This window comes from Schistocerca nitens, chromosome 5, assembly GCF_023898315.1.
Source record: "Schistocerca nitens isolate TAMUIC-IGC-003100 chromosome 5, iqSchNite1.1, whole genome shotgun sequence".
Lineage (NCBI taxonomy): Eukaryota > Metazoa > Arthropoda > Insecta > Orthoptera > Acrididae > Schistocerca > Schistocerca nitens.
The window spans coordinates 766,228,564-766,516,921 of record NC_064618.1 but is presented as its reverse complement, the minus strand read 5'-3'; the positions used below and the strand labels follow the sequence as shown (position 1 = coordinate 766,516,921).

At 41.5% G+C, this 288,358-nt stretch overlaps 2 protein-coding genes across 2 annotated transcripts in view; one reads left to right on the top strand and one right to left on the bottom strand.

Annotated features, from left to right (window-relative positions):
* LOC126260940 (serine palmitoyltransferase 1) overlaps positions 1-112,666 on the top strand; it is a 122,536-nt gene extending 9,870 nt beyond the window's left edge. The window contains exons 2-10 of the mRNA XM_049958446.1: positions 17,261-17,368; positions 17,466-17,564; positions 47,063-47,225; positions 57,794-57,926; positions 64,628-64,757; positions 75,430-75,627; positions 85,923-86,034; positions 104,756-105,009; positions 112,251-112,666. Coding sequence (XP_049814403.1) covers positions 17,261-17,368; positions 17,466-17,564; positions 47,063-47,225; positions 57,794-57,926; positions 64,628-64,757; positions 75,430-75,627; positions 85,923-86,034; positions 104,756-105,009; positions 112,251-112,511 — 1,458 coding nt within the window. The 3' untranslated portion in view covers positions 112,512-112,666. The remainder of the gene's footprint in view (positions 1-17,260; positions 17,369-17,465; positions 17,565-47,062; positions 47,226-57,793; positions 57,927-64,627; positions 64,758-75,429; positions 75,628-85,922; positions 86,035-104,755; positions 105,010-112,250) is intronic.
* Positions 112,667-135,632: 22,966 nt separating this feature from the next.
* LOC126260937 (PMS1 protein homolog 1-like) lies at positions 135,633-273,351 on the bottom strand. Its single transcript, XM_049958444.1, has 13 exons — positions 273,336-273,351; positions 241,645-241,803; positions 241,432-241,552; positions 240,709-240,873; positions 240,314-240,594; positions 224,667-224,792; positions 173,884-174,849; positions 169,547-169,685; positions 169,155-169,464; positions 162,766-162,960; positions 146,500-146,627; positions 146,256-146,413; positions 135,633-136,511 (listed from the first exon to the last, which is right to left on the bottom strand). The coding sequence occupies exons 2-13, from the start codon at positions 241,780-241,782 to the stop codon at positions 136,353-136,355; spliced, it is 2,886 nt and encodes a 961-aa protein (XP_049814401.1). The 5' UTR covers positions 241,783-241,803; positions 273,336-273,351; the 3' UTR covers positions 135,633-136,352.
* Positions 273,352-288,358: the final 15,007 nt, after the last annotated feature.

Sequence of the window (288,358 nt, the reverse complement as noted above, 5' to 3'; positions counted from 1 at the left end):
TTATTCATTGTGGGTGTTTAAAGTTCGTGGAAAAAGGGACCAATGGCCCTTGTAGTCTGGTCCCTCCAATCCCACAAACCAACCAGCCAAGTTGATGCAGGTGCCCATCTCTGTATTTGTATTTCATGCATTTAATTCAGTTCATATATATACTCGATTGTTACATATTCAGATGAGGAACTGAATGAAAAACAAACAATGTACTTAAGTAAATCAGGTACTGGGTTCCCAGTTTCGGAGCTAATTCTCAGTTACAATAAAACATAGTACTATCAACTCCTTACGTATTCTGTTGATGTCACATTGTGGTTTCAATAGTAACATAAGATAAGGGATCACACTTACGACTGCGTGAAGAAATTGAATACACTTATGTCACAGGTTGGGTGCAGTGACCATTGTAGAGGGGTGGAAGACCTGTTCTCATTGTTTGTAAGGATGGCAATGTCTTTTCTACCAGGGCATTGTGGGTTTATTGGGTTGACAAGGGCTACGGAAATCTGTTAAAGATGAAGGTGGCTGCAGCAAGACAGATGGTGGGCATGTAAACTGTTTATCATTTCAAAAAGTTACAGTAGTTTGAAATGAATGTCCTTGTTTCGCAGACATGTTCAGATGTTGGTCTTGTGCCACACACTAGTGAGAAGAGGCTAATAGCTACTGCCCCAGTAGCGCCAAAGCCTTGCATGGTTGGCATACTAGCCTGTGCTGCATCAGATGTAGCAGCTTTATGTTGTTATACTGCTGGTGTGGTGGCTGAGTCCTGCCCAGCTGAGGCGATTGATGGGAAATGCAAGATGTCCACAGCTCAGTGACTAGGAGGGCGTTGGTTCGACTGTCAGTTGTAGCAGCAGCCTGCAGTGAAATGGGTGGCAGCCTCACCAGCCTTACGGCACTGGCCAATGCACAGCATACACCATTTCAAAGCCCAGCTGTGTCAGCATCCCAGCCTGGCTGCATGAACAGCTTTTATTCACATTCAGGCAGGTCTTGTTGCAGTTGAAGTCACATACATGGCCTGACAAGTGTCTTGCTGCCCCAGCGATGGGCGGAGCTGTTAGTGTGGCGTTAAGTGCTGAGGTCATGAATGGTAGCGGGTGCCTAGATTTTGACAACAGACCCTGGGTCAGACCCTTGTCACTACATTTACCTCTACAATCAGTTTGTTGTCCACCATCAGCAACTGCTATATACTGGATTGCTTTGTATGATTTTATTCTTTGCTGTCATATAGTATAACATTGCAGGTCAACAGTTAAATAACGGGGCACTTTTTACCCAATAGCATAGCATTCTTGTGACCTGTGGTATGACAGTGTGAACCATTATTTAATACACTCAGAATTCTTATATTATCATTACACTAAATTGACTCTTATCATGTTTGCTGTTGACCGCATGTACTTGTTTCAAAGGAACAGTTACATCAGTTTCGCAAACACATAGCAGAGAAATAACCAGTGTGTTGACCTCACATTCTTATATATCATTCTAAAAAGTGTGCAGTACTCTTCTGTATATACAACAAATGCAATAGATGTAGTTTTATAACCACATTGTTCCGATGGAAGAAACTGTACTGAAGTAAGTTAGCTTCACGTTCCAGGGTTCATTTGCACAATAAATCATGATGATGTGGAACAAGTCATTTTTCATTCCCTTCAGATATTATTTTGTAAATATGGCTACATGCTTGTCATTTAAGATTTTTTAAGGAAAAAAGCGACATACAGATGTGAGTTATTAATTCCTACTCACTACCTTCTACACATTACATTAATAGAAATTCTTCTATGGAATAGAAGGAGTTGTCAAGGAGAAACTGTTTCAGTTTGTTTTCGAAATTTATGTTGATTTCTGTCAGACATTTTATATCACAGGGTAAGTGATCAAAATTTTGGTTGCAGCATTATGCACCCCTTTTTGTACTAAAGACAACCTCAATGTGACATAAAGAATGACATTTTTTCTTCTGGTGTAGTAATTGTTGTGTACAGCATTGTTCGTTTTGAAATGCAGTGGACTATTTACAACTAACTTCATGATGAAATAAATATACTGTGAATCAGTAGCCAAAGTGCCCATCTCCTTGAACAGAAGTCTACAAGATGATCATGGTCAAGCGCCACATATTGTTCTTACAGTATTCTGAGAAGGAAAATTGCTGCTCACCATATAGTGGAGATGCTGAGTCGCAGATAGGCACAAGAAAAAGCTTCTCACACTTAAAGCTTTCGGCCAATGGCCTTTGTCAGCAATAGACACACACACACACACACACACACACACACACACACACACACACACACACAAACGCTACTCACACACGCGACTGCAGTGTCAGTAAACTGAAACCACAGTTGCCTGAGACTGTAGTCGTGTGTGTGAGTTGCATTTGCATGAGTGTATGTTTTTACGTATGTGTGTCTATTGTTGACAAAGGCCATTGGCCGAAAGCTTTAAGCGTAATTTTTTTTGTGACCCAGCATCTCCACTATATGGTGAATGGCAACTTTCCTTCTCAGAATATTGTTACATTCCATCCTTGATTTTCCATTGTTTGATATTGTTCTTACAGCACATTTTTGAGCAATGAAGACTTTCTTTCTTAATGAGTAGTTACCCCAGAACATTATTGAGTGAAAATATGCAAAATATGTCAGCTTACTGACTTGTCTCTTCCCAAGATTTGCAGTGATTTGAAGTACAAATGTGGCTGAACTAAGTTGTTTTAAGAGTTCTAAAATGTGCTTTTTCCTATTTAAAAACTCATCAATATGGACAACTAAGAATTTGAAGTTTCCACCATATTTGTTATTCCCTCACCAAGTGTTACACTTATAATTGGTGTTATACCTCTATATGTGCAGAACTGAACATGTTGTGCATTGTTTTACCATTTCTTCAGTTGCTGTATGTGTGCTTGGATTGATTACAGTACTAGTTTCAGCCGCAAAAAGAACTTATTCTGCTTGTACGGGGTGGTTAAAATTAAACTTTCGCTACTTGTGCCTGTGCAGACAGAAAACTATTTACCATATGGGTACCCAACCTTATAGGAATGATGCTCAGATTGTACGTTGCAGGAATGTGTTTGTAGTAGTACTATTGTCATCATTTGCCATTAGGCAGTGGTACTGGAATGACAATGTAGTAGGGTAGAAGCACAAAAAGTCAGTGCATATTACGGCTACTGACAATCGACATGGATCTGGGCAAAGTGAGCAGGGCTTTACTTGTAAAGCTGTTTTATGAGAACAACAGCAATAGTGCTGCTGCTCTTCATGAATATTGACTCATTAAAGGAATACAGAGAAGTCCTCCTCCTTCACTCTGTTTGAAGAACATTATTCGGAAGTTCGAATTAACTGGCGATTTGGGAAGTGCTCATGGGAGAAGCTGATGGACAGTTGCACCGCAAATTGTTTAAGAAGTTACTATTGTCATGGCTGAGAGTGCTGAGAATGTGCAATCTTCAAGAAGAGCAGGAGCTGTTACCATAGCTGAACATTCCATGGGCCATCATTTGAAAAGTGCTGCGAACGGTTTTGACATGTATCCATGCAAACTTCATTATTCACCAACTTTTAGCGTGTGATGCAGACATTCAACTAAATGTTGCTCTTACATTTCTTTCAAGGGCCAAAGTTGACAATATGTGACCTTGGAAAATTTTGTGTAGTGATGAAACATACTTTACGCTCATTGGGGCAGTGAACACTTACAGTTGTTGCATTTTGGGATTTTCAGCACCAACGAATATTCGTGAAATTCCCCTGCATAGTGAATGCATCACTGTTGTATTGTGGCTTCACAGCAAAGTTCATGATTGGTCCGTTTTTCTTTGAGGATTTCAGATTCCAAGGACCAAGAAAATGCAGTGTGAATGGCACACATTACTCTGATTTCCTTCACCACATAATCCATGCTCTGTGAAAAAGAGGTGCTGTGGATGCAGCTGTTTTGATGCATGTGGAGCTCCACTTCACATTGCTTATGAGGTCACTTGGTTACTCTGTAACACATTTGGAGAAAACTGAATAATTGGCCAATTGTTCCGTGGCTACTAAGATCACCAAATTTGAACCCTCTCATGTGGAAATTAAAATGTGTTTGTTTCATTGGTTTATTTGTCATTTCTCTTCCGCATATCCTTACAAATGTTTTCACAAAGTTCCATTGTTCTATGATCACTCATTTTTCATACGGACTCTCTCTCAAGTAGCGAAAGTTTAATATATAATGAGGAACAAAAGCAGACCTAAAATTGAATCTTGGGGGAATCCCATATGTGATTTCTCCCCAGTCAGAATAATATACAACTTTCTGCATTCTTTTAATAAGGTGAGACATTATCCATTGGTTGGCTGTACCATCAGTCCCACGAAATCTCAATGATCTAGGAGAATATTGTGTGTCATAGAAAATACCAATAGGCACTGTTTTGTTATTTAATGCTTGTAAAATTTTGTGGATGAACGTGTCAATGGCATACTCGGTAGAGCAACTCTTCTGAAATCCGAACTTTGGTTTTTGATGTTATTGTTCCTCAGGTGAGATACTCTTCTAGAATACATCACCTTCTCAGAAATTTGGGAAAATGATGTCAGCAGTAAAATAGGTCAGTAGTTATTGATATCTCTGTTGGGAACACCATCAAATTCATATGGGCTTTTATTTTTGAAAGAACATATAATTTTCTTAATTTCAGAAGGAGAAGTAGGTGATACACTCTATGATTGAATTTTATGAGAATGCATTTTCAATATACTGCTGTGATTTTTCTCTTGAACTGTTTGTCTCTATATTGTCTACTATAATTAGAAAATGGTTACCTATTTGACATATCTCATACATGTGATCGTGATCATTTAAAGCCCTTCCATTTGAGGCAATAGAGATGTTATCCTATTCTGTGGCTGCTTGTCTTGTGTCTCATTTCACTACAGTCCATCTAGCCCTTAAGTCTGTCCTCGAAATTACTGATTTCTGACACAGTGTACCTGTTTCTTGAGTTTATAATGACTTTTCGTAGTAATTTTGAGTAGTTCTTGTAGTGTACATGTACTGCACAATCTCCGCTTGTTCTTGCCATCAGACACATTTTTTTATGGCTTGGTCTTTATGAGGGGGGGGCGAAGACAACACACAGATGAACAGTTCATGGTCCTGCAGCAGAATAAAAAATAAGAGCCACTTTCGGTAGAATGACCTAGTTCTCACTAGTCACAATCAGTGTCTGGTCAATTTCTGGTTGATGTCCTAGATGATTATCCGGTTGATGTCTGGGTTGGTGTCTGGTTCAGTCAGTAAAGGCAGGTTGTTTCGTTGGTTGGAGTCTGGGGCAGCACTGGGTCACATCCAGTCAGAGATAAAGATGGCACTGAAGACTGCTGCTGAGAATCGCTACCAATGGATGAGCCGCAAAGAGCAGTTGGTGTTGAAGCTGGCGTGGGAGCGAATGCTGCTGGTTGGTAGTCGTGGAGCATCTTAAATAGTCCAGCCGAAAGATGTCTGTGAGGATCATGTGGATGCACTTCACGTGGTGTGTGGACAGATTATAGTGCCGAGGTCATGGTGCATGGTACGGGCAGCCAATGCTGGTACCACTTGTGTAGCCCACTGGAGTCTGGCGTGTTCACAGAGGGATGCGCATGTTGCTGTTACCCTCTGACTTGTACACAGTGGTATGTGTTGCTGTTTTCATCTGGTGCATACACAGAGTGGCTTGTCTGGTCAGAGTTGGGATTGCTACAGAGGATGCCGAGGGTATGGAAGCTGGCCAGCCACATGTGTGTTCTGTTGTGGTATGTTGCCAGGCAAGTGGCCAGATACTTCAGCCCCTACCCCTTAAAAAGAGATGGTGAAGCCATCGGATGTCGATGGGTGGAGGGAAGGAGGAAATGAACAGGAGGTGGAGAGGTGGCTGTGGGTGTAACAGAGGCACCAAAAAGTGGAGTACGGTTATGAGCAAGCAAGGATGCTGGAGGACAGGGAAGAGGCCCATGGAGAGGGCACATCAGATAGAAGAAGCTGTTGTAGGCTGTGACTTCAGTGATGCACAAGGAAGAAATGGACCAAAACATTTGAAAAAAAGTCACTGAAGGAAGAGGAAAACCTGAGCATGAAGAATGTGTGGTGATGGTACTCATGACTCCAGTGAGTATCTCACAGTGGTCGATAAACCGCACTCGTAACAGTTGTAGCACAGCAGCTGTTTGGGTTGGCGGTACAAACTAAACTATATCGAGGTCCGCAAGGGGCCGCAGGTGCCATCCCATGGGCATCATGTGTGTGGATAGCGATTGGTCAATGTGACCTTAAATACTGGAGCACTGAGATACAGTGGACAGTTCTCTTCAGAGAGCCAAGTCATGTTCAGTTTCCGCTTACTGCCGAGTCTACAACCTGCAGTGTTCGTCCATTGTCTCCAAGACTTAGGCTCCATAGACATTGTAGGCCATCTCTGGACTCTACGTAGGAATAGTGACAGGACTTTAATATTTTGGAGGACTTTCAATAATTTCAGACGTCTAATTGTGCTGTACATTTCACAAGAAGAAACACCATTTAAGTTGAGTATTTCCTCATATATAATAAATAACATTTTGTTGCTAATTGTTGGGAATCTTTCTGATTGAAGGTCATCTACGCTATCCTCCTGCATTCCCAACAGAATGCACTGATGAATACATTTGCATTGAAGAAGCACAAAAGGAAAATGGAAGACCTATCCATAAAAGTTGGCATCAGACAGTGCAGGAACACCTTGCAGACATGTGGGCCCAGATCCAGTTACGGAGGCAGCCACAGGTGCGGAAGGCTGAAGGACATGTGTGGACACCCGCAGTAGTGCACATTGGAGCATGGCAGTGCATATAGGAGCATGGTGATGCATGTAGGAGCACAGGAGGGAACATAGGTGGGGACCTCAGTGCCAGTAGACAAGGTACGCTACCCTCGAAGGGCAGGCTGTTCATGGCTGGCTACATCGTCGCTACAAAGGGACAGGAGGACGGAAGTAGTGTCGGGCTCATGGCTAGAGGGAGCAGCAAGTGAGGTCAGGTGCAGTGATGAGTGCTGTAGGAAGATTGGTGGACACCCTGTCGCCAGCACGTGCACAGAGGCACCCTCGAGAGAAGAGACGACCATAACACAAGTTTCAGTCATCAGTCAAGATGCTCAGTAAAACTGTGAAGCTTTTGTTGACTGCAAAAAACTTCTTAGACACACAAAAGAAATCTGCATACCAGTGATGGTGGTTGAAAAGAACTTCGGATATTTAAGTGTCACGAGCAGCCCCAACTCACCCCTAAATACGAATGCACGGAGGCATCTGAATCAGTCCAGGAAGGACAGCTTAGTGTCATTGGTGAAGAATCATGCTCCACTATCACCGCAGACAGTGCATGGAGGAAGCTACTACCAAATTGGCAATAGGCTGTGGTCTAACCGAGGAACAATGTTAGCGATTGACAGTCATTCTACTTACAATTTTCATATTCTTTGAAATCTAGAGTGGAGAAAAGACAGACCAAGTGGCCCATGGTAAAACACTGTATCAACTCTGGGGATCAACCACCAATTATCTGTGTGAGCCACTGTAACAAATGCTAATAATGGAAGCAGGTGACAAACTACCTCTGGGGCATCTAGTACAAATCCCGGCTGCAGCAGTGGCATTCCACCAAATTGGAATTGACCTCTTGGGTATGTTCCTGAACTCAACAAATGGGAATCAATGGATCTCTGGATCTGATGTGACCCTCAGGGAAATACTGAAGACACTGCATGATCACTAGTCAGCAGTATTTGCTCTTGCTCCGGTATCAATGCCAGCTGCTTCTTGCAGCTAATCCATCAGTAGCATTCATCAGCAGCCGCCTCCAGCACCGCCCTGATCTCCAACTGAATGTCAATACAGCGAGGTCCAGGACTCCACTCAGCACCTACACTGGCTGGATCACAGTCTAGGACATCAACCAGACAATGATTGTACACCGATTTGGACTATAGTGAGAACTCTTATCATTCAGTCAGAATGGCTCTTATTTTCTGTTCCACATCAGAACATGAACTGTTTATGTGTGTGTTTTTTCATTGGAAACTGTGGAACAACTTTATTATGTACTGTCCTTGCCATCTTGTAAAGACCAAGACATAAAAGTGGTGGTGAGGAATGATCTTACATGTGCTACTTTTGTTTTATGGACATGTCTCTAAAGCATCATTGTGATCCGCATGGCTCCTTCCATACTAGATTTCACTACTGTAATTTTCCCAGCTACTGGGTCTGCAATTGCAAGTGTCAGCCAGGGCATTGCTTGCTTGACTCAGCACTAATTGGTGATAATGCCCCCATGTGCCACAGACAGGACAGCACAGCTTCTCCATTTCACACACCACCACCTGTGCACCACTGAACTTCTTCGATGGCACCTCACCTGTGCCGATGCACAAACTCTAACCCCTGGTCAGAACTCAGCACAGTTGCCACCATTTCCTCTAGAGCTCGAAAATGTTCAGATTTGTGACCCATCTTCATTGCAGGAGTGAACCATCTTCTCCACATCTCTGCACTTCCCAGTGCTTCTCTCCTGGCTGCCTCTGGCTCCTCTGCCTCCAGCTGCTCCACCTCTGGCACTACCATCTCCAGTGCCTTTTCCTCAGACTTCAGTGCTACCCCTTGCTCTCACTCACCTTTGGACTCCGATACCCTCTCCTGCTCTAATGATTCCTCGGCCTCCACTGCCTTCTCTGGTTCTGACACATTCTTTGGTTCAACTGTCCTCTCTGACCTTGCTGTCTCTTTAGGCTCTGCCACTTCTCCTTAGCCTGGAAGCCTCCTCTGAACTAGCTCCTATGCCATCAAACCCACTGGCTTCACTGCCTAGGGCCCCATCAGTTTCACCCCCACAACTCCAATGCCTCCACCTGCAACAACACTGACTCCTATGCTGCCTGCTCCAGTGCCACTGCCGCCCTCACCACTGGTCAACACCCATCCCAGCTCCAGAAAGGCCAGCTCTAGCACCACTGCCGTGTCTACCACTGGCCCACACACCTCATGCCTTCGGCTCGCACGCCACCAGCCTGCCCGACCTCCACCCTCCTTCAGACCTCCATCGCTTTCTGTGCCCTTGGTTCCCACCCACTCCTTGGACCCCCTTTCTTTGTCCGATGGTGACGTCGTCACTCTTTTCTTTTCTGACTCTGTGAGCCCAAGTGTGTCACCTCCTGACATGTTGCCCTTTGTTCTGCCTTCCTTTCTGCTTGCTGCAGATGATTCCCCCTTGTCCCTGGTCCCCTGGTACCCTCCTGGGCCTCTTTCTTCTGCATGTGGGTCATGCCCATCTCGTTGCACTTTCCTGACGATGACTTTGCCTGTCTCGTGTTTTCTAGGTCTACTTTGTGCCTTGACTGCCCCTCCGTTCTGCTGCCCTTCAGCAGCCATGTCCATTGCTACCATGCTGCTTCTCCTGAATGATGCAAGCAACCACACATAGCAATCTTTGTTCTGCGTATGTGTTGGAATAGCTTTGTCAGTCTGGAGCTCTGATCTATCACAGTCTTTGACTACTTGTGATCCCTGGAAGAAGTCCCATCTGAGAATATCATTATGATGACTACATTTTGTTAAAATGACAAATTCAAAGGCTAAGTTCTGTTATTGATGGTTATTCTTGGCAGTACTTGTTCCATCGTCTAGATGTACTTTCCATTTGTGACATTCTGCACAATCACTTTTGTATCACAAAACATAGTTTCCTTTAGCTTACGAATACAAGCAATTAATGTTACTGAAAAAGGAAGTCTTACTCAACTAGTGTCCGCACAAGTAGCCCATGTCCTGGCATCTTGTGACTGCTGTCCATGGAGTATTTTCATCTGTGGTGGCCTCACCACCATAGGTTGTCACCTCACTTAGTTTTCATGACTTTGGTAGCCAGGTAAGTGCCTGGTACATCTGTGCAGCAACAGGGAATGGCTACGGTGTGTTGGTGTACGACTACGTCCAAATACAGTGATTAGCTTCACCCACATGTCGACTATAATTGACTGCAGTCAACTGGTGCTATTTGGACTGTTGTGATGGTTTATGTCTTGCAGCATAGTAGTCAGACATGCATTTTCTCTCTCTGCAGTAGTGCACAACTTGTCCAGGACACTTACAACAAAAAAATACCTGCATTTTGTTCTCTATCCTCCAAATGTCTGTCTGTCTGCTGGTTGTTGTATTTGTCAGAGGAGTTGATTACCCCAGGGGGGATCACAACTCTTTTGTGAGTATGTGCTTGCTACAATGGGGCACCATCCTTTGCAGCACTACTGTGCTGCAAGTGTACACTTCCACCATCCCTGTCCTCCTCTCCCTTTCCATCAGATGGTGTTTCTAGTGCAGACACAGCTGGACCTGGTATGTGATTTAGGACCTTGGTTCTCCTTTACACTCCCACTGCTGTCTACATCTTGTCATTAATCAATACATGGTCCCCATTGTGGGCTTGACCTGCCATCACTTTTCCAAATTTTTCAGAAGTGTAGATCAAGCAGGGAAGGTCGCCCAGTGTGGTGTATGTTACTCCTTTGTGCCTTCCCATCTTAGCACCCTTTCTTTCTAATAAGATAGTACACAATACGCCCAGAACCAACACAGTAGCCATCCCTTTGTATGTGTGTGTGTGTGTGTGGGGGGGGGGGGGGGGGGAATCGTCTCACTTACTTGCCTGGAAGTAGCTCAGTAGCTCCCTGACCATTCAGGGATCACAGTGTTGGTGCCTGAGCTGGAAACTTCCTACGTATGCCAAGGAGTACCTGCCCATCATGACAGGTACCAGGACTCCAAGCAATGGATTACTCACCAGAGACTGGGTGGTGCCCATGTGGAGAGCCCCCGTTCAGAGTGGGTGGCATCATGGCAGATGCCTTACAGATGAAACTTTATCAGGCTGGTGATAATATGGTCCCGTCTGTCTCTTCAGATGCAACCCCAAACTATTTCCTTCTCTGGTTATGTCATGGGAGGAATGTAGGATTAAGCAACAAGCAGAGAAATACTCCCCCCAATACCTGGTTTGTACAAGGACAGATGAGGATTCTTGTTTGGCCAAAGAGCCTTAATTTATTCTTTGTAGAGAAAAAAGAGCACATGTCTGGAGAATTTGCACCCATCTCTAAGACATAGAGTGGATTAGATTACTTCTGATTGAAACAGCATCCTGTGCCCAGTCACAGGTGTTGGTCACTTGCAACAAGTCGGATGACATTCCGGTGAGTATTACTCACCATAATAGTCTAAATCTGTTTCAGGGCATCATTTTCGGTCATGAGCTGCTCTTACAGTCTGATGATGAGCTGCATGCCAACTTGGAGCGATATGGTGTACACTTTGTCCATCATATCAATAGGGGGCAAAGGACAGTAAGCTTGCTACTAATAAGATAGTACACAATACGCCCAGAACCAACACAGTAGCCATCCCTTTGTATGGGGGGGCTTAATCCTACATTCCTCCCATGACATAACCAGAGAAGGAAATAGTTTGGGGTTGCATCTGAAGAGACAAACGGGGCCATATTATCACCAGCCTGAGAAAGTTTCATCTGTAAGGCATCTGCCATGATGCCACCCACTCTGAACGGGGGCTCTCCACATGGGCACCACCCAGTCTCTGGTGAGTAATCCATTGATTGGAGTCCTGGTACCTGTCATGATGGGCAGGTACTCCTTGGCACTAGAGTGTCCACGATGACCTGTGTCGTAGTGACCACTTCCCTATCTCCCTCTCCTCCCTCAGCATCACCCCCCTTGGCACCTACTCAGAATGGCTCTCAGCAATGCCACCTGTGATGATGTCACCTCCAGTGTAGTCCTTAGCTCCCTGCTACATGGAGGTATTGATGTGGCTGTCCAGAGTACAACAGCAGCCATCCTATCAGCAGCCAACTTAACAATCATTTATTCTTCGGGATCATCCCATCAGAAAACAGTACCTTGATGAACCTCAGAAATCACCAAGGCTATTAGAGATAACAGGTGTGCTCGGCAATGCCATAAGCAGCTTGATTGGTGGAGCAACTCATTGCCTTTAAATAGCTCCAAGCCTGGGTATGCCACCTAATAAAATGACAGAACCAAGACTGCAGGGAACGGCATGTTTCAACCATTGGACCACAGATCCTTCCTCCACAGGATTGGTTGATGATCAGATGCCTCTACGGATACCAGTCCTCTACAGGTGCATGTGGTATTTCCTTGAACAGTGCTGTCTTCACAGACCTACATGCTGTCACTGAACAGTTTGCTCTGCACTGTGCTCCAGCCTCTGTGTTTGAGAACTGTCAACCTTCCTTTCATGACCTCAAACAGCAGTTGGAGCGAATGCACTTATCCTTCACTACATACCAACTGGAGCCATATAATGCTCTATTCAGTGAGTGAGAATTCTTCAGTTCCCTAGTCATTTGCCCTGATACAACCCCAGGGCTAGACTGTAGCCAAAACCAAATGCTAAAACACCTATCGCTGGATTGTGAATGTCATCTCCTTACTATCTTCAACCATATATGAAGTGAGAGTGAGTTCCTATCTCAGTGGCATGAAAGTGTCATCATCCCAGTGCTGAAACGATGTAAGCACCACCTAGAGCTGGACAGGCATCACCCAATTTGCCTCACCAATGTTCTTTACACTCGAACACATGGTGGTTGTGCAGGCTGCTTGAGTCTCGGGACCTTGTGGCACCAGTCCAGGATGGTTTTCGCTAAAGCCGTTCTAGTGCTGATAACTTTGTTTGCCATGAGTTTGACCAAATGTCAACACATTATTGTTGTCTTCTTCGACCTGCAAATGCACGTGATACCACATCCTTGATACCTTACATGAGTGGGGTCTGCAGGGTGTGCTTTCAATTCTTGTCCAGAACTTCTTGTCTCACTGTAGTTTCTAGATATAAGTTGGTGCTTACCACAGTACCCACCGTATCCCATATATAAGAAAACAGTGTCCCGCAGGGCTCTGTGTTGAGTACAACCCCCCCCCCCCCCCCTCTCTCTCTCTCTCTCTCTCTCTCTCTCTCTCTCTCTCTCCCTGTACTAGCAGCAGCTGTGGAGTCTTCAGTGTAACCCTCTTTGTATCCCGATTATTTTTGCTTTTACTGTTGCTCCTTTAGTGTGGTTGTTGATTGAACGCTGACTGCAGGGCACCATTCAAAAGGCAGTCATGGGGCCTCACCCACTGCTTTCAGTTTTCAGCTGCCAAGACTTGGGTTATGCACTTCTGTAGATGTTGTACTGTTCGTCCACAACCAGAACTTTACCTCAACCACAAATTACTCGATATGGGGGAGCCTTACCACTTTTTGGGACTGGTCTTCAATGCCCAGTTGATGTGTCTTTCCCATCTTAAGCAAAAGTGCTGGCTACCCCTTAATACACTTCACTGCCTCAGTAACACCAGCTGGGGTGCAGACCACTTTACCCTTCTGTGGCTTTACAAAACCCTGATACTGTCCCATCTCGATTATGGGAGTCTGGCATAAGATTCGGCATTGACCTCAGCATCATGGCCACTGGACCCAGTACACCACTGTGGGGTCCAACTTGCAACAGGAGCTTTTAGAAATAGCCCTGTGAACAGCCTATTTGAGGAGGCTGGGGTCACTCCATTACAGATCAGATGGCAACTAGAGCTACTTAGTTATGCTATGCACCTTCGCAGCTTCCCTGAGCATCTGAACTACCATGTCCTTTTTCCTAGTAGGGAGATTCACCTCCCACCATGGGGACCCAGAATTGGGGGTCACAATTGCAGTTCGAATATAGCGCCTATGCTCTGAACTCCAACTTCTTCAGTGCCAGGTACATCCCCATGATGTGTACCCTGACCTCGGATTTGTCTTGATTTATCCTTTGGATGGAAAAATTCAGTTGATCCCATGGTTTTTTGCCGCCTGTTGGTCGCTGTTCTCAGTGCGTTTCCAGGTTCAGAAGCAATGTACACTGACAGCTCAACAGTCGATGAATGAACCGGCTTTACATATGTACATGCAAGGTGGAGTGAACTATGCTCCCTGCTGAGTGGATGCAGTGTCTTCGCTGCAGAATTGGTGGCCATCAAACAGGCCCTTAGCCATGCTCGTTCTTACAGATGGAAGATGTTTCTGATCTGCTGGGATTCCCTGAGCAGCCTTCAGCCTATAGATGAGTGCTACCATCATCACCCATTAGTCACAAACATCCAGAATCTTCTTTCTGATTGTCTGGATGGCCAGTCATCTTTGTTTGGACCCCTGATTGTATTTGGATCTCAGGGAATGAACATGCCATAGCCCAGGGTCCTCCAACAGCATTCTGGGCAGAGACTCGCTCATCTTACTCCCTCTCACTCCTCTCCTGCTTCTCCCTTTTTTTTATCTCTGTCTTATTGTATCTTTGTTGCCGTCAGGTTTCCCAGGATTTGTGTTTTGTATCCTTCCTTTGAGGATTATTCCTGGTTCGATAGATACAGGATGATAGGACTACTGACATCGCAGTTTGTTCCCTTTAACTTCAAAAAACCAACCAACCAGAGGAATTGGTTGTACCTGTTTTGGTTGGATGCTATTGGCAGTGGTGGTGTATGTCAGAGATGGCCAAGTTAAAGCTTCAAGGTACATTGCCTGGTAGTGAGGATTGGTACCAAAGACTGGGTTAATGTTCATGGGTGCTACCTCTTATGTACTCGGTTAGACAGTTCTGGCTCCCATAAAATGCCATGTGTCTTCTCTTAGAAGCTGGTATGTGACAGAAGTGAGGTATTGGTGAGGTGCCGTGCCACAATTGCCAGAGGGACTACACTTGGGAGTCAAACATAGCTCTTTCATCTGACTCTTTTTTTGTTGCATTTCCTTGATGCATTGTCACTACTTGATGAATTCTTCTGTTGTGATGTCCTTTCCAGAAGGACTTCATACATGTCTCCTGTGACTCCCTTCACAAAGTGTGAGGTTTCGTTGGCTTCTGTCATATTTAGATTTACAATGGTCCAAAGGGCCACACTACTCTGTCTGTATGACTGTGTTGGTTCACCATGTTATTGGGCTCTGTTTTTCAATTGTTCATCTACTAAGAGGATTTGCTGGTGACTGTCACCAGAGGTTTTCTTCAGTTCGGCCTGGAATTTTTTTATGTTTATTTTTCACATCTGGTTCTATAGGACCAAATTGAGGAGCAAATCTCCTAGGTCATGGAACATGTCAGTACATGAAATTACAACTTAAAAGTAATAACAGATAAAATAAAATATTTATGAATCCAAAAAAAGACACGCCATAAGTTTATGTAAACGTAATCAACAATATAACACAGAAATCAGCTTAATTTTTCAGGGAACTCCTTGACAGTATAGAAGGAGTGACCCATGGGGCCGGCCGAAGTGGCCGAGCGGTTCTAGGCGCTTCAGTCTGGAACCGCGCGACGGCTACGGTCGCAGGTTCGAATCCTGCCTCGGGCATGGATGTGTGTGATGCCCTTAGGTTAGTTAGGTTTAATTAGTTCTAAGTTCTAGGGGACTGATGACCTCAGCTGTTAAGTCCCATAGTGCTCAGAGCCATTTTTTTGACCCATGGGGAAACACTTCAGCATGAATTGCTGCTAAGATCTTTGAATTATTGTGGTAGCTTATTCAAAATGGATGCAGCAGTATACTGCACACCTTTTCTGCACAAGAATCAAGGAAGTGTGATCCAAATGCAGATTAAATTTCTGCCTAGTATTAATTGCCTGAAATTTGCTAATTCTTGGGAATAAGCTGATATTGTTAACAAGAAACGACAGTAAATAATATATATAGTGAGAGACCAAAGCTAAAATATCCAGACTTACGAACAGGGGTAAACAAGAGGTTCGCAAATTTACACCACTTATTGCCCAAACTGCCCATTTCTGAGCCAAAAATATCATTTGAGACTGGGAAGACTTACCCCCAAAATATAATACCATATGTCATAAACAAATGAAAATAAGCAAAGTAGGCTACTTTTCATGTCGAACTATCACTTACTTCAGATACCATTCGAATAGTAAAAATGGCAGCATTAAGTCTTTCAACGAAATCCTGAATGTGGGCTTTCCACAACAGTTTACTATCTATCTGAACACCTAGAAATTTGAACTGTTCAGTTTCACTAATCATATGCCCATTCTGTGAAATTAAAATGTCAGGTTTTGTTGAATTGCATGTTAGAAACTGCAAAAACTACACCTAGATATTAAGCTTCTCCTCATTTTTCTCAAACCACTGTTGAACTGAGCTTCCCAAGTAAAAGTACACATTTACAAAGCACAACATTTCATCCCACCTGTTGTATATGGTGACTCAGCTGAATCTTTTCATCAATTTTGCTGTCTTGAACAGCATTTCTGCCTATTTGAAGCGACAGTGATGTAGATGGTTTGATGTAGTGGTACCCAGTGCCCCCACCTAATGATGTCATGTTGAAACCACTATACCAATATTAAGTCCAAAGCTGAAGGCAAGGTCGTCAGTGAAGTAAGACACTTAGCACTGACAGCACATTTATTACTGACACCAACGTACAGCCAAAAGAGAACTGATCTCATGTGCAGAGCTTATAGCTATTTATACAAGTATTGAATATTCCATAATGCTGGTATTTATACAAACCTCAAATACTCCTGATCATACAAATATCATAAACATAAGATATTTCAAGAACCTCCCAGAAATGATGAATACTAAATAACAAATAATTGCTGATGGTTGGATTTGAACTGGTGACCTGCAGCACACCAGCCAGCATGGCTAACTACTATGGTACACTGCACACACTAGAGCTCACGGCAGTATATCTGATTATAAAGGAGAACCTTTAGGAACATACAACTGGTCAGGATATGCGTCGGCTGAAAGAGAAACTTGCCAAAAATAAATATGTGAGGCTGTTTTAGTAACTATTATTGAATTGTTGTACTCTGTTGGTGCTTATGCAGGCTCCAAATAATAAAGTAATAAACTTCGAAATATTCTCAAGTCATTTCTGTCTCCATGAATTGAGGGATTGATCACAAGAAATATTTTAGTTTAATGGTATTATTCATTTAGCCTATTTAATTATAGCTTTTAATAATAGTTCTGTCTGTCTTTTGGCATAATATGTTTTCTTATTATGCCATTTATTTCTGTTTTTAGACTCTCAAATTATGCGGACAAATAGTTGGATGATATCAGTGGAAGTAACGTTATTTCCTTGCATTCACAGGTACCAGCATATCATCTTATTCTGGAAATATTCTTGGGATTATGGGTCCTATGGCTTATATTCCATAAAAGCTACAATCCTAATGACTTGGTGAAGTTGTCCAAAAAGGTATAGTATGTCTTTGCTATTGATTTTACTGAATGCTTTTGCTGGAGAAAGATGGAAAATTTTAAAATTTTTATGTCTAATATATATATATATACAGGAGAAAGAACAACTTATAAAAGAATGGCAACCAGAAGAACTTGTTTCGGATGTACCAGAAAATCACAGAGCATTGAATCCATACATTCTGAGTGGGAAGGTAATTTCTTTCTAATAATATCAGTTATTGAAACTATTTACATATGTCTTTAACTTACACCATATTTACTTAATTAAGAACTATATGTCTTTAGGATATTTCTTCAATACACATGCCACTATGACCTTCAGTTTGGAAGGTTGGCACATTACTTTACCATGGCATTTCTATCACTGAATATACTCAGACGTTATTTTTTTTTAAAAAAAAGAAGGCATTCTTGTTAATCTGAGAGCATATTTTTCCTTCATTAGAACTTCACATGCGTGTTTCCTGTTTTCATTGTACTTGGGTCGCACAGTGGGAGAGGAGATAAATAGCAATAGCAATAATAGTAATAGTAGTAGTAGTAACATCAGCAGATTATTCAACTGAAGATCACTGTTAGAGTGATGTTGGACTTTTGTGGTATTACAATTTAATAAGAACAAGAAAAAGACATAAATCATATATACAGGTGTTTACATACAGGTCTAGTTTGGCAAGGATGGGACAGCTGGTTAGCTATGACCTACCAGTGGGAACCATCCCGGCACATATGTCTCAGTTTTGTAAAATTGTGTTGTTAAAATTTTAAGAATAATTACTTACATTAAGGCTGAGATTTGTCTTGTACTGTCTGCTGTTGGACCCCTTTTTACATACATGTCATGCTCTAGTGTTACCTAAACTGTGAACCCATTCTATAAGTTTTCTTTGCACATCCTGCTTTTGTTGAGGTATTCCAGGACTTCTGTAAATAACAAGAAATCTGGGTGAACAAGTGTCTTTTAAGTACTTTGTGAAGCACCCTCAGCTAAGTTACTGGGCCTGTATTAAAGCTTAAAATTTTTACTACCCTTAAATGGCACAACATGCATATATTATACCTATAGATTTATTTAGTCCTGTTCAAGAATTCATGTACAGTATAGATAGATTGCCAAGGAGACATGATTTCAATTTATTTTTAAAACTTACTGCTGACTGTCAGACATTTTAGTTCATGTGGTAATTTATTGAAAAACTTTACAGCAGCATATCTTACCCCTTTCTGTGCCAAAGATAGGTTAAGTAGAGGATAGTGTAAGTCTTTCTTTCGTCTGGTGTTATAATCATGAGTGTCACTGTTGTTTTTAAAGTGGTCCACATTATTGAGACCAAGCGAGGTGGCGCTGTGGTTAACATACTGGTCTAGTATTCGGGAGGATGACGGTTCAAATCCGTCTCTGGCCATCCTGATTTAGGCTTTCTGTGCATAAGGCAGATGCCGGGATGGTTCCTCTGAAAGGGCACGGCCGATTTCCTTCCCATCCTTCCCTAATCCGAGCTTGTGCTCCATCTCTAATGACCTCGTTGTCGATGGGACATTAAACACCAGTCTCCTCCATGTTGTTAAGAACAAATTTCGTTACTGAGTAAATGTACTGTGTGGCTGTTGTAAGAATTCCTGACCTTTTAAACAGATGCCTTCAAGATGTGTGACTATTATTCTAACCACTTTCTTTTGGGCCGTGGATACTTTTTGCCTAAGTGTTGAGTTACCCCAAAATATTATTCCGTATGACATCAGAGAGTGAAAGTATGCAAAGTATGTTAGCTTGCTAATTTCTATATCATCAAAATTAGCAATTTTTCCGATTGCAAAAGTTGCTGAACCAAGTCCCTTTAGGAGACCCAAAATATGAATTTTCCAATTAAGATTATCACTTATAATTTTCTGTTGGAGTTTCTTTTATTGGATTAATAATGATGCTCGTATCACCAGCAAACAGTGTCAGTTTAGCTTCTTATTTCAGATAAGAAGGGGGTCATTCACATACATCAAGAACAGAAGGGGGCCCATAATCGAACCCTATGTAACACCTAATGTAATTTCACCCTAGTTGGATGAGGTGGGAAATTTCCTTAAATCACTTAAACCATATAAAGAAACTTTTTGCTTCCTGTTCTATAGGCATGACTTACATCACTTATATGCTGTTCCATTTATACCATAGAATTGTAATTTCTGTAACATAATGCCATGGTTCACACAATCAAATGCTCTGGATAAGTCACAGAAAATTCCTATTGGTGACATTTTAGTATTTAAAGAATCTATTAAGTGGGCAGTGAAATTGTATATTGCTGTCTCAGTATAACAGCATTTTTAAAATCCCAACTGTGATTTACTAAGTATCCCATTACTGCTGAGGCAGCTAACCACTCTTGAGTACAATACTTTCTCAACAACATTTGAAAATGCTGTGAGCAATGCTACTGGCTGGTAATTGTTGACATCTGTGGTGTCCCCTTTTTTATGGAGAGGCTTGACAATGACATATTTTAACCTGTCTGGGAAAATACCTTTAAGTTATTGATGCATTACAGATGTGACTCAGAACATCAGCTGTAACTGCTCCACATTGTGTTAATATCTTGTTAGAGATGTCACCTATTCCAACAGAACATTTAGTTTGCAAAGATTTAATGGTTTTCTTTATTTCACAAGATGTTATTGGATGAAAACTAATCTGACTAGGATTTCTCAAAACTGATTCTTCCTTCTACTGACTGCTTGGCTTTTTCTTTTGAACTATTCTCACCAATTGTTTCACCTACATGTAAGAAATTGTTGTTAAATACATTAGCTACTTGTGTACTGTTGGTCCAAATGGTCTCATTCTCTTTAATAGTAATACTACCTACTCCAGTGGTTACTTTTCCTGTCTGTCACTAACAACATTCCATACTGATTTGATTTTATTGCCCAAGTTGTTAATTTCATTTCTAATATGCATATTCTTTGATTTTCTGACAACTTTCCTCACTCAGTATGTTACAATAATTTTTATAGTATGAAATTACTTTTGGATCTTTACTAATTCTTGCTGCCTCATACAATTTTCTTTTCATTTCTGAAGACAGTTTAATACCTGTAGTGATCCAAGGTTTTGTGTTACATATAGTAATTTTTTTGGGGCAACATTGTTCTAAAAGGGATATAAATTTATCAAGAAATATGATGCATTAATCATTGGCATTTGGCTCGTTATATACATCTTCCCAATTAACGTGCTAATAGAGAAGCTAACTTATCTTTCTCCCTCCTATTTAGCTGCAGGCCATGTGTAGTGTATCCCCACCTACCAATAGCATCAGCTGGAACAAGCCTTACACTTTTACTTAATGGTTTCTGAACAGCACACCCTGCATTTTGTAAGTTAATTAGTTGCCCATCATGGACTGATAATCCATTTATCACGGGGAAAGCATGTGTTAGTTTTACATCCTCGTGCTGCACAAATACATTATCTATGAGAGTACTACTGCCTTGAGCTATACATACAGGGAAATTGATCACTGATTGTATGTTACATGTCATTAATAACACTTCTAGTTCACTTTTCGTATCAGAACTGCATAGAAAGTTTACATTAAAATCACCACAGATTAATAACTTCTTCTTTTGGTCTGACAAGACAGCATAATAGGGAGTCAAATGTTTTGATGAGTACCTCCAAGTCTCCTAATGGGGATCGGTACATTGTTGCTAATATCAACACTACATTATCTAGCTGTAGTTCACATGCACAAACTTCAAAGTGTTGATCGACACAAAATTTGCTTCCTTCTACAGTTTTGTACTTATACCTGACACTTTCCATCCCCACAATTATATGATGTTCAGAGAGACAAAATATATTAATCTCATTCTTATTGTTGAGATCATCTAAACACACTAACAGCCTATCTACACTCCTGGAAATTGAAATAAGAACACCGTGAATTCATTCTCCCAGGAAGGGGAAACTTTATTGACACATTCCTGGGGTCAGATACATCACATGATCACACTGACAGAACCACAGGCACATAGACACAGGCAACAGAGCATGCACAATGTCGGCACTAGTACAGTGTATATCCACCTTTCGCAGCAATGCACGCTGCTATTCTCCCATGGAGACGATCGTAGAGATGCTGGATGTAGTCCTGTGGAACGGCTTGCCATGCTATTTCCACCTGGCGCCTCAGTTGGACCAGCGTTCGTGCTGGACGTGCAGACTGCGTGAGACGACGCTTCATCCAGTCCCAAACATGCTCAATGGGGAACAGATCCGGAGATCTTGCTGGCCAGGGTAGTTGACTTACACCTTCTAGAGCACGTTGGGTGGCACGGGATACATGCGGACGTGCATTGTCCTGTTGGAACAGCAAGTTCCCTTGCCGGTCTAGGAATGGTAGAACGATGGGTTCGATGACGGTTTGGATGTACCGTGCACTATTCAGTGTCCCCTCGACGATCACCAGTGGTGTACGGCCAGTGTAGGAGATCGCTCCCCACACCATGATGCCGGGTGTTGGCCCTGTGTGCCTCGGTCATATGCAGTCCTGATTGTGGCGCTCACCTGCATGGCGCCAAACACGCATACGACCATCATTGGCACCAAGGCAGAAGCGACTCTCATCGCTGAAGACGACACGTCTCCATTCGTCCCTCCATTCACGCCTGTCGCGACACCACTGGAGGCGGGCTGCACGATGTTGGGGCGTGAGCGGAAGACGGCCTAACGGTGTGCGAGACCGTAGCCCAGCTTTATGGAGACGGTTGCGAATGGTCCTCGCCGATACCCCAGGAGCAACAGTGTCCCTAATTTGCTGGGAAGTGGCAGTGCGGTCCCCTACGGCACTGCGTAGGATCCTACGGTCTTGGCATGCATCCGTGCGTCGCTGCGGTCCGGTCCCAGGTCGACGGGCACGTGCACCTTCCGCCGACCACTGGCGACAACATCGATGTACTGTGGAGACCTCACGCCCCACGTGTTGAGCAATTCGGCGGTACGTCCACCCGGCCTCCCACATGCCCACTATACGCCCTCGCTCAAATTCCGTCAACTGCACATACGGTTCACGTCCACGCTGTCGCGGCATGCTACCAGTGTTAAAGACTGCGATGGAGCTCCATATGCCACGGCAAACTGGCTGACACTGACGGCGGGGGTGCACAATTGCTGCGCAGCTAGCGCCATTCGACGGCCAACACCGCGGTTCCTGGTGTGTCCGCTGTGCCGTGCTTGTGATCATTGCTTGTACAGCCCTCTCGCAGTGTCCGGAGCAAGTATGGTGGGTCTGACACACTGGTGTCAATGTGTTCTTTTTTCCATTTCCAGGAGTGTACTTTATTTTGTATTCCCCTGATATTTTTATGAAGTAAATTGATACTACCCTTAACCTTATTCCTATTTACGGTACATGAAGCTTCTTTTATTTTATTTTTCTTGATTATTGTCTGTCTGGACTTTGGCTTTAACCTAAAAAAAAACCATCTGCCTGGTCCCGTTAACCACAGGTATCATCCCTTGTGTGACTGTGCCCCCGCCCCCTTTACAATACGTGCTAATAGAGAAACTAACTTATCTTTCTCCCTCCTATTTAGCTGCAAGGCCATGTGTAGTGCATCCCCACCTACCAATAGCATCAGCTGGAACAACATTCATGAGATTTCGACGGTGTCTGGAGCATCCTGTTCAGTTCAGTGTTAACATGCCTTACAGCAGTGTTTACCCAGAGCCAATTGTTGTTGTTGTTGTTGTGGTCTTCAGTCCTGAGACTGGTTTGATGCAGCTCTCCATGCTACTCTATCCTGTGCAAGCTTCTTCATCTCCCAGTACCTACTGCAACCTACATCCTTCTGAATCTGCTTAGTTTATTCATCTCTTGGTCTCCCCCTACGATTTTTACCCTCCACGCTGCCCTCCAATACTAAATTGGTGATCCCTTGATGCCTCAGAACATGTCCTACCAACCGATCCCTTCTTCTGGTCAAGTTGTGCCACAAACTCCTCTTCTCCCCAATCCTATTCAACACCTCCTCATTAGTTATGTGATCTACCCATCTAATCTTCAGCATTCTTCTGTAGCACCACATGTCGAAAGCTTCCATTCTCTTCTTGTCTAAACTATTTATCGTCCATGTTTCACTTCCATACATGGCTACACTCCATACAAATACTTTCAGAAATGACTTCCTAACACTTAAATCTATACTCGATGTTAACAAATTTCTCTTCTTCAGAAACGCTTTCCTTGCCATTGCCAGTCTACATTTTATATCCTCTCTACTGCGACCATCATCAGTTATTTTGCTCCCCAAATAGCAAAACTCCTTTACTACTTTAAGTGTCTCATTTCCTAATCTAATACCCTCAACATCGCCCGACTTAATTCGACTACATTCCATTATCCTCGTTTTGCTTTTGTTGATGTTCATCATATATGCTCCTTTCAAGACACTGTCAATTCCGTTCAACTGCTCTTCCAAGTCCTTTGCTGTCTCTGACAGAATTACAATGTCATCGGCGAACCTCAAAGTTTTTATTTCTTCTCCGTGGATTTTAATACCTACTCCGAATTTTTCTTTTGTTTCCTTCACTGCTTGCTCAATATACAGATTGAATAACATCGGGGAGAGGCTACAACCCTGTCTCACTCCCTTCTCAACCACTGCTTCTCTTTCATGCCCCTCAACTCTTATAACTGCCATTTGGTTTCTATACAAATTGTAAATAGCCTTTCTCTCCCTGTATTTTACCCCTGCCACCTTCAGAATTTGAAAGAGAGTATTCCAGTCAACATTGTCAAAAGCTTTCTCTAAGTCTACAAATGCTAGAAACGTAGGTTTGTCTTTCCTTAATCTAGCTTCTAAGATAAGTCGTAGGGTCAGTATTGCCTCACGTGTTCCAATATTTCTACGGAATCCAAACTGATCTTCCCCTAGGTCGGCTTCTACTAGTTTTTCCATTCGTCTGTAAAGAATTCGCGTTAGTATTTTGCAGCCGTGACTTATTAAACTGATAGTTTGGTAATTTTCACACCTGTCAACGCCTGCTTTCTTTGGGATTGGAATTATTATATTCTTCTTGAAGTCTGATGGTATTTCGTCTGTCTCATACATCTTGCTCACCAGATGGTAGAGTTTTGTCAGGACTGGCTCTCCCAAGGCCGTCAGTAGTTCTAATGGAATGTTGTCTACTCCCAGGGCCTTGTTTCGACTCAGGTCTCTCAGTGCTCTGTCAAACTCTTCACGCAGTATCATATCTCCCATTTCATCTTCATCTACATCCTCTTCCATTTCCATAATATTGTCCTCAAGTACATCGCCCTTGTATAGACCCTCTATATACTCTTTCCACCTTTCTGCTTTCCCTTCTTTGCTTAGAACTGGGTTTCCATCTGAGCTCTTAATATTCATACAAGTGGTTCTCTTTTCTCCAAAGGTCTCTTTAATTTTCCTGTAGGCAGTATCTATCTTACCCCTAGTGAGATAAGCCTCTACATCTTTACATTTATCCTCTAGCCATCCCTGCTTAGCCATTTTGCACTTCCTGTCGATCTCATTTTTGAGACGTTTGTATTCCTTTTTGCCTGCTTCATTTATTGCATTTTTATATTTTCTCCTTTCATCAATTAAATTCAATATTTCTTCTGTTACCCAAGGATTTCTACTAGCCCTCGTCTTTTTATCTACTTGATCCTCTGCTGCCTTCACTACTTCATCCCTCAAAGCTACCCATTCTTCTTCTACTGTATTTCTTTCCCCCATTCCTGCCATTTGTTCCCTTACGCTCTCCCTGAAAGTCTGTACAACCTTTGGTTTAGTCATTTTATCCAGGTCCCATCTCCTTAAATTCCCACCTTTTTGCAGTTTCTTCAGTTTTAATCTACAGTTCATAACCAATAGATTGTGGTCAGAGTCCACATCTGCCCCTGGAAATGTCTTACAATTTAAAACATGGTTCCTAAATCTCTGTCTTACCATTATATAATCTATCTTAAATCTGTCAGTATCTCCAGGCTTCTTCCATGTATACAACCTTCTTTTATGATTCTTGAACCAAGTGTTAGCTATGATTAAGTTGTGCTCTGTGCAAAATTCTACCAGGCAGCTTCCTCTTTCATTTCTTAGCCCCAATCCATATTCACCTACTACGTTTCCTTCTCTCCCTTTTCCTACTACCGAATTCCAGTCACCCATGACTATTAAATTTTTGTCTCCCTTCACTATCTTAATAATTTCTTTTATTTCGTCATACATTTCTTCAATTTCTTCGTCTTCTGCAGAGCTAGTTGGCATATAAACTTGTACTACTGTAGTAGGCGTGGGCTTCGTGTCTATCTTGGCCACAATAATGCGTTCACTGTGCTGTTTGTAGTACCTCCTGCCACCGAACTTCACTAATTCCCACTGTATCTAACTTTAACCTATCCATTTCCCTTTTTAAATTTTCTAACCTTCCTGCCCGGTTCTCCCCCTGCGGGTTCGGGGGTTAGAATAGGCCCGCGGTATTCCTGCCTGTCGTAAGAGGCGACTAAAAGGAGTCTCAAACGTTTCGGCCTTAATGTGATGGTCCCCATTAGGGTTTGACCTCCATTTTTCCAAATTCCACAGAAGTACGAGCCTTTTGGGGAAGGACACCTTACGTGGTGCCCATGAGTCCTCTGTGCCCTAAGAGCTTTGCACTCTTGATCGCCTTGGCGTCGTCCCTGCACCCTCCATCCCTCATTTTGGGCTTACGCAGCTGATGGATTGTGCAAGTTACGCCCTTAGTGTGCCACCATCTGCACCCACGGTCACTATGGACTACCCATGGCACCCAAAATCCAGCACGGTAGCCAGCCCGTTGTGGTGGGGTCGTCATGTACCCTCTAGGTTGTAGCCCCCTGACAACACAGGGATCGTACTGCCGATGCCTGAGCTGACACCTCCCCACGTAAGCCAAGGAGTAGATGCCCGTCTCTCTGGGGCATCAGGACTCCCGGCAACGGCCATCCTGCCAGGTGGCCTTTGCTGTGGCTGGGTGGCGCCCGTGGGGAGAGCCCCTGGTCGGAGTGGGTGGCATCGGGGCGGATGCCCCGCAATGAAGCGGGTGAAGTCTCAATCCGGTGGTCGCACGACCGCCAACGTCTCTAAGCGCGGTAAGACAGAATTTAATGCTGTGACATATAACCCCAAATCGTTCCCTTCCCTAGCCACGCCATGGGAGGAACGTAGGGCTGCGGACAGACAGGAGCCGTATTCACCGCGATACCTAGTGTGCAGCAGAACCGATGGGGATTCGTTTTTGGGGACTAAGCCTCTCTTCTTTGTTCACCATCTTGAAGATAAGTTTGGGGAAGTGGCATCTGTTTCCAAAATGAGGAGCGGGGCTATTTTGATACAAGCAGTTTCATCTGCACAGTCACGGGCGTTACTCGCCTGTGAGAAGCTCGGTGACATCCCCGTTCATGTCACTCCCCATAAGTCCTTAAATTTGGTCCAGGGGATTATCTTTCATAAAGATCTTCTGCTACAGTCTGATGACGAGCTACGGGAGAACCTGGCACGACGAGGTGTGCACTTTGTCCGTCGTGTCTTTAAGGGGCCCAAGGATAATAGGGTCGCTACCGGTGCCTTCATCCTGGCCTTTGAGGGTGACTGCTTGCCTGAGAAGGTCAAGGTCATGATCTACCGGTGCGATGTCAAGCCCTATGTCCCACCCCCTATGCGATGCTTCCAGTGCTGGAAGTTCGGACATATGTCCTCCAGATGCACTGCCAGCCCCACGTGTCGTGATTGTGGACGACCTTCCCATCCTAATGCTCCATGTGCTCCGCCTCCCACCTGCGTTAACTGTGGGGCGCATCATTCTCCCTGCTCGCCAGACTGTGCAGTCTACCAACGAGAGCGGAAGATACAAGAAATTAAGACCCTGGACCGTTTAACTTACCAAGAGGCAAGGAAGAAGCTCGAACGGCTCAACCCCACATCTATGTTGAGAAGTTATGCTGCTGCAACTCTGCCGCCACCAGTTCCTGCAACGACTCCCTTTTCAGTTGGCCCACAGAACGGTAAAGTTACGCCTGCCCCACCACTAGTAGGGTCCGCACTCTCTTCCACTGCTCCCAAAACACCCGGTTTGGGAGCAGTGGACCCCAAACAACTGGGGACATCCATCCCCACCTCTCAGCCGGAGAGGCGCCAGCCTCCTCTGACTGCTCAGCCGGAGAGGCAAGCGTCTCTTCCGGCTCCTCAGCTGGAGAAGCAACAGCCTTCTCCGGCTGCTCAGCCGGAGAGGCAACAGCCTCCTCAGGCCTCACTCGTTCGGAAGGGATCCCTTGAGGGAGTCCCTTCCAAGGATTTTACCAGTGTCTCGCAAGACGCTAGCCAGTGGCTGAGGAAGCCACCAGCTGCTGGTCGAAGGGCTTCACGCTCTTCCTCTGTTCCTGACAGTGCATCAGGAAAGCCCTCCCAGCATGCGAACCCTCCTCCCAAAGACAAGAGAGAGAAGAGGAAGCTCTCTAAGAAGCCTAAAGACCCGGTGGTTCCCGCGCCAACGCTTCCTGTCAGCTCAGCCTCTGAGGATGAGGTCGAGCTCTTTGCGTCCCCTGATGACCTCGATCTCGCCGTCTCAGATACGATGGCAGCTGCGACGTCAGTGACTCAGTCGGTGGCAGCATGTGACCCTGCGACGTAATTCGCTTTTTCAGTTCCTTAATGCCCCTACAGGACACACTTTGTACAATCCTCCAGTGGAATTGTGGCGGTTATTTTAGCCATCTCCCTGAGCTACGACAGCTTCTCAGCATGACACCTGCATTCTGCATTGCCCTCCAGGAAACCTGGTTCCCGGCAATGCGGACCCCTGTCCTTCGTGGATACAGGGGTTATTACTGCAACCGTAGCACTTACAATTGTGTGTCAGGTGGAGCCTGCGTGTATGTCCTTACCTCTGTATATAGTGCTCCTGTGCCCCTTCAAACATCATTGGAAGCTGTGGCTGTACGTGTAAGGACTACCCAGGACATAACCGTCTGCAGTGTCTATCTCCCTCCAGGCGGTACAGTCTCCCTGACCGACTTGGCTGCACTTGTCGCCCAACTCCCCACGCCTTTTCTTCTCCTGGGGGATTTTAACGCCCACAATCCCCTGTGGGGTGGAACGAAGGTTACTGGCCGAGGCAGAGAGGTCGAGAATCTCATCTCCCAACTCGACCTCTGCCTCTTAAACACTGGCGCTGCCACACATTTCAGTGTGGCGCATGGCACGTTCTCGGCCATCGATCTGTCGTTGTGCAGCCCAGGGCTTGTACCATCGGTCCACTGGAGAGTCCATGACGACTTGTGTGGTAGTGACCATTTTCCGATCTTCCTTTCACTACCACAGTGTCGCTCCCTTGCACGCTCGCCTAGATGGGCATTTAGCAAGGCAAACTGGGACACGTTCTCCTCTGCTGCCACTGTTGAATCTCTCCCCCATGGTACCATCGATGTGGCGGTTGAGACACTGACTGCAGCGGTTGTTTCCGCTGCGGAACGTACCATTCCTCGTTCGTTAGGGTGCCCCCGGCGAAAGTCAGTGCCTTGGTGGTCTCCAGAGGTCGCTGACGCCATTAAAGAACGTCGACGGGCTCTTCAGCAACATAAGCGGCACCCGTCTTTGGAGAACCTCATTTTATTCAAACGTCTCCGTGCTCGGGTACGGAGGCTTATCAAACGGCGGAAACAGGAGTGCTGGGAGAGGTACGTTTCCAACATTGGTTCCCGTACTTCACCCTCCCAGGTGTGGATGAAGATCCGGCGCATCTTTGGATTGCAGCACTCTACAGGTGTCGCAGGGCTTACAATCAACGGGGCGGTATCCACCGATGCCGATGCAATCGCCGAGCATTTCGCTCAGCACTATGTTCGGGCCTCTGCGTCGGGGAATTACCCGCCCGCGTTTCGCGCGCTCAAACGCCGGGAGGAAGGCAAACGGCTTTCTTTCGCTTCTCGCCACCCTGAGACGTATAACGCCCCATTTAGTTTGTGGGAACTCCAGAGCGCCCTGGCACAGTGCCCCGATACAGCCTCTGGGCCAGATGGCGTCCACAATCAGATGCTCAAACACCTGTCCCCGGACTGTCAGCGATGTGTTCTTGCCATCTTCAACCGCATATGGGGTGATGGTGTCTTTCCGTCGCAGTGGCGAGAAAGTACCATCATTCCGGTGCTGAAGCCTGGTAAGGACCCGCTTACTGTGGATAGCTATCGGCCCATCAGCTTGACAAATACTCTGTGCAAGCTACTGGAACGCATGGTGAGTCGACGGCTGTGTTGGCTGCTCGAGTCTCGGGGTCTTCTGGCTCAGTGCCAGAGCGGCTTCCGTCAGGGCCGTTCCACCGCCGATACTTTGGTCTTCCTTGAGTCTGCAATCCGCACTGCTTTTTCCAGGCGCCAACACCTCGTCTCCGTCTTTTTCGACCTCTCCAGAGCATATGACACAACGTGGCGGCGCCATATTCTCGCCACGTTGCACGGGTGGGGTCTCCGGGGCTCTCTCCCCATTTTTATTCAGAATTTTTTATCTGTTCGGACATTCCGCGTTTTAATTGGCACATCCCATAGTTCACTTCATATCCAGGAGAACGGCGTTCCACAGGGCTCTGTATTGAGCGTGCCCCTTTTCCTTGTGGCCATTAATGGCCTTGCAGCAGCAGTAGGGTCGTCTGTCTCACCCACGTTATATGCTGACGATTTCTGCATCTTTTTCAGCTCCTCCACCATTGGTGTTGCAGAACGTCGGTTGCAGGGAGCCATTCGCAAGGCGCAGGCGTGGGCTTTAGCCCATGGGTTTCAGTTTTCTCCTGCGAAGACTTGTGTTATGCACTTTTGTCGGCGTCGAACTGTCCATCCCCACCCTGAGCTCTATCTCCAGGATGCTATGCTCAGGGTCGTTGACACCTACCGTTTTTTGGGATTGCTGTTCGACACCCGGCTTACTTGGCTTCCTCATATTCGTGAGCTCAAGCGTCAGTGCTGGCAGCATCTGAATGCCCTCCGCTGCCTCAGCAACACAACTTGGGGTGCAGACCGTACCACGCTGCTGCAGCTCTACAAAGCCCTTGTGCTGTCCCGACTGGATTATGGGAGTGTGGCGTATGGGTCAGCGTCGCCCTCAGCGTTGCAACTGCTGGACCCCGTTCACCACTGTGGGGTTCGACAGGCGACAGGAGCATTCCGCACCAGTCCTGTTAATAGCCTACTTGCTGAGGCGGGGATTCCTCCGCTCCACATTCGGCGTCAACAACTCTTAGCCAACTATGCTGCCCACGTCCGTTGTTCTCCCCGTCACCCTAACTACCGTCTCCTTTTCGCCGATGCGGCAGTCCATATCCCACGTCGGCGGCCGCGATCAGGCCTCGCAATTGGGATCCGTGTTCGGTCACTCCTTCGTGAACTCGAGTCTTTGCCCCTTCCGTCTGCTTTTCAGGTCCACCCACATACACCACCTTGGTGTATTCATCGGCCGCAGCTTCGGCTGGAGCTCTCACAATGGCAAAAGGATTCAGTTCCTCCTGCAGTCTTGCGCCGCCAATTTCTTGCTCTCCTCGACGCATCCCGTGACTCTGAGATAATCTATACAGATGGCTCGATGGTTGATGGCCGTGTGGGGTACGCTTACGCTCATGCGGACTATGTAGACCAGCGCTCCTTGCCGGACGGCTGCAGTGTTTACACCGCAGAGCTAACAGCCATTTTTCGTGCCCTTGAGCGTATTCGTACCAGCACTAGTGAGTCTTTTGTCATTTGCAGTGACTCGCTCAGTAGTCTGCAGGCTCTTGACCAGTGCTACCCACGCCATCCCATTGTTGTTGCCATCCAGGAGTCCGTTCATGCTCTTGGACAGCGTGGACGTTCAGTGGTGTTCATATGGACCCCGGGACACGTTGGGATAGCGGGCAACGAACACGCCGACACGTTAGCTAAAGAAGCCACCCGCAAACTGCCGTTGGCGATCGGCCTCCCGGTAACTGATCTCCGATCGGTGTTACGCCGTCGGGTCCTTCGGATGTGGGCAGACGAATGGCGCACTCTGTCTGCCCCCAACAAGCTGCGGCAGGTAAAGGGGACAACGACTGTGTGGGGTTCCTCCATGCGGGCCTCTCGCAGGGATTCTGTTATTCTGTGTAGGCTCCGCATTGGCCACTCTTGGCTGACGCATGGTCATCTGTTGCGTCGAGAGGACCCCCCTCATTGTCGCTGTGGTGCGAATATGACGGTGGCCCATATATTATTGGACTGTCCTCTTTTAACCGCCCTCAGGCGAACTTTTAACCTCTTGGGTGATTTATCGTGTCTTTTAGCTGACGATGTCTCTATGGCAGATCGTGTTTTAGGTTTTCTTCGAGCAAGTGGGTTTTATCGGTCCCTCTAATTTTATTGCATCACCCTCTTTTGTGCTGTATCTTTTACTTTGTTGTGTGTTGTAATTCGACTCCACCCTAATCTTTTAGGCTGGAGGTTTTAACGTGTTGCAGAGTGGCTGGCTCATCCTATTATTTTCGTGATCAGTCAGCAACAGTCCTCTGCTGTGCAGTTTTAATCCCTTCTGCCTTTCTTCTCTGTGTTGTTTTTGTTGCTGTGCTCCGTTTTCCATGTTTCTTTAATCTTGACCTTGGCGATTTTCTTCCCCTGGCATTTTTATCTTGTTTCGAATGACTAATGGATGGTTTCCCTGTGCTCTGTGTGTTTATGAAACAAGGGACCGATGACCTCTGCAGTTTGGTCCCTTTAATCCTCAAACCAACCAACCAACCTGCCCGATTAAGGGATCTGACATTCCACACTCCGATCCGTAGAACGCCACTTTTCTTTCTCCTGATAACGACGTCCTCCTGAGTAGTCCCCGCCCAGAGATCCGAATGGAGGACTATTCTACCTCCGGAATATTTTACCCAAGAGGACGCCATCATCATTAACCATACAGTAGAGTTGCATGCCCTCGGGAAAAATTATGGCTGTAGTTTCCCCTTGCTTTCAACCGTTCGCAGTACCAGCACAGCGAGGCTGTTTTGGTTAGTGTTACAAGGCCAGATCAGTCAATCATCCAGACTGTTGCCCCTGCAACTACTGAAAAGGCTGCTGCCCCTCTTCAGGAACCAAGCGTTTGTCTGGCCTCTCAACAGATAACCCTCCGTTGTGGTTGCACCTACGGTACGGCTATCTGTATCGCTGAGGCACGCAAGCCTCCCCACCAACAGCAAGGTCCATGGTTCATGGGGGGCTGAGCCAATTATGGCGCTGAAAGACCTCCACAAGTTCCACATTTGTGTGCCCAGTCTCTGCTCCTATTTTGTCCACGCCACTCCTAATACTATATATTTGGATTCATAGACAGGCTGTTTCCTGCTCCCCCACTATAATTACCTGATCTTCCTTCCCAAAGTCCCTGCATAGCTGACCTATGTTTTCTGTCATCAGGCTAAGGCTAGCACTTGGTTTCACAAAACTTGTGACCTGGTATCCTTCACCTAATTTCTCCTGAAGCTACTGGCCTACAGCACTCCCAAGACTGCTATCTAGAAGCAGAATTCTTCTTTTCCTATTCTGATTTGATCCTGACCTGTCTTTGTTTTCTTTAAGCTAATATTCTGCTTCAACCTACATTGAGCCACAACTGGGTGTGGTTTTCATAAGTCACTGCAGGCAAATGACCAGATGCTCCTTTAAGTGGGCCGCATTCTAAAGCTCTCCATATGAGCCTCTTCTCTGATGGTCTTAGCATCAAAAGACATTAACTTTAACTCTTTTTTTCTTATTAGGAGACTTGTAATTATCTTGTATTTGACAGTTTAGTATGTAGATGTAGAGTCATATGCAGTCCAGAAGGTGCAGCATCACTCACGTCGGTTTTTAATTGTCCTGAAACCAAAATGCGCATAAAAAGCATCAATCACTTCAGTTTTTAGTTGTCCTGAGGCCAAAAACCGCATAAAAAGCATCAATCAAAATCAAATCGGATTATTAATTTCCTTGTGACTGGCACAAAACATGTTCCGTATGCTGCCCACCATTTTCTGCAACAAGTTGAAATCGAGAAATAGCAAGTCCCACAACTGATCGAAGTGTTTCTGGGGTCATGTTCAGAATGGGTTGTGCAATGTGTGCCTTCAGTGCAGCTAAGTTTACAGTCGGAACACTGAACACAACATCTTTCAGATAGCCCCACAGCAAGAAGTCATACGGCTTGAGATCAGGTGATCAGGACGGCCAGTTGTAGGGAAATGGTGGCTGATATTCTAGCATTTCCGAAATGGCACTTCAACAGCTGCTTGACTGGATTTACAATGTGCGGAGGCGTGCCATCTTGCATAAAAATGATCCCATCCATACTGTTGGAGAGATGGAATGACGTGGTTGTGCAAAAGACACTCATTGCACTTACCAGTGACAGTACAGGTAACAGGACCAGAAGCACTTGTCCCTGGAAGCACCTGTCTCTTCAAAAAAATATGACCCTATGATAAATGATGCCGTAAACCCGCACCACACAGTGACCTTTACAGGATGAAGTGGTGCTGGTTGATTTGCGTGTGGATTTTCCGTTGCCCATATTCGACAATTCTGTGTATTGACATATCATGTCAGATGGAAGTTGGCTTCGTATGTCCACAAAATCTTCCACAGCCAATCATTGTCCACTTCCATGTGAGCAAGAAATTCTAAAGCAAAGGTCTCTCTTGCTGGCAGGTCAACAGGAAGCAACTCGAGCACATGAATAATTTTGAATGGATAACAAAGAAGGACGTTTTGTAGGATTTTATGCACCATGCTCACAGGTATGTCCAGTGTTCGGGCAATTCTCCATGCACTACACATTTGCACACCACCACTCATCTCCTCCTGCATTGCTGTGGCCACTGCTTCCACTGACATTGAATCAGTTCGTTTCCTCTCTCCCCCTGGTTGCACACCAAAGAACCCATTTTCATTTTCTCCAGATTCATGGCAGTCATTGGACCAATGCCTTTTTTCAAACCCTTCAGTGTCTGGAACTTCTGCAGAGCGATGTATGTGCAGTAATCATTCTTGTAATACAGCTTTTCAAGCAGAGTGCGATTCTACATTGAGACAGTCACGGCAAACGTTACAGACATGAAAGGAGGAAAAGCCGTGTGTCTAGAGTGTTTATACCAACTTCAATAGGTTGTGCACATGACAGATGTTTTCATTTCTGTATTCTGACACATATCTATTGATCAATTTTCACACTATTTTTTTTCTTTTGCCGACATCATTCTTACCAGTGGTATTATTTCTACAGCGTTTTCGAAGTTTAACTTTAATTATAAAAAAGTGTATTTGAAAAAAAAAAGTTATATTGTTGATTATTTTTCGACATAATTGCCATATCTTTCAAAGCATGTGTTGAGCCGTGGCACAAGTTTCTTTATTCCCTTCTCAAAGAACTCTCCTGCCACCTACTTCCCCACATCAGAACCTCTTTCTGCGCATGCTCATTGGTTGAAAAGTTAATTCCACTTGTGTGTGCCATCTGGGAAGAGAGTGGATGACAGTCTGCTGGCGCCAAGTCAGGGCATTGTTGGAAGGGCGTGGGGGGGATTCAAAACATTCCAACCAAATGAGTCCAAGTTCACCTTGGTGATTAAGGCTGTGTGAAGATGGGCATTGTTGGGCAACAAGCACACTTCTCTCATCAGCATCCCCCTCATTTTGTTTTGAATGCTCCATTTGATTTTTTTTAGGGTCTCGCAATATTGCTGTGAATTGGTGGTCATCTCTTCCCCAACGAGAACAATGCCTCTTCAGTCCCAGAACAACGAGACCATGATTTTTTACCCAACATTGTGATTTTGAATTTTCTGGCAGATGGGAAATTAGTGTGAGCCACTGTGGTGATTGTCTTTCTGCCTCAGGTGTGTAGTGGGCCACCCATGTTTCATCTCCTGTCACAATAAAGTTCAGAAAATCCTCATCATCCAATTCAAGTCACTTAAGAAACTCATGGGCGCTATTAACACAATTTTTCTTGTGCTGCTCTGTCATCTGTTTTGGAAACCATCTTGCATACAGTTCCTGGTATCCCAGTGTTTCTGTGAGTGTCTCGTAAAAGAGAGTTAATGAACAGTTCCCTCGTGTTTTTTTGCACCAACTCATCAGTCAGAATAGAAGATCTTCCACTCCTCTGTTCATCATGAACATTTGTTTTGCCTCCACTAAACTTCATACACCAGTTAAAATGGCTGTTTTGTTCATAATGTCTTTGCCATAAACCATTTTGATTCGCGAAGAAATTTTGGTAGGTGTTATTTCTTCTGCAAGTAGGAAGCGGATCACAGAACATGGCTTGCACTTGGCGGTACTTCTTACCGACATATTTCGTGCAGCTGGACACAACAACATGAGTTTATATGCTATTGTATGCCAGAAATGCTTGCTGTGGTCAGGGGATCTCTCTCCTCTCTCTACCACTCATTGTTGGGATAAGGGGGGGAAAAGAAATCCTCTTTTGGTCACATCACACTACTTTCTGAATATGCCTCATAGATTGCATGTTTGATTGAGTGAAGAACTCTGATTTCCATACTTACCACCAAGTGAGTCAGTTTACAACAGTGAATATTGTCCAAACGATTCAACATGTTCATTATTTATTAAAACAATAATGAGAGTTTCAGAGCACACACATATTCATGTAAATGAGTAAGCATAGATTACCACTTATGTGGTATTGAAGGTAACATTGCCATGCAAGCTGTCATTTCATTGCTCTGTGGAAGTACCAGGATAACAAGTAGGTAGATTGCTATCAGTTAAAATCTTCTTGTTCCATGAAGATTGGGCAAACTGCCAGATGTCTGCAACTCACTGCCGAAGTATTTCAGCACAGTCTTCTGGTAATCTTTAGGTGAATACCGGCAAAAATACACTGAGCTCCCATATTTAAGACCATGCTGGCACATGCTTGGTGTACCCAGTTGGTGCAGCACATATGCTGCTTGAGCACTTTAGTTTCTGCTGCAACTCTGTATGCTGCTTCACATAGTGTATGGTGAAAGCTCGGCTCATCAGTATCAAATTGGCTATCTTCACATGGTAAAATCACAGAACAACATTAGCTGCATCATGCATAATATTTTCTCCATGACTGGATTCCATCCTGATTGAATTCCACTGTTTCATTGATGAGGGAACTCCGAAAGTTTGACATTTGAGCCACAATTTTTGTTTCATTATATTTCATCAGATGACCTGTAGAAATACTCTGTTCTAAGACTTATTGACTTGGAGGAGGTGAGTACGCCACTGATATTCCATGATACAGTCTTGAACGGGTGCATCTTTTGCTCTATATGGGATTTGTCACATTTGTATGGAATCCTTTAAACACCTGCTTTGCTTAACTCTAAGTCAACTTTGATAGATGTCAGTAGTGCCGAGATTTTGGAAGGGTGAGTAAAGTTCACTTTAACCTTAGGTCGTCTTAACCTCCTAATGTACCTACTCCTGCCTCAAAACTTTCAAAATCTTACTTATTTTGTCCTACTTAATTTTACACTTTTTTTGAAAATATATTGCTTTGGCAATTCATTCCTGTGTTTATCTTGAAAATATTAGTCAATATTGTGGGTGGAAGTGGATAAAAAGTATTACCTCGTGATAACTCAGTTCATAAAATCTCCGCAAATAGTCATTATAACACAGTATTTCTTACAAAGATGAAAATTTTTGATTTGAATATACAAGTAAGATGTTAGATAAGTTGTGCATATGAGAATCACACATTAAAATGGTATTAGAAACCCATTAGTGTGATAGATTCTGAAACACAGTATGACGCACAGGGGGACCTGGCACTGGGGGACAATAGTATCAGGACGTGGTTTCCACATGCATCCTGCTTCTTGGAGCAAACAATACACACTTTTTTTAGATTGCTCTTTGTCTCCTCTGTTGGCTCGATTTCTTCTGTGAAATGTCTTTCTATCAATCAAAGAGGGTGGGACCTTCATCCTTGTATCCTGGCTTAGGAGAAATTACACTCCCTTTATACTTCGTAACTATTTTTTCTGAGAGTTTCACGATAAATTCCAGTGAGTCCTTTTTCCCTCCAGATATGCCATGCAAAATAAGTGAATTCCACACAGAAATTTCCAGCAAACAGTCAAAGGTTTTCTTATAATACTTCTTGCCTTGCTTTCTGGGTATTATATACAATGCCATTCTCTGATTGGCTCTATCCACTCCTCACAATTTCATTGTAGTGAAGTACAAGCTTTGGCTTCATTATTTTCTTTGATCTTTTCTCAGTCTCCATCATTCTATAGTGTGGATAATTGAAACAACTTGTACTTTCATTGCAGTGCTAGAACTTTTCCTTGTCTTTCAGGTGCAATTTCCTTGTTTCACATTTTTTTTTTTTTTATTTTGGAGAGATTTTGGCACCTCTTTCCAAGTTATTTTTGTTGTTCTATAACTACCAGTGGACTTCAAAATTAGCAAACCTGCTAACTGTGGGGATGTGTAAAAGTTGTGTGTCATTAGACAGTAATCTTGCTTCAGGAGTGGTTTTGCAAGTGTTAAAACAACTTGTGATGACATTGGAAAATCCATAAATTCTGAATTCAGCTTTGTCCCTTTCCCTGTGTAAATAATTAGGTGTCACTCATATCCACTAGGCAATTCACAAAGCATGTAGAATTTTATTCCAAATCTTGCTCTTTTCATCAGCATATATTGTACCCAACCCAGTTCACCCTTGTACAAAAGTAGACTTTCATCCATCGTAATGTCCCATTCAGGAACATAAGAAGTTTTGAATTTGTTTTCAGGGTGTTAGTAAACTGGCCAAATTTTGTTCAGCTCTCACCACAACCAGTACATTTGGAAAAACCTGTTTAAAGACATTACGTCATTGAAAAATGGATTTGGTATGCTTGCCCACCACAACCAGTACATCAAATTCCTGAACAACACTTAGTAGAATGATTAGAACAAGGAAAATTCTAACAAGGGAACCTCCCCATCGCACCCCCCTCAGATTTAGTTATAAGTTGGCACAGTGGATAGGCCTTGAAAAACTGAACACAGATTAATTGAGAAAACAGGAAGAAGTTGTGTGAAACTGTGAAAAAAATTAATATAATATACAAACTGAGTAGTCCACATGTAACATATGTAACATTCAGGATCATGTGAGATCAGGAGCGCCATGGTCCCGTGGTTAGCGTGAGTAGCTGCGGAGAGAGAGGTCCTTGGTTCAAGTCTTCCCACGACTGAAAATTTTACTTTCTTTATTTTCGCAAAGTTATGATCTGTTTGTTCTTTCATTGACGTCTCTGTTCAGTGTAATAAGTTTAGTGTCTGTGTTTTGCGACCGCACTGCAAAACCGTGAGATTAGTAGACGAAAGGACGTACCTCTCCAATGAGAACCCAAAACATTTGATCACAAGGTCATAGGTCAACCGATTCCTCCACAGGAAAACACGTCTGATATATTCTATACGACACTGGTGACGGCATGTGCGTCACATGACAGGAATATGTTGTCGGCCCACCTAACTTGTACACTTAGCGAATGGGTAAAAAGATTCTTCTGCCTTGCCTGATTTAGGTTTTCTTGTGGATGTGATAATCTCTCCCAAAAAAGTGATGAAAACATAAGAGTATGTCACATAAACTGAAAATAAAAAATTAAACTTTTCACTCGAGGGAAGACTTGAACCTAGGACCTCTCGTTCCGTAGCTGCTCTCGCTAACCACGGGACCACGACGCTGCTTGTCTCCCATTGTCCTCGAGGTTGCCTATCTTTGCATGGACTACTCAGTTTGTATATTTTACTAATTTTTTTTCATAGTTCCACACAACTTCTTCCTGTTTTCTCGATTTATCTGTGTTCAGTTTTTCAAGGCCTATCCACTGCACCAACTTATAACTAAATCTGAGGGGGGTACGATGGTGAGGTTCCCTTGTAAGTGCTTAACGGGAAGGCAACAAAACATAACATCTGGTGGTTGAAACACATTGGCTGGCATATTTAATTGTTTCCACCTGTATCATTTCCATCAAATCCCTATCAGAAAAGTGTTCAAATATTTGAAGTTCATCCATCAAAAAACGTGATCTTACATCTGGGATTAGCAGTAAATGGAAATCTTGGTCGAACACTATCAGTATTTGGCTCAACAACATGCCACACTCTAACATGTGACCAATCTATATCTTTGTCTTTTTCCTCACTGGATGAAAGTTCAAAAGAGTCATCACCAGATTTCGAAACAGGGATCTCTTCCCACTGATCTTCCTCACTGGAATAATCACTATTCATTTTAGAAAACTGCAAGCACACATAATACAACTGCACCAGAATGCTATGAAACAAGACGGTAATGTTGCAATGACTTCACGAGATCAAGCCAGTAGCAGTACACTGCAACAGAATGTGAACATGCAAAAAAAACACTAATTAGTGACAGCAGAAGGAACTACAATGTTTATAATCAGACACGCGAAATTTGGGGCCCAATTTATCTCATGACAGTCTGTCAGGAGGTTAATATTCTGCATATTTTTATGGAAACATGTCCAGTAACCAATCATTCTGAAGGCCTCATCTTCATCTCTTTCCTATCACTTATATATCTGTAGCATTTTCTGTACTTGCTAAGATTAAAATCCGTTGTTGAGAAATGCAGCCGGCCGTGGTGGCCAAGCGGTTAAAGGCGCTACAGTCTGGAACCGCGCGACCGCTACGGTCGCAGGTTTGAATCCTGCCTCGGGCATGGATGTGTGTGATGTCCTTAGGTTAGTTAGGTTTAAGTAGTTCTAAGTTCTAGAGGACTGATAACCTTAGAAGTTAAGTCCCATAGAGCTCAGAGCCATTTGAACCATTTTTTTGAGAAATGCAGTTTGCAGGTGTTCCGGTTCCATTCACAGATTATCAGCATCTGAGTTGGCATAGGTTTGGTGTATTAAGGTCCTCAAAATGCCCATTGTTTGTGCTGGATGGTGGCAAATAGTAGCTTGTAAACACAAGTCTGTATGAGTGGGCTCCAGGACACTGAATGTCCAAGCATACCATTGCTCTTATGTCACACCAACACATTTAAAAACAGCAAACAACCTTCTTTATGCATCTTCATAGCAAATTTAGTGTTTTCATGTACGGAGTTCAAATGTTGGAGGAACCCTCGGAGGCTGTCCAAACCAGGAGGCCAGACTACAAAAGTGCCATCATTGTATCACCAAAATACTGTCACTTTTGAAAAAGCTGAGGCAAATGCTCACTCCTCAAAACCTATAAAAAGGTTGGCCACCAGGGGTGACAAGGACTTCCCATGGCAACACTGTCAAGTTGTTCGAAAAACTCTTTTTCAAACATCCATTGAGGAGAGAGTATGCTTAAACAATGCTCTAATGACAGCCCCAAAACATTTGCTGATGAGGTGTAGTGAGCCCACAAGAGGCGCATTTGTAAAAAGTGAAATGACCTCAAAACTGACCAAAAAGTCGTTGCTTTCCACATGAAATACACAGAGGCATGAAAAAAAAAAATGAATGCCTACACCCTGTTGATATGATGACCAATTATGAAAAGTCACAGCTTTCATCCCAACACCTCAGTTTTTTTCAAACCAGCTCTACCACTGCCCTCCCCTCTTGTGTTTCCCATGGCACCATCTTCGGAAACCAATTCCCGCACACAGCCAGAGACACAGCTCCCTCCTATGGCATTTACCAGTGAGTCCCATCCCCCAGAAAACCACAGATCAGAGGCTCAACACCAGCTAGTGGTTGAAGGAACTGTGGCTTGTGGGTTCCAGGGCTGCCCACTCTTTATCTGTCCCCATGCTTCCAGAATGAGATTTTTCTCTGTGCAGCGGAATGTGCACTGATATTAAACTTACTGGCAGATTAAAACTGTGTGCTGGACCTAGACTCGAACTCGGGACTTTTGCCTTTTGCAGGCAAGTGCTCTACCACCTGAGCTACCCAAACATGACTCACGACCCGTCCTCACAGCTTCAATTCTGCCAGTACTCCATATCCTACCTTCCAGACTTCACAGAGAGCTTCTGTCCCCATGCTTATTGCACATAGGCCCTCGAAAGAATCTTGGTTACCAAAGACTGCAAATGAGAAGAAGAATCGAGGGCACCGGAGGCACCAGATCCCCCCACACAACCAGTTTCTGAAAGCCAATCACCACTGATGTGTTTCCATCACCATTAATGACAGGCAGTGATCCTGGGACTTGACCAGTTTGCCTGTCCCTTTAACCACCTAACCTGGACACCCATAAAGGGAACATTCATTGGAACTGTATTGAATATTACTATCACCTGCCTGAATTACAGTACCTTATTTCCTCGTCTTCTGCAATTTGCATTGGTCTGTAAGAAACATGCATGAAAGATGAGCATTCCCCAACACTCTGTGGGCACTGTGCATTCTGTCTTAAGTGTGCTGGACCCGAGAGGTTATCTATAGAGTCTGTACGTTGATTTGCACAGATGTCGGCTGTGAGTGGATTCCCCTTCATACGACAGTTGCAACAATAGCAGTGTGGGTGCAAATGGCCTTAGTAATCACCGTTTGCAACGGTCTCCTCCCCTGTCCCCTTTTTCTCCTTCTTGAGGACTTCAGTGTGCACCACATTCTGTGGGAGAGTACCATTTCATCTGGTAGGGGCTTCCAATTGACAAGCTTCTTACAGACCATAATCTGTGTCTCCTCAATGGCAGTGCTCATCCCCACTTCGGTGCTGCCCATTATACTTATTCAGCTATCGACCTAACGATCTTTTCCCCAGTCTTGTGACTTCACATCATACTCCGCGGACCAATCTTATCACTTTTACACATCTTCATGCTATGTGACGATCTTTGTGACAGTGATCACTTTCCAGTGATCCTTCACTTCCTTGCCACCACTAGATGGATGAGCTACCACACTTGGTTCTTCGAAGAGCTGATTGACAGTTGTATGCCTGTGCTGTTACCTTGGCCCCCTCTCCGCAGATTGGTTCGACAAGGTTGTGCAGGACATCTCCAACGTTATCACCTATGGCACTGGAACTGCTATTCCCCTTTCCACAGGTCTCCTCCATTGCCAGCCAGTGCCCTGGTGGACCAAAGACATTTCAGGAGCTGTTCAGGATTGCCAAGGAGCCCTGCAATGTTTTGAGGTACTTCCTTCACAGGCCGACCTTATCACTTTAAAGCATAATCATGCTAAGGCTCACTATCTAATCAAACACAGCAAAAAGGAATGCAGGGACCACTATGTCTCCTCCCTGGGATATGCCTCGTCATCCCAGCTGAAGATCACCCTCCGTAGCCTTCTGGGCCACCACAGAACCTCATCTGTACTGGGTCTCTTACTTAGTGATAGTCTCTGTACTCATGCATCACCACTTGCTGAACTCATTGTGACCCACTCTGCAATGGCGTTGGTATTCTCTTCTTATGCAGCTGCCTTCCAGATGCATGAGCGATGAATTGAAGACGTCCATGTCTGCTCTGCCCCTTGGCATGCCAAAGTGCACAAATAACCATTCATTGACTGGTAATTGCTTAAGGCTCTTGTCTCCTCTCATGATTTACCCCAGGTCCTGATTCCATTCACATTCATATGATGCAATATCTTAGTGTTCCTAAACGGCCACAACTCTTCAGAGTCTTCAAATGTATTTGGCTTGACAGAGTCTTCTCTTCAAAATGGTGAGATAGCACCAACATTCCAATCCTTAAGGTAGGCAAAAGCCCAACATCCATTGACAGTTATTGGGTGATTAGCCTCACCACCATGCTCTGCACACTGTTTGAAATGGCAGTTGTACATTGATTGTGCTGGTCCTCAAATCTTAGAGCCCTTTGTCTACTTACCAGTGTGGTGTGTGGGAGGAGCAATACATAACTGACCATCTGGTTAGGTTTGAAATGGCAGTCCGACAGGCTTTTTCTAATTGCCGACATTTCATTGCAGTATTTTTCAACCTACTTATTGTTATGACACTGCTTGACGCCATCACATTTTATTACCGTACATGATGGGCTTTTGAGCCTCCCTACCCATTTTTATCTGTCAGTTTTTATCCCACTGGTTGTTCCATGTTACAGCTGGCATTTCACACAGCTTGCTACAGATCCAAGAGAATGGCATCATACAGGGCTCCATGCCAAGTGTCACGCTTTTCCTCAGTGCCATTATTGAGCTAGAGATCTCTGTTGGCGATATGGTCACTCCTACACTATGTGTTGATGACTTTTGCATTTGGTACAGCTCCCACAGCCTTGGCTGTGTGCCAATTTCAAGGCACGGCGCCACAGGTCTCTGCTTGTATCCTTCACCATAGTTTTCAGTTCTTTTCTGCAAAAACAAGGGCTGTGCATTTTTGTCATTGTACCACAGTTAATACTTACCCAGAACTTTACTTGGTTACACAGCATCTGCACAGTCCCAATTTTGAGACTCCTCTTTGATAAGGAGCTGAATTGGCTCACCCACATTTGTCAACTAAAGATTAACTGCACACAAAATCATAAACCTCTCTGCTTCCTTGCCCACATCTCTTGGATTGTAGATCACGCTACTCTCCTTGATATCTACCAGGCTCTGCTCTAGTCTCACTTGGACTATGGTCGCCAGGTTTATGGCTCAACGCCCTCATCTTTGAAATTGTGAGATCCATTACATATTCCATCATCATGGAGTGTGACTGGCCACTAGCACCTTCCATATTAGTCCCATAGACAGTCTCCTTGTCAAAGTGTTGATCTTCCTTCTATAGTTCTGACAGTAGCAACTGTTGCTTGTCACTCTTCCTTTATTTTTCCGGGAAATAATCCACCGTTGTATGTCGTCTCCACATTTGTCATACCAGACCAACCCATAATTTTGTTGTACTTTATGATCTTCCACCGTATTGTGTTGTGGAGCCTTACTGACAGTCGCTCATATGCTGATAGAATGTTCCCTCCTCCTACTCTCCATGTTAAGTATGGTCATGATCAAAACTAATTGCAAAATGATTTACATAGTGCGAAAATTGGCAATTGACCCAAAATAATGAAAAGTGTTTGGTCATCCACATGAGTGCTAAAAGGAATGTGTTAAACTTTTGTTAGACAATAAATCAATCAAGTCTAAAGGCCGTAAATTCAATTGAATACCTAGGGAATACAATTATGAACAACTTAAATTGGAAAGAACACACTGAAAATCTTGTAGGGTAGGCAAACCAAAGACTGCATTTCATTGGCAGAACACTTAGAAGATGCAAAAGGTCTACTATAGATACTGCCTGCAATACGCTTGTCCATCCTCTTTTGAAGTACTGCTGCTTGTTGGGGAATCCTTACCAGATAGGATTAACGGAGTACATCGAGAAAGTTCAAAGAAGGCAGCATGTTGTGTATTAACGAGAAATAGGGGAGAATGAGTCATGGACATGATACGGGATTTGGAGTGGGCACCATTAAAACAAAGGCGTTCCTCATTGTGAAGGGATCTTCTCGTGAAATTTTGATCATCATCTTTCTCCTCTGAATGCAAAAATATTTTGTTGTTACTGACCTATACAGGGAGAAATGATCAACATAATAAAATAAGGGAAATCAGAGATTGTACAGAAAGATATAGGTATTCATTTTTTCCACATGCTGTTCGAGAGTGGAATAATAGAGAATTATTGTGAAGGTGGTCCAATGAACGCTCTGCCAGGACTCTGGGGTGATTTGCAGAGTAGCCATGTAGCTGTAGATGTCACTGGATTCTTTGCCTCTCTTATTGGTGTCGACTCACAGCCAATTGAACTGGTTCTCCGTCATCTCCATGACAGTGATTTTTGTTCTCAGATATAATATTTTAAAATCCCTGCAGGAGGGGAATGGGGGGAGGGAATCTGGGGGACCATGCGTGCTTTACCTGCTGCTTTGTCATACCTCCTATCCTTTGTTTTATTGCTTTTAGGCAGTTTGCCTCTTTTTCTACCACAACCTGTTTTCTGCTTTAGAAGTAGCACTCTATTGATTAGCGGGTACTGTCCTCCTCTTTAATGTTTTGCTGATTAGTGAGTGCTATCCTCTTTAATGTTTGGCTATGTTGGACTAGGGGTGGAACAGCTGTGGGAGGGCCTGCCCCTTCGCATGCAAGGTCTATGAGGGACACTCATATGACATCCCAGTTGATGTTCTTTAAATTTTTGATCTTTTCCTTTTTCTGGATTCACTAGAAGGCATTCTGTAGTCTGTAGCTGTCTTCGCCGTTAATGGGTTGTGGGTGTCAGTTTCGGGTGGGTTTTTCTCGTCGCCATGGCTGAGCCCTGGGGGACAAGGACACTCATAACTGGGGACAAAGGGCGCCTGCAGGCTCCTCCTAGCTCTCAGGGAAAGGAAAAACTATAGTGTAGCCAGGTGTTTCTCTTTCAAAAAAGTGTTACACAGGTCTTTAACAGGATCAGAACTGGAACTTATTTATGGCTGCTTTTAAGTTGCCATTCATATTCCAGAATATTAAAAATACTCCATACCCCCCAGTTGTAGCACCCCACCCCCCCCCCTCCCCTACAAACTACAGTAGGGGTGCCCTTACTGGGAGACCACTAGCCTGCTCTAGCCTACATGCCTATCCAATCCATATACTGTTACTTCTCTGTAAATAGTTTTTTTCAGCTCTGGCATCACTATTACCTTCAATGCATTGCTTGTACCACTCCTGCATATACTTTCCTCATCCAAACACATTCCTGGTGGACACCACTATCTCTGTATCAATGAACCCTTGACCGAAGTACTGATGACCTTGCTGTTTAGTCCCTTACCCACAGTCAACCAACTAAGAACAAACTTGGTGCTCACGTGATCTATTAAAGATGACTTAAAGTTGTGCAAGGCGCATGTTAGCAGGATTACATGTGAACAGGGCAAATCTTGTGTTGGACAAATGATGTTCAGGATCACAGCATCGAACATCATAACCATACCAATCGGGATGGTGGCTTTCAGTTGGATTGTGCATGGAATTCTGTCAGAGAAATACAGCTGCACGGCACAGCACACAGACTTGCAGAAGAAGCATATGCGCTCAAGCAATGCATGCACAGCTTCAACTGGGTACACCATACATCTACTTGTGAGATCTTAAATACAGGAGCTCAGTGCATTTTTGCCAGCATTCACCTGAAGATGGCCAGAAAACTGAAATAGCTTGGCAGCAAAATGCAGACGTCTAGCAGTTTGTCCAAAATTTCATGGAACAATCTGTATGCTGGGGGTTTTTTAAATTTCACATGAAAACTTCTTGCTTAGAAAGAACAAAGTGATATCAAGCATTTTTTATTTTTGATCTGGGACTTTGATATATGATTTTCATGCTGATAGTGTGACACACTAATTGGTGCATACATAATGTGAAATTCATTACTCCAAGTTTAAAAATATTTCAATGTATTTCATTATAAGAAAATAGGACTGTACAAAATGTTTTACTTCTGCTTTTAGCAATAATACAGGGATCACTTTGTTGTAAGGACACACATCAAGTTTGCAAGAAGGGTGGTTCTTACTGTTAATTGTAAGCTTTTTTGATGTATGTTACCAAATATATCTGTGCACATACATTTTCATTTTTGGAGTAGCATGTTTAACTTCCACACCAGGACTCATGTTACGGTCCATTTTTAAGCTGATGTCCTTGTCTTCTTTGTTTAAGGCTGGAAAGTACATAACATTAAGTGGACATCATTGCTTGAATTTGGCTTCCCACAATTATCTGGGATTTATTGGAAATTCTGAAATTGAAGAATGTGCTGTTCGAACTTTAAGGAAATATGGTGTTGGTTCCTGTGGTCCAAGAGGATTCTATGGGACTGTTGGTAAGATCTGACTCTCTTGAAAGTTCTCTGTTTCTTATAAAATTGCAGTAATGTGTATTAAAAGGTATTATTTCATCCATAATTTTGTACAGGTTGGAGATTAATGATGTTAGAAGTATTGAATATACACAAAACTCTTGACTGAACACAACTAAGTAAAAATCAATTTTTAAATTATTCCATTAAACACAGAAATTGACAATTGTAGGTGGTGTGGATTTATTTAAAAAATTATTAGCACCTCTGGGACAAGATTCAAAGAAAATTTTTTAATTGTAGGACATAAGTTACATATCACGACTTCATTGTAGTTGAATAATGATGATCCATTCAACATCCACTGCTGGACTGTGTTTTTGGTCTTCAGCCATAAGCATCCATGTTGCTCCTGCATGTTTCTAATGTCACTATCCCCCATTCATTGGGTCATAGTCTTATGAGTGTGTGTTATGTGGACTGCAACTCAACAGAATACTTCCTTTCTGCTCCTTCTACCTGTTCATCTGGCTACAGGTTCCACACACCTCCATTTCATGCTCATTATGGTTCATAATTATTTCATCCGTTTCAGCTTGTTTTTGCAAGGGTCTCCCCCTCCTCAGCAGTTTCCAGTGTCAGTGAGCGTCTCTCCATTTCTGCTGTGGAACCATCCCCCCCCATGCCCGCCAGTTTTTGAATAGTTTAGGCATTGAAAGTTCATGTCTCACTGCCCTCATTATCGGAAGCTTTGTTATGAAAAACTTGTCCATTTTACTAAAACACTCTAGGCCATTTATACTTTCCTGTTATAATCAGACCAGTCATTTTTAATTTTTTTAATTATACTATATACAAGAACACAGCTGGTGTTATGACTTCATACAGTTTTCTTTTTGATGTGTCCCTTGAACGTTACATTAGTCTTATTGTAATTACTTTGTAGTCCTATTTTTAAGCTTGCCGTATTAGGTTTTTTCATTCATTGTTGAAATACATCTAGTCTAGTTGACTGAGTACAATGTCATCAGCAAAGTAAAGATTGATTTATCACATCCTCTTTCCCTGTTGTCCCAGTTTAACAATTTGAAAACTTCCCTTGGAATTGCTGAGAGTAGTTCTGGTGATACAGAATCTCCTTGCCTGCTCCTTTCATTTCTAACTTCACACTATTGTGATGAAATCAGAAACTATTGTTCATATAATTTTTCTTTAGTATACTGACTTAAGTTTAATTTTTACCTTGCTTCTCAAGGGCTGTTAGTACAGATTTTTTCGAAACTGAGTCAAATGCTTTCTTGTAAACGATGAATCCCCTGAACAGTGATGATTTATACTCATTGATCCGTACCATAATTATGTTAATATTTTGTTCTACTATGGTCTATTCACTTCTAAGACCAGTGTGTTCTTTTGCCTGATTAAATCCAGTTTTTTTCCTATGTGGCTGGTGATAATTCTAATGAATATCTGGCTGATGTGACCTGTTGTTTGTTTGTCTCATTTCTTCAGAAGTATAATGATTGCATTAACTGTAATTAAATATAATATGTCAGATCATTAAAGCAACATTGGATGACTACAGATATCAAAGTCACACCAAAATGGAGAAAGGACTTGCACAAAATAGCCAGAAAAAAGTAATGAAATCAGTACAGAATATTGCTAAAAGAAAGCCAGGGATAGAAGCCACAGAAGATGACATTACTTCTGTTCAAGAGAATAGAAGGATTGTAAAAGGATGTTCAAAGGGGCAGTTATTTTTAATAATTAATTTTTTAAATTAGATGAGAAAATTGGTGAAAGTAGTTCGGAAGAGAAACCAAAACAGTGAACTGAAGATGCAACACAGATATTTCATGAATTAAAAATTAATCTCCCATCCCAATCTAAAATAAGGAAGATTGTCACAAAGTTATAAATTAAAAGTTCAAATATAGTGGATAATATCTCCAATAAGAGATGTGACCCTGTAATATGTAATGTTCTTAGTCATTTATGTGATGCATCATTAATGCAGGGTGTTTTTCCTGAAAGATTGAAGTACGCAATTGTTAGGCCTCTTATAAAGCGGGCGACTTCGCAGATGTTAATAACTAGCAGCCAGTGACACTCCTTAAATCAATTTGTAAAATTTTTGAGAAGGTAATGTACTCCAGTGCTGTTACCCACCTGTGCAATAGTGGGATACTTAACCTATCATAGTTTTAACTTCAAAAGGGGCTGTTCTACAGAATAAGCTATTTATATATTTGGTGAAAACATAATAAAATCTTTAAATGATAAAATATCATCAGTTGGTTTCATTTGTGACTTATCGAAGGCATTTGGTTATCTTAGTCATAATATTCTGTTAGAGAAGTTAAGTTTTGTGGAATACATAGTTCAGTAAATGACCAGGTTTAATTCTTAATTAAGAAGCAGAATGCAGAAAGTTACTCTAGGCTGTTCAAGTAATACAAAGAGGGAGCCACACCATCAGCATGGGGAGGAATTACAATTGGAGTCCTACAGGGTTTGATCATAGGCCCACTGATGTTCGTGCTTCGTGTTAATGAGCTGCCATTTTATTTGAATCAGGAGACAGAATTAGTCCTATTTTCAGGTAATGCAAGCATTGTTGTAAAGCCAAGCAAAGAACCAGTAATGAGGAAAATGTTAAATGAAGTGTTTTTTGAAAGTTAGTAAATGATTTTGCACAAATGGGCTAGCTTTAAACTTTGAAAAAACACAAATTATTCAGTATTGTACTGTCAGAAATATTCCACCTTCTATTACTGTAGTATATCAGTGAGAAACAATAAACTAGGTAGAAAATTGTAAGTTATGAAGTGTGCTTTGTGATGATAAATTAAAATAGAAACACCACATAGTAGACCTGCTAAAACATTTTGGTTTAATTTCTTTTGCCATAATAATAATAATGGTCAACTTTGTGGATAGAGAAGGCAGTAAGTTAACATATTTGGCATATCTTCATATATTGATGTAGTATGGGATAATATTCTGGGTTAACTCTTCAGTTAGACAAAAAATATTCACTGCACAAAAGAAAGTAATTAGAGTTATGTATGGAGTTCACACATAAACATTTTGCAGGTATCTCTTTAAACAACTGGGAATATTAACCACAGACTCAGAGTACATTTATTCATTTATGAAATTTGTTATCAACAATCCATCTATGTTTGAGAGTAAGAGATACACACAAGTGCAACACCCAACACCAGAAGGAAAAAGGATCTCGTTACCCTTTAATGAATCTAACTTTTGCACAGAAATGGGTGAAATATGCGGCTATAAATCTCTGACAATCTATCCTTGGAAATGAAATGTCAGGCAGCTAGCAGAAATGTTTACAAATGTAGATAAGGAGCTATCTTTTTAGCAGCTGCTTCTGTAACTCACAGGGATTGTTGCATAGAGATAGCAAATGTCCATATAAATATTATTTTTTACTTATCTAAAAACAAAGATGATGTGACTTACCGAACGAAAGCGCTGGCAGGTCGATAGACACACAAACAAACACAAACATACACACAAAATTCTAGCTTTCACAACAAACGGTTGCTTCATCAGAAAAGAGGGAAGGAGAGGGAAAGACGAAAGGAAGTGGGTTTTAAGGAAGAGGGTAAGGAGTCATTCCAATCCCGGGAGCGGAAAGACTTACCTTAGGAGGAAAAAAGGACGGGTATACACTTGCACATACACACATATCCATCCACACATATACAGACACAAGCAGACATATTTAAAGACAAAGAGTTTGGGCAGAGATGTCAGTCGAGGCGGAAATGCAGAGGCAAAGATGATGTTGAATGACAGGTGAGGTATGAGTGGCGGCAACTTGAAATTAGCGGAGATTGAGGCCTGGTGGGCAATGGGAAGAGAGGATATATTGAAGAGCAAGTTCCCATCTCCGGAGTTCGGATAGGTTGGTCTTGGTGGGAAGTATCCAGATAACCCGGACGGTGTAACACTGTGCCAAGATGTGCTGGCCGTGCACCAAGGCATGTTTAGCCACAGGGTGATCCTCATTCCCAACAAACACTGTCTGCCTGTGTCCATTCATGCAAATGGACAGTTTGTTGCTGGTCATTCCCACATAGAATGCATCACAGTGTAGGCAGGTCAGTTGATAAATCACATGGGTGCTTTCACATGTGGCTCTGCCTTTGATCGTGTACACCTTCCGGGTTACAGGACTGGAGTAGGTGGTGGTGGGAGGGTGCATGGGACAGGTTTTGCACCGGGGGCGGTTACAAGGATAGGAGCCAGAGGGTAGGGAAGGTGGTTTGGGGATTTCATAGGGATGAACTAACAGGTTACGAAGGTTAGGTGGACGGCGGAAAGACACTCTTTGTGGAGTGGGGAGGATTTCATGAAGGATGGATCTCATTTCAGGGCAGGATTTGAGGTAGTCGTATCCCTGCTGGAGAGCCACATTCAGAGTGTGGTCCAGTCCCGGAAAGTATCCTGTCACAAGTGGGGCACTTTTGTGGTTCTTCTGTGGGGGATTCTGGGTTTGAGGGGATGAGGAAGTGGCTCTGGTTATTTGCTTCTGTACCAGGTCGGGAGGGTAGTTGCGGGATGCGAAAGCTGTTGTCAGGTTGTTGGTGTAATGGTTCAGGGATTCCGGACTGGAGCAGATTTGTTTGCCACGAAGACCTAGGCTGTAGGGAAGGGACCGTTTGATGTGGAATGGGTGGCAGCTGTCATAATGGAGGTACTGTTGCTTGTTGGTGGGTTTGATGTGGACGGACGTGTGAAGCTGGCCATTGGACAGGTGGAGGTCAACGTCAAGGAAAGTGGCATGGGATATGGAGTAGGACCAGGTGAATCTGATGGAACCAAAGGTCCTCCAACCTACTGTCCAGTCTCACAATCAACATTAGTCTTTAAAGATGATAAAGCGTGAGAAAACTGTGACCACCTCATGAACACTTTCATTCGGCGGGTGTAAATCAAGCTACTGACATGAACTCGACTGAACATTCTTGAGTATGGTTGAAACTTACAGAATGTTGCTAGAGTTCTCTTAAATGCTTGGTGACCTCAGGAGGATGCCCATCAAAACGTGGATAGGCATAGGCTTTAGCAACATTTTGACCTAGTTAGGGACTATACGCTACGGAAGATTCCTGTTACAATCCACAGGCTGGAGCAACATGTTACTGAACATTATCATGTTACCCTGCAGCAGATAGTGTTTCCATACATGTGTAAAGATGTGTTTGTAGACACACGTGTGCGCGCACGTGCGCATTCACGAAAGCGCCCCCCTCCCCCCCCCCCCCACACTCACACACACATATACACAGAGAGAGAGAGAGAGAGAGAGAGAGAGAGTTTGCATTATATATTACTGTGAAGTAATTTTTTTAATTTCATAAAAATTATTTTTTTCATTTCCTGCTTCCCTAGCATCTAAACCCACATGTGATTTTCTGTTGGGTACCACACTCATTTTGTCTTTCCTCCAAATTCCCCACATATCCTGGTAGCCAACTTCACAGTAATATATAATACAAACTCTCTCTCTCTCTCTCTCTCTCTCTCTCTCTCTCTCTCTCTCTTTCTGTGTGTGTGTGTGTGTGTGTGTGTGTGTGTGTGTGTGTGTGTGTACAAACACATCTTTACACCTGTATGGTAATAATATCTGCTGCAGGATAACATGATAATGTTCAGTACCATGTTGCTCCAAGCTGTGGATTGTAACATGCATCTTCTGTAGCATATAGCCCCTAATTAGATTAAAGTGTTGCTGCTAAATCCTATGCCTATCCACTTTTTGATGGGCATCCTCCTGAGGTAACCGAGCATGTGAAGAGAACTATTGCAACGTTCTGTAAGTTTCAACTATACTCAAGAATGCTCAGTCGAGTTCATGTCAGTAGTTTGATTTACACTGCCAAATGAAAGTGTTCATGAGGTGGTCACAGTTTGCTCATGCTTTATCATTTTGAAAGACTAATGTTGATTGTGAGGCTGGACAGTAGATTGGAGGACCCAGTTACATTACTGCACCGGCTAACAAAATCCTCTTCATAGTGACAAGACATCAGATACTCAGGCAAGATGCTAGCCTGGACATCCCTGCTGAATCAGGATCCACGTTCGTGGGTGCCAGATATTAGATCCCTCCCCAGTTTAACTGGCCCATATGGAACAGGACAGGTGGATATTCCTGGAAACAGCTTGATCGCAAGTGAGACCTTTTCTGTCAGCAGGGATGGGACTGCCGCACCTGGGAGCAGTAGTTCAGCCTCTATAGGCTTTCACTAGTTTTAGCCGTTCTGGGAGCAGAGACTGTTCTCATGCTTCGCCAAGGGTTGAGATGAGGAGCTTTGGTGAGTAAAATGTGCTAGCCTGGTGGACTGGACTTGTGATGGCAAGGTCATGCCAGGCAGTGTGAGTCATGTAATTTTTGTGGCTGCACCCAGTTTGTGTCGCACTATTTTGTCTTGTTCGGCAGCTACTTCAAACAGTTGGAACCCCTATGACCAGTGATGACCCATTGAGTCTACTCCAGTGTATCTGTGAGTGCAGACCATACGTTAGCACATGTGTGTCCTTGTGGGTTGTGCTCACTGGTTTGGGCCCATCACCATTTTGTTCTTTTAAAACATGAAAATCCTGACCAACTGCTCTACTTCAAATATAAATGCATGTGGTGCTCCCTCCATAGTTAAAACTGTCACCAGTGCCCGGATTGTAGCTGCTAATGTTGTTAATGACATCTGAACAACAAATAATGTTAAAGAAAGTATCCACCACAAGTAACCATGTAGTTCCCTTTAACAGGCTTCTGAAGGTGATATTACACCTTATGAATGCCTGTACCTCAATATCCTCCAGTGTGCCTTGTTTAGTAGCTTGAGGATGTTAGGTTGAAACATAGTCAGGATTATCACCTGGCACTCGGACTCCTCTGTGGCCAGCAGGTGTTTCTGGATAGATTTATCAGTGACACATAAAAAATAGGTCTGTAGTATCAGTTTTGGGTAGATGCTCTGACTAACTGAAACATGCCTAATATTGTACTTCGCTGAGTGTGAGGCCCTGATCTGTGAGTCTACCCACCTGCTAGGTCTTCACAGTTAATATGTCCTCCATGTTCCTAATGCTTTTGTGAAGATGGAGACAAAGTGACTTGCTTTTTGAAATTATTATCTGAAACCAGCAATATTTATTTATTTATTTATTTATTCCATGTGATCTGTTGGTACACAGTGTGTTGCAGATGTCGGAAAATGTCATTTAACATTGTTAACATGTATTAATGTAAGCCTATAGTATTCTAATGTATTATATTGCTCAATGTTTTCAATTTAGCACAAACAGCAAGATTACTTGTCTAAGTATTCATTTACAGAGTAAAAACAGTGACACAACAAATATGACTTCACGGCTTTGCTAAATTCTATGTTATCTTCAATGGACTTAATATTAGTGGGAAGATTGTCGAACAGTTGAAGGCCCATGTGGAAAACTCCCTTTTGACACAGTTGAGTATTTGTACGTATAACATGCAGGTTTGCGTTTTTCCTGGTGTTGTGTTCATGTATTTGATTATTTTTTACGACTCTGGGGTCAGTTGGCACTATATGTTTTCTGAAGAATTTTAGAGTCTCAAGAATGTAGAGGCAAGGCAGTGTTAGGATTTCTAACTTTCTGAAGATGGGTTTGCAGGAGTCTCTGGGTTTGCTCCCATTAATAATCCTTAATGCTCTCTTCTGGATTCTGAATGTGCTCAGAGCAGTTGGAGCATTTCCCCAGAATATTACACCATATTTTAGGTGGGCTTGTATATAAGCGTAGTATGCACTGGTATAAATGCAGCAGGGCTTTGGTATGGTGAGCTGTGGGCTTGGGCCAGCAGTGATGTTTCGTAATGGTAGTTGCTAAAAAAACAATGCCAATTACAGTAATCATTGCACCATCTTATCAAGTAGGTTTGCTCGGGGTAAAACAAGTGAAATTAGTTATTTGTGGTCTGTGATCAGGTGGAATTTTGTACATGTGAGATGATGCAGAAGCTTTTGATACTAGAAATAACAGCCGTTACCTTTTTGTATTTGGCTGTAATTCACCTGTGCAACTGTTAATGTTTTATATACTATTCAATTGGTGCTCCATGTCGGTGAATTTACTTGACATTATTGCAGTGTATCTGTTACCAGGACTAAATATTTTCCTGGTGTAAACTTGGGCAGGCAGAAAGCAGACTTCAAATCAACCCTTTCTGAAAAGTAATGGTTCACTGAAATTTGAATCCCTTTCTTTTAAGCTGTTGGGGGGGGGGGGGGGGGGGGGGGGGGAACTAACAACTGGAGCTCCTTAAAACGTTTAGGCATAGTTGTTTCAATATGGATTGACGTATTATGTGTGAGACCATATTTGTTCAACATATGGTTGAGGTACTGAACACTCAGGTGGAAAATATCTATACTTACCTATTTTGTATTTGAACCCACCTAGTAACTCTAGGTTTGTTAAATAACTGTTATAAGTTGTTGAGGAGATGTTCCTGAATAGATATAGAGACTATTGCCATGTAAATACACTAACAGAAAAAAATAGCAACAGCAAAAAATGATTAATGCTGAGTTATGAAATTTCGAGAATACATTTGTCGAGGTAACATATTTAAGTGATTAATGTTGCAAGATCACAGGTTAATGTAAGTGAAAAATACGCCATTGCAAAGGTGAAATGCTGTTACATTAATAACCGGTTTAACCACCAGAATGTTGAATGCAAGCAAGTAGCTGTACAGGCATTGTGTTTTACAGATGCCGTATGTCGGTTTGTGCGATGGAGTTCCATTCCTGTTGTATTTGGTCGGACAAGACAGGGACAGTTAATGCTGTTTGTGGACGACACTGGAGTGGTTGTCCAGTGATGCCCCACATGTGTTACATTGAAGACAGATCTGATATTCGAGTAGGCCAAGGTTGATACTCTGTGGAGCATGTTGATTTACAGCAGCAGTATGTGGGCGAGCGTTATCCCATTAGAAAAACTTCCTGGAATGCTGTTCATGAATGGCAGCACAACAGGTCAAATCACCAAATTGACGTGCAAATTTGCAGTCAAGATGCTTTGGATAACCACAAGAGTGCTTCTGCTGTCACATGAAATTGCTCCCCAGACCATAACTTCAGGTGTTGGTCCAGTTTGTCTAGCAAGCAGACAGTTTGGTTGCAAGCCCTCAACTGACCTCATTCTAAACAACACAAAAATCACTGGCACTGAGACAGAAGCAGCTTACTTCATAAAACACAACAGACCTCCACCCTGCCCTCCACCCTGCCCTCCAATGAGCTCTTGCTTGACACCACTGAAGTCACAAATGGTAGTGGTTTAGGCTCAGTGGGATGCACATCACAGGACCTTGAAGTAAACGATGTGTAACAGTTTGCTGTGTCACTGTAGTGCGAACTGCTGCCCAAATTGCTGCTGGAGATGCAGTACGATGTGGAGGAAAGGGAAGGAGCTAATGATATCAGCTGCATTGGGACTTTATGCGGAATCAGCAGCGGCAAGTGAAAATGTGTGCTGGACTGGAACTCAAACCCAGAATCTCCTGCTTAGTAGGCATTTGCATTAACCATTGCACCACCAGGACACAATGTGTATCACAGATTTGTGGACTGTCTTGGCACACTACCTGGCCAGCACGCATTCCTATCTAGCACCATCTACCTGCAGTCCCCGTTCACGTCTTCCATACTCACTAATTTTAGATTCCCACTGGAGGCCAAACGTAAATGTGCATATGCACTGAAGGTTGTGGGTTCATTGCCCATCAGGGTGAATCAGTTATATGAATGTGTGGTGTCTGTTCTTTCTATGGCTGAAAACATAATACAGAGCAAATGTTAAGAATGCAAGTAATGTGTGCTCTAATTGGTGCAGATGAAAATAAAAGCCATAATCATCTTCAGCAACACTACAGACAGTGTTTCATAATCAATTCAAAATCCAGAAAGTGAGTTAACAGTTGTTTTTGGGTATCAGCGTAGTATAGGCTTCAGTGGCGAGGTATGAACTGCCAATATAGCCAGTTGGTTGGATATACGTTTCTTGCAGCATCATCAGCACTATGTGACGTGTTTGGTATAACAATTGGCATCCAGGTCACCGCAAGTGGAGCTATCTGCTACATAGAAACTATCACCGTCACTGTCTTAGTCAGTTGTGATATCTCAGAAGTCAGAAAATCAATTTCCATGTTTTGTATTTTTGTTTTTAAAGTGTGCTATACAGTTCATTACATCACTTACGGTTTAATTCTTCTGTCAGAAACAAAAATATATTGAAGGAATTTGTTCACTAAGCACTATCAAAGATTTATTACATTACCATTTTTGACAATGGTCTTTCCCCCAGATTTGCCACTTTATGCCCAGGACATCACCAGCTTATAGGACTGTGTGCCATAAAAAGCGAATTCAACTTAAGTTGCATGTATGTGGGCAGACAACCTGATCACAAACACTTGCAGCATATAGTTATATGGTAAAATTGAAAATTCATTGTCACTTTCTAACTGTGGTAATGGTTTTTTTCTGACTTTCTTCCAGATGTTCACTTGGAGCTTGAGCAGAAATTAGCCGATTATATGCTAATGGAAGATGCTGTTGTGTATTCATATGGATTTTCAACTGCTGCGAGTGCAATACCTGCTTATTCCAAACGTGGTGATATAATTTTTGTGTGAGTTGTAAGAAGAGATTGTAATGTGTTTAGATAGATTGGCCAGAACTAGTCTATGCTTTCAACACAGAAATTCTTCAACTCTAGTGAATGTATGTTTGGGTAGTGCCTCCATTATTTGGCAAATGTTGACAATTCTACAAACATATATAGTAGGTGCATATAGGGGAAATATCTTTTTCTGGCATGCTCTACAGTTGGATTATGAGGGATGACCATAAAATTTACTTCCTGCAAATAATTTCACTTTCATGTGTTCACACAACAGAGCACACTGTGGTAATCCAGAGGCATTATAACCAGTGGTTGCAATTATTTTGAAACATAGTCGCTGCACATAAGTTGAATGAGTTAAGGTGACAACTCACCATATAACTGGAACATTGAGACTGTGCAAAGCGCTATTTGAGTGGGGTAACTTAGTTAAAAATGAATAAATTTTTTTTTTCAAAAATCAAAAAATACTTTTTTTATTCTTAAAGAAAGAAATAAGAAGAAAACAGAGCTCATAGTTGAACATTGAGTTGTTGAGTAGCCATTAGGCACATAAACAAGACTGAAGTGTTACTAATCTTTCAGGCCCAGTTGAGCAGTGTAAGTAAAATTAGGACACCAATACATCAATGTTCTCAGTCGTGTTTATGTGTCTGTCAACAGATGAGTACCACATATATAAGGTGTGTTCAGAAAATAAAAAGGAAATTTTGTTTTTTTGGGAAGAATTTTATGTGGTCATCTACGTCAGTGTTGTTGGTTATAGTTGTTGTCTTCATCATTGTTGTGGTCTTCAGTCTGGTGTATAGTTTGATGCAGATCACGTCAATGTTACCTGTCAATATAGACCCCAGTAGATATTATACATTTATGTTATTGCTTTGTCCAGTCTCTGAACCTCCTGGAGCTCAGTCTTTGAGATAGCTTTTAGCTCTCTCAGCAGTGTGCTTTTAATTTTGTCTATGCTTTTTAAATAACAGACCTTCAAGGTTTTCTTGAGGTTTTTGGGAACAGAAAAAGTTGCATGGAGCTATGTCTGGCATATATGGAAGCTGATAACTTAAAGAAGGGATCGGTTGGTAGGACATGTTTTGAGGCATCAAGGGATCACAAATTTAGCATTGGAGGGCACCGTGGAGGGTAAAAATCGCAGAGGGAGACCAAGAGATGAATACACTAAGCAGATTCAGAAGGATGTAGGTTGCAGTAGGTACTGGGAGATGAAGAAGCTTGCACAGGATAGAGTAGCATGGAGAGCTGCATCAAACCAGTCTCTGGACTGAAGACCACAACAACAACAACAACAACAACCAAAGCACATGTAACATTTTGACAGCTGAAATAGACTAAATGTCCAATACAACTAATACTTTACAAATACATTTCATCCATGATTACAGATACAACAAAAACAAAATTGCACAAATCGGTCTAATACAACAAAAGAAATTACAAAATTCCTATTATCTTTTCTAGTTCTTCCATCATTTTTATATTCCATCCAGGTCTTGCCATTATCATAGTTAGTATATAACATTAATGCATACAAAATCATTAATGGAAATTTAAGTTTCAGTAAACACACATTGGCCATACTGGACCACACAGTGTACATCAAAGGACATTTCAAAGTTTTGTTTTAGGCCTTTTTTGTGCTCATGTTACTTATATTCTCTCAAAATGGCTTCTTTTTCTATTATGAGACCAAGTAGTTTCAGTCTACTTTCGTTTTTTTACCAGGCTAGGTGTCTAAGTCATGATTTTTCTACTAAGATTTCTTTTGCCTGGTATGCCATTTTGAGTTACACCAGAGTCTTTCACATCTTCTTTTACTGCACAGATCCGCTTTTATTTCCTGAACTTTCAGCTCTACTGTGACTTTCGTAGAATTCAGCATCCTGTCTAGTTAATCTGGTTTTTTCGATTCTGTTTATGTTCCCATAAAATTTTATCCTATGTTTTTTTCATATCCAAATAAATGAGGCATATTTATCAATTTTCTTATTTGCACTTAACGTGTGTATTACTTATTCAGTATGATTTGGTCAGGAGACGTATACCTGACAGCTTGGCTAAATCAATTTTTATTCGTATGTTCAAAAAAGGAGACCTGAAAAATTGTGATAACTACCAAGGAATAAGCTTATTGAACTTGAAATATAATATTTTTTCCGACATCATGAAAAATAATTATACAGACAATATGATACCATCATGGGTGAGGAGGAAATTGGTTTTCGAAAAGGAAGGTCATGCTGTGATGCCTATTTGTCATTGAAAATGCTTATAGAAAAACATGGAGAGTTCAGTCTAGAAACACACATTGCCTTCATTGACTTCACAAAAGTTTTGATAAAGACAATAGAAAAAAAAAATTTCAGTTTCTGGTAGATGATCATGTTCCCCAGCAACTTATTGATAGTATATACAAAATTTACTGAACAGATTTGATTTGTGTCAAGTAAGAGGACAAATTATCAGAGTGGGGCAGACTATATGCAGGAGAATGACAGTGATGTGGCCTTTCACTACACTTTTTTTTATTATTTCTATGCATAAAATCATCCAAGAGTAAAGACAAATGCCATACGGATTCATTCAAATTAACAAAAAAACAAAGCTAGATCTCTTACTACTTTCTGCAGTTGATTTAGCTTTTGTAGGATCTTTAGAGGATGACCTGCAGTGTTCTCTACACTATTTACAGATTTATTTCCAAGCAATACAGCATGGACATCAAAACCTAAAAAATGAAAACTATGGGCTTCTGCGGAAAATACCCAATATGCGGTAAGGTCTGTTTGAGAAAAACCAGGCATACGAAAAGAATGGGAGTCATTAATAATGTGATTAAACCTTCCATAGCCCTGGAATGCCACGAAACACACCTTTATAAGACCTTGTAATTGGATAATAATAATAATAATGTCTGAGAAAAGAAAGGATAATATAATAAAGATTTTATTGTCTTTAGGCCATTACAGCAATTGACAACGTCAAATGAAGATACAATTTATAATACAGTGTGATAAGGTATTGATTACTGAAATATTTTAACTTACATTACAATAAATGTACAGTGGGTCATCTGTTGGATTACTGCATTTTACAGTTGAAGAATTCAATGATATCATAGAACGGGTGGGCAACAAACCATTCATGCAGTCTTTCTTTGAATGTATGTTCAGGAAGATCCTGTATAGCATGTGGCAGCTTATTAAATAGTTTGTGCCCTGTGACTTCATAGCTATTTATTGATTTTGATAATCTGTGGTAAGGTGTATATATGTGTTTGATGCTTCTTGTATTGTAACAATGTACATTTTCTCTACGTTTCACATCTTGTAGGTTCTTCTTCGTAAAGATTAAGACATTGTATATATAGAGGTTTATTACTGTCATAATTTTTTGTTTAGTAAATAAGGGTTTGCAGTGAGCCTTATGTGAAGAATTTGTAATTATCCTAATGGCTTTCTTCTGCAATAATAGGATGTCATGTATATGACTACAGTTACCCCACAAGTTAATGCCATAGGATATTATACTTTGGAAAAATGCAAAATAAGATGATCTGATGTATGTTTCAGGTACACAATTTCTGAGTTGTCTTAATAAATAAATTACTCTAGATAGCTTACTACTAATATAGTTTACATGTTGGCCCCAGGATAACTTTTCGTCTAAATAAACTCCCAGGAATTTAACAGAACTAGGGTCATCAGATAGTGGCTTGTCTCTTAGAGTGAAGATTATCTGCTGAGTTTTATTTTCATTTAGCAGGAAACCATTTGCTCTCAGCCAATTTGCTACGTGAGTGAGTGTATTTTCAGCACAGGTTTTAAGATCATTAAGATTGTTACTGCTATGAAGAAAAGTCGTATCATCTGCATACAATACAGTGGTGGATCTAATAAACGAGGGGAGGTCATTGATCATTATCAGAAACAGGAAGGGGCCCAGTACACATCCCTGAGGCACACCTACTTTAACATTTTCTATGTTTGACATTTCCTTACCAACACAAACTACCTGTTTACCGTTGTTGAGATAAGCTTTTAATAGTCTGAGACTGTTTCCTTTGATACCGTAGAATTCTAGTTTCTCTAGTAGTGGCGTGTGCTCAACACAGTCGAAGGCCTTGCTTAGGTCACAGAATGAGACCTGAGCAAAGCCTTTGTTCTCAAAAACTTTGAGGATGTAACTGACTACTGTGTCGATTGCACCAATGGTCGACAAATTCTTCCTAAACCCCTATTGTGTAGCATTAATTATTCCTAGATACTCAAAGTGAAATGATAATTGTTGGTACATGATGCATTCTATTACCTTGGAGGACGCGGGTACTATTGAAATAGGTGTATAACTAGATGGAGAGTCTTTATCTCCCTTTTTGTATACTGGGACGATCCTAGACAGTTTTAACTCATCAGGAAAATATCCCTAGTGTAAGCACTTGTTTATGCAATGGGTTAAATGGTACAGAATGCAATCACACACTTTTTTTAGCAGGTTGCATGATATGCCATATATATCTAAGCTATCAGATGATTTCAGTTGTTTTATGACCCCTTGTACAAATTTAGGCGATACTTCAGAGAAGGTTAGCATGCTTGTATTTAGTGACTGTCTACCCCAATTTTGGGAGAGAAACTCTGGTGGACTAATGTCTGGTTTGATAATTGACTCTCCTATTTCTTTCACTGAATTAATAAAAAACTCATTGAGTGTTTGAAGTGGGATATTAATTTTGTCTTTTTTAGTATCTATGGCAGCACTGTTAATTACTTTCCAAGCGGTTTCGCATTTATTGGTTGAATTATGTATGCTGTTGGCATTGTAGGATTTTTGGCTTGCAGGATGGCTTTTTTGTATTCATTCGTGCATTCCACATAGGCTGATTTGGCATAGTCAGACTTCATACTATTGTATATGTTGTACAGTAACAAAACTTGTTTCTTTAGATCTGTCAGCTGTTTAGTGTACCATATATTTTGTCTGTTTTGAGATCTGGATTTGTGGCTGACGTCCATTATTTTGATTTTCTTTATGGGAATACTATGGTTAAATAGGGTCAAGAATGCATTTAAAAATCTATCAAATATTATTTTGGCTGGCAGGTCATTACTTGATGTGTAGTGTCCATTGACACTACAATGGCCAAACCAGATACATAAAAACTCCCAACACACACACACACACACACACACACACACACAACGATTTAACTTTTACAAGTTTTCAGAGACAGTGGCTCCTTCTTCTGGAAGAAGAGTTGAAGAGGAAGGAAGAGGGGTGAAGGAAAAGGACTGGATTGGTTTAGGTAAAAGGGTACAGTTCAGGAAAGTCATCCAGAACCCCGTATCAGGGGGGACTTACCAGATAGTTTGAGAAGGAAAGACCTTATTAGCAGGACACCTGGACAATAAAGGCTAAAGATACAAAAAGACTTAACAGCCTATGAAATGAAATTCTTGAGACAGACAGCTGAGTATACCAAATGTAATCACAAAAGGAATGAAGATTTGGTGAAGGAACCCACCACACATTATATTCTGAACGTCTAATGAGCTCAAGGAAGATCCCAAAATCCATGTTACACTACACCCAAATGGTGTGAGATTGCTAGATGACCACTGAAAAGATGGATGGAGAAATAATTTCTCGACGACGCCATAAAAGTCAAGAAGCTTAATATTTGTAAGGTGGTGGTGGTGGTGGTGGTTGTGGTGATGACGACGATGATTATGATTACAGGTGATTTGTCCTGATTACTAAAAGGATAGTTTCAGCCCCATAAAATAGGCACTCTGGTTTATATCTGCAAAGCTCTTGTTTTAGTTTAATTATTGTGTTTTATTGCCAGATTCCATCAACATGCATCATTACTCCTATATCCTGTACTTCATAATATTTCAGTAATAAATTAGAAAGAAGTAGCATTGTGTTTTAATTTTTTCCAGTCATTTGCATTTTAAATGTTCCGTTTCTGATTATAAACCTCCTGAAAGCATGATTCTTTCTATGCTATTACTGTTAGGTACACCAGGAAGGAAAGGTTCAGACATAAAATCAGAGTCGATGAATTAACTCTGTGAACTGTGGTGAAATGGAAGGTGAATTACTTGTTATCTTGTTCACTAAAATTTATTACATGGTCATTTAAAGAGTAGAGCAAGACGTATCTACACTACATGCTCTGTTTTACACATTTTTGCAACAAGTTCAATGTTGTATATAAGATTCACTCATTGCAGCTGCCAGAACATATTATCTGTTTTGGAGGCAATGTGATGAATTTGTAGGTGGAATTAAAGAACTTTCAATTGGGTAACTCTTCCAAGTCATTGAAGAATATCTTAACATAAACACTAAAAATGAATGTTTCAAGTTATGGTAGAATTAATATTAGCACTCACTTGAGAGAAGTGTAAAATTATGAGACAGAATGGCTGTCCAGTAATTACAGTTTGTAGGTGACGTGTTGAAACTATTGATATGCACATTAAATAAATAAATAAGCATGTTGTTGGAAAAAGTATGACTTTCCATGAACATACGTATGTGTGTGTTTGTTTTCATTTTGCCAAAATCTAAGAAGAGCAGCTACTTCTTATACCTTTCTTGAATTTTTAATTTTGATTGCTATTTTCTAAAAGCACACTTAGCTACATGTCACTAATGTCACTCATTACACATTATAATTTCAGTGATGAATGTGTGAATTTCGCTATTCAGAAAGGACTTGATGCATCTCGAAGTACAATACAGTTCTTTAAACACAATGATGTTGAGCACTTGGAACAGCTTTTGAGAGCTCAATATGAAGAAGACATAAAGGTATGAATATATATTACTCCTCATATTATTGTTTTGTACTAATTTTGTTCCGTTGGAATGCCAGGGGATTATTTCTGTCAATTTTCTAATGTGTACAATAATAGAAAACCCTTATGGAATAAAACATGAGTCAAGACTACCACTCACTGTATAGATGAATTATTGAGAAAGAGGCAAGAACAACAATTCGTTCAGCAGAAACTAATGATTAAGGCCATTGTTTGCAATGAGAAGAAAGTCCAAGCTTGAGTCCTAGTCCGGCTGTTTGCAGGGAAGGCCTTCAGACTGCTTTTTTAAAATTTGTATTGGTTGGTTGGTATGTCATTCTAATTTTTGTGTTTAATCCAAATAGCACTGCTATTCTTTCAATGTGCTAATGATTGTGTACTATGTTTATCATTAAACAAGTAGAACGGAGATACCTCCAAAGAAAGTATCTTAAAATTGTTCTTAAGTACTGCCAAGGACAGGAACAGAAAGGCCGTGATATCCTATTATAAAGAAGTGAGAAAACTGTGCAGATTATTTCAAGGCACTGTGAGAAGGCCAGAAATAATGGAACATATTATAACATTGGACAAACACAATACCAGAATTCCCGCCAACCAACTTTAATCTGCGTACACGTGAAGGAACGTAACTAAGACACTGAGCGACTTAGTAATCAGTATAGCCACACAAAACCAAGGAATCAATTAAGGCACATTTTGAAAATGAGGTGTAAATTTTTCCTATAAATTTTAGAGTGACAGCGAGCCCAGTGCAACAGTTTATATAAGGCTGTTTTTCACACAGCGCAGTGCTTGCTGCACCATCTGTGTTGATGTGGGGCAGCCTCTTTAGGTCAGCCATGGAGGCACGCGCTGTTTAATTATGCGCTCTCCTTCCCCTGTTGGGGGATAAATGTTCATCATGCAGATGTCTATGTATTCATTGGAAGAGGACGACTGCTGGAGCAGGTGTCGTGCCATCATAAGAGAAAACAGTCTGAAACGACACTGGTGTGGGCAGGTCCCCACGAGAGACTGTAAGGGAACACCAGCGACAGAGGCATCATATCCATGTCCATATCCAGGCAGGCACTTGTTGACAGGGGCAGCAGAGAAGACAAAGGCAGCAACTGCAGTATCGACAGGAGCTGCAGAGAAGTTTGGAAAATATGGACCATCTGAACTGCATCACCATTGGACTGAGTATGAAATGGAGAGGCCATAATGTGCCAAATGCCACTCTTTGTACAAAAATCTTCAAATTTCTGAGACACAAATTACAGGCTATTGTCCAGTGCAAGAGTAAATTGTAACCTTTGCGAGGGCCATGACCTCAGTTGCCGTGGATGTGGACAAGCAATGAAATATGTAAGGAAATTTTGAGAAAGTGTCCCTGCAACAAGCCAAAAGGAGTTAAGGAAGGGACCAGCAAAATGGGCATGAATACACTTCCAGGGGCACTGGGGGGGTCTTGGAGAAAGAGAGGGGAAAGGTGCTGCTTGATGGGTAGCACACTGTAGGCAGGCTGACACAACACTCATGAACTCATTGTCAATAACCGTCCAAAACCCATGGCAGCAGGCCAGCAATTTTGTACGAGAAACACTCCAGTGGTTTAGGTGGAGACGGCGCATGACATCCTGGCACAATGTGGACAGGGTCACAACCCTGGGTGCCTACTCTTCAGTAGCCAACAGTAAGACACCGGACCGATGACCGTAGCAGTCTGAACCCTTTAATCCCACAACCCAACCAAGTAAGACACCATCAAGAATGGAGAGCATAATAACTACTCAAGGGATCCAACACCTGTCCCAGCAGTTCATCTACGAGGCATGTTTTTTAAGTAAGTACCATTTTGAAATTAAAAAAAGACGTGCTAAGATATCTTAATAATTTTATTTTTACATGAAAGCCTGTACCTTAATCTACTTTTCTACATAATTTCCATCAATATTGAGGCACTTAACATAACGTTGTATCAGTTTTTGAATACTCTCCTCATAGAAGTCTGCTGCCTGACTTGTTAACCACTGCATCACCACTGTTTTGATTTCGTCATCATCTTGAAGACGCTGACCGCCCTGATGTTTCTTAAGTGCAGGAAAAGATGGTAGTCACTGGGCACAAGATCGGGGCTGTATGCAGGATGATCTAGAGTTTCCCATCGAAAATATGTGATGAGATCTTTGGTCTGATTCACCACATGCGGACGGCCATTGTCTTGCAGCAAAACAATACCCTTGCTCAACTTCCATGGACTGTTGCTTTGATTCTGGTGTGATGTAGGCCACCCATGTTTCATCGCCTGATGTAGGCCACCGATTTTTCATCGCCCGTTACAATTTGGCTTAAGACGGTGATGACCGTCGTCATGGTACGCCCAGGGAAAGTCAATGCACTCTCTAAACGTTTGGTTTTGTGCACATCCGTCAACATTTTCGGTACCCAACGTGTGCGCAATTTTTGGTAATTCAAGTGCTGGGTCACAATGCCATACAAAACACTACGAGAAACATTAGGAAAGTCATCCTGCAAGGAGGAAAAAGCATCTGTTTTCTCTCACCTTATTGTCCACTTCCTGCACCAAACTTTCATTAACGACCGAAGGACACCCACTCTGTTGTTCATCGTGCGGCCATGTTTAAATGCTCTCACCCACTTTCTTACCATTCCATCACTCATAATGTTTTCTCTGTAAACTGCACAGATCTCACGATGAATATCTATCGCTTTTAGGCCTTTAGCACTAAGAAATCTTATAACTGCCCGTACTTCACAGTCGGCGGGACTCACGATTATCGGAGGCATCTAAAACACTCATTACACAATGTAAACGAGGAAAATCAGACTGTAATGGCGTCAGCACGTAGATTAAGGAACAGGCTTTCGTGTAAAAATAAAATTATTGAGATATCTTTGCACATCTTTTTTTAATTTCAAAATGGTACTTACTTAAAAAAGATGCCTTGTAGTCAGCTGTGGTGGACAAGTTGAACAACCTGACTTAAGACAGGATCAGTCACGACAGCTGCTGAAATCTGACATCTGGTAATGGGAAAACCATTCATGGCATTGCGGGTGTCAACGTCTAAATGAAACCACACCAATGCACCTTGATCAAATGCTGGATTGGGTCCAGCCAGCAATCTAGAAAGAGCGTGTTGTGCTATGGAGTGAAAATGTAGTTATAGTGCAACAAAAACAGAGCCCAGCATTGCAAGTCGTGGGTCACTTTGTCCAGAACAGATGCCGAAGAATGGAACAGAGAAACCAGAAGTTTATGATTAGTAATTGAATTTAGAGCCTATAGGAAAACATGAAATTTTTTTAGTGTGCACACAACAGCAAGGGCTTCTTTTTCTATCTGTGAGTAGTGCTGTTGAAACTTATTCAGGGTTTTGGAAGCATACACAATGGAGCGTTTGGAACTGTCCATTTTTTGTGCACGAATACAGTCCCAGGGCCATACTGGGAGGCGTCTGCAGCCGAAACGAGATATTGGCTGGTTGGAAGGTAACCAGGCAAGGTGCCAAGTGTAATTTTGACTTCAACAGGGTAAAGGCACAATCACAGTTGGACGGCCAGTGAAAAGCAACACCTTTATGTAAGAGAGCATGAAAGGGCTGAGCCACTGAGGCCACATCAGGAAAAAATTTATGGTAGTATGTAATCTTTCTGAGAAAGGCCTGCAAGTCTTTGTTATTGGTAGAACGCAGCAAAGCCACAGTGGTGTCAGCATGATGGCGTCAGTGCTTTACACCAGTATGCAATACTTCAAAATTGAGATAGACAATAGAGAGTGAAAAAATTGTAATCTGTCAAAGTTACATTTCAACCAGATGGCCTGCAGCACCATGAACAAGGCACAAAGATTCCGCAAGTGTTCATCTGTTGAGTTACTGAAGACCACAATATCAACCAGTTAGTTAATGTACCCTGGCATGGAGACAGTGAATTGCCCCAAAAATCATTGGAAAATAGCAGGGGTGCTAACTGCGCTGAATGGCAGGTGCTGGAATTGCTATAACCCGAAGAAGGTATTCACTATGAGGCCATGTTTGGAATCATCATACAGATGCAGTTGCCAATAGGCTTCTGACAAGTCTATTTTGGAAAAATATTGGCCCCGGGAGAGCCATGCTAAGAGTTCACCCTGACAGGATAAGGGATAGATATCAGTTACAGACTGTATATTTACAGACTTTTTAAAATCACCACAGAGCCAAAGGTTGTCATTAGGTTTTGTGACAATTACCAATGGAGCAGACCATTCACTATGGGAGACAGCTGTGACAGTTGTTGGTACAGAACTTGATCCCATACCAGATGTATTTTGTCAGAAAGAGAATCCAAAAATTCTGAAGACAACTAACCCAAATGGTTTTCAGTTTTGGCATTATCCACCACTAGAAATGTCGAAGGTTGAACAAGCACTTTATACACTACAGGAGTAGAAAACTGTCCTAATATGGGTATTTGTTGTTTGTTGTAACTCATTAGCCAATGAGAGACGGGGGACAATACCTGTGATCCAAGATCCACCTAGGTTTGAGAATGTAACAGAGTCACTAGCACACCTCTATCTACTTACATTTTTAATGTCTTGTTTATAACACACACTTCAATATAAAGTTTGTTTCAGGCTACCATCATGTGGGAAACATTGTTCACATCCATGTTCATCTCTGATGGAGGAGGTTGAGGGCTGCACACAGAAGCAATATGTACCTTCTTTTTTTACAACAGTTGCATGTCACCCAATGCTTTGGGCACACAGCCCACTCATGTTGAATGAAACAATAAGGCGATGACGTGAGAGGAGCACATATTTACCTTTGTGACACTGACTGCTGTTGCTGTTTAGCACGGCACTGCCCCATGCATCATGGAGACTGTGACTGCATGGCCACGAAATCATCTTCCCCCAATGTACGAACCAATGGTGGCTGAGGAGCAGAAGCAACGGCTACTTCAAACCAAGCTTCTATCTGATTTTCTGCCTCCCTAGATACTTCAAAAGATTGGGCAGTGTTCAAAACCCCTGTGAGAGAGAGGTTTTCACATTGTAAAGCGTGTTCACGAACTTCTGTATCAGGGGCTAAGCATATTATAACATCACAAACCATCAAATAAGATATGAGTCCCGGTGACCTTCAGTAATAAACTGGAAGATGGCTAAGCCTTTGATGTTCCTCTGCACAAACTCTGTACGACTGCAGCTGCTTTTGACAGTGGCAGAACTCATCACGAGCAGCAGTATCATGAGTAAGTTTGCGGTGATACATAGAGAGCAACTGACACATTTCATAAATGGAGAGATTGAAAGGTTCCTGAAGAGGAGCTAGCTGACACAAAAGGTGATGAACACATGGAGAAATCCATTACATAAAGAAAGTCTTACACACATTGGGGTCGGCAATGCCAAAAGCTTTGAAATGTTTCCGAAGGCATTTTTCTTGTGCATCCCAATTTTCTGCAGCGTCATCATATGGTGTGAAGCATGTCAAAGATGCTGCAAAATTGTTTACTGTCACAGAGAGAGCCTGCTGCTAGTTGATGAGAGCTTGCTGCTGTTCAACAAGAAACTGATGAATTTCTTCCGCTGACAAGTTGGCCATATGAGCCATGAAACGAAAACACACGGAACAGATACCATATTCATGGTGAAAAATATCATAATGTTGAACAAACACAATATCAGAATTCCCAGAAACCAACCTTAATCCAATTCCACATGAAGAAATATACTAAGACACTGAATGCTGTTAGGAAATCAAGGAGTCAGTTAAGGCACAGTCTAACAGTGAAGTGTACATTTGTTACACTAACATTAAAGTGACCGAGGGCTGGCATGCCGGTTTATGTAAGGCTGTTTTGCACATGGCGCAGTGCTTGCTGCACTGTCTGTGCTGATGTGAGATAGCCCCTTTAGGCCAGCTGTGGAGGCTTGCGCTGTTTAATTGCGCCCGCTCACTGTGTAAGGTTATAACAGAACAGACAGAATACACTGCCATACACCAACACGTCTACATTGCCTCAGCCAACTGTTTTGTACCGATACTACAGCCGATAATACAGCCGTCAAGCATAATAACATGAGACTTGGGGGTGCACTGATGACAGAAGGCATGAGTCACATTTCAGTGGTGTCGGTGGAGTCTATCAGCAGGACGGGTTTCACTAGACATGGCCTGCACCTCAACAGGTATGGAAAGGGAAGGTTGGCAAAGCTTATAGGTGACAGCATAGGTGGGGGTGGTGGGATCACACATGGGAAAATTCCTGTACTAGTGGGTGTTAGAGCTGCACCTTTTTTTAGATTGAAGTCAGCTGATAGGTATTCCTGCTTAAGGGAAGTATCTCTAACAAAGAAACCACTTTCGACAAAGCTTAGGTATCCAAGTAATGAGGGAATTAGTATATTTCATCAAAATATACAAGGTATTAGAGATGAAGTTAGTGAACTGCTTGTAGATGTTGACTCTGAAATTATTGGTATATCTGAACACTTCTTAAATAAGGAGATAATTCAGAGGCTTCCTTTACCAGGGTACAGGTTGTCTGGCAGCTTTTCTAGGAGCTCTTTGCGGTGTGGGGGAGTAGCCATGTATGTGAAAAACTGTATCCCATTTGAGTCAATTGATGTTTCAAAGTACTGCACTGAAAAGGTGTTTGAATGTTGTGCAGGTGTGGTTAAATATAGTGGAGTTAAACTTCTAACTGTTGTTATTTATAGATCCCCAGACTCTGATTTCACAACATTTTTGCTAAAGCTAGAGGAGGTTCTTGGTTCACTTTATAGGAAATACAAAAAGTTAGTTATATGTGGTGACTTCAGTATTAATTGTATAAGTGATTGTGTAAGGAAAAGGATGCTGGTAGACCTCCTTAATTCGTATAATCATATGCAAACTGTATTCTTTCCAAGGGAACAGTAGAACAACCATAGACAACATTTTTGTTCATTCCTCATTACTAGAAGGGCATTCTGTTAGCAAAAAAGGGAAATGGCCTTTCAGATCATGATGCACAAGTTTTAACTCTAAAAGGTTTTTGTGCTGCAACACATGTTAAATATAGTTATCAACTTTTTAGGAAAGCTGATCCAGTTGCTATAGAGACCTTTGTAAACCTTATCAAGGAACAAGTGTGGCAAGATGTTTATAGTGCTGATACAGTAGACGATAAATATAATGCTTTCCTCAAACTTTTCTCGTGCTCTTTGAAAGTTGCTTTCCGTTAGAACGTTCAAAACAGGGTACTAGCACAAACAGGCAGCCTGGGTGGTTGACTAGAGGGATAAGAATATCCTGTAGAACAAAGTGGCAATTATATCAAAACGTTAGAAACAGTCAACATCTAAATGCAGCAGCCCATTACAAACAGTGTTGTAAGGTGCTTAAAAAAGTTATTAGGAAGGCAAAAAGTATGTGGTATGCAGATAGAATAGCTAAGTCTCAGGATAAAATTAAAACCATATGGTCAGTCGTAAAGGAAGTGGCTGGTCTGCAGAGACAGGTCGTGGATATAGAATCAGTGCGTAGTGGGAATGTCCGTGTTACTGATAAGTCGCATACATGTACAGTATTTAATAATCACTTTCTGAATATAGCAGGTGAACTAATTAGAAACCTAGTCCCAATCACATAGCGCTCGTAGAAAAAAGTCTTCCGAGACTGTTACCTGAAATGCTCCTCCATGATACTGAGAAGAGGGAGATTGAGTTAATAATTAAATGACTAAAGACCAAGAACTCTCATGGATATGACGGGGTATCTAGCAGAATACTGAAATATTGTTCTATGTATGTTAGCCCAGTACTTAGCCGTATCTGTAACTTTTCCTTTAGGAGTGGTCGGTTTCCTGACTGATTAAAGTACTCGGTAGTGAAGCCACTTTATAAAAAGGGAGACAGGGATAATGTTGACAATTATAGACCTATTTCTATGCCATCGGTGTTTGCTAAAGTTATCGAGAAGGTTTTATATACAAGGTTACTGGAGCATTTAAATTCACATAATTTTCTGTCAAATGTACAGTTTGGTTTTAGAAATGGTTTAACAACTGAAAATGCTATATTCTCTTTTCTCTGTGAGGTTTTGGACGGATTAAATAAAAGGTTGCGAATGCTAGGTGTTTTCTTTGATTTAATGAAGGCTTTTGACTGTGTTGACCACAAAATATTACTGCAGAAGTTGGACCATTATGGAGTAAGGGGAGTAGCTTACAATTGATTCGCCTCCTACTTTAAGAACAGAAAGCAGAAGGTAATTCTGCACAATATTGAGAGTGGTAGTGGTGTTCAGTCCCAATGGGGCACTGTTAAGTGGGGCATTCCCCAAGGGTCGGTGCTGGGGCCGCTGCTGTTTCTTATTTATATAAATGATATGCCTTCTAGTATTACAGGTGATTCAAAAATATTTCTGTTTGCTGATGACACCAGCTTGGTAGTGAAGGATCTTGTGTGTAATATTGAAACATTATCAAATAATTTAGTTCATGAAATAAGTTCGTGGTTGGTGGAAAATTATTTGATGCTAAATCACAGTAAGACTCAGTTTTTACAGTTTCTAACTCACAATTCAACAAGAACTGATATTTTGATCAGACAGAATGGGCATATTATAAGGGAGACGGAACAGTTCAAGTTCCTAGGTGTTCGGATAGATAGTAAGCTGTTGTAGAAAGCCCATGTTCAGGATCTTGTTCAGAAACTAAATGCTGCTTTATTTACCATTAGAACAGTATCTGAAATAAGTGACAGACCAACACAAAAAGTAGTCTGCTTCGCATATTTTCATACGCTTATGTCATATGGTATTATTTTTTGGGGTAACGCTTCTGATTCAAAAAGGGTATTTTTGGCTCAAAAACGGGCTGTTCGAGCTATATGTGGTGTAAGTTCGAGAACCTCTTGTCGACCCCTATTCAATAGTCTGGGAATTCTGACATTGCCCTCACAGTATATATTTTCTTTAATGTCATTTGTTGTTAGCAATATTAGCTTAATCCCAAGAGTTAGCAGCTTTCACTCAGTTAATACTAGGCAGAAATCAAATCTGCATGTGAAATGCACTTCCTTGATTCTTGTGCAGAAAGAAGTGCACTATTCTGCTGCATCTATTTTCAATAAGCTACCAGAAGAACTCAAAAATCTTAGCAGTAGCCCAAACGCTTTTAAGTCTAAACTGAAGAGTTTCCTCATGGCTCACTCCTTCTATTCTGTCGAGGAGCTCCTGAAAGAGCTGAAAAATTAAGCAAATTCCAGTGTTACATTGTTGATTTTCTTTATTTAAACTTACGAATTGTCGCCTGAATATGTTTCTTGTATTTCATTTTATCTGTTTCTACTATTGTGTTATAATTTCATGTATTGACTCATTCCATGACCATGGAGACTTCTTCTTAGTTTGGTCCCACGGAACAATAAATAAATAAATGCTACAATTTGACTGGTTTACATAGATGGATTCATATTTATTACACAGCAAGTAATTCTTGTCAGCATGATGAGATTCCAGAAGTCATGATAAACCTATGTGCTGGTGTGAGAGAGATTATAATGTGGGCTAGGAATTAAATGGACTCCATTGAAGGCACGATATATGATTCTAAATTGCTGTCGCAAACTACCAAGATGAGATGAATATTACAAATTGCATTAAAAAGTTGGATGTACTACTCATTCTAACACCCCCCCCCCCCACTCTTTACCCCCCCGCGAAATGCATTATTGTGCTCTGATAGTATTGTTGAAACCTTTCCAAAGCCTGTTTCTATAGATTCCTTGTAAGCATCCAGTGATCTTATCTTGCATGCACACCAGTATTTAGAGAGTTGAACTCCCATGTATAAAAGAGCTACAAATGTCTGATTCTTTACAAAGGAGTTAATGTGTTACATCTTTGGTGTTAAGTGAGTAGTAGTTTGGAAAAGGTTTTAAATTACGTTTAAAGTTTGTTGGAACACAATAAGTGCTCTCATTATGAAACACTGGATGAATATATTCTGGGTAATATGTGCTCTGCTTTAAGCAAAACATAGTTTTCGCACATATCAACATTTATGATGTCGTATCTCCTAAACCACGTATGTAGTTAATTTTTCCAGCACATGTAGTGATATATGTGGATACTGTGCGAAATGTGTTGTGAACAGAGTTAGTAGTAAAGATGTAATAAATTAAAACATGGTACCTGATGCTGAAGTTTCATTGTTTGAACAGCAAACAAGCAGTAAGCAATAAATTTTTTTCCTTTCATTATTTTATGGGGGGATGCCAGCAGAAAAAATCGTGGAAAAGGTTTGAACTTAAGTGTTGGAGATCGCTAAGTGCCCTCATTCCCAAATACTGGAGGAATGCAGTCTGGGTAATTTACATGCCGTGAGTTACACAGCCTCAAGCCCTATACACAGTTTCTAACTTTAATACTTGACTTTCTGTGTTAAACCTATAACATAAGATTATAATTCTTAATGAGTAGATTATGACAGCTTTTTATATTTGGGCTACAATTACATGAAATATTGAAAATCAAAATTTTGTTGCACCTGGAAGCTATTAGATAGGCAGTGTGCAGCTAGAAAAGTGCCCCATTAACTGGGTTAGCCATTTAGTAATATAGATTGTGTAATAGTAAATTTATGACTCTAATGTATCAAATTTCTTTTTTTTCCAGAATCCAAAAAAAGCGAAGAGAACTAGAAAGTTTTTAGTAATTGAAGGAATATATTTAACTCAGGGTGATATATGTCCCCTGCCTGAGCTAATAGAAGTTTGCAAAAGATACAAATTACGAATTTTCATAGACGAAAGTGTTTCTTTTGGCACACTTGGTGCACATGGGAGAGGGGTTACGGAATACTATGGAGTTGATGTGAGTATTGTTTTGCAAGTTATAAATTATAACTAATGAGAATCTTTTGTCTATGATTTGTCCTGTATTGCTTAGACTTGCATGGTGAAAATGTCCAAAAGCTGCTTGCATGTGTACTTCGCTTTCATACAGTTGCGGCTTGTGGTTTCCATACTGGAGAAATCTGTGAAACTGTTACCAGTGTGGTCAAATTCTTAAGAGCGAGAGTCCTACTGATTCTTTTGTTCGCATCGGTTATTACTTAAAGTACTTGTTTTTGGCAGTTCTATCCCATTGTGAAGAAACCTTCAAAATGCACCTCAAGTAATAAAAAGAAATTTGCACTATATCAAACAAACACAGTTAATAAGCAAGGAACTTCTTGGAAACTATGAAATAGTCTTCAAAAATCTTGTAAGGTTGCTCAAAAATTTTAATTGGTTTATTGTGAATTTCTTAACTTTTTCTTATGACATGTTTTGGGATTATTGCATCATCTGATTTTCAGTCCAATGTAGATTTCTCAGCAGCTAAAAATAATGGAATGATGTAATCACTCATGAAACTTTCACTATGTCATGACAAATACAGGGTGTTCATAATTAAAGTTCCAGTTTCAAAACACTGTAGGGAAAAAAATGCCAATATATGGCACTGCGAGGACCAGAATATCCACATCAACAAATGTGGCGCTGTTCCTCATTTTGCGTCCAAGATGCCCAGCATGGCTGTCTCCATGAAGGATCGCGCTGTTGGTAAAGCTCTTTTACAAGAACAGTGACTGTGTGCCAGTAACTCTGCAGGAGTTCTAGACACTCAAGGGTATGAAAAAAGGCATTCGTCTGATGTTTGCTAAGAGCCAGGAGAAAATCATTGCAAAGTTCAAAAAGACAGGTTCTTTTGAAGTAGAGTGTGGCAGAGGGAGGAAGGAAGTTGATCCAACATCTGTTGAAGATGTGGCCACAGTATCGCAGGAGAGGTTGAGCAGTGTTGGGCAAACATGCAGTGCACGAGGAATTGCCCAAATGTTGGACAGAAGGCCTACAAGCCCTCCTCCTCAAATTGTACCTCCTCGGCATCGTGCGGCTGCTCGTGCGGCTGCTCGTGCGGCTGCAGGCAGACTGGCGGTGCCGGAGGCGGCTTATCCCGTCTGCGCGCGGTAGGAACTCTAGACCGCGCGCGGACGGGATTAAGAGGCTTGGCTGACCTTGAGCAAGCGCCAGTGTATATGACGCAACTCAGTGCTTACGTCATGCTCTGCGCGAGCAAAAAAAATTGTTCTCACTCTATGGCCTCCGGTCAATGTAGCGTACGTCTTGCGTTCAGAAACTAGCAGGTCAATGTTTAAATAAAATAATTTTTTTTCACAATTTAGTTTATTCACAAATTAAACATTACAATAATAAAACATAATATCTCCTTGAACAGTACAGTCATTACCTAGAGTACCACCACTTTTACACCATACATATACATGTTCAGAACTTTCAATTTTCCGACATACACGACTTCTTAAAACTAAAGGTTCATCACTTGAAAGATAACTCCCTCCATAAGAACTGTTGGACTGATGCACTATGTTGAAAGTCTTCCACGCGATAACGTCTCTTGTAGGGAAAGAATCCAAAGAACTCTTCTTAGGGTCACTAGTACGTACAAAGGCTATAGTAAGCCATCCGTTACCAGTTCCTTGGACACTCAATGCCATTGCTATCGATACAAAGTCACCTATTTTCAGGAGTTGCTTCCTGCTGACCTACCGGCAAGACAAATGTTCGCTCTGGAATTTCTTCTCACACAGAAGTGGACAAGGAATGGCCATGGAACATTCTGTGGACAGACGAAGCCCATTTCCATCTCTGAGGACATGTCAATATGCAGAACTGCAGCATATGGGCAATGGAAAATCTCCACGCACATAATTCTGCAAATGTGACTGTATAGTGTGCAGGTTGATGGCATTGTTTTATCATAGGGCCTTATTTTTTCAAGGAGATGAGTCCTGCAGGTCCTGTTACCTGTGCCATCACTGGTAAACACCATGAGAGTGTTTTGCGCACCATCATCATTTTAACTCTTCAACAGGATGGAGGATGTGTTGGTAGGGTCATTTTTATGCAAGATGGCGCACCTCTGCACTTTGCACAGTGAATGACGCAGCTGCTGCAGAGGTATTTCAGAAATACTAGAATTATCAGTTATCATTTCTCCACAACCAGGCCATCCAGATCACCTGATCGAATCCATGTGATTTTTGGCTGTGGGGTTATCGGAAAGAGGTTTTGTTCAGTGCTCCAGTTATAAACATAGCTGAACTGAAGGCATGCATCCCGTGATGCATTCTGAATGTGACCCCATGAGTCCCACTCATCTATTGTGAAACATGTTATTTCTCAATTTCAACTTGTGCAGAAAATGGTGGACAACATATTGAATATGTCTTGCACCATTTCACAACAATTACAAACCAACATCATTTCGCTGTTTATGCAGTTTTTGGCCCCAGCACAGTTAGAAACAAGTGTCATTTTGTTTTGTTCTTTTTTTATGCGCTTTTTGGCCTCAGGTCAATTAAAAACTAATTTTTCCCATCTAATGTGGTATGACCTTGCCATGGTGGATTGGCTTACCTATCTAATAGTGCACAACTGTTGACTGCCAGACTTGTGTGGTAGTGCACATTGAACAGTATAGATGGTAGGCCTATTGTGATCTATGTGTCATTTGAAGTCGACCCCATTTGCATTAAGTCTCTTACAGCACCATCTATTGCTAAAAATTTCTTTAGATGGTTTTGTTCCATGTTGTTTTGCCCAGCATCAATAATGCACTCATCAAATACACCTCATTCCAAGCAGTGGTTCTCTTTTTACAGCCTCTTTGAAACTGGAGCTTTAATTATGGTCATCCTGTATATCCACGGATTCTAGTGCACTCCTATGAGACAATTAAAAACTTGACATCTTCACTACAGTGGATATAATTTCCATTGCAAGAAGCAACACCATCAAAACATGAGTATTAAACATTGATTAATAAAGCAACATATCTTAACAGAGCGATATAGAGACTGAGATTCGAGATGGAAGTTCAGGAGTCCTATTGATTCCCCTTCTTTGTACGTAGCAGAACATGAAAAGCATATCAAGGTTGGTAGAATACCTTAGGCTATGACTGTTAAGCCTTGTAGGGGCTCATATGAGCCTTATCGTGTAGAACCCAAAGCTCCAAACCCCTGTCACACATAGCTGATTTCATGTCAAGGTGTTGCTTTAGCTACTAGCTGTTTTTCCAAATGATCTGAATTCTGTAATACATTATTGGAAAATATATTTTAATCTATCTTTTGGCGTGGCTCCAGCTCAGGTTTTTTAACTGTGAGCGACTCCTGCTTTTATATACCAGTACTTTCTTCAACACACATGGTAATGCTACTAGTCCGCAGAAAGTTTTTGATAAAGTTGCAAGTTGTTATATGCTGTCCATCATTTAGAAATCAATAGAAAATCCATCCTTAGGCTGAAAATGTGAACAATTTAGTAAGTAGACTAACACTGATACATCAGAAAAGCATTAAACTGAACAATAATATGGTAATGTAAAGGCTTTACAAATGTCTGCTTGTGTCTGTGTATGTGCGGATGGATATGTGTGTGTGTGCGAGTGTATACCTGTCCTTTTTTGCCCCCAAGGTAAGTCTTTCCGCACCCGGGATTGGAATGACTCCTTACCCTCTCCCTTAAAACCCACATCCTTTCATCTTTCCCTCTTCCCTCTCCTTCCCTCTTTCCTGACGAAGCAACCGTTGGTTGCGAAAGTTAGAATTTTATATATATACCGAACGAAAGCACTGGCAGGTCGATAGACACACAAACAAACACAAACATACACACAAAATTCTAGCTTTCGCAACCAACGGTTGCCTCATCAGGAAAGAGGGAAGGAGAGGGAAAGATGAAAGGATGTGGGTTTTACGGGAGAGGGTAAGGAGTCATTCCAACCCCGGGAGCGGAAAGACTTACCTTAGGGGGAAAAAAGGACAGGTATACACTTGCGCACACACACACATATCCATCCACACATACAGACACAAGCAGACATATTTAAAGACAAAGAGTTTGGGCAGAGATGTCAGTCGAGGTGGACGTGTAGAGGCAAAGAAGTTGTTGAAAGACAGGTGAGGTATGAGTGGCGGCAACTTGAAATTAGAAATTAGCGGAGATTGAGGCCTGGCGGATAACGAGATAAGAGGATATACTGAAGGGCAAGTTCCCATCTCCGGAGTTCGGATAGGTTGGTGTTGGTGGGAAGTATCCAGATAACCCGGACGGTGTAACACTGTGCCAAGATGTGCTGGCTGTGCACCAAGGCATGTTTAGCCACCGGGTGATCCTCATTACCAACAAACACTGTCTGCCTGTGTCCATTCATGCGAATGGACAGTTTGTTGCTGGTCATTCCCACATAGAATGCGTCACAGTGTAGGCAGGTCAGTTGGTAAATCACGTGGGTGCTTTCACACGTGGCTCTGCCTTTGATCGTGTACACCTTCCGGGTTACAGGACTGGAGTAGGTGGTGGTGGGAGGGTGCATGGGACAGGTTTTGCACCGGGGGCGGTTACAAGGATAGGAGCCAGAGGGTAGGGAAGGTGGTTTGGGGATTTCATAGGGATGAACTAACAGGTTACGAAGGTTAGGTGGACGGCGGAAAGACACTCTTGGCGGAGTGGGGAGGATTTCATGAAGGATGGATCTCATTTCAGGGTAGGATTTGAGGAAGTCGTATCCCTGCTGGAGAGCCACATTCAGAGTCTGGTCCAGTCCCGGAAAGTATCCTGTCACAAGTGGGGCACTTTTGTGGTTCTTCTGTGGGGGATTCTGGGTTTGGGGGGATGAGGAAGTGGCTCTGGTTATTTGCTTCTGTACCAGGCCGGGAGGGTAGTTGCGGGATGCGAAAGCTGTTGTCAGGTTGTTGGTGTAATGTTTCAGGGATTCCGGACTGGAGCAGATTCGTTTGCCACGAAGACCTAGGCTGTAGGGAAGGGACCGTTTGATGTGGAATGGGTGGCAGCTGTCATAATGGAGGTACTGTTGCTTGTTGGTGGGTTTGATGTGGACGGACGTGTGAAGTTGGCCATTGGACAGGTGGAGGTCAACGTCAAGGAAAGTGGCAGGGATTTGGAGTAGGACCAGGTGAATCTGATGGAGCCAAAGGAGTTGAGGTTGGAGAGGAAATTCTGGAGTTCTTCTTCACTGTGAGTCCAGATCATGAAGATGTCATCAATAAATCTGTACCAAACTTTGGGTTGGCAGACCTGGGTAACCAAGAAGGCTTCCTCTAAGCGACCCATGAATAGGTTGGCGTACGAGTGGGCCATCCTGGTACCCATGGCTGTTCCCTTTAATTGTTGGTATGTCTGGCCTTCAAAAGTGAAGAAGTTGTGGGTCAGGATGAAGCTGGCTAAGGTAATGAGGAAAGAGGTTTTAGGTAGGGTGGCAGGTGATCGGCGTGAAAGGAAATGCTCCATCTCAGCGAGGCCCTGGACGTGCGGAATATTTGTGTATAAGGAAGTGGCATTAATGGTTACAAGGATGGTTTCCGGCGGTAACAGATTGGGTAAGGATTCCAGGCGTTCAAGGAAGTGGTTGGTGTCTTTGATGAAGGATGGGAGACTGCATGTAATGGGTTGAAGGTGTTGATCTACGTAGGCAGAGATTCGTTCTGTGGGGGCTTGGTAACCAGCTAAAATGGGGCGGCCGGGATGATTGGGTTTGTGGATTTTTGGAAGAAGGTAGAAGGTAGGGGTGCGTCCTCCGTCACAGCGGGACCCACCTCCTCTTCCTCAAAATCACCCTCTCCAAACCTTCCAAGAATTTCTGACTTCCAGCCTTGCATCTCAATCCTTCTTAAAAAACCTTAATCCTACACCCAACATCACCACTGCTGAAGCCCAGGCTATCCGTGATCTGAAGGCTGACCGATCCATCGTCATTCTTCCGGCGGACAAGGGTTCCACGACCGTGGTACTTGATCGTCGGGAGTATGTGGCTGAGGGACTGCGTCAGCTTTCAGACAACACCACATACAAAGTTTGCCAAGGTAACCCCATTCCCGATGTCCAGGCGGAGCTTCAAGGAATCCTCAGAACCTTAGGCCCCCTGCAAAACCTTTCACCTGACTCCATCAACCTCCTGACCCCACCGACACCCCGCACCCCTACCTTCTACCTTCTTCCAAAAATCCACAAACCCAATCATCCCGGCCGCCCCATTTTAGCTGGTTACCAAGCCCCCACAGAACGAATCTCTGCCTACGTAGATCAACACCTTCAACCCATTACATGCAGTCTCCCATCCTTCATCAAAGACACCAACCACTTCCTTGAACGCCTGGAATCCTTACCCAATCTGTTACCGCCGGAAACCATCCTTGTAACCATTGATGCCACTTCCTTATACACAAATATTCCGCACGTCCAGGGCCTCGCTGAGATGGAGCATTTCCTTTCACGCCGATCACCTGCCACCCTACCTAAAACCTCTTTCCTCATTACCTTAGCCAGCTTCATCCTGACCCACAACTTCTTCACTTATGAAGGCCAGACATACCAACAATTAAAGGGAACAGCCATGGGTACCAGGATGGCCCCCTCGTACGCCAACCTATTCTATTCATGGGTCGCTTAGAGGAAGCCTTCTTGGTTACCCAGGTCTGCCAACCCAAAGTTTGGTACAGATTTATTGATGACATCTTCATGATCTGGACTCACAGTGAAGAAGAACTCCAGAATTTCCTCTCCAACCTCAACTCCTTTGGCTCCATCAGATTCACCTGGTCCTACTCCAAATCCCATGCCACTTTCCTTGACGTTGACCTCCACCTGTCCAATGGCCAACTTCACACGTCCGTCCACATCAAACCCACCAACAAGCAACAGTACCTCCATTATGACAGCTGCCACCCATTCCACATCAAACGGTCCCTTCCCTACAGCCTAGGTCTTCGTGGCAAACGAATCTGCTCCAGTCCGGAATCCCTGAAACATTACACCAACAACCTGACAACAGCTTTCGCATCCCGCAACTACCCTCCCGGCCTGGTACAGAAGCAAATAACCAGAGCCACTTCCTCATCCCCCCAAACCCAGAATCCCCCACAGAAGAACCACAAAAGTGCCCCACTTGTGACAGGATACTTTCCGGGACTGGACCAGACTCTGAATGTGGCTCTCCAGCAGGGATACGACTTCCTCAAATCCTACCCTGAAATGAGATCCATCCTTCATGAAATCCTCCCCACTCCGCCAAGAGTGTCTTTCCGCCGTCCACCTAACCTTCGTAACCTGTTAGTTCATCCCTATGAAATCCCCAAACCACCTTCCCTACCCTCTGGCTCCTATCCTTGTAACCGCCCCCGGTGCAAAACCTGTCCCATGCACCCTCCCACCACCACCTACTCCAGTCCTGTAACCCGGAAGGTGTACACGATCAAAGGCAGAGCCACGTGTGAAAGCACCCACGTGATTTACCAACTGACCTGCCTACACTGTGATGCATTCTATGTGGGAATGACCAGCAACAAACTGTCCATTCGCATGAATGGACACAGGCAGACAGTGTTTGTTGGTAATGAGGATCACCCGGTGGCTAAACATGCCTTGGTGCACAGCCAGCACATCTTGGCACAGTGTTACACCGTCCGGGTTATCTGGATACTTCCCACCAACACCAACCTATCCGAACTCCGGAGATGGGAACTTGCCCTTCAGTATATCCTCTCATCTCGTTATCCGCCAGGCCTCAGTCTCCGCTAATTTCTAATTTCAAGTTGCCGCCACTCATACCTCACCTGTCTTTCAACAACTTCTTTGCCTCTACACGTCCACCTCGACTGACATCTCTGCCCAAACTCTTTGTCTTTAAATATGTCTGCTTGTGTCTGTATGTGTGGATGGATATGTGTGTGTGTGCGCGAGTGTATACCTGTCCTTTTTTCCCCCTAAGGTAAGTCTTTCCGCTCCCGGGGTTGGAATGACTCCTTACCCTCTCCCTTAAAACACACATCCTTTCATCTTTCCCTCTCCATCCCTCTTTCCTGATGAGGCAACCGTTGGTTGCGAAAGCTAGAATTTTGTGTGTATGTTTGAATTCAAGCTTTCGCAACAAACTGTTGCCTCATCAGGAAAGAGGGAAGGAGAGGGAAAGACGAAAGGATGTGGGTTTTAGGGGAGAGGGTAAGGAGTCATCCCAATCCCGGGAGCGGAAAGACTTACATATATATATATATATATATATATATATATATATCTTTCTCTCTTCACTGTTGAAGAACAACTACTATACATATCAGTAAAGTACCATTGTAGGTGCCCAGGCTGCTGCTACTGAAAACTGGCTCTCAATATATTTCATAGAGTAAAAATAATAAAATCATTTATGTACCAAATTAGATTGAAATGCTGTAGAATACTACTACACATATTCGGCTTAGCAAAACATGTTAAAAATTCTTGAGTTAGATATAGTTATGATAAAATAAAAGGAAGAGAAAGGAAAATTTTTAAGAAATACCTAAGAAACTTACCTCAGAAACCAAATCAAGAGACAGTCACACATTAAGCGATAAGACTTGCGTTAGCTGTGAATGCAACAGATGAGAATAGAAAATTTAAGTACTGTTTACAAAAGTGGCATAGGGAACAGTGAGCAAGTGAGCAAATCAGCAGATGAAAGACAAGAGAAGGAAAGACTAGGAAAAGTAATGTACACTATATGATCAAAAGTATTTGGACACCTCCATGTAATGCAGGATTGATCACTAGGTGTCACGAGAGGCAGACACACCAATATAAAAGAAGATGGGGAGCATTGTGTTGTCATCAGATAAGCAGTAACAGCAAAGTGGTTCGTTGAGAAGAGCTCAGTAACTTTGAACATGGACTGGTCATTGGATATCACGTGAGTAACAAATCCTTCAGAGACATTTTACCCTTCTAAAGCTTCCCAAGTTGACTGTTGGTGATGTGACTGTGAAGCGGAAACATCAAGGAACAACCTCAGCTAAACCAAGACTGGGCTGACCTCATGTACTAATGGATGAGCATTGCAGAGGATGATTTTAAAAAGTCGCTTGAAATTATTGGAAGGAATCACTCATGAGTTCCAAAGTGCTATCTGTAGTCCAGATCGCACAATGACTGTGCATAGTAGTTCCTAATAAGCCACAGATTTCTGTAATCAGCGCTAAGTGCAGCAACATTTGAGTTCAAGCAAAGAGTGACACCACTGGCCAGTGGATGACTGGAAACAAGTAATTTGGAGTGATGAATCATGCTGTACCCTGTGGCAATCCAGTAGAAGGGTTTGGGTTTGACGAATGCCTGGAGAATGTTATCTGCCATAATGTGTAGCGTCAGCAGTGATGTACAGAGGACTTGGTGTTACCGGCTAGGAGTTGGGGGAGATTGCAGTTGTAGCCAAGGTATGGTCTCCATATTACACAAACAAAAATGCTAAATACAGAAGGATATGAATACATTTTACAGCATTGTGTACTACAAATAGACAGACAGTTTGGGGATGATGAGAGTTTATATTAGATTGACAGTGCACCCTGTCACAAAGCAGTATTTATGAAAAAAAAAAAAATTTGTGGACAGTATCACTCCTGGAATGGAATGGCCTTCCCAGAGTCCTAACCTGAATCCAATGGGATGAGTTAGAACATCGACTTCGCTCCAGACCACAGCAACCACCATTGTTATCTTTTGTGGTTTTGCCTCTTGAGGAAGAATGAGCTGCTTTTCTTCTACAAATATTAAGACACGTAATTGAAAGTGTCCCTAGCAGAGTTCAAACTGTCATAAGGGTGAAGGGCAGACTCAACTGATATTAATGTCCTCTAATATGTGTCCAAATACTTTTGATCAGGTAGTGTACTGGAGATGCTGGTATTTAGATGTTGAAATAGAACCAACAATTTAGGATGTAGGAAGAACAAAAAAAGAAAGAATAACAAAACTTGGAAAATGCAGCAAAAATGATTCAAAATAAGTAAAAATGATTGAATGATGAAAAGTGAAATATTGAAAGGTAAGAAACTGGTGAGAACAACACAAAGGCTTAAATAATGGTGAGGAAATGAAGAGATTGATTGTGGCAACAAATTGCCAACTGAAAATATAATTTCATATAATTTTACTGTGTGTCAGAATTTGTGTTGTTTAAATGTCATTGTAATCTTTGTAAGGCATCTTCATTAATAGATTATAGTGTTGACACACATTACTGTGAGTTATATCTCTCTCCTTTTACAGCTTGCAGATGTTGACCTGATAATGTGTAGCATGGAATGGCAATTAGGCACAATTGGTGGATTCTGTGTAGGAACATCCTTCATTGTGGAGCATCAGCGCCTTTCTGGCTTAGGTAATGTACTGTTTGTAAAGATGCTCTGCACACTTTAAAATGTATATTTATATTCTTTATTTCAGTATAGTGTATTGGCTTATATTTCTCACCGTGTATAATTTCTTGATCTAGTTTGTTAATTTATTATACAGTGGTGAGGAAAAAATACACATCTAGGTTAAATTTTTGTTTCTAACATCCTGCTGTTTGAAATGAACATCAACTACTGGATTTTTGTTATTGTGTACATATACAATAATTCCACATTCAGTTATGCTTTGGGCTCTTTTTTGTATAACAGACTCCTTTTATTTCCCTACCATACTCCTCCTTTTCACTTTTCACCTGTTCCTCAACTGTAAGAATTTCACAGTTCTTCAACTGTTAACATATGAATTGAGTTACATTGTCACTCTCAATGATTTTGTCATTCACTACACCAGAAAACTACTTCCTCACTTTCACAAATGATGGATCACTATGAGAGATTGACTCTTGGGTATATAGTTTACTCCTGCAGTACCTAATAGGCTACTTCAAAAAATAGGCTTCTCACTAGCATACGGCAATATAATATAGTGATCAACAGATCATTTTTGCCTTAACTTTCTCTTTGTGTCCAACATATGAATGGCCATTTGTGTGTGCTGCACCCACTCTGCCATTTATTTATGCTATGTGTTGGAAAGTTAATGGCATAAACATTAGGGTTTTTTCTGTACATGTAATTGCTTCAGTAGCCTATATGATGAAAAAACCATTCTTATGATTCAAACTTGATTACTTTCATAGTACTTTGCTAGAAGTTTCTTAATTTACTCGTAACATTACTGTCATGAAGATTTGCTGTTAATGGTACAAACATTTCAGATATAACAATAATAAAAATTCCTGGATGGATACAACAATGGAATAGCAACCACTCACCTACAGAGACTGATGGGTGCTGCATAGATATGTGTAACAGGAAACCGTATTCACTAGCTCTTGAGCTCTCACTGTACTTGTACCAGAAAGTATACACATTCACTCACACAACCACACAGACACCCAAACGCACACTACGGAGGCCATGGTAACACTGATTATTAAGAAAAATTGCTTGGGCTGTGGAATGTGTAGGAAAGGATGCACGAAGCAAGGAGGCTGTTGAATAGTTTAAGGCAGATGAGGGAATGGCAGAGGGCACAAAACAAATGGAGTTCTGAGGGGGTAAAGAGGATATAAGAAATATAGAAAGAGGATAGGGGGAAGGGAGCAGGGAAATGAGGGATCATGAGGGGATACAGGATGTACTGGAGAGAGAATTTCAAACCTGAGTAGTTCACAGAAATTTGTATTGGAAAGGAATATCCAAATGGCACGCGTAGTGAGGCAGCTATTAAAGTCATTTGTGTTGTGGTGCACATCATGTCTGGCAGTGGATGGTCAGTTTTGCAGTTTGCCATTCGTGTGGTTGGTTCTGTCATGCCCACTTCGAATGCTGCCCAGTAATTGCAATGTAACTGATTTATAAGATGTGCTAATATAACAACAAAAACAGTCAATTTTTGACATAATAATTTAAGTGGATGGATAAAAAATCTACTCACCAAGCAGCGGCAGTGTCTTTCCTTCTCATCCCATGTGGTAAGTCTCCCCTGACCCGCGGTTCTGGGTTACTTTCCCAAAATCTACCCCTTTTCGTAGACCTCTCCAGTCCTTTTCCTTCACCCTAATTCCTTCCCGTTCAACCCTTCTACCTGAAGAGGGAGCCACTGGCTCCGAAAGCTTGCCTAATTACAACCCTCTTTTATGTGTGTCTTCTGCCGCCGCTTGGTGAGTAGATTTTTTTTATCTAAATGATTTATAACGTGGCTGCTTTCACAAGTGGCCCTGCCTTTTATTGGCTAGGAAATTCCTGTGACTGGGCTGTCATAGGTGGTGTGTGTGTGTGTGTGTGTGTGTGTGTGTGTGTGTGTGTGTATGGAACAGGCCTTGCACCTGGGTCATCCTCAAGTAAGTGATCTGGGGGGGAGGGCGGGGAGCAGGATTGGAATAGGCATGAACAAGGATAAACAAGGCCCCAGGGGCCAATGGAATGTCTGTTACATTCCTTACAGAATTTGTGGCTGAGTTAGCCCTTCTTCTAAATTTAATGTTCTACAGATTCCTCAAACAAAAATATTTGTTATGTGTATGTGGATACTTCCACATTCGGGTTTCTCGATTTCTCATAGCTTTCACTTTCTGCATCTGAAGTAACTTACATTACAACCATGTCAGTGCAGCTGGACAGAACTTTGTCGATACTGTAGTTTTTGAGTATGCTGGAATTGAAATGTTTCAACATGTATGAGACTTTCATTAACGGGCAGGAAGAGCTCCCTTGCTACTACCCTACATTGTCTCAAAAGTGCAACAGCTTCATATGTTTGCAACTTTATAACTTGGAGAGCTGGACACAAGTTGAGTTCTTAGCCTCCGACATAAAAGTTGTAACTCCAATAAATCGCATGTATATTCTTTTGGGTTAAAGGATTGAGGTCACCAATAGGCAAAAACAAAAAGAAAGAAAATTTGCTGGCTTTTGGAATAATCCTTCTCCGCGCGTGCGGAGTATTGTACCACAAGGAAGCAATGGAGGGAATGTTGTTACGGTTGGCCGGTATCCTCTTTCTACAACACAAATTCACAGGTGGATTAATACGATTCTTTATTCACATAAACTGGAACATTTATGTAGCTTGAATAGAGTCCATGTTTGTAGTACAAGCTCATCGGTAATAGTCCTGCTGTAGTCACTAAGTTGGTCACTATGCACTATCATAGCCTGTGATTAACTTAACCCTCCTTGTGAGTAATTGACAGGCGCCAAACTGGATGACTGGGTGAGTGAGGCCCTACAGTTAGCGGTGGCGACCTAAATACATGCTGTCGAGAGGGTATTGATGGCGTATTGATATTGCATGTGGGAATGTGTCTGGCCTCTCTCGTGATAGGCACACTTGATACAGCACCTACTAATTGATCTTCGCACTTCATCTTTGCTGGTGACAGCTTACACCAGCGCATTGCCCTCCCCACCCCCCCAAAATGTCGCACCATTGTCATGTAGAGAGGATGTGGATGACGATGGGGGAGAGGCAGGTTGCTGGATGTAGAGATGAGCCAGAAGCCGTGACTGTGGAGGACAGCATACTCCGACCAAATCCCACCATCTGGCTTGCGAGGCAACAGGAACATCCTCCAGAAAACTGCTGCCTGGGCACAAGTCAAGGCCTGAGGGCGTGTGCTGGGGTGGTGATGGCGATGGCGACAACGGATCCACATCCATCGGGTTGGCAAGTGGGGATGGCAGGGGCGAGGCCACATCGTCCACATGCTCCTCCTGGGATGCCCTGGTGGCATCAGCAATTGGCTGTGCGGTTCTGTAGGCCATGAATCTGGGGGAAGAAGAGTAGCAGAATCACAGGGCAGATGACACCCACGAATTTGGTTCTGGTGGTGGCGCTGCAAACCATCAGACCTGCAATCAAGTACATAAAAGAGCCAGTGCGTTCCTGGATCACACCTCTTTGACAGTGGCCACAGTTGCAATAAAGCCTGAAAAGAGCAAGATTACACAATGCAAAGTGATACTTGTGGACCATTGGTGGTGCCAGATGCTGTGGTTGTAGCAAGTGGAGCAGCATTTGATGGTGGTAGCCATGCAGAAGTTCCGCTGGTGATGGTCCGTCTCATGGGTGGGAGCAATAGGAGGTGAGAAAGAGTTGCAGTGCCTGTTCCCGTGTGTGGGAAGTGCAAAGCTTCACAATCTGTTGTTTAAAAGTGCGTATGAAGCATTCTGCTGCTGCGTTGGACTGAGTGTGGAAAGGAGCACTTGTTAGATGATGAATGCCATTTCGTTCACAAAACTGTTCAAAATCACGGGACGTGAACTGCAGTCCTTTGTCTGACACAAGTACTTCTGGCAAACCTTCTATGCAAAATGTGGAGGACAACACTGAATGGTGCTACGCGATGTAGAAGCCGTAGGCATTGCAGATGGGTAGTTGCTGAAAGAGTCTACCACTATGTGCCAACGAGTGTTCCAAAATGGTCTTGCAAAGTCTATGTGTACTCGTTGCCATAGGGATTGAGTCTTAGGCCAAGCTGAGAATGTCTGTGGTGGAGCGGATTGGTTTTCTGCACATGCATGTCACTGTGATGTCATCTGTTCAGTATGGGTGTCCATCCCCTGCCAAGTACAGTGCCGTCACACAAACTGTTTAGTGCGAACAATTCCCCAATGTCCTTGGTGGAGCAATTGAAACAATCCTTTTGTATCACTTTGGGAATAAGCACACTTGATTGCCCACTGTCATTTTGAACTAGAATCACACCCTGTTGAACTCAAAGGTTATGCCGATTAGCAAGGTATAGGTGCATGACTTAGTTCTGAATACTGTTCAATGAGCGAGCCAAGACGTGCGAATGTAATGCAACAAAATCATCAGATCGGGGTTCGCTTTTGTGGCCTGTGCAATTTGTCTGTAATTCAAGGGAAAAGATTACAGCAATTCAGAGCCCGCCATATCGATTTGGCAGCAAGAGAGCGGCAGATGCATCAAAATCTGAGTCCGGACCAATCAAGAGGCGAGACAGGTTGTCTGCATTGCCATGCTTTGCAGTAGGTCTGTTCACAATTTCATACTGATACTGCAAAAGCAACAAAGCCCAACGTTGCAATTGTTGAGCAGTGCATATAGGAACCAGCTGTGATGGATGGAACAAGGACTGCAAAGGCTTGTGATCTATCACTAAAAAGAACATGTGACTATACAAATAGTGATAGAATTTGGTCACACCATACACAATAGCGACAGCCTCTTTTTGTATTTGAGAATAATTGCACTGAGTTTAAATTAACAACTTTGAGGCAATAACAATAGTTCTTTCTTGTGCACCAATTCTGTGCAAAAGCACAGCGTCAGTTCCGTAAGAAAAAGCATCGACTTGCATAACTACTGGCTTTGCAGGGTCAAAATGCACTAAAGAATTGTCACTAAGCAAAGTATTTTTGAATTCCTGAAATGCATCGTGACAGTCTTTAGTTCACACAAAAGGTACATCTTTGTGACGCAGGCGATGCAATGGAGCCGCAATCTGAGCAGCGTTCAGTATGAAACAATTGTATTATGTCATCTTGCCTAGTACTGACTGCAGTTCAGACACATTGCAAGGAACAGGCAGGGCACAGATTGCAAGCAAATGAGATTGGAAGGGGTGCACACACTGATTGCTTATCACATGAGCTAAGTAGTGTAGTCCAGTTTGAAAAAAGTCTCACTTTTTGGGGGCGACACTTGAGTCCTGCTTCCGGCAACACTCAAAAAAGAGTATGCCAATTGGCAAGGTGTTCCTCTGGTGTATGACCTGAAATGACAATATCACCAAGGTAGTTTGAACAAAATGGCACTTTTGCAGTCAGCTGTTCCAAGTAACTTTGAAAAATGGCAGGTGTGGAAGCACTACTGAAGGGCAAATGCAAATACTCGAACAGTCCTAAGTGTGTATTTACAACAAACTCTTTCTGTGATTCTTCATCCAATGGAATTTGCAAGTAGGCATCATGCAAATCTATCTTAAAAAAGTTATGTCCTGCGCGAAGCCTGTCCATAAGTTCCTCAGGACAAGGTAATGGATAAGTATCAACTACTGTCTGTGGGTTGACTGTAGACTTGAAGTCAACACAAATGCAAATGTGACCAGAAGGCTTAGGCAACAGAAGGAGAGGGCTTGCCCATTGTCTGCCTTGAATGGGAGCAATTACCATTATCTTGCAATTCTTTCAATTCACTGGCTACTTTGTCTCTTAAAGCAATTGGAACAGGGCGGGCCTGGAAAAACTTAGGTTGTGCACTGTGTGTAATGTAACATGCACTGCAAAGTTATTAGCTTTTCCCATTCGTTCTGAAAATAATTCAGGAAATTCTTTAAGCAAGCTAGTTACACTGTCTTGTGGTTCAAAAGCAGACACTGAAAGTACATTTGTTTGTGACGCTAAGTCCAAACAAATCAAAAGCACCTAAATTGAATATGTTCTCACTGTCTCTTGATTTCAGCACAGTAAAATTCACTGTCCTAGTGTGAGATTTGTAAGTGGCAGGCAAACTACACTGTCCAGGCACTGGAATTTCCTGTCTGTTGTAAGCAGTGAGGTTCTTGTTAGATTTAGAAAGGTGTGGTGAGACCAACTGTTTTTACATGGCATGATTAAGCAAATTTACCGCGGCAACTGTGTCTAAATGAAAGTTCACACGACGGCCAGCAATTCACAGTGAGACAAATAATTTGTTAGAACGTCGTTGCACAGCACTAGGGCAAGGAGGCGGCACAACCTTAATCTTGCTTTTGTCAGAACTTGTAGGTTTTGAAAACACAGCAACTGTATGTGCATGAGCCTGTTGTTCCTGGAAGCATTTTTGTGCCATTGAAAGCAAACTGCTTGGACATGGCCTTTTTTTTCCACACATGTAACATGTTGCGTTACTTGATGGGTGATCCTGTCTTTTATGGTGAGCAGAACATCTAGGGCAAGACTTCACTAAATTCACAGGCTTGTGTACATGTCTGTGTGGCTGTCTGTGCAGTTGTGGCTGCTTGGGGCAGTCACGAAAAAGGGCAACTCGACCCGACAAATTGGGGCCTGGTCAAACATACCAGTCGCTATGGCACTAAATCATATTGCTCAAAGATTTGCAGTACTTGGGAAAGTGATGGATTAGAGTACTTAAAGATCTGCTCCTGAATTCTACTATCTGGGACATTGAATGTTATTACATCACGTATCATTAAATCACTGTAAAAGTTCCCACAACCACACTTAAATTTAGGCTTCTTAGTAATGCCCATTAATTCTGTGTGCCACTGGCATTATGTCTGTTCTGGATTTTTATGCAAGTGAAGGAACTGATGTGTATCTGCAGCTACTTGGACTTGCTGGCCATAGTATTTAGTTAATGCAGCAATTACTTGGTCATATACAAGTTTGTAGGGAGACGTGGTTGGGAATAGTTTTTGTATTAACCTGGGGATCCTGCAGTCGAAAGGAGGTATTGTAACTTTACAGTACCTTGAACACAATGAACTCGACAATGTGCTTGGAACTGAGTCAGGTATTCAATCCATTCCTCCTCTGTTTTCTTAAATTGCCAGAATGTTGGTATACTGGTCAGTGGCACTTGTTGGTGTGAACGGTTGGTCAGTTGTGTTTGTGCAGCCTACGCAGCTTATGCAGCCGTAGTTATTGTAGCGTCATCAGTAAGTCAGTGATTTTTTGGTTCTGAAACTGAAAAGCTTCTGTTAGATCCATAACATTGATGGTCTGCAGCTGAGACGTGGGAGCAGGGGCTGGAGGGGGCAGGGAATTCATGGTTTACACAAATATGTTTTATATCAAAAAGCAAGCAAAGCCTCTGAAAAGAGAAATTTGATTAGTTCTGCAGCTGCCCTCCTGGAGTACATGCAAGAATACAACAAAAAATTTGCAAATAGAAATGCTTGAACACAATCACCCCTAAAAGCTAAAACACAAGAGAAGCAAGCAAAATCTTCGGCCAAGTTGGTTGTCTTAATCGCCTCTGAATTATCCTCATTCGCCACCTTAGAGTCTTGTACCGCAAGGAAGGAAGGGATAGGATGTTGTTAGAGGTAGTCAGCATCATCTTTCTGCAACACAAATGCACACGTGGATTAATACGGTTCCTTATTTACATAAACTGGAAAATTTACTTAACTTGAATAGAGTTTATGTTTGTGGTACAGAGCTCATCAGTAATAGTCCCGCTGTAGTCAGTAAGCTGGTCACTATGCACTTTCTTAACCTGTGACGAACAAAACCCGTTCTGGAAGTAACTTACAGATGCCACACTAGATGATTGATTGAGTGAGTGAGTGCGTGGGTGGGTAGGTAGGTGGGTAGGTAGGTGAGGCCCTCCGGTCAGCTGCAGTGGCCTAAATACATGCTGTCAAGAGGGCGTTGACGAGGTTTTGCTTTTGGGTGTGTCTCTGGCCTCTCTCGTGATAGGTATGCTTGATCCAGTGCCTACTAATTGAACTACGCACTTTATCTTTGCCAACTGGTGTGCTGGCAACAGCCAACACCAGTGCACTTTAGGTGGCTGTCCCCCATTTCAAGGTATGATGAGGGATACTTTAAAGCCCTGTTTCAGTCCAGTGTGATGAGAGAGGGAGGTGGGGTGCTCCTTTGTAGCTGATTCTTGGGCTTTGAGGGGATAGGAGGTCTGTGAGGACATTGCATGGGATACCTGAGCGTACTAGTTGGGGGGGGGGGGGGGGGGGCTATTCCTGACTGTGTAGGCCTCCATGAGATCTTCAGCATACTGGGCAAGGAAGTTCCCATTACCGCAGATACACTGTCCACAGATGGTTAGGCTGTATAGGAGGAATTTTTTGGTGTGGGAGGGATGGCAGCTATCAAAATTCAGGTACTTTAGTTTTTAGTGCATTTAATTTGGATAGAGGTGGGGATGAAGCCATCAAAAAAGTGGAGGTCAATGTCCAGAAAGTTGGCATGTTGGGTTGAAGAGGACCAGGTGAAATAGATGGGAGAGAAGATGTTGAGGCTGCAGAGGAATGAGGATAGGATGCCTTGGACCTGAGTCCAGATCATAAAGATGTCATCAGTGAAACTGAACCAGACTAGCTGTTGGTAATTTTGGGAGGCTAGGAAGGTTTCCTCTAGATGGCTCATAAACAGATTAGCATAGAGGGTTGCCATGCAGGTGCCCATGGCTGTGCCATGGATTTGTTTATATACCTTCCCTTCAGAGGAAAAGTTGGTGTTAGTATAGACTTGGTAAGATGTATAATGAATGAGGTGGTGGGTTTGAAGTATGAAAGATATTAGGAGAAATAGTTGCAACAGTAAAACATCAGCTCAAGTGACTCAAGAAGCAGCTCCCCCTTGTCTGTTCTGGGGAATATATACAGTCTTCGTTTAGTTATTATATGCTTTTTTTAAATAATAAATAAACTAATAAATTTTTCCCTTGTGGCTTAATCAGGTAGACAAATAATTGCTAGGCTGAACATAGGTGCATTTGATCTTAAATAACTCCACATATACAGTTGTTAAAGTTTATCTAATAAAGTTCATTATCTTTAAAATTCACACCATAATTTGTAGGCCAGTGATAGCTATTTCGAATAAAGTGAGTTGAAGGTAGCTTGAACTTCAGTATTGTTTAGTGAACGCCTGGAAAACACAGACAGTGCTTGCAGTTTAAAGTTAATGGAAGCTAAACTCCATACTAACATGTGTGTAATAGGAGTCCAACTGACACACAATGTGCTAAATCCAATTACCGATCAATAGCAGAAAATACTCACTGGTACACTGAGTTAAAATTCAGACACAGTGCAACTAATACAAAGTCCGAAAAGTACTGCTGAACTACCAGCAGAAATAAAGCAGAGTCCTGACTATTGCAGAAAAATTCTAAGTCCCCAATGAACTCATGTGGTAAATTTCTACCACTGAAAATCTGCATGGCTGGATCACTGCTCAGACCAGCATAGATCTTTGCCTCCTCAGTCTCATTCCGAACTGTGAGAAGGAGCAAGATGGGCATTGTCCTTGTAAAGTCTTCGGTTCGCCCCCTCACACCTGTGTTACTTAATGACTTTATACTTTTACCAGCCTGTACACAACTTTTATTACATATGTGATACCAAGAATTTGAATGTGCCATTGCCTGGACACTAAAATTCTAAACATAATTGATACCTTACATTTAGTTTTTACAGGAAGTAGTTTGCACAGAATTTAATGTTAAACAAATGTAAAGCCTTGTTGCAGTCCAAAAAATCAGTTCATAATATCTGTGCCATCTATTATTACAATAAGTATGAATATAGCACCACTTTCTTATAGGATTTTTCCCCCTCTTTCCATTGCAGTATTCATAATAGCTTTAGTAGTTTTTAAATTTTGGTCAAAACTCTGCACAGTAATAAACATTTAATTAAAAAGCACAATAAAAATTATGAACCTTATGAACTAAATGTTGCAAGTGGTATGTAATTATGTCTACTGGTTCATACTTCCTTGCAAATTGTCTCGGTCTCTTGTATCAGTTGACTTGGTGAATGTTAATTAAAGTTCAGTTAAAAAGTGGCTCACAGCTTAATTAATTATGATGTAATATATGTGAGTAATTCAGTCAATGCACATTACTGAGAGCTACAATTTGGAGGGCTGATCACTTTTGTACTATAAATATTGTAAGTCATTAATCATTTACAGAATTTCAGTCATATAAAACTTCTTAATGTTGTAACTTCCCATTGCACAGAATAGCCATAGCGTACGGATCTCTGTGCCGGCACGTTCCCAGGAGCTCAGTCCGTCAGTTTACCTGATGATGGCGACATGTATGATCTGATCGCCGAAATATTGTGCCCGTTGGACACTGTAGACCTTCAGTACACCCGTGGATATTTTGATTACTATGCTTTATCTGGTTGATTTGTATTTATACTTTCGTGATACAAAATATGCTGGTGTACACATTCCCACACATTGAAGATCTGCCTTCCTCTCTCTCTCTCTCTCTCTCTCTCTCTCTCTCTCTCTCTCTCTCTCTCTCCTTTTTTTTTTGGGGGGGGGGGGGGGCTAGGAATGCCTACACTGGTGTATAAACCCTTCACCATTCTGGAGAAAATCCAGGATTTTTTTTTCTTTTCTGCATATACTCCCTGACATCATCCATCTGTTGCAGAATCGTATAATGTTTTTTGATCTCAAACATAAGGGAGGATCCTAAAAAGAACGAACTACTCCATACTAACTAAGATGGATTGTGATAACATCAGTTGTGCAAAACCCATCTTGGGCTTATATCACATGACATCCTAAAACCTATGGGTGCAATACTTCTTGACTTCTAAAAAGCATTTTACTCATACCACACCAATGCTTATTAACAAAAGTGCAGGGTAGTTATAATTAAACTACTGCTACTTGAGTGTGCTCCCATGAAAAATGAGTGAGTGTAGGATAATGAAACTTTGTGGAAACATTTGTAAGGACATGTGAAAGAGAAGTAACAAATAAATCATTGAAAGAAACACTTTATAATTTCCACATTAGATGGTAACATTCGTTAAATGCATACCATGTTTACATTCTAGGTTGCAAACGTTGCTCCATGTGATGACCATCTGCATCCACATCATCCTGAACCCACACTAGAGATACCATTTCACAATTGTTCGCAGCACTTTTTAATGGTGGACCATGGAATGTTCAGCTGTTATGACACAGCTTGTGCACTGCGTAATGGTTGCACATTGCATCCAGCATTCTCAGCCATGATAACAGCAACTTCTTCAACATTTTGTGGCATAATTGGCCGTCGGCCTCTCCAAGAGCAGTTTCCAAATGGCCAGTTTATTCGAACTTCTAAATCATGTTCTTCAACCCCATTGTGGAAAGAGGACCTCTCTGTATTCCTTTAATGTGTGGATATTCACAATGAGCAACAGCACTTGCTGTTGTTTTGATAAGACACCTTTACAAGTAAAACACTACGCACCTTATCCAGACTGTCAGCAACTATAATGCACACTGATGCTTGAGTTTCATCTCTTTATGTCACCGTATGAGCACCAGTGCCTAATGGCAAGTTATGAGACTAAAACTACTAACAGCACAGATCCTGCAGCACAATCTGCTGAATATCATTCCTAGATAGTTGGGTATCCATAAAGTAAATATTTTCCATTACACCAGGTCAAGTAGCAAAAGTTTAATTATAACCACAATATGCAATCATAGGAGTTATCATACAGAATTAACGACTGACTTGTGAATTTCTTGGTAGAAAGAGTGCAGCATTTTATCCTAAATGGAGAGTCATTGACAGGTGTAGAACTAACTACAGGCATGCCTTAATTTTCATGTCATATATTAATGAGATGGGAAAGAAAATATTAATAATAACCTCAGATGTTTTGTAGATGATGCAGTTATCTCTAATTAAATACCTACTGAAGTAATCTGCACAAATATTCAATCAAATTGTGAGAAGATTTAAAAGTGATGCTAAGGCTGGCAAATCCTTTTAAATGTTCAGAGCACTTTACAAAATGAAAAAAACATGGTGTTCTATAACTACAATATCAATGAATCACATTTTTGTTCAGTAAACTCATACAAATACCTCGGTGTAATAATTTGTAAGGATATAAAATGAAACGATCACTGAGACTCAGTTATAGTTGAAGCAGGCAGCAAACTTTGGTTCATTGATAACAGATGGGGCCTACAATGGAGATTGCTTACTAAGCACTCATGTCACCCATTTTAGAATGTTGCTCAGTTTTGTGGGATCCATACCAAACAGGACAGATACAGTTGACGTTGATATACACTGTTAGCTGCCCCAAGCAGAAGACATGCATTGTTGGTGCTCCACAGTTTTCACGATTTTGACTGTGATAATCTAATGCTGTAGTATTCATCCTTAGCATGCCTGTGTACAAGGTGTCACAAATTCACCATGTTTTTCTGTTTTAATATCTCATTTTAGCTGTTAATAACATCAATTCTTAAAACCAATTGGTGTTACTGGTTACATGCCAGACCTGTAAATTAAAAGAGAATTGGGAACCTAAATTTTAATTAAAATTATTTGTTTACTGTTCTGTAAAATATTACACTAGCCTCAATTGATCTCACTATGTATGCTATCCTCAGGCATAGAATGAGTTAGTTGCTGTTCATAAGCAGCTGGAAATTGCCCTGGCTACTGTCAAGTGACTTAAAGCTTCTGCTAGTGGATGTGGTGGGAGGCCTACTAAGAGTCATGTACCAGATTTACCAAAAGTACATCAAGTACTGTCCTCTACTGTGGATACTGTTCCCTTCACAAGAAGCACAAGATCTCTCACTGTTCAATTACTTGGCTGTGAATAATAAGTCAAGTAGGTCTAGATGCTCTGTATAGGGGAGACAGGGACCAGGGAGAACTCATGGTATTATGCGAAGCTGCCTAGCTGACAATGTGGAGGTGCTACCTTCCATTGAAACCAAAACTGAGCCATTGAGATTCACTTCACTGTTGGAAAATGTGTTGTATTCTGTGTCAAGGAGAGGCAGTGTAAAATGACAGGGGTGTATCAATCCTCGGCAGTTCAGACATGCAACGAATTATGTTTCCCCTGAGGGAAGTGTCAGGATGAAATCAGTGTATATGCCTGGAGGCCATTCCGACAGCCATTGAGGGAGCAGGGTGCAAACCAACAGCAGATTTTGGCATATGTTGGGACAAATGATGCCTGTCATCTGGGCTCTGCGGTCATGCTTGGGTGGTTCCAGATGGCGTAAAAGGTTGAGAATATTGAGTTTCAACAAAGCTCACAATCTGCAGCATTGTCTGCAGAACTGATCGTGACCCATGGTTCTGAGTCAGTTGGAAACTACAAAGAGATTATAGAGGTTCTGTGGCAAGCTAGGCTGTGACTTCCTAGACTTGGTCCATAGATTTAACTGTAGGGACACTCTAAATGGGCCAGCTGTGCACTACATATCAGAAGCTAGAAGCTGCTATACAGGTAGCTGACTGTATGTGGGGTGCACACAAGGGTTTTTTCGGAATGGGCAAATATCAATCCAGTCCAGATAACAACAGTTGTAAGAGACTGAGAAATATCAGTGTAAGATCCAAAGAAATGTCCCCCCCCCCCCCCCCCCCCCCCCAAGGTGAGACTATTAAAATCCTAATGGTTAACTGCCAAAGCATTCACAACAAAGTGCCAGTATTTGAAGTGCTCAGAAGAAGCAGTGAAACTCACATGATTCTAGTTACAGAAAGCTAGTTAAAGCCGACAATGTGAGAAGCCTTAGCTGTATATTATCAAAAGATCTCTCACAAAACCCAAAGAAATTCTGTTTGTATGTAAAGGCTGTTAGTGGGTCAAACTTGGTGTACAAACACTCATGAGTAAGGCAATGCTCCAGGGCCTGGTAGAAACCATGTTAGATTCCTTACTGTATTTGCCATTGAGTTAGCCCCTCTTTTAACCACAATATACCAATGATCCCTTGGACAGAAAGCTGCCCAGTGGTTGGAAGAAAGCACAGGTCACACCCATCTGCAAGGCTGTAAGGAGGGCAGCAAAAGTGATCCACAAAACTACCATCCATTATCCCTGACATCAATTTGTTGTATAATCTTAGGACATATTCTGAATTCACACATGATGAGGTATCCCAAACAAAATTAATTCCTCCAAGCTAAATATCATGGATTCCAAAAACATCAGTCATGTGAAATGCAACTTGCATTTTTCGCATATGACATTCTGAAAGCCATGGTCAAGGCTTTTAGATAGGTGCAGTATTTCTTGACTTCCCAAAGACATTTGATTCAGTATCCCACATACATTTATTTTCAAAAGCACAAATACATGGGGTATCAAGTGAGATTTGTGACTGGAATTGTGAGGAGTACACACCTTGTTATCTTAAATGCAGAGACATCAACAGAAATAACTTCTGGTGTGCCCCAGGGAATTGTGTTGGGACACTATCTGTTCATGTAGTGTATCAGTGTCCCTGCACACAATACTAATACGTAGTAACCCCAGACTTTTTGCAGATGATGCAGTTATCTATAATGAGGTATTGTCAGAAAAAAGCTGTACAAATATTCAATTAGATGTTGATAAGATTTCAAAATGGTGCAGAGATTTGTAATTTGCTTTAAATTATCCAAAATATATATTTTTGCACTTCACAGAATGGAAAAACCTAATAACTATGACTGCAATATATCAGTATCACTGGTGTAATTGGCCAACTCATGCAAATACCTCAGTGTAACAATTTGAAGGGATATGGAATGGAATGATCACATTGGCTCAGTTGTAGGTAAAGCAAGTAGCAGCCTGCAGTTCTTTTGTAGAATACTGGAGAAATGCAATTAGTGTAGAAAGGTGATTATGTACAAAACACTTGTGTGATCCATCCTAAACTATTGCTCAAGTGTATGCAACCATACCAAATAGTACTAAGAAGGGGTGTTTAATGAGTATAAAGAACAAATTGTCAGAGAGGCCCTGAAAGAAATGATCTGGCAGACACTTAAAGATAAAAGCAAACTATCCCATTAAAGTCTACTTCAGAAGTTTTTTAAAGCAACATGAAGTGATGGGTGTAGGAATATACAAGGTGCATTCAAGTTCTAAGGCCTCCGATTTTTTTTCTAATTAACTACTCACCCGAAATCGATGAAACTGGCGTTACTTCTCGACGTAATCGCCCTGCAGACGTACACATTTTTCACAACGCTGACGCCATGATTCCATGGCAGCGGCGAAGGCTTCTTTAGGAGTCTGTTTTGACCACTGGAAAATCGCTGAGGCAATAGCAGCATGGCTGGTGAATGTGCGGCCACGGAGAGTGTCTTTCATTGTTGGAAAAAGCCAAAAGTCACTAGGAGCCAGGTCAGGCGAGTAGGGAGCATGAGGAATCACTTCGAAGTTGTTATCACGAAGAAACTGTTGCGTAACGTTAGCTCGATGTGCGGGTGCGTTGTCTTGGTCAAACAGCACACGCGCAGCCCTTCCCATATGTTTTTGTTGCAGTGCAGGAAGGAATTTGTTCTTCAAAACATTTTCGTAGGATGCACCTGTTACCGTAGTGCCCTTTGAAACGCAATGGGTAAGGATTACGCCCTCGCTGTCCCAGAGCATGGACACCATCATTTTTTCAGCACTGGCGGTTACCCGAAATTTTTTTGGTGGCGGTGAATCTGTGTGCTTCCATTGAGCTGACTGGCGCTTTGTTTCTGGATTGAAAAATGGCATCCACGTCTCATCCATTGTCACAACCGACGAAAAGAACGTCCCATTCATGCTGTCGTTGCGCGTCAACATTGCTTGGCAACATGCCACACGGGCAGCCATGTGGTCATCCGTCAGCATTTGTGGCACCCACCTGGATGACACTTTTCGCATTTTCAGGTCGTCATGCAGGATTGTGTGCACAGAACCTACAGAAATGCCAACTCTGGAGGCGATCTGTTCAACAGTCATTCGGCGATCCCCCAAAACAATTCTCTCCACTTTCTCGATCATGTCGTCAGACCGGCTTGTGCGAGCCCGAGGTTGTTTTGGTTTGTTGTCACACGATGTTCTGCCTTCATTAAACTGTTACACCCACGAACACACTTTCGACACATCCATAACTCCATCACCACATGTCTCCTTCAACTGTCGATGAATTTCAATTGGTTTCATACCACGCAAATTCAGAAAACGAATGATAGCACACTGTTCAAGTAAGGAAAACGTCGCCATTTTAAGTATTTAAAACAGCTCTCTTTCTCGCCGCTGGCGGTAAAATTCCATCTGCCGTACGGTGCTGCCATCTCTGGGACGTATTGACAATGAACGCGGCCTCATTTTAAAACAATGCGCATGTTTCTATCTCTTTCCAGTCCGGAGAAAAAAAATCGGAGGTCTTAGAACTTGAATGCACCTCGTACAATAACCCCCTATCACTTCCATAGGGGTAGCAAAGACAAAATTTGGCTAATAACAGCATGCAGTGTGGTCTTTAAGCAATCATTCTTCCTTCTCTTCATACATGAATGGAACAAGAAAAAGCCCTAAGTATTGGAACAATGGGAAGTACCCTCTGTCATGCACTTCTTTGTGTTTTGCAGGGTTATGTATAGATGTAGATACATAGAGGGGCAACACAAATGGTCATGGTCTTGTTTGATCTTCGAGACAATATCATGCAATTGCTGAAAAACTATCTGGCAGATGGTTGAAGATACAGTAGGCATCATACAGTGCTAAAACATACTTCCATAGTGTGCAGAATTAGTGAAGAGAATTAGTCACATCACACTATTGGCTGAGAGACTCTAAGGGGTTGTTCAGCTGCCTGATCAAAATCATTTTCTTCCTCCACACACAAATGCTTTCTTTCCACAGGGCATAGAAGAGGTACATCATCTAAAGTATATTTTTTTAGGATAGGTGACCGCAACATGTGTGTGTGTGTGTGTGTGTAGGAGTGGAGGGGGGTGGGGGGGGGGGGGGCTGTACCACCAGGATTCAAATTGGTAACTTTTGAATTGAACACCACTGCACAGATGTGCACTAGCATCCTTGCATACAAAGATGGATTTGAGGCACCAGTCATAAGCCAGTAATGTAGGGATATACTACTTTTCCATACATTTTGCTCTGATAGGAATCATGAAGATAGTAATTGACGAATAACAGCATTCACACAGGCATTTAAGCAGTCATCTTCCCACACACAGTATGCAGATGGAACAAGACGAAAACATAATATGTCACAAAATTTCGAACCACCTTCTACCTTGCATTTCACAATAGTTTGCTGAGTATGGGTGTAGGTGCAGAGTGGACCACTAGCAAGACATAAGCAAAATAATAGAATGGAGCAAAGACTATGAATTAGACCTTTGTCTGGATGCCATAGATTTTGAGAAAGCTTTTATTTTAAAATCAGCTACCATTCTTTGAGAAATGAGGCATTGATTCAACATATGTTAGTGCACTGAAGAATGTACACATCAAGAAACAAAATGGCGAGTGTAGATTAGAGGTTTCAAGAGGCCCTAGAGGAAGTTTTTGCAAGGAGGAATAGCGTTATCAGTGATTGTTAACCATTTCTGCTTGTTTGTCTACTAGTTTTCTTTGTTCAGTGATCTCTCATTTTGTAGTGTATTAATGACAATCAACTTATCAACTTAAGGTCTCAGAAACCTGCCCCTCCACCCGTCTCCCCACCCCTCTCCACCTTCAGATCTTTTCTGTTTTCTCCCTGAAGAAGTATAGTTAGTTGTTAGGTGTGAAAGCTAAGAATATTGTTTATTTCTCACCATATAACGGAAATGCTGAGTTGTGCGTGTGCGCAAATGCAACTCACACACACGAGTTGTGTTTGCGTGCGTGCGTGCGTGTGTGTGTGTGTGTGTGTGTGTGTTGTAGTCTATTTTTGATGAAGGCCTTTTGGCCAAAAGCTTATTTTGTGACATTCTTTTTGTTGTGCCTGTCAGCGACTCAGCATCTCTGCTATATGGTGAGTGGCAACTTTCCTTTTCATAATATTGTTAAATTCCATCCTGAATTTTCCATTGTTTAATATTGTTTATTTTCTATTTGAAATGTTTCTCTTGACAGTAGTGGAAATTGCATCTCGTAAAGAGATGTACTGGCCAACCGTTTTGTCTTCCTCTAATTTTAAGAAGGAAATATTTTGCTGTGTTTCAAGACATAAAGGAAAACTAAAAATCTGATCAATAGTAACTGGGTGTATGACATTAGAAAACCTGCTGAAGAAGCATATCTACAGGTTGCTGAAGATCGTATGTGGTCTTTATCCAACAGAGATGTCAAAAAGATAATTATGATAATATGTGGCCCTTTTGTCATACTCATACCTGACAGTAAATTAATTAAATTTCACTGCTTGTAGTTGAGTGTAGTGCAACTTGCCCATTTGTGATAAACTATCATTTGTTTACGTAGCTGACAAGTAATACTTAGCAGGCTTAAGTATTGATTACAGTGCGATTCTGAAGGTTTGAGGATTGCTGCTCCATAACAATTCTCAAAAATCAGCTAATCAGTTTCCACCAAATATTGTGAATGGTATTTTTTACACTGTGTGGGAAGTAATAAAGGTTCATTTTGTTCTTTTCAGGTTATTGCTTCTCAGCATCTTTGCCACCATTGCTTGCAACAGCTGCTATAACAGCTTTGGAACTAATGAATAGAGATCGAAGCATGTTTGTGGATCTTCGGAAGAAATGTGAACTTGTCCATAGCAAATTTCAGTCAATAGAAGATCTGAAAGTGATAGGCCATTGTTATTCACCTGTAAAATATTTGGTATTTAAGGACCACATAAGCTCTGGACTGCATTCCAAACGTACATATGAAGCCATTGCTGACTATGTAAGTTGCTATAATAATATACTCTTTTATGTTTACTCTGAAAGGTACTTGATCATTAATGTACAAATGCCTGGAAATGTAGTCTGTTGTTGATACTTATTTAATATTTTTCAACATTTTCCTGATTTCAGTGAAATACTATCAGAAGTTGATGAAACGTCTAGGCTATCCAGACATCTTGTTACATTTTCTTTGATTGGCTTATAGCCAGAAAGTTGTTGATACTACAGAAATTTCTTCAGTTTATTTTGAAGATATAGTTTAGTTTCTTAAATGTCTCCCTGTGACATTTAAGTGTTAATTTTAATATTATAAGAAGTTGGTGCCCCACAGTTCATAAATATTTGAAAAATGCCATGATCACAGCCAAGAGCTGCTGATGGAAATGTCCTTATCGTATAGTGAGTTTCAGTCTACAGATCATCATCAGGTATCATAAGATATTTACAACAGCATGAGAACCAGCTGGAAAGAAGCATCCCCCCTCAGCAGACGTTATCATTCTGGGCTGGAGCAACTAAACCATGTCGTTCATCAGGGCTCATCAGGGCTTTCAACTAACTGTCATTATGCCCAGAAATGAGGTACATCTTACTCATGATCCCTGAGGCAAAAGTAAACCAGAGAAGTGGGAGTGGCATAGGGAAGAGTCAGGTTGTTGTGTAGGTTGCGTGGGTGATGGAATATCAGTTTTAGGATGAGTGGAAAGGATTGTAGGTAGGATGTGCCTCCTTTCTGGGCACGATGATAGATAGTCAAAACCCTGGTGAAGGACATAGTTCACTTGCTCCAGTCTGGGATGATACTGAGGTGATGGGGGGTGTGCTCCTTTGCAGCTAGCTCTTGGGGATGGTGGGAGGATTATGGGAGTGTGATGATATGGTGTGGGAAATCTGTTTGCGGACTAGGTTCAGGCGTAGTGTCTGTCTGTGAAGGCCTTTGTAAGACCTTCAGCAAACTGGACAAAAGAATTCTTCTCACTACAGATATGGCATCCATGATTGGCTGTTAAGTGGGAGTGATTTTTTGGTGTGGAAGATATGACAGCTGTCAGAATTCAGGAACTTTTGAAGGTTAGTGTGCTTGATATGGGCAGCGGTATGGATGGAACCAAGAGAGAGGTGAGGTCAATGTCCATGAAGAGGGCACATTTGACTGAGGAGGACCAGGTGAAGCAGATGAAAGAAAAGGTTTTGAGGCTGTGGAGGATAGGTTGTCCTGGCCCTAGAGCCAGATCATGAGGATATCACCAACGAACTAAACCAGAGAAGGGGTTTGGGAGGCTAGGTAATTTTCTTCTAGATGTCCCAAAAACAAAAAATTTTTGATGACCAATATTACATGTGAAAGCTTTAACTTTTCTTGTGGCTGTACTGTATGTATATTATTTTAATGTAGTAACACTGTTCACGTTTACGTCGCACTTCACTTAGCGTAGACCGGGACTGTGTCCTAGGCATGCCCGATCTTGACTAACTGGGCACGGCCCGTGCTGCTGGAGTTGTTCTTGTTGTTACGCCGGCAGAGGTCGCGTCCGAATTCTCGCGTGCCCTCTGGTGGACGGGACTCTACTTGCGGCAACTACCGCCCGTGACGCTCCGTGCCAATGTGCGCCTCCCGCGATCTTTCTGGTGGCTACTACACTCCTCCTCCTTCGGGGGGTGAAGCCACTGTGATCCACTGCGTCGGAAGGTGGAGCGTCGGGCAGGAGCGATGACCTCCACATCCATTGGGTGGCCGGAGTCGAGGGGATCTGCCAACCCTCGAGCTGGAACCTTCGAATACGGCTGGAAGTGACCCACACGAAGAGGCCCCCGTCGTCCCACAACCGGAGCTCGGTACAGAACGGGTGACAAGCCGTCGAACTCCGGATCCCGTTCCACCTCGGGAGGGGCAAGACCCAGTGGCGGGGACGAAGGGGAAGGGACGACCACAGGTGAACTAGCCCCCTGAGAAACCGAGCCTGCTAGGGGGGCCGGCTCTCGCTGGGGCATCTCGAATGATGGCGATGCGGGTGCTGGAGCTACTGGAGGCTGCCAAGGCTGAGAACCATCGCAGTGCGGCAGAGTCACAGCGGGGAGAGGAGGTAACGTCCCCTGTGAAACCAATACAGGTGCTGGCAATGGGGAAGCCGGTGTCCGAGAGGTCGGAGGGTGGGTGCCCGAACGTGGACGTAGCTGATTTTGGTGACGACGTACCACCCAATCCCCCGCCTGCAAGGTATAGAGCCGGCGGCCATTTCGGCGCAGGACCACCGCCGGTATCCAACGTGGATTGCGACCAAACCCACGGGCCCAGACCGACATACCCAGTGGAAAGCCAGGTACTCCGGTTTGTGAAGACTGGCGAGGACCAGGCCGGAGGAGGTGCAGCAGAGTCCTAGGTTGACGCCCATGGAGGAGCTCTGCGGGGCTGCGGTTGCCCATTGGTGTGGTCCGGTATGCCGTCAAGAAAAACGTCAAGGCTTCCTCTGCAGGAAATTCGTGCACATACTTTTTCATCTGCGTCTTAAATGTGCACACCATGCGCTCGGCTTCCCCATTCGATTGTGGATGGAAGGGGGGAGAGCAAACATGCCGAATACCGAAGCGCCTACAAAAATCCTGGAAGGTCTGCGAAATAAACTGCGGTCCATTGTCTGAGACCAGGGTGATTGGCAGACCTTCCACAGAAAAGATTTTTGCTAGTGCCTGGATTGCAACTTCTGAAGTGGTTGAGGAGCAGCGAACCACATATGGGAATCGGGAATAAGCATCAATGACAATGAGCCAAAAGCCATTGAGAAACGGGCCTGCAAAATCGATGTGAACACGTTCCCATGCTTGGGTTGCCGGCGGCCATGAAGAGAACGCTACCTTGGGAGATGCTTGTTGGCTCGCACACTGGGAACAGGCGGCCACCAAGTGCTCAATTTCTCTGTCAATACCGGGCCAGTACACATGTCTGCGAGCCAAGGTTTTAGTACGGGAAACACCCCAGTGCCCCGCATGTAATAACGTCAGGACCTCCCTTCGTAAACCTGCAGGAACAACCACGCGAGGAGCTGTATCATCGGTAGCCAGAAGTAGAACACCTTCCAAGACCAAGAGGCGGTCTCGTAGAAGAAAATAATTACGAAGAAGGTCCGAGGCCCGGCCCGGAGGGCGGGAGGACCACCCCTGCTGAATGAGGCGAACTACTTGCCGGAGAACTGGGTCAGCCGCCGTTTCCCTGGCGACTCGAGAACTAGTGATCGGAAAGCCATCAACTGCTTGGCGGGATGCCACATCCAAATGAAAGCACATAATCTCCTCTCGATCGAACGTAGGATCCGGGCCCACCGGAAGACGGGAAAGAGCATCGGCATTGGCATGCTGTCCTGTAGGGCGAAAATGAATGTCACAATGGTACTTAGAGAGGAACAAGGCCCAGCGCTGTAGCCTGTGGGCCGCCCTATCCGGAATCTGAGAGGCGGGGCCAAATAACGAAATTAACGGCTTATGGTCAGTGATTAACTGAAACTTCGTGCCGTACAAGAAAGGGTGAAACTTGGCCAAAGCCTCTTTTTCCACCTGGGAGTAATGGGCCTGCGCGGAACTAAGCGTTTTAGACGCAAACGCCAGTGGTTGCTCGGAACCGTCTGCGTTGCGATGGGCCAGGACCGCCCCCACCCCATACTGCGAAGCATCTGTAGCCAGGACCAACGGCTTATGGGGATCAAAAGTAGCCAAACAAGGGGCTGAAGTGAGGAGGCCCTTCAACGAGGTGAACGCTCGCTCGCATGCAGGCGACCAATCAAAAGGAACACCCTTGTGCAGAAGGCAGTACAGGGGGTGGGCTATAGTGGAAGCCCTGGGAATGAACCGGTGGTAATAGGCTATCTTGCCTAAAATAGCTTGTAACTCTTTCAGCGAAGTGGGCCGAGGAAGGTTGACGATACCTTGGACCAAACTTCCTAGTGGCTGGATGTCATGCCGAGATATGGTGTAGCCCACATACTCAATGGACGGTTGGAAGAAGGTTGACTTATGCAGGTTGCAACGCAAGCCCACAGACCTGAATTTGAGAAAGAGGGTGCGAAGGTTGTGCATGTGTTCCTTCGTGCTGCGGCCTGTGACAATTATGTCATCCAGGTAATTAATACAATGAGGGATTGTCGACGTGACATGCTCAAGATAACGCTGGAATATCGCCGGGGCACTGGATATTCCAAAAGCCAACCACTGGTATTGGTAAAGGCCAAACGGGGTGTTGACGACCGCCAGCCGTTTGGAGTCCTCATCAAGTGGTATCTGATGATAAGCCTCCGACAGATCGATTTTCGAAAAATATTGGCCTCCCGCCACGGCGGAGAACAATTCATCAGCACGAGGCAAAGGATAGGTGTCCACCACCAATTGGGAATTAATGGTGGCCTTGAAATCGCCACAAAGACGTAAGTTTCCCGAGGGCTTCTTGACAATAACGAGGGGCGAAGCCCACTCACTGGAAGAAACGGGAAGAACGACCCCTAGGGCTGTCAGCCAGTCTAGCTCTTCCTTTACCTGAGGGCGGAGAGCCAAGGGGATCTGTCTCGCGGGTAGAAACGCGGGCGAGCCGACGCCTTCAACGTTAAGTGAGCTTCAAAATCGGAAACACGCCCCAGGCCCTCCTCAAATATATCTGGAAAGTCTGAGATCAAAGATTCCAATGAGTGATAGGGAACGTCTTCGGAGACCAACTGTATGGTGTCAGCGATAGAAAAACCGAAAGCTTGAAAGGCATCCAGGCCAAAAAGGTTAGCGGAGCTCGCATCACTGACAACAATAAAAGTAATAGGCCGAGTGACTGATTTGTAAGTCACGTCGGTAGTGAATTGACCCAATAGGGGAATGAACTGTTTACCATAACCGCGTAGACGCCGGTAAACTGGCGCCAACGGGGGCAATCCAAGGTCGGAATAAGTTTGTGCATTCAACAACGAAACTGCCGCGCCCGTATCTACTTGCAGTTGTAACCGGTGCGACCGAACCGACACCTCGATAAAGAGTTTGTGGGCCGATGCGTCGGGAGCCTGGCCCGATGAAACTGCCTGAATGTCAACGTCCATGTCCTCTGTACTTGCTTCCTTCGATGCTTTTGAGGCTGAGCAGCAAACTTTAGCAATGTGACCTTTTTTATTACATTTGCGACAAACGGTCCAACGCTGGGGGCACTCTGACCGATCGTGATGTATATAGCACGACGCACAGGACGGCAACAGGGGCCGGCGGCCGGAATTCTGTTTACACGCCGTGCGGGAGCGGCCGTAACGGCCGGATTGTACCGCTCGCACGTCGTCCACCCTGGACACAGTGGACGCGGCCGCGCCACCCTGAACCTCCGCGACGTCGCACCACGCTTCCAGCTGTTGACCTGCCGCGTGAGAGACTTCATACGATCGAGCAATGGACAGAACTTCCTCGAGGGAAGGGTCTTCTAACTGCAGGGCCCGTTGCCGGACCTCCCTATCAGGGGCCGAACGAACAATGACGTCGCGTACCATAACTTGGGCATACGACTCTCGCGACTGCTCCGTGACAAAATGACACTTGCGACTAAGACCGTGCGGGGTAGCGGCCCACGCCCAGTAAGACTGATGGGGCTGTTTCTTGCATTGATAGAACTCGACCCTAGCCGCTACAACATGCGTGCGGCGGCGATAATATGAAGACAGCAACGAACACAATGCGTCAAAAGACAAGGACGAGGGTTCCTGCAACGGCGCTAGCTGCCGCAAAACTTGATACAGCGAGGGAGATATCCAAGACAAGAAGAGAGCACGACATACCTCCTCATCGGCAACATGAAACGCCTGGAAATGCTGCCGAAGGCGATGTTCATATGCGTCCCAATCCTCCGCCGTCTCGTCATACGGGGGAAAGGGAGGAGGGAACTGCGCCGGAGCAGACGGCGTGGAGAGCAACGCCGGAAGCACTTGTTTCATGGTGGCCATGAGTTCCGTCTGCTGCGCAACCAAAACTCGCACCAAATCCTCCATGCCGTGGAGAAACTGCGAAACCAGAACAATGACGCAACACGCGAAAGAACGACCCTACTCGTCGCCAATTGTGTAGTAACACTGTTCACGTTTACGTCACACTTCACTTAGCGTAGACCGGGACTGTGTCCTAGGCATGCCCGATCTTGACTGACTGGGCACGGCCCGTGCTGCTGGAGTTGTTCTTGTTGTTACGCCGGCAGAGGTTGCGTCCGAATTCTCGCGTGCCCTCTGGTGGACGGGACTCTTCTTGCGGCAACTACCGTCCGTGACGCGCCGTGCCAATGTGCGCCTCCCGTGATCTTTCTGGTGGCTACTACATTTAAACCATTAACTTTTCCTATTTGTGTGTTTGGATGACTACCTCATGTATCCTATTCTCTGAATATCTGCTGTCATTGGCTCTCAAGATCATGTGACATGAGCTATGATTGGCTGACAAAAGCGCATTGCACAACGTTATCTTATTTCAATGCTTGGAAGCTACTGTGCTATATTTGGTGGAATTCATGTTTACACTTCCGTACGAAGATATGCAGTGTGCATGTTACCGCACATCAAAGATCTTTCCAAAATGAATTGGTTTTTTGCTGGGTTCGTTTCTGAAAGTGCCCCATGCTATTTGTTGGTATATAAACCTGCACCATTCAGCGGATCAATAAGGTTTAGAGCTCTGAGGAAAAGTGTATTGTCACATAACATGAAAAATTGTGCTTTTCCCCAGGGAAAAAGTGTATTTTTAAGTGGGAAATCCAGGAATTTAAATTTATTTATTTACTTTTTCCATGGATACACCCTGCTGATTTTTGATTCTGTAGTTCATGTCGTGTTTTCATAGGTTTACTGAGATTGAATATTGTTGCAATTCAGTATAATAGTTATTTCTTTTGACGAGTGAATCATTACCTTCCTTTCTTCCACATTCAGGACGAGGACAGTTCAAACCTTCATCCAGCCATCTTGATTTAATTTGTCCGTGATTTCTCTAAATTGCTCCAGGCAAATGCCAGGAGTGGTTCCTTTGAAAGGGGACAGCCGATTTACTTCCCCATCCTTCCCGAATCTGAACTTGTGCTCCATCTTTAATGACCTCATTGTCAACGGGACGTTAAACACTAATCTCCTCCTTCCTTTCTTGTTTAATATGTTATTATATCAAACCTATGTACACCTATTTTTCTTTAAAATGAGTTGTTTAGCAACAATTCAAATAGCTGCTGCTATAAAATTTTCTTATTTGCAGTGTATCAAGCATGGTGTAGCGGTTATCACGCCATCATATCTAGAAGACAGAGAAAAACTCGACAGGAAATTGCAAAAAGGCATTCGTGTGACAGTGAATCGTTTGCTGACTGAGGATGAGATTAATCATGCTGCCTCTGTGATAAATTCTGCCTGTAAGGAAATCCTGAAATGTTCAAGTGACTCTGTTGTGAACAGTAACTGTAAAGATTTATTGAAAGGTTACAGAGTGTCCGATACATTAATCAGTGCTGTTGCATGATATTCATCCTTTTTAAAAGCCATTCCATGAAGTTTGTAGATATGTTGAAATGCACCTGTTTATGGGGAGTTGTAATTTTATAAACTATCTAATGTCACAAATTCGACTGTTTGTTTTATGTACATTACAATATACACTAAATATTTTCCAACTGAGTATTGTGTCTGTTCTATGTAATTCAACTGAAGTGACAGCAGAAAATTTGTGCTGGATCAAAGATGTGAACCAAGAATTCCTGATTTTACAGACAGTCACTGTACTGTTAAGCTTTTCAGGTGCTCTGATCCACCTCAAAGTCTCAATGTCATCCACTGTTCCCTATTATATGTAATTTCTTGCAACACTTAAAAAATTTACCAGGTACAGAATAAACAATCCTCATGAAAATAATAATTTTCAACAGATAGTTCACAAGCATGATTGTCTCATGAAGGAGGGAACTGGTAAAGTACAATTTGTATTTGGTCCACAGCTAGATGGTACACCAGAATTGCTGTTTATTTCAGAATTTAAGATTTTGTGTAATGTTCTAATGCATAATGGTAATAATTCATTGGTATTAATGATTTACAAACATATGACTTGTGCACTGATTTTTCTGCCTGCATCTCCAATGCTTTGGAACATAAGGTCTACTGTTCTTTCTGTGATTGTGCAATTTCTACTTCAGCTAATATCAATGCAATCACTGCTTGGTGGTAAAACCTTATCAGACACATAGTAACATTTAGTATAGTGTGGAGCCTAACTGTGTGGCAATACTGAGACCAAATCCTATTGATGGTGGCAGATTAGAGAAAAGGACAGACACAAATCAAGGTTCCAACAATTTATTTTTAAAAAAGAATATTTTTTTTTTCTTTTTCTTGGAATACACTACCACATGCAGAATTTACCGTACCACATTAACAATACATTTTACTATCAATAAATCACTAGAATTAAGTATTAAAAGACCAAGGAGCTCTGCTGAAATCTAACCTGATACATTTACCCAGGATACTTTTATAATCATCAGTTGAAATTTCCTTTAAAATATTGTTAGGCATATACAATTTACAGTGAAGACATTTACACTGAGCTTTTAATTAAAACACAATTCTGAGAGAGAGATTTAAATAACAACATTTAAAGCACAATACATACAGAATTAAGCCACATCACTATCCAGTCTGTAGTAGCTGTCTCTTACCAAAATTGCTCCAGTTTTGGTTTGGGAGCTGAACATGTTGGAATGTTTTATCTTCAGTTATCCAAATCAACAAGAAATTGGATCCATGGACAGACCCCTTATACACATAAAAAAGATTATCTTCTTAGTTAAGTGTAGAGTGTCTCTGAAGCACAAGTACTTTGGGATTAATTCAAGTGATTAGTTTATACATAGCCACAACACAAGTTTCACTATAGATTCCTCCAACAAGTATCATACTCCAATAACTGGTCACCATTGCGAAAACAAAGCCAGAAAGAACATGAAAAAAACATAGTTCATAATACTAGTCTAACAAGGCTGCATCCATGTAGGAAGAATCCATAACTACAACTGCCCTACATACACCCATTAAATGTCACAGTGCTGAACATATAAAACATACCATACAAATACAGAGTCGTGTTGAGTCCACTTATGATGTGCATCTGTGTGGAGCAAGCCACACCTGTCACCCAATGCTCAACACACTCTTACATGCGACAGAGATTCCCAAGGCTCTGGTTAATAGCAAATGTACTTAGTGCTCACGTCTTTATTTGCGGCTGTCAAACGGGTTCCACCTGAAAGAAATTGCGCTCTGTATAATAGCCACTTAAGAAACATAGGTAATTCATGTAAACAACTGCACAGCAGGTAACCTCTTTCAGCGTAAAGAATTATCACTCTGTTCCACCCAGACACTTCCGAACATAGGCATCTCGTACACTACTACTCAGTTGCTGCCAGTAGAGAGAGACAACCACACCATGCGACTGCCCAGAACTACTAACTTCCCTCTTCACTCCATAGACATGCCACTCCACCTCCCTGCATCTGCGATCCTTTTGCACAGTGGTGCCTAATTTTGGTGCATACAATACACATCAGTTTTTTTTATCATTACTGTATCCTTAGGTCCACTGTGTTCCTCAACTGAGCTAACTTCGAATAAACCTACCATCCAGCCACTTATAACCCTATTTTGTTTAATCTTTTCTTACCCCATTTCTACTCCAATAAACCCACACTCATGGGGAGAGCTGTAGGTCAAAGTGGATGACACTTTGGTGACTCAGTCACAGTGAAGAGAACCAAGCTGAACCACACTTGTGGCCTTATGGCCCCAGCAGTCTTAGCAGAGTGATCAGCTTACTTTTTTTAACACAGGACCTCACCCCAATAAGTTTGCCTCATTAGTTGCTAACAAGATGAAAACCAACCTGTCAAACAAGGGGACATATACGAGCTTCAATTCTTGATGTGTAGCACGCTGACGGTGCATTCTTCTTAAGCACAAAGTCGTTTTTTGCGGAGGAAATAGAAGACAAGTACAGCAAGGTCACTTGAAGAACCAAAATTTGGAATGGATCCATACTGCTTAAAACTGCCTCCCACAACTCACAGGCATTATTAAGCTGTGAAAAACTTGCAACATCCCAGTCACAATTACCCCTCACAGGGATCATATACAGGGCTACTCCAAAAGAAGGAACACGTTTCAAACATTTATGGCTTCCAAACTACAAAAGATAGAAACACAGTTCCAATGTTCCTGGAAAGAGAAAAGTTCAAATTTATAGGCATTCAATGTGAGCACCATGTGTTACATAACAAATATCAAAATGATGGCTCATTTCCTATCACACTCGAAGCAGCTAGTCTCTCATTATCGAATTCACAGCTCCAATATTGTCATGTTCGAGACTTTCAAGAGTGTCAGGCATAGGGAGAGGGGGGGGGGGGGGGGGGGCAGAGATAAAAACTAAAGGTCACAAGGTGTGAGGTCTGGCAACGTCCTGGAATGGTGTCAATCAAGTAATGTCAGACGTGCTTGGATAATTTCTCTAAGGACATCCAACATTACCTGAATGACACCATTCCAGGATGTTGCATTAAAGGAGAAGGAGCAGAGAATTTCTCCCCTCATTGGAAGCCAGTTCCATGGTAGATTGAAGAGCTCGTAAAGACTATTGAGTGCTATAGAAGAGCAATGTGACAGTATTAGTGCCATTTGTCAAAAGACACATATATCATCTTTAAAAATCTTCAAGCCATAGTCTACTACCTTATACAAAGACAAAAGAAGGAACTGAAATTTGTATCTTTCTCACAGACATGGACCAGATTCTGGTGTATCTTTGGTCAAGAAAGAATTACTGATATCACAAGCAATTGTAAGGATGGCATACTCATATCTGAACCTACTGTCATCACCGGCTATGTAGCAGTGCACTATGTCCGAGTTCTGTGTCTGACATCTACATTCGCCTCCCTGCCCTCTGTCTCCACAAAAGGCTAGCAAGAAGTGCCACTGTGTCTTTAAACACAAAATGTTTGGCTCCCTATAATGCCCCTTATTTTGAATAGAAACAACACAGTGCACTTAATAAACTGCTGAAATACAGTTCTGGGCCTTGATCAAATACACGATGAAATGTTATGGCATCTAGCCATTAAATTCGAGCACTACATCCTTGCAATTTCTAATCAAATCTGGCTTGAGCGGTAAGCCCTAGAGATGAAGAGTGTATGGCCTAACTTACAGTGTAATTGGTCTGCAGGTGGTCACCTACTGTGCCTGGAGTCTGTTATATCTGCTTCTACCTTTTGTCACCATCTTGTAGCTGTCATCTTTGACCTAAATAAGACCCATGGCACCACCTTACATGAGAGGGGCTTCCATAACTCCCTCATTATCAACAATTTTCTCTCAGTGATTCTTCACAGTCCAAGTTGGTAATTCCTACACTGTTTCCCATGTACAGGAAAATGGAATTCCACAAGGCTTTGTTGTGAATGTGACTCTCCTTAACAGCAGTCAATGACCTTACACAGGCAGTGAGATCTATAGTCTCACCATTCTTATATGACTTCCGTGTGTACTACAGTTCTTCCAACCTTCCAAAATAAGGGTTGCTGAGCAACAAATATAGAGCACTATCAGGAAAGCAGAATATCGGCATTAACTGATGTGTTCAATACAGCTTCACCAGCTCATAACCAAACTGCAACCTTTCAAACTAACCTAGACCTCAGACTGTGCTACAGATCAGTCAAGTCACCACAACTTACGTTCGAGAAAATAATACAGATGCAACAGAAATATTGACAGTGATGTGTTCCCTTTTTGCACTCTAAAATGTTATGTAACACATCATCACTACTTTATAGGATGAAGCTGATGTCCAGAATTGGTAAGTTCAACGGCCCAAAATATTGGGCAGTTAACATCAAGATGATCTTTCCATTGGCAAAATATTCTGGATTAGTCCTCCATTCAGGTCTCCGAGAGGGTACTGCTAAATGGGAGGTAACCCAGAGAAAAACATTAATTATTCAATGAAAGGGTAACACTGTATGAGATGAAATGAGGAATGTCAAATTTTGAATGTTGTAGGAATACAGAACAATATGAAAAGGGACATGCAGGGCACAATCTGGATGTAGTAGGGGTCATTGGAGTGAAACGGAAATAAGATAAGGAGTTTTACTCTCATGGATATAAGGTAATATCAACAGCAGCAGAAAATGATATAACAGGAGTTGGATTCGTTATGAATAGGGAAGGTAGGTAAGAGAGTGAGTAAAAGTGAACAGTTCTATGATAGGATTGTTATCGTCAGAATTAACAGCAAACCAATGCCAACAACAGTAGTTGAGGTATATATGCCAACACAACAAGCATAAGATGAAGAGGTAGAAGTAGTATATTAGTATACAGAATGAGTAGTTCAGTATGTGAATGGCAATGATAATCTAATAATCTTGGAGTACTGGAATACAGAAGAATGAGTTATTGTAGAATGTGGGCTAGGAATGAGAAAGGCAAATGACTAATTGAGTTCTGCAATAAATTTCAGCTAGTGATAGCTAAAACACTATTCAAAAATCACAAGAGGAGGAGGTACACTTGGAAAAGGTGCAGAGACATGGAAAGATTCCCACTGGATAACATAATGTTCGGACAGAGATTATTAAATTAGTTGTCTTGTAAGGCATGCCCAGCGCGAGATAAAGACCCAGATCACAATTTAGTAACGATGAAGAGTAGACTGTAGTTTGAGGATCATTTGGAATAATCATTGTTGAAAAAAGTGGGATGCTGAAGTACTGGGGAGTGATGAAATGCATTTGAAATTCATTAAGGTCATAGATGTTGTGATAATGAATATCACAGTATGCAGTTCAGTTGAAGAGGAATGGAGAGAGAAACATAGGTGCAAGGAAGGCAATGATGAAGAAACCTGGGCAACATAACTGCTACTTCAACTGATCAATGAAAAAAAAGAGAAATACAAAAAAGTTTCAGGTCACCATGTTGTAACACCCCCTTATGCTTACAAATACATTGACCAAGTGCAGAGGGTGATACAGAAAGATGAAATGTAGTTACCAAAACAAGGAAAAATTCCGGAACTTTGTCCACACAATTTTTTTACACTTACCTTTTACTTAATGAACACGATCTCCTTCGAAATACTCGCCTCAGCAATTGATACACAACTTCCAACATAGTTTCCCCTTCCGGAAGCTGTCTTTGTACACCTCTTGCTGGATTGCGTGAAGCGCCGTCTGCAAATTTTCTTTTATCTCATCTTTGTCCTACCATCAGGGTTTCCAACTTGGGGGGGGGGGGGGGGGGGGGGGTGCAAGGGCCAGGTCTGAAGATTACACAAGATGAGGGAGGACACTGATTCTGTTTTTTACTACACAATAGTCATGCCCCAATAGGGATGAATACACAGGTGCATTATCGTTGATGCAAGAGCCATGAGTTATCTCACCACATTTTAGGCCATTTCCTTTTCACATTTTCTTGCAGGCGTCCAACATGTTCCAATAGTACCACTGATTAACAGTTCGTCCCTAATCTTGCAAAGTCAAAGAAAACTATCAGCATGGCTTTGACATTTGACCTGACCTGTTGAGCTCTTTTTGGTCTTGGAGAACCTCTCCTGATTCATTGTGGAGATTGAACCTTGGTCTCAACATCATAACCATAGACCCATGTCTCAGCACCAGTTATGATTCTCCTGGGGAATATCTCGTTCTCATTTGAGCAATCCAAAAGCTCTTCGGAAATTGCAAGGCGAAGTTCTTTCTGGTCTTGACTCATGAGCCATAGGATGAACTTGGCAGCAACACAATGCATTCCAATATTCTGTGTCAGGATTTTATGACACGATCCAACTGAAATTTTACATTCTTCTGCAATCTCTCGTACAGTCAGTCTTCGATTGGCACGCACAGTTTCGTTGATGTTCCTGACATGAGCTTTGTAGGTATATGTCGAAGGGCTTCCTGAACAAGCGTCATATTTAACTTCTCTCCGGCAATTTTTAAACCACGTGAACAGTGCAGCAGATTGATGTGGCATGGACTCAACAAGTTGTTGGAAGTCCTCTGCCAAAATATTGAGCCATGTTGCCTCTATAACTGTCCACAATTGTGAAAGTGTTGCTGGTGCAGGATTTTGAGCATGGACTGACCTCTCAATTAAGTCCCATAAATGTTCAATGGGATTCATATTGGGCGATTTCAGTGGCCAAATCATTCACTCGAATTGTCCAGAATGTTCTTCAACCTAATCATGAACAAGTGTGGCCTGGTGACATGGTGCATTGTCATCCATAAAAATTCCATTATTGTTTGGGAACGTAAAGTCCATTAATGGCAGCAAATGGTCTCCAAGTAGCCGAAAATAACCATTTCTAGTCAATGGTCAGTTGAGTTGGACCAGAGGATCCAGTCCATTCCATGTAAACACAGCCCACTCCATTATGGAGTCATCACCCACAGGCACAGTGCCTTGTTGACTACTTGTGTCCATTCGTGGGGTCTGCACCACAGTCAAATCCTACTGTCAGCTCTTACCAACTGAAACAGGGGCTCATCTGACAAGGCTACAGTTTTCCATTCATCTAGGAACCAACCAATATGGTCACGAGCCCAGGAGAGGTGCTGCAGGCAATGTGCCGTTAGTAAAGGTACTCGTGTTGGTCATCTGCTGCCATAGCCCATAAAAACCTAATTTCGCCACACTGCCCTAATGGAAACATTCATTGTACGTCCCACATTGATTTCCGTGGTTATTTCATGCAATGTTGCTTGTCTGTTAGCAATGGCAACTCTACCTAAAAGCCGTTGCTCTCGATAATGCCTGAAATTTGGAATTGTTGGCACACTCTTGACACTGTGGATCTTGGAATATGGAATTTCCTAACAATTTCCGAAATGGAACATCCCATGTATCTTGCTCCAACTATCATTCCTTATTCAAAGTTTGCTAATTCCCATCATGCAGCCTTAATAACATCAGAAACCATTTTACATGAATCACCTGAGTACAAATGACAGCTCCACAATGGCCCTTTTATAACTTGTGTAAGTGGTACTACTGCCATCTGTATATGTGCATATCACTAACCCATGACATTTGTCACCTCATTGTATTATCTACATCTATTCACTGCTGGTACAGGGTGCAAATTAAGAAAACATTTCTTCGCTCCTTACAAGTATCGTATTCTTTAGTGTGCAGTCATGTGCAACATATCCTTCAAAAGTTTCCATCAGTTTTAAGCTATTGTTTAAACTTAGAAAACAGAAGAAAATTGATTCTGTTTACATTTTAGCTCCTATCGTGAATAAGTAAGAAATGTCTGTACTGTTCACTACATTTATACTTCGTGTGAACCACACGACGTCTGCATGTGTGTATACCACAAAAACCATAGTAAATATAAAAGTTACAACCAGTAATTACAAATTAGTAAGTGGCACATGTTGAGAAACTACTTGCAAGAAAAATAAATGTACTTAAAGATAGACAAGTATTATACACATTGTACAACACATTTTTATTGGACACACTGCTATCTTTATTGCTTGTGCACTTTACTTAAAAGAAAGAAATAATTGCTCTGGTTTTTATTCTTTCTGGTAATAATGTTCATAAATCACTTCACAGTAATGTTTTGATGTCAGGAGTACTGAGGAGGCTACTGAAATCTCAAATTAAACGGCACTGGGAATCCGCTGCCCTTTTATGTAGGCTGCCAACGTAACTTTCGGGCTATCTTGAACATTGCATCACTTGTGAAACTTTGCCATCTGTTTCACTCCCTTCCAGGCACCAAAGTGACATCTTGTACGGGGAACGTAGCAGATGCAGCCACCGTCAGACCTCAGCCCCACATGTCGACAGACCATGAAAAAGTCAACCAGTGTGCATCAGAACATTTGCCGTGTCGCTCTATATGCACATGCTCACAAGAATATAAAAAACTGTTCTGGTCCTTGCCTGCTCTGTGAAGTTAATAAACCGTGCAAGCACAGTGTATCCTGGTACAGTCATTCATGTTCACTTTACAGCCTACAAAACAAGCACTTATAATATCACTGCAGTTGAAGCACCTAAACTATTATAACATAACTCATTGCAGCTGAATACTGGTAGCCTCTTGCAACATATGTGGTACATAGTTTATTTGTTCAATTAATTCACATTCTGCAAATAAGTTTACATCTCACTAGTTTCTCCGGCATCCTGATTTGGATTTACACTTCTCATCACTGGTGATACAACCTGATGTTCTGTACATGCTGAAACCAAATTGTTTCCCCAAATACAACACATTTTGCTTCTGCTGCATTCGTGTGTACAATCTTAATAATTTCAAAGTGAACCCTTATAAACTTGATGGAATTTCTCTATCTTGTTGGTCATTTTCAATGAGTCACTATGCGTTTTGACTATAGTCTGATTAAAATTACTTGGCAGTTGACACTTCACGTGTTGGAGGTTTCTTTCTCGAACCAAGCTCTCGACATCGCACATGAACTGTTTGCCGTTGCCAAACTGCCACAACAAATAGTTAACTTCCAATTCCTTGTGTGGCTTATTTTATTCTTGTGTTTGAAGTCCCAACCCTGGGTCCGGTCCTTTTATTTCGCATTTCATCACATGATACACACACACACACACACACACACACACACACACACACACACACACACACATGCGCGCGCGTGTAAACATGGTAATGAAATACGCACATTTTGTACACACCACTAGCCAGAAACTACTGGATCCTTTAGCACAAGACACAATTCAGCTTCATATTTTCATTTATCATCACAGAGATCAGCCTACAGTAGGTAAAATTCATACAACGTGGTGTAAAACTGAACTTTTTTGAGGGCACAAAATGATTGTTACAACTGGTTGTTTGGACACACAAATATAATGATATAACCTGAAGGTTTTTCGTAGTGCAACGGTAATTGCACAGTGTACAATGCAAAATGATGTGTGTTCGTATATCACCAGGTGACAATTATTATTTTCACTCTTTTTTTATGTTTAATGTTTTGTTCCATCATTATATTGATGTTTTTATTTGCTCTTATTTTTCTTCCAATTTTTTGTTTTCCTTAGAATCTACCTGTGTCGCCTATAACCTATAATTAAGATGCAACTAGGACTGCTCATCGGTTAGTATTGCATCAGCTTGCATAGAAAAAGAGGCAAGTTACAATTTGTTTTTAGCACTGAAACTGATTTTTTTTCTGTTCCTGGTTTTGTCATGCACGTAAGCTTCAGTCGCTGTGAGCAAAGCAAGCATGATTAATAGTTCTGCCACAGATTGCTGACCGCTGTTTTCTCGGGTACATTGCATGTCAAGTGGTTGTGCTTAAGTTAGTATATGAGTGTAAATTCAGGGCTACAAGACACGTTGTCTGCTGCAGTTCAGTCACTGGTCATTTAAAATCAGCTGTGGACGGAGCATCCCATGTTCCCGCCATACATGATGGCAGCATCTTCCAGCATTGCTCGCCATACGTGGACAACATTTCAGCACTTGTGGACTGACCCTCTGTGTTTGTGTGTCACCTTTAAGTGAGCAGTAGCTGATGTGGCACACTGTAGCAACAAGTGACAAACATCAACTATCAAGTAATTTTAAACGGATTATAAAATCCAGTTCCCCACGTGATATATGATTGGCTTCAACAATTTATCATACCATTTCTTCCTCTCTTCAGCTCTTTTTCATATCTTCTCCAACATTGATTTAATCAGATCTTCTTTTGACATTGATTCTCCTGTTGGAAAACCTATCATAGCAGTAAACCAGTTAACTCTTGAGACTTGTTTAATTGAATGGTCATTTAGCACATACTTTATGCTTATTTCTGCAATATCTCCTAAAAGAGATGCCCTAATTCTTTCAGTGTGTGTCCCAATGGGTTTGATGCTGGATCCTAGTGAGAAATCCAGATCTGGTTTGATGCTGGATGGTAGTGGGAAATCCAGATCTACCTTAATTCATTTGATGTTCGATAATGTTTTCAAAACAGTCTTCTTGCAATTTCCTAATTATGATATCTGCATTATCCTCTCTCAACATGTATTTTACAAATTTCAGAATCAAATCGTGCACAACCATGGTATGTATAAAGATAACAGTAGTGGTGCATATTGTTCAATGGCAATCATTTGTCCAAGCTGTTCTGGAATTAAGTGATGCCTTAGTTCCTGGTGTTGCACAGGCAAAAGTGTGTTTTTATGGCATTTGTTACACATGTGCAGTAGTTTTCTAGTTTATTTCGACATATTATCAAAAATACAGTGTTCCTGCAATTTGCATGCATTCATTAGGGCTAAACTGTGTGGACTTAAGGTGCATATATTTTTCTAATTCATCTATGGTGTGATTGGGAATTCATACCTTCCATTTATCAAAATTTGAATTTGTTTGTCTGCACAGAACTTCCTAATACAACAAGACAGTATGCTCTTTTTTTTATGTGAAATATCATTATACTTATCTTTTATCATCTGCAGAATAAGGTCAACATCTTGTTTTGGCTTACTTCGACATACAGTATGTACCAGGGGGGATAATACAGTACCAGGCACACTTTTACACCTGCCCAAAGGCAGTTTCCAAGCTGCAGCGGATGCCACAAATCTCTGTGCGCTGAACATTTTTATGTTATGATTCACAAAGGCAGTGTAAATGAAAGAAAAGAAGAATGTCTCATTTAAAAAGTAGTGGTATGCTATGTAATTATTAACATTGCTGTTATGCATTATTTTCTTTGATTGTGCAGCTGACAAAGTGATGTAAATCATTAACTTCATGTTAAAATTTTTTTACACACGCGCACACACACACACATCCTCTCTCTCACTATTGCAGAATATGAGTATTGTTAAAACAATATGGAATGTGCAAGAGATTGAAATATCACATACTCATTTTACTTATTTTTCACATGTAATAACACATTCTCGAACAAGATTTCAAAACATGTTGGACACATATAACCACCTAGCTTTCCTCTTCCTTTCCATTCAAAATACGATAAATAGGAGGGCACTGGTTACGACTCCACAGTGTAGTGTTCCACTCACGCATTATGTATCTGTAGAGGGACAAAAGTGAATGACACACAATTATGCATGCATACGTTTGAAAGCTGTGCTGTCAGGTCATAACTGAGTACTATCAGAATTATGGCCCAAACTGACATGCGGGATTGGTTGCTGAGGCTGATATCATGCAAGTGTGTGTTTTTCTCCTTAAAATACAAGGTCAAGTTGGTGATGTCTCCCTATTAGATAATTATCGCTCAAAATGCTGGTGGTAGCAACACTAACTTCTTTTTGTTTAGCTTAAAACATTGTAGCAATTTCTTCACACAGTATCTCTCGCTTCCAAACTTGGTAGTTACACTTTTTTCAAGGGATGTGCAGATTTGACAAATTTGTTGCTGCGACTCACTACAGTGACTGAACTCTGCCGGTCATTTCAGTTAATGATTCTTTGTTCGCCTAGTTTTTATTCACACCACACTTAGTGTTGTACAAATTCTCCTTTAAAGACCTTGAACCTTTTTTTTTTTTTGCACTAAATTTTTCTCTAAGTTCTTTGTTACTTTCCTAAGAACTTCCATGACAGAAGCACTGATATTTTTCTCACTTGCTCCAATCAAATCTCTTTATTCACAATGACTTTGGATCATTTCATGATGACAGTTTCCAAATTTCTGGTTTGAGTCTGGTTACCTTCTTTAAGAGTATGCAGAATTTGCATTACAAGTTAATTAGCATCATTATCTATTGTCAGTTCACAGCGACTCGTGGGTGTTGAGGTTTATATTGTCGACTGCACAGTAATTACACTGCCATTTCCTGTTCCTGGGTCACTTTCCTATCCAGTAAATTCAGAATGTACTAAAACAATTGCAGTTATTTGTACTCCCCAATTTTCTTCTCTCATGCTGTTCTGCCTTGACTGACTGTTGACACCACCAGGCTATTACACGGTCTCTCTAATTTCTAAAGAATACTGTTAGCTGAAAAAAATAATTGTCATAATCACTTCTAGTAGATCAAGATTTTGCACGTCCATCCTTCTGGTTGAAGTTTTGTGGAACTCCGGCCATTCACTTATACTTTTTTTTCTTTAAAGCAACGTTTCTGTGACTCAATGCATCACCTTCAGGCATCAATTGACACTGAGGGGAGGGGGGAGGGGGGGGGGGGGGGGGGGAAAGCTCCAGTTGTATACTTGATCCCATCAGTGGCTAAAATCTATGAACTGGCTTCCTTACAAGGGAACCTCCCCATCGCACCCCCCTCAGATTTAGTTATAAGTTGGCACAGTGGATAGGCCTTGAAAAACTGAACACAGATCAATCGAGAAAACAGGAAGAAGTTGTGTGGAACTATGAAAAAGTAAGCAAAATATACCAACTGAGTAGTCCATGCGTATGATAGGCAACATCAAGGCACACGTGAGCTCAGGAGCGGCGTGGTCCTGTGGTTAGCGTGAGCAGTTGCGGAACGAGAGGTCCTTGGTTCAAACCTACCCACGGGTGAAAAGTTTAACTTTTTATTTTCAGTTTATGTAACAAACGCTTATATTTTCATCAATTTTTGAGAGTGATTATCACATCCACAAGAAAACCTAAATCGGGCAAGGTAGAAGAATCTTTTTACCCATTCGCCAAGTGTACAAGTTAGGTGCGTAGACAACATATTCCTGTCATGTGACGCACATGCCGTCACCAGTGTCGTATAGAATATATCAGACGTGTTTTCCTGTGGAGGAATCGGTTGACCTATAACCTTGCGATCAAATGTTTTCGGTTCCCATTGGAGAGGCACGTCATTTCGTCTACTAATCGCACGGTTTTGCGGTACGGTCGCAAAACACAGACACTAAACTTATTACAGTGAACAGAGACGTCAATGAACAAACGGACAGATCATAACTTTGCGAAAATAAAGATACTAAAATTTTCAGTCGAGGGAAGACTTGAACCTAGGACCTCTCATTTCGCAGCTACTCACGCTAACCACGGCCCTCCTAGAGTCCCATAGCCCTTGATGTTGCATATCTTCGCATGGACTACTCAGTTTGTATATTTTACTAATTTTTTTCATAGTTCCACACAACTTCTTCCTGTTTTCTCGATTGATCTGTGTTTAGTTTTTCAAGGCCTATCCACTGTGCCAACTTATAACTAAATCTGAGGGGGGTGCGATGGGGAGGTTCCCTTGTTAGAATACTGTAACATTGGTGAAGTGCCAGCAACCATCAGCTACCAACAGACTCACAGAGTCTAAATCTACAGCTACAAACATACTCTGTGAACCGCTGTGAAGTGCATGCAGAGAGACTGAGTATGGTAATACATTTTTTCTAATCATGTATAAAGCACAGAATGAATTACTGTTTAAATGCTATACTTAGTGTAATCTTGCCTTCATAGTCACTAAGGGAGTGATGCACATGGGGCTGAAGAATGTCTCTACTTCACTTAATACTGGTTCTTGAAACTCTGTAATCAGGCTTTCGTGAGGTAACAGTCATTTAACTTCATGCATCTGCCAATTCAAGTATTAACATAACACGTGCCTGTGTGTCAGATGAACCAGTAGCTGTTTGTGCCACCTTTCTTTGCAGACTTTCAATATCTACTGTTAATCCTGCTTGGTATGGGTCCTGCACAGTTGAGCAACATTCTAAAAGGAGGGGCCCAACCGATTTGCAGAATTATTGCATTTTTCCAGTATCCTACCAATAAACCAAAGTTTGCCACATGCCTTACCTACTATTTCGCTCATGCGACCATTTCATTCATATCCTACAAATTATTACTCCCGAGTATTTGTACGAATTTGATTCCAATGATTAATGTGTTGACATACTGGTACAATACTACATATCTGTGTTTTGTGAACTATAGTTTTACATCTCTGAACATTTAAAAAGAGTGCCAATCAATCACCAATTTGAAATCTTACCAAAATCTGACAGGATATATTTGTATAGCTTTCTGTAGATAACTACAAAAACTGAAATGTTACTTGTAAAACTTGTCTACCAGGTAAAGTATACATCATGAAAATCAAGGGTGTGTACGTAGTTTCCTGGGGCATACCTAAAGTTACTTGTACATCTGTCGATGATTCTCCATCCAAGATAGCATGCTACTTCCTCTCTATCGAACTGACTGTCACCCCATATGAAAATGAAATGAAATGAAGTCCCATGCTTCTTTACAGAGCGTACGGAAACAATGCGGGAGACCCGCACCGCTTTACTAGGCAAGGTCCTAGTGGAGGTGGTTTGCCATTGCCTTCCTTCGACCATGATGGGGATGAATGATGATGATGAAGACGACACAACAACACCCAGTCATCTCGAGGCAGGAAAAATTCCTGACCCCGCCGGGAATCGAACCCGGGACCCCGTGCTCGGGAAGCGAAAACACTACCACGAGACCACGAGCAGCGGACGTCACCCCATATAATTGTGTTTTATTAATAAATTTTGATGTGATTCCAACTTTACAATAAACCCATCTCTCTCTAGGTGTAAAATAGAATTCGCCTGTTAACATTGATGGCAATGCTATCAAAATAAATTTGTCTTCTTGTGCTTCCACCACACTGCACAGAAATCTGCATTCTCATGAAGTTATTCTTGCTAGATGAATCGAACAGCACAACGGTGATAGTAATACTTAAGAAATGACGTAGCAACCACTAACTGTTTTATTAAACTCTACCGGTTAACTGTTTCTGATGCTTTCGCATCCATCTTCTAAAGCTATGCGTCTCTTATGCCATCTTAACACATTTTAGATGTACTGAGACAATGGTTTCTGTTTGCCTCTGTTTCTTCATCTCCACTTAAACTGCAGCCCATTTCTTAACCTTTTTGTAAGCAGTTTGTGATATGCCCAACACTCCCAACTGGGTGTTGTGTTGGTTTTATTCCCTGAGTATGTAAAGCAGCACGTAAAAATGTTATAATGTGCACAGTGATTCCACACTTAACATGACTGCAGCGTGCACAGTGATGGATGTTTCACCGCCAGGCCAGGCCCCGGTGCAAGGCTCTGCTGTGGCAGCTGGCAGACTCGTGACAGTCAGAGTGTTAGTCAACAAGCCTGAAGGACAAATAGTGACAGCTACATTTGGACAGTGCTAGTTTCTACTACTTGACAGTGAAGTCGGCTAGGTGCTGGCAGTGTATGCCTGAAGTTCTCCTATTCAGCCAAGCCATATTCCTCCCGATGTCTCTGTCCAGGAATCTTAGTGCACCACTAACTGCCATTCAGCCGAGTGCTCCCGAGACAACCAAGGGTGGCTGAAGCTGGTCTTCATTTTACTGCCCCGAGCCATGAGTGAAAAGAACAATGAATTTAGTAAAATAAAAAAAAATCTGCATGAGGGCATAAAATAGCTGGGATGAATTACAGACTGTGCCTTTTTACTGATCTATTCCCGTCAGTAGATCAAGGAAATAAATATTAATTTTTCCAGTTGACTTTCAGTATCTTGACCAGAACAGCTAGTTTGCTTTGTGGAATAGTCTGTGGCCCTAATTTTGCAGTAGGCACTAATGTTTGCACCCCAAATGTGTAAATATACCATGAATCCTGTGGAACTGACAGTTTACTTTTGACATAAAGTGTGACTGGTGGATAAACATCTGCAAAGTTGTCTTTAGCTATGCACAGTGTGCATTACAGATCACAAGATTTTGGAATTAGTGATTTCCTGAGTTGCAGCAATACAGAAAAAGTAATTTTGATTGTGGTTAGGTGAAACATAGCCAATAAAGAGCCTGACAAAAAAATGAATTTACAATCAAGACAACTAAAGGTATAATAGCCAGTCAAGTACAAAACTATGCGTTAAAGAATGTGAGTAGCAATGACATGCAAAGATAACCAGAAGCAGAGGCAGTTTATCCATGCAGCATGCCACATACTGTCAAGAGGCCCACAGCTGCACTGCCGCATTTTGAGGTAAATTAACCATTTGCAGTTTTGCAGTAAAAATAATAGTACCATATATGAATATATATGCATGATGTACAATATTTTTAAAGTACTTGGAATAATAAATTAAACAATGGAATACTAACAACATTATGAAACAATTAGATTGCTACACACCATACAGCAGAGATGCTGAGTCGCAAACAAGCACAACAAAAAGACTGCTAAACAAGTAAGCTTTTAGTCAAAAGGTCTTCTTCTGAAGTAGACAATACATACATACATACATACATACATACATACATGCAAGTGCATGCGCACGTGCGTGCGCACGTGCGTGCGCGCGCACACACACACACACACACACACACACACACACACACACACACACACACACACACACACACAAGCAATAAATCACTGACAGAGTTGTGTGTATTTCTAAACAGTTAAAGAATACAATAGTTACTCCACATTACTAAACTATATGTACACACTGACTTAAAGTGTATCAGTTCAAGTTCTGTTACATGCTACTCTGTAGTGCCATTACTACAAACTTGCAGCACAATATTGTCAAAAGAGATTATTTGCCATACGTTGTTAATACTTTGTACCTAAGAAATTTTTGTTATATACCATCACACCAAATGACATAGGCCACTAAACTTAGCAATTGGACAACCAGAATACTTCTAAAGTCAATTTGAAATAAACTTTGCCATTTTGATTCCAATTTTCACCACTTCAGCACAATGCATATTCAATATTGTGAGGAATTCCCTTTTGTCTTTCTGCTTGCAAACAACACATTGTTATTTCCCTGCCATCAGATCCTTCTCCAGTTTCATAGCAGCTGACAATTTTGGGTCTGTCTTTCTGGTATCGTGTAATGTTACAAACACACAGTTTCGTCGTAACTATAAAAATTGTCAATATAAAGGATTAAAACCTTTGTTGAAATAGGTTTTCATCAGGTACATAACAGTTTTGGATATGTGGCACATCTCTTCCTTTTCTTCTGATTAGCTGTAACAGGTTTTTGAGAGCAACATTATTACATTCACAACATACCTGGGCTTCAATGGTCTTCTTTATGTATGGTTCACAGCTGATGTAAATATATTAAACGGAGTAATTTTTCTGTATGGACAGTTTTACTCATTCTTTTTAAGATTTTGACATATATAATGTATTATGTATGCTACTATGGTGAAAAAACCATATACAGATTGCACTTTTAGATTTTTCTTATTATGCGATTTGACAGTAATATCGTATGATATTTATATTTTCTGGCTTTTTAGTGCAATTATGTTGACGTGCAAACAGTTTGCGTCCATACTTACTATGGCGCTGCTGAACTCTTACTAGGGACTCCATTACATATTGTTTTTCCACGTTGCCGTAGGTAACATAACCTGCTGTGAGCTCAACATAATTGTAGGTGTGATGTAGTTAACTGGGGTGAACACTTTTATGTTTTCCCACTTTTTTATAGTAATTATTTCTTAAATTACTTTGAAAGCAGCGACAGAACACACACACAAAAGTGGATTGTAATTAGGCAAACTTTCAGAACCAGTGGCTCCTTCTTCAAGCAGAAGGGTTGAAGGAGAAGGAAGAGAGGTGAAGGAAAAGGACTGGAGAGGTCTAGGAAAAGGGGTAGATTTCGTGAAAGTCATCCAGAGCCTTGGGTCAGGGGAGTCTTAACGCGGGGGACGAGAAGGAAAGACTGATTGTTGGGGACTGGACTGGACCAGATTTGAAAACCTGAGAGCTTAAAGGTGGAAGACAGGGTAATATGCAAGACAGAGATTACTGCTTAAACATTATGTATGATTTAATAAGAGTGAAAAGCTAAGCACATTTTACATAACAGAGGTGGGAGGTGATAAATAGATGGGTAAGACAACGAAAGCTGTAATAAACTAAAATGGAGTGAAGAAAAGAGTAGTTACTGTGAAGAAATGCTGAGATGGAAGAAATTAACGTAAATTAAGGCCAGGTGGGTGGTGAGTACCAAAGACATGTTGTAGCACTAGTTACCGCCTGCAGAGTTCTGAGAAACTGGTGTCTGGGGGAAGACTCCAGACGGTGCGTGTGGTGAAACAGGAACTGAGGTCACAATTCTGATGTTGTAGAGCATGCTCTGCAACAGGATATTGTGTGTTGCCAGTATACACCCTCTGCACATGTCCAGTCATCCTAACTGATAATTTGGTGGTACGTCTTGCTGATTTAAAATGCAGAACAGTGTTTACATAACAGCTGTTATATGATGTGTCGTTTCACAGTTTTCTCTCCCTTTGATAGTGTTTGTTCTGCCAGATACAGGTCTGCTATAGGTGTTAGTAGGAGAGTGCATAGGGGAAGTCTTGCAACAGGGACAGTCACAGGGATAGGAGCCATAGGGTAGGGAGATGGGTGCAGGAGCAGCATAGGAACTGACTAAAATATTGCGGAGATTTGGAGGGTGACAAAATGCTATTCTAGGTGCAGTGGACAAGATTTCAGACAGGATGGATCTCATTTCAGGGCATGATTTTAGCAATCATGGCCCTGTCGAAGTAGCTGATTAATACATTCCAGACCAGGATAATACTGAGTCACCAGTGGTGTGCTCCGAAGTTGTTTTTTTGGAGGGCTAAGCAGTACCAGGATTGGATGTGATGGCCCAGGAACTCTGCTTTTGAACTAGGCTGGTTGGGTAATTACATGCAACGAAGGCTGAGGTGAGAATGGTGGTGTCTGCATCTGAACAAATACATTTGTATTGAATGCCAAGGCTGTATGGGAGGGAACGTCTTACACGGAAAGGACGGCAACTGTCAAAATGTAAGTACTGTTGTTTGCTGGTGGGTTTAATGTGGACAGAAGTGTATAGCTGGCCTTTGGTGAGGACAAGATCAACATCAAGGAAAGTGGCATGGGATTCAGAATAGGACAATGTGAAATTTAACTGGGAGAAGGTATTCAGAGATTCCAGGAACTTTTAACAGGTCAGCCTCGCCATGAGTCCATATGGTAAAGATGCCATCAAAGTATCTAAACCAAACCAGAGGCTGAAGACTTATGGATCCCAGGAAAACCCCTCCTAAGAGATCCATGAAAAGGGTGGCATAGCAAAGAGCCATCCTGGTTCCCATGGCCGTACCCCTGATCAGTTTGTAAGTCTGCCCCTCAAAGATGAAGTAGTAGTTGGTAAGTATAAAGTTGATTAAGGCGAATAGGAAGGTTGTCATAGTTTTGGAATCAGGTGGGTGCTGACTGAGGAAATGTTCAGCAGCAGACAGACCATGTATGTGGGGGATGTTAGCATCAGTGGTAACAAGCAAGGTGCGTGGTGGGAGTGGGATGGGCATTGATTTCAGACGATCTAGGAAATGGTTGGTATCTCTGATATAGGAGGGGAGTCTTTGTACTATGGCTTGCAGGTGTTGATCAAGTAAGGCAAATATATGCTTGAAGGGTGCTTTGAAGCCAGCAGCTATAGGATGGCCAGGATGACTGGGTTTGTGGATCTTAGGAAGAAGGTAGAAGGTGGGAGTGTGTGGTTTGGGAGGGGTGAGATGTTCTATGGACTGACGTGTTAGTCTTTATGAGGGGCCTGAGATTTTAAGGAGGGACTGCAGGTCAGTTTGAATCACAGGGATGGGAGCTTGATGGCAGACACTGTATGTAGAAGTATCAGACAGCTGGTGTAGACCTTCACCAACATACTCCTTTCGGTCAAGTACTACAGTGATAGATGTTTGTCTGCTGGGTGGATAATGATTGAGTCATCAGCTAGCCAGTTAAATTATTTTGTCAAAAATTGATTTTTTTCATTGTTAAATTACTTTGAGCAACCCATAAAGCCAAAGGAAGCAAAATTAACTAATCAGAAACAATGAAATAAGTTTTTATTTCAGACAAAAGTTATCTTGCTGCATCAAATTAAGTAAAGAACTGGGCGAAATTTTTTGGAGTTTACAGAGGTAAAAAAAGGAATTAGTTGACTTTGCATATGGTTGATTTTAGTTCATACATTGCCGTGAATGGAACATAGATAACATATACAAATTTAGATTGAAATTGAGAGCATAATGATATCTTATTTTGTTCTAGAGATACTGGTTTTTATATCCAGTGGACGGTGTGGCCAGTTCTGTCCATGTGGGCTTGCTGGCTTCTATGAAATACTTTCCCACTTTTAACAAAGCTATTCACCTTACCATCTGATATCTTCACTCAATAAGGGACATAATTTGACATAATTACTGTATTGCATCAAGTAAAGTAAAGTATTGCACAAAATTTTTGAGTTTGTAGATACACATTGCTTACACTTTACATATGATCGATTTTATCTCATACATTGTCAAGTAAGTATGATACAGAAATAATTTAAAATTGACAGTTGAACAATATCTCATCTCATTCTTGAGATATTGATTTTTATATCTAGCAGACAGGTGTGCACGGCACACCCAATTCTGTCCCTGTGCATCAGGAATTGTGTTCATAATGGATCAATATATCAAAATGAGGTCTTTTGCAAATGATAGCACCCAAGGAGGCACCTCTGTTGTATGATAAATACTCGAAACTTTTTTATTCACCGAAATATGGAAGTAATTCTTCTGGAACAGTGAGGAGGTCAGTGGAGTAGGATGCATAAACATATCAATAGCACTTAAGGAACACCCAAATGCCATGTTTAAACGTGTTGTCAGCACCTGGGGAACGGCAGAGCATGACAAGTTAACTCATCCACAGCAGTCAAACTGTTAAACCACTGATTTGCCAAAGCAGAACTTTTTACCTGAAATGTAAATATTACTATTGATGCTATTGAAATAGTCAGTAACTCACTTAATTCTGTAAAATTGGTCACTGGATTGCAATGGCATGTCTCAAAAGAGAAAATGGTTCAGTAATAGATTAAATTTATTCCAGTATACCATCAGACCATACAAGTACACATCATTGGTGAACTCAAAGCTCTATTCTTTCAATGATTGTCTTCTACTATTCCAAACTTCACACAATGCCTGTTAACTTTCTACACTAGACTCATGACAGAAAAGATGGGGGACGGCGGGATGGCTGACCTATAAAACACACACTGATTGCAAAGGTCTTTTTCTGTGCAGCTTACTGTTTAAGTAAATGTAAAAAGGAAGCCATATATGTAATTTGGAAGAAATCCTAACTAGTTACACTAGGAATCAATTCGGTTTGCCAAAATCCAAAATTTTCTTCCAGATATTGCTAAAGCAACACAAAAAGTTAAATAAAAACAGCAATTTTCCACTATACAAAATGTGTTTCAAAAATTCATGGTATTTCAAAACAAGCAGAAAGGGAAAAAGTAATAGGGACATTGAAACAATGGAAACGCCAGTTTGGAATATCAACACTGTAGGAAAAGCTATATTTTTACCTACCATAAAGATGACACATTAAGTTGCAGACAGGCAAAATCAAGACACTTACACATAAGCTTTCAGCCACAGCCTTTGTTTAGCACGCCTAATACACACTCCGGTAGTGTGGTGCTTGCTTGTTTCAGTGAATGGTGTGTGTTTCTTTTTCTGATGAAGGCTAAGACCAAAAGCTTATGTGTAAATGTCTTTTAATTGTAGAAAAAGATTGCTACTTACTGTAAAGCTGGATTCCGGTCTGAGGTGCTGGAGTTAGCGGTTTTTTTGTGTGTGTGTGTGTGTGTGTGTGTGTGTGTGTGTGTGTGTGTGTGTGTGTGTGTCTTTACTGATGAAGACTGTGGCCGAGAGCTACATGTGAGTGTCTGTCTTTTAATCATGTCTGTCTGCAATTTGATGTCTCTTCTTTACGTTAAGTAGCAATCTATCTTTTCCTACATTGTTGATATTCCTACCTGGAGTTTCCAATGTTTGATCTGTCATTTAATTGTGCCTGTCTTCTTAACATGTCATCTTTACGGTAAGTGGTAATAGGTATATTATCAGGTAACAGTTATTTTGCGACAACAGGACAACTGTAAATTCTTATAGCTGCATTAACACACAGAATGATTTTGGTAGCAAGCATGTTCCCTTTGAATGCACTCTTAGTCCATTTCCTCCTTCCCCTTCTAACATACTACCATTTTCTGGGTAGTCTTGGAGGGAATACAAAGAATGGAATGTGTAAAGGTAAGCATTAATAGCGTAGTTGAGGCAATGAATGTTAGAAATGCACATAAATAAGTTTAAGGTTTTTGGACAATGCCCTTCTCAGAACTAACAGGAGGGGGGAGATGTGCTTTTCTGTCTTTCAAAGCCTCAACAATGCACTGGGTGGTTGCCTTCACTCCTTCCACTATTTGAACTCTACCATTTTCCCTACACAACTCTTTCTGCAACACATAAAGTTTATGAATAATGTTATGAACTAGGAAAAGTGATAATTGTATCATGTTGTCTAACTGGTCATCAGTGTACCTGCAATTAATATAACAAATCACTAAAAGTACTAGATGCTACTGAGAAAACAATGTTTCATTACAAAAAAAAAGTAATGCATTATTGCACACATTAAAATATATAGCTAAGAGTGATAGGTGAATTTTATTAACTTGGAGGAGAGAATCAGAACTGTCACTGGCAAAATTACCAAACAAAATTTTATTTACACAATATACATTGTTTTTTATTTATTCCATAAAATCTGAAACACTGTGGGTGACCTTTGAACAGTGATACTAATGCTCCATTTTATTCTGACAATGATGCTTAAAAATAATCTCACTTGTAAATTATTGTAATTAATGAAATTGTGTGCATGCTCAAACATTGCAATTGCAGGCTTTCTTGGTGTATTCCATTGATGAACTCTTCTCGAGTGATAGCCGAGTGGTGCCGTCATCTTGTTGCAATGTTTTGATGAGTTTTTTACCCATCATCATTGAAACATTTCAACAAGACGACACCACTGCTCAGCTCATCTCCCGAGAAGAGTTAATCAATGCTCAAACATTAATGCTGCTGAATTTGCTTTCAATTCTAAGTTTCATAAATGCCTCTTCTGAAAACTATCAGAAGTGATTTATGTGCACTACCCAAGATTAACTCAAATTGCCATGTTTCTGGTGATCTTTTCTACTACACCAAAAATATTTCTGACACATTGGTAGGTGAAATGTGGTCATATAACATTCATGCCTAATAAAATATCTGACACACTCACAGTCACATCTGTTTCACAAATATTTACAAAACAGTGTAATGTCAGTCTGGAACAAATTAGTTTAAACCAATCCCTGAGTATTGTACACCATCAAGTATTGTATACCATCCATTAATTTCAGAAATTTCTTCTGTTTGGTATCTTCAAGAATTGATTGTATGGAATGGCACAAAAATCAGTTTCCTGTGTAAGCATGATGATGATTGTTCTTTTAAATATTTTTCCCAGTACGTAAGATTAGTTGTCAAGTCACTGTAATTCATTGTATCTGCAGCTTTACGGCATATGGTTACAGCTTCACTCTGAAAATAGAGAAAACACTAATTACAACCTGACATTTTCTTGGATTTCTTAATAGAGGAAACAACATATACTAGTTTGTTGACAATAATTCTCTACAATATATAAAACAAATGGGGTTTCTTTTGCACCCCATAAGCACCCCCAAAATGTTTGTTTATTAGACTCTGTGTTATCCTATGCAGTAACCACTTCCTTTTATTCTTGCGCTATCCTATTCTCTTATCATTTTGGAACTAAAACTAGCATAGAGCTTCCAGCTGCCTTTTTTTTAGTTTTTGTTATCTATGATTTCTACCTAAACTAGTTGTTGAACTGCAGCTGTCTGAGTGTCGGCCAAAGATGCTCATATTTACTTTCTCGTCTAACAACAACAACAACAACAACAACAACACAATGGCCACAAGGTATCATGAGAAGACGAAAGAAAATACTTTTTGTTTCTGAGCTCACATTAACCCATTACATCAGGTGTTCCAGATTTTAGGTGAAGTACAAATGAAATGTTTCAAAACTAGTGCAAAAAATTGTGATAATTTTGTTGTATCACTTCAAAATTTGTGAGAGAACTGGACATTGGAATACCCATTACAAAATCGATTCTGCTTCATTTCCACTCACACTTTATTTGTACTTTCCTATCTTGCACGAAACAATGCCTTGAGAGCCAGCAGAAAATAATATATTAGATACCATATTGTCCAAAGCTTTAAGTAGGCTTAACTCCTAAAATCTACTGTAGAAACTAAACAAATGTCTGGTGATAAATTTTACACCGTTTTGCTCAGATGCACTACTATTGATGATAAAACTATGCAAGTACTCATTAAGTATTAAAATTTGCAAGGGCACCTACTTCTCAATCTAAGCCAAAATACATTTTCACATACTTAGTATGTGAAGTGATGTGTTGCATACTAGTATTTATGTTGCCACTCACTGTCACAGAGACATGTACACTGAGGTGACAAAAGCCATGAAAACCCTTCTAATATGATGTTGGACCTCCTTTTGCCTGGTGTAGTGCAGCATAGTGACATGGCATGGACTCAACAAGTTGCTGGAAGTCCCCTGCAGAATTAGTGAGTATGCTGCCTCTGTACCCACTCATAATTGTGAAAGTCTTGATGGTGAAGGATTTTTTGCACAAACTGACCTCTGGATTATGTCCCACGAATGTTCAAAGGGATTCATGTTGGGTGATCTGGAAAACCAAATCATTCGCTTGAATTGTCCAGAATGTGCATCAAACCAATCACGAAAAACTGTAGCCCTGACCGGTGACATGGCGCATTGTCATCCATAGACTTTCCATTGTTGTTTGGAAACTTGAAGTCCATGAATGGCCGCAGATGGTCACCAAGTAGCCAAACATACCCATTTCCCGTCAATGATCAGTAAAGTTGGACCAGAGGATCCAATCCATTCCATGTAAACACAGACCACAACATTATGGAGCCACCACTAGCTCGCACAGTGCCTTGTTGATGACTTGGGTCCGTGGCTTTGAGGGGTCTTCACCACACTCTAATCCTACCATCAGCTCTTACCAACTGAAATCAGGACATATCTGACCAGGTCACGGTTTTCCAGTCATCTAGGGTCCAACCGATATGGACATGAGCCCAGGTGAGGCACTGCAGGCCATGTTGTGTTGTTAGCAAAGGTACTCACATCAGTCATCTGCTGCCACAGCCCATTAATGTAAAATTTCACCATACTGTCCAAATGGATATGTTCGTGTCTGGCTGCCAGGCCAGACTAGTGCTCTGCATGCACCATTTATTCCATCTCCCTCACTGCCTCCCCTTCCTCTCCTTTCCCCCTCAGCCAGCACTTGTTTTTACATTGTCAGCAGTACAGACGGTTGCAATGAAAGAAGCTGCACAAAGCAATTTAAAAGATGACCGATTGCCTCACTGTTCAACAACAAGCACAGATTGCTGCACATTATTAGGACTGGAATTCTGCCACCACGGCGCAGAGATGCTGGCATTCTTAATGGAATGAATGCCACAATTTGTCCAGAGACAAAGGAGAATAGTCACAGAAAGTTAATGACCACCAGTGGACTCACAAAGTATGCAGTATGTCAGATCATGCTTATAGAATTGAATTACTCAATGTGAAGACCTTATTGCTTGCAACAGCTTGCACAATTTGTGGCTTATGCTAAGGAAGAAACTATTCTGGTTACACGGGCAACTTATAATTTGATATTGTAAACTAATGCTGATCTGACAGCTTCCTACTACAAGAACCATAACAGTCAATGTGTGGTGTTACATATCCCTCCAGGAGAGTAGCGTGAACAGTATATGTCTACCTAGCTGGTGAATGATGCATGGTCATCATATTTAAATCATATAATAGTTTAGTTGTTAGAAATGGGAAGCTGTTTGGGTACTTTTGTTATCTGTTTTGCATATGACGCATTGCAGTATTACCACTGAGTTGCATAACCGCTTGGGCTCAGAGTATTCTCCTTGTGTCAGCATGCTGTACTGGAGTAGTGCAGTGCAAAAATGGTTCAAATGGCTCTAGGCACTATGGGACTTAACATCTGAGGTCATCAATCCCCTAGACTTAGCACTATTTAAACCTAACTAACCTAAGGACATCACACACATCCATGCCCGAGGCAGGATTCAAACCTGTGACTGTAGCAGCAGTGGGGTTCCAGACTGAAGCGCCTAGAACTGCTCGGCCACAGCGGCCAGCTAGTGCAGCGCACCACCGAGTAAAATTGTGTGCCATAACAAAGCAGCATGATGTGAAAAGAGAGGGAAAGAAAGAAAGAAACCAACTGAAATGTTAATTAATGTATTCTTAAGTATGAGTTGCCCATGGCCTTGCTGCAGAGGTAACACCAGTTCCCATGAAATCACACTCAGCCCATGTGAGGCCTATTGAGGAGCTACCATATTTATCGAATTATAACACGAGGTTTTTTCCCCAATTCATCATTCAAAAAATAGAGGGTTGTCTTATATTCACTGATTAAACTATTGCTGCCGAGGATAATATTTTTACGTTGTTTAATAAAGTATATAGGGGTTGTCTTACATTTATCCTACAGATGAAGCTCTGGCTATTGAGGTCATCTGTAGATTTATTTTTAAGAATTTGGAATGTTAGGGCTGGGCAAATGATACTCACCTTCGAACAGGCTCAGGTTTCCCAATATGCCAAAACGTTCGATACAGTATCGATGTTGCTCGAATAATCATGTGACATTTGACTGGCACAGTGCTAGTGCAAGGGATACACAAGAAACTATAGACTAGCCCCTACAACAATCTATTGCCCTGCTTAAAATTTGACAATTTTGTGAAACATGGGAGGAAATAGCACCAAATTCTATCAGCTTACAAACTCTTGTTGTATTTGAACAGGTTTGCAATAAAAGTTCTCATATATGTATGGATGCCGTCTACAAACATTATGCTGCTTTTTAATTGAAGGTAACATTCAACAGTGAAAATGTTACCCTTCAAAAAAACATTACTTGTTTCTGCAACCAGATCAATATTTTATTTGATTATGAGAGACAGCAATGATTTACTAAGTGGGTTCCAAATGAGAAATTCAGCCGCTATCCATGTATTAGAATATGGGGTCAAAACATTACCAGCTTGCGATGCTGACTTTGAGATGAAACACAAAGGAAAATTTGTCCAGAATGAAATGTCTATCAATCAAAATACACTGACTGTAATTGCTGCTGCGAGAATAAATTACAGCAGTAAGACTCACAGTCGGAGGTGGTACCAACAGATGGTGGGATGAATACAAGCACGTGAATTGGACTGGATCTTGATTGCAGTCTTTTATTTGTGTATTAGTTGCTGTTGTTACATATGACTTGCACCCTAGATTATATTGCAGTCTGTGTTTCACAGCTGCTCAAGCTTAGCACTCTGGCAGGATTGGAGGGAGTGGGAGTGGTGAGTGGGCAGCAAATTACATTGTTTTGCCAACCATGGGAATGTATACCATATACTTTGGCCTTTCAAGAACATTTACCACATTTAAACTACAGTTTGACTAATCCATTTGTAGTTGTAATCACCTATCCCATCAAAGGCAGGGCTACCCGTGAAACCAGTCATGCGATTTACAAGCAAAGCTGCAACCACTGTGCTGCATTCTATGTAGGCACGACAACCAAAAGCTGTTTGTCTGCATTAATGGCTGTCAAAAAACAAGAGGACCACCCTGTTGCTGAACACGCTGCCAAATATGATATCCCTCATCTCAATGACTGCTTCACAACCTGTGCCATATGGATCCTTCCCCCAACACTAGCTTTTCTGAACGGCGCAGGTGGGAACTTTCCCTGCAATACCTCCTATGTTCCCACCCCTCCTGGTCTCAGCCTTCATTAGTCACTGTCCTCACCCATCCAGACCCATCCCTGTTCCCATTCCACCATTACACAGCCATCATTTCACCGCCACACACAGTCTTTAAATTTCTTTTTATTTGTCTCCTTTCCGCTACCCCCCCCCCCCCCCCCCCCGCCACCCTTCTCTCCTGCCCTCCGTCTAAACTGCAACACTTCAGTGTGTCCCCCCCCCCCCCCATACTATCCCTTTCCCCTCCCTGCCCTAGCTTCCTCCTTAGACCCACCCACCACTCCCATCATGCACTGGTGCTGCTGCTCGCAGTGTGGCTTCAGTTATCTGAGACTGCAGACGTGTGTGCAAGTTGCGTTTGTCTGGGCGCGTGCGCATGTGTATTGTGTCTATTGCTGACAAAGGCCTTAATGGCCGAAAGCTATAATTGTGTGAATCTTTTTGTTGTGCCTATCGCAACTCGGCATCTCCACTAGATGGTGAGTAGCAACTTTCCTCCCTAATATGGTTTTTAGTATTTATTATTCAAATGGCTGTGGCTAAGTGTGGATCACACTATAATCCCAGTGACCATTAGTTCAACATCTAGTTACTTCTAGACCTTTTCTGTCATCAAACGTGACTTAACAAGATATGAGAGCTGGTTCACAAATTATAGAAAGGACTATTATACAATCATGCTTAGTAAATAACTGGTTTTCAAACTGATCTATTTAATTTTTTTAGGTAATGCACACCTCAGCCCAAGAGATATGAGGACCACATGAAAATGTCAGTATTTACTAAACTGAGCTATTGTGTCACACGAATTTCATGCAGACACTAACATGGTCCAAGGTATTTATCTCACATGCTGTACTAATATATTTATACCTTTCACATAGAAGCCCACTGTCAGGTGTTGCGCACATCCCACATCACTGACCTGCAATTTCTCATTTATTGTGAAATGCCTCCTCCAAACTGCTACTTCAGATGTACAAACAGATTCAATCTACTTTTCATTACAACCAGGCTAAAGGAAAATTATAAAAAACATCCAAATGAACTGGAGGCACAGGTGCCATAGCAAAGGTGGAAACGGCTGGCTGAGTGTTGTCTTGAAGAAGGACCAAAACTAATGACAGCATCCATCCTTTGCATATTCTGCACAGCCCTCTGGATCAATTGTAATGGTTCAGTATGCGTCAAGTCAATAAGCAGCTCTCCTTAGCTACCCAAAACTCTGCGGCAAAGTAATTCTAGTCAGAGGAAATAAGATCAGCTACACTGTTTGTTCTGTAGACTCATAGTGAGAAAATCCACGAGGACACAGAAAAACCAGAAAACAAAAACATTTAATACATATTTATAAAAGACCTGAATATATTGATATTCCTTCTGCAGATCCTAAGGGTGGTGAGCACCAACCAAAAGAAAGTAAACTAAAGTAGTAAATCACTAAGAGAGAAGGAAATCGCTGTCTTCCATTAAAGAGTACTGAACTAAAAGAGAAAATTAAAAAATGAATTAATTTTTCATCTACTCTTGAAGTACTTATTTACTCTGTAACTGGCGGAGAGCACTATCAATGAGCACACTACTGCAATAGCAGCTTCAGGAGGAAATGAGGCCAAAATTTACTCGTAAGCAGTAGTAGGAGTTAAGTTAGAAAGTAAGGTGTGTTCTTTGGTTTCTGTGTGTTAAATATCAAATCCTATGGATTACCTGGACTATGAAGAATATATGGAGATGGAGGAAGAGGTAGCGTTCCAAGTATGATGGTTTTAATGGGGAGAACAGACACATTTGCGATGTACAACGACAATGATTTTAATGAGCAGTTTCGTTTTGTGAGGAATCTTGAGTCAATGCTTGGTATGCTGGAACCGTTAGTTTAGTTGTGATCTTCAGTCCTGAGACTGGTTTGATGCAGCTCTCCATGCTACCCTATCCTGTGCAAGCTTCTTCATCTCCCAGTACCTGGAGCCGTTATTGCAGCATAATTTTGACAGGAACTGTGCTTTGTCTTCTAAGCTGCAAATTCTCTGTGGACTGTGAATCTTTTGTGCTGGTACTTATCAAATCACAGCAGGGGATCTCATTAACATCCATCATACTACTTCTGAAAGAATTTTTAACAGTGCAATAAAGAGTTTAACTGCATTAAAGCCAATGTTTGTGTCCATGCCACAGATCCAAGACAATATATCAAAGAACAAAATTGAATTCTATCGAACCGGTGGATTCCCGAATGTCATAGGCGTCATAGATGGTGTACAGATACCTGTACGTTGTCCTTCTGGAGCAAAAGCAGAAGTATACAGAAATTGCAAGAATTTGTTTTCCATTAAAATGTACAAATTGTCTGTGATTCCAATATGAAAACTTTGAATGTAGTAAGTTGCTGGCCAGGTTCCATGCATGATTCCCGCATTTGGGGCAATAGTAGAGTTGCAGCAGAATTTGAAAATGGACAATATGATGGGTTGCTTTTTGGAGATAGTGGATATGCTCTATCCAAACAACTTATGACTCCCATGTTTTAACCACACACAGGAATCAAAGGGCACTGCATTAGAGCCCATATTGTTGCCAGATGTGCAACAGAGCGTACATTTGGTGTTTGTAAGAAAAATTCTCAAACTCTCACTAAAACAATGTGATATATATGAAACAAGTGTGGGAATATTATTGTGGTTGCTGCAGTTCTGCACAACCTTGGAGTAAAAGTTGGAGATGTGTTTCACCCTGATGTTGTGGAGGTGAATGACACTGACCAACATTCATTTCAACCATAAGCAGATGCTGCAGGCCAAGGTATCAGAAGATCTGTTCTACTTAATTGCTTTAATTAAAATTGTATTTAATTTTAATATGAAGGCTTTCACGACCGGATGACATATCTTCTGGTAAACCTTCCGGGATGTAAGGTCGTGGTCCATGAAACTCTTCAGCTCCTAACGTTTCGTCCAGAGCTGCGCTGGACATCTTCAGAGGGGTGTTTCTCCTCCGGTGAGTCTTGCCGACTGACGGGTCGGACGTCTGAGAGCGACTTATATATCGTAGAAATATAAGTCGCTCTCAGATGTCCGACCCTTCAGTCAGCAAGACTCACCAGAGGAAAAACACCCCTCTGAAGATTCCAGTGCAGCTCTGGACGAAACGTTAGGAGCTGAAGAGTTTCATGGACCACGACCTTACATCCCGGAAGGTTTACCAGAAGATATGTATTTAATTTGTTAGTAAAATAACAAGTTAGTATAGAGACTTTCCCTTCTTAAATGAATGAATAAGCACTGGATTGTTACTACTGCTGTAAAAGGTGACCCATTTTATTTATGTTTAATTTATAGCCATGTTTCTCTATTTTCTTCTTCTTCTTCTTCTTCCTCTTTTGCAAATGGGGGATTAACATTTTAATTTTATTTTTTGCTTCAGTATACAAAGTTATTGAATACAGATGTTTCGATTATTTCTAAGAAAAACAGGATGTCTACTTTCATAATCTTGCTAAATACAAATAAATATTAGAATGTGGTAATTAGAAAAATTAAATATACTGATGCTGAATCATAGACACGAATACTATGTTATGTGAAACAAGAACATATTAACCATTGGAAAAAATATCCAGAAAATAAAATTTCTTTTATACATATAAAACATATTCATACCCATTTACAAAAACCTAAATTTCTTGAGCATATTGCCTGAAGAAACAGTATCTACCGTTTACTCCATTTCATTCATGAATTTATTCATAACTTCCATTTTAAGGTTACGCTCTTCTTTCGTGATTTTTCTTTGTCTTTCAAGTAACAACATTTTTGCATTATATTCCTCTCATATTAAACACATTTTTAATGAATGAAGTTCATCTGCTTCTTCCAACAACTCCCTGTTCTTCACTACAATTGCATGTTCTCTGCCTTTTTTTCATTGTTGCGTCTTCTGACAAGCTCCCACCAGAGAATGCAAGCCGAGGTTCATGACTACAGGATAAAGTTTCACATTCAGCAGTTTCATCGCTATCTTCTGAGTACTTTCATCATCAACGTTGCTAGAAATGATCACACTGTATTCAGTTGTGTCACTGTCATTAACTCCAGCTAGGTCCTCAAAAACCTGTGGAAGTGTATCAATATCCATTTGGCTTATATCATCTATCTCCAGCTCGGCTACTCCACTGCCAGTTTGGAATTGTTCTTGATTACATTCAGGTTTCATTTGATTGTCACAGTATCATACAGATCATAATTTGATATTTACACTCAAAGCCAACAGAACATACTTGATACGAGAGTACTGCAGAGAGGCAAAGAATAGAAGCAGACCATAAAAACTGTCTTCATTTTAGATACATGTGTAAAACTAGTTATGAGTACCTTCATTATTTTTTACATGGGTACATGTCATAAGAGACTTTTTGAATGCATTAGTTTTTTGTTCTTTGTGTGGAGCTCCAAATGAGTTTGTGCAATATATATATCAATAGAAATGGAAGCTTCCTATACAGAATAGAAAAAAAATAGTGGAAAGGCTTCAGTGTGGAGAGCAAAAAAATACTGAACTTATGGAGTGATACCCCACTAGGGCTAAGTTCTCGAAGTTAAGTTAATCTTATAGAAACAGGGGTTAAGAAATGGACTTCACTATTTTTCTGAATTTTTATTTATCATACTTCATCTTGTGAACGGCTCAATATCAGGGGCCATAATGCTGATAAGTGATTATAAACTGAACTTGCTAACAATACAGGCTTCAATCACAGGAAAAATAGAATTTCTAATGGTCACAACTGCATTAAGAGTAGTGGTATAAGAGTAATGTCTCAAACTTCTATTTTATAAGGACTGACTGTCAGAAACTGGGAGACTTCTATTCAAGTTTCTTCTATGCTCCAGTTGCTCACTTACATGTATCAAAATTTATACTACATTATTTAACTATATCAAAAGAAAATTCAGTCAAGAAAACTAACAAAATTATGAGGCAGTGCTTACCTGCAGGAGCAGAAATATGTAGTACTGCTGAAACACTTCTTATCACTCAGAACTAATAGTTCCTTCCTCGGGGAAGGGAGAGGGATAGGTTGTAGAAGGTTGAAAAGGAAGGGCAGGTCAATCAGACCACCTGCAGTGAGAATAAGGATAGGCAGAGCTGAAGCTTCATCTGTCTCCTTCCAGAGGAAGGCACTATTAGTACCAAAACTAGGAAGTGTGTCACATTTATGTATGACTACTGGCAGTAATTAATTTTTTACAAGGACTAATGAGGCCCACCACATTAAATCGGTTAATGCTTCAAATCAGTCATTTTCAGATTACTTTCAGCTTCCATAAAAGAATAAGATAAAGTACTACTGCCACCAATAATTCTAGTTTTATCTGATGTTTGAGTCATTACCTTGAAATAGTTAAGGATCTTTAAAGGTCGGCAGTGCTCCAAGGCACAATTTGAGCCTTTCACTTTCAATATTTGCAATATCTCTTTTAACTCCGTAACATCATAGAATCTAACAGTACTAGCAATGTGTGAAATGGAAGCAGAATCATCGTCTGGGCCTGAAACATTGTGAAATTCATACATACATTGGCACTTGTATCTGAACTTAAAAAAGCACGGCCAATCATGAAGAATGTAAACATACCTTCAGATATGACAATTCGGAATCCATTTTTACTTATAAATGGACTTGATACAACTATTTCACCAGATGCAGTATCAAAAGAATGCTCTAAAGATGTAAATATATTCCACAGTTCTGGACCTAGCAAACTAAGAAATACAGCATTTAATATCAGTTTTGTTGGGAAACGGCAATACAAACAAAAAAAATATTTAAAAAGAAAGCAAACAAATATTCTTATTAACTTGCAGAAACATAAATATTGGTTGTTCATTAAGCATTCAAGTACTAATACAAGGATGTATTAGCAAGACTTGTAAATTTCTATTCAATAATGGGAAATTTTGCTCAGCATCACGCTCACTAGTAGCTACAATTCTTGTTAACAGTGTCATAAATTTCACTCTCAATAACTGCCTTGGATGGTCACCAAACATGACATTAGTAATTGAAGATTGGGTGAAACTGGAACGAGAAAGTTCAGAAATTATCAACATCTTGCAGAACATATGTTGGAAAGATGCATGGGGCTCTCCAGGAGGTGTGGGTGCATAGCAATAAGCAGGAACACTAGGATTAGCAATAGGGATGGCGGTTATCAGTGACACTGCTGGTTTTCAGTTATATAGGTTTTTTCCAATGCCAGTTTAACCAGATTATTAAAACTGCACAAAATAGCCAGTTTCTGAAATAAGTGTTTTTCAGTTTCTTATTTCTATTATTTCATATATTAAATGTAGAAATCACAGAAAGATTCAAACATTATGACTTAAAGATACATAGAATCAAAATATTAAATTAAACAGGCTAATAAAAGAAAAGTTAGTCTGTCCACCGTTCCCTGCTTTTCTCGAAAAGTGATAAGCGGCTGACTACTACAAAAAATCACCTTTGCTTCTAATTTTTTAAAATTCTACTCAAAAATCATGTTGTAATTCTGGACCATTCACTATTTGGACGAAGTCAGTGCTAAGGAGTGAAAATTGAGTTTGAAGACTCTGTTTTACACGTTAATATGTCCGTTTTCAAGAGCAACAAGCAGGTAAAGGCATATGAGGTCCATTCAAATGAAACCTGGTCAGTGCGTCTGCCTTTGCCTTACATAAGGTGGCACCAAGTAACTGGGGGAATAGAGCCTGACACGTGCGCACCGTTTGATGTAGTATAGCGACAATGTGGTTTCACGCTGAAGAGAAGGTGATTACACACGTTATCGTCCACTACCAAACATGCAGACAAGTCAACAGGAACAACGAGGAGTGATTCGATTTTTGGTGGCACAGGGAGTTGGAGGCCATGAAATGTATCAACAGATGAAGGCTGTGTACAGTGAGTACAGTCTGGGTTGTTCAAGTGTTGTGCAATGGCGCAAACGATTCCTTGAGGGGCACAATTCACTGGAAGACGATGCTCATCCTAGACAGGCTCACTGGGTAATCACACCGTAAATGGTTGTGGAAGTGAATGCTTTAGTCTTGGACAACTGCAGAATCACAGTGGATGAGATTCATCGGTTACTGGGTATTGGCATGGGCAACGTCACACGAACAATGAAGTGTGTGACTGGGTCCAGGCCTGGATCCGACAGCAGCTTACTAACTTCTTCAAGGATGAAATCAACCGTCGAGTATCACAGTGGGATAAATGTGCCAACAGTTTTGGCGGCTATTTTTGAGTGTGTGTACTGTGTATAACTACATTTTTGAGTCAATAAAATCATTACCCTTTTTACTAGTGACTGGGATTCATTTGAATGCCTCTTCTATTATATAGACACAAGCAGCAGATCAGCTGCTTTCTATTTTCATTGCAAACTATGAATGAACTGCTAAATGTTACATTTTCTCCTTATATCACAAATTTGTTGTGGTTCCTCCCGTTTTAATCTTTTAAAGCAAATGGGGCATTGTATTTCACTAATACCACACTTTGTAAAAACTTCCAGACTCGGAATGGTGCCATTCTCTAACACGGTTGATGACCGACTGTCATATAAACCAGATGGGGCAAGTCTTGCACACAGCATGTACATGCATCCCATACAAAAGGCCACTCCACATGGTATCAGGTACATTATTGCCTCAGCAATGCTGTACCAATTCTTATGCCATGTGTTTGTTCCTTGTTGCTGCTGGCATTGTTATTAAAATCCATAGCTTCTCCCTTTTTCCACAATAACGCAATATTTCAAAGCAACGCAAATTTTACAAATAAAAATTACTCATTCCTTGAAAAAGGGTTATTTAAAAATGAAACATTTCAGTACAGCTGCTATGAATAACTGGTGTTTTTACTTGGTTATTAGTAAAAAAATACCGAAAAATGCTGGTTATTCTGAACCAAAACCAGTCAATTTTTACCATCCCTAGTTAGCAACTGCCAAAATTAATCATATTATCAGGAGTACATCTACATCTACATTTATACTCCGCAAGCCACCCAACGGTGTGTGGCGGAGGTCACTTTAAGTGCCACTGTCATTACCTCCCTTTTCTGTTCCAGTCGCGTATGGTTCGCGGGAAGAACGACTGTCTGAAAGCCTCTGTGCGCGCTCGAATCTCTCTAATTTTACATTCGTGATCTCCTTGGGAGGTATAAGTAGGGGGAAGCAATATATTCGATACCTCATCCAGAAACGCACCCTCTCGAAACCTGGCAAGCAAGCTACACCACAATGCAGAGCGCCTCTCTTGCAGAGTCTGCCACTTGAGTTTGCTAAACATCTCCGTAACGCTATCATGGTTACCAAATAACCCTGTGACGAAACGCGCCGCTCTTCTTTGGATCTTCTCTATCTCCTCCGTCAACCCGATCTGGTACGGATCCCACACTGATGAGCAATACTCAAGTATAGGTCGAACGAGTGTTTTGTAAGCCACCTCCTTTGTTGATGGACTACATTTTCTAAGGACTCTCCCAATGAATCTCAACCTGGTACCTACTTTACGAACAATTAATTTTATATGATCATTCCACTTCAAATCGTTCTGCACACATACTCCCAGATATTTTACAGAAGTAACTGCTACCAGTGTTTGTTCCGCTATCATATAATCATACAATAAAGGCTCCTTCTTTCTATGTATTCGCAATAAATTACATTTGTCTATGTTAAGGGTCAGTTGCCACTCCCTGCACCAAGTGCCTATCCGCTGCAGATCTTCCTGCATTTCGCTACAATTTTCTAATGCTGCAACTTCTCTGTATACTACAGCATCATCCACGAAAAGCCGCATGGAACTTCCGACACTATCTACTAGGTCATTTATATATATTGTGAAAAGCAATGGTCCCATAACACTCCGCTGTGGCACGCCAGAGGTTACTTTAACGTCTGTAGACGTCTCTCCATTGATAACAACATGCTGTGTTCTGTTTGCTAAAAACTCTTCTATCCAGCCACACAGCTGGTCTGATATTCCGTAGGCTCTTACTTTGTTTATCAGGCGACAGGGCGGAACTGTATCGAACGCCTTCCGGAAGTCAAGGAAAATAGCATTTACCTGGGAGCCTGTATCTAATATTTTCTGGGTCTCATGAACAAATAAAGCGAGTTGGGTCTCACACGATCACTGTTTCCGGAATCCATGTTGATTCCTACAGAGTAGATTCTGGGTTTCCAAAATCGACATGATACTCGAGCAAAAAACATGCTCTAAAATTCTACAACAGATCGACGTCAGAGATATAGGCCTATAGTTTTGTGCATCTGCTCGACGACCCTTCTTGAATACTGGGACTACCTCTGCTCTTTTCCAATCATTTGGAACCTTCCGTTCTTCTAGAGACTTGCGATACATGGCTGTTAGAAGGGGGGGCAAGTTCTTTCGTGTACTCTGTGTAGAATCGAATTGGTATCCCGTCAGGTCCAGTGGACTTTCCTCTGTTGAGTGATTCCAGTTGCTTTTCTATTCCTTGGACACTTATTTCGATGTCAGCCATTTTTTCGTTTGTGCAAGGATTTAGAGAAGGAACTGCAGTGCGGTCTTCCTCTGTGAAACAGCTTTGGAAAAAGGTGTTTAGTACTTCAGCTTTACGCGTGTCATCCTCTGTGTCTGGATATGCTGTTTCGAGCCACTTACTGATTTAACGTAAGACCAGAACTTCCTAGGATTTTCTGTCAAGTCGGTACATAGAATTTTACTTTCGAATTCACTGAATGCTTCACGCATAGCCCTCCTTACGCTAACTTTGACATCGTTTAGCTTCTGTTTGTCTGAGAGGTTTTGGCTGCGTTTAAGTTTGGAGTGAAGCTGTCTTTGCTTTCGCAGTAGCTTCCTAACTTTGTTGTTGTACCACGGTCGGTTTTTCCCGTCCCTCACAGTTTTACTCGGCACATACCTGTCTAAAACGCATTTTACGATTGCCTTGAAGTTTTTCCATAAACACTCAACATTGTCAGTGTCGGAACAGAAATTTTTGTTTTGATCTGTTAGGCAGTCTGAAATCTGCCTTCTATTACTCTTGCTAAACAGATAAACCTTCCTCCCTTTTTTTATATTCCCATTAACTTCCATATTTAGGGATGCTGCAATGGCCTTATGATCACTGATTCCCTGTTCTGCACTTACAGAGTCGAAAAGTTTGGGTCTCTTTGTTATCAGTAGGTCCAAGATGTTATCTCCACAAGTCGGTTCTCTGTTTAATTGCTCGAGGTAATTTTCGGATAGTGCACTCAGTATAATGTCACTCGATGCTCTGCCCCTACCACCCGTCCTAAACATCTGAGTGTCCCAGCCTATATCTGGTAAATTGAAATCTCCACCTAAGACTATAACATGCTGAGAAAATTTATGTGAAATGTATTCCAAATTTTCTCTCAGTTGTTCTGCCACTAATGCTGCTGAGTCAGGAGGTCAGTAAAAGGAGCCAATTATTAACCTAGCTCGGTTGTTGAGTGTAACCTCCACCCATAATAATTCACAGGAACTATCCACTTCTACTTCACTACAGGATAAACTACTACTAACAGCAACAAACACGCCACCACCGGTTGCATGCAATCTATCCTTTCTAAACACCGTCTGTGCCTTTATAAAAATTTCGGCAGAATTTATCTCTGGCTTCAGCCAGCTTTCTGTATTTATAATGATTTCAGCTTCGGTGCTTTCTATCAGCGCTTGAAGTTCCAGTACTTTACCAATGCAGCTTCGACAGTTTACAATTACAATACCGATTGCTGCTTGGTCCCCGCATGTCCTGACTTTGCCCCGCACCCTTTGAGGCTGTTGCCCTTTCTGTACTTGCCCGAGGCCATCTAACCTAAAAAAAATGCCCAGTCCACGCCACACAACCCCTGCTACCCGTGTAACCGCTTGCTGCGTGTAGTGGACTCCTGACCTATCCAGCGGAACCCGAAACCCCACCACCCTATGGCGCAAGTTGAGGAATCTGCAGCCCACACGGTCGCAGAACTGTCTCAGCCTCTAATTCAGACCCTCCACTCGGCTCTGTACCAAAGGTCCGCAGTCAGTCCTGTCGACGATGCTGCAGATGGTGAGCTCTGCTTTCATCCCGCTAGCGAGACTGGCAGTCTTCACCAAATCAGATAGCCGCCGGAAGCCAGAGAGGATTTCCTCCAATCCATAGCGACACACATCATTAGTGCCGACATGAGCGACCACCTGCAGATGGGTGCACCCTGTACCCTTCATGGCATCCGGAAGGACCCTTTCCACATCTGGAATGACTCCCCCCGGTATGCACGCGGAGTGCACATCGGTTTTCTTCCCCTCTCTTGCTGCCATATCCCTAAGGGGCCCCATTACGCGCCGGACGTTGGAGCTCCCAACTACGAGTAAGCCCACCATCTGCGACCGCCCGGATCTTGCAGACTGAGGGGCAACCTCTGGAACAGGACAAGCAGCCATGTCTGGCCGAAGATCAGTATCAGCCTGAGACAGAGCCTGAAACTGGTCCGTCAGACAAACTGGAGAGGCCTTCTGTTAGCCCTCCGGAATGTCTTTCGTCCCCTGCCACACCTCGAGACGACCTCCCACTCTACCACAGGTGAGGGATCAGCCTCAATGTGGGCAGTATCCTGGGCAGCCACAGTCGTAGTCCAATCGGGGGATGCGTGGGACGAGCTGGCCGTCCCCGACAAACCCCCACCCATCCGGACCCCCACAGTGATGCCCATTGGCAACAGCCTCAAGCTGTGTGACCGAAGCCAACACTGCCTGAAGCTGGGAGCAAAGGGATGCCAACTCAGCCTGCATCCAAACACAGCAGTTGCAGTCCCTATCCATGCTAAAAACTGTTGTGCAAAGAATGTCTGAACTAATCTACAGAGAGCACAAACAAATCGTCACAAAATTTAAACAGTTATTAAAATACAAGATTGCCTAGTAAATGCAGTAATGCTGCTACTTGCGCACTGCTGACACACTGCTCGGCGGCGGAAGGAGACTACGTGATTTTACACTATTCAGGTACTAAAACGTGATGCTACAACTATCAAATACTATAATACGCCGGAAATTTATGAATTAAACAATGCAAGTACCAAAAACTCGCAAAGAAATTAAGAATTAAACTAAGTAACAAATAAGTGAGCTATGAGTATACGATTTTCTGCTGGCAGCTGCTTATCCAACGGCGGCAGGGAACATACTGGCTATGACCAACCGACACTGGCCGTTCAAGACAGAAACAGAAGAAAAATGACTATGCAAATTTACACTATTCAGGTACTCTAACGCAATGCTACAACTCTCAAATACTATAATACACCCGAAATTTATGAATTAAACAATGCAAGTACCAAAAACACGCAAAGAAATTAAGAATTAAACTATGTAACAAATAAGTGAGGTAGGAGTATACGACTTTCTGCTGGCAGCTGCTTATCCAACGGCGGCAGGGAGCACACTGGGGGAGTAACTGACTAAGGTGACTCAGATTAATAATCAGATGTTTCTGCTGGCCCAACAGTCTTTCAAAATAATACTGAATATATTTTATCAGAAAACTGCCTTAAACAACTAGCCTGGGATACCACATATGAAAGAAATACTTTACAACTTTTGGCTACAGCCGTTTTGCTTTCTTCTTGGAGGTGTCACCAATGAGAAAGGGTTTAGCAAACATGATATTACTATTCAAGAAGGTGGATTGCTATGTACTAAAAATAACATATAGATGCACTAAAATGCCAGAAATATTCATTAAAATCACGGAAATTTACAAATAAACATGGTGAATACGTATCAAAAATGTGTCAACCATGCATTTTAAAGTAACACACCAGTATGAAAAGGGCACCCCTTACTGACTTAAACACTTTTTTAGTTTTTTCTAACATCATCTGTAGTAAGTACACCTTTTTAACAGGTATTAGTTGTGTTTGGTGCAAAATGTTACTAGATATGTTTCCAAATTCACTGAAATATATGCCTCTTTTGTCCATAAAAACATTTCCCTAGTTTGAAAACGTCCTCTCCAGTTCACATGACAGCAGGCATTAAAAGCGCAACACTACAATGTAACTAGCACAATATTCCTATAAATGTTTCTCTGAATTGCTATCGAGTACCATGGTGATACAGCATATACAATGTAAGGCCCAAAATATTTGCCTCTGTCTGCTAAAACACTGAGTTTCCAATGTCACTATGATGTTGCTCCTTGTAATGAAAGCATAAAATTCCATAAAATACCTGCCAGTTGTTTGATTAATAATGGTAATCTGCAGAAGAGTGACTAGATGTATACAAGCTGGTTCTGAATTCTTGCTTTCCCTCAAACTTTAATGGGAACATGGATGGGTTTGAGGCATGCAAAATACTTATAAATGTTGTAGGAAAGTTCTTGTAGAAAGTAATTATTTTAGGATTAAAGGAGACCATTGACTGAAAAGCAGAACCATTGTGCTGTCGATAAGCACATACAAAAGAAGGAAAACTTGCTAGTTTTCAGTTAGCCTTTGATGAGATAGAGTAAAACACACACACTCACACACACACACACACACACACACACACACACACACATTCATTCACATGCCTTTGCCCCTACATGGTGCCAGGTAGACTGACAGTGTCAATGTTATTTTTTGGCAGGTGGATTGGTTATCGTGAGGTAGTGTCACATTGGTTGTGTAGAGGGAGAGGGATAGAGGATGCGGCAGGCAGGGAGGGAGACTGGGGCTGGGTGGCTAGTGGCTTGGAGAGTAGTGGCCAGTTTGCCTGCTAGGAACACAGGATGGAGGGGAAGGTGTATGGGCTTGCATGATTGTAGTAGCTGGTGGGAAGTGGCACATGCTGAAGGTGATGTGGGGAAATGAAATGGGAGTGACAGAAGGGAGGACAGTGAAACTGTTGCGAGGAGGGTGCAGGGACAATGAGTTACCTGAGGTTGAAGCCAGGATAATTACAGTAGTGGAGGATGTGTTGTAAGAATAACTCCCATCTGTGCAGTTCAGAGAAGTTGGTGATGTACTTCTTACAGTAAAAAATTGGATGTATTGTGTTTTTTCAAAGTTCAGAGCAAGCCCTTTCGCAGAAAACCAATTAACTACTTTTCCAAAGACATTATTTGTATCATTTTCTATGAGAGTTTCTTTTACTGGATTAATAATGATTCTTGTATCATCAGCAAACAGTGTCAGTTTAGCCTTCTTGTTTCAGATAAGAAGGGAAGTCATTCACATACTTCAAGAACAGAGGGGGACCCATAATCGAACCCTGTGGAACACCTAATGTATTTCACCCCAGTTACAGCAAGTGGGAAATTTTCTTAAATCACTTAATCCATATAAAGAAACTTTTTGCTTCGTGTTCTGTAGATAAGACTTAAACCACTCATATGCTGTTCCATTTATACCGTAGAAATGTAATTTCTGTAACATAATGTCATGGTTCTCACAACCAAATGCTTTGGACAAGTCTCATAAAATTCCTATTGGTGACATTTTACCATTTAAAAACCCTATTATGTGGGCAGTGAAATTGAATATTGCTGTTTCAGTAGAACAGCATTTTTGAAATCCAAACTGTGATTTATTAAGTATCCCATTACTGTTGAGATGGCTAACCACTCTTGACTACATTAATTTCTCAATAATTTTTGAAAATGCTGTAAGCAATGATACTTGACGGTAATTATTTACATCTGTGGTACTCCCTTTCTTTTAGGGAGGCTTGACAATGGCATATTTTAACTTGTCTGGGAAAATACCTTGAGTTAGTGATGCATTACAGATGTGACTCAGAACATCAGCTTAACTGCTCCACATTATTTTAACATCTTGTTAGAGATGTCTTCTACTCCAGCAGAACATTTATTTTTCAAAGATTTAATGATATTCCTTATTTCACAAGAGGTTGTAAGATGAAACCTAATGTGACCAGGGTTTCTCAAAACCGACTCTTCTGTGTATTGCAAGGCTTTTTCTTTCAAACTATTCTCGCCAATTTTTTCACCTACACATAAGAAATCGTTGTTAAATATATTAGCTACTTGTGTACTGATGGTTAAGATGGTCTCATTCTCTTTAATAGTATACTACCTACCCCAGTGGTTACTTTTCACGTCTCTCTTCTAACAACATTCCATGTTTATTTGATTTTATTGCCCAAGTTGTTAATTTCATCTCTAATATACACAATTTTTTTATTTTCTGACAACTTTTCTCAGTATGTTACAATAATTTTTATAGTGTAAAATTTTCTTTCTGTGTTTTTCTTCTCTCTCTCTCTCTCTCTCTCTCTGTGTGTGTGTGTGTGTGTGTGTGTGTGTGTGTGTGTGTGTGTGTGTGTGTGTGTGTGACTCTGGCTCGTCAAAGGATAACTTGAAAGCTTTCCTCCTTTCCTGTGTACCTACTGACAATTCAGCACTTCTGATTTTTGCTGAGGGCTCTCCTTTAATCCTAAAGTATTTACAAAATACATATTTAAAAATTGAAAATTAGAAAACTATAGATATATATATAGTGTAATCAACTGCTTCAATGTACACAAAAATCATTAGATGATCAGCACTGTTTAATCTAGAGATAATTTTGCAGTTTGAATTAGAAAAAGTTGAGGACACGTGTGATGTCAAAAATATTTTAAAACTGACATTGTGGACAGCTTTAGGTTTGTTCAATCTGACTGACTGCTTAAGATTTCACTGTACTAAGAGAAACATACCTTTGTAACAATTTCTAATTGTAATTACAATATAAAAAAACCTTATGCTATGTGCCTCACCACCTGCAAGAGGTTCAGGGAACAACAATGTTTTTGTAACATCATCCTGAAAAATTCTATTCTGGAAGCAGCTACAATGAACACATTACTACAACATTTTCTTTAGGATGCAGGAATCTCAATTATTCCATTACTGTGATATGTTCCAACCAAGTTACATCTTTTAACATGCGGTGGAGAACCATAAACTATTCTGATACCTGTGTCTATATGACTGTATCTGTGACAATGATGAGGAACACGTTTTCATTTTCCAAATGGATCACAAAATAACAAAAATTTAAGATTCCGAACCCACTATGATATAATGGTACCATTCAGAAAATGTTGAAAAAATAGAGACTGTTTCACTATTTCTGCAATACAATGTGTAGCAGAAATGATACTGAAAACTTAAGAGCAACCCATACATCTGTAGGAAGGGCCACGTATGATGCTTTCAGGTGAGAGTAGGTGAAAGATTTATCAGAAAATCCACTAGACATTGGATGGAAGGTTTGAAACCAGTATAGTGTTGAAACTGAGGACATCAGACAAAAGACAATTACTGAATTCTGGATTTAAAAATATTTTTACACGCAAGGACATAACAGTATAAGTGTTTGACCATCATAAATGAGATATACTGAAATAACCATAATAAATGGTATTGAAGAGTAATTAAAGACCACTCTCAGAAAATAAGGCACAGGCTCTGTGGAAATTCAACATTCAATATGTTGTAGAATTAGCCTCGTTCCTCACTCACATGTATCAAAAATCTGAAACACAGTAAATATTCCTGCACAACTGGAAAAGAGTACTGGTCACTTCTGTTTCAAAACAAGTTAAAATGATGTATGCAGAAAAATACAGACCAGTTATTTCAAATAATCAGCATGGGTACATAAAGAAACACAGTGTGAAACACAGCTTGCACTACTCACACACAATATTTTGCAAATAGCAGATGCAGGTGAACAACTAAGTTCCCTCTTCCTACATTTCTACAATGCAATGAATATTCAATCACACCAATTATCTTCATAGATATTTGATTAGCTTGAAGAATTTTTGACTAGTAGAACTGTTAAGAGTTGAAGTCAAGCAAGTGGATAGCAGCTCCTATACTTGTTCTGATTTTGTAACTAAATTATCTTTGACATTTCTGTTATTTAAAAAGACAGTGAAGAGACAAGAAGCTTTCATTCTGTTAAAAGGTGCAGTTAGTTTCTCTTCTTTAATGGTTAAAACAGTTTTTCTTTCAACAAATGTTAATGTGTGTAATATGACTGTTTTTTTCACTATAACAATAACCAAGTGTACAATAATGGACAACAAATATTCAACAGAAACAAAACATTGGACATATGTCAACAGAAACATAAGAAGAGCACTAATATTCTCAATAGAAGTAAATAATTTCTCTAGAAGAAAGAAAATGTTGATAAGTTTTCAGATGGGTCCTTGTTCAGAACTAAGAAACACACATACGCCTGCCGGAAGAATATACTCGTAGTTACGCAGGTGTAATAGTGTGTAGTGTATCTTCTTAGTCTTGAAGGAGGAATCTTCCAAACGCTTGGCAACTCTTCCTGTCTTGTTTATGTGCCAATTCACCACACAACACCTAAACTATGTCATGATTTGCTACCTTTAGTCCTTCCATTATTTCCATTCCATCAAGGATTTTCTACTGTCCTATTTATGCAGTTTATAACATACTGCAGTAGCAGTGTCAGATCATTCACTGGATCATCATAAGGAAACACAAAATAACTTGACTTTAACAGCTTCTCTAGTTGGTGTAGTAGCAGCTCTCTTTAAATTTGTATAAACATAAGAGAATTCCAGCAATAAATAGAAAAAACCCAATAGTATTCAATGACAAGATTAGTGGTATATTCCTTGTGCTTGTTGCACTGTTGAAATAGTAACAGATTATTCTCTGAAGAGACATGAAATCTGACAACCGTACAAAATCAACTGTAGGGAAGGTGAAAAGAGAGCTAGGATTCGTTAGAAGAAGTCTGGGAAAGTGCAGAGCATCTTTATAGATAACTACATATGAAGTACTACACAGTAGTGTGACCTATTCTAGAGTACTGCTCCAGTGTTTGGACCCTTTAGCAAGTAGGCAGACGACAGACATTGTATAAATACAAAAATGCGTATTTCAGGTCGCATCTAGTTGGTATAAGCCCATATCCTCAGGGAACTAACTGAGATCTTTGGAGGAAAAGCAGGGCAAATGTTTGGAAGTGTTTTTTGTTGAAGATTGCAACAATTCTGTTGCCACCAACATATATCTTACATATGAATTAGTGCAAATAGGTAGTATACTGACAAGGGAGGTCTCCAGGGGTGGGATCAACTTTTTGAAACCACTTATGTGGTGTTGTAGTTCAGTGTCCCAGTTATCACACCTTGCAAGGCTGCAACCATTCACCCTGGTGGGCCACTATTTGTTAGTAATCTACCAAACTCATTTTTCATGATCCACTACAGCCTTGCAAATAGGAATGATTTTAAGAATGGTGCTGTAGCCTATTGGTTAAGTTATTTGGTTGGTATATTCAAGGTTGTGGGTTTGCTTCCCCCAGGATTTTCTATCAAAATGATTATAATGATTATTTTTTTCGAATTAATTGGTACACACACACACACACACAGAGAGAGAGAGAGAGAGAGAGAGAGAGAGAGAGAGTTAGGTGTTAAAGTCAGTAGTAATGAAATAACTAAGATTACAGTAGATGATAATGTTCTTGTAAACCCAGCTCAAATATCTGAGTGTTTAAATGAATTCTTCATAAATGTAGCAAAGTCAGAAGTTGATGTAGCAGGATATCAGAGTAAAGTAATCCCCTTTGGACTCGACCAAGAAGCCGAGTATCTCACAGATTTTAAAAAAGTCACAATAAAGGATGTGAAAAATGTTATATTGTCATTAAAAAATAAAAATTCTGCTGGGTGGGATGGGACACCAAGTAAAGTGATTAAAGCAGTATATGACATAATAGCACCCCTGCTAGCTAAAATAGTCAACCAATCTTTCGAACAGGGATGCTTTCCTGATGTGTTAAAATATGCCGAAGTGAGACCTCTGTCCAAGAAAGGGTCGAGGGAAGATATGGGAAACTATCACCCTATTTCTATTCTCCCAATCCTGTCAAAAGTGTTAGAGAAAGTAGCTGCAAATCAGATCAAAAATTTTATTCTAAAAAATGATATTATCGTAAGTAACCAATTTGGATTCCAACAAGGAAAAAACACACTGGATGCAGTAAATAACTTCATTAAGAAGATATGCAAATCATTGGATCAGAGAAGTAAAGTCGCACGTATCTTCTGCGATGTTTCAAAAGCATTTGACTCTGTGAACCATGACTTGCTTATCTACAAATTAAACAAATATGGAATTAAGGACAAAGCTCTGAAATGGCTCACATCATACTTGCACAACAGAAAGCAAAGGGTAAGTGTCACACCAAATGCAGTGAATTATTATTCTAAATGGAGTACAGTATCACAAGGTGTGCCTCAAGGCTCCATTTTGGGGCCAATCCTTTTCCCATCCTATGTAAATGACTTGCCCATAAATATAAATTCCCCATCAGTTCTGTTTGCAAATGATACTTCTGTTTTAATTGAAGATCAAATGATACTTCTGTTTTAATTGAAGATGATCCAGAAAAAATTCAGAGCTCCATTGTGAGCACAATTGGTACTCTAGAAAACTGGTTCCAGTTAAATGGCTTGAAACTGAACATTGCAAAAACCAATATGGTACATTTCAAAACCAAACATTTGAAATGTGTGGATCTTAAAATACATCATCACAACCACCCTATGGAAGAAGTTAACACAGTCAAATTCCTAGGACTAAATGTGAACAACAACTTAAACTGGACTACACATATTGAGTTCCTATCAAATAAACTAAGCAGCTTTGCATTTGCAGTGCAAATACTAGCAAACTCTACTGACATGAGTACACAAAAAACAGAATATCATAGTTATTTTGAATCTGTCATTAGGTATGGTATCATTTTCTGGGGAAATTCAAGTAGTGTATCTCGAATACTGAAACTGCAAAAGAAAATTATAAGATACATGTGTAGTGCACAACAAACAGAATCTTGTTGCCAATTATTTCGGAACCTTAAAATCCTAACAGTTCCCTCCATATACATTTATGACATTATAATCTTTGTACACAGCAGACAAAAATTATTTGAGGAAAATCATTTTAACCACACATACAACACAAGAAATAAAAATAATTTTTTGCTACCCACACACCATTTGAAATTATATGTATGAACTCCACAGTATATGGGGATGACAATATATAACAAGCTAATGGGCAAAAATATATTTAATATGAAGCCAGAGAGTCTAAAAATAAGGCTACAGCAGATTCTGTGGGAGAAATGCTACTATTCAGTAGAAGAATTAATAGAGGATGACATGCTAATTTGAGCAAGGGGTAATTAATTGTTAGTCTTTTATTGTATGTGTAACAAAACTGTATTATTATTATGATACCATTTGTTAAAATCAGTTGTTGTAATTAATTGTTAGTTTTTTTATTGTATGTGTATTTTTATATTGTATTATTGTTATGGTACCATTTGTTAAAATCAGGTGTTGTATGTATATGGTAAAACTTTACCAAAATTTTGACGTGTCTCCTCTACCTGAATCAAATGATTTAGATTATGTACGTTATGAGACTAATAAACCACAATTCACACACACTCTTCGCTGCATCAGTTTTTTCCTGTTATTCTTTTTTCATTTTTTATCTTTGCTCAAGCAATTCTAATTATTTTTATGTATTTACTTTGCTTTAATTTCTTCCTTTTCATTATGTTATATTTGCTTCTGTGTTGTTGCAATCATTATTTGTATTATTTGCTTTAATTTCATTTTATTTATAACACCTTCTTTCATTTAAATCTACAGTAGCATTATTTTGTATGAGGCAAGAAGAACTTCTATGATAATAACTATCCAAAAACATGTACATGTCATAATGAAAAACAGTTCGATCATCGTTTTAAAACTTTAAATATAATGATAGATAAACAAAAATAGTTAAAAATACATTGATAAAGATACCAACAGAAAAAGTATGAAAGGAATTAAAAAATGAGAGCGAATAAAAAGGTTAACACAACAATTAAAATGCTACTACATACGAGTATAGATGAAAAATAAAAATATTTAAACCAGTTAACTGAATAAAAATAATGATCAAAGTCATGTTGATAAATGTGTAAAAACAATGAAATTTTAAATGGTGCCCGGCTGGTCTCAAAGCCACAATGTTTAGCATTCTAGCCCAGCAACGTGTCTGCTACGCTACAGTACCATTTCAAAACTTGGTACTACTTTTAAGGCTCTAGCATACTATGAAAAATTCATTGTTGTCAATTACTAGAAAATGAAACAAGTTGATACCAGACCTGATGATCTCCCATAGTGAGTCATACACACAACCATTTACTCCTCATCCTGTAACCAAATAAAATAGGATAGAAAATCGCTAATATTAGTATAAACTATCTTCCATCATGCATAGCACTGTGAGGAGTAGTGCTATGTATGTATATACAGATACAAATCAAAGCATGCAAACCTTACCAATACATTCTACATTCTTTCTCATTTTATGCTATAAGTACAGTATTTTGATTTAATAGTCACACTGTCATCTCATATTCAAAAGAACACAAGTACTATTTAAGAGCCTTAACAACGTAACTAGAGAATACTGAATGTACATTTAACTCAACAAGCTGAACTCTTCATTATACGATGATGTATTACTTTTAGTACCCAAAACCTCAAATCAAAATCACTTAGTACTGATCACATTCTACTTTTATAATTAAAATTGTGTCTACACTGGCCCTACCTTGTCCATTAATGGTCTGCTTCTGAAGACAGTAGTTACTTTTACACTGCTACTATTTCGGTTTTCATTTTGTGGTTATGGCTACAAACAATAAAACTCATACTATTTAAATTTGCTTATCTCTTTCATGCGATATAGAGTGTGACAGACTGTTGCATCATACACATAACATGCGAACATAAGATGTATTACCTAGGTCTAAGAGGTATATTGTTCATAACTGGAGCCAAGGGCACTGTTGTCTCCTTCATCATTTTATGAAACTCGACAGTCTCCTGCAATGCCCAATGCCTGATTATCCCAATCTCTCTGTTTTTCATATATAACCACACACCATGTGGTCGTATCTGGCCAATCACAAATATTTCACCAGATCCTTTGCCTGAACTGGAAATTAAATATATTAAATGAAATAATGCAATAAAACTAATGTTACTGAAATGAAAATAATCTTAAAAATTAAAAGCACCTGCAATTATTTACACATGAGAAGAAACTAAGTATAACAGCATGATATTCCACAGACTCAACCATTCAACATGAATAAAAAGAAGAAAACAGTGAAGTCTGAACTGAGTATCTGGCACATTTTCGAACCAGATATTTCTTCAAAATACCATAGCCATACAACTTGAGTTGTTGTTGAAAAGAACAGCGGTCTGTGATTAAACCACAACCAAACATAGATAAAACAACACAGTAAAGATTATTGTCTCACATATATTTTAGCTTAATGTGGAGACAACAGATAATAGATGATGACAGACTGTCAAATGTATAAAAGCTGGTAGAGTCAATACCTTTCAAAGTATGTGCCTACTTCATAAATTTGAGAAAAATGTGAACTAACAATGGTTAAGCAGAAAAGTCACCCAGAATTCCATACCACAAGAGAATATGATACGAGGAAAACCATTGTCTCTTGCTGGCAACTCATTGCTGATTTTATTCTTGCCCTGGCCTGCAGCAACACCTTGGTAAAGGGTACTTGGTTACAATCCTGCTTGGTCTTTGTTAACTCTCACTGCATCTAAGCCTTTACCCTCTCTCTTTCTCTTCCTTTTGCTGGACACAAGAACTCTGAGCTATGGATCATACAGTTTGTAGCATTACTGTTTAAATGAGTACCATTACTTGGGCATATACAACAAACTTAAAATCAGTCTGAAAAGATCCAACATAAAAAAAATGTGTCTGTTCAGATCATTCGTGAATGGTATTTCTAGTAAGAATTTAATACATGACATACATCAAAAAAGTGTATACTACTAATGATCCCAAAAAGTTTAATCATTTGTTATTGATCAGGTATCATTACAATGCAACTACGCTCCACTGAGAGGGTGATGAGAGTGCCCAACACTTTTGAGGAAACAAAGACCTGGTTCTCTGTTGAATAAGCTGAAATTCACACACTTGCCAAATCACTGACATGTAAGAAACTGGACAGAGGTCCTCCATAGTGAGTCAAACGAGCTGTCAACTAGCTGATAGGTATCTTCTATTTGCCTGAACAATTGAGAAAGCCTATGCAACTTGTAAGTCCTCCCACATCGGCTGCCTGAGTCACGGAAGTTCCACATAAAGAATGTACCATTAAGATATGTCTTAAGTGCTTTTGACCTTCTGACATTTTCTGTGGTACATTTTGAAAATAGGAACTTTGTTAGATACTCTGCAGTCACAAAGTATGGTACAGATGTATTAATAGTACATTCGAACAATGGAAAGTCCAGGATGGAACATCAACAATATTATGTAAAGAATTGATTGCTACTCACCCTAAAGATGACACGTTGAGTTGCAGGCAAGCATGACACAAAGACAGTTACATGTAAGCTTTTGGCCAATGCCTTCTTCAGAAATGAAAACACACACACACACACACACACACACACACACACACACATACACACACACACTTTCACACAAGTAAGCACACCTCACGTTCACACATGACCACTATCTCTGGCTGCTCTGACCTGAATGGTCAGAGATAGCGAACATGTGTGTGTGAGGTGTGCATACTTGTGTGAACATGAGTGTGTTTTTTTCCTTTTAATGGTACATTCGTTACATGTTACATTACCACATGTCCTGATACTCAGCAGACCTCAGTGAAATGGGACTATAAAAGGGGCAATAAGGTCAAGATGCGAGTTCGAAAGGGGCCCTGGGAAATGGCACATAATTTCGGCACAAATAGGGCACGGTATGACAGTCATGCACGCATGGAACTAGTCAACTGAAAAGGTCATACACAGCAATAATTGACAACTGGCCTACACAAACGTGATCGCAAGTCTGGACGACAGCCATCTTGTCCACAAAAGACTGTACAACATCACCCATGAAAGTCACTCAAAGACGAAGCAGCAATGGTTTGGACCCATCTGCTGTGAGCTGGACTGTAGCATGGTTGCCACGGCATTCAATTCATTTTACAGACACCACAAAACCCACAGATTGCGATGGATTTATCAACACCATCACTGCAAGGGTAAGCAGCAAAATGTGGAATTTTCAGATAAGTCCCCCTTCAAAGTGTCCACTGTGATTGTGTATCAACAAAGATTCCCCAGATGAAAATATCCAAGTCCTCTGTTATATTACGAGGCTCTGTACATAGCATATGAGGGCTGCACACCATACTCAATTCTCCACAACCAAGATCTGGAAGAATTCGGCAATCCCTATCATTTGTGTATTGTCCTGTACCTAATCTGTTATATAAAGCTTATTTCAGTCATTTGCATTCTTCTTGGTGGTGTCATACTCACAAAGGTTTGTGTACATTCAGCAGTGCTCCAACAAATATAAAACAAGTGTGAGTCTCCTGCACAACCCGTATTATAAATAACCCCAACCCTGGTTGAGGACTACCATTAAAACCACACCAGTCACCACTAGCTTCATAGAGCTGTAATGGTGTTTTTCCCTATGGTTTTGTTCTGGAAGTTCATTCTGTTGGTGGGAGACAAATTAAACTGAGTGCTAGTAATAGTATAACTAACAATACACTTTATGCTTGACAAGTTATGAATTGTTACCACAGAAGGCTAAGTTAAGATCTGGCATTTAAACACTGCCTTGTGCAACATAAAACCTGCATGATGAATTGTATCTATAACTTTTAAGAAAGAGAGCTTTGGTGATCTGTATACACTGCATCCATAATCAAGAACATGAAAGCCGGTAAAACTGTAGCAAGTGTGTTCTATGTGCTCTCATTGCATTTCCATGACCACATTCTTTTATTGGTTCAATGAATGAAGTACTTCCACCAAATAACTAATACATTCAATGCACCTTTAGCAAAAGCTTTGAAGTGGTAGTCATTTGTTGCCCTCTTCCCTAATGATATTATCCAATAAGAGAAAAGATCATGAGGAATGTGTGCAAAAGATTGGTACCACGTAAACAGCAGCAATGACACAGAACATATACTAACCCTCATTAAGGTTGATTCCAACAGAAGCTAGAAAGCTGATGGTTTATTTTACAGTATTATGTAGTCACATAGTGATACAATTTTTATCAAATCTAACTTTAGTGAGAAAATCTTATGTTCAATGTAGGACACTACACTTAACACAATTCAGTAGAAGATATAACATTTTTCACCTGATGAGTACCTCAAATGCTATAACGGCATTCATCATAGCAGTCAGATCATTATCAGTACAGCTCAGTATTTAACCCATCTTGAGATCCAATTTTGGGGAATGGAGTCACGGTACAGCCAACAGATGGCACATGTGTTAAATCATTTCTCACCATTGTTAAGACCAGTTTGGATGATGCAAGCTGTATGAATGGTGATTCTCAGGTTAAATATAAAAATACTTTTTTCACAGCAAAAGTTCTCAATGAAGTTAAGCTCAGATAACAACTGAAAGATCATTCATGACCACTAGAAAGTAACAGGAACAAAGTCCGCTGGCGTTATACTATTTCCGAGGGAAGCCTCATGCCAAGTGGCTATAGGAATGGTGTCCAGGTGAATGTGCAGTGTGGCATACTGTGAAGCAGTGCAAATACGGTGCAGTGTAGAACAGTGTGTCTGGGCTGATTTCGACGAGTTCTGATTGGTGACATGAGGTGTAGCCAGCTCCTGGCCCGGAACTGAGCGAGCAGTTAAATGCTGTTGCAAGAGGTTGATTCAACAATGTGCCAGTGTGAGACGGTACGGCACTGGTGAATATGGAGTGGCAGCAAAGGTGGAGGTCTTGGAGGCTCTGGGAACCCTGTGGCTTGACCAATGTGGCGACAGCATGGTGGTGCTGACGTCAGGTGCGGTGTCAGTGTGTGCTGATGAACTTGTGGACAGCAAGATAGCATTACTTGCTGTTAGAGCAAGGGGGGGGGGGGGGGCAGAAATGTGAAAGTGTGCATAAGGAGCATGTGAGGTGCACATGAGAAGTGCAGTGATGTAGGACTAGCGTGGAGGGCAGTGAGATGCCACTAGGAAGAACAGAAATGGCAAAAGCAGAAGGGAGACCACAGTGGCAGAAAGGTCTTTGCTGCAATGGGCACAGGAGCACAGGAACAACTGAATGGAAGGAGACCAGAAAGGCCGAAAGTTTGCTGCTGCTGGGTGCATAAGAGCAGTACCCAGAAGCAAGGGCCCTCGAGAGGAAGTAAACCATGGCAGCTTTGGGCGGAGGCAATGGTGCGTGTTGACATGCAGTGCTGGGATTGACTATCGGAGTATAGCATTTGGTTTTACTGTATTGGAGCCAAGGGACAAAACTAATACAAAATCTGTCATAGAAAGTCTGTAGTCGACATCAGGAACAAGTCAGAACAGTGCACATGGCAGCACTGGCACAGATGAAATGAGGGGACATGGAGGCCAGACAGGACAACAACAGCTGATGATCCCAGGAGCTTCATAAAAAGCGGACTCGAACCTAATCACCAATGGATATCCAGACGATGCTAACCTCAGGCAAAGGGCTGACCACAGCTGCAATGGACAGAACAGTGTCGGGCAAGGCTGGAGATGGGAGGCGGTTAAGTGGTGGACGAGACGAAAAGTCAGTGAAGGCACAGGAGGTACTGGTGCAAAGTCTGAGGCTGGATCAGCCCTGACACATGGGCAAGGAATACCAGCCATCTCTCACAAACTGTCCCTGTTGACACTGTTTCACCATGGTAGTGACTCCAGAAACACAATAGAAATAGCAACAAACAACATGGTATTCAAGTACACAAAGTGCAAAAATGTATACATAGCGGGACGTCATCACACCGGTAAAGTATCCAACCTGGGTAATAAAGCAATGTCTCCAAAATGGCAAGAGAGCATGGCAGAAAACACATCTTTATCCTCATTATCACTGTTAAGTCCCGTTTTTATCCTCTACGAAAATTATTTAATCCTCCATTGCCACGGTTGAAACTCTTTTGGGTGATGCACATTGATGAATCATGATACCAAGGTTGAACTTAAGAACACTTTATTAACAGCACAAGTTCACAATAAAGTTAAGTTCGAATAAGAACTGAGAGATCACTTGTTATCAACTGAAAGCAACAGAAATAAATTCTACTGGTGTTACAACAATTCCGAGGGAAGCCTCATTCCAAGTGGCTATAAGAACAGCGTCCAGGAGGACCACATGGTGTGGTATACCTTTAAGCAGTGTGGAGACAGTGCAGTTTAGAATGGAGCATCCAAGCTGGTCTCAGTGAGTTCCAATTGAAGAGGTAAGAGGTGTAGTTGACTCCTGGCCCAGAACTGAGCTAGAAGTTGAATGCTACTGCTGGAAGTTGCGCTCCACCTTAAGTATCCAGCAGGTGGAGGTATGACTGTGACCATGTGACATGCGGACGATAATTTGTTCTTCGATAGCAGTGCCACCAGTTTCCTGAGGTGCAAGCTGCTCACAAGCATGACTGGTGCCCCTGGTGGTGGCCGTAATGAACAGTTCATCAACAGACTGTTTGTACATAGTATCATGTCCACAACACGCAATGCCTTTTTGGTATTTGTAAGCAGCCTCTGGAGGAGGGAGGTCTTTGTAACAAGAGTAAGCAACCTACAGGGCGAAAGCGGTTTGCAGGAAGCTTAATATAGTCATCCAACAGCCAATATACATTATCAATATCTGTAAAGGTTTTATTTCGGAAATATTATTAAGATTTAAGGTGAAAACCAGCATTTCATGGCTTAAGAGTGTGGATTTCATACAAAACTAACACAAGCCTATATTCTGAAAGAGACTTGAACAGAAAATTCTACCACAAATGCCATTAGGGACCACATGCAAGAGTGAAGGCTTCCGTGGCGTGTCAGTACAATAAAATATGCCCAAGTTACCAACTGCTTCAGTCCACAACATTTCAGAAAGCTTATTCTCTCATCCAAATGTTGCTAAAGTACTGGAATGTAGAATATGCTACCAAAAGGTCGCTGATAGTGTGGATTGACACAGTAATGTAAGAAAATTTTATTACAGGTAGCACTATTTCATTGATGTTATTAACATTGTTACAAATAACTACCATCTGATCACTGAAATTTCATGCACAGTACATTTAACAGATTATTAAAACGATAGTAAATGCAGGTTTACCTTTTGTGCTTTAATGCTATTTCTTCCATTTTTTGATTAATTTCTGTCATAGAACAAGGCACACAGCCATCTACACTATGGAGATCATCCAATGGAGGTTTCCTCCTTGGTGTGGTATTCAGCATTTCTACTACACTTGGAGAACATATTTTTTCAGTACTTTTCCTAGTGGGAACATTGTGCTTCCTCTCTTCCTCATCTCGTGCTATTTCTTCATATTTAGACTTCTCTTCATCTGTCAGTTGTTTCCAGTGCTCAGCCAGAAGGCTAGCAACTTTTGTGAATGCAACACCAGGGTTTTCTTCAAGAACTACAAAATTTATATAAAAAATGTAATTAAGTTCTGGAATACACATTAAGGGGGACACATGCATAAGACAACAAGTACATACGTTTTGGACGCATATGTCTTGAAAATTTTGTGAATGCGCTCTGCTCTTTACAGCCCATTTGACTGCTGACACTGTGCAAGGACAGATCAAAAAATTCCTTTTTACTCTTGTTCACTTTTGGCAGTAAGAGTTTAGCACCCTAAAGAAAACATAATAAAGGCTCAAAATATATAAAAATTTAAGGTTCAAACACTATCACAACTGAAAAAACAACCAATATCTCACACCAAAAGACGGATGGGTTAACAGGCTTAATACATAACAGTGTAGGAAACTCACCATTAACAAAGTAACAACACTGATACGTAGATGCAAATAATATAAAGAACAGTGTGAAATGCTTTTTTTGTTACCAAACTTAGTAGAATATGTGAACTTCAGCACAACAGCCATTCAAGAATGTGTGTGCAATCCTTTACTTCTGCCTGTTACAGGCAGTGAGCTCAAGAATCAAAACAGATATTCAATGGTGTAGGCATTTGCTATTTAAATTATTTTCATTTTACTATTTTGCAAGACTATTTCCATCTACTTAAAGAAATTCACATTACACCATAAGCTGCTTTTAGTGAATGACACTTAGTGATTCCTAGTTCCAGAAGGACATAGTGTTTTCAAGTAGATGTAAAAATACATTACAACATCATCATCTTGGTAAGATAGAATTTCACATCTAAGTTAGCTGTGTTGGTCATGAAAATATACATCAAAGCTTTCTGTACTGCTATCAGTTGCTCCACATGATGTATCAACATAGGTCTGTCACAGTTATTGTACAACAGACATCGTCTTTTCCAGTTTTCCTGCAGTTTTTTTTTCCTTCAAATAATAATAATAATAATAATGAAAAAAATATTTAAGTTCCAAGCTTCCTTGCCAAGGAATATAATTTAGTAGATATACTCTGAGAGTAGTATTTGCCTTAAGAATGATCGTTACAAAGAGACAGTTTCAGAGACCACATAATAGAGAGTTTGGTGTAAAGTGGGGATGAGGTCACACAAAAATAAAGAATAGTATTCAACACTGATTACTTAAATGAAAATGACTTCATTATAAGTATCACTGAGTACAGCTACCACCTTAAAAATTTAAGTAAATATGATGCATGCCATAGAACACTTTTGTATTATAATATGGCCTGTGTGGCAGGCAATTGAATAATTTTCTCTTTTTTAAAATGTCAATAGCTTGTTCTATTTTGTACAATGTTAATGAGGCACTAGTTCCCACAGGACTAAGACATATAAGATATATAATTAGAGGAGCCTGATTTATGTGATATGGAAGTGATCACTAACATCTACATCTACATTTATACTCCGCAAGCCACCCAACGGTGTGTGGCGGAGGGCACTTTACGTGCCACTGTCATTACCTCCATTTTCTGTTCCAGTCGCATATGGTTCGCGGGAAGAACGACTGTCTGAAAGCCTCCGTGCGCGCTCGAATCTCTCTAATTTTACATTCGTGATCTCGGGAGGTACAAGTAGGGGGAAGCAATATATTCGATACCTCATCCAGAAAAGCACCCTCTCGAAACCTGGTGAGCAAGCTACACCGCGATGCAGAGCGCCTCTCTTGTAGAGTCTGCCACTTGAGTTTGCTAAACATCTCCGTAACGCTATCACGGTTACCAAATAACCCTGTGACGAAACACGCCGCTCTTCTTTGGATCTTCTCTATCTATTCCGCCAACCCGATCTGGTACGGATCCCACACTGATGAGCAATACTCAAGTACATGTCGAACAAGTGTTTTGTAAGCCACCTCCTTTGTTGATGGACTACATTTTCTAAGGACTCTCCCAATGAATCTCAACCTGGTACCCGCCTTACCAACAATTAATTTTATATGATCATTCCACTTCAAATCGTTCCACACGCATACTCCCGGATATTTTACAGAAGTAACTGCTACCAGTGTTTGTTCCGCTATCATGTAATCATACAATAAAGGATCCTTCTTTCTATGTATTCGCAATACATTACGTGATGAAGGCCCTGAGATCTTTTTACAGAAATTATGAAACAGCTTCTCAATCAGTTTTGGAGTCAGTATGAATTCTTGGAAGTATCACATTTTTAATTTCTATATCCTCAGGTGAATCTGATGAATGCTGTTTAGTTTTGTCTGGATTGCAAAGGAGTTTACTGGCTCCAAAATAATTCAATACACAGTCAAGTAATTCCTGCACTGTCCTGTCAAAAACTGAGATGTTATGATAAGAAGTATACAAGGTTGTACCGTTGGCATAACAGAGTACCCGGAATGGCAGATCAGACGCGCTCTCCGCCCCACCACTACAGCACAGTGTGTGGAGACTGAAAAAGTTACAGAGAAAGAGATAGCCAGTGCCTATATACCGTATACTGGAGCACTATCGGGGAAAATAGGACAAATATTGAGGAAACACCGAGTAGGAACTGTCTTTTGCCCACCAAATAAAACACGAGCATTATTGGGAAGTGTCAAAAATGATCTCGGTTTGTGGAAGGCCGGCATATACCAGATTCCGTGCCAATGTGGGAAGACTTATATTGGACAGACAGTGCGCACCATCGAAGATCGTTGCCGAGAACATCAGAGGCACACCCGACTTGGGTACCCCAACAAGTCGGCGGTCACAGAGCACTGTTTGTCCGAAAATCACGAAGTGGACTACCAACAGACCAGGGTCTTGGCACAGACTTCTAAATACTGGGACAGCGTCGTTAGAGAGGCTAATGAAATTCGTACCAGGGGCAGACTCATCAACCAAGATTGCGGCTACAACCTCAGCAGGGCATGGGAACCAGCACTGAGTCTAATTAAAAAGACACTCAGCAAAGGAAATGAATGGGCAACTAGGGCAGACGAAGCAATTACACCGATGCCACCACAGACGCCAGCGTCTCAGCGACCGCTGACGCGGACCGTGGAGAGAACACCTCGTGAGAGGAGGGGATTTATTACAGCTGCCCGCCCTCAGGAGTTCAGTTCATCAGTGCACCTGACGATGGCAACATGTCTGATTGCCGAAATATTGTGCCCATTGGACACTTTGGACCAGCAGTACACCCGTGGGCTGTTCGAGCAAGAAAATTTATAATTTTCTAAGGAGATTAATGGTTGCGTATGTGAATGAAGTGAACAAGCATGTTACCAGAAAAAGTGTCATCCAACACTTGATTAGAACGCAGAATTGTCTGCCTTTATGTACTGTAGACTTTTAATATCCAGTCTCTGCAAGTAAGATGTGGCCTGAAGGATGAATGCAATCAGGTACATGACATGAAGCAGGTTTTGCACCACTTCTCTGTTTCGGCGTACCCTTTAAAATTATGGGAAGAAAGAAACGCACCAGTGATGTATCTCATATTGGGATAAAAACTCTAAAAATCCTATGATATGAAACCAAGACAAAGAAACGAAACAGTTCTATTACAAATAAGCTCTTGCTATTACATGAAGAAACTCATTTATACACTATGGACATTTCTGCATTGCCTCAGCCCAATCAGCTGGGAGTGCAGTGATGTCAGGCACCGAGCAATAAATCTAGATTGGGTTGAAAATCAATGGAAGAGCAACTGTTTACACATCTCTGAATCAATGTAACATAACATAAAAATGGTGATCTAGAACTTTCAGGAATGCATATGTAAATCATTGTTAGGCAGCAGAAATAAATACAGATGCATTTTTTAAGACAAAATTGTGGCTAGGAAAGGAAATACTCAGAAAAGAAGAAACTCATAACACGATTTATTGCAAATCATTAAGTTTTGTATACTGTAAGTGATGGACCATTGATAAAAGGATCAATGAGGAAATATCAATGCAGTGGTAGAAATGGACCTGTAGCTACAGAATGCACAGACAGCAACAAAGATTCCCTATGACACCAAGCCTGCGAGAGGTAGAACAATTGAACAACAAACAATGCAGTTCAATGCACTTCTTCACCTTTCCTTGCCTAATCCCATAACTGATTAATTCTGAAATAGAATCTCAGAACGATTTTTAACAAAATGACTCAGTAGATTTCTTTAATTCAAAAGTCATTCATAATCCCTGAATCTTCCAAAATTTGCTGAGAATTCATGACTTTCCAGGTTTTGTTGCCACCCTGCCCTCAACAACCGTAATTATGTTGTACAGACAGAACTGATAACCATAATACTAATATGCTGCCCATTGATTTTTGTTAGCTGACAACATGGCAGTAACTGACAACGTTGACAAAATACAAAAACTAGATTCAAAAGTGTTAATAACCACAAACCATTCTATAATAATACACGTGTAAACTAATAACAAAAGAGACTAAACACACAAAAACATGCTGAGCATACCTCAACTGTACAGCCATTTTTTGTTTTAATTGAGCCTTTGCTCCACTGTTCCTTGTTCAAATCTTCCAGATTAGCAGATTGGCCCATTTTTGTAGTTTCTACAGATTTTGCTGCTTCTAATGCCTGTTTTGCTCTCTCCCTTTCTCTCTGACTAGCATCTTGCTCGGGTGTATCAAACCCAAAAAATACATCCTCTATATCATCAAGCATGTTGAAAAGACTGCTTTCAATTCTGAGAGAAATATCATTATGTATTTTAGTATGTTCTGTCATATCTGTTACTGTTTCATGTTCAACACTGTCTTTAGACTTACTAATTTGCATGTCACCTCTCTGTTCGGGACCAACAGAATTTATTTGCCCAGTTTCTCTCTCCAACTGAGTAGTTAGTACCTCTCCATTGGTGACTGTAGAGTTCTTTGGCAAATCTAGTGAACTGTGGAGAAAATTGTATCTTGATTCAACAGTCTTCAGTTCATTATCTCCATCATGGAAAGTACTGTCTTTTATTCCTTGCAAAACATCACAGTGCTCTGTTTCTTTATTCTCAGCACTATTAAAAAACTCAGCCATTGCAGACTCTTGGCACACACGTGCCAAACTTTCAACCACTGTCCTGTCTCCATTGTGATCCACAATATTTCCATTTGCAATTTGCGGATTCTCTGACTGCTTAGAATGTACACCACGATCTACAATATTTTCATTTCCAATTTGGAGATTCTTTGATTGCGTAGGAAGTGCAGTGGTACTTATACTCAGGTTTTGTGAGGATTCTAATGTACTAGGACACTCAGCGATCAATTTTGAGCGTTTAATTGGCCTATCCTCTTCAACAGTGGACTGAGGTTTAAGCTTCCTGTTAATTTTGGACACAGGTTGCTTACAATTTTCTGTGTCCTCTTCTTCGTTCTGAAGTCCATAATACTCAATAAGCATTTCTTCAATAGATGATAGGATTGTGTTCTGTAAAGGACAACCATGCATTAATACACTAATCATTTATGATATAGTCAGAGTTTGAACTTACACAAAAAATAAAATACTTTTATTTTCTCTAAATAATTTAATTATTTACATTTTGCTCTAACTTTCAATATCACACTTACTTTCACTAATATATTTAGATTACACAAAAAAGACTATATATACACCACTGAAGCACCAAAGAAACTGGTATAGGTATGCGTATTCAAGTACAGAGATATGTAAACAGGCAGAATACGGTGTTGTGGTCCGCAGCGCCTCCATAAGACAACAGGTGTGAGGTGCAGTTGTCAGATCAGTTACTGCTGTTACAATGGCAGGTTATCAAGTGAGTTTGAACGTGATGTTATAATCAACGCACGAGTGATGGGACACAGTATCACCAAGGTAGTGATGAAGTGGGGATTTTCTGGGGATTTTCCCGTGCCACCATTTATCGAGTGTACCGCGCATATCAGGAATCCGGTAAAACATCGCTGCGGCTGGAAAAAGATTCTACAAGAACGGGACCAACAATAACTGAAAAGAATTGCTCAACATGGCAGAAGTGTAAACTTTCCGCAAATTGCTGCGGATTTCAATGCCAGGTCATCAACAAGCATCAGCGTGTGAACCATTCAACAAAACATCATTAATATGAGATTTCAGAGCTGAAGGCCCACTTGTGTACCCTGGATGACTGCACGACAACAAAGCTTTATATCTCACCTGGTCCGATCAACACCGACACTGGACTGTTGACGACTGGAAACAGGTTGCCTGGTAGGATGAGTCTCATTTCAAATTGCATCAAGCAGATGGATGTGTACAGGTATTGAGATGACCTCATGAATCCATGGACCCTGCATGTCATCAGGGGACTGTTCAAGCTGGTGGAGGCTCTCTAATGGTGCGGGGCTTATGCAGTTGGAGTGATATGGGACCCCTAATACATCTAGACACAACTCTGACAGGTAACACGTATGCAAGCATTCTGCCTGATCACATGCATCCATTGTGCATTCCGACGGACTTGGGCAATTCCAGCTGGATAATGCAACACCCCACACGTCCAGAATTGCTACAGAGTGGCTCCAGGAACACTCTTCTGAGTTTAAACACCTTCTCTGGCCACCAAACTCACCAGACATGAACATTATTGAGCATATCTCAGATGCCTTGTAACATGCTGTTCAGAAGAGATCTCCACCCCCTCATACTGTTACAGATTCATGGACAGCCCTGCAGGATCTCTGGTGTCAATTCCCTCCAGCACTACTTCAGACATTAGTCGAGTCCATGCAACATCATGATGCAGCACTTCTGCATGCTTGCGGGGGCCCTACACAATATTAGGCAGGTGTACAAGTTTCTTTGGCTCTTCAATCTATAAAGGGTGAACACACAACCAAAACACAAAACACAGATTAATGCAACAACTCTCCTCGCAAAAGTACTGTGATGTGGTTGCTGTCAGTGTAGGAACAGCTCACGATTGTGTCCTCGTGCCATTCTTCTATTGCATTTAGCGGTGTAACATATCATTTTTGGTAAGGTGATGTGTAGGGAAGAATGGAAACAGTCTCTTCAGAATAACATTCTGATCAAACAATGGAAAATCCAAGATGTAATGTAACAATACCAGAGAAGGAAAGTTGCTACTCACCATATAGCGGAGATGCTGAGTCACGATAGGCACAGTAAAAAGATTGTGTGAATCTTTTTATAGCGCCTATCGCGACTCAGCATCTCCGCTATATGGTGAGTAGCAACTTTCCTTCTCTGGTATAGAATAACATGCTGACATTCTCACTATGTCCACCACATTTTCAAATAACTTCTGGGAATTCAGCCAGGTAACACTTTCAGCGACCGCCGATATTTCGGCGGGAGAACACCCCGCCATTTTCAAGGCAAACTACAACGGACAGGCGGCATACATGCTAATTTAATACCTCGGTTCTCGGACAGAAGCAGGAAAGATAAAACATACACACACTGAACACTAGTGCCACCAAAGCTGACCAAAGTCAGAGCTATCGATAGTGAGACTATGACTTTGCAGGTGAGGTAGCATTGACTCTGTCCCTCTGTTTTTTGACAAGGGAGAGAGCCGGATTCCAAACAGAGTTTAAACAGAAACCTCCATCCCTGTTAACGAGGTTGCTCGCTAATTTATTCTCAACTGCCTCCCTAATAACACTGGACTTGCATGCCAATGTCTCGGTGTTATTATATAACATGGGGTGACCAGTATCCAAGCAATGTTCGGCAATAGCAGATCTATTTGGCTGCTGAAATCGTGTGTGTCGTTTATGCTCGGTACATCGGTCCTCCACGGTCCTGATAGTTTGACCAATATATGCCATGCCGCAGCTACAAGGAATACGATATACATCCGCCTTACGCAGTCCAAGATCATCCTTAACGGAACTCAAAAGTGTTCTAATTTTAGATGGAGGTCGGAAAACACATTTCACATCGTATTTCCGTAAAATACGACCGATCTTGTTGGACGTGTTTCCTACGTAAGGCAAAAAGGCAGTAGACTAAGGTGTTGACTCAGAATTATCATCAATCACCCGATGTACAGTAGGTCGATAGCGCAACGCACGTTCAATCTGTCTATCACTATAACCATTTTGACGAAATGTAACTTCAAGATGGGACAGCTCAGCTGGCAAAGTCTCAGTGTCAGAAACGACATGTGCCCTGTGTACCAAGGTACGAAGTACCCCTTCACGCTGAGCCGGATGGTGACAACTATTAGCCTGTAAGTACGAGTCGGTGTGAGTACGTTTCCTGTAGACTGCATGTCCCAATGATCCATCATCCTTCCTCCTAACCAACACGTCAAGAAAGGGAAGGCAACCATCCTCTTCCACCTCCATCGTAAAACGAATGTTCGGGTGGATCAAGTTCAGATGTTCTAAAAAGACATTCAAATTCTCCCTACCATGAGGCCAAACAACGAAGGTGTCGTCAATGTATCTAAAGAAACAGGCGGGTTTCAAAGGCGCCGACTCCAATGCACATTCCTCGAAGTCTTCCATGAACAAATTTGCGATCACAGGAGACAACGGACTACCCATCGCAACTCCATCTGTCTGCTTGTAATACTGGTCATTAAATAGAAAGTAAGTGGATGTCAACATATGCCTAAAGAGATTAGTTAATTCAGCACCAAAACTTGCCTCAATTAACTGCAACGAATCAGACAGAGGAACACGAGTGAAGAGAGAGACCACATCGAAACTCACTAAAATATCAGAGTCATTCAACCTCAGTCCCTCCAAACAACGTAAAAAATCAGCTGAGTTCCTGATATGATGTTCACACCGACCTACTTGTGGACTCAACAGAGAAGCAAGATGCTTGGATACACGATATGTCGGAGCGCAGATGTTACTCACTATAGGATGGAAAGGAACCCCTTCCTTGAGAACCTCTGGAAGGCCATATAACCTATGGGGAACCGCACTATAGGTGTTAAGACTCTTGATAGTGTCCTGCAACAAACAACTTTTCTTCAGGAGGCTGTTGGTCTTTCTCTCAACACTTTTTGTGGGGTCAGCATTGATTCTGCGATACGCTGAATCAGATAGTAAACGTTGCATCTTTTGTAAATAATCATGATTATTTAAAATAACGGTGGCATTGCCCTAGTCAGCAGGTAAAATAACAATACTAGGATCAACTTTGAGAGAGCGTAACGCAGCCCTCTCTGCTGCTGTTACATTACTCTTGGGTGGACGAGCCCTAGTCAAAACACGGAATGCCTCCCTCCTAACCTCCTCTGCAGCGTCAGGAGGTAGTTTGCAAACTGCCTGTTCAATTGAACTAATAAAATCAACTACCGGCAAATTCTTCGGAGTGGGTGCAAAATTTAAACCCTTCCCTAGCATGGATAAGGTTGCGTCGTCAAAAGATTTCTCTGTGAGATTTATCACAGAACGTCGAGATATAACATCCGACTCCAAGCGATGAAAACCTTCAAACTTGTTGAGAGAAAGACCAACAGCCTCCTGAAGAAAAGTTGTTTGTTGCAGGACACTATCAAGAGTCTTAACACCTATAGTGGGGTTCCCCCTAGGGTTGCCACCTGTGATCACTGTCTGCAAGTCAGGACTGCATCTGTACCTATTCAAATGGATATGCAATGGGTCATGCCTAACTGGGACCCAGATAGGTTACTGCTGTAGATCTCTTTGACGCATTGTCTGTTTCCAGTGGTGGGTGTTCTTATATTTTTATTGTATTGGACATTTTCTAAAAATACATAGGATTTCATCCCATTGGGAGGGCTACAGCAACTGTGTTAGTAGGTAAACTAGAAGGGGATTATTTTATGTATATGGGTTTGACATCTATCAGACATCTGGCTGAAGTTTGTTCCACTTGAAAGAAAGCAGATTAAATAAGTTTGCATTTTGCCAAATTTTTCTCGTGAAAGTGTCATGAAGGAACTGAACCGGCTCTGAAGGAACTGTCATCGTAAGTGTAAAATTTACGAAATCGTGGATAATTCACGACACGAATTGCAGAGTTTCGCCCAAGTGAACTGATTTTTGGAGGAAAGCCTGCTAACATCAGTGGGGAGGATGTGAATTTTCCATTCCTGCAATTATTAACAATGGTGCAAATGAAATATGAAGCCGAGAAAGGCCACTGCAGAAGTTAAAAAGTTTCTCCTAGTGTACCATGGACCATACATGATTGAGAGCTCACCATATCCTAACATGTACAGGCTGGACTAAACTCAGTCCAGAAAAGAATTTGGTTATGTAACATAACTGACTTGTAGCCATATATTAGCCAATGAAAGGTTTACTTTAGTTACCATTACTGCCAGACCTGTTGAGAAGACAGAAGCTTGATGTAATGCTAATCAGTGCATGTGTCTTGTGTACAGCTGAAAGAGTTCAAGTGTGAGCAATGACAATTACATTTTTATTTTAGATTTGAAATTTCAAGCCAATGAAGGCAAGCATTATTTTTAAGGTAATAGTGGTGCACTCTTTTAGACTGTGTAACTGTGAGTACTGGAAGTAAAATAAAAGATGAAGAATTTTACTTTTTCAACACTTATAGCTACTGAGATTAGTTATAAAAAAAAGGAGAGATTTTATTTTCACACAAGAGTTAATCTTTATCTCCGTAGCATTAACATAATACTGATTTCAATAGTTTTCATATGTAATAACAAGGTGCCTATTGGAGCACATTTATACTTTCCAAAAACTATAACAACTTTTATTATACATACACGATGTGATCAAAAGTATTTGGACACCTGGCTGAAAATGACTTACAAGTTCGTGGTGCCCTCCCTCAGTAAAGCTGGAATTCAATATGGTAATGGCCCACCCTTAGCCTTGATGACAGCTTTCACTCTCGCAGGCATACGTTCAATCAGGTGCTGGAAGGTTTCTTGGGGAATGGCAGCCCATTCTTCACAGAGTGCTGCACTGAGGAGAGGTACCGATTTCGGACAGCGAGCCCTGGCATGACGTCTGCGTTCCAAAACATCCCAGTAGTGTTCTATAGGATTCAGGTCAGGACTCTGTGCAGGCCAGTCCATTACAGGGATGTTATTGTTGTGGAACCACTCTGCGATAGGTCGTGCATCATGAAGAGGTGCTGATCATGTTGAAAGATGCAATCACCATCCCCGAATTGCTCTTCGACAGCGAGAAGCAAGAAGGTGCTTAAAACATTACTGTAGGCCTGTGCTGTGATAATGCCATGCAAAACAACAAGGGGTGCAATCCCCCTCCATGAAAACCATGACCACACCATAACACCACCGCCTCCAAATTTTACTGTTGGCGCTACACATGCTGGCACGACATTCACCAGGCGTTCACACCATACCCACAACCTGCCATCGGATCGCCACATTGTGTACCATGATTCATCACTCCACTTTCCACTGTTCAGTCGTCCAATGTCTACGCTCATTACACCAAGCGAGGTGTTGTCTGGCATTTACCGGCATGATGTGCGGCTTATGAGCAGCTGCTCGACCGAGAAATCCAAGTTTTCTCACCTCCCGCCTTACACTGTCATAGTACTTGCAGTGGACCCTTATGCAGTTTGGAATTCCTATGTGATGGTCTGGATATATGTCTACCTATTACACATTATGACCCTCTTCAACTGTCGGAAGTCTCTGTCAGTCAACAGACAAGGTCGGCCTGTACACTTCTGTGCTGTACGTCTTCCTTCACGTTTCCACTTCACTATCACATCGGGAACAGTGGACCTATGGATGTTTAGGGTGTGTAAATCTCACACACAGATGTATGACATAAGTGACATCCAATCACATGACCACTTCTGAAGCCCGTGAGTTCTGCGGAGTGCCCCATTCTACTCTCTCAAGATGTCAATGACTACACTGAGATCACTGATTTGGAGTATCCGGAGTAGGTGGCATCACACTACACCTAATATGAAAAAAGTATGTTTTTGGGGGGTGTCTGGATACTTTTGATCACATAGTGTAAATTGAAAAGAGGAAGTTGTATATTTGTCCACTGTCAACAGCTTTAATGAATCCAGATTTTTTTGAGAAAACAAAAAGTGGTCAAAGAAGTTATCGGATTATTGTAAATCGGATAACTAAATGACCTATGGGTATTATATAACAAGAAAAATGTCAACATATATGGCACTATAATATTTAGAGGAATTAGTTGGGAGACCTCCCAACTGTAGTTAATGATTTGTCTGAAAATGGAACTATCAGAGAGGTAATGGGTGAGGGTTTGGGGTTCCTTTGACTGATCTCCAGTCTACCTTTCAGTTCTGTGGCAGGGACAAAGGACAGCCTTGACTGTGGACTCATTGTCTTACCTTACCCAAGTGAGGCACTGCTATGGAAATAATTTTTATTGTCTACCCATCTATTTGAAACTAAAGGAGCAACAGTAGATAGTGGTGACAAATGTACTGTTATTCATGTCTACAATGAATCAAAAATTGATTCTCAGGCATGGGCACCAATGTTCAATGTGCACCTCCACAACATTTTAGTCATCCTTTTTTATCCATGCGAAGAGTACTCGAGCTCACAAGAATTAAGAAACGTTTCCAACTACAGTATTAGGAGATTACATTCTTACAAAATGGTGAAATTCCAAGTAATCAGATAAACGAGGAGTGTTATGAACTCAAACCATTATTAAATGAGATAAATGTTGTGTAGGTTTAAGAGTGTCTTGATAACTTATAATTTATGTTCTTTTTCACTGGCTTTAAAACATCTCCATATTTTAAACCAATGAAGGAGTGTAGTGGTGTCACACAGCAATTAGGTGAGATCCACTCTCCATTCCGCCTCACTCCACCTTGATTATCAAATAATTGATTGAATGTGCTACTGTAATCTCAATGTAGTTGAGTTCATAAAAGATAATGAGTTAGGAAATATTTATTTTGTTTGCATGTGATTATTTTCATGAGCTAATATGGGCTCGAATTATGCACCACAGGAGAGAGTAAGCATAAAAGCATTGAGATCCAACAGGGCCCACTTGATGGTGCATTCTCACCTGAAAGAGATGCTTGGCATCTGGAAGCTTCTAGACATGTTGGCAAAGTAATATGGCTGTTATTTCCTCACCTTAAGATGTAAACTTCCTACAAGGACACCCCTTCTCTGCAAAACTGGAACTGCCCGTTTTTTTGAGCACAGGAAAGACACAAAGTAGTGGATAGCTTTTTTAGATCTGACAAAATCTTTTTTTAGAGCTGCATAGCAAGACTTGAGGCATGGTGCAAGAATTAACTTTATTAAGCTCCCTAGGTACACACAGAAAAAAAATCTAGTAGAAGTAATGGTTACTTCCCACTGTACCAAGGTTATGAGTAGATGCACCTTCTGGTTTTTGTGGAGAAGGCACTGGGACCAACCATTTGGAAGAAGCATGTGTGAGTGCCTGACGAAAACAATGACACAGATGAAAAGATATTGTGAAGCTTATCACAAAGAGGTATAGAGAAGCTACCAGTCCCTCTTTCATGCTGTATTACGATGAGGAAGAATCTGGCATTGGCGATTCATTCCAGCAGCTATAACACCATTCCTTGGTGTTAGCATTGGCAACACTACTCCGCAGCTTGCCTCACGTCTTACCTGACAAGCTAGCACCTTTTGTTTGTGACTTTCTGTGAATAAATGAAACTGCTGAGAGTCACTGGACCATGATAAATAATATAAAATGCTCTAACATTAGATGACATTTTGTGACATGTGGAATAATGTGTAATGGCCATAGCTCTCTGCTCCATTAAGTGTTTTGTATTGTTTTAAAAAGCCACTAAACTTCAAAATAAATGGTTTCCTGTCAAAAATTAAAATTTGTTCTGATTTATCTTTCAATCGAAACATTTCCTTAACAAAGGGAAGTGTTTATCCCTGTATTAGCCATGTTTCAGAGACTGCACATAATGTGTTTACAATTTTTGTCAAAGACAAGTAGGTGAGTGTTGCAGGACTCCAGCCCTTCAGTCGGCAGGATATAAGCATTGCAAAGGTAAGCTTGTATAAGTGGAGTCCATTAACATGCAAAAAATGTGGGGTTATGTGGCACACCAAGTCAAACTAATGCACAGGACAGAGCATATTGTGGTCAGAGAAGAATGTTCCTTTACAAATGGAAATCCAGGAGAATTGCCACAATTTAACCCTCGTACCACTGAAACGACAAGTAGAATCAGTATGATGGTCAGTGGTGTTAAGAACAACTGAAATGGATAAAACTGAAAACAGCTCCAAGGCCCAATGGAATTCCTATCAGATTCTACACTGAATTTGCGGCTGAGTCAGGCCTTCTTCTAAATGTAATCTACCACAGCTCCCTCTGACAAAAAACTGTTCATAGTATTTGGAAGAAAGCACTGGTCAAGGAGGTTAGTAGAAGTGATCCATAAAACTACCATCCAATATCCTTGTGTGCAATTTGTTGCAGAATCTTAGAACATATTCTGAGCTCAAACATGAGGTATCTAGAACAGAATGACCTCCTCCATGTCAACAAGTAAGGATTCCAAACACGTCAACCATGTGAAACCCAACTACACTTTTCTCACATGACACACTGATAACTTTGAATTAATGAAGTTGGGTAAATGCAATATTTCTTGATATACGAAAGACATTTGACTCAGTACCGCGCCTACACTTATTGGTAACAGCTCGATCATATAGTGTATGAAGTGAAATTTATGACTGGACTGAGGACTTTTTGGTAGGGAAGACACAGCATACTATCTTGGATGGAGAGTCATCGTCAGACGTAGAAGTAACCCCAGGTATGCCCCAGGAAACTGTGTGGGACCCTCGCTGTTCATGTTACATATTGATGACCTTGTAGACAATATTAGCAGTAACCTCAGACTTTTTGCAGATGATGCAGTTATCTATACTGAAGTATTGTCTGAAAGAAGCTGCATAAATATTCTGTCAGATCTTGAAAAGATTTCAAAGTGGTTCAAAGATTGGCAACTTGCTTTAAAGGTTCAGAAATGTAAAACTGTGCACTGCACATAATGGAAAAACATAATATCCTATGACTGTAATATCTATAAGTCAGAGTGGGAATTGGTCAACTCTCACAAATACCTGAGTGTAACACTTTGTAGGGACATGAAATTGAATGATCACATAGGCTGTGTTGAGGTAAAGCAGGTGGTAGACAGCAGTTTATTGGTGGAATTGCAATAAGTCTATAAAGGAGTCTGCTTACAAAGCACTCATGTGACCAGTTTTAGAATATTGCTCAAGCATATAGGATCTGCACCAAATAGGACTAACGGGGGATACTAAACGTATACAGAGAACAGCAGCATTAATATATGTGAGTGCAGGCTTTCTCGGCAAATTTCATATATGAAGTCTTCACGGGTTGTCACCTACGAGACAATGACGCTACTCGGCTGACAACCCGTGAAGGCAGCTTGTTTGACCCTTGGGTGTGTGTCACAGAGATGCTGAAGCAATTGAATTGGAAGACTCTTGAAGATAGATGTAAACTATCCTGAGAAAGTCTACAAACAAAATTTCATTTAAATGGTGACTAGTAATATACTACAACACCCTAGGTAGTACTGTACACATAGGGATCATGAAGACAAGATTATAATAATTACAGCAAGCAGAAAGGCATTGAAGCAATCGTTCTTCCCACACTCCATGTGGGAATGGAATGGGAAGAAAACTTAATAATTGGTACAATGGGACACACCCCCTGCCATGTACTTCACAATGGTTTGCAGAGACTAGGTGTAGATGTAGATTCAGATACAGAAGCTTGTCATGGTATGGAATGCACATAGTAAAAACATTACACATTCAGTGAAACAAGTCATTTTCCCTTAGTATATCTTGTGTCTCTCTTCCTCATCTACCACTGTTCACAGTACAATGCTACTGTTCTGGTTGTGAATTAACGCTGTGAGAAATTGAAAATGTTACACCTGAAGTGCCAATCCAATATTTATCAAACTTTGTGGACATGTTCATTAAATGATTAAACTTTCATTTCATTAGGAACTGAGGTTCATCATTAACATTACCATGAGGAGTGACCCCCTTTGAGCATTAATACATTCTTGCATTTGTGTCATGGAAGCAATAGACCTCCAGACATCATCTTGAGGAATTTATTGCCATATACGAAACACATGCTGTGTCAGTTCATGAAGATTGCTGGCTGGAGGCTCCTCTGGCACTACAAGTCTTATTGCATTTCAGACAAACACCATGGGACAACAAATCTAGAAATAAGGTAGACCAGTCATGGATCTATACATTCCAAAAGGCATCTGTGGCATTAATTGCAATGTGGGCTCTTGCATTATCCTGCTGGATTATACCACTTGGTATCCTGGTCTCAAAAGGTATGAGAACAGGATATACCATCCTTGGCACATACCTGTGATTATTTACCCTTGCTTCAACAATTGCAAAAACAGTTCTGTTAACACACTGTATTTGTGTGAATGTGAGCTGCATGTGAATGTAGGCCGCACATAAACTTTTGTACCGAGATTAATGTAAAAAGTAAATCTCAAATATAGGCCACACTACTAAATTTACTTCTGATTATGAAATAGTACTACTATGTAAATGATGCAGACACTAAATTATGTTGCCAACCTTAAATAACAACTTCAAGTTATCGTCAGTGACGTGCAAGTGACAAGAAGCTCTGATATAGTTTGAAATGTTGGTGTTCAATATGATGGCAAAAGTACAAATATCCAGATGTGGAAAAAGACTTGTTTGATTTTGTGGCTCAACAGAGGAAATATGCATGTGCTGCTACAACTGAAATGATTCAAACTGAAAGCTGCAAAACATCAGTTAAAAGAAACATTTCACCAATGGAATTTAAAATTTTGTATGGGTGGGTTTGGTGATTTACGCAACAAAATAATCTATCTGTTCATCACAGGACTCTGTTCATCACAGGACTCCAACTGCACAAAAACTGCCTCAAGTTTATGAAACAGTTTGATATCTTTCCAGCATTACGCAAGCCAGCTTCAAATATTTTTTATTTATGTTCCCAAACAGAGAATGCAGACCAAATAACAGTCTATTTTGATATGCTTTACAGCATTACAGTAAGCAGTGTAGGGGAACATACGGTAATGTGCAAATATGTACATGTGGTGCTGAAAAGCAGTGTTGCAGAGGTTTCTTTTTTCAACAACAGCTATTGTATTTGCAAATAAAGGTATAAGTTTTTCTGCTATTTTCTTCTTAAGTCTTTGATGGTTTACAAAAATAACTGAAATAATTTATGATGGTATTAACTTCAACACACAAGATACATGTCCATGTCATTTTGAAACTGACGATTGGTGAGCTGAGAGGAAAAAATCTCATTTATTGGCTGCACCATGATTTTTCAAGCCAAAATCTAGGGAAAAAAAATGTGTCCTATAGTTCCTCAAATTGGTATCCATGATTCTAGGAATGGAGAGGTATGGGACTCAAAACTTGTTGCTTCCTATGTCCATTCATCAGGTTACTAACAGATGTACTGGCATGAATCAATCTGCCATAAACAAAAGCACGACTCATCACTGAACACCACAGAGTTCCACTCAGTGTCCTAGATGACTTGGTTCTACACCACGTAAGTCTCTGTTATCTGGGGTATGGTGTGAGTGGTAAATGATGCACAGCAACTTGAGATCTCTGTGTAGCTTCCAGTACTCTGTTCCCAACAGTCTGTGGCAACATTCCACTTGTAACCTTTGCTGCATTTTAGCTGTTTTCCTCTGTCTATTTGTCGGAGCCAGTCGAACTATCCTATGATCATCTTGTGTCACAGCCTATCTGGAAGGACTTGTGCATGCTCTTCTTGCCACACTATTATCCTGGGTACATCTTGTCAGCACTCTTCTGCAGTCATAGCTCCACAACCAACTGTCTGTCCTATCTTTCAATATGAAGCTCCCATGTCCCTCACGGCAATAATTCAGCCTTTCTCAAAGTCTTAAAGATGAAGAAAAGTTGAATAAGCACATCCCCTCGGTATGCATGTTGCTATCTCCAACTGAAAAGTCCCAAATATTACTGGAGTATCAGTTTTGTAGTATCTGGTCATGGTGTTTATAGTCTAACACTGTCCATTTCCATCACTGAACATCTGCTATTACTATCAAATTGGCCTTTGTTGCATAGTTGGCAATTCTGCTGATGGCCTCAATACAGGTTCCCATTTCATGTTTGTTTGTTTATTTATTTGCAACATGCTCCATTACAACATTTTGTAATTCTACATGTGTGTGTGTGTGTGTGTGTGTGTGTGTGTGTGTGTGTGTGTGTAATGTACAACATTTTGTAATTCTACATGTGTGTGTGTGTGTGTGTGTGTGTGTGTGTGTGTGTGTGTGTAATGTTTGCATTGTATTATTATTATTATTATTATGAAAGAAGGGAGAGGATGAAACACAGTGCCACTGCATAGCCTATTCCTTGCAAATAGCACCAAGGGGTCCGCCAAGCTTAATGTCCCCATCCACTGGACAGATCAACAGTCTCACATGCCCTCACTATATGAGACACTACAGAGAGGTTTGGTATTTAAACCAAGACACTGGTGCAAAGTCTAAAGACCTTGAAGTTTACAACACCACTTCTCCTCCCATTATCGACAAAATTCTGGCGGTGAAAATTTTTTCCACCACCAGGATTCAAACTGGCTAACCCCTGGGTCGAGCAGCACTGCACAAGCATGCATTTTGTGATAGTGTGTTGTGCGCAAAGATCATATGCCTTCAATGTAGTAAATTTTGGATTGGTTAGTATGGTTGCCTTCATAGCATTACAAAGCTTCACTACGAATCTGCCATCAGGTGGTATTCCCGTCGGCCAATTATTGAGGATATAGTGTTTCTAGAGCCATACTGCAGCATCTATCACTTCCTCTGTCATTGCTCTGGGTTCTGCACGCACCACTGAACTCTTCACTGCATTTAGCTGTAACAGCTTGACACTAGGAGTACCATGTGATCCATAGAATTTCACATGTGGCTAAGCATGTCAAAGTCTTAACTACCTCCCTAAGATATCATTGAGATTCCATCCTTTGGATTGCCATAAATAACTTTTTCAGAGAAGTCAGAGTTCTCTGGGATTGGTTGGTAGGTTATAAGACCAAAGGAGTATTCAATTGGTACGTTCTTTTGAACGGAAACAGATGGAATCATTCTTGTTAACAGCCTTTATATTCTATCTATCTGTTTTAGCTAGGTGGCTCTAGTGTTTAAAGAAGTTCTCATCTCCACTACTACCCATGGAAAGTATACTGGCAATTCATAAATGTGCCTCATCAGCCATGTCACTGTTGTTAATGAAATTTGTGTGTGTGTGTGTGTGTGTGTGTGTGTGTGTGTGTGTGTGTGCGCGCGCGCGCGCGAACACGGTCGACATGCACGCATGCATGTTAATATCTGAACTGTAAACACAAAGAGTTACCAGTGAAAGTGCAGTGCTCAGTGACAAACTTATGCACTTTTTAACATGACAGAAAAGGCAGTGAAAGCAAAGAATTCAGTGATGACATTCTGCTTATTGACTACATGTTCATCAACACTCATTTCGAAAATGATACCCATGCAGTGAAGAAAGCGAGTGTTGCTCCCACACCTGGCAACAACCAACCTATGGTAAACACTCACCACATGAACTCAGATATTTACTAACATTAAATTGTTAAGTTCTCAGTAACAGTAAGTTAGGGATATCTATAGTGTAAAACATTATACACTTAAAAGCCAAAGAAACTGGTAAACCTGCCTAATATTGTGTACGGCCCCCGTGAGCACGAAGAAATGCCGCAACACAATGTGGCGTGGACTCGACTAATGTCTGAGGTAGTGCTGGAAGGACAATACAATTTGAAACCAGACTCGTCTGACCAGGCAACATGTTTCCAGTCATCAACAGTCCAATGTCAGTGTTGATGGGCCCAGGCGAGGCGTAAGCCTTTGTGTAGTTATCAAGGGTACACAAGTGGACCTTCGGCTAAGAAACCCCTTATCTGTGATGTTTTGTTGAATGATTTGCACACTGACATTTGTTGGTGTCCCAGCACTGAAATCTGCAGCAATTTGTGGAAGGGTTGCAATTCTGTCACACTGATTGATTCTCTTCGGTCATCGTTGGTCCCGTTCTTGCAGGATCTTTTTCCGGCCGCAGTGATGTCGGAGATTTGATGTTTTACCGTATTCCGGATATTCACAGTACATTCGTGAAATCGTCATAAGGAAAAATCTCCACTTCATCTTTGCCACAGAGATGCTGTGTTTTGTCACTCCCTCGCCAACTGTAACACCACATTCACACTTACTTAAATCTTGATGACCTGTGGTTGCAGCAACAGTAACCGATCTAACAACTGTGTCAGACACTTGTTGTCTTATATAGGGATTGCCAACCACAGCACCATATTCTGTCTGTTTACTTATCTCTGTATTTGAATACACATATGCATGCCTATACCAGTTTGTCTGGCACTTTAGTGCATAATTAGTACTGAGAAATTTCACTGTTCCAGCAGCACATGTACGATGTTCAGAACTAGAGCCATGACTACAGAGCTATGCAAAAGAAAGAATTCTCTTGGAATGTACATAACCAGTTATGAGGTGTAAGACATAATTAGGCCTACAATGAAGGCCACCCAGCAATTGTTGCTCTAAGACAGATGGCAAAGTGGTACGTCACTGGTCTCATATTCAGAAGGAGGCCAATCAAATTCAAATCTAGCCATCCAGATGAAGCAAAATTATGAAAAGGGAAGTTGTCAGGAAAGTTGTCACTCACCATATAGCGGAGATGCTGAATTGCAGATAGGCACAACAAAAAGACTGTCACAATATAAGCTTTCAGCCAACAAGGCCTTTGTCAAAAATAGACAACAGACATGCAAGCAAACACACACACACACACACACACACACACACACACACACACACACACAAATGCAATTCACACACATGACTGCAGCCTCTGGCAGCTGAAGCCACACCGGGAGCAACAGCAGCAGTGCATAATGGGAGTGGCAACTGGGTGGGGGTAAGGAGGAGGCGGGGCGGGAAAGGGGAGGGATAGCAGGGTAGGGGTAGGGGACAGTGAAGTACTGCTGGGGAGCATACAAGGATGAGGTGGAGAGAGGTTAGGGCAGTTAGATGCAGTTGGGAGGTCAGACAGTGTACGGGAGAGGTGGGTGGGAGAGGTTAGCAGAAAAGGTGAGAAGTAGCAAGAAGACTGGATGCTTTGGTGGAACAAGGGCTATGTAGTGCTGGAATGGGAACAGGAAAGGGGCTGGATGGGTGAGAAAAATGACTAACGAAGGTTGAGTCCAGGAGGGTTACAGGAACACAGGATATATTGCAGGGAGAGTTCCCACCTGTACAGTTAAGAAAAGCTGGTGTTGGTGCCAAGGATCCATACGGCACAGGCTGTGAAGCAGTCATTGAAATGAAGGATGTTGCGTTGGCAGCGTGCTCAGCAACAGGATGGTCCACTTGTTTCTTGGGCACAGTTTGTTGGTGGCCATTCATGCAGACAGTCAGCTTGTTGGTTGTCATGCCCACGTTGAATGCAGCACAGTGGTTGCAGCTTAGCTTATAGATTATATGGCTGTAACAATACGAGAGAAGGAAAGCTGCTACTCACCATATAGCAGAGATGCTGAGCTGTGATAGGCACACTAAAAAGATTCACACAGTCATAGCTTTCAGCCATTAAGGCCTTTGTCAGCAGTACACACACACACACACACACACACACACACACACACACACTCTCTCTCTCTCTCTCTCTCTCTCTCTCTCTCTCTCTCTCTCTCTGAGACTGCAGATGTGTGTGCAAGTTGCGCTTGTGTGTGTGTGTGTGTGTTTCTACTGCTGACAAAGGCCTTAATGGCCGAAAGCTATGATTGTGTGAATCTTTTTATTGTGCCTATCGTGGCTCAGCATCTCCACTATATGGTGAGTAGCAACTTTCCTTCTCTCATATTGTTACATTCCATCCTGGATTTTCCATTGTTAGATTATATGACTAGTTTCACAGGTAGCACTGCCTTCGATGGGATAGGTGATGTTAGTTACTGGACTGGAGTAGGTGGTGGTGGGAGGATGTATGGGACAGGTCTTGCACCTGGGTCTATTACAACATGGCATCCTTCATTTCAATAACTGCTTTGTTACATTCCATCCAGATGCAGGTTTTCTATGATTTCTCTAAATGACTTACGGCAAATCCCAGAGGAGTTCCTTTGAAAGGACATGACTGATTTACTGCCTCATCCTTCCCGAAACAAGGTTGTGCTTCGTTTTTAATGAATCAATATAATGTTAAACCCTAAACTTCCTTCCTTTCTACCTAATCTTCCATCATTCCTTCCTTCTGAGGGCTATATTAGAGAATCTAATCCACATCTCCTACCTTCTGTACTCTGGGTAATAAATGAGTAGCACATCTAATGTTTCCATGCTCCAGCAATATTAATGTATGCATCACAGTTCTCACATCTTTGATTTTCCTTATATTTTAGGTTATGTTCGATTAAGTAATAAGAACACCTACTGCTCAAACTGTGACTTTACATTCAAAGTATTAATATGTGTTAGGATGGTATACAGTAATATTTAAATAATGATTGAATATGTGACTTTTATGAGAATGTATGACCTGCCATACTACCTAAACAACATATCATGAAGTACCTGCAGAAACGTGTTACACAATTATGAATTAAGTTATCTCTTGGAGCACCTGAGTGGTATCTGACATAAGGTCTACACCATACCATCACAATCAACTTGTATTTAACAAACTTAAAGGTGCAAACCACCAGCATGGTTTCTGCATAAAACACATTCTCATAGCATCCTACAACTTCATCCTGATGGAATTACTGAAAGGAAACTAGGGAAGGATTCTCCATTGGAAGGTATGCCCTCGAGATAATGGCTCTCATAACTATCACACAGCAATCTTTTGAAACCTCAGTGGCAACTATCAATGTTTAAAGTCTTACAGCCCGTAATGGCCTGTTCAAGGAGTTTCATCCTAGCACTCACACGACATTTCGTATGCTCTTTAATTGGATTTTGACTAATAGTGAAATTATGGTAAGACAGATTTAAAAAACAAGTTTTTAAACTTCAAACATTTTTAGGTATCGATGCATACTCTGAGCATAATTTATTAGTCATGAAAGGCAAAGAAGCTGCAGAAAGGTAAGAAATTATGGTGATGGGGTCTCTATAAGGATTACAAAGAGCACAGACAATAACTTAGAATCAGAGGGGGAAAAATGCAGTAGAATATGAATGTGTAACTTTGAGAGATGAAATACTGAATGCAACAGAGAAACAATGGGATGAAAAGACAAGACACAGAATTAATCCTTGGATAATATAAGAGATGATATAAGTACACAATAGTGTCCTGCCCCTCCAATCCCTTCCCCCTCCCCCTCCTCCCCCAGACAGATCATGCTAGTACTGAGTAATATTGTCTCTAGCCTTGATACTAGCCACAGTTAGGCAAGAAAGAGAGTCCACACCTCAGGTATGCCAATATCCAACAGAATTCACTTGCTGATGATCAGATCCTGCAGAGTTAAAAAAACTGTAAGAATTATGATTGCTATGTTTCACCCGCTATTCTGTTCAGTTCCAGGTATTTTCTATGGAATTAAGCTTGTGGAACCTAGAAATAATGGAAATTCCTTAGTGGAACAATATGTAAAATAAGAGAAAGGGGACCTCATATATAGTCACTGTTTTGTTACATGTGCCTATGCACCAGACATAAGTTTACTTTAGGTGAGTGGTTGTGTTTTCCTCATTTTTCAAATTGGGTGATTTGGTAGTTTAGTCAGGCTGTGAATAGGTGCTCGAGTCTTAGGAGCATCCAGCAACCTACTCGGCGTGAAGATGTAGACAGAAGGGAGATACTGGTCACAAAGAATGTTGAAATAAACAGGTTCACGATAACCTGAATGAGTGAATCCAGGTCATGGTATGAAAAACACACCCAAAACATTCCAGAAACACCTCCAGCCTAAACTGCACACTCCACTTACACTGCAGTTTAAACTCTTCAGTGGGTTGTTGGTGTAGTCACCACCTTGCATCATTTGAAAAAGGGACAAATTCAGACCATACTTCCTGTCAGCTGCTATCCAGTTTCTGTGTTGTTGTGTGTAACTTTATGTGTCACTATAAGCAGGGGTCTTTGGTGAAGTTCATGGCCCCAAATGTTTGAAGTATGCAGTTCTCTTCCAATGTTTGACTGGAAACTAAATGACACAGACATTCATTTACTGGGAGCAGCAATTCCTGTTAGAATTGAAACCTTTTGTCATTGAAAAGACACGACACGATCTCCAGTTCCTGTTGGTTAGGATATTTTTACGGCCACTCTTCTTACACTATTACACACAGCTGCAAGTGATATCACATTCCTCGTAGACAAATTGGACAGTTCGCATAGATACATCAACAAATTGGATATCTTCATTCAAATTACTGTCATGGGCATGTCCAAATACAATGAGACACATACACATCACTTCACTGCCATAACCCATGCCAGCAGTAGAAAGTCACATGCCACCACGTACCAGCTCTACACCCTTTCCAGAGCTCCAAAACTAACACTGTGCTTTTTTTAATGAGATGACTAATATTTTGTTCCACAATCTTGTTTAATAGATGGAAGGAGAAAATATAAAAATGTAACAAATGAAGCAGATAAAATTGAATAAGGTTGTCTAGAAATAAAAACTGTCACAAAATGCAAAATGGCAAAGCAGAAATTGCTAAAGGAAAATCCAGAGTTGTAAAACAATGAATGACTAAAAGAAATATAGGTGCACATACAGAAAAATTAAAGCAACAGGAGACGCAGCAAAATGATCATCATGCTCTCAGATGGTAAGCAGCACTAAGCAAAGAAAGGAATAACAAAACTGGACAGAATACTTAGGAATCCTATACAAAGGAAAGAAACAGGACAACAAGATTATAGAAAGGGAACAGAAAGCGGATGAAGATGAAATGGGGCACAAGCAATTGTACGAAAAGATTTGATGGTGTACTAAAAGCTGTAAATCAAAACAAGGCAGCTGGAGCACATGAGATTCCCTCAGAACAATTAAGACCTTGGGCAGAACCACTCATGACAAAATGGTTCTTCTGATACATAGGATACATGAAACAGGCAAAATACCCTACGATTTCAAAAGGAATGTAATAATTCCAATACTACAGTAGGTATACGTGACTATCACTAAACCATCAGTTCAATAAGTCATAGTTACAAAATATTAACACAAACTACCTGCAAAATAATGGAACAATTTGTAGAAGCTACTTGACCACACATCTTATCTTAAATGATTGAGAAGAAAGACAAACCTATATTTATAGTATGTGAAGGTTTAGAAAAAGAATTTGACAATTTTAGCTACAACACACTACAGTCAAATCTCGATATAATGAATTTTATGGGACCATGAAAATTAAATTGTTGTACCGGGGTTATTGTTATAATGAGGTTTTGTTATTGTGACTCGGAGCAAGGAGCCATGATTTCGTGGCTGAGAAGTACATTACTGTAGTACTTTTTCTGATGAAAAATAATGTTAAAAGACAAATAATGAAATACATTTTGTTCACTTTATTTATTAATACTGTACCTGTAGAATATCTTACTTTTGTGTACAGAAAAATTCACTGTTTCTTTTTTCTTAAAGATTATCTTGTGAATATTGTCTTTATCTCCTGTAATGCAACCAATTGCTGCGCTGAAACACTGGGGACTGAAGATGATACTTGCTGAATGGTTTTCAACTGACCTATTAGCTCCATCAGAGGAGGGGGATTCACACTTATCACATCACTGTCATTGTCAGAATCTTCAACAGATATATTACCCTTTAACTCCTCGATGATAGATTTGTCTGTATATGCTTCAAACACCAACGCCTCATTATCCACTGACAAGTATTCAACTACTGTAGCACCTATGGTTTTACCAATAACTGTTGGATAAATCTCCAGATCACTTTGAATATCATCCTGCATTATTTCATCCACCGCAACATTCTCACCAACATCTTCACTTTCAGAAAGTCTTGCATTTTTCTAGCAGTTTGCAATCACATTCAGCTGTACACCGTTCCAGGAACTAGCAATCATGTCACAAGCCTGCTTCACACTGAAACTATAGGGATTGCTCACCTTTCTTTCAATGCTTGCTATCACATGTTGAACTAAATGTGAATTGTAGTTTGTTTGAAGGTTCTTAATTATCCCCACATCTAGTGGCTTAAGAATCAAAGTATTGTTCGGGGGGCAGTAGCATAGTTCAACGTTCTTCAACACTGGCATGTTGTTATGCACACTACAATTATCAAAAAAAAATGGTTCAAATGGCTCTGAGCACTATGGGACTCAACATCTTAGGTCATAAGTCCCCTAGAACTTAGAACTACTTAAACCTAACTAACCTAAGGACATCACACACACCCATGCCCGAGGCAGGATTCGAACCTGCGACCGTAGCAGTCCCGCGGTTCCGGACTGCAGCGCCAGAACCGCACGGCCACCGCGGCTGGCCTACAATTATCCACCAGCAATGTAAATTTCTTATTCTTCATTGACATCTCTTTATCAAGCAAAAGCAGCCACTAAAAAAGAGTAGACGTCATCCATGCTTTTTGATTTGTCTTGTAATTGACTGCAAAGAAAGAAATCACATTTACAATATGACTGTAGCAAAACATTACAGCTGAAGCTACACTGTACTGAATTAATTTATAAATTAAAGGAATTTATGTACCGTCTTACTGGTAAGCTTCTTACATTTTTGAAGCACCGTGGTTAGCTGATCGTCAGATCACCAGTGGTGTCAATTTGTGTGTCCCTGACGCGTTGCTGCAGAGAACAGTTAGGCATACTTTAGACTACTTCCCTCCTTTACACTTTTCTCCTCTAAAGGCCATCATCTTCTCTGGCATCAGGTGATAAAATAGTCTCATCTGATCTGCATTGTCCAAGTTTTAAGGACTGTATTTTTCTAACAGTTTACACATAGTGCTTTTCCTGAAAAATTCTGCATCACCTAACGGTGCTGATTTTTCTTCTCCTGAAATCACTTTAAAAATGATACCATGCCTGTTCTTAAATCTTTGCAACCACCCATTACTTGCCTTAAAATTAGAATCACCAAGCAACTTAGCGAACTTTAAGGCTTTTTGACAGACCATTAATTGGTACGTTCTGCGGACGCATCTCTTTAAACCACCGCAGCAGCCGTCTTCATTCTTTTTCTTGAAGGGTTAAATTTGCCACCTACAAAACTTTCTTCAATTTCTTTTCATTTTTTAGGGACGGTAACCAACATTGACTGTGCAAGTCCATACTTCCTTGCCACTTCTATTTGTTTCATTCTGTTATCGATGTCTTTGAAAACCTCAATTTTTGTCTCCAACCTTATTTGTTTCCGAGTTCTAGCCACTGTCCAAATTAGGGAAGTCCAAATCATTTACATCAACTAAAAACATTCACAGATTGCAAAAATCAAGTAGATAAGCTGCATATGAGCCCAACAAAACACTTCTCTCTACTACTGAAGCTCAACAATGGACAAACTAAACACTCTTTCACACGAAGGAGCTCTTTGATGTTTGCCACTCAGCACAGCTCGCCTGCGGCTGTACGCTATTCTCTTTGCTGCTTGAATAAATATAGTATTATAGTATGTAGTGAAGTTTCTGGAAATAAAGTGCCAAAATTCTAGTAGCTAAATAAACAATACCTACTTCTGTAGTGAGCTTCTTAGAAGTAGGAAATGTAAATTCCTCAAAATTTTGTCTTAGTTATAACAGGGTGTTGCTAAATTTACTTCATTGTTGTAATGAGGGGTAATTAACATAGTACATATGGGAAATCAGCCAGGGCCATATAAAACTACACTGTACCCAGGAGTATCATTGTATGGGTAATCGTTATACGGATGTTTGACTGTATTTGAAATTCTCAAGACATACACGATAAAATATAGGGAATTAAAGGCTATCTACAGCTTACACAGAAATCAAATTATATAATAGCTGGAGCACATGAAAAGGAGGCAGAAGTTAAGAAGGCCGAGAGACAGAGTTGTAGCCTACTCCTAACACAATTCAATCTGTAGAGACCAAGCAATAAAGGAAAACAAGCACAAATCTGGAACAAGAATTAATTAAACTTCGAAAAGAAATGGAAACTTTAAGGTTTGCTGATGCCATCGTAATTCTATCAAGTATGGCAAAGGGCCCGGAACATCAAATAAAACAGATTATTATTTCCTGTTTACTCGTGTCTATTTTATTTATTAATGACAAAATTTTCTATATGGACTTTATTAATTGTATTTATTTACGATCACAATTTTGTCAGTTGTGTCACTCTCAAGCAACAGCTGCAATGACACACAATTGCTAAAACAAACGAGAACAAATTGTATCACTACATTTGCTTTTTCTTTTTTCTTTTTAAATAGTACGTTGTTACGGCTGTCACTTGAGAATTCACAATTGCAAATGAGTAAAATTAAGAATAGTCTACAAAGGAAATGTCATTTCTGAAGAGGAATGGACAATGTCTTGAAAAAGTGGTTATAACAAAATCAAACAATGGAAACTCCAGGTAGGAATATCAACAGTGTAGGAAAAGGCAGATTGGTACTTACTGTAAAAAAGATACATTAAGTTGCTGACAGGCACAATTGAAGACACTTGCTGATGGCATTCCGGCCCGAGCTGCTGGAGCTGATAGTCATGTGTGCATGATGTTTGTTTGCTTATGTGTATGAAGAGAGAGAGAGAGAGAGAGAGAGAGAGAGAGAGAGATTGTGTGTGTGTGTGTGTGTGTGTGTGTGTGTGTGTGTGTGTTACTGATAAAGATTGGGGCTGAAAAATTTATGCAAGTGTCTTAATTGTGCCTGTCTGCAACTTAACATGTCTTCTTCATGTTAAGTAGCAATCTGTCTTTTCCTAAATTGTTGAAAGGGGTTATAAGATGAACAGAGAAGTAAAACAAAAGTAATGGACAGCAGCTAAATTAAATCAAGTGATGCTGAAAGAATGAGATTAGGAAATGAGACACTAAAAGTTGTAGGTAAGTATTTCCATTATGACAGCAAAATAAAAGATGACTGAAATAAAGAGGTTATAAAATACAGACCATTAACACCAATAAAAATGGTTCTGAGAAGCTTACAAAATGTGATGCTACAGAACAATGCTGAAGACTAGACAGATTGAGTAACTAATGAAGAGATACCAAATTAAAGAGAAAGAAAAAGAACTCTGCGCCAGAACTTAAATAACAATGATCAAATTAAATTTCAAGTGAACCTTGGCACAAAGAACACAAAATAAGTTTCATATAGCCTTTAAAAAAATCACAATTTACTGGTAAGAATGCTTTGCAGCATGTAGGACTTGAAGAAGTTACTCGGAGTTACAAAGCGAGAAATTTAGAAATAACACTAATAAAATAAATTATTTTTATCTATAAATTATTTTTATCTGAGTATCAGGATCCTGAAGCTAAAAATCCCTGTTGAAAACAGTGTCAATACTGAAACTGAAGCCTGTTCTTCCAATTATTATTGTTTAATAAGTATTAACACATTTAAGAAATGTGAATTACTTAATGCACAAAGCCACAACTATACTGCCCCACCACTGCTGCCCAACTATACAGTCAAGAAGAAAAAAGGGAAGCAGGCAGCACACTTGGAGGAAGATACAGACAGAGAAAAACTCAAAAAGAACATAGAAGTAAATAAAACTGTGGAAAGTGAGCAAAATGAGGAGAAAGAAACAAACATAGCATACAAGAGCAATGTAAGTTACAGCCACGTGAAAGGCAACAGCTTCCACAAAAAATACAAAATTGGCTTCTACCCTTCTTTGTTCATTTGATCCAGGAATCATTTTTTAGTTTGTTGTTTGTACATATGATATAGGACAAGTGTAAACAAAATTAATTTACAATGACAACAGTCACTGTGACTACACAGTCAATACAATCAAAGTGCATAATAATATAAACTGACATACTACATTGCTTCTACATGTGATAGTGGTAGTAAGTGAGACTACAAGATCAACGCAAAATAAATTATAGTATGAAATGAAACAATAAATAATTATCCTATCTGGCATACAAACTTTACTTCTTATGATGTTTTAGAAATTCAGAGCCAGAGCAAAAGCAGTGGTCAAGCAAGAACTGTTTCAACTTTACATTAAGTGCATTTAATGCCGTTATGTACACTCCTGGAAATTGAAATAAGAACACCGTGAATTCATTGTCCCAGGAAGGGGAAACTTTATTGACACATTCCTGGGGTGAGATACATCACATGATCACACTGACAGAACCACAGGCACATAGAGACAGGCAACAGAGCATGCACAATGTCGGGACTAGTACAGTGTATATCCACCTTTCGCAGCAATGCAGGCTGCTATTCTCCCATGGAGACGATCGTAGAGATGCTGGATGTAGTCCTGTGGAACGGCTTGCCATGCCATTTCCACCTGGCGCCTCAGTTGGACCAGCGTTCGTGCTGGACGTGCAGACCGCGTGAGACGACGCTTCATCCAGTCCCAAACATGCTCAATGGGGGACAGATCCGGAGATCTTGCTGGCCAGGGTAGTTGACTTACACCTTCTAGAGCACGTTGGGTGGCACGGGATACATGCGGACGTGAATTGTCCTGTTGGAACAGCAAGTTCCTTTGCCGGTCTAGGAATGGTAGAACGACGGGTTCGATGACGGTTTGGATGTACCGTGCACTATTCAGTGTCCCCTCGATGATCACCAGTGGTGTACGGCCAGTGTAGGAGATCGCTCCCCACACCATGATGCCGGGTGTTGGCCCTGTGTGCCTCGGTCGTATGCAGTCCTGATTGTGGCGCTCACCTGCACGGCGCCAAACACGCATACGACCATCATTGGCACCAAGGCAGAAGCGACTCTCATCGCTGAAGACGACACGTCTCCATTCGTCCCTCCATTCACGCCTGTCGCGACACCACTGGAGGCGGGCTGCACGAAGTTGGGGCGTGAGCGGAAGACGGCCTAACGGTGTGCGGGACCGTAGCCCAGCTTCGTGGAGACGGTTGCGAATGGTCCTCGCCGATACCCCAGGAGCAACAGTGTCCCTAATTTGCTGGGAAGTGGCGGTGCGGTCCCCTACGGCACTGCGTAGGATCCTACGGTCTTGGCGTGCATCCGTGCGTCGCTGCGGTCCGGTCCCAGGTCGACGGGCACGTGCACCTTCCGCCGACCACTGGCGACAACATCGATGTACTGTGGAGACCTCACGCCCCACGTGTTGAGCAATTCGGCGGTACGTCCACCCGGCCTCCCGCATGCCCACTATACGCCCTCGCTCAAAGTCCGTCAACTGCACATACGGTTCACGTCCACGCTGTCGCGGCATGCTACCAGTGTTAAAGACTGCGATGGAGCTCCATATGCCACGGCAAACTGGCTGACACTGACGGCGGCGGTGCACAAATACTGCGCAGCTAGCGCCATTCAACGGCCAACACCGCGGTTCCTGGTGTGTCCGCTGTGCCGTGCGTGTGATCATTGCTTGTACAGCCCTCTCGCAGTGTCCGGAGCAAGTATGGTGGGTCTGACACACCGGTGTCAATGTGTTCTTTTTTCCATTTCCAGGAGTGTATTTTAGGTACGAAGGCATATGGTTATATAATTTTAGTGTGATACACCCCTCTTCTGCATAAGCTTGTACTTGTGGTGTTTATATGTAGGTTCAGTTTCTGTCTAGTTTTACATGGATGTATATCATAGTTATGTTTCAATTTTTTTTATAGATGCTCCCTTTTGCAAACATTAGAATTTCATATACATACAAACAAACCAGAGACAGTATATTCAGATTTTTAACAAGAGGTCTACAAGAATCCCTGCATTTAGCTTTCTTTATTAGCCAGATAATCTTTTTCTGCTTTTTAAACTGTCAACTGGGCCAGCTAGCAAAAACCATCATAGTTTTGGTGGATTGTAAACATTACTGTAATTCATAATATTTATTCAGTACACTGAAACACAAATCAATTTTATACATCTACACTGCTGGTCATTAAAATTTGATCAGGAAAAACTGCTAACAATGAAATTTTACTTATTATAAGTATACAGTGAGTAGGAAGAATACAAGTTTCAGTTTGTCAGTGATTTGGGGTATACAGGGCACAAAATTTAGTACGCAGAGGTGCCACCTCTAGCAGCAACAATGGCTCTCATCCAGATGGGCATCAAATTGAAAGAGCTTGGATGACAGATATGGGTATGTCATGTGTAACAATATCAATGTCAATCTGTAAATGTTTATTCTACTTGGAGCCTCCACATACTTATGCACTAATCATTATGCTGTATGCAGAACCTGGACTCATCCTAAGATGCATCTTGGTGCCACACCTGTGCCCAATGTTGTCGTTTTGTGCACTACTGTCAGTGGCCAAGCGGTTCTAGGCACTACAGTCTGGAACCGCGCGACCGCAATGGTCGCAGGTTCGAATCCTGCCTCAGGTATGGATGTGTGTGATGTCCTTAGGTTAGTTAGGTTTAAGTAGTTCTAAGTTCTAGGGGACTGATGACCTCAGAAGTTAAGTCCCATAGTGCTCAGAGCCATTTGAACCATTTTTTGCACTACTGTCAGTCCATCTTTCTCTGCTAACATGTCAAGGGAAGCTGCAACAATTCTCACTGTGCTAACAGCTTTTAATGCTCCACATTTTGTCATGCTCTTTGTATGGATACTCTGTAAACTACCCCTTTTCTTCTGAAGGTACTTAACATGACTGTAAAATACTGCATGGATGAGCAAATAATATGTCTCTCCTTTCAGCCACTAGTCAAATGGGGCCACAGAAATCCTGCATGCAACAGAATATAGTTCTCCTAAATCCACAGATCCCATACTTAAATGACAGTCTGTGGACCTCAACCAATGCAAGCAGCAATACCACAAAATGATAAACTGCAGCCTACTTAGATGAAGATCCCGCCACTGTTAAAGTCAGGCACATGGTGATAGTTCCATCCCCTTACATAAAGTGTAACAAGATTTTTTCACGAACAATCCACATTCAAATGTGATTTATGAAGTAGAAAACAACTGTATAATCTTTCCCTGCGCATACAGAATGTAGGTGGTTTAATACCTACCTACATTTTGCGATTTTACTGAATTGATAACAATTTGCATATCCAAGCATACAGTAAACATCAAGCCAATTTGGTGTTCGTAGCATGCTGCCTTCATGGTGCTGCAATTTTTAGCCTCTAAATGTAGTTCTGCTCTGACGGATGTAATATTCTTGAACTAAATAAAGGTCATGAACATTTTAAATAACATTCATCAACTAACCCTTGCAATGCTAATGCAGTAAAACAATACTTTGTGAGATTACCAACAATACAATGAAAAGGATAGATTGCCCCTTACCATAAAGGTGACACGTTAAGCTGCCGACAAGCGCAATAAAAAGTTTGTCACACATAGAGTTTTTGGCCAAAGCCTTCTTCGGAAAACAAAACACACACACACACACACACACACACACACACACACACACACACACACACACACACACACACATTCACACTCGCTCGCGCACCTCAGGCGAACGACTGCTACCTCTGGCTACTGTGGCCAGAATGCAATTCTCGCATTGAACGAAAGCAGCAATCCGTAGAGGGATGGGGAAGGGGGAGGGATAGTATGGTACTGGTAAGGCGGATGGGGAGAGAGAGAAAAAAAGAAGAGTGCTGTCTGGCAGAGAATGCACAGATTAGATGGCAGCAGGGCAATGCTGTCAAGTGCAGTGCCAGGAGGCTGTGGGGGAGGGAGAGTGGAGGAAATGGGAAGTGGAAAGGAAAAGGAGCAAAGAAAGGAAAAAAAATCAGTGAGTGCAGTGGCACAGAGTCGTGCACAATGAGGGTGAGGGGACATGAATTGGAAGGAGGTGATAGGACAGAGGCGGCGCACATTGTTGAGTGAACAGTGTGGGGATAGTAGGTTACTGTAGGTTTAGCTTCAGATAATTTCAGGAGCAGATAATGTGTTTTAATGGTAACTCCCATCTGCACATTTCACTAAAACTGGTGGTGGCGTGGAAGATCCAGGTATCCCAGGTTGACAAGTAATCAAGTATGTTACATTCAGCTGCATGTTGTGCCACAGGGTGGTCCACTTAGCTCTTGGCCACAGTTAGGCGGTGGCAATTCCTCCCCCTTCCCCGCCCCATTACAATGTGTGTGTGTGTGTGTGTGTGTCCTTTCCTGAAGAAGGCTTCAGACAAAGTGTGTGTGTGTGTGTGTGTGTGTGTGTGTGTGTGTGTGTCCTTTCCTGAAGAAGGCTTCAGACAAAAGCTCAATCTGTAACACTTTTCATTGTGCCTGTCTGCAATTCAATGTATCACAATGTATCCTCTTTATGGTGAGCAGCAATCTAGCCTTTATATAATAGTGTTAAGTTTACAATAATGATTTTATATTCCATCATTACAGATAATTTTCATTTCTCTGAATATATAATCACATACAACAGAAAGTTATGTTTTGCTGAATAATTATAAGGCATCACAAACGATGTAATCAAATGTATGTGTTTTATCTGTTAAAAGGATTATTCTTACCTCTTCTTTGCAGAACACTTTTGTTTTATTTGGTTCCAAATTTACATCTAAAAGGTCTGCAGGAAGAGTTACAGATACAACACAGATAGGATATTTCCTCTGAGGAAATTTTGGGCCAAAATACTGTTTGATGATTTTTTGGTTACCTGCAACATTCAAGAAAACTTGTATAAATTTATGTACCTTCGGCAGCACAAAAAGCGGACCACCCCTGAATTCCAATGTGTAGGCTGCACTTGACTGTATGCAACAAAAATAGCATGGCTGTGTTATATGTCCTCTAAACCCTCTGCAGTACAGGCTTTTGACTATACACAATGGCTACCACAAGACAATGTTAGAGAACACTGCTCTTTATGGCAGTCAGTCCAGAAGTAAACCAATACCATCATACAATAAATGTTAGAAAACGTTGTAAGAGAGGAGACAGTCCTTAATGCTTCTAAAATAAACTTCATTACAAAGTGACACTGCAGAAGTCTCATCACAATCATTAAATGACAAAGACAAGCTGTTGTTCATGATACTAACTTGAACCCATTTTTAACCAAACAAAGCTCACACATCTGATCGAGACTCGACTAGGCATAAAGAGACATAAAATATCAAAGTGTTCACCAGTATCAGTTTACAAGGCTGAATATCCGAATCAGGAAATAATGACTATACATTTAGTACTGCATTGGGAATTACATGAAGCTTATATTGCTCCTGAGAAATAACCACAAAAGGAATGTAAAAAAATGCTGTGCACAAGTGTGAAACGCCATGAAGTAAAGCTGTGGTGACGGACAGGAAGTAGAACCAAGTTCCTATATGTATTGTTAACTAAGCACAGTCAGATGTCAGATATTAAATATGTCCACCAATAGCAGGATATTGGAACCTAAAATGATGATACAAATGATTTGTGCCTGTCGGGGATTCGAACCCGGCACCTTTCGCTATTTTCTTATACCTAAGAATAGACACAAAGTACTTATTGTTTCTTCACCACTAGTGAGATGTGCACGTTTTGCTAAAGGTAGGCCAACAAATAGTTCTGTGCTGCCTGGGACTCCAACCCTGCGCATACCGTCATCGTCGACCCCGTACGAAGAGTTGTCAACTATCAAATTCCCTTTCACTAACAGTTAGGATCATGCCATTTGTATATACCTTGGTCTCATGAGCAAACAACGACATGATGGGATAGTATCATCTCAAAGGGTTTAAATCCACAGAAGAATTGGAATCAGAGCTCCAATTGCAGTCCTTTGCCAATATTTTCAGAATCTCGAGGTCACTTAAAATAAGAAATGAATGTTGCATGGCCTTACATGAAGACTGGTTCATGAACTAAAATAACATTACCAGTGTAAGAAAGCTTACTAAAGACAGAGTTTCTGCAGGCAGCGACTTCCACCTCTGATGGCCAAAACTAATCCAACTCTGTTCCACTCAGTAACAAAAAGACATATTTAATGTGCTTTGTAAACATGGCACTGCCCTGTGTTCATTATCTGGTGTTACTGGAGGTGAGGAGGGTATGTTTGTATCTGTTAAAAACTGCTACCCGCAGCAGCTATTACAAGCCATTAAAAGCTAGGCTCAGCCCAACCAACCATTGAATTTCACACGTGTTAGCATCATGTGTTTTCATAATGGGGATGCAGCACATGGTACGAGATCTGTTGACTTCCACTTGAGCTGTTGTTGTGAATAACCTATCCAATGGGCAAGTGCTCTACCATCTGGGCTACCCAAGTACGACTCACAGCTACAGTTCCAGCAATAACTCATCTCCTACCTTCCAAACTTCACAGAAGCTCTCCTGCAGACCATGCAGAACTACAAGGTGTACAACTCTGCTTCTGCTGTTTTCTGATAGGCGACGACAATGGTAAGTAGGGGTCGAAAGAAACAGATCACAGACGTCAGGCAGTTAGCGTGGACCTCAGTCAACATAACAACATTCAAACATTAGACGATTTGTGTCTGCATCATAAAGTTGTTCTTGATTGAAAATGTCACTTTACGAGCCTAATTCTCATCATTCATGCGAGGTGTTACTGTTTTGTTTCAATATGAAGAAAACAGCAGCTGAGTCTCATCGAATGCTCTCAAGTACATACAGTAAGGGCGCTATTAGTGAAAGAACATGTTGTAAGTGGTTTCAAAGCTTCAAGAACGGTGATTTTAACAGCGTACACCAACAAAGTGGTGGAAGAGAGAGTGTTTTCCAATATTATGCAGAATTGGAGACATTTCTGAGTGAAGACGCATGTCAGACTCAAGAAGAATTGGCACGATTAGTGGGAGTGACACAGAACGCCACTTCAAAACGTCTCATGGCTATGGGCACGATTCAGAAAGAAGGAACTCGGGTCCCGTGTGAGCTGAAACTAAGAGACGTTGAATGGTGTTTGTGAACAGTAGCTTCAGAGGCAAAAACAGGAGGGATTTCTGCATCGCATTGTGACCGGGGACAAAAAATGGGTTCATTACAATAACCCTAAACACAAAAAATCATGGGGATATCCTGGCCATGCTTCCACGTCAATGGCCAAACCGAATATTCACGGCTCCAAGATCATACTCTGGATTTTGTGGGACCAGCTTGGCGTCGTGTACTATGAGGTGCTAAAAACCAATGTGAAACAATCACAGGTGCTCGTTATTGAACGCAATTAATGCATTTGAGCAGAGCATTAAAAGACAAACAGCCACAATACAGCATGATAAAGTGATTTTGCAGCATGACAATGCTCGACCTCACATTGCAAAAGAGGTCAAAATGTACTTGGAAACGTTAAAATGGGAAGTCCTACCCCACCCATTGTATTCTCCTGACATTGCTGCCTCTGACTATCACCTGTTTAGATCAATGGCGCATGGCCTGGATGACCAATATTTCCGATCTCATGAATAAATCACAAATTGGATCGATTCATGGATCGCTTCAAAAGATGAACAATTTTTTCGACGTGGGATTTGTACACTGCCTGAAAGATGGGAGAAAGTAGTGGCCAGCGATGGAAAATACTTTGAATGACACATGTGTAACCAATTTGTTTCACTAAAGCCTCAAATGTTGGGGAAAAAACGGCGGAAGCAAAGTTGTACACCTTGTAACACTCCTGGAAGAAAGGATATTGAGGAGACATGGTTTGGCCAAAGCCTGGGGGATGTTTCCAGAATGAAATTTTCACTCTGCAGTGGAGTGTGCGCTGATATGAAACTTCCTTGCAGATTCAAGCTGTGCGCCAGACCAAGACTTGAACTACGGACCTTTGCCTTTTGCGGGCAAGTGCTCTATCATGTGAGTTACCCAAGTACGACTCACGACCTGTCCTCACAGCTTCAATTCCACCACTACCTTGTCTCCTACCTTCCAAACTTCACAGAATTCCTGGAAGAAAGGATACTGCGGGGACACAGTTTTAATCTGCCATAAGTTTCATATCAGCACACACTCTGCTGCAGAGTGAAAATTACATTCTGAATAACCTATTCTTTGTCTAGTAGTCAACGTCATGCAGTGCCAATGTAAAGCCATGATATCAAACCCATCCTTTTCCTCTCTTTTTTAAGCCATATTCCATCTCATCAGTCTGACAGATGGTCAGAGACAGTTTCGTTCATTTTCTAACCAGCCAGTGCCGGCCGAAGTGGCCGTGCGGTTAAAGGCGCTGCAGTCTGGAACCGCAAGACCGCTACGGTCGCAGGTTCGAATCCTGCCTCGGGCATGGATGTTTGTGATGTCCTTAGGTTAGTTAGGTTTAACTAGTTCTAAGTTTTAGGGGACTAATGACCTCAGCAGTTGAGTCCCATAGTGCTCAGAGCCATTTTTTCTAACCAGCCAGTAATAGAAACACATGTTTGTAAAGGGATCGAGGGTTTCTGTCATGGTAAGACCAATTTCAGCACTATCAGCCAGAGGCCACTTGATACAGACCGCCAAACTATGCTTCAGCATGCTCCTTGCCAATTTTGTATGGCATGTCACTATAGAGCATATTTAACTATGGTCTTATTTTCTTCAAGTTTGTAGTGTAGCTCATGCCAAGACAACTGGAATATTTCTCATTTTTGACATTATGAGGAGCGTTGTTTATGCATTAGAAAGCACAGCCTGAAACGGAGTAAAGATTAATATTTATGACATTATGTCCTGTCTGTGTTTAGTAAAAGGCTGAAATCAATGTAGGCAATTAGAAACACCTGTGGCCTCTGAGGAGTGAGTGCTATTAACGAAGTCAGGTTGTGTCGTTTCAAGTATGATCATTTTTAGATAAATTAATCACCATGTTCATGAAGACGAATAGGCATTGATAAAAGACTTTTCTGCGATTTACTACTATGGTCAATGACAGTGTATCTCATAATTCACAGATGTGATGATCAATTAACCTTCATGCAACATTTGCACAGTAATCATATTGAGATTAAAAGAAAGGAAGGAGGACTATTGTACAACATCTTGTCGAAAACGTGATTACAAATATATAAATAAATAAGTAAATAAATGGCGATGTGAAGTACTGTGTGGTAACTTCATAAGGAGAACATCAACATGGCAAAAATGTGAAATACTTATGTTGTCATGGCACGAGCTATACTACAAATTTGAACAAAATACGACCATAGTTATATGTGCTTATAGCAACACGCCATACAAAATTGTCATGGAGCATGCTGAAACATAGTGTTGTATCATCTGCAATGCTACATAATGTTACACTTGCTAATTCCAGTGCAGTGCTGGAGATCATAGGCTCTATGCCTAATGCATCATGATCACTTCAGCGGACACCGATCTGCATGAAGCAGCTGCTGGCTGATGGCGCTGAAATTGGTCTTACTATGATAGACACCCATGAACTATTCCACAAACATATTTCTGCAAGATTTTTCCATTACTGGCTGGTTAGAAAATGAACGAAACTGTCTCTGAGCTTCTATCAAACTGAAGCTATTAGCAGACAGATGGAATACGGCTTAAAAAAGAAAGAAAAGGACAGGTTTGATATCATGGCTTTTCATTGGCACTGCATGATGTTGGCTACTAGACCACGGATATGTTATTCACAACAGCAGCTCAAGTGGAATTAAACACTTTTTGTACCAAGTGCTGCGTACCCCTTATGACAAAAATATGATGCTAATACATGTGAAATTCGATGGTTGGTTGGGCTGACGGTAGATTGTAATAGCTAAGGCGAGCGTGCCGGGCATACCAGTTTTTAACAGACACTAACATATCCCCTTTCCCGCCAGTAATGCCAAGTAAAGAACACAGGACAGTGCCCTGGTTCCAAATTAAACATGTCCATTCACTACCGAGTGGAACAGAGTAGGATTAGTTTTGGCTGTCAAAGGAGAAAGTCACTGCTTGCAGAAACTCTTGTCTCTAGTAAGCTTTCTTACACTAGTAACTATTTTAGTTCATGAAACAGTCATCACGTAAGATCATACAACCTTCATTTCTTATTTTAAGTGACCTTCAGATTTTGAAAATATTGACATTGGACTGCATTTCGATCTCAGATTCCAATTTTTCCATGGATTTGAACCCTTTGAGATGATACTGTCCCATCATTTCATCATTTCCTCATGATGCCAAACACCTCCAGGTCTCTATGAATGGTGCAATCCCAACTACTTGTGAAAGAGAATTTGACAGCTGGGCCATTCCGTGCCAAGTGGTCTAATATTGAGAAATGTTCCCACATGACCATAATGGATTTTGATGAAATTTTATATGAACATTCACACGTTCTCAATGAACACTGGTAAAGCTTCAGTTTCAGAAATTCAATACTTGCAGAGATATAGTCACTTGTTTGAAATCATAGCACAGCTTCCAATAGTGCGTCCTTGAATTTTCAGCAACTTTGAGATGAGATATCTCTGTAAGTATTTGCATGAAAGAAACAAAACTTGGCCATCTTATACAACTTTTAGAGATCTTTAAAGTAAAATATTAAGAAAAGGATTTCTGAGCAAATTTCATATAGATAATTTGAAGCAAAGTTGGGCGAAAAAATAGCTGTTTAAAAAAAATGCGAACTTTAGCTTTTTATATCTCCAAAAGTAATTGTGGGATGTACATGAAACTTTGCACACCATAACTCACCAACACAAGGTCTTAGAATATAAAATTTAATTCTCCTATTGCTTTCTATTATTTCACAAATCTAGGGTGAAGTTAACAATTTTTCAAAAAGTGCTAAAAATGGGTATTTTTTGTCACATTTTTCAAAAAGTGCTAAAAATGGGTATTTTTAGTCACATTTTTCAAAAAAGTGTTTTCTTCAAACTCTTCTAAAATATGGTCATTAGAAAGAGCATATTCTAAACTATCTAGAAAAGTGGATTTGGTTTTGCAATGCAAGCACATAAGGCCCTAAAAAGTAGATCATCAAAGAGGCGCACTGGAAGTTTGAACACATTTTTCTGGCACTCAAATTATACCTGAAACCTTTTATTATGCCCAATAAATGTTTATTAGTGCCTTGAATAATTGAAATAAAAAGATCTGGTAAATATGCAATGAGACTGTCAGAAAAACTTGAAAACTATGAGAAGTAGCCCTTCTGCTTTTATCGTAAGTGTTCATCTGCATAAAACTCTTCTCATTTGTAAAAAAGAGATCATAAAGAATTCAATGAATGATAGCTTCATATTTTTTGTACTTCTCAAAATTTTAAATATTTCCAAGTGGAAAATGAAGACCAATTTTTGGATTCAACTGTATAAAACAATTTTCCAATCAATATTGCAGAGATATTAATACCTAGGTGTTGTAACTTGTGAATTTTTGTCTTAAAGTTATTAGGGAAACGTGTGAAATTGGTTGGTTAAAGATCTAAGAGTTTTAATTTTGTATTTAACCGCACTTAAATGTAGCCTACTACCTTGGTAAATACGTAACCACTAGTTTCACAGAGAAAATTCACAAGATTCACTGCTTATAGAAAATATAATGGCAACAATTACTTTAACAATCAGATTGTTTCATTATTGTGAGCCTTGTTTGAACAATCAGTATTTCAGTGTTGTGTTTGCAGCTTAGTGAGTGGGTTCTCTTGACTGAGTGTGGCTTGTTAAGTGATTCTTAAGACCATCAAAGTTTGTAATCTAATTTACAAAAAATTGTTTTGATTGTCTTTTTTATAGCATATATCTCTTATTAGATTTTTTTCATTGGTATTATACATTGTGTATAATTTCATCCAGTAGCAATTTGTCTGAAATTTAAGCAGATTATAATTTGAACTTAGAGGCCAAATACCTCTGACACCTCTTCGTATGAAGACAACAATGACTACATGTGCGGGGTTGGAGACCTCGGCAACACAGAATTATTTGTTGCATTACCTCTAGCCAAAAATATGCACACCTCACTACTGGTGATGAAACAAAAATGTTTCATGTATATTTGTAACTATAAGACAATAGCAAAAGCTGCCTGGTTCGAATCATTGCCAGGCAAAAATTATTTGTATGATCATTTCAGGTTCCAATATCACCCTATTGGTGAACATATTTGATATCTGACATCTGATTATGCTTAATTAACAATACAAATATGTACTGGGTTATACTCCTGTCCTTCACCACAACTTTACTTCATGGCATTTCATGCTTGTGTGTGTTGCATCCGGAAAGTGCGGAACAACAAAGATTGAAGGCCTGAGTTGAAAAAAAGAATGTTTAATCTCTCAATTGAAGTTCACATAAGATCTGAATGCAAACACTGTCAGATGGAATCGTGCACTAAGTCCCTATCACAATCAAACAACACTGTCACACGTCCGTAGTTACAAGTGGTGTATCTAAACAGTTCAGTTCACGAGACTGCAGCCTGACTTTGCACCTCCGTCCATGGCGGAGTGTGTGTACTTTCAACAAGTCCAGGTGCATATAAGTACACAGGCTGCTGGTGAGACCACAGTGGCATGGCATGGCATGATTGGCCCGTAGTTGGTAGGTTGTTATTTTCCTTATGTACCCCAACTGGCGTTGCTGGGGTTACCGCGGAAGCAGCTTAGGAGTGATTATGCCTGCACTTTTAAGACATGGTGGTGCCGCTGCCTATTGGCCATGAGCTGAATACAGTCTGATTCCTGGCCATGAAGCACCGTGAGCAATGGTGCGGTCATTGATGATAATGCAGTGCATTGCACTTTATTACATACCTTTTCTGGTTACTTCTCAAGAGTAATATAAGCTTCATGTGGTTACCAGTGCAGTGCTAGAAGTATCGCCATTATTTGCAGATTTGGGCATTTAGCCTTGTAAACTGACACTAGTGAGCACTTTGATATTATACATCTCTTTACGCCTAGTCAATTCTCGATTAGACACACAAACTTTGTTTGATTATCAGTGGGTTCAAATTTGGATCATGAACAACAACTCTGTGTCATTTAATGAGTGTGATAAGACTTTTGAAGTGCCACTTATTGTAATGAAGTTTAATTTACAAAAATTTACAAGTGTTAGGGATGGTCTCATCTCTAATAATGTGTTTTATAATATTTGTTGTATTTTGGTATTAGTTTACATCTGGATTGAACACCATATTGAGCATTTTCCTCTGTCTTGTAGTAATCAGTGTGTATAGTCAAATAACTGTACCCCACAGGGTTTCAGCATTTAGAGGACCTAGGACACAGCTACAGTATGTTAGTTGCATTCAGCAGTGGCCCACTTTTTGTGTTGTCAAGTCTACATGCTTCACACAAAAATCCAAAACTATTAGAAACTAGAAATATTGTTACTAACAACCAGACATTTCTCATTTATTGTCAAAGAAAACAACCAAAAGGAAACAACTGAAGTTCTGTAATCACTGGTAGAAAAAGTACCTACACATCTGACATCTCACTGTATTTGTTTCAGACTAGTTACTCTTTTACAATATGCCTCAAAACACAAATTAAATTCAGCGCCTTTCTGACACATTATCCCAAAACTCTATTAATGTCTCATGGACAAGTGAACATCTGTTAGAATAAGACTTCCTTTAATAACAGTGATGTCGAAGTTCATCATGCTTGTGATTATTTCAGCTCATAACACAATAGTTTGAGCGCTACGCATCCAGTCCCCCCCACCCATTTGCTTTTCTCCAGCGTTTTCTTCATCATTACAAAGTATGAAAGGGGCTGCAAACACTTACAAGAAAGGCTCCTTTCACCCCCACTTCTTCTTCATTTTTTAACATTAGGAGAAACAGCAGGCCTTATTTTCCTCAGTCTTTCATAATTTTCACTGTACGGAGGCACCTAGAGATGTGACATGGCACTTATTGGCTGAGCAGAGCTCTGAAGCACAATGACATGAATTAATCCAATAGGTGGGATGTTTTATTTCCCTCATCAGTTGACTGATATGATGCCCAATTCTGGATACTACTGAAATCAGCAGTAGGGTGGGTGATGAGGGGGAGGGGGGGGGGGGGCAAAGGGACCCCTGCATATATAACACAGCACTCATTAAATTTAACATCATTTGCTAGGAAGAATCAGCTTTGCACGTTCATTTGCAAATACGAGGTCTGTCTAAAAAGTATCCGACCTTTGATTTTCCCATGCAAAATAGAGACAATAGCGCAGCGCCACTGTACACAGTAAAGGAAGAGACCTTTATGCACAAGTGTGAATTTTGTCCCAGCCTTCCAGTGCATCAGTCGCTGCCTGTCGGTCGCTGAGTGAGGTGCTACACAACGTGTTTGTCGGATTACCGATCCTCTCAAGATGACTGAGCAAAGATACTGCATCAAATTTTGTCGAAAACTTGGTGATTCTCAAAGCAAAATAATTTGTAAGATTCAGCAGGTGTTTGGAGAAGATGCGATGGGTGTAACACAAATTAAGGTGTGGTTCAACCAATTCAAAAATGGCCGCACATCAACGGAGAGTGACTATCGTTCTGGCAGGCCCCAAACTGCTCGGAGTGCAGCTGTTGTTGAGAGGGTGCAAAATTTGGTGATGGTAGATTGTCGTTTGATGGTGCAGGAGATTGCCCAAGAAGTTGGAGTGAGTAAAGATTCTGCACATGCAATTTTGCATAATGATTTGAATGTGCACCGAGTGGCTGCGAAATTCGTGCTCAAGTTGTTGTCACCAGAACAAAAAGACCTCCGTTTCAATGTTGCACAGGACCTTCTGGACACCACCAACATTGATCCTGGGTTTCTGAGCACCATGAAAACTGGAGATAGTCACGGGTGTATGGGTACAACCCAGAAACAAAAAGACAGTCTCGCAATGGAAGGATCCCAAGTCTCCAAAGTCAAAGAAAGTGCAGCAGCTGGGAAGCAAAATCAAGGAGATGCAGACTGTCTTCTTTGATGTCCGTGGAATTGTGCATCACAAATATGCACTGGAACGACAAACAGTGACAAAGGAGTACTATCAAGCTGTTTTCCGGCGACTCCGTGATACAGTTCGGCACCAAAGACGTGTGGGTGGCAAAAAACTGGCAATTGCATCATGACAACTCCCCCACATATTCATCCCATTTGATCCAAATTTTTCTTGGCCAAACATGGAATTACAGCCATTCGCCAACCTCCCTACTCTCCAGACATGGCTCCTTGCGACTTCTGGTTGTTTCCAAATTTGAAGACGCCACTGAAAGGATCCCATTTTGAGAGTAGAGAAGAGATAATGTGGAACACGATGACAGAGCTGAACACCATTCCAAAAGAAGACTTCCAGAGGTGCTTCCAGCAGTGGAAGGATCGGTGGGCTAAGTGTGTGCAACCACAAGGGGCCTACTTTGAAGGGGTTAGGGTCCCAACCCCGTCATGCCAAAAGTCGGATACTTTTTAGACAGGCCTCATACAGGAGCTGATGGTGGAATTATTTGGATTGGTACATAAATGATAACATTTCATACAGGTCTCTTCTAGGTCATGACAAAGAATGTGGAAAACATAGGCAGCAGAGGTGCTTTACAACTCCATACCACTGCCACCACCACTATCAACCATTCAACATCCCCAGCCAAATGAAGGACTCAACCAGATGCCCCCATGCAAAGTATTGTTCCCCCCCCCCCCCCCCCCAATATGCACTGCTTAACAAGAAAAAGGTGAAGCACCCAAAGACAGGGCGAAAGTTAATGTAATTTCGATCATGTACACACCATCGGTTGGTATGTAAGAGTTGCAGTTCTTTCTGACAGATAGAATGGCCACCAGAGTTGTTACCAGAGCTGGTAGGGTATAAAAGAGGCATGAACAGTGTCAAATGTTAAGCGATAACTGTAAAAGATACCCAGATCATGGATGTAGAATAAGACAGAAATCTGAAACATACTTTTGTTTACATGGTATTATCAAGCTTGGGCTGCAGTCTAGATCAAGGACAGTAGCAGTCACAGTGGTGTTTCTCTACCGCTCACAGATTGACAATGCATCAGTTTCAGGTAGTCGATGAAATGATATTGTCACGTACCCAAGCAAGAGGCAAGAAAATGAATGTCTAGCACTGAAAAGAGACCATTCTCTTCTTCGCTGTTGTCACAATTTTTTTTTTTTTCCTTAACATATGAATTACTACGTTGTGATTGTGTTGGGACCTAATAGCACAGCTCCAATAGTAGCAGTCAAATATAAGAAAGATTATAAACTTCACTGCAGTGAACGCATGCAGCAGTGAAATTTATAGTCTTGCTTGTCACAAACATTCAGCTATTTTTTTTTCCCTGAATATGTTACAATTTCCAAGAGTGTAGTTATGCTCAGACCACAGGGTACAGTTAAATTTATGATCTTCGTCGTCAGAAATATTTGACTCCTCCCCCTTCCCTCCAGTATGTCACGAATTATGGAGTTAGCCGTTGTTAGTTAGAATGTGACAGTGTGGTTGTAAGTTACACAAGCGAACGAATGTGAAACCTATATACCTCATTGCAGTGACATATTGATCTGTAGCATGGCCTTTGGCTTAGGCTAAGTTGGAATGCGATAGTTTTATTTGCAAAAATTAAATTAAAAATCTGAGTTATAGCCTGAGCCACGATTTTATGTAATTACATATTCTGTTCCTTTATATTCAGTTATGAGAAACACTGAACAGTCAGTGACTTACACTGAAAGGACATTATTTCAAAGTTTTAAATTACATATTTTAGGTATAATACATATTTCACACTTAACTAAAATTTTTACATGTTTTAATATTATTGTGGGATTATTATACATTTATGTAAGTCCCATACACTTTCTTTACATAGCAAGAAAGGAAAAAATATTTTTTTAATAATGTGTTTCTCACACTGTCATCAATCCCATTACACTCAAAGCTAAATTGCACCAGTTCAAGTGAACAACAATGACTCATTTTAAACACTTTCCTTTCCTGTTCTCAAATGCTTCACAATATGTAACAGTCACTTGCATTTAAGTTAACCATGGTACCAGCTGCATCTTCATTGTCATCAAAGCTGAAAACATGGATTTCAATGCCATACGATCATTTCATTTTCATTTCTATTGACAGTGCTTTAACCACTGATAGTAAAATAGTCCTCTGCCAAACTTGTGATAAACATACAGGATGTACAATCAAATCTCAAACTGAACAACATTTACAAAGCAATCTATGTATTAGGCATAAACAACAGATTATAGAAACAAGTCCTACTTACACAGTTGCAAGGACAGCCTACATCATCTAATAGTGAGTTTTACAAAGAACTGTGATTCACATTGATTACAATGAACAGACCCTGGAACGAACTTCAGGTACCTGAATTCAAACATTTCTTACAGAAATACTGCAACCACAACATTCCTGACAAGACCACCCTCAAGAAGAATTACCTGGATTCTTGCTATGTCGATATATTACAAAAAATCATGGCTCACATTGGAAAATCACCTATATGGATTTCTGCTGCTGTGACGACGGCCATTTCATCGCTAATCTAATAGTGGGCAAGTTGAAGTCTGAGGCTGCATCTAATTAATTTACTGTAAATCTTTGGAGGCAACAAATAGTTCAACAACTGTTACGTTCATTAATGATGGATTCAAGGTACTAAGGCCAGATGGCATGAAAGAAGAGAGGGTCCTACTGATGTACATACATGCTTGATAGAGGGGAAACTGCTTAATGTATTTTATCCAAACTTACTGCATGTTACATGTATGGCTCATGCACTGCAGCAATTGGCAAAGACAGTTAGGCACCAATTCCAAGAAGTAAATACACTGATATCAGCAATGAAGAAGGTTTTCTTGAAATGTCCTTATCATGTACAATGTTGTGTCGATTCCCTAAGGTCTCGACACAATGAGTGGCTAGGTGCACGCGAAACTAACGCAGACGGGCGTAAATTCTGAAACAGGAGACTGGATGAAAACTATAAAGAAAAGAAGAGAGATTTTAATATACTTAACTTTAATGTAGTCTTGTTCTTGTTGAAATACATCTCTTGCATAGTAGTAAGCAATTAGCAATGATACACATGGCGCCTTGCTAGGTAGTAGCGATGGACTAGCTGAAGGCTATTTAATCTGTCTCTCGGCAATTGAGAGGAATACTTGGTAGGTCTAGTCGCAAGCTATGTCGTCCGTACAACTGGTGCGAGGTCAAGTCCGTGTCTTGTGACCTGCCCTGTGGTGGCGCTACGTTTGCGAATACACAGTGGCGACACGCGGGTCCGACATGTACTACAGGACCGCGGCCGATTTAAGTTACCACCTAGCAAGTGTGGTGTCTAGCGGTGACACCACATTCCTCCCCCGCAAATCGGCGAACGGTCGTGAGATAAGGCTTCCGCCCGCCGTGGGGAGGACCCCATGTTGACGTATGCGATGAGGTGGGGAGCCTAACAACAGGCGAGGCTGTGCCACCCGCACCCGGCCATTCGGTCCGAGGGGAGCTAGGAAACGCCTGCAAACCTAGTCCAGGGTGCACGTCAACATGAGGTGTTTGCGCACGGAATGATATAAGAGGAGCCGCGGGGTCGACCTCCATGTGGTCGGAGCACCCGACGGGCGAAGACGACATCTGGTCCGGAGCGGGCAAGAGGGCCATGGCGGAGGACGGCTGGTCACGGGAAGCAAGCGGCGGCGCGTGACCCAGGGAGGCGCGAGGCGGCTGCAGCGAAGCGTCCGCTGCTGGCGGCGCCGGCGGCGGCTGCGGCGGCGCGACGCCATGAGGCAAAATGGAAGGCATCGTCGGTAACACCTGGGGATGAGGCGAGCCAGTAGATGGGTCCCCAAGGCGCTGACCGGACGGCTCCGTCGCTGAAAGCAGACGGGGAGCGGCAGAACCCAGGCGACGACAGAGGCGCAGCTGATTGAGATGCCGACGCACCTCACCAGAGGCCCCCCAAAACCAAATACATCGCGCGGCCGAGGCAGCGAAGAATGCGCCCTGCGAGCCAACGCTGTGAACCGCGATAGTTGCGATAATAGACAACGTCGCCAGGAGCAAAAGCAGGAGACTGCCGCTGCACAGGAACCTGATGTGGCGGATGCAGCAAAGACATCAGAGTTCGATGAGGACGACCATGGAGCAACTCAGCCGGCGAGCGACCATCGCGGGGCTGAGAGCGATATGAGGACAAAAAGAGCAACAAAGCGTCCTCCCGAGAATGCGACTCTTTCAACTTCAACATCTGTGACTTGAAAGTCCGGACCAATCGTTCCGCGGCACCGTTTGACTGAGGCGAAAACGGCGCGGATGTCAGATGTTGAATACCATTGGCCTTGCAGAACGACTGAAATTCTGCGGACATGAATTGTGGGCCATTGTCGGAAACAATAGTCTGCGGAAAACCTTCAATGCAAAAGATAGCAGACAAGGCTTGGATGGTGGCAGAAGACGTCGTGGAAGACATCCGGACAACAAAAGGAAAATTACTGAAAGCATCGACCACAACCAACCATCGAGCATTCCAGAATGGACCAGCAAAATCGATGTGCAAGCGTTGCCAAGGGGAAGTGGCTTTCGGCCATGCAAAGAATTTCCGCGGCGGTGCGGATTGTTGTTCGGCACACGCCACGCAAGAGGAGCACATATTCGCAATCGCAGCATCGATTCCGAACCAAGTACAGTGCTGTCGAGCAAGTTGTTTCGTTCGCACTATACCCCAATGTCCTTGGTGAAGAAGCCGTAAGACAGAGGACTGTAACGAACGTGGGACTACGACTCGGGATTGATCATTATCGGAACGCAACAACAAAACACCACGTCGTACAAAAAGTCTCTCCTTGTGAGCAAAAAAACGGCGAACCAAAGGATCCTCGATCCGTGACTTTGACAAGGGCCATTGCGTAGCAACAAAACGCAAAACGGAAGCAAGGACAGGGTCAGCAGCTGTGGCAGTAGCTACACGACGAAAATCAATCGGAAACGATGCGACCACGTCATCGGTTTCCGAATCAATGAACATGCAAGCAAGTTCGGAAGAATCGAATGCTTTATCCTCAGCAACAGGCAAACGGGACAACGCATCAGCGTTGCCGTGCTTAGCAGTGGACCGATACAAGATATCGTAGCGGTACTGCGAGAGAAAAAGTGACCAGCGAATGAATTTCTGCGCTGTACGTGGAGGTACAGTCTTGTTCGGATGAAAAAGTGATGTCAAAGGCTTGTGGTCCGTGATGATTGTAAAGTGACGACCATACAAGAAGTCATGGAACTTGGTAACACCAAACACGAGAGCTAAAGCTTCTTTCTCTATTTGTGAATAATGTCTTTGCGCAGATGAGAGCAATTTTGACGCAAAGGCAATAGGGCGATCATGCGAGCCATCCTTGTGCGCAAGCACCGCACCGATCCCGAAATCCGATGCATCAACCATCAACAAAAGGGGTTTCCGGGGATCGAATGGCGTAAGGCAAGTATTGGAAAGTAACGCCGATTTCAACTGGCGAAAGGCGCGTTCGCATTCCGTCGTCCATACGAACGGAACACCTTTACGGCGTAAGCGATGAAGCGGAGCTGAAATGGAAGAAGCATTGCGCACAAACCGATGATAATAATTTACCTTACCCAGCACACTCTGTAGCTGTTTTAAGTTCTGCGGTGACGGCAAGTCCTGAATGGCACGAAGGTGCTCTGGACTCGGATGTATACCTTGGGCGTTAAGGACATGGCCCAGGTACGGTAAGTCACGAGCAAAAAACACACATTTGTCCTTCCTCAAGCGAAGACCATTCTGACGCAAGACCTGAAAGAAGGTCCGGAGATTCTGCAAATGTTCGGCTTCTGTCTTTCCTGAGATCACAATATCGTCCAGATAGTTCGCAGCAGTAGGGACCGACGCACAAATAGTTTGTAAATATTGCTGAAATAAAGCAGGGGCGGATGCACACCCGAATGGCAGTCTTTTGAAGCGATACAAGCCAAGATGCGTGTTAACCACTAAGACGCGCTGGGATTCTTCGTCCACAGGTAGTTGCAAGTACGCATCTGCTAGGTCCAATTTTGAAAAATATTTTCCCGGGCACAGTTTGTCAAAAAGATCTTCCGGGCGGGGCAAAGGAAAAGTAGCAGTCACAAGTTGTGGATTCACAGTTGCCTTGAAGTCCACGCAAAGTCTCAGTTTTCCGGAAGGTTTTGGCAAAATGACTAAGGGTGAGGCCCAGAGAGAAGCCTGCACACGTTCAAGGACACCTTGAGATTCTAATTCGGCTAATGTTCTTGCGACCTCATCACGCAATGCATGGGGAACATTGCGCGCTCTGAAAAATTTCGGTTGCGCATTGTCTTTCAGTTCCAAATGCGCTTCATAGTTCTTTGCGCAACCAAGGCCCGGTGCAAAAATGTCTGCAAATTCTTCACAAAGACTAGAAACACTGGCGGAAGGCACAGTCTGATTCACTGAAAGGACCTGATTTACAATAGACATATTAAACAATTGAAACAAATCTAAACCAAACAAGTTCACTGCACTAGAGGAACGAAGAACATAAAATGACACAAGTTTTGTCTGTCCCTTGTATGTTGCAAGAAGGCTGCACTGTCCTAACACAGGGATCGGCTGTCCTGAGTAACTAGTTAACGTAACATGTGCGGCACGCAATGGCGGGGCGCCCAGTTGTTTGTACGTGTCGTGATTGAGCAATGAAACTGCAGCTCCGGTATCGAGCTGGAATGGTATCACTTTTCCTGCAAAGTCTAAGTCCACAAAAAGTTTATTGTCTTGTTGACGACAAGAGCGACTGTCTCGTGCAATTTGAACTGATACAGGTCCAGAAGCACTTGCAACTTGACGGGATTTCCGGCGACGTCGACGCACACTTTGGGTGGGACGAACACAGTCACTGTTAGCTAAAGTGTCACTGGACGGGTGGGAATGAACTACATTAATGTCCATGGGCGAAGGTCCACGAGCCTGATTGTCCTGGGTGCGATTCCGGCGCGAAGCAAAAGGCCTGGAATTATTGCGAGTGTCTGATCTAAGCTTTTTCTGGCAAACACTTTGTACATGTCCTTTCTTGTGACAGTAAAAGCAAATAGCTTGGCGTGACGGGCAATTTTCACGCGAATGTCTAGTGGCACACCGCGGGCAAGATTTCACTGCATTTGCTTGCTTACGCGGCGCACGTGGTTGCAAGCGAGGCGGCCGCTGCGAAGTCGGGCGCGAGGGCCGCTTAGCGTCCCGTGCAGCGGGCCCGGCGGGCCGATTAATGTGACACACTGCTGGCGAAGTTTCAAATGATTCCTGAGCAAAGTCAAGTGTGTCTTGCCTGTCCAATATGTCTATCACTTGTTGCAGGGAGGGATTAACTAGCTTCAAAATCTGTTCCCTTATGCGAACATCAGAAACGTTCTGTGCAATTGCATCACGCACCATAGTATCTGAATATGGGAGGCCACATTCACAGGCAAACGCGCAGTCTCTAGTAAGGCCTTGCAAAGTTGCAACCCACTCCCTATTAGTCTGACCGGCCGTACGTTTTGTACGAAAAAACGTATACCGTTTGGCAACTACATTTACTGTTTCTTTGAAATAGGCATCTAAAGCCGACAAAATTTCCTCGTAGGTCAGAGTTGCTACGTCGCGTCGGGGAAACAATTTCACTATCACCCGGTAGGTAGACACACCGACACAAGAAAGCAAAAACGGCTGCCGCTCTTTACCTTGAATTCCATAAGCAGTGAGGTGGAAGTTGAACTGATCGGCCCACTCAGTCCAGCTTTCGGTTGTGGCCTCAAAGGGCCTAAATGGCGGTGCGACAGCGTTGTGTGGCTGCGGTAGCGATGAAGCGGCTGCCGCCGCATCGGTTTGCAGCGCACGTTGACCCTGGACGAGCTGTCCAAGGGCTTCCAATAACGCCTGCGTCTGCTGATTCTGCAAGCGAAAAAATTCGGACAGTACATCTGGAGAATGCGGCGAAGCCATGACACAAGCAAATTAGAGCAAGTATAACACAAAGACTGCAACGTGGGCGCGGCATCCCATCCTCGTCGCCAAAATATTGTTGTGTCGATTCCCTAAGGTCTCGACACAATGAGTGGCTAGGTGCACGCGAAACTAACGCAGACGGGCGTAAATTCTGAAACAGGAGACTGGATGAAAACTATAAAGAAAAGAAGAGAGATTTTAATATACTTAACTTTAATGTAGTCTTGTTCTTGTTGAAATACATCTCTTGCATAGTAGTAAGCAATTAGCAATGATACACATGGCGCCTTGCTAGGTAGTAGCGATGGACTAGCTGAAGGCTATTTAATCTGTCTCTCGGCAATTGAGAGGAATACTTGGTAGGTCTAGTCGCAAGCTATGTCGTCCGTACAACTGGTGCGAGGTCAAGTCCGTGTCTTGTGACCTGCCCTGTGGTGGCGCTACGTTTGCGAATACACAGTGGCGACACGCGGGTCCGACATGTACTACAGGACCGCGGCCGATTTAAGTTACCACCTAGCAAGTGTGGTGTCTAGCGGTGACACCACATACAATACTACAAGCAGCAGCTACCTGACGTATCTCTGCCTTCACAACCAGTGATAACAAGGTTGACAATAAGGACTGAAACTGATTTTCTACAGTAAGCACTTTGAAGCTGTGAAGTCAGTGATGAAGATTTTCTTCTGATTCTGCAGAGTCTGTGAATGAATCTATTTAACAATTCTAAAGTGCTCAGTTTAGTTTCATACATTACACGTCCCTTCAGTTGGCTTCCTGAGAGTATCAATAAACTGGAGTCTTCAAGTGTGGCTCTCCAAGAAACTATGGTAATGACAGAAGATGCTGTTCCGAAGGTGAGTGTTATAACAGGAGAAGTGGATGGTGTAATTTCCTGTAAACTGCAGTCCATGCTGAATAAGAATCCTAGGTGTTCACACCTTGTTATTTTGTATCAGTGAAATTCTAGAATTTTTTAGAATATTGTTCGTAACAAACTCCCTCTGTATAAATATGCACAGTTTACTTCTTGCAGAGTTCAGCAACTTTCTCGGTTTATAAAAACATATTGTAAGACGGAAGACTGTGCATGGCAGCAAAACCTTTGGATTCGTATTTTATAATTAATTGTGCGTCCCATTCCAGTGTGACGTAAATGCTGGAATAGGAGACACTTTTACTTCAGTACTTTGTAGCAGAAGTGAACTGATTAAGAATTAACGTAGATATTTGACTACCCTATCTGTGAAATTTTATATATATATATATATATATATATAAAACTTCTGGATTTTTTTACATATAACTGCATCATTACATATGTCATAATTTTGGTAGCATATTTGTGTACATATTTCTTAATTTGATATTACATAAAAGACAGGCTCTAGTTATGACACATATTTGACTTTTTCTTCAGAATATCGTGAACTACAAGAATGCAGTTAGGTTTGAAATTAAAAGCATAGCATAAATTAATTAATAATCTTGGTTGTCTAAATATTTCTCCATTTCTTCCACAAGTGTTATAATTTTGAATTTTGGAGGTTGTGGTATACTGACATGAGAATGTGCAAATATTACTTCGGAACACTGTATGTCCACTACTCTCTAATTGGCTGCACAGACCCATCAGCTGACATACAACTGTCTTTCCCATCATACTTCACGGCAATTGCTGATAACACTGCTGCGTGAAACATACGCCACTGGCCTTGATCTAGACTTTTACTCCAAACTTGTCACAAATATGTAAATGTATGTACATTGAAGCACATAAAACAATGCTTAGGCTATTGTAGCCACACACCATCAAACCTGAAGCAGCTTAAAAAACACTTATTTACATTAATCACACTACAGCACTGAAGATGTTCACATTTTCTCAAATAATACATAAAGAATATAAACACATAATAGGAGACTTAAACCACACACTAATATACATACTTACAAGATAAGCTGTACTGAACTATCTGTTATTACAAGCTAAATAAGTTAACTTTATGAAGTCACTAAACCACAAGGAGTGATTTATGCCTAGTCGCAACATATCAGCAGATATTTTTCTTGTGTTCTGGAGTTTTTCAAAGCAGAAAAAAACATGCCTGAATTTACTACTATTGTAGCTGAAGTTAATAAAGATAAAAATCTCTCACTAATACTGAGCTCACCTTCTCAATTTTTGCGTATTTTACAGGGCGTTTATTAAAATACGTCATAATGCTGTTTGAACTGGCTTGGCACAATGCTGCAATATCAGTGCAGTTCTTCAAAGGAACTAATAGTTCAAAGTTCACCTGAAAGAAAGAAGAGCTGCTAGTGTAAGGCTTTTCGTCTAATTTTTTTTAATAATGGGTTTTAACAGCAAGGTGATGGCAGTTAATCAACAACAAATACACATCAAGATAAAACAATTTTGAGCTTTTAAAATAAGTGATCCGTCCACCAGGAAAGTGAGAGGGAATAGGACTGAGACCTCGGGCTGGTCTGCTTATTGTGTGTGAGCAAGTAACACAACTCATTTCTGTTGTATCCTAACGCACTTCTGTTTATACACTGTCAAAATAACATGAGAGTCCAGCAATTCCAAATTATAGGTGGACAACAAACAGTAAGGTGCATTCTGTCCCAAGAAAGAACAAGGTCACAAAATGTTTTTACTGGCATGCAAGTATACTGGTTGGAATCCTTACCCAATCTGTTACCCCCGGAAACCATCCTTGTAACCATTGATGCCACTTCCTTATACACAAGTATTCCGCACGTCCAGGGCCTCGCTGCGATGGAGCATTTCCTCTCACGCCGATCACCTGCTATCCTACCTAAAACCTCTTTCCTCATTACCTTAGCCAGCTTCATCCTGACCCACAACTTCTTCACTTTTGAAGGCCAGACATACCAACAATTAAAGGGAACAGCCATTGGTACCAGGATGGCCCCCTCGTACGCCAACCTATTCATGGGTCGCCTAGAGGAAGCCTTCTTGGTTACCCAGGCCTGCCAACCCAAAGTTTGGTACAGATTTATTGATGACATCTTCATGATCTGGACTCACAGTGAAGAAGAACTCCAGAATTTCCTCTCCAACCTCAACTCCTTTGGTTCCATCAGATTCACCTGGTCCTACTCCAAATCCCACGCCACTTTCCTTGACGTTGACCATCTATCCAATGGCCAGCTTCACACATCCGTCCACATCAAACCCACCAACAAGCAACAGTACCTCCATTATGACAGCTGCCACCCATTCCACATCAAACGGTCCCTTCCCTACAGCCTAGGTCTTCGTGGCAAACGAATCTGCTCCAGTCCGGAATCCCTGAACCATTACACCAACAACCTGACAACTGCTTTCGCATCCCGTAACTACCCTCCCGACCTGGTACAGAAGCAAATAACCAGAGCCACTTCCTCATCCCCTCAAACCCAGAACCTCCCACAGAAGAACCACAAAAGTGCCCCACTTGTGACAGGATACTTTCCGGGACTGGACCAGACTCTGAATGTGGCTCTCCAGCAGGGATACGACTTCCTCAAATCCTGCCCTGAAATGAGATCCATCCTTCATGAAATCCTCCCCACTCCACCAAGAGTGTCTTTCCGTCGTCCACCTAAACTTCGTAACCTGTTAGTTCATCCCTATGAAATCCCCAAACCACCTTCCCCACCCTCTGGCTCCTATCCTTGTAACCGCCCCCGGTGTAAAACCTGTCCCATGCACCCTCCCACCACCACCTACTCCAGTCCTGTAACCCGGAAGGTTTACACGATCAAAGGCAGAGCCACGTGTGAAAGCACCCACGTGATTTACCAACTGACCCGCCTACACTGTGATGCATTCTATGTGGGAATGACCAGCAACAAACTGTCCATTCGCATGAATGGACACAGGCAGACAGTGTTTGTTGGTAATGAGGATCACCCTGTGACTAAACATGCCTTGGTACACGGCCAGCACATCTCGGCACAGTGTTACACCGTCCGGGTTATCTGGATACTTTCCACCAACACCAACCTATCCGAACTCCGGAGATGGGAACTTGCTCTTCAATATATCCTCTCTTCCCGTTACCCACCAGGCCTCAATCTCCGCTAATTTGAAGTTGCCGCCACTCATACCTCACCTGTCATTCAACAACATCTTTGCCACTGCACTTCCGCCTCGACTGACATCTCTGCCCAAACTCTTTGTCTTTAAATATGTCTGCTTGTGTCTGTATATGTGTGGATGGATATGTGTGTGTGTGCGAGTGTATACCCATCCTTTTTTCCCCCTAAGGTAAGTGTTTCCGCTCCCGGGATTGGAATGACTCCTTACCCTCTCCCTTAAAACCCACATCCTTTCGTCTTTCCCTCTCCTTCCCTCTTTCCTGATGAGGCAACAGTTTGTTGCGAAATCTGGAATTTTGTGTGTATGTTTGTGTTTGTTTGTGTGTCTGTCGACCTGCCAGCACTTTCATTTGGTAAGTCACATCATCTTTGTTTATATATATATATATATATATATATATATATATATATATATATATATATATATATATATATATATAAGATGATGTGACTTACCAAACGAAAGCGCTGGTAGGTTGAAAGACACACAAACATACACACAAAATTCTATCTTTCGCAACCAACGGTTGCCTCGTCAGGAAAGAGGGAAGGAGAGGGAAAGACGAAAGGATGTGGGTTTTAAGGGAGAGGGTAAGGAGTCTAAATACTAAATATTGGAAACAGGCATACGAGTACAATGCAATATAATTAAAATGTGCATAGATCAACAGGTAGTAGATTCAAGATGTGTTCTTATGAATGGGGGAACATAAATAAAATGTGTAATTATGTATGATGCCATCACATTTATGATATACCTGTTGCAGCAGTGATTAGGACTGCTCAACTTTGTTCATGTGTATCTTCCAATCCTGCTAGTGTGTGCAAATTACCCACACTCTGAATTATGTAGAACAATAACTTCATTTATCAGAAAAGTGAACACCGGCATTCAACTCAGTTATGAACAGCTGAGAGACTTTTACATGAGTGTAGAATCATCTCTTAAAAGGCCAAAACAGTTAACAATGAGTCAGCACTTAAGCTATATGTAACTATGTACAGTCCCTCTGACAGTAAGTGAAAAGCAAGGCATAAAGAGCACTGTCACTGCAACATTATCTGTGGCAGCGTGCACAATTCCACTTGGCAAATACAATAAAAACACACAGCAGATGACGGCAGATAATGATGACATGTCGTTACGTCAGTCCTCACAGTGGAAGTGGAGTGGCATCTCTGAAATGTGCAGGAGAATGCACTGGCTGTCAACAGCAGATCATGCTTACTGGTTGTGGAACTGAGTCAGACGGTTGTTGCAATTTTGGTTGAGTTTGAGGTCGTGGTCCCTTGAAACATCAGCTGGCAATATGCCATTAAAGATGTACACCTATTTGACATGGTCAATGGAAACAGTCATGGTCTTGCTATTGAACGAAGTATCTAACATCCATGCACCTCTTTCTAACACATGATGTGCGCTTGTGTATGGAGTTTGTACAGAAGATATCACAGAGTCTGCGTGAAGTGTTAAGTGTGAACAGCTGACCAAGTTGTGATACAAATAACAGTGTGATGTGCTATGTCTGGAACATTCATGCAGATGAAAACAAGTGATGCACTCACACAAGTGACACAGAAAATCTGGTTAATCTCACCTCGTGGACTGCAGAGAATCGGTGTTGACGAATTCACCCAGAAGACGTATCGCTATGCTGAAAATCAGTTCTGGCGCTGAAGCATCTATGTCTGGTTCATAAGCATTTCACTGTCCAAATAACATAATTGATAGAGGAGTCGTCCAAGTTGTGCTGAAGCACACGAGAGCAGCTTTGACTAAACAGTGTCTTCACTCTATCAGACCCTTGCTTGCTGGGTGGTAATTCGTGGTTTTATGATGGAGCTAACCGCCGAAAATGCAAGCTTGGCTAACAACTCTGATTCAAATGGCCTACTGCAATCTTTTGTTATGCATGCACAGTGGGAAACCAAATCTTGATAACCTTGTGAACACAAAGGTGGAGGCAAATGTTTTCTCAAAATTGTTGTCCAATGGCATTTTTTCTGGCAATCAAGTGAAACAATCTCTGACAGTCAACAAGTATTGCTGACCACCTGATGGACTAAATCGACCCACAATGTTGAGATGTTTAAGATGTACATTGCACAAAACATGAGATAATGTTGGGAAATTTGCCCACTGGTGCATGTATATGGCAAGATACTTTGCTGCATTGGAATGGCATATACATGTGTGTCCACTTGCAGCAGACTTTCTTCATTTCTGACCAGACAAACTGCTTCAACATCAGAGAGAAAGGCTCCAGGATCAGACAAGCTGTGTAAATTGTTTGTGAAACTGAATAAGCACGAAAGGTTGGGATTTTCCTTGTGAAACACCACAGTATATTTTATCATCTGCACCAGAGACACTGACAAGTTGCAACTGTAATACTGAGTCAGCATCATTCAGGAAAGTGTTAAGTTCTTGGTCACTCTGCTGCACCTGGGCGATCGTGTTGAAGTCAATTCCACTCCTTGGCACTACAGCGCATGTAGGGCCTTGGCCTCTCTGACAATCACAGCCCAGTCATGATGATCTGCTGCTCATTTCCTCCATCTTCTTTCTCCCATCTTTCTCAGATCATTTTCCACGTCCTCCAGTCATTGTTTCTAGGGTCTCCCATTGCACCTTCTGCCACCTGGGTTTCCTCTGTAGATCTTCTTCACAGATTATTCTCTGAGATTCTCTCTATGTGGCCCAGCTATCTCAGATTATTACACCTGATTTGCGTACCTTAGTCAGCTTTACTGTACATTTCTTCCAATTCCTCGTTGTCTGTTTTCTCCATGCCACGTCTCACACACAGCTCCAGAAATATTTCTTAATATTTCCCGCTCCCATCCTCTCAAGAAATTCTCCTCTACTACTGTCAATGTCCATGTTTCTGAGCCTTACAACTTTTCGATAGACAGTCACCTTTGATTTTCTACTCATGCTACATGACTGAAAAATCTTAATCAGGGCGCAATAAGCTCCCACAGCAATTCTTGCTTTTATTTCTTCTCTTATACTGTTCTCCTCCATAACCAGCACTCCAAGGTATTGGAATTTCTCACATCATGCATAATTGCCACATTCAGCTTAATATATTTCTTTTTAACAACAGTATTTTTCCTCACAGCAACAAGATACTGTGTTTTGGTGTTATTTACTCGGAGTCCCAATTGTTCTGCCTCCTTTTATAGTCTGCCAAATCCTTCTCCTGATTCTTTCAATCTTCTAGACAGCATACACACATCAGCAGCATATGCTATATTTCGGTTCATATGGTTAAAATGGGTGCCACCTGGGTTATCTATCCCCATCCTTCATATAACTCTCTCCAACACTATGTTGGAGTAGTGTGAATAATACAGCACCCTATCATAACCTTTGGCTAACCTCAAATTGTTTAGGGTTTTCCTTCTACTTTTACTTGGCATTTTGTGCTGGTGAGGGTCATTCATGCCAGTCTGATTAGTTTTTGTGGGAATTCCATTTCCATTATGGTCTGGTAAAGCTTTTTCCTTTTAACACTATCATAGGCCTGTATGAAGCAAACAAAAGCTGATGTGCATCCACATTATATTCATAACACTTTTCCATTATTTGCCTTATAGTGAAGATCAGGACAGTAGTTGATTTGCTCTGGCGAAACCCGTACTGGTAGTCTCCAAATACTACTACTGTAAATTGAGCAAGTCTCATAGGAATAACTTGGCCAAATACTTTCACTTACTTTTACCATATTTCAACTCAGCTGATGGCCATGTCAGATGTTCACCTCCAGCCTTGATCATCTCTTGTGAAAAGTTATCATTACCTGGAGCCTTATTATTCTTTTGGCTTTTTATTGCTTGTCTAACTTCCTCTGTTATTTGTGTGGGTACATGACTAAAATTTTGCCATGGTTGGTCGCTCTATTTCATTTTCTCCCAGTAGTTCCCTCTCTGTAGTGATGTTCAGCAGCTCACTGAAATATTCAGCCTATCGGTCTAAAACCTGTTCTCCACCTCGTATAAAATTTCCTTCTTTAGCTCTACAGAATACAGTACATGGCTGAAAGCCTTTCTTAAATTCCTGAACTCTCTTCCAGAATTTCTTTACTTCTTGGTCGTTATATTCTTCTTCTAGCTCCATAATCCATTTCTTCTCTAATTCTTGTTTCTTTCTTCTACAAATTCTATCTGCCTCTTTCCTTTTCTTCAAGAATTCTTCTGTATTAGCTCTTGTTGCTCTGTTTATCATTTTCTTTCTTACCTCATTTCTCTCAGACACCACCTTTTTACAATCAACAAACCATCCTGCCCTTTCCATCCTTTCTTCTGTACCTAAAACTACTTCTATAGTTTCTTGTAGGACATATTTCAGTGTACTCCACTTCCCTTCAACACTTTCCACATCCTAGCTTTGTTTAGCCTCAAACTTCTACTGCAGTTCTGTTTCATACTTTACAGATATTCCCTTCTCTTTTCATTTGGAAACATTCTATCTTTGTGGAGCTTTTCTCTTCACTCTGGATCTAAAGAAAGCTGTGTGTTGGCTGTACTTCAATCTTACCATATAATGATCCAAGTTGCAGTCAGCCCCCCCCCCTGCAATTATCAACCTCAAGGACATCCGATGCATGTCTCCTGCCAATTACTACCTCGTCAATTTGATTAAAAGTTGTTTCATCTTACGAGTACCATGTGGCTTTCCTTACATTCTTTCTCTGTAGCCACATACTCTTCACTACCATAGCATTGCTCAAGGCAAAGTCTATAAGTCATTGTCCGTTTTTATTTGATGTCTCACGCATATTTCATTTTCTACTGCTTCTCTAAAGCCTTCTTTTCCCATTTTTCCATTAAAGTTGCCTACCACTACCTTCACTTCTTGCCTTGGTATATCTCCTAATCCTTGTTGGAGTTGACCATAAGACTCATCTTTCACTTTGTCTTCATCTTCATCCTCATCATCATATTCTGTAGGTGCATACACACATACTAGACCGATGTTGAAGAAGTCGGCCTTCATTCCTAAAGCGTACATTATATTTACTGGGTTAAAATTTATGACTGCTTGTTTACACTTATCATACTCAAGGAAGCCTATGCTCCCTACTATACCATTGACCCCTCCACTATACAGAAATGTACAGTTGCCACTTCTTAAGCTGTGTTCACACTGAGGGATTTATTGAGGAACTTTGTGCCCAGTAAAAGCCACGGAGAAAAGTATCTCGGCACATGTATATCGTGACTTAGTTCAGGGTCATGTGGCTGGCACAAGCAGCTAGAAAGAGTGTTCTCACTGGTGACATGTAGCCTGTCAGTTTCACAGAACATGTTGTCCAGTACAGAATTTCTATTTATTTGTGATAGTTCTGTGAATATAACCGTGAAAAGGAAGAATAATAAGAGAAGGGAATGTAGGTGGTGGGTGCGTAACTTTCTTAGTAAAAGGTGTAGTCATGGAGCTTACAGTTCAATAATGACTGACCTACAAGTTCAAGACACATGGTTTTTCAAAAATTTTGTTCATTATGTTCACACTGAACTTTGAAGTATTACTAAATATGACAGCACAATACTACACATTGAAGAACACAAATTTTCAAAAAGACCTGCTGAACAACTTGCCATTGCATTACGCCTTTCAGCTACTGGAGATTCATACAGCTCCATGATATGTATATACATTGGATTTCCAAATCCAAAAGTCAGTGAAATAATATCAAAATATGTCAATCTATAATAAAGGCTCTTCAGAGAGAAATTGCAGTAGGGACTATTATCTGTATCGATTTTCTATTTAAAACTAAAAATACCATACACTACATTACATAACAATGTTATCCTCTGTTAAAATACAAACATTTTCTGGTTGCCCCTGATTAAAATTTAATTCAGGCATTGCACTTGAAGACTCTTTCAAATTCATCAAGCTCCTTAGTTTTAGCTACAAAGATTAAGTCTTGCATCTTCTTTTGCAGAATAGCAAGACTTTTTTGTTATGAATTTCTTGAAGTTCGCATTCTACATACTTCTGAAACAACATGAACCTGCCCTCTTTTTCTCAAGAAAGTGTTCACTAGTGCACTTCAAAACTTTGAATGCATCATCTGCTGAATTTTGGGTTTTAACTTTAGCCTTCTTCTGTGGCAGATTGGTAGAAGGCTCCGAATTAGTATTTGAAGTACTTTGTTCATCTTCCAGTGGTATTCATGGCTCCTTGCATCTTTCTTACAATATACACTAAAAGAAAAGGAAAAACATTCTTGAGATTTTTTGTTTATCTTTTTTCATGTATCCAAATTCCGAAGCACAATGGGAGGAAACTGCATGAGAATTTGAGATTCATTGGAACTTTCCTCATTGCATAGGACTTAAGATGCAAAACGTGCAAATTGTTAATACTGCTCATTCTGGAAGCATTTAACACAGCAAAAAAGACACTTTCAGCATTGTGTTAATGGCATTAGTAGATGCCAATCACCAATTTCTGTATGCAGCTGCGGGAATGCAAGAAGGTATTTCAGAGAGAGGTGTATTTAATCATACAGCCTTCAACAAAGCCCTTCAAGAAAGTGAGTTTCACATACAAGAACCAGAGCATCTCTCTGGAAGAAATGTACCCACCCCCTACGTAACTGCTGCTGACAATGCCTTTGCACTACAAGAACATGTCACGACACCCTTCACAGGTAATCATAACAAAGACAGCAAAGAGAGAATGTTTAATTAAAGGCTAAGTAGAGCTCAATGAATTAGTGAAAATGACTTTGGCATACTACCATCTGTTTTTAGTGTTCTACAAAAACCTATTCACCTTGATCTGCAAAAAGCAACTGTTATAGCTGTGCTGCATTTACTTTCACAATTTCCGGTGAAGAAATCGAGAAACTCACCTAATTTATTCATCATCACACAGTTTTGATTTTGAAAATGTAGAAAGAGGGACTGTAGAACCTAGGAGGTGGAGAGACCACCCACCACTTCAATCGCAATCCAGAATCAACAGAAAAGCTGCCAAAGACACTAAGCAAGTGAGAGATGAATTTGTAACATATCGTGTCACTGCCAAAGGACAATTGGAGTGGCAATATTTGTTTGCTTAGTGTTGAAGATAGTTCAGTGATAACTGTCAAGTTCATAGTAAATGCTTTCTCTTTTTGTTTCATGCGCAATTATAAACAATACGTTTACATTCTTCATTGTTATGTAAATAAATATTTGTGTTAAAAATCATGTAAAATAAATATGGTCCAACTTACCACAAACATGGATAAACTAATTCTTGGTTTGTTTACATCCTTCAGGAAAAGGAAAGATTCATAGGCATACCATTTAGAAATAATACCTCTTCTCTTGCTGATCCTGATGTCTCCGACAAAGGACATTTATTGAATTCACGGAGGAATTGTGATCTCAGGTTATTAAGTTTGATGTCCAATTCTTCATTAGAAATACTGAATAAACACGCTAGCTTGTGAACTGTATCATGTTTTGTGTTCAGGTTTTTGCAATCGGGGAATGTGTGATACCATAACGAATATCTTTCATGAAAGTGTTCAATTAATTTGATGCTGTTATTTTTTGGCCACTCCATCGAGGTGGCTTGTGAACTGCGCATGTGCAGTAGAAAATGTATCTGAGATTTGTGCCATGTATTCGATGAGTAAACAGTTATAGGCACATGTGCCAGAACAAAGTATTTCTCGGAATTCTAGCATCAATGTTGCAGGTATATGTCACAGGAACTTTCGAATTGTGCCACACCACATCAGCTACATGTGCCAGGGACAAATCTCTGTGACAAATCCCCAATGTGAACATAGCTTCATGATACCATTTCCTTTCCATCTGACCTCTTGGACTGCTGCTACTCCTACACAGTATTTCTCCATCTCTTGTTTGCGTCCACATAGAGCTCCTGGTTTGTCCAAAGTTCTTACATTCCAAGTATCAAAGTATATACACTATGTGATCAAAAGTATATGGACACCTGGCTGAGAATGACTTACAAGTTCATGGCACCCTCCATCAGTAATGCTGAAATTCAATAGTGTGTTGGTCCACCCTTAGTTTTGATGAAAACGTCCACTCTCGGAGGCATATGTTCAATCAGGTGCTGGAAGGTTTCTTGGAGAATGGCAGCCCATTCTTCACAGAGTGCTGCACTGACGAGAGGTATCGATGTTGGTCGGTGAGGCCTGGCATGAAGACGGCGTTCCAAAATATCCCAAAGATGTTCTATAGGATTCAGGTCAGGACTGTGCAGGCCAGTCCATTACAGGGATGTTATTGTCATGCAACCACCCTGCCACAAGCCACGCATTATGAACAGGTGCTCAATCGAGTTGAAAGATGCAATCACCATCCCCGAATTGCTCTTCAACAGTGGGAAGCAAGAAGGTGCTTAAAACCATCAATGTATGCCTGTGCTTTGATAGTGCCATGCAGAACAAGGGGAGCAAGCACCCTCCGTGAAAAACACGACCACACCGTAACACCACCGTCTCTGAATTTTACTGTTGGCACTACACATGCTGGTAGATGACGTTCACCGGGCATTCGCCAACCCACACTCTGCCACCAGATCGCCACAATGTGTACTGTGATTTGTCACTCCACACAACGTTTTTCCATTGTTCAATCATCCAATGTTTATGCTCCTTACACAAAGTGAGGTGTCGTTTGACATTTACCGACATGTTTTTTGGCTTATGAGCAGCTACTCGACCATGAAATCCATGTTTTCTCACCTCCAGCCTAACTGTCACAGTACTTGCAGTGGATCTTGATGCAGTCTGGAATTCCTGTGTGATGGTCTGGATAGATGCCTGCCTATTACACATTACGACCCTCTTCAACTGTCAGCAGTCTCTGTCAGTCAACAGACGAGGTCGGCCAGTACACTTTTGTGTTGTACGTGTCCCTTCACGTTTCCACTTCACTATCACATTGGAAACAGGAGACCTAGGGATGTTTAGGAGTGTGGAAATCTCGCCGACATATGACACAAGTGACACCCAGTCACCTGACCACATTCGAAGTCCTTGAGTTCCGCGGAGTGCCCCACTCTGCTCTCTCACGATTTCTAATGACTACTGAGGTCACTGATATGGAGTACCTGGCAGTAGGTGGCAGCGCAATGCACCTAATATGAAAAACATTTGTTTTTGGGGGTGTCCAGATACTTTTGACCACACAGTGTATCATTTTTCTGTTTAACGTGTTCTTTTCCTTGCATGGGTCATTCATCAGTATCATCAGTCTGGTTATTCCAATCTTTGAGTTTCATAGCAATATGTTTTTTCCAACATGCGCTTGTTAACCCCACGATCAACCTCTAACCTGGAAGACCAGGCTTTGTGTCGGGTTTGCTCCCTTAGGCAGACTGGCTTCATCACACCTCTAGAGCCCTCCCTGCCCTATGTTGTGGGACACACTACGTCAGACTCCTCTGTCAAGACCGCTCCGACTTGGGTGACCCTGCCAGTAGCTACACTACTGATGGCACAGTTCCTGATGTTGAAGTCAATGGGGCTCGAAATGCTGTGCCACAACTTTATCAGACCGATGCTTGCTGGGTGGTAACTTGTGGTTTTACGATGGACATACCCACTGAATGCTGTGCACTTGGCTAATAACTCTGATTCAAATGGCCTGCTAGAATCTGTTATTATAGGCAGTGGGCAACCAAATCTTGATAACCAAGTGAACACAAAGGCAGATGCTAATGTTTCCAGGGAGATGTTGCCCAGTGGTACTGTTTCCTGCCATTGAGTGAAACAATCTATGATAGTCAACAGGTAATGTTGAACATCTGAGGACGTAACTGACCCATGATGTTGAGATGTACATGCACCAAACATGTGATGATTTTGGGCAATTTGCCCGCTGTTGCACATATGTGACAAGATACTTTTCTGCATTGGCATGGCATACACATGCACGTCCACATGTGGCAGACCTTCTCCATTCCCGGCCAGACAAACCGCTTCGACATCAGACAGATCGTCGAAAGGACTGCAGGATCACACAAGCTGTGTAAATTTACTGATACTGAAGACCTTCCAATGATCGATCTGAAGTCGAAGCGAAGCTGAACCGACAGGAAAGGTTGGTATCTTCCTTGTGAGATGATGCAATATATTTGAACATCTCCAATGGGGACTCTAAATGAGTGCAACTGTAATACTGAGTTGGCATCACTTTGGAAGCTCTTGGTCAGTGTGTTGCACCTGGGTGATCATGTTTAAGTTAATGGGGCTCAAAATGCTGTTGATTCACAAGAGGCAGTCAGCTGCTGTGTTGTCCATACCAGATATGTGCTCAATGTTGGTGCTAAACTGCACGATAAATTCCAGATGATTATACTTCCACAATGAACAGTTAAAGGTATTCTGCCTGAACACAGGTGTTCTGCATCTACATCGGTACTCAGCAGGCCACTGTATGTGGTCCATATAGGTAGCCAAATCTCTTGCGTCTATCTGCAGCTGGATGTATCTGATGGCTTTGTACACGGAGAGAAGTTCTCAATCATATGTACTCCAGTTTTGTTGCAATGGTGACAGTTTATGAGAAGAATAGGCAAGAGATTGCCATCAGCCATCTGCCCACTGTTGTAATATGGCACCTATAGCTGTTAGGTTTGCATCAACCACCATCACTAAGGGGGCATCAAGCTTAGGACACAGCATTTGCCATATTTTGTTTAACAGTCTCAAAGAACAGAGCTCATTGCCTCAGTCCTTTAACCTTATGGACAGAAAGTGCTGCAGTTAACTGTTCTTGTAGCTCTGCTGCCAGTGGTAGATGATGGCGATAAAAATTTAGCTTCCTGAGGAAACGATGTAGCTCTTTGACGTGCTTCGCTTCTATATTTGCAGAATACCTACATTTCCAGTGGGGAAGGGAGCATACATCTGGCTGTTTTCAAAATAACACCGTACTGTTCCAATTATTTGAGCACATCTCTAACATATTGTTGATGTTCTTCTTTGGTGATCGAGAAGGCCAACATATCATCAGGGAGCAAAGCAGAAGTGTAGACCTTGTAGTACAGATTCAACAAATCTTTGCCAGGTTTGGGATGCATTTTGTAAACCAAAGTTCATAAACATGCTCTTGAATATCCCAAATGGTGTAACATTGCTGTTTTCGGCATATCTCCTCCTGCCACTGGTATCCGAGTATAACCCTTGGCACAATCTAAAGACCGTTGCACCACATAAGACATGGTTATTGTCTCACAACAATGGAACTGGGTACAGTCTGGTTTGGATCATGCATTAAGAGTTCTATAATCGCCGCATGTACGATATGCTCCACTCTTCTTAGGAACCAGGTGCAGCAGAGATGACTGTGGGCCACTTGATGGTCGGATAATGCCTTCTTTTAACATGGTGGCAACTAGGCCTTAGCTACTGCCATTTGGTTTGGTGCCAAATGTCTAGGTCTACATGATACTGGAGGGCTGTCCATGGTTTTAATAAAATCAACAGTATTATGCTGGACCTGATTTGGAGATCCAGGGGGCCTAGACAAAGCTGTGTATCGGGGTAATATAGTAGCATACTTACAGACCATTTGCATCGGTTTGGCACCATGTGTGGTCGTGCAGCAACAGAACCCAATTGAAGCCATGCCAGTCACGTTGTCCATGAGTCAGGAATTCACCACATCCAGCATCAACTAGCAGTATGCTGGGGAATCCGTGCTGATGATTGGCTCTGAGACATCAGTGAGAGTGAAGTACAGATCAATGCACAGCATAGTCCCAAGTCCAATCCCACACACTGAGTTCCATCATTGATATCTTGGAATTGATAGCAGCTGACAAGCAGAACGTGGTCAGTGATCAACAGAGATGAACCAAGGTCCGCGGCAATATTTTCAAATCCGAATCTGTATCTACTAGATAATTTAGTCCAGACCTCCTGTAACTAGTAAACAGGCACTGTGATCCTGTCCAGCAGTCAGCTGCACTTTATCTCAACTGCAACTGGTATTTCAGAACGAGCTCAGACTTGTGCACATGCGTACCTGTTAACCAAACTTCTGATGGTACCGGCATACTGATAGTCCTGAATTAGAAGACAAGATGTTATTCAAGGATTGGCTCCTGTATCTGCGATGATTACGTCTTCTGACCCTGCTGGTACCTCGTCGAGACAGTAGTTCATTGAGCTGCTTGCATAGAATGTCTACCTTCGCCACCAGCAAATCAATCAGTGTGTGGGACTGCTGCTTGGCCCTACCATGGTGCTAACTTGTGTGAGAATGATAGTCTCCTATACATGGTCCACAATTTCTGTAATGGTGTCCAGTGACATCACAGGTTGCCAGGAACAGTACCAAAGTCCACTTGCTCTGCAAGTGCCCAAAGTACTGAGGCAGCTTACAATCCCCTGACATCATCTTGTGTGAGCACTTGTTGGATGCTTTCTTCTCGTGAAGCGGCAACTCTTCGGATGAGCTCAGTTTTTAGCTTCCTATAAGATTATTCCCCCAGTGGCATAGTTATATCTTGAACCTCCTCAGCACATTAACAGTCTAGTTGGTTCACTACCAAGGAAAACATTGCTGAATCATCTGCATCATGAAAACTTGCCTCCACTTGAGAAAACCAAAGTACAAGACTGTATGACCAGAACAGTAGCAAGCACGTGGCTAATCGCAATACTCTGGAGTTTTCTTGCATCTTGTGATCGTTTTTTCTGTGTAGTTTTTTAGGTTCAGATTACGTTGGGGTCACTAGTTGTCAGTGCAGCTGTGATAAGGACTGTTACACTTTGTTAGGCCTGTATCTTCCAAGCCTGCTAGTCTTATCCACCTTCTGAATTACATGGAACAACAACTTCATTTATCGGAAAAGTGAACAGCTGCATTCAACTCACTTATTAAAAGTTGTGAGACATTTTGGTTGAGTGTAGAATCACCTCTTAAATGGCTGAAACAGTTAATGAATGAGTAAGTAGTCAAGATATAAGTAACTATGTACAGTCTTTTCGAAGGTAAGTGAAAAGCAAGGAATAAAGAGCCTTGTCTCCACAACATCACCTGTGGTGGTGCGCTTCCACTTGACAAACATGACAACAACACACAGTAGATGACGGTAGATGATGTGTAATTATGTGGTGTATGTTATCATTACTGTGTTCAGCTGACAATGTAAATGCGTAGTTGGATCTGATCCACATACATACAACCAAAGCTGCTCCTCTAAACTAGACAGATAGGTCTACATCTACAACCTTCACAGACGAAGAGGTCACTGGTCAAAGTGAAATGGCAATATCGCAACCTTCAACACACTTGCTATTTCCAGTAAACTCATACAGATTTAGTACACAACACAACGTATGCCACCATTCACAAGATTCACAAGAGGAAAAAAATAAGAAGTAATATACCAAACATAAACAACATCTACATATGTAAATTAAAAATCAAATCACCAGAGACACCATCCATGTAATGGAACCATACATTGTTTAGCAAACTGTTACTGGCATATCATGTAAGAAATACCAGTCACATCAGTTCATGAATTTTGTACAAGCAATTGAAACACACACAAATGAGACAGTAGCCACTGTCAATTATGACATTAAGCATTTGTTGACTTACTTTGGAAGATATCTTCCTTTACTAATACAAGTTATCTCATATCCATTAAAATAATAGACAGAAAAATCATTGGGTAATAAAGATGCATAAAATATGTCACCTGTTCCTTGCGAAGGGCCAGCTGTTCTAAATTGCTTGAAATACTGTAACCAAAAATTTGTATATATGATTCTTGTAGTGTAGCCACCACTGGTTTCTGCCACAGACTACATTTATTGTGGCAAAAAGTAATTCTCACTTCAGGATGGATTACTGCAATGCTTTTCACAATTTGTTCAGTTCTTCTAATGTCTTCAGCAGCATTTCGTGAATTGCTTAGATACTGTTTGCGTACAGGCAGATTCTTAAAAAGATCTGTCACCACAATGTGAGTGCCTGAAACTTAAGATTAAGAGAGGAGTGTATAAGTATGATGTGAAAACTACCTACAATCAATCTGTAGGGCACTTTTCATAATATGAGTACAATAACATGACACAATAATTCAGAATATACCATTGCCAAAATGAGAGGGTCTTGAGTTTAAGATGCTTCCATCTTGACTGATCATATAGGTCATTGCAATGTTGTCACTGGCAGTCTTTGTCGTGATTGTAATACTTGACACCTGGCACAAGGAAGAAAGTGCCTCTCCTCTAAATCCATATGTAGAGAGTCTACCTATAACAGTCACAATTGTTTTAATCAAATATTTGCATCCATTCACTGGCTGCAGAAATGCCAGCTGGAGTAACTAATATTTTCAGTCCACTACTTGTCTAATAATAAAAGCAGTAACATCCTACAGGCAAAAATTTCCTCTAGTTTCTGTTCTCCACTTAATTCTACCAATGTCCTTGTTGCCACACACTCTTTCATTAGATTTGTACTTCTCCCTAGTTGAGTTACCATGTTATCTTAGTTTACAAATTTCAATACCATTCTAGGGTGTTTTCTTGCTCTCTAGGTCATCTTTTCTTTCGCTAGTTTCTTAATGGTCTTCATATGCTCTGTAGCCACATCCTCCTCCTCCTCCTATTCACCCACACTTTTTTGAGTACTTCGCTACCAAATCCGCACTCAGGCCAGTGGGAGTCGTACCCGACACATACTTTATGGTTCCCTCTTGCTAAGATTTGTTTACCTACATTCATTTCCATGTCTCACTGATTACAATTGTGAGCTCTAGCTATATTGTAGAACCTGTCACTTCTAGAGGATGACGAACAAGTAACTCACCTAGATCGGAGTAGTTCTGTATTTTGGAAGTATAAGATGAAAGGCAAACATTTGCAACATCAGATGGTTTGATTCCACAACCATTATCCTTTATCTCTATTTTCTCCAGACCATTCCTTTCCTGAAATCAATAACGAAGCGTCATTATCGTGACCGTAACAGCAAGGTGAATGTACTAGTTTTTGTAAAACAAGAGTTTACGCGATCACTTGCCAATCTAACTTCTATATTTGTAGCACCGGCATCCAATGAATTTTCAATTAATTCTTTCACAACACTCGACACCGTTGTAATTATTTGTGTCGTGGTCACAAGTCTGATGGTAGACGATGGCAAAAGTGCTACTGACATGGCAGAATGATCTGCACATTCCTGTACAAAAAATTCAACAATTCAAAACATCATTACCAAAACATTAATTTTATAAACTTAGCGCCAAACACTGTACTGTCGGTGTCAAAGATGTTCTCGAGCCCGCAATGGTGCAATACGTCGCAGCTAGGTGCATGCAATACAACCAATTGGCGTCTGGCCGAAATCGACCGATGGTCTGGCGCGAATGAAAACATATAGGTCTCTCTGTTATCACACCCTTTATTTGGCATTCACATTCGTCGACTTCTCCAACACACAATCAGATTATCAACTTCCCACTTAATCTGTGCCTTCGGCTACGCTGCAGAACAATCTGTCACCACGAGCAAAACAACTGATTTTAGTCGAACGTCAGTTGCACCCTGTTAATTTTAGAGACTTAACGTAACATGGCACTAATGATGCTAGCATTCATATTTTATAAGGCACATATTGTCAGATTTAAAATAAATAATATATTTTAGAGTAGTTCTTCTCGAGGCTAGCTATTAAAGGTTTCTCTTTCCTGACCTTATTTAGATCAAAAAGGAAGTATTTCGTAAAAGCTGGTAGTCGGTAGTTTTGTTTATGTGTTTTAGGCGAAATTTCGCACAATTGTAGATTTTCGTTTTTGGCTAGAGTTACCGCTTCAAAGCCAATTCGTGTCTGTCATACAGAGTTTAGGTAGTTAAACCTTTCGGAAGTAAGTTTATACGTTGGTTTACATTTGTGCTTATTTACGGATTAGTGCAGGTTACGAAACTGCTGTGGTCTTCTGCCAACTTATTCTCTGCTTTTGTGTTAAGTTCGTCTATGAAACCAGGTGCGACAAATGTGGTGGTTGCCGTAGAAATTTGAAAGAGGGGGGGGGGGGGGGGTTCCGTGTAGACTGTAAGTTATGGTTTCATTGGGGCAAATGTAGCGGCGAGGAAACGAGGGTAGAAAATGAGGCTCTTCCCTGGCAGTGTAGGTTATGTAGAAAGAACAGAAAAATTGCCGAACAGGAGACAAAAATTTGTGTCCTTAAGGCTGAATTAGAGACCGTGAACTTGGAATTATGTAGGTTAAAGCAGGGAAAGAGATTGAGAACTGGGGAAAGGTAGCAAGCAAAGGTTGAAAAAGGAAACACTTGAAAAAGCTCCAGAAATTCAAATAGTAAATCACTTTGGCTTGCTATCTGAAGTGGAGGAAAGGAGTCATAGAGATGTAGTTGAAAGCAGAGTATTGCTTAAAGAAAAAAGACAGCTCGGGATCAAATGAGAATAGGAAAAGAAGAATTCTTCTTATAGACAACAGTCATGGGAGGGGTGTGGGCCAGCAGCTGCAGGAGAAATTAGGTGCGGGGTACCAGGTCACAAGTTTTGTGAAACCAAGTGCTAGCCTTAGCCAGGTGACAGACAATGTAGGATAGCTATGCAGGGACTTTGAGAAGGAAGATTAGTTGGGAGAGCAGGAAACAGCCTGGCCATGAATCCAAGATATAGTATTAGGAGTGAGGTGGACAAAATAGAAGCAGAAACTGGGCATGGAAATGTGGTGGTCCTTCAACGCCATAAGCGGCTCTGGGTAAATACTCCTGTAAGGCATGTTAACACTGAGCTGAACAGGATGCTCCAGACACCGTGGTAGGTGGGGATACACTACACATGGCCTACACCTAAATAGGAGGGAGAAAGATAAGTTAGTTTCTCTGTTAGCTCATACTGCAAGAGGGGGGGGGGGGGGGCGGGGGGGAGGAGGCACAGGCACACAATGGATGATCCCTGTGGTTAATGGGACAAGGCAGATGGGTTTTTTAGGTTAACGCCAAAGTCCAGACAGACAATAATCGAGAAAAATAAAATAAAAGAAACTTTATGTATAGTAAATAGGGGCAAACCTAAGGGCAGTATCAAATTAGTTCATCATTTATGAGGGGAATAAAAAATAAAGTAGATGAGTTATTAGTGTGTCCAGATGATCTCAAAAATAAGAACGAGATTGATATATTCTGTCTGTCTAAACACCATGTAACTGTCAGGATGGATAGTGTCAGTATAATTGGGTATAATTTAGCATCTTACACTCGTAGATCTAGGATGGATAAAGGAGGAGTTGCCATTTTCATAAAACAGGGGTATAAATACAAAACTGTAGAAGTAAGCAAATTTTGTGTTCATCACCACTTTGAGGTTTGTGCATGTGAACTTCAGCTAGATAATGTAGTATTGGTATTAGCAACAGTGTACAGTTCCCCATTAGAAGACAGAGCTACTCATGAAAAAGTTTTACTCCCTATTATGCTGTCTGTCGGACAACAAGAAGAAGTTATTAATCTGTGGTGATTTCAATGTAATTCTGATAGAAAAAGAGAACTAGAAGTGTTATTAACAACATATAACTTAGCATCAGTGGTCAATGTCCCTTCACGTATAGCTCCAGACAGTAGCATTCTAATAGACAATGTATTTGTACAGAAAGAGAATGTAAAACAAACACATGCATTCCTGCAAAACTGATTAACTTACAAAATCTAATAGTGTGTACAGCTCAGAAACCATTCAGTAAAAGTGTGAGGCTGCTCAACCTGGTACGTATAGAACACTTCAGAGGAAGTTTAAGAAATGTTAATTGGAGAGATGTATATAATGAACCAAACTCTAATGATAAATGCAAGACATTTCTTGATAAATTTATATCCCTTTTTTAACATTGTTTCCCAAAGAACATTACTAAATGTAACACCACACACTCTTCAAAGAAACCTTGGATTACTACAGGTATTAAAGTGTCTTCAGAAGGTAAAAGAAAGCTATATGAGACAGCAAGAACTAGTAAAGATACAGAAGTAGTTTTACACTACAAAAGTTATTGTAACACACCGAGAAAAGTTGTAAGGAAATCAAGAAATATGTATGTTAGAGAAGAGATTAACAACTCTGGCAATAAAATCAAATCAATATGGAATGTTGTTAGAAGGGAGACAGGAAAAGTAAACATTGGGGTAGGTAGTATTAATATTAAAGAGAATGAGGCCATCCTAACCAACAGCACACAAGTAGCTAATGTATTTAACAACCATTTCTTAAGGGTAGGAGAAAAAATTAGTGAGAATAGTTCAAAAGATAAAGCCAGGCAGTACACAGAAGAGTCAGTTTGGAAAAATTTCAGTCAGATTAAGTTTCATCTAACAACCTCTTGTGAAATAAGTAAGATATCACATGGAATAATATTTTTGGATAACTCAACACTTAACCAAAAACTATTCACTGCTCAAAAGAATGCAGTTAGAATAGTATGTGGGATTTATAGTCGCACATCTTGTAGGCATCTTTTTAAAAGATTGGGAATTCTTACAACAGCCTCACAGTACATTTACTCACTAATGAAATTTGTTCTCAACAACATGGACCAGTTCAGAAACAACAGTGCCATTCATGATTATAATACCAGAAAAAAGAAAGGCTTAGACTATTCTTTAGTCAACCTATCTTTGGCACAGAAGGGGTAAAATATGCTGCTATAAAATTTTTTCACGAATTACCAGATGAAATAAAATGTCTGACAGAGAGCAGTAATAGCTTCAAAAATAAATTGAAATCGTATCTCCTTGACAACTCCTTCTATACCATAGATGAATTTTTGAATAGGAATAAATAAATCTACAAATATAGTATAAACATGTCATGCCATATCATGGAAGAGGTAAATAATAGAAATATTAATCTTTAACACTGTACTGTAATACATACATATTAAAAAATCTTGTTTCATATGTGCATTTCTTGTGCACTTGACACGTTCCACATCATAACGGCGACCATACCGCGCGATTGATCAATGGAACACGCAGCCAGCTAAATAACTATGCCTAGTAAAACATTTTGTTCGCGGTTATGGACTACAGCTCTCAGATAATTTATTCAAGGATGTGCTATTACTGCAAAAGAAGTCAGTAAGAATTATTAAATTGTGTAGGAGACAGGAAAACAGGGGGCCATTATTCACAATATTGCAGATAATGGTTGTTTACAGCCATTACGTATTTTTGTGGCTTGTTCATGTTAAGGAAACTCTAGATTCCTTCATCAAGAGGCGTGAGATACACGATCACAGCATGTGAAACAAAGAGAACATTAACATAACAACATGTTGACTGTCCAAAACACGAGACAGTTTCCTGATAGTTGGCCTGAGAACGTTCAGATCTCTACTGATTTAAGTGCAGGTGTTGCCAGTTGGTGAGATACAGGGAAAAAAATTTCAAAAGACTTACAACTATGTTCGCTATACTCCATTCAGGAATTTCTTAACTTCAAGGAAAGTGAACAGCTTTATTGAACTTTCTCCAAAATTAGTAATTCTCTCAGAGAACTAAAATAAAGTGTCAATGGTAGATAAAATGTATCTTGAGTAAAACACTTAATCTCTTAAGATTTTTGTAATTTTGCTTATTATTTGCATTCTAATATATCAGTTTTGTAATTTTTGACACAGTCTATTGAGTATACATGGTAATATACTGCAATAATAACTGCAAAATCTGCTGTTGCAGATTGTGAGTGTGTCTTGTGCAGATGGCTGAGATATAACTTACTGTCAAAGGAAAGTGTTAAGAGCACACAAATGATATTTATATCTAAATTTCATAAACATGATGAATACAGTGTGCATCTCAGTAACAATTATTATTGTGTACAAGACTTATTTTGAACAAGCACACCATTGGACAGTTGGGCACTAAAATTATGCTATTGGGTCACAACCTAAGATATGGATATTTGCACAGTTCAGTTATATTCAATTTTCTATCGATTATATGTACCCAATTCCTTATGTGTTAGAGCATGTCTATGTATTACAATATCAATACATTTTTCAAGTTCTTTTACTGCTGCTTCTCTTGTTACCAGTCGGCCATTATACAAATGTACTGTAACGCATTTCCCCTATGTTTATGGTAACAGGAAAGAATTCTGTATTTTTCAAAAGATTCAAAAAGATTCACCAATATCTCACGAAACAAGCATCAAACGAAAAAACTACAATGAACGAAACTCGTCTAGCTTGAAGGGAGAAACCAGATGGCGCTATGGTTGGCCTGGTAGATGGCTCTGCCATAGGTCAAACGGATATCAACTGCGTTTTTTTTTAAATAAGAACCCCCATTTTTTATTACATATTCGTGTAGTACGTAAAGAAATATGAATATTTTAGTTGGACCACATTTTCGCTTTGTGATAGATAGCGCTGTAATAGTCACAAACGTATAAGTACGTAGTATCACGTAACATTCCACCAGTGCGGACGGTATTTACTTCGTGATACATTACCCATGTTGAAATGGACCGTTTACCAATTGCGAAAAAGTCGATATTGTGTTGATGTATGGCTACTGTGATCAAAATGCCGAACGGATGTGTGCTATGTAAGCTGCTCAGTATCCTGGATGACATCATCCAAGTGTGCAGACCGTTCGCCGGATAGTTACATTATTTAAGGAAACAGGAAGTGTTCAGTCAAATGTGAAACGTCAACCACGACCTGCAACAAATGATGATGCCCAAGTAGGTGGTTTTAGCTGCTGTCGCGGCTAATCCACACATCAGTAGCAGACAAATTGCGCGAGAATCGGGAATCTCAAAAAAGGTGGCGTTGAGAACGCTACATCAACATCGATTGCACCCATACCATATTTCTATGCACCAGGAATTGCATGGCGGCGACTTTGAACGTCGTGTACAGTTCTGCCACTGGACACAAGAGAAATTACGGGACGATGACAGATGTTTTTCATGTGTTCTATTTAGCGACAAAGCGTCATTCACCAACAGGAGTAACGTAAACCGGCATAATATGCACTATTGGGCAACGGAAAATCCACGATGGCTGCGAGAAGTGGAACATCAGTGCCCTTGGCGGGTTAATGTATGGTGCGGCATTATGGGAGGAAGGATAATTGACCCCCATTTTATCGATGGCAATCTAAATGGTGCAATGTATGCTGATTTCCTACATAATGTTCTACCAATGTTACTACAAGATGTTTCACTGCATGACAGAATGCCGATGTACTTCCAACATGATGGATGTCCGGCACATAGCTCGCGTGCAGTTGAAGCGATATAGAATAGCATATTTCATGATAGGTGGATTGGTTGTCGAAGCACCATACCATGGCCAGCACGTTCACCGGATCTGACGTCCCCGGATTTCTTTCTGTGCGAAAGTCGAACGATATTTGCTATTGTGATCCACCGTCAACGCCTGACAACAAGCATCAGCGCATTGTCAATGCATGTGCGATCATTACGGAAGGCGAACTGCTCGATGTTGAGAGGAATGTCGTTACACGTATCGCCAAAAGCATTGAGGTTGACGGACATCAGTTTGAGCATTTACTGCATTAATATGGTATTTACAGGTAATCATGCTGTAACAGCATGCATTCTCAGAAATGATAAGTTCACAAAGGTACGTGTATCACATTGGAAAAACCGAAATAAAATCTTCAAACATACCTACATTCTGTATTTTAATTTAAAAAAACCTACCTGTTACCAACTGTTCGTCTAAAATTGTGAGCCATATGATTGTGACTATTGCAGCACCATCTATCACAAAGCAAAAAAAGTGGTCCAACTGTGTTGTTATGGTCTTCAGTCCATTATAATTATCCGGGCTGTTATGCCGTGGTCGGTTGATGAATTCTGAGGTGATTCCCAACGTTTCGTCTCCGACTGCGGGAGACATCTTCAAGGGGGTCCGTAGCTTGATGGAAGGTCCAACACACACACTGGCTCGCAGTCAGTAGCCCGGATAATTATAATGGACATGATATTTCCGGCCGTGAAAGTTTGCATTTTAGTATGGTCTTCAGTCCTGAGACTGGTTTGATGCAGCTCTCCATGCTGCTCTATCCTGTGCAAGCTTCTTCATCTCCCAGTACCTACTGCAACCTACATCCTTCTGAATCTGCTTAGTGTATTCATCTCTTGGTCTCCCTCTACGATTTTTACCCTCCACGCTGCCCTCCAATGCTAAATTTGTGACCCCTTGATGCCTCAAAACATGTCCTACCAACCGATCCCTTCTTCTAGTCAAGTTGTGCCACAAACTTCTCTTCCCCCCAATCCTATTCAATACCTCCTCATTAGTTACTTGATCTACCCATCTAATCTTCAGCATTCTTCTGTAGCACCACATTTCGAAAGCTTCTATTCTCTTCTTGTCCAAACTAGTTATCGTCCATGTTTCACTTCCATACATGGCTACACTCCATACAAATACTTTCAGAAACGACTTCCTGACACTTAAATCTATACTCGACGTTAACAAATTTCTCTTCTTCAGAAACGCTTTCCTTGCCATTGCCAGTCTACATTTTATATCCTCTCTACTTCGACCATCGTCAGTTATTTTACTCCCTAAATAGCAAAACTCCTTTAATACTTTAAGTGTCTCATTTCCTAATCTAATTCCCTCAGCATCACCCGATTTAATATGACTACATTCCATTATCCTTGTTTTGCTTTTGTTGATGTTCATCTTATATCCTCCTTTCAAGACACTGTCCATTCCGTTCAACTGCTCTTCCAAGGCCTTTGCTGTCTCTGACAGAATTACAATGTCATCGGCGAACCTCAAAGTTTTTACTTCTTCTCCATGAATTTTAATACCTACTCCGAATTTTTCTTTTGTTTCCTTTACTGCTTGCTCAATATACAGATTGAATAACATCAGGGAGAGGCTACAACCCTGTCTCACTCCTTTCCCAACCACTGCTTCCCTTTCATGCCCCTCGACTCTTATAACTGCCATCTGGTTTCTGTACAAATTGTAAATAGCCTTTCGCTCCCTGTATTTTACCCCTGCCACCTTCAGAATTTGAAAGAGAGTATTCCAGTTAACATTGTCAAAAGCTTTCTCTAAGTCTACAAATGCTAGAAACGTAGGTTTGCCTTTTCTTAATCTTTCTTCTAAGATAAGTCATAAGGTTAGTATTGCCTCACGTGTTCCAACATTTCTACGGAATCTAAACTGATCTTCCCCGAGGTCCGCTTCTACCAGTTTTTCCATTCGTCTGTAAAGAATTCGCATTAGTATTTTGCAGCTGTGACTTATTAAACTGCTAGTTCGGTAATTTTCACATCTGTCAACACCTGCTTTCTTTGGAATTGGAATTATTATATTCTTCTTGAAGTCTGTGGGTATTTCGCCTGTCTCATACATCGTGCTCACCAGATGGTAGAGTTTTGTCATGACTGGCTCTACCAAGGCCATCAGTAGTTCTAATGGAATGTTGTCTACTCCTGGGGCCTTGTTTCGACTCAGGTCTTTCAGTGCTCTGTCAAACTCTTCACGCAGTATCTTATCTCCCATTTCGTCTTCATCTACATCCTCTTCCCTTTCCATAATATTGTCCTCAAGCACATCGCCCTTGTATAAACCCTCTATATACTCCTTCCACCTTTCCATCTTCCCTTGTTTGCCTTAGAACTGGGTTGCCATCTGAGTTCTTGATATTCATACAAGTGGTTCTCTTCTCTCCAAAGGTCCCTTCAATTTTTCTGTAGGCAGTATCTATCTTACCCCTAGTGAGACAAGCCTCTACATCCTTACATTTGTCCTCTAGCCATCCCTGCTTAGCCATTTTGCACTTCCTGTCGATCTCATTTTTGAGACGTTTGTATTCCTTTTTGCCTGATTCATTTACTGCATTTTTATATTTTCTCCTTTCATCAATTAAATTCAATATTTCTTCTGTTACCCAAGGATTTCTATTAGCCCTCGTCTTTTTACCTACTTGATCGTCTGCTGCCTTCACTACTTCATCCCTCAGAGCTACCCATTCTTCTTCTACTGTATTTCTTTCCCCCATTCCTGTCAATTGTTCCCTTATGCTCTCCCTGAAACTCTCTGCAACCTCTGGTTCTTTCAGTTTATCCAGGTCCCATCTCCTTAAATTCCCACCTTTTTGCAGTTTCTTCAGTTTCAATTTGCAGTTCATAACCAATAGATTGTGGTCAGAATCCACATCTGCCCCTGGAAATGTCTTACAATTTAAAACCTGGTTCCTAAATCTCTGTCTTACCATTATATAATCTATCTGATACCTTTTAGTATCTCCAGGATTCTTCCAGGTATACAACCTTCTTTTATGATTCTTGAACCAAGTGTTAGCTATGATTAAGTCATGCTCTGTGCAAAATTCTACAAGGCGGCTTCCTCTTTCATTTCTTCCCCCCAATCCATAATCACCTACTATGTTTCCTTCTCTCCCTTTTCCTACTCTCGAATTCCAGTCACCCATGACTATTAAATTTTCGTCTCCCTTCACTACCTGAATAATTTCTTTTATCTCGTCATACATTTCATCTATTTCTTCATCATCTGCAGAGCTAGTTGGCATATAAACTTGTACTACTGTAGTAGGCATGGGCTTTGTGTCTATCTTGGCCACAGTAATACGTTCACTATGCTGTTTGTAGTAGCTAACCCGCACTCCTACTTTTTTATTCATTATTAAACCTACTCCTGCATTACCCCTATTTGATTTTGTATTTATGATCCTCTATTCGCCTGACCAAAAGTCTTGTTCCTCCTGCCACCGAACTTCACTAATTCCCACTATATCTAACTTTAACCTATCCATTTCCTTTTTTAAATTTTCTAGCCTACCTGCCCGATTAAGGGATCTGACATTCTGCGCTCCGATCCGTAGAACGCCAGTTTTCTTTCTCCTGATAACGTCGTCCTCTTGAGTAGTCCCCGCCCGGAGATCCGAATTGGGGGACTATTTTACCTCCGAAATATTTTACCCAAGAGGACGCCATCATCATTTAATCATACTGTAAAGCTGCATGTCCTCGGGAAAAATTACGGCTTTAGTTTCCCCTTGCTTTCAGCCGTTCGCAGTACCAGCACAGCAAGGCCGTTTTGGTTAATGTTACAAGGCCAGATCAGTCAATCATCCAGACTGTTGCCCCTGCAACTACTGAAAAGCCTGCTGCCCCTCTTCAGGAACCACATGTTTGTCTGGCCTCTCAACAGATACCCCTCCATTGTGGTTGCACCTACGGTACGGCCATCTGTATCGCTGAGGCACACAAGCCTCCCCACCAACGGCAAGGGCCATGGTTCATGGGGGAGTGGTCCAACTAAAACATTCATATTTCTTTACGTACTACACGAATATGTATAAAAAATGGGGGTTCCTATTTGAAAAAAAGCAGTTGATATCCGTTTCACCTATGTCAGCGCCATCTAGCGGGCCAACCAACCATAGCGTCATCTGGTTCCCCCCTTCAAGCTAGACAAGTTTCGTTCTTTGTATTTTTTTCGTTTGACTCTTATTTCGTGAGATATTTGGCCTGGTCATGATCAATGGACCACCCTAGACTCGTCGTGATTACAATAATATTACCACAATAAAATGAAAAAAATATTGCATTTAAGTACATTAGTGACCTTGAAATGATCATATGGCATTGTTGGCTGGGAGGATCAAATGGTTCAAATGGTTCTGAGCACTATGGGACTTAACATCTTAGGTCATCAGTCCCCTATAACTTAGAACTACTTAAACCTAACTAACCTAAGGACATCACACACATCCATGCCCGAGGCAGGATTCGAACCTGCGACCGTAGCAGCCCCGCGGTTCCGGACTGCAGCACTAGAACCGCATGGCCGGGAGGCCCCATGCGAGGAAGTTCGGCTGCCGTATTGCAAATCCTTCTTAGTTGCTGCCACTTTGGCGACTTGCAAGTCTATGATGATGAAATGAAGATGAAAGACACATAATACCCAGTCATCACGAGGCAGAGAAAATACCCGACCCTGCCGGAAATCGAACCCGGGACCCCGTGCGCGTGAAGCGAGAACGCTACTGCTACCGCAAGACCATGAGATTAGTGACCTTTTGTAATATAGAGACTTGCAGGGACGTTTAGAGCACGTTGCAAAGTCTCTGTACCTGCCAGGTCCGGTCCTATTATAAAGAGAGAGAGTAAAATTTAATTAAAACATCGTTTACAACCACAGATTCGGTATTATAATGCAATTATGAGTTCAGTGGTAGGAGGCACAGGGCTATAAAACATTTAATTAAAATTTCGACATATTTAATCTACTGATTGATACATTAAAAGTAATTCCCTCGGTTGAAGTCATTAATAGTTTGTCTGACTAGAGGACTATCAAATGGCAGGGATGGAGTCATGTTTGTCACACTGCCCCTGTCTACATGCTACCTACACATGTCTACTCATGGTTAATTACCTTCGTTTGTGATTCAGATCCTATCTCTAATTAATGCTTCAATACTCTCTCTAGGGACTGGAATAGTTATCATTTTTTATGTTGTGTTTTATATTATTTCATGTACTTTTGGGTTAGCTTATAGCTAGCCTGTGGATTTCCTGTGTAGTCAAGATATTGGACTGGCAAGTTTCGACTTTTCTTTGTAATGAGACTTCATCACATTCTATGTGTTTTGAGAACTTATCTGGTTTTACTTGAGCTGTCTGACTGTTATTATTCTGTAGTATCCCGTGTTCCCATCATTAAACAATTAATTTTCATCAGTATTCCTGCAAGACATGAAGATGCCCAATGGCACCACAGTTCAGGTATTTTATTCTGACTGTAGGGAAGACTGTAATAGGCAGAAAACATTGCTTTTACAATTCTTATGAAGCTTACAATCTACAGAGTTGGCTCTCAGGGTAGGAAAATCCTGATCGTGAGTGATCAACTTGAATTTCGGAATTATCCGCCCCAGTAGGACTTCAGCCACATTTGGCCGAGTCTTTAGTGGTGATGGGAGTACATTTCATTCCCAGTAATCCCTTCTAGTACTGTGGGTGGCGACCATTTTCCTGGTATAATTCTATCACAGTAGAGAGAGTCAATTTCCAATTGTTGCTTGCCGCAACAAGTTAGCCATGAGTAAACGTTTGCATAGTCAGACAGACAGCTTAATGGACGGCAAGCTGCCGGCGAGAGTGGCGCTACAGTCTGGAGCAGCGCGACCGCTACGGTCGCAGGTTCGAATCCTGCCTCGGGCATGAATGTGTGTGATGTCCTTAGGTTAGTTAGGTTTAAGTAGTTCTAAGTTCTAGGGGACTGATGACCATAGATGTTAAGTCCCATAGTGCTCAGAGCCATTTGAACCTTTTGCCATGGCCCATCCCACTAGATGTACAAAGCCAACGGCCCATGCCGAGGATCCACCCGCCATCCTGAGTGTCAGCCAGGAGAGAATCCATGTGGCAGCATCTCGCAGGCCATCACTGGCACATTGTCTGTTGACGAGACTCATGCTAACACTGCCCCTTCCCCCATGATGTCTCAGCTGCAGCCACCCCCAATAACTCTCCTGCCGCCCCCGACACTACCGATTGTCATGACGCCACCACCATCGATACTGAAGCGTTTCAGCACACTGAGGTCGAGTTAAACACTGCCTGTCAATCGACGCAGTTGCAGATCATCAAAAGACAAGTTTGACCTTGCACCAGCTGTTGTCGCTAGCGACATGCAAGCTATGTTTGAATAGTAGATGACAGAATTGAAGGTACATATACCCAAAGGTTTTGAAGCCAGTTTGTCAAAAAAGTTAGAGGCACAGAACTCGAAATTAGAAGTACAAACAACTGAGAACTCGTTTGCTGAAGCTTCCCAGGCCCACAGCAATGATGTTCAACCCACGTCGAAGATCAGGCTCTAGCTTTTAAGAAGCAAGGCGAGATTTATTAACTAACATTATCTCCAGATAGGATACTAATCAGGGTGGATGAGAAGATGACCACCCTGGAGTCACTGAACGAATGGGTAGGAGAGATGAACACTTATTTCTGCCACACCAAGTTGTTATGTGATATCAAAACCAAGGAGTGACTCGATTGAGATACAATTAGAGAAACTCAAAGCAGTTGTAGATAGTAAGTTCGCTATGCATTGTATAGAATTAGGGCAAAAATTAACAGGTAAGTTATGTGGTGAAATTTTAAATGTCGCGAAAGACTGGCAGTTTGATGAAATTGGTGCAGACAGGTCATAGTCAGTAAAGCTGCAAACCAGCTCCAATGCCCATGAAAGTACTTCAAGTGCCCCTCTCCCCCCCTTGACCAGGGTGGGGATTGCTGACTCGCGTTCTGCACCTTTGTGGCCTATGCTGAGATTGATGCCTTTAACCTGGGTTCCTTTCATGTTGTGGCCTGAGATCCAAAGGGCTTGAACACAATAGAATATATCACATCAACAGAGAGAGCTATGGCAGTTACGTTGAGTCCAAACCATAAAATTTCGAACTGCAAGAACTGTAGCATTTCAATATGATGTACAGCTCTCAGCCTTGGCCCTGCTTTTTCGGTTTATTCCCTGGTTGCGAAATATTCAGTAATAACTATCGACTGCCTGACCATAATGAGGGGAGTATTATGTCAGTGCAAGTCGGAAAACCCTGAGGAAGGAAAGATCTCTTACTATGTGACATACACACTGCTGTATGGACCAGAAAAGGTTGAGTTGCCAGTAGCAACACCGAATTCGGGAAACTTAGTGCAGTCAGACGAAAGATTGAGAAACAGGGTAGCTAACAAGAATTCATTAGCACATGAACCACTCCAAATGGGCAGAGTATATTTCGCAGATTGAAGAAATTATGAATAATCTTGTCTGTAACCGTACTGGTTATTCCCTATCTGAGCTGATGTTAAACAGGCCCATAGCAGCTCCAGTAAGATAACCAGCGAGATTACCCCCTTCCCCTACTGCTGACCTGGGAACAAAACTGACAACTGCATTCAGGAGAACCAGATGGCTGAAAGCTTTGAGGAAAGAGAGGCAGGACTGTACCTCAAAGAAACCAACTATCAAAGAGGAAGACCTAATACTATTCCAAATCACCTTCAGTCAGACCTGGTCGAGAAGAAAATGTCCAAGTTCTATTTTATATAAGGTGGCCATTACCACGTGGGGAAGGTCCTAGGTGATCACTCATAGTGGTTGTAAACCCAATACTTGCGTTACAAGGGTATACAGACTGTTAGAAACATCGAAACATTTATTAGTTATGTCCTTCCCTTAATATTTATATCGACAAATAATTTTAAGTTGTAGCAAGTTAATGGGCAATACCAGCCGATTCTGTATCATAATATGATTGCAAGTATGAACTGTCAAGCTAAGTTTTCTTTTTATTGTAGTATCGGTATTGTGTTCAGTTTGTTTCAGACGTAAGTCCTTAAATTATTGCTTAGCTACTGGCAGTTCCGCTAAGAGAACCAAGAGAAAGAAGTTAAGGAAATACTCTGTCAATGATGAATTTGCTGAAATGGCTGAGAAAGACAAGAGTCAGAGAGACAGAAAGTGTAGTGGAAGTATGGACAAATGTTCCTGAGTGTGATGAGCTATTAGCAAGAGTGTAAATACCAGAAGAGCTCTTCCCCTCGCTACACAATACACCCTTCAGGCGGCTGCCACATGTGACTGTACATAACCAGTGCACTGACGAAATCCCTTGACTCAAATATCTGCCGAAGTCAGATAGGATCAGGGGATAAGTATGTGATTATGAAGTGTTTTACCAAGTAGGCTAACTCCAGTTGATTCATTTAACCACTAGACAACAAGCACACACGTCACACGTTTGAGGCATGCACTAAAAGCAACAACTGAGCAAGGAGGAGTTGTATATTACATAACAACAGTTGCATGCCGTGAAAAGGGCACAGGAAGTCGTTGCAACTCCAAGCATAAGGAGTGTATGCTACAATCACAAAAATAAAACATGATTATGGGATTATCAGAAGCCAATATACAGTAATTAGCAAGGTCTGACCAGACACTGAGAGAAGAAGTGAAGTAAAACATTGGTTATTAATACATGGGAAGGACTCACTGAAAATCCACAATGACCAAGTAGACGGTACATGGTTTCTCCTCTAATTCAGCCAGCGACTCTCATAATTTCAGCAAAGGATAATAATTTATGGAAAGAAGAAAGGCAATCACTTATCCTCTGATAGATATTCTGTCTGATAGCTCCTGCTTAAACAGCAAATTTACAAAAATGAGAGTCCTTTGTAAATATGAGAAAGAGGAAGAAAGAAGGCGTAAAAAGGGAATTGAATGTTGTTTGTCGAGAAGAAAGGGGAAAACCCTGAAAAATAATATAAATAAACATGAAATTTTAAGTAGTAGTCTAAAGAAAGTAAATTTGTCTGTATGTATGTCACCAAACAGAATGAGAGCAAGAGATCGCGAATTTTGAAGAAAGACGGTCGTGGGAGTTGAAATTTCAATCAGAGTCTGTTTTCTGTCCCATAAGCATTATTATGTCTATTATAAGACTGAAGCCTGAGGGAACGTTTCCTGCATTTGAGTCCTCGTAGCTTGTTTTTTGCTAGCAGCTCATGTCAAAAACGCTAAAAGCGTGGGCAAACTGCAATGCTAGAAGGAGTGTACCGCTAACGAGCGGTTTAGAGCGGCAGCAGCTGAGTTATTGAGTCAAATAGCACCCCTCCCCAGCATCTCAGTGCACAGGGGGTCCACAGACTGGAATCCGAGGCATGGGTATATTGTTGCAGTGTAGCATAGGTCTTGACGAGACTCAAAAGGGAAACCGGTTATGGCCTTTTGACTGAATAAACTGCTGCAGACCATTCCCCTGTCCACATGAGACAGCTGGCTATGGAGATGGTCGGCTTGGCAGTCTTTTCAGTAGCAATTCTCGCCAGACCAAGTACACAACAGTGTTTCCATCAACATGAAAGCTGACTGGTACATCCTTTCCCTGTTGCTAAATAACTACAGAAAGTTTAATGTCGCCAATTTGTTTTGTTTGTTTGTTGTGTTACAAATCTACATGTACCCCTGTTAAATCTTGAAGGGACACTCATGGATGGATAATCTTGTGTACTGACAGTCAACAACTGCAGAAACAACATTTGTTTTTGTCTTGTGACAGCCAGAGCGAGAGCACCAGCAGCAGCGAGTACTGTTTGTATAAAGCGTTTATTTTGCATTTTGTTTATGACCTTCCACTAAGGGAGGGATTCTATTTGTGTACTATAGCATCAGCAGCAGCGAGTACTGTTTGTATAAAGCGTTTATTTTGCATTTTGTTTACGACCTTCCACTAAGGAAGGGATTCTATTTGTGTTTATCTGCTCTGCATAGAAACTAACAGTTCTTGATCGTTAGGAGAGAAATTTATTTTGTACTTATTTGCTGCGCTTAGCTTTTAAATAGTTTTTCTGGGAAAACCTAGCGTAGTTTTCGCGTCTCGTATTTCAGTGAGTGTTTCTTGATTATCAGAGCAGCTCATCAAAAGATTATCTTGGGAATTTGTCACCGTATAGAGTAGGGTAAACATAGTCATGTGTATGGACTGTGGTTGTTGTGAGCGGACGCAAGGAGAATTGGCCACTCTTCGGGGGCAGGTGGAGGCTCTGTCTGTTAGGCTCATCGAGCTCGAGGCGCAGGCGTCGGCTCGTAGTGGCGTTGGGGCAACTGTGGTGAGACCTATGCCTACTTCGGTGGCCTTGGAATCACATGGAACCCCTGATGTCGCTGCGTCTTCCGGCAGTGAGCATCTTACCGGTCAGCCATCACTCCAGGGTGAATGGCGGACAGTGGTGGGCTCGCGCGAGCCTGGCCGAAAGGCGAAGGTGGGATCTGGCCGCGTGGCGGCTGCCTTACCCCTTTCCAACAGGTACGGGGTGCTTCCTAGTGGTGATGACATCGTTTCCGAGCCACCACAGGATGCCTCGCCTGTTGGGCCAGTGGCCGATTCTCCGGCAAGGTCCCGACAGTCACAGAGGGCGGGCCTATTAGTTATAGGGAGCTCCAACGTTAGGCGGGTTATGGAGCCCCTCAGGAAAATAGCGGGTAGGTCAGGGAAGAATGCCAGTGTGCACTCGGTGTGCTTGCCGGGGGGTCTCGTCCGTAATGTGGAGGAGGCCCTTCCGGCAGCTATTGAACGCACTGGGTGTGACCGGCTGCAGACAGTAGCACATGTCGGAACGAATGACGCCTGCCGCTTGGGTTCTGAGGCCATCCTTGGTTCCTTCCGGCGGCTGGCTGATTTGGTGAAGACAACCAGCATCGCACGCGGAGTGCAAGCTGAGCTTAATATCTGCAGCATAGTGCCCAGAGTCGATCGCGATCCTCTGGTTTGGAGCCGTGTGGAGGGTCTAAACCAGAGGCTCAGACGACTCTGCGACTATAATGGTTGCAAATTCATCGACCTCCGTTATTGGGTGGAGAACTGTAGGGCCCCCCTAGACAGGTCAGGCGTGCACTACACACCAGAAGCAGCTACTAGGGTAGCAGAGTACGTGTGGCGTGCACACGGGGGTTTTTTAGGTTAGAGGGACCCCCCCCCCCCTTGGGCGAAACGATAAAATACCTGACGGCTTACCAGAGAGAACATTATCATCGTTGATAAAGATCGTCCGTCCTCAGAGACCAAAAACAGGAAAAGTTAACGTAATATTGGTAAACTGCAGGAGTATCCAGGGCAAGGTTCCTGAATTAGTATCTCTTATTGAAGGAAATAGTGCGCATATAGTATTAGGAACGGAAAGTTGGTTAAAACCGGAAGTGAGCAGTAACGAAATCCTAGACACAGAATGGAATATATACCGCAAGGATAGGATAAACGCCAATGGTGGAGGAGTATTTATAGCAGTAAAGAATTCAATAATATCCAGTGAAGTTATTAGCGAATGCGAATGTGAAATAATCTGGGTTAAGTTAAGTATCAAAGGTGGGTCAGATATGATAGTCGGATGCTTCTATAGACCACCTGCATCAGCAACCGTAGTAGTTGAGCGCCTCAGAGAGACCCTGCAGAACGTCGTGAAGAAGTTTCGTGATCATACTATTGTAATAGGGGAAGACTTCAATCTACCAGGTATAGAATGGGATAGTCACACAATCAGAACTGGAGCCAGGGACAGAGACTCTTGTGACATTATCCTGACTGCCTTGTCCGAGAATTACTTCGAGCAGATAGTTAGAGAACCAACTCATGAAGCTAACGTTTTAGACCTCATAGCAACAAATAGACCGGAACTTTTCCACTCCGTGAATGTAGAAGAGGGTATCAGTGATCATAAGTCAGTGGTTGCATCAATGACTACAAGTGTAATAAGAAATGCCAAGAAAGGAAGGAAAATATATTTGCTTAACAAGAGTGATAGGGCACAAATCGCAGAATATCTGAGTGACCACCATCAAACGTTCATTTCTGAGGAAGAGGATGTGGAACAAAAATGGAAAAAATTCAGAAACATCGTCCAGTACGCCTTAGATAAGTTCGTACCGACTAAGGTCCAAAGCGAGGGGAAAGATCCACCGTGGTATAACAATCATGTACGAAAAGTACTACGGAAACAAAGAAAGCTTCATCATAGGTTTAAGAGTAGTCGAATCATAGCTGATAAGGAAAAGCTGAACGAAGCGAAAAAGAGCGTAAAGAGAGCAATGAGAAAAGCATTCAACGAATTCGAACATAAAACATTGGCAAACAATCTAAACAAGAACCCTAAAAAGTTTTGGTCATATGTAAAATCGGTAAGGGGATCTAAATCCCCTATTCAGTCACTCGTTGACCACGATGGCACCGAAACAGAGGACGACCGAAGAAAGGCAGAAATACTGAATTCAGTGTTCCGAAACTGTTTCACTGCGGAAAATCGTAACACGGTCCCTGACTTCAGCCGTCGCACGGACGCCAAAATGGAAAATATTGAAATAAACGATATCGGAATTGAAAAACAACTGCTATCACTTAGTAGCGGAAAAGCATCCGGACCAGACGAGATACCCTTAAGATTCTACAGTGATTATGCTAAAGAACTTGCCCCCTTTCTATCAGCAATTTATCGTAGATCTCTGGAAGAACGTAAAGTACCTAGCGACTGGAAGAAAGCGCAGGTCGTTCCCATTTTCAAGAAGGGTCATAAATCAGATGCGAATAATTATAGGCCTATTTCGCTTACGTCAATCTGTTGTAGAATAATGGAACATGTTTTGTGTTCTCGTATTATGACGTTCTTAGATAATACAAATCTCCTTCATCATAACCAACATGGATTCCGCAAACAGAGATCATGTGAAACTCAGCTCGCCCTATTTGCCCAAGAAATTCACAGTGCCGTAGACACTGGCGAGCAGATTGATGCCGTATTCCTGGACTTCAGGAAGGCATTTGATACGGTTCCGCACTTACGTTTAGTGAAAAAAATACGAGCTTACGGAATATCGGACCAGGTTTGTGATTGGATTCAGGATTTCCTAGAAGAAAGAACACAACATGTCATTCTTAACGGTTCAAAATCTGCAGATGTAGAGGTAATTTCGGGAATACCGCAAGGAAGCGTGATAGGACCTTTATTGTTTACAATATACATAAATGACTTAGTTGACAACATCGGTAGCTCCGTGAGGCTATTTGCAGATGACACGGTTGTCTACAAGAAAGTAGCAACATCAGAAGACTCGTACGTACTCCAGGAAGACCTGCAGAGGCTTAATGAATGGTGTGACAGCTGGCAGCTTTCCCTAAACGTAGATAAATGTAATATAATGCGCATACATAGGGGCAGAAATCCATTCCAGTACGATTATGCCATAGGTGGTAAATCATTGGAAGCGGTAACGACCGTAAAATACTTAGGAGTTACTATCCGGAGCGATCTGAAGTGGAATGATCACATAAAACAAATAGTGGGAAAAGCAGGCGCCAGGTTGAGATTCATAGGAAGAATTCTAAGAAAGTGTGACTCATCGACGAAAGAAGTAGCTTACAAAACGCTTGTTCGTCCGATTCTTGAGTATTGCTCATCAGTATGGGACCCTTACCAGGTTGGATTAATAGAAGAGATAGACATGATCCAGCGAAAAGCAGCGCGATTCGTCATGGGGACATTTAGTCAGCGCGAGAGCGTTACGGAGATGCTGAACAAGCTCCAGTGGCGGACACTTCACGAAAGGCGTTACGCAATACGGAGAGGTTTATTATCGAAATTACGAGAGAGCAGATTCCGGGAAGAGATGGGCAACATATTACTACCGCCCACATATATCTCGCGTAATGATCACAACGAAAAGATCCGAGAAATTAGAGCAAATACGGAGACTTACAAGCAGTCGTTCTTCCCACGCACAATTCGTGAATGGAACAGGGAAGGGGGGATCAGATAGTGGTACAATAAGTACCCTCCGCCACACACCGTAAGGTGGCTCGCGGAGTATAGATGTAGATGTAGAATGCTTCTATTCAAATATATTTTCACAATCCGTTGTGTCTGCGAAACTGAATTGTTTTCTCCAGATTTGGTGATTGCTTAGATCGAGTAAAGGGAACAGGATTCTAAAGTGTTGTTTAGGCTAGCTGCTTTCCTTTTCTATGTGAGAACCTTTTGTACATATGTAGTCTTGGAAAGAGTTCCATTTTGATCTCTATAAAATGTTTTAATGTACTTGTCATTCCTTGTTTCTATACAGGGTGGTCCATTGATTGTGACTGGGCCAAATATGTCATGAAATAAGTGTCAAACGAAAAAACTACAAAGAACGAAACTTGTCTAGCTTGAAGGGGGAAACCAGATGGCGCTATGGTTGGCCCGCTAGACGGCTCTGCCATAGGTCAAACGGATATCAACTGCGTTTTTTCAAAATAGGAACCCCCATTTTTTATTACATATTCGTGTAGTACATAAATAAATATGAATGCTTTCGTTGGACCACTTTTTCGCTTTGTGATAGATAGCGCTGTAACAGTCACAAACGTATAAGTATGTGGTATCACGTAACATTCCGCCAGTGCAAACGATATTTGCTTTGTGATACATTACCCATGTTAAAATGGACCGTTTACCAATTGCGGAAAAGATCGATATCGTGTTGATGTATGGCTATTGTGATCAAAATGCCGAACGGGTGTGTGCTATGTATGCTGCTCGGTATCCTGGACGACATCATCCAAGTGTCCGGACCGTTCGCCGGATAGTTACGTTATTTAAGGAAACAGGAAGTGTTCAACCACATGTGAAACGTCATACACGACCTGCAACAAATGATGATGCCCAAGTAGGTGTTTTAGCTGCTGTCGCGGCTAATGCACACATCAGTAGCAGACAAATTGCGCGAGAATCGGGAATCTCAAAAACGTCGATTTTGAGAATGCTTCATCAACATCGACTGCACCCATACCATATTTCTATGCACCAGGAATTGCATGGCGACAACTTTGAACGTCGTGTACAGTTCTGCCATTGGGCACAAGAGAAATTACTGGACGATGACAGATTTTTTGCACGTGTTCTATTTAGCGACGAAGCGTTATTCACCAACAGCGGTAATGTAACCCGGCATAATATGCACTACAGGGAAACGGAAAATCAACGATGGCTGCGACAAGCGGAACACAGTGACCTTGGCGGGTTAATGTATGGTGCGGTATTATGGGAGGAAGGATAATTGGCCCCCATTTTATCGATGGCAATCTAAATGGTGCAATGTATGCTAATTTGCTACGTAATGTTCTACCGATGTTACTACAAGATGTTTCATTGCATGACAGAATGCCGATGTACTTCCAACATGATGGATGTCCAGCACATAGCTCGTGTGCGGTTGCAGCGGTATTGAATAGCATATTTCATGACAGGTGGATTGGTCATCGAAGCACTATACCACGGCCCACACGTTCACCGGATCTGACGTCCCCGGATTTCTTTCTGTGGGGTAAGTTGAAGGACATTTGCTGTTGTGATCCACCAACAACACCAGACAACATGCTTCAGCGCATTGTCAGTGCATGTGTGAACCTTACGGAAAGCAAACTACTCGATGTTCAGAGGAATGTCGTTACACGTATTGCCAAATGCATTGAGGTTGACGGATATCATTTTGAGCATTTATTGGTTGGTTGGTTGGTTGTTTCGGGGAAGGAGACCAGACAGCGAGGTCATCGGTCTCATCGGATTAGGGAAGGACGGGGAAGGAAGTCGGCCGTGCCCTTTGAAAGGAACCATCCCGGCATTTGCCTGGAGCGATTTTAGGGAAATCACGGAAAACCTAAATCAGGATGGCCGGACGCGGGATTGAACAGTCGTCCTCCCGAATGCGAGTCCAGTGTCTAACCACTGCGCCACCTCGCTCGGTGAGCATTTATTGCATTAACGTGGTATTTACAGGTAATCATGCTGTAACAGCATGCGTTCCCAGAAATGATAAGTTCACAAAGGTACGTGTATCACATTGGAACAACCGAAATAAAATGTTCAAACGTACCTACATACTGTAATTTAATTTAAAAAGCCTACCTGTTACCAACTGTTCATCTAAAATTGTGAGCCATATGTTTGTGACTATTACAGCGCCATCTATCACAAAGCGAAAAAAGTGGTCCAACTAAAACATTCATATTTCTTTACGTACTACACGAATATGTAATAAAAAAATGGGGGTTCCTTTAAAAAAAAAAAAACTTAGTTGATATCCGTTTGAGTTTCGGCAGCGACATCTAGCGGGACAACCATAGCGCCATTTGGTTTTCCCCTTCAAGCTAAACAAGTTTCATTCTTTGTAGTTTTTTCGTTTGACACTTATTTCGTGAGATATTTGGCCCGATCACAATCAATAGACCACCCTGTATATTCAGTGTAGGCCTTCATATGTTTCGTTATTTGATTTCAGTTTATGTTTGATGAGTAGAAGGGAATATTATTATCACAAGGGCTGCTGTCCATCCTATTGGAACCCTTAAAGAGGGTAAGTTCTAACACAGAGATTTTCAGAGACGTTCAGAGCATGCAGTGAAGTCTCTATAGCTATTCAGCCTCGTCCCATTATAAAGAGAGAGACTAAAATATAATTAAAACCGCGTTTCCAGCCACAGATTCAGGCTGCTTGTGCAAGTATGAGTTCAGTGGTAGGAGATATGAGGCTGTAAACCTTTAATAAAAAAGTTGACAAATTTAATCTGCTTATTTATACATTAAAAGTGATTTTCCGAAGCCAACTGAAGCCATCGATAGGTTACCTACATAGAGGACTATCGGATGGCGGGGGTGGACCAATTTTCGTGATGGCCAATCATTTAACTGATGAAATACACCAAATGGCGCAAATATATAAAAGTTCGAGTGGCCGTTAAATCAGATTCAAGTCTAGGTAATGGTTAGGTGAAGGAACACCAGCCCTTCAGGCGGTGCGAGAGTTGACACTATCCCCAGGAACACCAAATCCTGTGCGGGCGGGCCGAACTGACACTTCGCACAAAGACTAAGCGATCATCACTATGTTCACACCCATTTAAGTTGACCGTAAAAACATTTTGCTCTCAGATGAAGTTCACTGTGAGTTGGGTCCGAGGTAACAAGAAAGAGGTTCTCTTGACTACAGTTCGTTGCAGTTCTTGATAGGCTTTACTACACGGCCAGCAGAAGCGCGGTAGTTTGGCCATGTTTGCGATGCATGTGTTGGTTTCCATCACCTTGGAAGCAACCATGCACAGCATCGTTCAGTTTTAGCGGTAGAATGCTCGTAGCACATCTAGCCATAGTTAAGCAGCAAATAGGCAATTTGCACCATGACAAGTTATCTTAGCGGTATCTATTGTTTCAGAACAGTTAAGTATTGTTGCACTACCCCTATCTGTGTGTTCGCAACACGTCATTGCCGCCGTTTGTGATTTAAATCTAGAGTTTCACATCTAATTTACTAAATACCCTAAATAATGAAAAGTGTGAGGTCATAAACATGAGTGCTAAAAGGAATCGGCGAAACCGGTTACACGATAAACCAGTCGAATCTAAACGCCGTAAATTCAACTAAATACATAGGAATTACAATTACGAAAAACTTATGTTGGAAAGAACACATAGAAAACTTTCTAGGGAAGACTAACCAAAGACTGCGTTTAAGTGGCAGGACAATTAGAAAATGTAACAGATCTACTAATGGACTGCCTACACTACGGTACTGCAGCATGGTCATTACCATATAGGATTAATGGGGTACATCGAGAAAGTTCAAAGTAGATTAGCACGTTTTGTATTATCGCGAAATAGGGGAGAGGGTGTCACTGATATGATACACGATTTGAGGTGGACATAATTAAAACAAAGGCGTTTTTCTTTGTGGTGGAATGTTCTCACGAAATTTCAATCACCAATTTTCTACTCCAAATGCGAAAATATTTTGTTGACATCGACTTACATAGGAAGAAACGATCACCATAATATGAGAAATCAGATCTCGCACGGAAAGATATAGATGTTTCTTTACGCGTGATGTTTGAGACTGGAATAATAGACAGTTATTGTGAAGATGGTTCGATGAAGCCTCTGCAAGGCACTTAACTGTAATTTCCAGAGTATCCATATAGATGTAGATGTACAGCGTCAGTACTCTTTCTGGAGGCTGGACTAGTTATCATTATTTATTTTGTGTGTTACATGGTTTCATGTACTTTTGAATTGGTACACAGCAAGGTTGTGGATGACCTGTGTAGTCCAAAATTGTGGACTGCCAAGTTCAAACCTTTCTCTGTAACGAGACTCCCTCGGATTTCTAAGTTTTTTGAGAATATATCCGGTCTTGGAACTCCCTGCCAGATTAAAACTGTGTGCCGGACCGAGACTCGAACTTTGCCTTTCGTGGGCAAGTGGTAGAGCACTTGCCTTCAAAAGGCAATGGTCCCGAGTTCGAGTCTCGGTCCGCACACAGTTTTAATCTGCCAGGAAATTTCATATCGGCGCACACTCCGTGGCAGAGTGAAAATTTCATTCTGTATCCGGTTTTGTTTGAGATGTTTGATTGTTAGTGGTCTGTAGACTCCCCTACGTTCCCTTCATTAATCAATATCTTTTAACTGGCAGTCGAAACTTCTGCTAAACACGAAGAAGCGTTTTCAAGAAATACTACTGAGGAAATTTAGAGAACTGGCTTTTGAAGCTGTCTGCAGAACAGTTCTACTGCAGCCAACATATATTGCGCTTAAGGACCATGAAGATGAGATACAAAAAATTAGGGCTCATATGGAGGCATATAGACAGTCATTTTTCCCTTGCTCTGTTTGAGAGTGGGACTGGAAAGGAAATGTAAGTAGTGGTACAAGGTACCCTCAGCCATGCACCATATTATGGCTTGTGGAGTATCTATGTAGATGTAGATGTGTCCATGTGGTCGTGAAACAACATATGTGATAAATTTGTAAACATAACTGCAAAATATTAATATCACACTATCTTGTCTTTACTTAATTAGTTGAAAAAGACTAGCAGCCTGGGAATATTACACACACTGCACTGTAATCAATACCCGGAAAGTTCCAATGATGTTCTAAGTACTCAGTATCACACACACACTCATACCATTCTTTACCTAATAGGAATTGCCTTAGTTATATTGAAAATAAGTTTGCCTAAACATGAAATTTTGCCCTCAGGTATGGAAATACTGGAGTATCAGTCTGGTAGCTTTTGATCAACGATTGCTGGTGTAACAATTTCCATCAGTGTATAAGTGCATAACTAAAAGATAGGATAGTGGGAAATCGAGGGGGGGGGGTGTTTTTCACAACAGCAAGAAACTCAAATTTAATGAGACAGAAGTTGACACTGATTGCAAGTTCGCTTGGCCAAGACACAGAATCAAGGGTGTGTATAAACTTATAATTAGGTCCTTCTGTCAACCTCCAGACTCACACCCAAATGGCACCCAAAACTTAGAGAAAACCACTGCTCGCTAATACATGTCTCCCAATCGCAATATTATTTGCGGAAGAGATTTTTATCACCCAGCAATCAGATGGGATATTTACAGTTTTATAAGTGGTGAACAGAATGGGACACCATACAATACTAAATACTGTCTCTGAAAGCTACTTAGAATAGATGGTCCAGAAGCCCACATAAAGTGAGTGCCACAACAGTGGCCAATGTTATCACATGAGTGGCACTCAATTATGGAAATTACACTCCTGGAAATGGAAAAAAGAACACATTGACACCGGTGTGTCAGACCCACCATACTTGCTCCGGACACTGCGAGAGGGCTGTACAAGCAATGATCACGCGCACGGCACAGCGGACACACCAGGAACCGCGGTGTTGGCCGTCGAATGGCGCTAGCTGCGCAGCATTTGTGCACCGCCGCCGTCAGTGTCAGCCAGTTTGCCGTGGCATACGGAGCTCCATCGCAGTCTTTAACACTGGTAGCATGCCGCGACAGCGTGGACGTGAACCGTATGTGCAGTTGACGGACTTTGAGCGAGGGCGTATAGTGGGCATGCGGGAGGCCGGGTGGACGTACCGCCGAATTGCTCAACACGTGGGGCGTGAGGTCTCCACAGTACATCGATGTTGTCGCCAGTGGTCGGCGGAAGGTGCACGTGCCCGTTGACCTGGGACCGGACCGCAGCGACGCACGGATGCACGCCAAGACCGTAGGATCCTACGCAGTGCCGTAGGGGACCGCACCGCCACTTCCCAGCAAATTAGGGACACTGTTGCTCCTGGGGTATCGGCGAGGACCATTCGCAACCGTCTCCATGAAGCTGGGCTACGGTCCCGCACACCGTTAGGCCGTCTTCCGCTCACGCCCCAACATCGTGCAGCCCGCCTCCAGTGGTGTCGCGACAGGCGTGAATGGAGGGACGAATGGAGACGTGTCGTCTTCAGCGATGAGAGTCGCTTCTGCCTTGGTGCCAATGATGGTCGTATGCGTGTTTGGCGCCGTGCAGGTGAGCGCCACAATCAGGACTGCATACGACCGAGGCACACAGGGCCAACACCCGGCATCATGGTGTGGGGAGCGATCTCCTACACTGGCCGTACACCACTGGTGATCGTTGAGGGGACACTGAATAGTGCACGGTACATCCAAACCGTCATCGAACCCATCGTTCTACCATTCCTAGACCGGCAAGGGAACTTGCTGTTCCAACAGGACAATGCACGTCCGCATGTATCCCGTGCCACCCAACGTGCTCTAGAAGGTGTAAGTCAACTACCCTGGCCAGCAAGATCTCCGGATCTGTCCCCCATTGAGCATGTTTGGGACTGGATGAAGCGTCGTCTCACGCGGTCTGCACGTCCAGCACGAACGCTGGTCCAACTGAGGCGCCAGGTGGAAATGGCATGGCAAGCCGTTCCACAGGACTAAGTCCAGCATCTCTACGATCGTCTCCATGGGAGAATAGTAGCCTGCATTGCTGCGAAAGGTGGATATACACTGTACTAGTGCCGACATTGTGCATGCTCTGTTGCCTGTGTCTATGTGCCTGTGGTTCTGTCAGTGTGATCATGTGATGTATCTGACCCCAGGAATGTGTCAATAAAGTTTCCCCTTCCTGGGACAATGAATTCACGGTGTTCTTATTTCAATTTCCAGGAGTGTAGAAAGAGTAGCAGCGGAACATAGACAGTGTGAAAACACTGCTAGGAAAAGCGTTGAGGAGACAGTGCCAGTGGGAGAGGAATAAAGAGAAGGAGAACTTGGAAGAGGGTGAGAGCCAATGATAATGAGAGACATTGTCTATGATGGTGCCCACAAAGAAGAGAGAGTTAGTGACAGGGACAAGAGACAGCAACAGTGGGAAGGAATGAATGAGATAATAGTACTAAGAGAGAACAAGAGGGAAACAGTGACAGTGAAAGGAGACAATAGTAGTAGGCCAGAACGAAGGCGACTGGAGCTATGAGACAGGAGAAGGTGGCGGTTGGAGAGCCACAATGAGATAATGCAATAAGTTGCGCCGAATAAGTGAGTAAGAATGGGCAGTTGGGAGTCGATGGGCATGAGAGACTTACAGCGATAGAATAGTGGGTGTGAGAGAATTACAGTTAGGGTAGCTTGTGGAAACGAGAAACGAGATGGATGTTAAAAAGGGCGTGAGTATGTTCGTATGCCAACATTTCTGCGACAACTTTTATAGCTGCTGATGAAGGTAGAATAAGGAAGTTAGTACCCCACTTGTCAGTCACTCCCTTCATAGAGAGGAGCATATTCGCCTTTTTTGTGTTCCGATACGAGTAATTTGCAGCTGGTTCTCTATCTACATATGTTATAAAAGCATTATTCTGGTTGAGTAATCAGCGCCCAGCCCAAACCACTAACGATACAAACTGTTTAAGAAGTGATTTTTCGAAATTGCACCCCTAAGGGGGTGAAATAGCGGACGAAAGGTTTCCTGAAAATATGTCGCTATTATGGCAATTTTGAAGTTCAACCTACAAAAATTGATATTTTGTTTCTCGATTACAAATTATGAAATATGTATCTTAGCATTTTTAGAAATTTAGCCCTTATTGGGATGAATAGTGGGTGAAAGTTCTTTAAAGAAATCATTATTAAGGAATTAATAAAGTGTTTTTAAAACTGCATTTGTGAAAACAGTATCAGTTCTCGATTACAAGTAAATAAATATGTGTTGAATGGAAAAAATCATTGTGAAAACATTTTTAAAGCTAAATATATAAAAATTTGAATTTGGCATGTCGGTTGCAAATACAAAAATATGTGTTGCGCTGTTTTTGGAAATTCAACCACTATGGGAGCGAAATAGGGGATAAAAGTTATTATAGAAATATTTCGTTACACAGGCACTTTTGAAGCTGTATCTATGGATATTAATATTTGGCACCTCTGTTAGAAATTTTAAAAAAATACGCTTTTCACTTTTTTGAAAATTCAACCCCTAAAGGGTTGAAATAGGGGCGAAATATTTCATGAAAATATTTTATTTTGAAAGCATTTTTAAAGCTAAATCATTGTGGGAATTCAACTTCCTAAGGTAATGAAATGGGGGATGGAAAGTTTTATGAACGCATTTTGGAGCTAAATCTATGATTATTTCAATTTGACTTCTCAATTGGAAATAAATAAATACCTGTTTCAGTGTTTTCTGAAATTCAACCCCTAAGGGGGTGAAACACAGGATAAGGGTTCTTATTGTAATATTTCATTATGCGTGCATTGTTGAATCCAAATCTATGAAAATTTGTATTCGGGTGTTAGAAACAAAAAAATACGTGTTTCACTGTTTTTTAAATTGAGCCCCAAAGGGGATAAAATGGGAGATGAAATTTTTTTTAAAAATATTTCGTTATATTAAAAAAATTTTAAAGCTAAATGTATGAAGACTAGTGTTTCACTTCTCGGTTAGATACAAAGAAATATGTGCTGGGGCGAAAATTTCTAGGGAAATGTCACCACAAGAGCTCAACAGGTATGATTAACAAAAACTTTCAAATCCAGCTAACAGAATAGCTTTTTGATCAGAGTTACATTCGGAGAAGTCCATTTTTATGTGGCCTCAGTCAGCGTGAAGTGTCTAGAAGGTGTTGCAATTTGTGAACAACACAAAAATTTGATTAAAGAAAAACAAAACAGAAAACCTGTGCAGACCATACAATCTACCAGAGCAAAGCAGAGGGTGCTAAGCTAGTATAGACATAAATGATCTGGCGGACAGGGGTGGACGGATGTTTGGTGATGACGGTGTGGTGGTAAGGTTCAAATGGGTCTGAGCACTATGCGACTTAACTTCTGAGGTAATCAGTCGCCTAGAACTTAGAACTACTTAAACCTAACTAACCTAAGGACATCACACACATCCATGCCCGAGGCAGGATTCGACCCTGCTACCGTAGCGGTCGCTCGGCTCCAGACTGTAGCGCCTAGAACCACACGGCCACTCCGGCCGGCGGTGTGGTGGTAAGGGAAGGTATCCTCCTTGAATGACGGTAGAGGGATGCAAGTTGAGTTAGACAGAGTTTCTAGCTGGTATGATGAAATGCAGAAAATGGTTCAAATGGTTCTGAGCACTATGCGACTTAACTTCTGAGGTCATCAGTCGCCTAGAACTTAGAACTACTTAAGCCTAACTAACCTAAGGACATCACACACATCCATGCCCGAGGCAGGATTCGAACCTGCGACCATAGCGGTCGCGCGGTTCCAGACTGTAGCGCCCAGAACCGCTCGGCCACTATGGCCGGCGATGAAATGCAGAGTTTCTGACAATGTAGAAAACTAAAAGTTCATCTAGATGAGTAGGAAAAACTGTTGTGTCGGCTGCTGTGGGAGTCAGCACTGACAGCACAAACACTTGCAGATTAATAGAGCTCTTTATTTCTAAAAAGGAAAGAAACGTAACTTCTCGTTATGAGGTGGCTTGACGTGCTTCCTGTGCCTCCAACATGCAATAACATTTACGCTCTATTACTACCGGCAGAACGCAGGATAAATACCGTCGTCCTATTACTCACTGCTATGCTCTCGAGGTCTGTGACCAAAATGGCCCGACCAGCGATGGGTGGCAGGTTAAGTCAGTGTTGACGGGGGGCGCTGAACTCTGTCTTCCTGAACGTGCGCCGCTGCCCGCCCTTTCCATTGGCACACGGGTCACCACCTTCTTGATGCCGTTTCGTGGCGCTGCGCCGGTGGGTGTGCAGTCAATGCTTTAGGACCGCACAGAAACAGTCCTGTAACTTTTGAATGCTGCATTAGTAATGTGCTGTCCGACACAGTCACATCGATTAAACATCCAAGCGTGACAAGCCAGGAAGTTTCATATTAGCGCACACTCCGCTGCAGAGTGAAAATCTCATTCTGGATCCAAGCGTATTGCTGCAAAGCGATATGAAATGGTATAAGCAAGTCAGGCAGCTGGGATGGCGAATGCTCGACTTCCTTTTATTAGGAGAATTTTAGGAAACTGAGGTTCTTATTTATAGGTGACCGTGTATAGGAGACTGGTGCAAGCCATTCTTGACTACTACTCGTGTCTTTGGGTTCCGCACCAGGTTGTATTAAAGGAAGACATCGAGGAAATTCAGAGGTGAACTACTAGATTTGTTACCGGTGGGTTCGATCAGCAGACAGGTATTACGGGAATGCTTCGTGAATTCAAATAGGAACTCCGGGAGGGAACGGATGTCTGAGGCTGACTGCAGATCTATTTTGTCGATGCCACAGTACATTTCACGTAAAGATCACGAAGATGAGATAAATCTTGGCTCGTTCGGAGGTTTAGAGACACTCTTTTCTACCTTGCTCTGTTTGCGAGTGGGACAGGAAAAGAGATGACTGGCAATGGTTCGTGGCAATCATTAATGTCCCCTTGGTAGCCAAACAATATTTGTTAGTTACATTTATTTATTTTAATTTGTTTCGTTGGTAAAAGTGATATCTATACGAATATTTAGTACAGCTTTGAAATTTACGTATAGTGTATTGAAACCGCACAGATCCTGGAAAGCGACGGAGATTCTGTGTAAGGTCAGAACACTCTAACGCACATCCGCTACAGGCGTAGATTTATTGTCCTGCTAGAACCCATCAACACAACACGTACTAGGGAGCTCTTCGATCTTTCCGTAGAACAGGAAGGTGGAAGTATGAAAACAGCCATTCTACCTTTGCCGAACACCTGATAAAACATGGTCATGAATCATCCAACACGGAACAAGACACTAAAATTATTAGAGTGAACGATCCCAACAAAAAACTCCTGCCATTACAAAAAAACTTTCACATACCAAGAGCCCTTTGCAATGAAAAAGGAAGCAATTAATGACCACATCAATATAATCAATAACTCCCTGATAATGTTAGCCACAAAAAGAATAACAAACAGAAATCTGAAACATAACCAGAGTATATAATTATTTGAATCTTCCTCGCACCTTCTTTCTCGTTATGTCCCTATCTCTCTCTCTCTCTCACACACACACACACACACACACACAAAACAAACGAAAAATATCAAACCACACACATAACGCAAACAAAAGACGGAAGATAATCACACAGCGACAGTTGGCAACATTACACACTCTGTAAACACAAACATATAGACCACAAAATGAAAAGTGTAAGTGATGTGTTATAATAAATGTGGGTGAAAAACTTCGGAAGTCGGCCTGCTGGAGCATGGGGACCGAATGAATACATCTCTAGGACCATACATACGTATCGATATGGACTAAAACACCAAACGATAATTTAACATCAGGATATTAGTGGTATAAAAGTTGTCTGTAGTCTTAAAAACAAGAGAAAAACATGACAAAATGTAACATAGTAACATATTGTAACTACTACATAATGCATTTATTACATCTATAGCCGGCAGAGGTGGCAGAGCGCTTCTAGGCGCTACAGTCTGAAACCGCGCGCGACCGCTGTTTCGAATCCTGCCTCGGGCATGGATGTGTGTGATGTCCTCAGGTTAGTTAGGTTTCAGTAGTTTTAAGTTCTAGGGGGCTGATGACCTCAGAAGTTAAGTCCCATAGTACTCAGAGCCATTTGAACCATTTTTTTACATCTATAAAAAGAAACATATATTACAGGCCACTGAAGATGCTTCACAAATAAAAGAAGCCAAACGCGTATAGCAAAAATCAAACTGCCTTTCATTTAGTTGCATAGACGGAATCCACCTCCACGAATTTTGAAACGACTAAGGAACGAAGAGAAACGAAAAGATGACGAGAACAGGAACACTCTGGCACTTACGTATTGACTTCGTAATTATAAAAGAATTTTGTTTGCTTCCATCGTAGGCTATTTGCCTTACAAACAGATCCTAATAGTTTTGAACCGACAGTTCTTTCTTCTCTGAAGGGCTACAACGCTATAGCGGCAAGTGCTGTAAATTGTTTGATTGTAAAGATTGGGGTTTGTTGTTGTACACCATCTGTCCAAAATGTCCAAAGACTGGTTTTATTCTTGGATTAATAGCGATATCATTACAATAACTACTGTTCAGCCTGATCTACCAGCTGAAAACAACAGATGGGCATTCGACCTGTCAGTTGCGAGCAGTCACTGTTAAGTGGTGAACATACAAATGATTCAAATGGCTCTGAGCACTATGGGACTTAACTTCTGACTTCATCAGCCCCCTAGAACTTAGAACTACTTAAACCTAACTAACCTAAGGACATCACACACATCCACGCCCGAGGCAGGATTCGAACCTGCGACCGTAGCAGTCACGCGGTTCCAGACTGTAGCGCCTAGAACAGCTCGGCCACAGCGGCCAGGAACAACATCTCTACATCAAGTATTCGATACATTCTCCAGCATCTCTTCAAGAAGTGAAAAGTGTGTGCAAGTGAAAAGTGTGTCGCACACACCTTGACTACGAACAAGAACAACGACTCGTGGACGCCTGCCGTGACTTGGTTGAAATGCAAACATGCACACAGTTCTTTTCTGGCAAAAAAAAATCATCACGGGTGACTACACTTGGCGTTATCAATACGAAACAACCACAAAACGACAAAGTGCAGAAATTCACGTTGACCAAAGCTTATGCTAACTGAGCCGTGCTGCGGTCCGTGTTGGTGCCATGTAGGTTTCTGCCATACCGTTTCGTTTAGTTGGTATGGTTCCGTTGTGTCTTCTTCTCGTGTTCACTGGCGCCACTTGGTTTCGTAAACGTTCCCTGTCCGCTAGTGGCAGCAGCGGCGCTTATCGATATGTAATTCTGCTGCCCTATCTTTGGGGCCGGCCGGTGTGGCCGAGCGGTTCTAGGCGCTTCAGTCTGGAACCGCGCGACCGCTATGGTCGCAGGTTGGAATCCTGCCTCGGGCATGGATGTGTGTGTTGTCCTTAGGTTAGTAAGGTTTAAGTAGTTCTAAGTTCTAGGGGACTGATGACCTCTGATGTTAAGTCCCATAGTGCTCAGAGCCATTTGAACCATTTTGAACCTATCTTTGGGGCGACCTCGTGCTTCTTCCGTGTGGTGTGAGTGGCGAGTTTGGTTGGGGATGCAGGAGCAGTGAGGTCCGCACAGAGCGACAACACGCCGGGACCGCTGGCGGCGTGTATGGACTGCCGGATCGAAGGGCAGTGGTCACGAGGCTGCACGGCCTCGTCGAAACCGGATCCTGCATGTTTAAGTTGAGTGCATTGCAATTCATGTAGAGAAACCTCCCCCATTGTGAAATCTCGCGATTCTCCAGTGACTTGGGTTCATGTTGCTGCTCGTAGTGTCGCCGAGGCAAAAAGCAGCGAGTAGAGTACCTGGGGAAAGTGGATCTGTTTAGCCTTCCTGAGCTTCTAATTACTATTTGCTATTTTCAGCTTCTTACATTGTTAAGTTTAACCAGTGGTATTTTTCTGTCTTGTGGCCACTAACGCCCCAGTTTCCTGCCCTGGGAGTTAGTGTATGTAATGGCAGTGTACATTTCCTCGCCGCTGCTGTCCGGTGAGGCGTGTAAGTTTGACACCTTCTTGATTTTTGTTCGGGTGGCGTTCTTCTACCTTAGTGGTAGTTATTCCTTCGTGTTATAGGCGCTCTCAGCACAGTATTCTGCGGGCAGAGCCCAGACCACCGGTTCCGGATTTGGCGTAATTTTACATCTTGCATTTGTTTTGTTGGATGCCAGGTAGCCTCACCAAGATTATCATTAATCGCTCGTTAGACTGCCACTAGTCCGAGTATCATCTTGTGATCTGAATGCAACTCTTGGCTGCTTTTCTCTTCGCTTGCGAAGGTGTTTTTGGTGTGACCTACTCAGAGGTCGATTCCTGGAGCACCGTCTGTCACTGGCCCTTGTGTTTTATTTTATTATTGTATTATTAAGTTACCATAATTTGTCTCACCTGTTTGGTGATCTGTTGTTTGTTTTTTTTTTTTTAATTAACTTTCGCTATGCCATTCACCGTTTGACAGTATATTTGTTAAAAAATTTTATAATTGCCATTTTGGGGTTAAAGACCTTCGGTGTGATTGTGGTTACTTGCCTTAAAATTCTGATTGCGATCTCATTGGCTTGTTTTCAAAACTTATTAAAATAAATGAGTGAAATTGCAAAGCAAACCAATAGTAATTGATTCGGGCTCCGTCCACAACCGTAACCCAATCCTGCCTTCCTTAATTCCCAGGTTTCACTAACATTAACGCTTTGACACCAACCAGACAATTAAGCCAATGTGAAAGTGCGACTTGAACAACACCCCACAGAAGGACTTTTGACAGATTTTCATGGCTGCACAGATGTACTGTGCGTTGTACTCAAGTGGTGGAAGACTGTATAGATCACCTGAAGCATTAAAACCACCTCCTAACATTTATTAGGTTTTGATTAACACAGTCACGAAAGTTTATGGACTGGCGAGGTGGAAATGTTGTTACAACGAGCCTCACGACGTAATTATAATAGATTCACAAAGAAATGTTCTGGTGCACTTAAACAGAAATAACTTGTATTTACTCTCAATTTGTAGCTTCATCCTATCCATGATACTCAGACTGCTGTATTTCATAAATACGTGTTTCGGGTATACATTTAGTACTTTTCACTCTTCTCATTATTCATTATATTATGAACATATGGTTCTCACAGATTCGGGGGTATCTCAAGGCTATCATTACTCAAGGGGTATCTGTTATGAACTCTGAAATCACTTCTCTCCCACGGCTTACTTGCGTCTAAATGACTGTTATAGGTTCTGTTACAGTGGATACCCAATATTTTCGGGAAAGTAGTTGACACTAATTCTCGTCATCATATTATCAAATGAGGTGACAACTCTTTATTGCAAATATAGATTCTTTGCAGTAACAAGGTTTTCTTTTTAAAAGAGAAAAAAAAAGGAAGAGTTTTGTTGGTTATGTGACTCAGAATCCCGAGTGAAGCTACATGAAAGGAATTTTCACTGGTGCACTAAGATTTGCAAAATCCGTTCATTCTGTCAAAAATTTGGCCGGTAGCGGGAAAAGGACGGTATGTTCTCGTTCTGTCACATCACTGTTGCAAATAGTGATTGAGGTTTCATATTTTTCTCTGTATGTTGCATTACAGCATCGTTCCTAGTACTCTAGGAGCTTTTAACAATTTAAGGTACTGTATAACGGGTCATCGGTGATAGCACTAGAAGTAGTTAACATAATTGTTTCTATGGTTATGTTTGTGAGTGTTTGATTAGTGAACGTGATTTTTATATTAACTTGCCACATTTCCCGAATCTAAGAAAGGAAAAGAACTGTGGAAGGCAGAATCAGTGAATCTTCACAACCTACTATAGAGCCTTTCATATCGGCGAGAGGCTAAGAAATTATTTGAACAATAAGCGATCAATGACATCGACCAGAAGACATTTAATTGATAACTAAATTCTTAATGTTCTCTCTCCATCCACAAGATCTATTCTCTTAATGCTCTTTGAGCAAGACCAAATTACAAAATCCATTGTAACTCTCCGTTAGTTTCGTCTATACCTCTGCTTCTTGCTGAACTATACACAACATCCTACATAATATAGCATTATATTCCAAGCGCGCTATTTACCTACAATTTTCTACTCTAGCGCTCCCTTAGTTCCCAGATTAATTGGCCTATCAATTAATTAATCACACCAATTATGCTAAATGGACGCAGTATGCCTCAAGTCAATTATACAATAACAACAGTAGATATTGCTTGGTGCCGAATGATCAAGTATCAGAAAGAAATGGACACCTCTAGTCGATCGAAAATATGCATCCGTTTTTTTTAAATTTTAAGAATTTATACGAAGATATGGAATTTGAAAGTGCTTTAAGAATTCAGTATGGTCTCAGTTCTTGGACTTCGCAGAGTGATAGTATGCGGGCAACGATGTAAGGACTATGTTTTGAGAACTGAGTGCATCGTTGATTAGTTTATTGGCTGTAAAAGTTGCATGAAATTGTGCAACACATCATAAGTGCCGTAGCATGTCAGTTGAGAGTTGACTACATGTCTGTCAATGGGGATCATTGGTCGGTCACGTAAATGACGCATCGTAAACAGCCTTCGTAAGGAGCGTAATGTCAAAGCAGGGATCTGCTCGTGGAACGGGCGAGGACCGTATTACGGACGGAATGTGACGTCAACACCGAAAAACGCTATCAATATCCGCAAAGAAGCGCATGTGTTTGCCGCTATCATCGTACATAACAGGGAGCAAGCATGCATCCAGTGGAAAACCAAGAATAAAATGAACTTCCCTATAAAATAAACGGTTGAATAATTTGCGATACCCCACGAAAATTCTCAAAGTAGCTCTTAGATCGAAAATCGATTTGCTTGTAAAATGCTTTCATGTGAAATATGATGGAAATAATTTTTTCAGCTCTCCTGGGGCCTCGTGTACATGTTCGTTGCGCAGTTTATTCAGTGTCTTTAAGTTGGTATTTCTTTTTCAGTGGTGTGTTTCACATAATGTAGGCATTGATTCAACACTGACGCGTAGGTTAATCGAAGAGTTAAACTTCTAGTTCTATGTTTTCAAAATATAAAACTTTTGAGGTGTACCATTTAGAGATCATATTCACCGAAAATTTTTTCTTGTCTTGGTCCATACTGCCTCCTCCCGAAATATGGAAATCAGAAAGCTTGTAGTGGAATAGATGTGTTTGACAGTATCGAGGATCAAGAAGTGCTCTTAGATCTTAGGGTAAGCATTTTAGAACCCAGGTTTAAATTCATTATTTTGTTGTTTTGGCCCCCTAGCCACCTCTGATAGTTTCCTACACTAAAATTTCAGCAATAACGGTAGCGCTACCTCTATTCAACTGCCAGAGCTATCAAAAATTTCCGCTTGTAGATTTCGATTCAGTCGTTTCCGAACTAGGGTCCCTTAACTCAAATTGAAACATTTACGCTTCACTATCGTCCCTAAAGGTTGTAACACCATCACTGAATTACCTTGTACCTTCTCTTAGCTGGAAGAAAGGTTTGCAGCTTTATTTTTTTAGAAATGTGTGATATAGACAACAATCTAATACAGTACCTCTTTTTCAAGAGTGTCAGTCTATGTCCTCCACGCAACCATGTAACATAATTTGCTTTCTGTATCTGAATAGTGATTTGCATATCTCATCATAGAATGTTACACGTGAATTTTCCAGTACATGCGAACAGTAACTGTGTAACTAACTCACCGAACTAGTTATAACCCCCTGAAAAGAGAACACTGGCAGCGCTTTAGATGGTTTAAAACTGTTGCCACTTGGTCATGTGACCCTCCACCGAAGACGTAAGTACTGTCAGTGAAATGTGAATCCCACTTGATTGTAGAGAATCAACACACCAAGATAGGCAGACGTGGAGGCGTGACAGAAAGGAGAGGCATTTGGAAGCGCGCATACAAACATTGTGAATTATGCAGTGGTGTCACTGTGTGTTGGCCAACGTGTCTACAAGGAATGACATATCATACGCAGTGATCGTTGAATGGCGTTAATTGCAAGGACATGAGACGAGTGTCTCTCCTTGTCGATTACGAACGCTGTAAGAATTGCTGCTGCAAACGTTTTCCACTTGTTTTCCAGCGAAAATTGCGAAGTAGACCCCATACAATGGGCGTTTCGAGTATTTCGCAAAAAGTCCTTAAGGCTTCACGTCTTGAATGCGCCAAACAACACAGAAACTTGACAGCAGCCACATGCAGCCACGTAATTTGATCGGATGTTGACTCATCACTAATTACCTAAGGCACCCAGCTAACCCACTGAGGGGTCCAAACCACACTGTGTGGAAGATGTAATTCAGATTGGAGGTGGTTCTATGACTCGGACCCACCACGCACCAAGGCGATTATTTCAACACTCGGTGACCAATGGTTGCTCCCTCTGTCATTTTCGCTATTAGTATGGCGTGGACACTTGCGTTTTCCAAGAGAACAACCGTATTCACACTGAAGCAAGCATTCATCCAGGTTTGACGAACACTCAGGCACTCTGTCACACATCGACTGCACCACTAAATTAAATGATATTAATCCCGTAGGAAACGTCTGGTACTATCGGGAACAAAGGCTGAGACATAGTGACCAACGTGACAACAATTTAGTAGCTCTAAGGGATCTAATCAACAGTAAGCGGCTTCAAATGGTTCAAATGGCTCTGAGCACTATGGGACTTAACTGCTGAGGTCATCAGTTCCCTAGAACTTAGAACTACTTAAACCTAACTAACCTAAGGACAGCACACACATCCATGCCCGAGGCAGGATTCGAACCTGCGACCGTAGTAAGCGGCTTCAGCTGGACGTGCCTTAGCTGAAGAAATTTATGGACTCTCTTCCTTGCCGAACTGAAGCCATTAGAAAGGCTGCAGGTACGCGATGTCAGCGTGGTATCTCCTGGAGTTGGTCAGTTTTTTGCTCTGCGTCTTTATTTGGTTAGTCTGCACCCACTATTCACAGGAGGGTCCGTGATTCACCAGCTACCTGGCCCTCAGCTCGTGCATTCAAAAAATGGTTCAGATGGCTCTGAGCACTACGGGACTGAACTTCTGAGGTCATCAGTCCCCGAGAACTTAGAACTGCTTAAACCTAAATAACCTAAGGACATCACACACATCCATGCCCGAGGCAGGATTCGAACCTGCGACCATAGCGGTCGCGCGGTTCCAGACTGTAGCGCCTAGAACCGTTCGGCCACCACGGCCGGCTTCGAGCATTCAATTCGAGTGTTTACCACTGGCCAAGATGTTTGACAGACAATAAACAATGCACTGCAGTTCTAGTAAAAAGGAAAGGATATTCAATACTTAAAGAGAGAAACTGATGAAGGAAAAATACGTATTTTTACAAAATGTGACTTTTACTGTTTCTCAACATAAGCCCCACCAATATTAATACACTTGTTCCAACTATGAACTAGTTTTTTATACTTGATGCAAAAAACACATTGGTTTGTTGTTTGAGCATCCTCGTTCCATGAGTGGACCAAACAATTGAAAATCCAAGTGAGACATCTCTTTATTCGCACGAAGATTAGTAAAAGTTTAATTATTCACTACATATTTAGTGTCATTCGCGAGGATTGGTCGTAGGACGATAGAGTATTCACAAGCCGTTGCTCGGCGCTTTGCGCTGCATGGCACAAGTTGAGAACTGTTGACAACAGCGCTACTACTGCTGGTTAACAATGCTTTCGCAGTTATTTTATTCATTGTTGTCATTTTATAAACTTTTGTAGCCACAGTACTATAAACAGTTTTACAGGATTTTTTAATATGACAACATTAATACTGTGTACCCCTTGCACCCCACACCCTCCGTCTATAAATTTGCGACATGACGTTCTATAATGTTTGTTATTCACCACAAACAGTTTTATGGTTATACAACCACAGAAGATCTTATGTACGTTATCTTAAGTGTTCCAAACTTAACCAATTCCCTTCCAACCCTAATAATCTCTAAATTTTTTTATTAAATATTTATGAACCTGTACTGATGATATTAATATATGTGCTGTAAGTTGTTAAAAAAAAAGATTTATTTGTTAACAGACACTTGGCCATCGCCCCCCCCCCCCAAAAAAAAAAGGTATGCTACACATTGTTTTTTAAAGTAATGCCTTTTGTAAAACGTTGTAAAGTGATTCCATGTTTACTGATGAAATTGTTTTATACGGCGTTACGATGAAAATTGTGGTTGTAAACAAAAACAAATTCCAGCTTGTACCATTTACCCAGCGCCGCCTGGCGGTTTAGTCTACTTAGCTTCCAGAATTTTCCCTTGGCAGCAGTTTGCACTTGTCTTGTGACTGAGAATGTTAAAGTGATACACTGTATCTAGTGAACAATTTTATATCACTGACATAGCACTGGTAAGCTAGGAAGCAATATTCTAGTCATTGTCCTATGTCTCTTATCAATGGTGAAATGTATCATATTTTCGTATCTTCTGATACCAGGATTGTGACGTATTTTGTAGCCTTTGAAAACGACGGAAAGTCGAAACGCGTAAGGTTCTGGGAAAAATAAAATTGTGGTCAAGACATAAGAGAAGTTATTAAAAGTTGAAAAGTCTCTGTTGGATTCCTTTCATGTTAATTTCTTAAATCTGTTGTCATTTACGGCATAAATTCCTCTTCTAAATTTACTGTGGTGTTTCTGACTATCTGGGAGGAGACTGAGCAGTCTCGTCTTGACAATATTTTTCAATATAGCAACTTTTCTTTATGTTCAACCCACGTGGGGTGTACTTTGTGAGACCACTACCACGTGCTTATATAACTGTTTGACCCATCAGGTTAATAGTAAGACGATAGTAACCAGTTCAAGTTTTTTCTTTAGTAAATTGCGTTCGATGTAATTTATTTTAATTATCAAAATTATTGTGGAGTTACACTCTTTGTGCAAACCAAGTTGACCACGTGAAGCATGTGGTGAAAGCATCAACGTAGCCCTCAGCTATTCTTTTCGGGAAGATTTCACAGAGAGTTAGTATGAATTTAGTATACCAGTGTGTGCTAATTACAAGACGGACAGGATTGCGCTACGAACGTAACTTCTTTGGGTGAAAATTGAATCGGTTGGTTGTGGTTAATTTCCTCTTGTATATGTTTCAACGTTCTTTGTGTGTTATTTTATGAATGCAGTGTTGTATGTAGTCTCCCAATCTTGACTCCCTATTTGATGTGTTCCGTAAGATTACAAACTCACATTTTCACAGTCCTAAATAAGGCACCAGCTTAGTTATGACTCACGTTTAATATGCTGAAATTTCAATGATTAATGTTAAAATAAATTTCCAAATATAAACTGATTTATTTCTTTTTATTTAAATTCTCTTTTATATATATATATATATATATCACCGGTTGTCGTATGACTATTAAAAGATTATAATTAATGTTAGTCTGGTTGGCAATTCGGTAAGCTAGACTGGATGCCTGGTGAAGCAGTTGCTGAGTAATGCAAGGTTAACTTCCCCAGACAGCTCACAGCTTTAACCTGCTTTTATTGTCTATCAGTACCGCTTTCATAGCAAATTAAAGTAACAACGTTAAAAAGTGCATCCAATAGCCGCGTCGTCTCGCAGCATTTTCATGCAAATCGCAGAGTGCTATCGACAGGGGATCTCATACTGATTCCATATTTATAGTTTTCCAGAAGGCGTTTGTCACCGTTCCTCACAAGAGACATCTAAAGGAACTGAGTAACTATGGGGGAGTAACGGTCAGGTTGTGCGACTGTCAGAAAGCTTACAATACATAGTGATCGATGGAAAATCAAATGGTTCAAATGGCTCTGAGCACTATGGGACTTAACATCACAGGTCATCAGTCCCCTAGAACTTAGAACTACTTAAACCTAACTAACCTAAGGACATCACACACATCCATGCCCGAGGCAGGATTCGAACCTGCGACCGTAGCGGTCGCGCGGTTCCAGACTGAAGCGCCTAGAACCGCTCGGTCACCAGCGGCCGGCGATGGAAAATCATCGAGAAAAATAGAAATGATATCTGGCGTTCCCCAAGCAACTGTAATAGGTCGTCTTCTGTTCCTAATCTATGTAAACGATTTAGGAGATAATCTGAGGAGCCCGCCTACTTTGTTTGCACATGATGCTGCCATTTACAGTCTGGTAAAGACATCAGAAGATCAGAACGAACTGCAAAATGAGTTAGACACAATATCTCTAGTGTGTGAAAAGTGGAAATTGTCTCTGAAAAAGGAAAGTTGTGAGGCCATCGGCACGAGTACGAAAATAAATCCGTTAAATTTCAGTTATATGACAAGTCACACGAATTAAAAGGAACTACAGTTTCGAAGAAGTCAAAATGGAGGAATCATATAGATACTTCTGTTGGGAAGGGAAACCTAAGAATGCGTTTTATTGGCAGGACACAAAGAGGATGCAACGGGTCTACTAAAGAGACTGCCCACATTACGTTTGTTCTTCCTCCGCTGGAGTACTTTTGTGCGGTGTGGCATCCTCACCAGATAGAATTGACGGAGGAAATCGAAAAATTCCAAAGAACGCAGCTCATTTTGTACTATCGTGAAATAGGAGAGAGAGAGTCGTAGCTATGATAAACGTGTTAAGATGGCAATCACTAAAACAAAGACGATTTTCGTTGCAGCGAAATCTTTTCACGATATTTCAATCACCAGTTTTTTCCTGATGGTGAAAAAATTTCGTTGTCAACCTACGTTAGGGAGAAATAATCATAGTAATAAAATAAGAGAAATCAGAGATCTTACAGAAAGATTTAAGTGTTCGTTTTTCCCACGCACTGTTAGAGAGCTTTACGGTAGAGTATTCATACATTAAAATATTCTTTGGAAAATGGTCACGTTCCCTTTCTTACAAGGGAACTTCCCCATCGCACCCCCTTCAGATTTAGTTATAACTTGGCACAGTGGATAGGCCTTGAAAAACTGAACACAGATCAATTGAGAAAACAGGAAGAAGTTGTGTGGAACTATGAAAAAATAAGCAAAATATACAAACTGAGTAGTCCATGTGCAACAGAGGCAACATCAAGGACAATGGGCGCGAAGGAGCGCCGTGGTCCCGTGGTTAGCGTGAGCATCTGCGGATCGAGAGGTCCTTGGTTCAAATTTTCCCTCAAGCGAAAAGTTTAATTTTTTATTTTTAGTTTATGTCGCAAGCTCTTATGTTTTCATCACTTTTTTGGGAGTGATTATCACATCCACAAGAAAACCTAAGTCGGGCAAGGTAGAAGAATCTTTTTACCCATTCGCCAAGTGTACAAGTTAGGTGGGTCGACAACATATTCTTGTCATGTGACGCACATGCCATCACCAGTGTCGTATAGAATCTATGAGACGTCTTTTCCTGTGAAGGAATCGGTTGACCTATGACCTTGCGATCAAATGTTTTTGGTTCCCATTGGAGAAGCACATCCTTTCGTCCACTAATCGCACGGTTTTGAGGTGCGGTCGCAAAACACAGACACTAAACTCATTACAGTGAACAGAGACGTGAATGAACGAACGGACAGATCATAACTTTGCGAAAATAAAGGAAGTAAACTTTTCACTCGAAGGAAGACTTGAACCTAGGACCTCTTGTTCCAAAACTGCTCACGCTAACCACGGGACCACGGCGCTCCTGCGCACGGATTGTCCTTGATTTGGCCTCTTGCGCATGGACTACTCAGTTTCTATATTTTTGCTTATTTTTTCATAGTTCCACACAACTTCTTCCTGTTTTCCCGATTGACCTATGTACAGTTTTTCAAGGCCTATCCACTGTACCAACTTATAACTAAATCTGAGGGGGGTGCGATGGGGAGGTTCCCTTGTTAGCATTCTTTGGAGTCTATACACACTTTGAGTCTTGTTTCCTTGTATTGTGTTAACTCGTCTGGGACACAGCTTACACTTGTTTTGCTGTGATTGAGCTTGTGACTAATAACGGTATGAACTGTGCCCAAACTTACTGCAGCTCTTTTTACTATTTTTCTATTGAAACACGTCGTATCCACGACTGACGTTGTCAGTGCAGGTTTCAAGGGAAGGAGTTGACTCTCCATCTGGCCGACCAGTACACTGATCGTCAGTCACTGAGATTCGACAGGCTTTCTAAATGTTCTACCCATTCATAAAATTTTCCGTGATTCGTTCAACTTTCATTGTACAGTAAAAGCATACGAGAAAATATTTTAGCCGATTTTGGACGTTCAGAGAGAAAAAAAAAACCAACCACAGAACTAAAGTGGAAACCTCAAATGGACACGCCATCTTTAAATGTAATATTGAGGTTATAAACATGTAGAGTGCAGACTTTTCGTGGACTAGCCACAAGACCTGTCACCAGCCTATACTACCGCATGGTCCAGATTACTGACAAAGATAGTGCACAGATCAAATTAAATCAGTAATTTTGGCTTCAGATTCGAGTTGTTTGTTAAATTACTTTTCATGTGATATGTCCCTCGATCTGATAAAATAATTATCTCAAAAACCTTTACAATTAATCTTTAATTATGCAGGCTCAAATTAATTTCACCCGACGATTTGAGAGAACCGTCGGCTTGCCTATCCAACGGACTAGGGCCTCTTGGGGGCAGACGAATTTTCAGGCCCCAAATTCAATTAATTCTACAATGCCGCAAGATGGCGAATATCGGCAGAGGCTAGCCAGCCATTAGCTTCAAATTCAGGCTCACGGCCACTCGCCGCAGGACATACGAGAGGCCCACCATTTCTGCGGAATTTCTGCCACAGTAAGAGCACCAGCAACCCCTGAGCAGGCGGGGTGTGACCACTACGCAGGGGTGCCACGCTGGTTAAGTTGGCTACACGCTCGTCTTCTCGTCGGCGGAAGCATGCTGTGATGTTTGCATTGTGGGGCGCTCAACTGCGTGGTTATCAGCGCCCGTACAAATTCCCAACCTTTTCTCAGTCCAGTCTCGCCACTTTCATGAATGACGATGAAATGATGAGGACAACACAAACACTCAGTCATCGCGAGTCAAGTGAAAATCCCTGACCCCCCCCCCCCCCCCCGGCAGTCGAACCCAGGGAAGCGAGAACGCGACCGCGAGACCACGAACTGCGAACGATGCATTCTGAGCTGAGAACTCCTCTGTCAACAAGAGTGACGAGTGACGGCAAGAAAAGGCAGTTGTTACCAGTGGACTGAGTGGATCGGATGTGAACAGCTACGACGGTCGTCAGTTCGGAGCCAATTGCCATCTTGGCATCGGTCATCGAGTTTAGTAAACCGCTTTCCATTGTGGTAGTTCCACCGCGAGATGATAGTTCTATCAGTAACTGGAGTTAAAGATGTTTGCTGTTGCACTGGTTACCGTTCGGCACGCTATCGACTGACCGCTATTTAAGATGATTACTGAATAATCAACGGTCTCCGTACTTTCTCTATACGCACTCTCACATAGCTCAGGAGCTGGACCAATATAATACAAGGCATTACTATCGATTGAATGTAGTATTCTTAAACTGTAGCAAGAAGTGCTTTGTATAAATGTACCGTCATACTTGTAAATCAGGCTACCTCACTTTCCTTTTTTGTGGTACTGGAAGTACAATATACTATGATTTTTACCGGAACAGACACATTTTCTCTGGTCTGTAGCTTCCCCTGTTGTCCTGTTCATTATTTCAATTAAAAATGAACTGAAGCCCAGCTAGAAGGAAAGAAGTTCGGTGCCAACCACGGTCGGGACAGCAGCTGACAGGTCGGTGGATGACATATCTCACCGCTTAAGGGGAAAGGAGAATTCGTCTGGTCCAGTTATCACCTGAATTGAAGTCATTAGTTATGAAGCCACAATCTCTGTCGGAGCACTCATGGCTACAAAAGAAACATTCTTTTTTTTTCCGTCAGCTGTTCTCAGCTCATCCCAGTGATACCAACCTAGTCACTCCTACTACAAACTGTTTCATTCCTACAACCTTTAATGTCTTTCATTATTGAGTGTCCCACTGTGGCGGTTTTTGCGTATCATCAACATGGACAAATGCAATGAATGTGGATGATATGATACTCTACCGTATTCTGCGGTTTGAATTCACTCTGTTATTTAGTAGTTGCATCGATTTGATTTTGTAAACGATACTGACAATATTATACATATGTATAATGTATTATTCATACTACAAATTCTCCCGGGTAATTATTTTGTTGAAATTGCACAAGAATTCCACCTGACGTAGTGTAAAAATGTTGATTGTAAGTTGTGTTCATATTACTAAAATTGCAGATCGTACATCAGAGCTTTTATAATTTTTGTCTTCGATGGATTTAATTATTCTTAGCAAATTGATCATGAAAAGGAACCACAGAATACCA

What these genes read in the sequence shown, in the direction of transcription:
- LOC126260937 (XM_049958444.1), bottom strand. Translation starts at nt 241,782, where the DNA reads ATGTCAGTAGCACTTTTGCCATCGTCTACCATCAGACTTGTGACCACG. An exon ending in ATAGCATTAAAGCACAAAAG is followed by an intron (nt 162,961 to 169,154) that starts GTAAACCTGCAT and finishes TTTAATTTCCAG; the next exon opens with TTCAGGCAAAGGATCTGGTG. An exon ending in AATATACCTCTTAGACCTAG is followed by an intron (nt 146,628 to 162,765) that starts GTAATACATCTT and finishes TGTATTTCTTAG; the next exon opens with TTTGCTAGGTCCAGAACTGT.